Genomic DNA, 234810 nt, shown 5'->3' with positions numbered 1-234810 from the left:
CAAGCAGGGGTACCCAACACACACACAAATAGAAGGCGAAGAAGGCCTGGACTAATGGGTCTGGACTTGAAGTGACTGTGTTAAGTGAACTCTGGAAGGTCTCCGATGACTGGCTAAGTGCTCTTCACCACCTGTTTTGCCCATCTCTCTGAAGAGAATGACCTGCAGCTTGTGATTTCAGCTGATGTCTCAGCAAACTGAGTCTTCTCCTTAGCTCATGGAGGTGGTTAAAGGCTTTTAGCACTAGAGAGACCTAAATTCAAATTCTGCCTTGTCCTATACAGACTTTGTTACTTCACCATCCCAAGAGGGACCCATCCTCCGCCTTCCCCAGCAGAGCCCTTTTATGCACCAGATGCTCTCATGTGCCACCTGGAGAGCTGAGGCTAAAACCTGGCTGAATAATTACTAGGAGGGGCCCCATTAAATATCATTGACCTATTTTTCTCTTCCAAAGCAAAGCCACTGCTTTCTCATCACAACCACATGGAAGATTTCTTAAAATTGAATGTTATCCCAGATCCACCCACAGAAGTTCTAATTCACTTGGCCACTTGGTTGGATGGGAGGGAGTCCCAAAATCTGTATGTTTAATGAGTATTGCCTGGAAACAGTGGCTCATGCGTATAGTCCCAGCACTTTGGGAAACCAGGGAAGGACAATCAGTTGAGGGCAGGAGTTTGAGACCAGCCTGGGCAACATAGTGAGACCCCACCTCTGCTAAAAATATATATATATTTAAAGTAACTGGTGGTTGTGGATGTGGTTATGCATGCAGAGCTACTTGGGAGGCTGAGGTAGAAAGATCACTTGAGCCCAGGAGTTTGGGGCTACGTTGAACTATGATCACACCACTGCACTCCAGCCAGAATGACAGAGGGAGATTTTGTCTCTTAAAAAACGGGAGGGTGGGGAGGAGAGGCTCGGCTCCTGTGGCTCAGGTGGCTAAGGCGCCAGCCACATACACCTGAGCTGGTGGGTTCGAATCCAGCCCCGGCCCGCCAAACAACAATGACGGCTGCAACCAAAAAATAGCTGGGTCTTGTGGCAGGCTCCTGTAGTCCCAGCTACTTGGGAGGCAGAGGCAGGAGAATCGCTTGAGCCCAGGAGTTGGAGGTTGCTGTGAGCTGTGATGTCATGGCACTTTACCCAGGGCGACAGCTTGAGGCTCTGTCTCAAAAAAAAAAGGTAGGGGGAGGGCTGGGCACAGTGGTTCATGCCTGTAATCCTAACACTCTGGGAGGCCAAAGCAGAAAGATTACTTGAGGCCAAGAGTTTGAGGTTGCAGTGAGCTGTGATGACACCACTATGTTCTACCCCAAGTAATGGAACTAGGCCCTGTCTCAAAAAAAAAGAAGAAGAATAGTTATTCCCAGTATTGTCAGACTGCACTGAGCACCAGCCGATCACAGGAGGCACCCTGTAATCCAAGCAAGAGCACCAACTCAATGTTCCAGTTCTGGGATGCTACCTATAGGTTCTGGGACCCAGGAGAAGTAATAGAGCATGTAATGGAAAGAACTCAGGCTTTGCTGCATCCACACCTGGGTGCAAATCCTGCCTCAGCCCCTTTCCAGCTGTGTGGCCACAAGAGAGTCACTGGCCTCTTTGCTCCTGTCTCCACATCTGCAAATGAGGATACCTGGCATGCCAGGACTAAGGGGACTGTGTCATACAGTTATTTTATTCCAAGTTTATCTTTTACTGGTGAAACGAAGTGATTCTTTTACCAGGGCCTGGAGCTCCATCTCCCTCACCACTGCCAACCCCACAGGGGCCTGCACAGAGCTCCCCCTTTCAGTTTTATATGAAGCCCCAAGTTCTCCATGTGACATTCAGGAGATAGAAGACTAGCCCAGCACTTGAGGTCTATAGCCAAACATCTAGAGGATTGAGTGCAAGGAATGTTACTTGGAAAACAAGATGGTAGGGGAAAGGAGAAATGAGGCAGGGACAGAAATGTAGCCAGGAAAGAGAGCAATTGGAACTTAGTTCCACTGGGGACCTCCGGGAGGCAGCAGAGAGCACACACTGCAGAGTCATTCCTCCCAAGAGGGAGGGGGCTGGGGTATTAATCCTCTAATGCCCATCATTCATAGTCAAAAACTTCCCCCAGGGAAGCTGTTAATTCCCCGACAGATGTGCAGCCGGAGAGAACCTCTGGACAAAGTAACAAAGATATATAGTTGAGGAACAAGAGGATATGGTTGGGGCCCTAGCCGCATCTGCTAAAATACTATAAGTGCACCTGCTAGATACCAAATCCCATGCTCAGTGACCTCTGCCTTCCAGAGGATGATGCTGAGGCAGCGGCCCAGGTACACTCTTGGAGGGAAGCGCAGCTCTAAAGTCTGTGTCCTACTCTGTCAGACTAACCACTCTAAGCTCTAGCCTGGTCTCTTCTTTTATAGAAGAGGTCGGTGTTTAGTGTGGTCCCACTGAGCCCTGAAGGGGGGTCTTTTGTCTGACCCAGACTTGTATCCAGGCAGGGGTGCCGCTCAGTGTGGGCTCTGAAGTTGGAGCAAGGTCCCCTCCTAAAGGGCCATACATCACCATTTCAATGCTGGGTTCAGGGAGATGTAGGGACCACCAGGGACATTATGGGGCTTGGGGCTTGGGGCTGTGGAGCTAAATAGTGTGGAGTATTTCAGTATTTCAATAATGCAGATGCACCTACGTGTCCCAGTCGAGCCAGCACCCAGCCTGGGATATACCAGTCAGGATAGATAAAGTGAAGCCACAGTAACATACAATACCCACATCTCATCTCTATGACAAATCAACAAAGCCTTTTTTTTTTTTTTTTTTTTTACACTCAGCGAGGAGGGCTGTTTGACTCATAGACACTGAGGCCTCCGAGGTAACTACCAACCAAAACATTACTGGTCACCAGGCCAAGGGTTGAAGAGTCCTGGATAGTTCTGTGCTGGCCAAGAAGTGGCTCACACTACCTTTGTTCACAGCACATTGGTCATACCTAGACGCACATGGCCCCATCTAACCATGGGTTCCAGAAAGTGTAGCCTGGAGTGTGCCTGGAAGGCCCAAGAGCCCTGCCCATTCTCTACCCCTATAACTGTCCTCCAAATCAAAAAATGGAGACACAGAGAGCTTAAGGCCCCTGCCCACAGCTGCACAGCTCCAGTAGCAGAGCTGGGATTTGAACCCAGAGTTTCCACTCTTAGCTGTCATCACAGTGAGTTCCTAAACACAGACTCTGGGACCTCCAGGCCTGGATTCAAATCTTGGCTCTATACCTCTGTGCTGTTGGCCTCAGACAGGTGAGTGATAATCCTTCCTTTGGAATCTTTGTGAAGATCCCAATGATGTTGTTTATAAAGCCCCTGGGGTCTTGGAGAACCCTCAGAAATGTCAGAGAGACAGGCCCCAGCCATAAAGGGCATCCACTTCCCTGGCAGTGCCAATGCAAGGTCTTTAGGTCTGTTCTGGGGTCAAGCGAATCATGGGAAGGCCTTGGCCAGGGTAGGAAGTGTCCCAGGGAGGGGTGCTCAGTGCAGGTGTTATCAAGGCCTTTACTATAGCATTTTGCTGTTTGAATGACCACAGCTGTCCAAGGCACTGATCTGCTGATCAGCAGTTGTGCCCCTAACCTGCTCCTGGGCTGGCCCAGGGAGCTTGGGCACTGAACCCTCCATTGGCATCTCTGTCTTGTGGGTCCTCCTTCTAGAATTATTTCCGTGATGCCTGGAACATCTTCGACTTTGTGACTGTTCTGGGCAGCATCACCGATATCCTAGTGACTGAGTTTGGGGTAAGTCTCCTCCCAGCTTCTGTCTGGGTTACTCTGCCCTGGACTTGGGCTAGGGGAGGACAGAAGCCATGGTTCCTGACAGCCATAACTGGCTCAGGCCAGCACTTGTCCCTGACCAAAGAGGAAGAAGCAGGGCCCCTGGGAGAAGGGCATCCCCTTGGGAGGGCATCATGGGGAGATAGGGCTTCCCAGAGCCTGGCTGGAGGACCAGTACTGCAGGGCAGGCTTCCCTCCACGTTGGCTGTTGACTTATGAATAAATAATGCAGATGTGAGACATTTCAAGGCTCCCAAAGCTGAGCAGCTCCCAAATAGCACGGTGTTGGGGCCCAGAGATAACCAGTTTCAAGTCAATTCTTCTTGAACTAACCCTGTCCTGGTTCATGGTCAGGAGGGAACCACAGCCCCTCAGGCCAAAGAGGGAATACCACTCCCAGGTCCTTAGGAGGGTCCCCAGGATGTCCTCTGTCCTGTAACCCCAGACTGAAAACATCCTCAGCTGAGGACATGGGGGTCTCTGGAGCTTTCTGCAATGGCCCCAGGACACATTGTCTTTTCCCCTTTTCTAGAAGACTCAGGGCCCCAGAATTCTGTCCCAGACATTCTCGTTAGCCATCTGCCAGCCAGCCAGATAGAGGGGAGGGGAAGAGGCCCTTGCAGGGAGTGCAAAAGGGCACAGGGCATCAGAGCCAAGGACCAAAGATGGTATCAATGGCATCTTAATAACAATGAAAATAATAATGGCTAACAGGGACTGCACACTTGCTGCGTGCCAGGACTGTGCCAAGCATTTTATGTGGATTGGCTTGTGAACCTTCAGAAGGTTCAACTGAAGGGATCCAAATGCAAAGACCACTCACTCATGCAGGGGAGGAGAAAGGGACCTCCAAGCATGGCAAGGTACCCACTCACCAGCCAGCCACTTTGGGGAGCTATTACCTGCCCAGGTGCTAAAGTCAGAATGTTAGCAGAGAACCAGGGCAGAAGCAAGGAGAGGCTGCCAGGCGGGAGCTGTGGGCAGGCAGAGAGCACTAGAGGAGAAATACTCTAGTCTTCTCTCTTCCCCGTCCTCTGTCTCCTGCCAGAGCCTCCCACTGGCCAAGGTAAACCAGAAGGGAGCCAGATGTGATACTCAGAGCAGGCTGAGAAGTGAGGAGGACAGATCTGGCAAGGTGTTGCCCCATCTTCCAGATGAGGAAACTGATGCTCAATGCTCTGGGTGGTGAGGAGCCCATCCAAGGTCACAAAGCCAGCCCAGGGTGACTCCTGAGAGCACATTGGCAGCTCCTGGCATGTTCCAGTCTGATCTTCCAGCAGAAAGGGATCAGTTTGTCTGATGTGTCTGATGTGTTTCCCTAACACCCCTTCTAAGTAGTATCCTGGCTACAAGTGAGCCAGAAACCCCCTCTTCACCACACCTCTGAAAATGTTCTCTGGAGGAGTCATGCCTAACTGGGGGTATCCCCACTGGTGTATCCCCCCCCTGCAGAGGACCAGAGCCTGCCTCTCATCTTCCGTCCTGAGTTTCTAGAGAAACTCCATATGACACTCCATATGACAGTCAAAATATCTTGCCACCCAGCTGTGTACAAGACAGCCTTGAACAAATGTCCCTTTAGGTCAAGAGGTTGCAAGGGGTAGCTTAGGTCCCCAGCTGGGCAAGTGGAAGAAGTTGGATGAAACTTCTAATCACCAGTAAGAGATTTGTAGGAATGAACTTCAATGGCCTGTTCTCCTGGCTGGCAGGGCAGGGAAGAGCAAGAGGTTGAGGTATGAGGACTCATTTAGGGACATTAGGACTATTACAGTAGCCAAACAGCCCTCCACAACAGCTGTCTGATCTTGAACAACTTGTGTTACTTCTTCTCAGGTAGAGTGGGGCATAACCATCACAAGCAACCTCACTGAATCCTTGCAAGACTCAGATTCATGCAGGCATGCAACAAGCATGCAGTGAGCACCCACTGTGTGCCAGGCATGGGTAGAGGTATTGGAGACACAACACAGGGGAAACAAAACAGACAAGAATGCAGAAAGCATGGCCTCTTAGGACTGATGTCCCAGAGAGGGAGAGGGCAACTTTTTTATAAACGAGCAATTGACATGAAGTGCTTGGCGCAGAACCTGCCAGGAAATAAAAGAGTTCACAAATCGTGGTTATTATTATTGCTATTGTTATTATTACCAGCAACGTACTTGGATGTGTGCTTTATTAGCTGGCCCTGAATTATAACCATTTTAATTAAAGAAAAGTTAGCAAGTGGGTGTTTGGGCCCTTCTGGGACCCAGCCTGGGTGAAGGAGGCCTCTCCTAACAGGCAAGGAGGCCACGGTCGCCCCTTTCTGCATCCCAGGTAAGCCCACTAGATCCAAGGCCAGGCTCAGCCAAACTAAGGCAGGGGGACCAGACCCTGGGGAGGGGCAAGTACCTGGGGTTTGGGGTTAGGGGGCAGAGGGCATAGGACAGTAATTCCAATGCTGGCCATGGGCCTAAACTGCCACCCCCCAGGTGGCTGGGGTGACGTGGGTTTGCCCTGTGTGCGACAGATAATGACTGTGTTTCTTGTCTTGTCTCTTTTCATGCCTGCTCTTAAAACTGTATATTGGCGCAACGCCGTCTGAAAAATTCATCCAATCAAAATGCACTATGAAATTCATTTGTTCATCCATGACGTGGTCTGTGTGTTCATACACCAATGACTCCCAACCCACCGCCACCACCACCCCCACTCCCCACCCGGGGAACCGAAACCCATTGGTTCTTTTGGCACTGGTTACAAATCAACCTAAAAAATGCTGAACTCGCCTCCCCAACCGCCCCTGCCCGCCCGCTCCCCCTCATCTTCAACATCTGCATCTAGAATCCGGTTGGTGTTACTTCTTTCTGAAGTCTAAATGCCTTACATTAACTGTGAAAGCATCTTCCCGCATACGCATTGCATGCCACACCCTGGCCTTCCAATTTGGGGTGCCTGCCATGCTCCCCACCCCTCCCTCTCTCCCTCTGTCTATCTGGCCTCCCACCCCTTCTTGTTCCTGCAGTCTCTCTCTGTCTCCCTCCCCTCCCCCTCTCCCTTCCTCTCCCTCTCTGGTTGGGTTTTCTGTTTGGGTTGATGTTGGTTTCCATCTTTTGCTGGATTATTCCTATCAGCACCTCTGCCAGGATTAGCAGATTGGCAGTGCCCATCAGCCCACCCTGCACATGTGTCCCTCACACTCAGAGCCCTGGGAGGCACACCTGCCATGGCCACTTCTCTGGCTCCACAGGGGCAGGGCCCCAGGAGAGTGGCCAAACCCCATCCCCACCCTCTTCCTTCTGCTGTCTCCCACGCCCATCCCAAGCACCTGGGACCCTTTGGGTTTGACCAGCAGAAACTTGACTCTGGAGCTTTGAACTGCACATGCCGGCCTGCCACACACACACACACACACACACACACACACACACACAGCACCACTGCACACAGACACTGAATGCAGTTATTACACAGTCACTGCACTGTCATTACACAGCCACTGCACACACAGTCATTACGGTCACTGTACACACAGTTCCTGCCTGCACAGTCAGTATACACACAGATACTGCACACAGTCACTGCACACAGCAGCACTGCACACGCATAGTTGCCATACACACAGTCACCATACCCAAGGTCATGACATGGGTCTTGACCTTCTTTCTTGTTTATTCTCTCATTCTTTTCTTCCAGTGCTCCCTCACACACAGGTGCACATATGCACACAAACCATTCTCCTCTGTCACCCCCCAACCCCAACACACATTTCTCCCTCCCCCTCTTCTCAGCTCCTCATACACCCTCGCTGTTAAATCCCACCTGCCTCTCCCCTGCCCCACCCACCAAAGGCATCTTTGCCCTGGGATCCCTGTGCAATACATGGATATTCACCCACCACACATTTAATGACCCCCTATTTGGTGGCACAAACGGAGTGGTGAACAGAAGCAGACATCATCACTGTCCCCTCCCCCACCTCCAGCCAGGTGGGGGATGCAGGCATTGGCCAAATAACCCTTGACTCCACTTGACATTGTACTTGCACTGGGAACTGAAGGATGAGCATCACCAACAAGGCAGAGAGAGATGCATTCCAGGCCCAGACAGCACATGCAAAGACCCTGTGGCAGGATGGAGTGTGGAGCTCAGGGTTTACCCTAAGCACCAAAAGAGACCTAGGAGGATTCAAAGCAGGGGAGGAGCAGTTGGAAGTGTGATTAGACAAGGTCACTGTGTTTACAGAACAGGGAACAGCTTGTCAGGGCTGGGCTGGAGGTGGGCACCAGGAATCTGATGAGAGTGGAGGAGAGAGAACAGTGGGAGGACTGGCCACTGCAGAGAGGCCTAGGGATGAGTCAGGTGTAGACTGAGGGGATGAGAGGTGCCCAGTGCCTGGGAGCATTCAGTTCTGGCCTAAAACCAGAAGATGGAGGCTAGAGAGTACCAGGAAAGGGCCAGGTTGGGAGAAGAGAACTAATGTGGGCATGGTAAGTTTGAAGTGTCTTTAGGACACCCCCCAAAGAAGTCAGGTAGGCAGGTGGGGGTGCTGGAGCTCAGGGGTGAGGTCTGGACTGCAGGTGGGGTGGGTGGTCTTCATGTCCTTCTAAGCACTTAAGAGACAGTTGCCCTTGAGTGCAGCACTGGAGGAGAGAGGACCTCAAAGAAGCTGTCCCTATGGGCCTGTGTCTGGCCCCATTCTTACTGTAACTGGGAAGTGCAAGGCAGGCATTGAGGAGAGGAAGCTGCTCTTCCCAGGTTGGGGATCACAAGATGGAGGCTATGGAGAGGGATCTCATTGGAAGTTCTGTGGTCATTTGAAAGATGCAGACCCAGGAAGAGATGGAGGGGTGGATGAGGGCAGACTAGGATCCAGACTTTTCCCATCTCCACCCCACCTCCCTCGTGTGTCTCCTCCCTCCCTCTGCTCCCAGGAGGTCAGCATGTTCTCTGCATGCATGTCCCCTGCCAGATCCTTTGCTTTCCTGCATGGTGGCCCCAAGCCCCCCACCCCCTCAGGCTGCTTTCAGGGCCCGCCTGCCTTTGCATGCCTGGCTGAGTCCACATGTTATGTCCACCCCATGGAAGGGATGGCTTGTACTCTGGGGATGGATGGGAGGGAACCGGGGACACCTGAGCCATTGGTGCCATCTCCAGGTGGAGCTGAGTGGCCAGGCAGGGATGGAGGGGATCAGGTCAGTGGAACTTGGAAGACTGGCAACTCTCTTAGCTGAGCAGGGTTTGGGGACTTGTTTGAGATGCTTGGGACATTCTCACAGTGGCTTAGTTCAATATGGTTAGAGTAGGAACCTCCAGGCCACTTCCCCATTCCAGGAGCCCCACTGATGTGTCCAGAGAGCATCCTAGATGTTGCCAACAAACCCAAAGCCCTCTTGTACACATAGTCACACAAAAATTTCTTGAATTCCAGTCCCTACCTCTCAGCTCCCAGGCCAGAGCTAACACAAGACACCCAGCCTGTAGTCAAGAACCAAGCGGGATGCCTGTACAATCCACCACCCAAACAGGGACACTTTGGAAACTGAGAGAGGTGCTCTGTCTGTGTGGTCACCCTGTGCCATCTTGGGAAGGACTAAGCCAAGTTAAATCTCTACGTTGCCTACAGAGCAGAGTCCAGTAAGGCCCCTTTAGTGGGGAGACCCTCTACTCCTCCCTCCTCCATCCTGCTTGATACTGGCCAAGGAAGGAAGGTTTCTGTGTCTGACTGAGGCAGTAGCCTCAAACCCAAATGCTTTCTGAGGGCCAAGCAGACACCAGCAAACTGGGAAAGAAAGTGCCATGTCTAGAACCTGAGGACCTTGGAAAACAAGAACAGCAGGCCTCCGGTTGCCTGAAAGCCAGATTGGTGGGCAAAATCTCCTAGTCTTTAAACAATGGCAACAATCTTTAATTAAATAAAAACAAGACGCACTGCTCAGGGCCAACAGAATATCTTTGTCGTCAGCCAGATTTGTGACTTCTAGCCTCCCACCTCTCACCAGAGTCACCTAAAGCCCCAGGAGGTCATGTAATCCTGCTACCCCATACCCACCATCTCTAGTTTACCATCTCTCTAGTCTCCTCCTAGCTTGGGGGGGAGGAAACAGAGGCTGTGACTAGACAGGGGGGCTTTGAGCAGAAGCAGAGGCCACCCCGGGAGGTCCTGGGGGCTGGGATGGCCCCACCTCCCCGCCCCCAGCACTGGCCCCTAGGTGGGCCCAGGTTTATTCTGAGCTCACCCACCCACGGGAGCTGAGTACTTCCTGCTTCCTGCAGGCCTGGTCCCGAGCTACTCCACCCAGCCCCAGAAGCTGAGAAGCCATCCCTGAGAGGGGGGAAAAGGGCCCCAAATGCATCTTCTCCGACTCAGCGGGCAGCGAGGACTCACCCTGCAGCCGAACAGCCCCAGCTCCCTCCCGTCCTCCCCATTCCCGCTCGCCAAGGGGGTAAGAAAAGATGCTCTTCCGCTTCTCCCAACTGGCTCCTCCTGATTGGCTCGAGCCACTGCTCCTCTTGGCCGTGGGGTGAGGTCAGGGCGGGCAGGAGTGGGTGGGCAGCTTGGCAGGGCAGGGCAGGGCAGGGCAGGGTGTCCATCGAGTCATTGTGACAGATGCATTTCTGGCCCGGAGCATAACATGCCCTCGGAACCTGCACATGTCCACCAGGTCTGAGCGTGCTGGCAACCCCCACACCTACCCCTGCCCTGGTGTTTGTGCATCGTACACGTGTGATGGATTCCCGCTTGTGTCCTATCGTCTCAGTGCATTTGGTTGTTGGGAGAAACAAAAACCATCTCGATTTTTTTCCTGATTGGATGATTCGGATATATTTTCTTTTTCTTATTCTTTTGTTATTTCTTCCCTACCCCACCCCCACCCCCTTCCTTTCTCCTCCTTCCTTTTTCTTTCCTTCTCCCCATTGGGGGTGGGGCTGGTAGGGAGGTTGTATGCTTTTGAGTTGATGCCTTTTTTCTCCCTCCCAGCCTCTCTCTCCCTGATTTTGTTCCTTTTTTAAGTTTTTCCTCTGCACCATTGCATTAATAGTGCTTTCTCTCCTCTCCCTCCTAATTTGGGGTCTGGCTTGCTTTTTTCCTATTGGTTGGCTTCATGTAGGGGCCTCTGTGAGTGGTGATGGCTCTAAGCCCCTTGGGATGGGTGGATGGTCACCCCTTTTCCTCCATCTCTCCAGAATAACTTCATCAACCTGAGCTTTCTCCGCCTCTTCCGAGCTGCCCGGCTCATCAAACTCCTGCGCCAGGGTTACACCATCCGCATTCTTCTCTGGACCTTCGTGCAGTCCTTCAAGGTGAACCCCTACCCCTGCTGTTGGCCCAGGGCTGAGAAGAAGAATAGACCTCCATGCTCTGGTTGCATGTAGAAATAAGGCTGAAAATGCCTCTATGAGGCTGTGCGCATCTACAGTGCTCTTGTCTAACCTCCTGCTGCTAGTGCGTCTTCGGAGTTTTGTGGGCCTCATCCCAGAGCTGCCAAAGATGCCTGTCACTCCTGGCAGGACTATGGCACAGCAGGTGGCCACCTAACACAGTGGGGCAGAGCACTGGGCCAAGGGAGGGAAACAGTGCAGCTAAGGAGGGGCCCTAGCATCCATCTTCATTACCTTCCTTCCCAACAGGCCTTGCCGTATGTCTGTCTGCTGATTGCCATGCTTTTCTTCATCTATGCCATCATTGGGATGCAGGTGAGTGCCAGAGCATCCCAAGAGGACAGCAGCCCTTAATCAGGGGTGGGTCAAGGGAGCCTGGTTAAGAGAGGCAGCCATGGAGGTTGAGCTGGGTTTCCAAGAAGCTATTGGGGGCCTGGCTATCACCCTCCAATTCCCCAGGTGTTTGGCAACATCGGCATTGATGTGGAGGACGAGGACAGTGATGAAGATGAGTTCCAAATCACTGAGCACAATAACTTCCGGACCTTCTTCCAGGCCCTCATGCTTCTCTTCCGGTAAAAGCAAGCGTGTCCTCATTCTTCTCTTGGTGGGGGCGACGGGGGGGGGAGCATGTTCTCCTCCTCTTCCAGTGGGAGGTGCGCACTCTCATATTTCTTTTCCAGTGGGGCTGGGATGGGCCTGCAGGACCCAGGTATCCTACCAGGGAAGGAGCTGAAGGCCCTGGGACACAAGCATGGAAGTTGTTTTCCAGGCATTATCTCCTTGAGTCCTCCTGACCACCCTGAGAGGTGGGGATTCTTAGCAACCCTATCTGACAGATAAGAAAACTGAGCCTTGGGCGGTGCCTGTGGCTCAGTCGGTAAGGCGCTGGCCCCATATACCGAGGGTGGCGTGTTCAAACCCAGCCCCGGCTGAACTGCAAACCAAAAAATAGCTGGGCATTGTGGCGGGTGCCTGTAGTCCCAGCTACTCGGGAGGCTGAGACAAGAGAATCGCTTCAGCCCAGGAGTTGGAGGTTGCTATGAGCTGTGTGATGCCACGGCACTCTACCGAGGGCGATAAAGTGAGACTCTGTCTCTACAAAAAAAAAATAAAATAAAATAAAAAAGGAAAACTGAGCCTTATAGATGATGAGGCTTGATTCTTTGGTTCTTCATCCTGGCTGCATATTAGAGTTCCTTCACTTTGTCAATGGACTTTTATTGAGCACTACTGTGTGCCAGGCACTGGTGTAAAAACTAGGATAAATCAGGAACAGTGGCTCATTCTTATAATCCCAATGAATCTGAAGGCTGAGGCAGAAGGATCTCTTGAACCCAGGAGTTCCAGGCTGCAGTGAGTTATGATCACCCCACTGCACTCCAGCCTGGGCAACTGAGCAAGACCCTGTCTCCAAAAAAAGGGGAGGAGGAAGTCTAGCTGTGGTGGCTCATGCCTATGTAATACCAGTGCCTGGCACACAGTAGCACTCTGGGAGTCTGAAGCGGGAGGATTGCTTGAAGCCAGGAGTTCAAGAGCAGCCTGAGCAAGAGTGAGACACCATCTCTACTAAAAATAGAAAAATTAGCCAGGCATGGTGGCAGGCACCTGTACTCCCATCTGCTCTGGAGGCTGAGCAGGAGAATCGCCTGAGCCTAGGAATTTGAGGTTACTGTGAGCTAGGCTGATGCCACGGCACTCTAGCCCAGGTGACAGAGTGAGACTCTTGTCTCAAAAAAAAAAAAAGTTAAAACGATAAATTGTGTGGGGCCTTGCTGTGTGTCACACTTTATGGGGGCAAGACATGATTGCAAGAAGGACTTTACCTAACAATTGCAATCAGTGTAACCTGGCTTATTGTACCCTCAATGAATCCCCAACAATAAAAAAAAAAAAAAAACATTCAGTGGGGAAAAGATTAAAAAAAAAAAAAACGATAAATTGTTTGCTATGTATATTTGGCCACAATAAAAAAAAATTGTTAGGGGTGGTGCCTGTGGCTCAAGGAGTAGGGCGCCGGTCCCATATGCCGGAGGTGGCAGGTTCAAACCCAGCCCCAGCCAAAAACCACAAAAAAAAAAAAAAAAATTGTTAATCTAACAACAAAAAGAATGGAGGGCCAATAGGTCAAGCCTCTTTGAAAGTATGACATTTGAGAGAAATTGATAAGGGAAGAAGCCCATGTGGATATCTGGGGAAGGGTAGTCCAGGCAGAGGGTACAGCCAGGGCAATGGCCTTGAGACAGGAGTGTGGCTGGCAGGTCTGAGATCAGCAAGGAGCCCATCATGCCTAGAGCAGAGTAACCCAGGGAGAGTAGAGTAAGAGATGACAATCACCTAGACAGAGGGAAACTTTTAAAAACATACCAATATCCCTAGGCCCCGCCCTGCACCCATTGAGTCCAAGTTGTTGGGATTAGCATTTTTTAAAAGCTTCCTGGGGCTTTAATGTGCAGCTAAGGATAAGCCTTCCCCTCTCAGCTCCTAAAAGGGCTCGGACACCTGTCTGTCCAACTCCAGGGCCCAAAGGCTTAACCTGTGTGCTCTACCTCCCTGGGAGGCATTGATGTCCAATCAGGGCTGGATGCCCAGGTCCCTGATGCCTCGTTCCTGTCCCCAGGAGTGCCACCGGGGAAGCTTGGCACAACATCATGCTTTCCTGCCTCAGTGGGAAACCTTGTGATAAGAACTCTGGCATCCTGACTCGGGAGTGTGGCAATGAATTTGCTTATTTTTACTTCGTTTCCTTCATCTTCCTCTGCTCATTTCTGGTGAGTCTGTGGACATGGAGGGAAGTGGAGCGGTCCCTATACCTGGCTCCCCCATCAGGGGAGTGGGTTTCTCTAGTCTTGAGTGCTGTGGATCATGCCTGTAATCCCAGCACTTTGGGTGACCGAGATGGGAGGATTGCCTGAGGCCAAGAGTTCAAGACCGGCCTGGGTAACATAGCCAGACAAGGTCTCTACAAAAAATGTAAAAGTAGCCAGGTGTGGTGGCATGCACCTGTAGCCCAAGTTACTCAGGGAGCTGAGATGGGGGCATTGCTTGAGCCCAGGATTTTGGGACTGCAGTGAGCTATGATCTTACCACTGCACTCCAGCCTGCTTGACAGAATGAGATGCTATCTCTAAAAAAGAAAGAAAAAAGAAAAATAGAATGTGGCTTTGTAAAAGACTTATTCCCTCCAAGGCTTCTATGTCAGCCTGGGAGGTGAACCGAAGTTTCTTAACCTCTATACTATTGGCATTTGGAGCTGGATCATTCCCTGTGCTTAGGGCTATCCCATGCACGGAAGGGTGTATGGCAACATCCCTGGCCGCCATCCACACTCTGCCCCTTCCCCCAGTAACAACCAGAAAATGCCTGCAGACAGTGCCAGATATCCCCTGGGAAGAGCCTGAGTCTCTCCCAATTTGAGACCCAATGAAATGTCTCACTTTGGCCTTGTTGGGACAGGCATAGGCATGGGAGGGCTTGGGGTCCTGGTGCCCCCTTGGGGTTGCCCCCCTTTCACACAGCCTCCCCTCCACTCTCTCTGACTGTCTCTTTCCATCCCTGTGGTCTCTGTCTCCTTGTATCTCTCCCTGTCTCCGCCTCTGCATCTTCACTCACTCTCACTCTCTCTGGACCTCCTTTTGTGAGTGTGCATCTCTCCTCTGTCCCCCCTTCTCTCTCCCTCTCTGTACCCCTTCCTTTCCCTCTCGGCCTCTGTGTTTGGTCTTTCTTGCTCTCTTGTTCTCTTGCTGTCCCCCACCACACACTCTCTCGGCCCCCGGGGTCCCTGCAGATGCTAAACCTCTTTGTCGCCGTCATCATGGACAACTTCGAGTACCTCACCCGAGACTCCTCCATCCTGGGTCCCCACCACCTGGATGAGTACGTGCGTGTCTGGGCCGAGTATGACCCTGCAGCTTGGTAAGGAGTCACCCCATATCTTCCAGCCACAATGTCCACCTCTTCCTGGAACACAGGCTAGGTCAGGCCCCAAACCTTGGGGCGCTGGATCCCTGGGGTCCTAGCAGGGATCTTACAGAGGTCCATCCAGAGGAGAAAGATAAGTATCAAAACCCTCACATGTTTGTGTAATGTTTGGAGGTACTAGCCTTGCCCAAACTCCAGATTTTCTGGGGCACGAGAGAAGAAGTCAACCATGAGGTGCTGTGCAGAACCCTCTCCTCCCATGAGTCCCTCCTGTTTGTCACTGAGAAGCCTCCAGATGGCAAGGACCTTAGCTGAGGGGCTTCCTATGGAGGAAGCTGGAGCCCTCTCTGCATTGATTCTCTTGGGAGTATGGGGAGGAGGGCTAGCCCACCCCTAGCAGATGGGATTGGCTGCAAGACCAGAGCAGCAGAATCCAGCTCCCTCTGGGACCACTAAGTCTTGGAGCAGGTGGTCACACAAGCCAAGGGAGGACACAGAGCCTAAGGGCCTAAGGGCCCTTGCATCTTCATGGTCACAAAGGACACGAGCTCTCCCTTCTCCGTAGACACCAGCATGCCCCCTTCTGTCTGATGAGCGGTGATTTCAGAGTATTGGCTTCCTCTTGTGCTGTGTACTGGGCACCCATTCAGCACCAAGCCCTTAAAGAGGCACCGTCTGAGTGCCCAGAGCCCACCAAGCACTAACTCAGGATTCTAGTTCGAGCTAGCCAGAGGAGTATTACTTGGGGGGAGGGGCACTCAGCAGCCTGAGATTTATCTTCCTCCGGCTTCAGCACTGGCGGGGGAAGCCTCTTGAGGTAGGCAGGGAAGACTCCATCTTTGCTATTTCTACAGCCCCAGACAAGTCTTCCATGAGACCAAGAGTCTGGGGAGAGCCACAGGTCTGGGGCTTGACTTTTGGCTGGTTCCTAACTCTTCTTCTTTTGATTTTAGGTCACAGCAATTGGATGCTGTCCCCCTGTCCTCTATTCCACAAGCACCCTAGTTTAGCTCATGTAACTTGTAAGGGAGACAGCTGCAGAGAGAGCCCAGGGGAGGTCCTCCTCAGTTCAGAACTCCCAGCACAAACCCTCTGGCCCCAGGGGTCTGCAAGCATCTGGGAATGTATTGGGGACCTTAACTTGTCCCAAATCTTTCCCACTCCTTTAGGCCAGAGAAACCCCAGCTCCTGGCATCATAACCTCACTGTGTGCCCAGGGAACACAGCTTGACCCCATGCCTCCACTAACCCCCTTTCTTCTCCTTTCAGCGGTCGGATTCATTATAAGGATATGTACAGTTTATTGCGAGTAATATCTCCCCCTCTCGGCTTAGGCAAGAAATGTCCTCATAGGGTTGCTTGCAAGGTTTGATTTCCACTAAAACCTGCTAGCATCCATGGAATGAGTGTGGCTTGGGGTTCTTCAATATATATATTTCATATATATATATATATCTAAAAAATGGAGCCATCTCTTTTGCATTAAACTAGAAAACTCTCTTAGCCAACAGAATGCAGTCATGTAGACTCGATGAAGCATGGAACATATTTCTTCCTTCCCTCCAGCCTTCAGCCATCTCTGCTTGCTCTTAGCTGAAGCTGCCCATCCTGGGGTCTCAACGGCACCCCAAATCAGACACATCCCCTGGGGGATCGTAACTTTGCATTGGCCCCACCACCACCATCACCTCCATTCTCTTCCCCTCCACCCCTCACCTCCTGAAGCCCCCAGCCCTCCTCTCACCCACTGCCCTGGCCCCTCCTCCCCATCTAGGCCCCCTCAGAGACCAGCCTCAGCCAAGCCAAAGAGCTTGACCCAACTTTTGAAATGACAATGAACCAAAGCATGGCTCCAGGTCCTCTAAAGCAAAAATTACCTTTCCCTCCTCACAGCACCCTAGAACCACAGCTCAGAGTCCAACCTGAATCTGACTTTGCTCTTTTCTCTCTCTCCCTGCTCATGAGCAGTGAAATAATCTTTTTTAACTACCTTTTCTTCCATTTTTTTCCTCTTTTCCATTTGTTTGAAATATCTATTTTATCGTTCTCTGCCTCTTTCTCTATTTTTTCGGCTCGTGTGGTTTTTGTGTTTTTTTTTTCTCTTCCTCTTCCTCCTCTTTCTTCTGTTACTTCCCCACCTCCCTTCCTTTGGTTCTCCATTCCCGTTTTCCATTTTGTTTTGTTTTCGGTGCTGCCAGGGGCCGCATGCCTTACCCGGACATGTATCAGATGCTGAGACACATGTCTCCGCCCCTGGGTCTGGGGAAGAAGTGCCCAGCCAGAGTGGCTTACAAGGTAGTCTACCCCTGCCGACCACCAATGTCCAGGTGCTGGGGAATTTTTTTTTTCTTTTTAGTGCTAACCAGAAACACCCAGCGAAGTCTCTTTTTCCAACATTTCTCTTCTTTTTTTTTTCTTTCTTTTCTCCCTGAGTAAATTAATCATGACCCTTCCTTTACTCTACGCAGCACACTGTGTCCGTCCTTTCTGATAAGTGTCTTCGTGTTTTGAGACTCCATTATGGCCAACATGCCAGGGGGGAGGGGGAAGGGAGTGCCCAGGTCCCTACACACCTGGTCCTGCAGGAACCAAATTGAACAAAAACATGCTTTTTCAGGGAGTCAAAAGTATGCCTCCCTTCTGCCCCAGAGGGGTTCCCGTGCCCAGGCCAAGCCAAGGCAGGCACCTTACAGAGGAGGGCTTTGGCCCCAAGGAGAAGGCAAAGCCCTGGTCTCATCTTTGGTACCTCGTCCCCTACCCACACACCTGAAGCTGATCTCTGACCTAGGGTCTTGGGGGAAATCTGAGACCTCCTAAGGATCACCCAGAGCCTCTCCCCACCTGTCCCTCCCTGGGGCTGCTTCCCCAGTCCAGCCCATCCTTATACCCCCAAGACACTCCAACATGCCTCTCCATTGTTCCAGAGTGGGCAGGCGGGCCGCAGCTGGACCCCTGGACGGTGGCACACTGATGCAGGCCATGCACGCTGCCTTGGCGGGGGCCTGGGGCGGGCAGGCACCATGGCCAACCAGGGGGTGGTGCATGCTGGCTGAAGGAGTGAGCGTCCTGCCGCCAGGCGGCCAGGCCGGGCCACCCCTCTAGACCCCTGCCCCGGAATCTCCCTTGGCACCCAAAGACAGATGCTCTGTTCCCTCAACTCATCCATAAGTTCAGGGATGACCTTTAAAGATTCCCCTTAAAAATTACTAATAATCCTGTTCTCCTGTCCACTCTGTGTTCCCTGTGTCTGTCTGTCACTGCTGTTCCTGCCCATTTCGTGTGGCCACCCCCCCCCCCACAGCTTCGCTCCTCCCTCCATCCACCCCTACTCTGTCTGCCTCCCTCACCTCCTTCTCAGTTGAGGCTGCGGAGGAGGCCACCCAGCGTCTCAATGAGCCCCTCCCTAAATCCATCCCTCCCCCCTCAAGTTTTCCTCTGGTCTCTTCTCTTTGTCTCTGCTTAGCTGAGTGTGTGTGTGTGCGTGCGCACACTCGCAAGAGAGGGCGGAAGAGCCCTTCCCCTCCTGGTCTCCCAGTCTCTGCAGGGCCACCATGGGTTCATAAGGCAACTTCATCTAAATTTGGAAAATGCACCCTTTCCACAGAACACTGTCTATTGGAAAATTGTTACAGTCCACCTATGTGGTGAGAACACAATGCTTTTCTGTTGTTATCAGGGAAGCTGTTGTATTAAACACACAAATCTATAATTTCCAAGATGGGGAGCCCTTGTGCCATGCACAGCCTGCCGAGCTAGGTACAGCAGCCCAGTGTGTGTTCCTCTCTCTCTCCCCCACCTCCTCCCCCACCCTGCCCTGCCCCCATCTCATGTCCTACTCTGGGTTTGCCATCTCCAGCTCTGTGTTTCCTGCCAATGTGTGTCTGAATCCCCAGCCAGACCTGCCCTTGACTGCAATCTCTGTGCCACCTCAGCCTGGGCTGGTATACACCAGCCCAGCATCCTCTTCAATGCCACCAAGCATGGTGGACAGAGCCCCTGCCTGAAACATGGGGAATCTTTTCTTCCCTGGGCCACAGGAATGCCCCCATTACCCCTTCCCCCGGCCATTGCACAGAGAGTTAAGATCCGGACATGCCCCTGAGATACACTTTCTACAGAGCTATGAATGAGTCTCGAGATTCCGTCTGCACGTGCCCTTGTCTGTGCCATTCTGTGTGTCATGGCCTCGCTGCATGTCCGCAAAGGGCCTATCCCATCGGTGGGGGGCTGCCTGCCTGCTGCTTCTAAGAGGAATGATGTGGTCTTTGCCCAGTTGGTCTTCCCCAAGCTGGGTTGGGGGTGGGGAGCCAGCAGCCCCCCACACCAGAGGCTGTGGCCATGGACCCTTCTGCCTGGCTGCTGCATGTGCTCCTGGGATCTGGGCTTGCACTCTTTTTCTTTGGGGCCGGAGCAGAATGGAGCCATCCAGAAGAACTCTGAGGCAGGGTGAGGGTTTGACTGAACTCACTGGAAACGTCAGCTCCAGGGTCCAGCAGATGGGAGAGCAAGAGGGCTTAGAAGCCTAGGAGAGCTCTCAGTGACCCCTCCCCTTACTGGCCACCAAGGGAAATCAAGAAATCAGATCCTAGGACAGGTAACCTAAGGATGGGGGACATTTTGGCCACCACTGCTGCCTTCAGAGTTCTTCTAGGGGCTCCCCAGGTAGGGTGGGTGTGGCTCCCAGGGGACTCAGGAGGGGGTGCCAGGAATGATTGCCCTCACCCTGGGTTTTCTGTAGAGACTCCTGCGGATGGACCTACCTGTGGCAGATGACAACACCGTCCACTTCAACTCTACCCTCATGGCTCTGATCCGCACAGCCCTGGACATCAAGATAGCCAAGGGTAAGGAAGGCCACAGGTGGAAGTAAGCAAGCAGGACAGAGTAGAGCCAGGGCCTCAGGAGAGAAAGCAGGGGACAGCCAGTGATCACCCCCTTTGTGGCCAAAGCCAGAGGAGACTCTGTCCCTGTCCCAATCCTCATTCATTAGTTCAGCAAACATTTAGTGCACACCTTTCATGTAAGCATGGGGCCCCCAACAGCTTACATTTCCGGTGGCAGATGAGGAAGGGTCCTCTGTTGAGAAGATGAGGGGATGAGTCACGTGAATACCTGGGGGGGAAGGTGCCCCAAGCAGAAGGACCAACAGATTCAAAGGCCCTGGGGCAGGGGTAAGCCAGTGAGCAAGGGGCACCCAGTCACCATGTTGAACTGCCTCACGCTGTGAGCAAGGGGGCTCTATGCAGGTCCAGACCCAAGGAGGTACCAGACCAAATTTACATCTGAACAGTTTCCCTCTGGCACTGCAGGGATGATAGATGGGGAGGACACCAGGCTGGGTGTGAAGTCTGAATGGCAGCTTAGACAGAGAGTCTGTGGATTGTTTGGACTCTGGGTGTTTCCTGAAGGTTGAGTCAGCAGGATGGCTGACAGATGGGATATGGGGATTGGAGCCTAACCTGGAGGACAGAGCTGCCGCATCCTATTTTGGAGACAGGGTGGGAGAGCCAGGTTTGAGATAAAGGGCAGCCAGATGTTGGCTGTGGAACATGGAGATGAGAGGTGGCAGGGGGCTCTCCAACCTGTTGTTTAGGGCAGTGGTCCCCAGCCTTTCTGGCACCAGGGACCTGTTTCATAGGTGACCATTTTTCCACAGACTAGAGTGAGTGGGGAGAATCTGACAGGAAATGGAGCTCAGGCAGTGACTTGAGCAATGGGGAGAAGCTATAAATACAGATAAAACTTCACTCACTTACCCACTTCTCACCTTCTGCTTTGTGGCCAGATTTCTAACAGGCCAAAATGGGTACCAGTCTGCGGCCTAGTATTGGGCACCACAGGTTTAGGGGAGAGGCCTCCAGACTGGTCTGGGGCAAGACTCACACATATTAAGCCAGGAGACCAGATGAGCTTTCCTGGTGGATGTGTGGAAACTGAGAGACCCCTAAATACTGAGCCTGGGGCTCATTGTCCATCCTTCCAGGGGATAAAGAAGGAGCAGCTGGGGAGTCAGTGGAGACCTGGGCATAGTATGGGTTCCTGGAGGCTGGGTAGAGGAGCAGCTCTTAGAGAAAGGGGTCCAACTATGTCAGGCACTGCCTGGAGGTGGCCAAGGATAAGGATCACAAGTGACCAGTCTCATAGTCACTTTGACCAAGGGAACTGTGGGGAAAGGGCCAAGGCTCCTCTGCCTAGAGTAGATTTTGGAGGCCTGAGAGTGGATATGATGTGGTTCAGAGGCTGATGGGAAAGAAGGGCAGAAAGAGAGTCTCGGATCACGAGAGGAAATGGTAAGAAGGGAGTTGGGAAAGGACCCAGTTGAATGGTCTCGCAGAGGGTGGAAAGGGGTGAGCCCCTCTGAAACCACTGGGAGGTCAGGTGGATAGAGGACTAAGTCTCAGGGACACATACTCCTTCCAGGGTAAAAGGGGGAGGATGAGCTGAGGCCATGTGGCAAGACTCAGGAGGAAGTGGCAGGGAAGGCAGGGGGTTGGGTGAGATGGAGAGAAGATGTTTGTGCTGAGAAACGTAACAGGGAAAGGAAAGAGAACGTAATGAGCCACCAAAATGAGCAAGAAAGAACTGAAAGGACCCAGGATGAGGCTGGTGGAAGGTAGGGAAGGGAAATAAAAGCCCTTTTTTGGCACCTGATGGAAGTTATTGGCTCATGAAACAAGTCAGGGGTGAGTCGCCCCGAATTGCTAGGCAACTTGATGCATGTCACCACTGTGGGCCCAGGTTCCATCCCTATTGTTGCTCTGCTTCCTGCCTCAAGCTGCTCCCTCATCAGCATGGTTGAAGCTGGCCAGGAAACAGAAGAGGGACAGCAGTTCCCTTGTAATTACATCAAGTGGGAGAGTCATGTCCCACCTGCCCTGTCTTCACTGTAAGCCTTGGTGGGTGACTCACCCTCCTCAAACCTCAGTTCCTGTATTAGCTAACTGTACTGCTGCAGAACAAATGACCACAGACTTAATAGATTAAGAACACCCATTTCTTAGCTCAAAGTTCTGGACTCAGGGTCTCAAAATCGAGGTGTCAGTCAAGCTGGGCTCTTCTGTAGAGTATTGAGGAAAAAATCTACTTCCAATTTCATTCAGATGTTAAACCAAATTTAGGTCCTTGCAGCTGTGGGGCTGAGGTCCCTGTTTCATCATTGGATTTTTAACTTTTATCTTCTGGAGGTACATCTAATCCTTCATGTGCCCTAATCCTCTCTGACTTCCCCTTCTGCCACTGGCCAGAGAAAACATTCTGTCTTCCAAGGGCTCACATGATTGGCCAGATAATCTTCATATTTTAAGGTCAGCTGACTTGGCATTTTTATTATATCTGCAAAGTCCTTTCAGAAGAGTCTCTAAATCAGTGTTTGATTCAATAACCAGAATCACAGCTTGGCACCCATATCTCAGTGGTTAGGGCGCCAGCCACATACACTGGGGCTGGCAGGTTCGAACCCGGCCCAGGTCTACTAAACAACAATGACAACTACAACAAAAAAATAGCCAGGCATTGTGGCGTGTGCCTGTAGTCCCAGCTACTTGGGAGGCTGAGGCAAGAGAATTGCTTAACCCTAAGAGTTTGAGGTTGCTGTGAGCTGTGACGCTATGGGGCACTCTACCAGCGGCAACATAGTGAGACTCTGTCTCAAAAAATAAGGATGATAATAATAACCAGAGTCACAAGGAGAGAGGAGACAGCTTTAGAATTCTGCCTGCCACTATCCCCTCATCTGTGAAATGGGTCTAACAACATACCCACTCTGGGTACATAATGCTTTTATAACCAGCTGCTATTGTCCTCTGGGATCTGCATTAGGAGGGCCTGAGACCACATTTGGAATCACCGGTTTACTAGAAGGACTCAGAACTGAGAAAAGTGTTATACTTATGATTACAGTTTATTACAGTGAAAAGACACAGATTAAAATCTGCAAAAGAAAAAGATGGAGCAGTGTCCAGGAGACACCAGGCATGAGCTTCCAATTGTCTTCTCTCAGTCACATCCTGTGACCGTACTTAATTCTCCCTGCGATGTGTGACAATACGTGTAGTATACTGCCAAGAAGGGAACCTCACCTGGACCTTGGTGTCCAAGGTTTTTATTGGGTCATGTAGGACCATGACTGACCTTAGTTATTCAGTCAACAACTACTCCAGAGGTCACATAGATACTGCATGTCCAAGGCCCCAAAGACACTTTTATCAGAAAGACCATGCCAGGGACTTACTCCCCATGCTGGGCATAGTGGCTTATGTCTGTAATCCCAGCACTCTGGGAGTCTGAGTTTGAACTCAGGAGTTCAAGACCAGCCTGAGCAAGAGCAAGACCCCCATCTCTAAAAAAAAATAGCAGGTATTGTGGCAGGCGCCTGTAGTCCCAGCTGCTTGGGAGGCTGAGGCAAGAGGATCATCTTGAGCCCAAGAGTTTGAGGTTGCCATGCACTCTACCAAGGGTGACAAAGTGAGTCTCTGTCTCAAAAAAAAAAAACACCTCACTTTCCAGGAACAGGTCAAAAGGACCATTCTTTTACTTCGGAATGAACTTCCAAAGTTCTTAACTTCACAGAACCCCTCTGTGTGACCCCAAGAAGTCCAGCCTCTATGACACCTGCCAGATTCCCTTCCTGAGGGTTGCAAAAGGGCATGGTGGCTTATACCTACAATCCTAGCACTTTGGGAGGCTGAGGTAGGAGGATCACTTGAAGCCAGGAATTTGAGACAAGCTTAAGCAACAGTGAGATGTTGTCTCTACAAAAAATAGAAAAATGGGTCAGGCCTGGTGGCTCACTCTTAGAGTCCCAGCTACTCGAGAGGTTAAGATAGGAGCATTGTCTCAGAATTTGAGGCTGTGGTGAGCTATGATGAGGCCACTGCACTCCATCTTAAGCAACAAAATGAAACCCTGTGTCAAAAAAATAAGTAAACAACTCCCGGGAATGTGGCTGCCCATGGCTCCTACACCAGATGCTGCTCAGCCCCCTGAAGGCAAGGCTCCTCCAATCTCCTCAGGGACCTTCCCCATCTTGTCCTCAGTGAGGATGCCTGGCCCCTCTCAGAGATCCACAGTTGAGCTAGGCTCTCAGGGTTAAGGAAGCTTGGCAGAGGGCATGGGGACAATAATTATAACAGTGATAACAACGGCAAGCCTTTTAGCAGATGTGAGTCTTGGGTGAGCATAACAGGCTTCATTATCAACAGCTCAATTCACTTTCTAAACACACTGAGCTTCCTTTCTAGCAGGACCATGGAGGGGTATGGATTAACCTCAGTCATTCTTCAGATTCTCAAAAAGTGTGCTGCCGCTCTCAGCTGGAAACTTTGGAAAGAAGAGGCAGGTCCCCCTCATTCATTCTCTCTCTGTCTCTATCTCCGCCCCGCCGCCCCCCAGTCCATCTGTTAAGTGATTCAGTAGAACAGTGGTTCTCAACCTGTGGGTCGCGACCCACAGGAACTGTATTAAGGGCTGCAGCATTAGGAAGAATGAGAGAGAGAGAGAGAACCCCTGCACTAGAAGAACCCAGAACTGAGAAAAGCTGTTAAACTCACAGTTTCACTTTATTACCATGACAGGATTATCATTCCAACAGATGTTTCTCCCACCCACTCCTCTGTTCTCCCCATCCAGAAGCAATTCATTCTCATCTGAGGAAAATCCTTCTGTCTTTCTGTTTCTTTTTCTTCTGAGCATTATGTCAGGACCCATGAAGTCCCTCTTCCAACCCAACCCTCTTTCTTCCCCCTGCCCCCACCACTCTAGGCACAGCCAACCGCCTGCTGAACAAACATAAACCCAGTTAGCATAGCAAAATATCAGCCCATTCTGACTTCTGACTTCTGCTGAGAGCTCACAGCCAAGGCTTTATCACTCTGTGCTGGCTGGGTACTAACAGCCAGGCTGTAGCCAGCCCTGGGAGATTACAAGGAGAAGAGAGAAGCCCAGAGTTCACTAGTAACAGACCTTTGGCTGCACTGTCCTCAACTTCCTCATCTCCAAATAGGAATGCCTTTTGCTATTGCCTTAGAAAAGGCAAAAATCGGGCGGCGCCTGTGGCTCAAAGGGGTAGAGCGCCGGTCCCATATGCGGGTGGCGGGTTCAAACCCAGCCCCGGCCAAAAAAAAAAAAAAGAAAAGGCAAAAATCAGGGCTAACCCTACCCTCAGCCAGCCCAGATCCTCCTTCGAGGTTCAATGTGGCCAACCAACCAAAGATCCCTGTCCAGCCCTTTCCTCCTCCCAAACACAGGGGAGCCATGACCAGAGCTCAGGCTCTGTCTGGGTGCGGGTTCTGCAACAACCTGTGAGAGCCACAGTGCTCTGACCTGCCGTGGCTCCCTGGCAAGTAGTATCAGCCTGAAACTGGCAGCCATGTTTGGTCATAGTTCACTGAACAAGAGCATCTGTTGAGTGCCTACTGTGTGCCCAGCCCTGTCCTCAGAACTTAGATAAGGCACTGAAAGACAAAACACCAGTTCTTGTGGGGCTGAGGGAAAATGGGCAACAATTGAGTGAAATGCTAGCATGTTATAAAGTGAGAAAGCTGTGAAGGGAAAAAAAAGAGCAGGGGGAGGGTTTAGAGTGCAGGTAACAGATGAAACCCTTAGCCAATGGTTCTTCCAGATGCAGTTCTGCCCCCGGGGACAACAGGTAATGTCTGGGGACAATTTTTGGTTGTCACGGCTAGGAAGGTGCTGGTGCTAAAGGCATCTGGTGCAAAGAGACCAACAATGGTGCTTAATGTCTTACCATGTCTGGGACAGACCCCGTGATGAGGATGTTCACCAGTGGCGTGAAAAAGGAGACAAAAGAGGGAAACACCCTTTGGCAGCCAACTCTGAGACAGGACCAATTTGTGGGAGACCACTGCCCACTTGCAGGGGGACCCCTACCCTGAAAGCCCCAATGTGTTAGAACACACTGACTGCCACGCAAAAAAAAAAAAAAAAAAAAAAATTGTCTTTGGGGCCACAGCACTTTATTAGGTCAAGCACATCAGCCACCGTGTGAGTTGTATTTAATTCACATGGGTTTTGAGGCAAGGGTTTGTGAAGCATATATAACCCATGCATCTCTTGACCTAACAAAACACTGTAGTCCCAAAGAAATACTTCTTTCTAGTGTGGCAGTCCTGCCACTGTGTGAGAGACGTGTAAGTGATACTATGTGCTTCTCAAGGCCCCTGGGTTCAAAACTAGCATAAGTTAAATACCACTCACATGGCAGTTAATGTGTTAATAATTCTGTGCCTGAGAAGGAACAACCCTGCAACTCAGCCCTGAGTGAACCCCATGACATTGGCTAAGGATTTCCCCATGATTTCCCCATTTTTTGAAAGCAAATGACACTTCTGAATGTAAGGCTTTCTAGTGAATTGAGGCACAAAGAGTCTAAGGTTGGGGTTCTCTATCGGGGTGATTTTATCCTCCAGGGAGACTCCTTGCAGCATCTGGGGACAGTCTTGGTTGTGAGGGCTTGGAGCGTTGGGGAGATACAGTACACAGGTTGGCCCCCCACAACCAAGAATGATCTGGCCCCAATATGTCAGCAGTGCTGCCTGAGGTTGAGAAAGTTTCTCTTAATCCATTACCTAATTCAGATGCTAAGAACAGGTATCTTGGTCACCTCTGGCTGCCATAACTAATTACTACAGACTGAGTAGCTTAAACAACAGAAAATTATTTTGTCACAGTTCTGGAGGCTGAAAGTTCAAGATCAAGGTACCGGCAGGTTTGTCTTCTCCTACGGCCTCTCTCCTTGGCTTTCAGGGAGCTGCCTTCTTGCCGCATTTTCTCTGGGCACACATATCCCTCTCCCTCTTTTTATAATGACACCAAACATACTGGCTTAGAGCCTCGCAGACCTCCTAATTATCTCCTTCAAGGCCATATCTCCAAGACTACAGGCACCCACCACCATGCCCAGCTAATTTTTCTATTTTTTGTAGAGACAGGGTCTCCCTATGTTACCCGGGCTGGTCTTGAACTCCTGGCCTTAAACAATCCTCCCACTTCAGCCTCCCAAAGCATGAGCCACCACATGCAGCTGAAAGTGATTTTTTTTTTTTGAACCAGGATCTCGCTATGTGGCCCTAGGTAGAGTGCTGTGGTGTCACAGCTCACAGCAACCTCTAACTCTTGGGCTTAAGTGCTTCTCTTGCCTCAGCCTCCCGAGTAGCTGGGACTACAGGCACTTGCCACAACACCCGGCTATTTTTTGGTTGTAGTTGTCATTGTTGTTTGGCGGGCCCGGGCTGGATTCAAACCCACCAGCTCTGGTGTATGTGGCTGGTGCCCTACCCGCTGAGCCTCAGGCACCGAGTCTGAAAGTGACTTTTAACAGGAAATTTCACAGTCTCTTCTTTCCCTGCCTCTGACAAGAGGATACAAAGACCCTGGGCACCTCAGTTGGCTACAGTAGGCAATAAAGAGAACCATGCATTCCAGCTGCTTCCCATGAGGAAAGAAAAAAAGTTATAGGTTGCTATCGAGAGCCCAACGACAAAAGAGTTTTGCCCAAAGACCTCCCGCCATGATCTTGACCTCCTGACCTGAGTCCAGACCTACCAATCAGCCTCACCCCCATCAGCTTGGGCCCAGTGACCACAGCCTCCTACATCAGTAGCCTCCACAGCTACAAGGTCTAAAGACCCCACCCATGAAGCTCGCCCTCTAGGGGCTGAGATGGAGAACAACCACATGAGATGATAAATACCAAGAAGAGAAATCAAAGCAAGAGAAAGGCATAGAAGGTGAATGGGGAAGCGGTTTAAGACAGGGAGTCAGTTGGCAAATCTTTTTGAAAAGGGGTTGAGGCCGGGGTGGCTCAAGCCTGTAATCCTAGCACTCTAGGTGGCTGAGGTGGGCAGATCGCCTGAGCTCACGAGTTTGAGACCAGCTCTGAGCAAGAGCGAGACCCCCATCTCTAAAAATAGCCGGGTGTTGTGGCAGTTACCTGTAGGCTGAGGCAAGAGAATCGCTTGAGCCCAAGAGTCTGAGGCTGCTGTGAGCTATAATGCCATGGAACTCTACCAGGGGCGACAAAGTAAGACTCTGTTTCTCAATAAAAAAAAGAAAGAAAGAAAAAAAGGGTTGAGCAGAGACCTGAATGAAGAGATGAGGAAGATAGCCACATAGATTTTATAAAAAGACTGATTCTGGCAAAGAAAACAGTTTGTGCAAAGGTTCTGAGGCAGGACCATGCTTGGCATGCTTGAGGAACAACGAGGAGGTTGGTGTGGCTGGAACAGAGTAGAAGAGATGAAGGCAGAGAGTTCAGGGCCTTATGAGCTTGCAGGGAAAACTAGGAGTTTTCCCTGAGTGAAATGGGAGCCACCAAGTAGTCTGAACAGTGGAGGAAAACAGCCTGACTCAGGTGTGCATGCATGTCCTGTGGTGGCTGCAGGGGGAATAGACTGGGATGGTGGGGACAAGAGACCTGGACAGAGGCTTTAGGTGGCAGTGAGAAGGGGCAGAAAAGTTTAATGCTCCTCGTCACCTCAAAATCCTCACTCCAGAATAATAGCTGAGCTCTCCCTGTACATCAGCAGAAAGCTCCTTCAGAAAGAATTTTCCTAGCCGTGTCCAGTGACTCAAGCCTGTAATCCAGGTGCTTTGGGAAGCCAAGGTGGGAGAATCACTTGAGGCTAGGAGTTTAGGACCAGCCAAAGCAACATACTGAGATCCTATCTCTACAAAAAAATTGGTCAGGCATGGTGGCATGCTCCTGTAGTCCCAACTACCTGGGAGGCTGAAAGCGGAAGGATCAGTTGAGCCCAGGAGCTGGAGGCTATAATAAGTTATGATTGTGCCATTGCACTGTAGCCTGGTCAACAAAGCAAGATCCTAACTCAAAATAAATAATCAGCGCCGCGCCCGTAGCACAGTGGTTATGGTGCCAGCCACATACACTGAGGGTGGCAGTTGGAAGCCAGCCCAGGCTAGCTAAACAACAATGACAATTGCAATAAAAAATAGCTGGGCACTGTAGTGGGCACCTATAGTCCCAGTTACTTGGGAGGCTGAAGCCCAAGAATTTGAGATTGCTGTGAGTTGTGACATCACAGCACTCTACAGAGGACAACAAAGTGAGACTCTGTCTCAATAAAAATAAATAATCATGACAGGCACAGTATGCACATACATTAACTAATTTGATCATCAAACAATCAGGTAAGACAAGAGCTGTTGCTGTCATCTCCATTTCACAGATGGGAAAACTAAGGCACCAAGCAATAGAGTAACCTAAATCAAGCAGTCAGTAAAGGGAGCCAGCGTCACCAAATCCCTCTACTGCTGCACTCTCTCCCATGCAGCCACTCCACAGCACCTGGCCCTGCAGAAAACCAGAGCCCATACGGCCATTCCTCCAGAGCTGCCCAGGACCTCCTCTGGGCCACTCCATGAGGACCAGAGTGCTGGGGGTTTTATTATTATTTATTTTTGAGACAGAGTCTCACTTTGTTGCCCCTGGCAGAGTGCTGTGGCATCACAGCTCACAACAACCTCAAATTCTTGGGCTCAAGCGATTCTCTTGTCTCAGCCTCCCAAGTAGCTGGGACTACAAGTGTCCGCCACAGCACCCAGCTATTTTTAGGGACAAGGTCTTGCTCCAGCTCAGGCTGGTCTCAAAACTGTGAGCTCAGGGCAATCTACCCGCCTCAGCCTCCCAGAGTGCAGAATTACAGGCATGAGCTACCACGCCTGGCCCCAGAGTGGTGGTTTTAGAACCGACCAGAATGGAGCACAGTTGCAGCCTCATTCTTGGGTGCTGCTGGCTTTGTGACTGACCCAGAGTCCAGTTGACATCTTGTCCAGCAGTCAGCATCTTGTCTGCACCCATGTTGCAGGTGGAGCTGACAAACAGCAGATGGATGCTGAACTTCGGAAGGAGATGATGGCCATTTGGCCCAACCTGTCACAAAAAACTCTGGACCTGCTAGTCACACCTCACAAGTGTAAGAGCTAGGCCCAGCCCCTGGGCTCTGACCCCCAGGGATGGATGGAGAGGGAAGGAAAGAGGAGGCCTGGGGAAGGCACGGGGATAGGGCTGGCCCACATAAGGACCTGGGACCAGGGTTCCAAGGTTGGCTCCCGTCCTGTGTCCCTAGCCACAGACCTGACGGTGGGGAAGATCTATGCAGCTATGATGATCATGGAATATTACCGCCAGAGCAAGGCCAAGAAGCTACAGGCCATGCGTGAGGAGCAGGTATGTTGTCCATCACTCTGGAACATTGGAGCTGGGGGTGATGCTTGTCACCATGGGAACCAACCAGAATGGAGCACAGTTGCAGCCAAACCCCAGGGCAGGTCCCCTCAAAATAGGGACTTACCAAGGACATGTAGCATGGATCAGTTCAACTGTGCCACTGATACTTATTGAGCACCTACTATGTGCCAGGTACTATTCTTGGCCCTAAAGGGTCCAGCTATGAGCAAAACAGACAAGAATCCTTGTCCTCAGGGACTGAGCATTCCAGGTGGGAAAATGCTGACCATAACACATGACTGAATCACATAACATGGCAGCAGAGAGGATGCGTCATGGGGGGAAATGGAGCAAAATGCCCCAGAGAGGGGGTGTGCAATGAGAAATGGATGGTTAGAGGGGGCCTCTCTGAGGAGGTGACATCTAAGCAAAGTCATGAAAGAAAAGGGAAGGGAGTAGGCCAAGGAGATATCTGGGGAAGGGCATCCCAAGCAGAAGGAAAAGCCAGCGCAAAGTCCCTGAGGCTGGGCCAAGCCTGGGGCGTTAGGGGAACAGTGAGGAGGTGGGTGTAGTGGAACAGAATGAGTGAAGAAGTTCTGGGAGGTGATAGGGGAGATCCTTCAGGGTTTTGAGGGCTGCAGGGAGGACTCAAGACTTTTACCAAAGTCTTGGGAGCTGTGGAGGGTTCTTGAGCCAAGGTGGTTATAACCTGACTCAGGTGCTCACAGGCACCCTCTGGTGGCTCTGGGGGGGAACAGACTGTGATGGCGGTGAGGGTGGGAGCCAAGAGACCTGGGAGGAGGCACCTGCCCTGGTCCAGCAGGGAAAAGAGGGGGCTGTGACTTTGTGACTTGATAGAGAGATGAGAAGTGGGCCAGCTCTAGGTGAATTTAGAAGAAACTCAAGTCTTGCTAGATCAAACCTGAGGAGGGGGTGGCAAGAGGTGTCAGAATGACTTCTGGCCCCCTGCCCCCACCCTTGTGCTCACATGCTACTCTCTGCTGCCTCTGCCAGGACCGGACACCACTCATGTTCCAGCGCATGGAGCCCCCATCCCCAACGCAGGAGGGTGTTCCCAGCCAGAATGCCCTCCCCTCCACCCAGCTGGACCCAGGAGGAGGCCTGTGAGTGTGGCTCCAGCCAGGAGGCAGGGTGTGGGGTCACTGGTGCCTAGGTTCCAGAAGCCCCCCAAGCACCCACCCCCATCCTGGCCTCTGTCCCCCACACAGGATGGCTCATGAGGGTGGCATCAAGGAAAGCCCATCCTGGGTGACCCAGCGAGCCCAGGAGATGTTCCAGAAGACGGGCACGTGGAGCCCAGAGCGGGGTCCCCCTACTGACATGCCCAACAGCCAGCCCGACTCTCAGGTGCCACTGTTTTCCCCTCCCCACACTGCCCTCACAGCTCTCTGGAGGCCAGGTGGTTCAGGAGAGAGGTGTCGGGGGCCCTCATACCTGCACCTCTGCAGATGCCAGACTACCCCTAGGATCCCTGTGTAAGGCCCCAAGGCTCACCCAGCCTCACCATCTGCCCCACAGTCCGTGGAGATGCAAGAGATAGGCAGAGACGGCTACTCAGACAGTGAGCACTACCTCCCCATGGAAGGCCAGACCCGGGCTGCCTCCATGCCCCGCCTCCCTGCAGAGAACCAGGTGAGAGCTTTTACCCACCACTCTGGGACTAGGCCCCCTCTCCACACCTGGCAGGGCTGGACCCCTGAAGTCTGCAGTGATGTTGGTCACCCTCATCCACAGTCCCTGCCCACTGTGCAGTCCTTCCTTCTGGGCCCCAGCCCAGGGTGGGACCATCTGTCCCTCTCCTGGCCATGCTTGGAGCACCTGGAGGCCGCCCTCCCTAACAGAGGGCAACCCTGGGGCAAGTTTGTGGGTGCTGAGGGGAGAGAGGATTCATCAGAGCCAGGTGACAGCTGTGATCACTAACCCTCCACACACACACCTGAGCACACGTGCACACCATGCATGCAGGTGTGTGCCCACCAATGCACAGACTGCACACACGCACGGGCATCTATGCACTGTGCATACATACGACACGTGCGTACATAGACATGCCCACGTGGCCTGCACATAGTACGTGGAAGGTCCTGGGGCCAGGTAGCAGAATCCTTAGTGGGTCTGCGGGTAGCTGGGGTTTGTATTTTGTCTGATGTCAGTGGGGACTGTGGGCGGGGCAGGGGCGTGGGCCTGATTGTGTGTCTGTGTGTGGCTGCTTTATCCAGCTGCCCGGCCCTCTTGCCTGAGTCGGGGGTGATCCCACTGCAACAGGCTCACCAGGACAGAGGGGCTGGGAGCTGGAGGCATGTTTGGCTGCCTGCCCAGCCTGAGAGGCAGGGGCCCATGGGCCCAGCCCACCACTTGAGGACCATGAACACCAGGACTGAGCACATCAGGCTGCATCAAGCTTCCCGTGTGCTGTGCCGCGCTGTGTGTGCATAGGGTGGGAGGCTGTGCTGTGTGCCTAGTTGGGCCAGAGTCGCCCAAGGTCCTGGCCTCTGGCTGCTGCAAACCTAGGGTGGAGACACCCAGTGTGCATGTGCCTTCCCATTCCTGTCCTAGCTCAAAATTGAGTTGCTGGGCCCCAGGAGAGGGTTGGGACAAGCCCAGAGGACAACCACCACTGGAAGCTTCAAGTGTCAGCTGGGGCCAGGGTCGGGGGTGCATCGCATGTGGCTCCATGGCCACCCTGTCCCATGTGTCAGTCCCATGCCTTTGCCATCTGTCTGTCCGTGTCACCTGTCTGTCTCCTCTGTACTCATGGGAGGGCAGCCACCCGGGCCCCAGGGCACCTACCCCACTCACCAGGGACTTTTAACTTTTCCTTTCCTCCCTCCTTTCTCTCCTCAACTTCACTTATCTGGAGTCCTTCCTTGGCACCCCCTCCACGTACCACCACCTCACTCTCCCTCTTGCCTTTTATATTTATTTTCTTCTTTCTGTTTTTTCTGTGTGCACCATCCCGTGGGGCTGTGACAGAGGAGGAGGGGCCGGCCACGTGGGAATAACCTCAGTGTATGTACTGTACCCGCCCACCGCCCTGTGGGCTCCGGCCCCCTCTTCCTCCCCACCCCCCCTCGTGGGAGTCCCATCATCTCTCTCACCGCCCCCAAGTCCCCTCTTTCTTTGCAGGCCGCAACCCCTTCCCCCCATGGAGCCCCTTCCTTGTGTGTTGTGTCCTGTGTGTGCCCCGAGTTTGCCCTGGCAGGGCGGGGCCACCTCCACCTCCTTCTCTTCAGAGCCCCCACACCAGGATCAGGGCCAGGCTGACCAGGCCCATCCTGCTTGTTCCCCTAACACCACGGACCCCCTGGCCCTGCAGCCTCCTGCCTAGGGCGATGTCTCCGGAGGTCAGCTAGGCTGGGCCTTAGTGTGGGTGGAGGGGGTGTCTTACCCACCTTCCTTCTTACCTCTTATGCCTTCTGTAAATAAGGGTTCTGTCAAGGCTTGACCTGGGGTGCAGTACCCCAAGGATGGGAAGAGGGAGCCCTCTAGGGCCTCAGATGCCAGGTTGGCCTCCTGGGAGCTAGCTAGCCTGGATCTAAGCAGAGAGAACCAGAGTTGAAGGGCAGGAGAGCACAGCGTAGGCCCTGAACCTGGATGCGGATCAGGCCTCCCGGATCAGGTCACCCAGCCATGGGAGGCAACAGCTCCCATCATACCTGGAGATCAGGCTGGGCCGGGGCTGGGGTGAGGCCACAAAGCCAGGTTCCCAGGTTTGTACCCTGAATGTGGGGAGAGCTTCCCTTCGGTCAACCTACCAGACCTAGCCTAGGCCCGGGGCTGGGAGGTGGGGATCAGATGGGGCCTCCTGGCCAGAATCCAGAAAGGTCCTTAACCCTGTCTCCTGAGGACAAAAGAGCTCTCAGTCTCAGCCTGTCCTCAAAGCAGGTAAGCTGGGCTGTGCTCAGGGCCTGGTTGACTTGGAGAAGCTAGGGACCCACAGCACCCCCCAGCCCCTGCCCCTGGACCGTCACTGGAGGCCACCCAATGGGCTGCTGCGATGGGGCGGGAAGGATCATCACCACCTGGTGCTAACCGCTGACCCTGGCCCCCTGGCCTGTCCCCCCATCCAGACCATCTCAGATACCAGCCCCATGAAGCGCTCAGCCTCTGTGCTGGGCCCCAAGGCCCGGCGCCTGGAAGACTACTCGCTAGAGCGGGTCCCACCTGAGGAGAACCAGCGGCACCACCAGCGGCGCCGTGACCGTGGCCACCGTGCCTCTGAGCGCTCTCTGGGCCGCTATACCGATGTGGACACAGGTGGGCACCCCCATGGGGGCCCAGGGACAGGAGGCTCCAGATGAGAAAGCCAGGCAGAGGAGACACTGAGGGTGGAAAAGGGGAGGGGTCCATGGAGAGGGGACAGAGAGGGCTAGGCAATAATGGCTTCAGGGCTTCCTTGCCATGGTCCAGGGTCAGGCCTCTCTCTAGGGCCCCCAGACCTCAAGGTGGTCTCCTATGTGCACATCCACCCCACCCCACCCTCATGGCTGTCTGTGTGACCCCACCCGGCGCAGGCTTGGGGACAGACTTGAGCATGACCACCCAATCTGGGGACCTGCCATCAAAGGAGCGAGACCAGGAGCGGGGCCGGCCCAAGGACAGAAAGCATCGGCAACACCATCACCACCACCACCACCACCACCACCCACCCCCTGACAAGGAGCGCTACATCCAAGAGCGGCCTGACCCTGGCCGGGCCCGGGCCAGGGACCAACGCTGGTCCCGCTCACCCAGTGAGGGTCGCGAGCACATGGCACACAGGCAGGTGGGTGCGGTGTGCAGCAACCTGGGCCAGGGCTCAAGGGCTGGGAGGAGGAGAGGGGCTGATCAGCCATCCATCACACACAGAAAGTCCCCCAGCCAAAGGCCAATGGCCACTCCAGACAAGTGGGTCCCTGATCCTTGGTGGGCTGTGACGTCCAACCCTGCCCGGCATCAGGCTACCCACTACCCGGTGGGGATGCAAACTGCCCCCTCTGCCACACTGGCTCCCCACTCCATCTCCCCAGACCCTTGCCTGCCCACCGCCCCCTCCTCACCCAACCGCAGCTGTTTCCTCTTTGGTTGTGGATCACATTTAAGTTCAGGGCTGTGCTGCCCCTCGCCTTTCGCTTTCCTTTAACCCAGCTTCCCTTTCTGTTTCAATTATGATTTCTGTCCTCTGGACGCCTGTGAGTAATTTTTGAAACTTCTGCTATTTTAACCCCAAAACTTACAAAACTCCATTTCTCATTTCTCTTTTCACTTTGTTGTGTTGGTTTTCGACTCCCCTCCTTCTTGTCTCTCTCACTCCCACTCCTCCCCCTGTGGCTGTTGCTTTTCTCCTTTTTTTCCATTCTGATGTCCTGTGTCTCCCGGCCCTGTCCTCCTCCTTCCTCCCTTCCCTCTGGTCCCTCTCCCGACCTCTCTCTTCCTCCCCATCCTCTGTGTCTCCTCCCATCTCCTTCTGGTTGATTTTGTGGTACCTTTTTTTTTGATTTCCTTTGTTTCAATTTTCGTGTAGGGCAGTAGTTCCGTAAGTGGAAGCCCAGCCCCCTCAACATCTGGTACCAGCACTCCGAGGCGGGGGCGCCGCCAGCTCCCCCAGACCCCCTCCACCCCCCGGCCACACGTGTCCTATTCCCCCGTGATCCGTAAGGCCGGCGGCTCAGGGCCCCCGCAACAGCAGCAGCAGCAGCAGCAGGCAGTGGCCAGGCCAGGCCGAGTGGCCACCAGCGGCCCTCGGAGGTACCCGGGCTCAGCAGCCGAGCCTCTGGCCGGGGAGCGGCCACCCACGGGGGGCCACGGCAGCAGCCGCTCACCAGGGATGGAGCGGCGGGCCCTAGGCCCTGCCCGGAGCGAGTCCCCTAGGGCCTGTCGTCATAGCGGGGCGCGGTGGCCGGCATCCGGCCCACACGTGTCCGAAGGACCCCCGGGTCCCTGGCACCACAGCTACTACCGGAGCTCCGACTATGATGAAGCTGATGGCCGAGGCAGCTTGGGCAATGAAGAGGCCATAGCCGGGGCCTACGATGCACCACCCGCTGTGCGACACACATCCTCAGGCGCCACTGGGCGCTCGCCCAGGACTCCCCGGACCTCGGGCCCGGCCTGCGCCTCGCCTTCCCGGCACCGGCGACTCCCCAACGGCTACTACCCGGCGCACGGACTGGCCAGGCCCCAAGGGCCGGGCTCCCGAAAGGGCCTGCATGACCCCTACAGTGAAAGTGATGACGACTGGTGCTAAGTCTGGGCGGAGTGGGCCCGCCTGGCACCCCACGCACCCCACGCACACACCCCACGCAGAGGCCACGGGGCCCAGCACAGAGGGCCCAGGAGAGGGCCAGCAGAGAGATCCCAGACTCTGAAGGGGCCAGGGCTGGACCACAAGGGTGTCCCACAAAGCCCCTTGGCCAGAACACACTCTCCTGGGAAGCAACAGCACCCCCCACCCAGCCCCGATCCCCGCCCACCCACCCACAACAGGGGATCTTGGGTGGGGGGCAGAGGGCAGACAAACCATGGCGTCAAGGGATTTGAATTAACTCAGACATTTTTGGAGAACCTTGGGAAACATGGAAAAAAACACATACACACACAAAAAAACATTTTTAAAAGAAAAAAATGGGGGAAAAAATAGCTTCTATTGATGAGTTTTATCATCTCAATCGAATCTTTCCTTTCCCTGGTAAATGCGAGCTGGTGGCCTTGTGGCAGAGAGCGGGAGGAAGTGGACATCCAGCGCCCCACACGGACCACCAGATACACTCGCATCCACACACGTTCAGACACAGGAGTGCTTGCCGGTTATACCAAACCCTACTATTACTGCCTGCAGAAATCAATTTAAAAATAATAATAATAAATGATTTTTAAAAGTACAAAAAAATTATTGGTTGAGAAAAGAGGCACTTTTTTCTGACATTTGGTTCTGCTTGAAATAACAAAAGAAGAAAAAACAAAACAACCACCACCACCAAATTCCTTTGCTTCTTTTTTCCTACCTTGTTTGAAAACCGTGGGCTTGGGACTGTGAATTATTGCATGACATTAAAAAAGAGGAAAAAAATAAAAAACACTGAATCAAAGGGCTTTTGAATGGGAGTGGTCCTTGTCCCTTGGTGAAGCACCCTGCTTGGGTCTGTCCCCTGAGGAATCATAGAAGAACCGGCTTTGTTAGCTACTGGAAGAAGTGTTTGAAAGTGAGAAAGATAAGAAAGCTATAGGGCTCCAGTCCCTGGCTCTTTGCAATGTCTGGGTGTTGTCCCAAACCCCTGCAGTGAGCCCCACAAGCTTTCCCCCTCACAGAGCTCAGTGGCCAGAGCTGGAGGTTTCCTGACTGCATTAGTGTCTTGGGAAAGCCACAACCAAAGACCCCAACCAGGTCCTGGCCAGCTGTTCTCACTGCGGGGCCAGGCAGAGCACCCTGTCCCCCACTAAATGCTGTTAGCCACTGGCCCACATTCCCCCTGATGCTTAGGTCTCAACTAAGAGTCACCATCCTGAATTATAAACCACCCTAGAGGGTTGGCTGGCAACACCCGTGAGGCACCCAGTGTCATCAGAATTCCTACTGGGAATGCCCTGCAGGAGCCACCTGGCAAACCCGGTTCAGGTATGTCCTAGAAGGTTTTCCACAGTGAGAAGTGACCCCCGCTCTGTCCCAGCCTTTGGCACCTCCCAACCCAGCTCACCCACCCTCAAGCACCTGTTTTTGAGGGACCCTGCCCTGATACACAGACTCTCTTGAGATGTCCCCAAATTACCCACAGCTAGAGGAGAGTTCAGAGGTCCAAGTCGGAGTAGCCCCATACATGGCAGGGAGTGGTCACAGCCAGCCCAAGGTGAAGGCAGCTCATTGGAGGTACGGGTGGGGGCAGGGTTCTCATGGGGGCCCCCCCACAGCCTGTCCTCCATTAACCTTCAGCCTCACCCATGCTCCTGTCCACCCACCTGTACACGTCCACTCCCACCTTCCAAAAACCAGCACACAAAGGAAAGCAGTAGAGGACCCCCCCACCCCCAGAACCTCACCTCCCTGCCTGTTTCATGACTGCTTCTGTGAACATTGTCTGTATCCACAGATCTGTAGACAGATGAGGAGCGGAGGGGACTATTTCCATTTATATGCACAAAGGGCCAGTTATTCCTCTTGTTTTCATGTGGCCAGGGGCCTTTCTTTGCCCTGAAAAAGCAGCTCTTGGTTCTCCAAAATCTATAAAAAAAAAAGATGGATGGTCCTCAGGAAACATCTCATGCTGTTACCAGATGAAGAATTGAAGGCTGGGCATGGAGAGACTAAACACAGATGTGTACTACACCTTGACTTTGAGGCTTTTCATTAAACCCTGAGGCCACCTCTGCTGGCCTGCTCCTCCTACAACTCAGCTCCACATCAGTGGCTGTATGACTTCGGGAAAGTGATTTAACCACTCTGTGTCTGTTTTCCCATCTGTAAACTGGAGCCACAATTGAGGTGCTTATGGAGATTAAAAGCATTGTTCTACAGCAGTAATCAGCTGCTTTCTCTCTCTCTCTTTTTCTTTCTTTCTTTCTTTTTTTTTTTTGAGACAAAGTCTCATTCTGTTATCCTGGATGGAATGCCCTGGTGTCACAGCTCACGAAAACCTCAAACTCCTGAGCTCAAATGATCCACCTGCCTTAGCCTTCCAGAGTGCATTGCACCTGACCAAAAATTAACTTTTTAAAAAAGGCAGTGTTGGTTTGGCGCCTGTAGCACAATGGTTACTGTGCCAGCCACATGCACCGAGGGTGGTGGGTTTGAGCCCAGCTGGGGCCAGCTAAACAACAATGACAACTGCAACAACAACAAAAATAAATAAATAAATAAAACTTTATAAAAAATAAATGAATAAATAAAAGGCAGTGTTCAGGATTTGGCCTCTACCCTACATCAGTAGTTCCCAAACTTTATGGTCATGATACCCCTTTACATTCTTAAAAATCACTGAAGACCTTGAAAAGCAACTATTTATGTAAGTTACAGCTAGATACTAACCATTTAAAAATTAAAACTAAAGTTTTAAAACTGTTCATTAGTTTTAAAATCACAATCAACAACAAACTACACTATATGATAACAAATAATGTTTTTATGTTTCTAAAAATAATAATAATCCATGAGAAGAGGGGCTTTTTTAACATATCCACACCTTTTTTTTTTTTTTTTTTTTTTGCAGTTTTGGCCAAGGCGGGGCTTGAATCCGCCACGCCCGGTATATGGGGCTAGTGCCCTACTCCTTGAGCCACAGGCGCCACCCTTTTTTTTTTTTTTCTTTTTTAGACAGAGTCTCAAGCTGTCCCCCTGGGTAGAGTGCAGTGGCATCATAGCTCACAGCAACCCCCAACTCCGGCTCAAGCAATCCTCTTTTGTTAGTAGAGACGGGATCTCACTTTTGCTCAGGCTGGTCTCGAACTCATGAGCTCAAAGCAATCCCTCCACCTCAGCCTCTCAGAGTGCTAGGATTATAGGCATGAGCTACCATGCCCAGCTTCCACACCTTACTAATACCGGCTTAACAGAGACAGCTATGTCCTCAGCTCCAGCTCTGCATTCAACCTGCTGCGATTTCTAATATCCCCTGCAAAACTCACTATGCATGTTGTGAGGGAACAAAAGGGGTAAAGACTAAGAACATCTTTTTTTTTTTTTTTGTAGAGACAGAGTCTCACTTTATGGCCCTCGGTAGAGTGCCGTGGCCTCACGCAGCTCACAGCAACCTCCAACTCCTGGGCTTAAGCGATTCTCTTGCCTCAGCCTCCCGAGTAGCTGGGACTACAGGCACCCGCCACAACGCCCGGCTATTTTTTGGTTGCAGTTTGGCCGGGGCCAGGTTTGAACCCGCCACCCTCGGTATATGGGGCCGGCGCCTTACCAACTGAGCCACAGGCACCGCCCAAGACTAAGAACATCTTAATATTATAAAATAATTTGGTTTTATGGATACTCTAGAAGGGTCTCAGCAGCCCCCAGGATTCCAGGCCCCTTTGAGAACTTCTGTTCTCGTAGTAGTTGTCCCTTACTATGACCATTATAACTGTAGCATCAAAACAAAATTATCAAGCTGAGCATGGTGTCTCATGCCTATAAACTCAGCACTGTGGGAAGCCAAGGCAGGAGGATGGCTTGAGCCCAGGAGTTCAAACCCTGCCTGGGCAACACAGCAAGACCCCATCTCCAAAAAAAAAATTTTTTTTTTAATTAGCTAAGGCAGGGAGATTGCTTGAGCCTGGGACATTGAAATTGCAGTGAGCTATGATCACACCACTGCAGTGGTGTGTGACAGAGCAAGACCTTGTTTCTAACAAAAAGAAGGGGAAGGGGAGATATGGTTTATTCTTGGACAGGTCTCACTTGAACTTACCTTGCCAACGAAGTCTGCACACTCCAGATGGCAAGGCAGACAGAGCTCCTTCTAAAATAATGGCATCCAGGACCAGGTGCAGTGGCTCACGCCTATAATCCCAGCACTCTGGGAGACCGAAGTGAGTGGATCCCTTGACCTCATGGGTTTGAGACCAGGCTGAGCAAGAGCAAGACCCCATCTTTTAAAAATAGTCGGGCATTGTTGCAGGCACCTATAGTCCCAGCTACTCAGGAGGCCGAGGCAAGAGAATCATTTGAGCCCAAGAGTTTGAGGTTGCTGTGAGCTGTGACACCATCGCACTCTACCAGGGGCAAGAAAGTGAGACTCAGTCTCAAAAAAATAAAATAAAATAATACCATCTGGGAAGTGACTGGTTCAATGAGAAGCGAAAGAAGACTTTTTTTTTTTTTAGAGACACAGTCTCACTTTGTCACCCTTGGTAGAGTGCCATGGCATCACAACTCACAGCAACCTCAAACTCTTGGGCTTAAGTGATTCTCTTGCCTCAGCCTCCCGAGTAGCTGGGACTACAGGCACCCGCCACAATGCTAGGCTATTTTTTTTGTTGCAATTTGGCCAGGGCTGGGTTTGAACCCACCACCCTCAGTATAAGGGGCCGACATCCTACTCACTGAGCCTCAGGCACTGCCTGGAAGGTTTTAACTTCCTAACCAGGCAGCTAGACAAATCACAAACCCCACAGGCTTAAAGAAGCTGCCTGCCCCTGAGGTGGGGCTGGCCTCCAAGGAAGGTCCCCCACCCATGGCACTGAGACAAAGCATATTCAGCAGTCAGCAGGATGTGCTGAGACCCATGCAATTCCCTCTGCAGACAAGGAGGCTTCAGCCATCTGTCCTCCAGGGAACAAGGCTCACTGCTAGATTCCCCAGATCTAAAGGCCAACGTTATGGCTGAGTGCTGCAGGCTGGACCACACTGTCTGGCTGGAGTGAGCACAAGCTGCTCAGGAGACACGTGGTGGGAGGATCAGAAGATGAAGAGGTGGGAGAAGGGTAAGGCCATTGTCTCACATCCCCTCGGTTCATTTCCTAGACCACATCACCTGGAAGGCTAAAGGGGCAAAGAATAGGAGGTTCTGAGGCCCATGTGTAGTGTGCAAATGCCCTGGGCAGCTCCCTTCCAGGGACAGCACAGTCCAAGATTCTGTTTCAGACGTTTCCTTGTGACTTCAAGAAATTACCATCCCTTCTCTGCAATCCCCTCTACGAGCCTCAATGTTCTGTCTGTAAAATGAGGACCCATCATTGTGTCAGAAAAGAAAAACCTCACTTTTTTAATTCACAGGCCTCCAGCTAACAAAAGATAGATTAACAGGAGAAAATGCACACCAAAATTCACAGTATTTATGAACGATGGAGAAGAATTTCACTATTCACAGAAGAATAGTGAAACTCAAAGATGGGTCAGAGTCAGGAGCTTGTATACGTTCATTTTAACAAAGGAAAAGGTGTTTGAGCTTTGAGGAATGATATGTTGTGGGAAGTGACTAGGAAATATATGGGGGAAACTAATGGAAGATTAGTTATTTCAGTAAAATTTGTTTATTGTGGACTCATCATGGGACTGACTCTCCATCTCCAGTGATAAAAATTACTCCCTTCTCTCCAAGGACAAGATGGAACACTTCCACAAAGGGAAATTTATGTCACCTTCTTTTTTTTTTTTTTTGAGACAGAGTCTTACTTTTTCGCCCTCAGTAGAGTGCTGTGTCATTGTAGCTCACAGCAACCTCCAACTCTTGGGTTCAAGTGATCCTCTTGCCTCAGTTTTTCATTTTTAATAGAGACGGGGTCTCACTCTCACTCAGGCTGGTCTTGAATTCCTGAGCTCAAGCCATCCGCCCACCGTGGCCTCCCAGAGTACTAGGATTACAGGCATGAGCCACTGCGCCCAGCCATATCATTTTCTTAAAGGGAAATTTATACCTAGCTTTGAGGCAAAAAGGGAAAAGCAGAGAATTCTCTCTGCATCTATAGTTTCTAGTTGCCTTCTGCTCAAAATAATCTGTATGCTAAAGTGCTATAACTGTGCGTACCCTATCCTGATCCCCTTTACCTGCCATCATGGGTCCCAATGCTGGGCTTGAGGACTCTCATTGGATAGGTCAGCTTGCAAGCAGTCCCAGCTTCAGGGACTGCTGATTCCTCAGGAACTCAGGGCAGCATAAGGTGAAGGCCTGATTTAAGCTAGGCATGGTGGTGCACACCCATAGTACGCAGGAGACTGAGGCAGGAGGATCAAGGCTGAGCCTGAGAGTTCAAGGCTGCAGTGAGCTATGATGACACCATTGCACTCCAGCCTGGGTGAGAGAAGACTTCATTTCAGAAACAAACAAACAAACAAACAAACAAACAAAAAACCCTGATTTTAGAGAAGTAAGCAGAAGGGGAGGATGATGATGGGGACAGAACACCCAGCCAGGGAGCTACCTATATTTTACTGTGAAAATCCTCACCCACAACAAAGCTAATCTCGTATAGATACCAGTGCTTAAAGTGATAAAATGTGTTGTAAGATTTTTTTAAATGGGGTAAGTCAGGGCATGGTGCCTAACACCTGTAATCCTCGTAGTCTGGGAGGCCAAGGCCAGTGGATCACTTGACCTCACAAGTTCAAGACTAGCCTGAGCTAGAGTGACACCCCTATCTCTACAAAAAAAAAAAAAAAATAGCCAGACATTGTGGTGGGCACCTGTAGTCACAGTTACTCGGAGGCTAAGGCAAGAGAATCACTTGAGCCCAAGAGTCTAAGGTTGCTGTGAGCTATGACGCCATGACACTCTTCCTGGGGGCAACAAAATAAGACTCTGTCTCAAAAAAAAAAATGGGGGTCACTGAGAAGGGTATAGATGATGATAAGTTAATTAATAACAATGTACCTTAATCAGTGATAGATACCCTAAAAGCCCTCACTCAACAACTATGCAATCTATGCATGTAATAAGATTGTATGTGTACCCCATAAATTTGTAAAAATAAAAAACATTTAAAAATGAATATATCTGGGGCAATGCCTGTGGTTCAGTGAGTTGGGTGCCGGCCCCACATACTGAGGGTGGCAAGTTCAAACCCGGCCCTGGCCAAACTGCAACAAAAAATAGCAGAGCGTTATGGCGGGCGCCTGTGGTCCCAGCTACTCGAGAGACTGAGGCAAGAGACTAGCCTAAACCCAAGAGCTGGAGGTTGCTGTGAGCTATGATGCCACGGCACTCTACCAAGGGCAACAAAGTGAGACTTTGTCTCTTAAAAAATTTACATACATATGAATATATATATTCATATATATATGCGCCTGTAGCTCAGAACCAGCCACATACACTGGAGCTGGAGGGTTCGAATCCAGCCCAGGCCTGCCAAACAACAGTGACAACTACAACCAAAAAATAGACAGGCATTGTAGTAGGCATCTGTGGTCTCAGCTGCTTGGAAGGCTGAGGCAGGAGAATTGCTTGAGCCCAGGAGTTTGAGGTTGTTGTGAGCTGTGACGCCATGCTACTCTACCTAGGGCAACAAAGTGAGACTCGGTCTACAAAAAAAAAAAAAAAGAATATATCATCTAAATAGTACTAAATATTAAACTGATAGAGGCCATCTACAGCAAACCCATAGCCAATATTGTATTGAATGGAGTAAAATTGAAATCATTTCCACTCAGATCAGGAACCAGGCAAGGATGCCCACTGTCTCCACTGCTTTTAACATTGTAATGGAAGTCTTAGCCACTGCAATCAGGCAAGAGAAGGCAATCAAGGGGATCCAAATAGGAACAGAGGAGATCAAACTGTCACTCTTCGCAGATGATATGATTATATATCTGGAAAACCCCAGGGAATCAACTACAAAACTCCTAGAAATGATCAAGGAATACAGCAACATCTCAGGATACAAAATTAACACTCAAAAATCTGTAACCTTTATATATACCAACAATAGTCAAGGGGAAAAAACAATCAAGGACTCTATTCCCTTTATAATAGTGCCAAAGAAGATGAAATACCTGGGAGTGTATCTAACTAAGGACGTGAAAGAGCTCTATAAAGAGAACTATGAAACTCTGAGAAAAGAAATAGCTGAAGATGTTAACAAATGGAAAAATATACCATGCTCATGGCTGGGAAGAATCAACATTGTTAAAATGTCTATACTACCTAAAGCAATCTACAGATTTAATGCAATCCCTATTAAAGCACCTCTCTCATACTTTACAGACCTGGAAAAATTAGTATTTCATTTTATATGGAAACAGAAAAAAACTCGAATAGCCAAGACCTTACTCAGAAATAAAAACAAATTGGGAGAAATCACACTTCCAGACTTCAGACTATACTATAAATCAATAGTGATCAAAACAGCGTGGTACTGGCACAAAAATAGAGAGGTAGATGTATGGAACAGAATTGAAGACCAACAGGTGAACCCAGACAATTATCGTCATTTGATCTTTGATAAGCCTATCAAAAATATAAATTGGGGAAAAGATTGCCTATTCAACAAATGGTGCTGGGTGAATTGGCTGGCAACCTGTAGAAGACTGAAACTGGACCCACACCTTTCTCCTCTAACAAAAAATTGATTCTCACTGATTAAAGGACTTAAACTTAAGACATGAAACTATAAAAATTCTTAGAAAGTTTGCAGGGGAGGGCGGCGCCTGTGGCTCAGTCCGTAAGGCGCCAGCCCCATATACCGAGGGTGGCAGGTTCAAACCCGGCCCGGCCAAACTGCAACCAAAAAAAATAGCCGGGCGTTATGGCAGGCACCTGTAGTCCCAGCTACTTGGGAGGCTGAGGCAAGAGAATCGCTTAAGCCCAGGAGTTGGAAGTTGCTGTGAGCTGTGTGAGGCCCCAGCACTCTACCGAGGGCCATAAAGTGAGACCCTGTCTCTACAAAAAAAAAAAAAAAAGAAAGAAAGTGTGCAGAGGAAACACTTGAAAAAATTGCCCTCAGAGAATACTTTATGAGGAGGACACCCCGGGCAATTTAAGCAACATCAAAAATACATTACTGGGATCTGATCAAATTAAAAAGCTTCTGCATGGCCAAGTACACACTAAGTAAAGCAAATACACAGAATGGGAGAAGATTTTTGCAAGCTATATTTCTGACAAAGGTTTAATAACCAGAATCCACAGAGAACTCAAAATTATTACTAAGAAAAAAACAAGTCATCCCATTTCGTTGCAGGTAAGAGACATGAACAGAAGCTTCTCTGAAGAAGGCAGGCGCATGGTCTACAGAGACATGAAAAAATGCTCATCATCTTTAATCATCAGAGAAATGCAAACCAAAACTACTCTGAGATACCATCTAACTCCAGTAAGAGTAGCCCATATCACAAAATCCCAAAACTACAGATGTCGGCGTGGATGTGGAGAAAAGGGAACACTTCTGCACTGCTGGTGGGAATGCAAGCTAGTATGTTCCTTTTGGAAGGAAGTTTGGAGAACACTTAGGGATCTAAATGTAGACCTGCCATTTGATCCTGCAATTCCTCTTCTAGGGGTATATCCAAAGGACCAAAAACCATTTGGCAATAAAGATATTTGCACCAGATTGTTCATTGCAGCTCAATTTATATTTGCCAAGTCCTGGAAGAAGCCCAAGTGCCCATCCACCCATGAATGGATTAATAAATTGTGGGCTCAGTGCCTGTGGCTCAAGCGGCTAAGGCACCAGCCATATGCACCTGAGCTGGCGGGTTCGAATCCAGCCCTGGCCTGCCAAACAACAATGATGGCTGCAACCAAAAAATAGCCAGGCATTGTGGCAGCCACCTGAGTCCCAGCTACTTAGGAGGCAGAGGCAGGAGAATCGCTTGAGCCCAGGAATTGGAGGTTGCTGTGAGCTGTGATGCCATAGCACTCTACCCAGGGCGACAGCCTGAGGCTCTGACTCAAAAAAAAGAAAAGAAAAAAAGAAATTGTGGTATATATATACCATGGAATACTATGCAGCATTAAAAAAAATGGAGGGTGGCACCTGTAGCTCAGTGGGTAGGGTGCCAGCCCCATATACCAAGGGTGGTGGGTTCAAACCCAGCCCTGGCCAAATTGCAACAAAAAAATAGCCTGGCGTTGTGGTGGGCACCTGTAGTCCCAGCTACTCAGGAGGCTAAGGCAAGAGAATTGCTTAAGCCCAGGAGTTGGAGGTTGCTGTGAGCTGTGTGATGCCACGGCACTCTACCTAGGGTGATGGAGTGAGACTCTGTGAAAAAAAAAAAAAAATGGAGACTTTACCTCTTTTATGTTTACATTGATGGAGCTGGAAAATATTCTTCTTAGTAAAGTATCTCAGGAATGGAAAAAATATATATCCAATGTACTCAGTACTGCTGTGAAACCAATTTAGGATCACTCACGCATATGAAAAATGAAACACAGCTATAACCTAGGATGAAGGAGGGAAGGGGAGAGAGAGGGGAAGGGAGGGGGCGGGTCGATAGAGGGAGGATTAGTAGGGGGACCACACCTATGGAACATGTTGCAAGTACAAGTTGGATCTATCAGGTGTAGAACACAAATGTCTTAATGCTGTAATTGGGTAAATGAGGTGAAGGCTATGTTGATGAGTAGGATGTAAGCACTCCAATGTGTGCAAATAATCAACACATTGAATCCCATAATGGCATAAATGTATTCATGATCTGTGTACAAATGACTTAATAAAAAAAAGAGAGAAAAAAATTTTAAAGTACTAAATAAAAATATATACAAAGAAAAACAGATGACTTTTTTTTTAATTAAAGAGATAGAAGTTGTGTTAGTCTCCTGTGGCTGCTGTTAACAAATTAGCACATTTGTTTAAGTGTGAAACAACAGAAATTTATTCTCCCATGATTCTGGAGGCCAGACATCTGAAGGCAAAGGCTGGGCAGGCTTGGCTTCTTCTGAAGGCTCTTGCAGAGGTCCCCAAACTTTTTAAACAGGGGGCCAGTTCGCTGTCCCTCAGACCATTGAAGGGCCAGGCTATAGTTTAAAAAGAAAAGGTATGAACAGGGCAGTGCCTATAGCTCAAAGAAGTAGGCGCCAACCCCATATACCAGAGGTGGTGGGTTCAAACCCGGCCCCAGCCAAAAACTGCAGGAAAAAAAAAAGCTATGAACAAATTCATATGCACACTGCACATATCTTATTTTGAAGTAAAAAAACAAAATGGGAACAAATACAATCACACCGCCTCATGTGGCCCACAGGCTGTAGTTTGAGGACCCCTGCGAGGAGATGCCATGCCTTTCTTCTAGCTTCTGGTGGTTGCCAGCAATACTTGGTGTTCCTTGGCTTGTGGTTACCAACAAGCACCGTCAATGAAGCAGAGAGTGAGCCCCTAGGAGACACTGAATCTGCCAGTTTCTTGGTCTTGGATCCCAGCCTCCAGAACTGTGACCAATATATTTCTGTCATTTATAAATCACCTGTCTGTGGCATTTTGTTATAGGAGCCCAAACAGACTGAGACAGATGCTATTCAACCCATAGCAATACATAGTATAAGTGGTAAAGTTGGTGTAGAAAAGCAACTAGGGGGGATGGGTATGGCCATACACCCATACACATGGCCCACACCTGTAATCCCAGAGCTTTGTGAGGCTAAGGCAGGAGGATCACTTGAGGCCAGGAGTTTGAGACCAGCTTGGGCAAAAGAGCAATACCTCGTCTCTACTAAAAATGTTAAAATTAGCTAAACCTAGTGGTGCACATCTGTAGTCCCAGCTACTCAGGAGCCTGAGGCAGGAGTATTGTTTGAGCTCAGGAATTCAATGTTACAGTGCACTAGTGTACTCCAGCCTTGGCAAAAGAGCAAGACCCTTTATCAAAAAAAAATAAAAGGGCAGCGCCTGTGGCTCAGTGGGTAGGGTGCCGGCCCCATATACCGAGGGTGATGGGTTCAAACTCAGCCCCAGCCAAACTGCAACAACAACAACAAAAATAGCTGGGCACTACTTGGGAGGCTGAGGCAAGAGAATCACCTCAGCCCAGGAGTTGGAGGTTGCTATGAGCTGTGACACCACGGCACTCTGCCAAGGGTGACAAAGTGAGACTCTGTCTCTAAAATAAAGAAAAGAAAAGAAGAAAGAAAGAAAGAAAAAGAGAGAGCGAGAGTGAGAGAGAGAAAGAAAGAGAGAAAAACTGAGATAGTGTCTAGAAGTGACCAAGTCATGGGACATGGCCAGATAAGGAAGTGTTTAACAACTGGCTCTGTCCCCCAACAGTGAGTTCTACAGGAACTGGCTTTACCCTGAGCACTCCGCTCGTGCACACAGTTACTATTATGAGGAATTTCCCACTCACTCACCATGTTGGGCACGCACCTGCTGAAAGCCAGATGAGGACAGCCAGACAAGGAGTAGAGTTTGTGGAGAGACAGACAGACACAGAAATCACAATGGCCCCACCCACACCCTAAATCTGTCATGACAGCCCCATCCAGTAAACATGACGCCTACATTTCTTCTGTCCTCCTGTCTCTGCCGCCCCTACCCTGCCAGGAATAGTGGCAAGTACTCCCCTGTGGTCTCTCATCATGCCCACCACATCTAGTGCTTCTCCAAACCTCAGGCCCCTCCCAGCCTAGCCCAGATTTACATCATGCCAAGCTCCTCTCAGCCCCCTCAGTTCTCTCACACCTGCCCCTGCAGCCTGCAAAGACCACCCATCGCCACCCAGCTGCACACCTTCTCCACTTGTTTTTTCTCTAGTTTTTGTTGGTTTGTTTGTTTGTTTTTAAGAGAGACAGGGCCTTACTCTGTCACCCAGTCTGGAGGGCAGTGGTGCGATCATAGCTCACTGCAGCCTCAAACTCCTGGGCTCAAATGATCCTCCTACCTCACTCTCCTGAGGAGCTAAGACTACAGGTGCATGCCATCATGCCTGGCTGGTTGTTTGGAGATTGGGTGGAAGGGGGTTGGTTTTGTTTTTGTCTTTATTCAGGCAGTATCTTGCTATGTTGCCCAGGCTAGTCTCAAACTCTTGACCTCAAGTGATCCTCCTGCCTCAGCCTCCCAAAGTGCTGGGATTACAGGTGTGAGCCACTGCCACCTGCCCCCTTTAGGTTTTTTTTATTGATGTATAACAGATATATACAGATTCAAGGTACATGTGATAATGTAATATATTCATATAATTTGTAAATATCAAATCAGTATACTTGAATTATCTATCACCTTAAATATTTATCTTCTCTTTATGCTAGAATCATTTCCTCTCTTCTACTCATTTTGAAATATAAAATGGATTGGGTGGCGCCTGTGGCTCAAGGAGTAGGGTGCCGGTCCCATATGCCGGAGGTGGCAGGTTCAAACCCAGCCCTGGCCAAAAACCACAAAAAAAAAATAAAAAATAAATATAAAATGAATTATTGTAAACTCCAGTCAGCCTACTGATTTGTCTACAGCTGTCTTGCTTCTTCTATCAAACCATATATTTGGACCCACTAGTCAATTTCTCTTTGTCCCTCTCCCCCTCCTCTTCCTAGATTCTGGTAACCACTGATCTGTTCTCTAGCTTCATGAGATCCATTTTTTAGCTCCCCAGATGTAAATCTACTCATTCACAGCTAAGTCATCTTCAGCAAAGGTGTCAAGAACATACAATGGGCAGAGGACAGGGGCTGGGCATGGTGTCTCACTCCTGTAATCCTTGCACTTCGGGAGGCTGAAGCAGAAGGATTGCTTGAGGTCAGGAGTTCAAGACCAGCCTCAGCAAGGGCAAGACCCCATCTCTATTAAAAATAGAAAATTTTTCGGGCGGCGCCTGTGGCTCAGTGAGTAGGGCGCCAGCCCCATATGCCGAGGGTGGCGGGTTCGGACCCAGCTCCGGCCAAACTGCAACCAAAAAATAGCCGGGCGTTGTGGCGGGCGCCTGTAGTCCCAGCTGCTCAGGAGGCTGAGGCAAGGGAATCGCGTAAGCCCAAGAGTTAAGAGGTTGCTGTGAGCCGTGTGACGCCACGGCACTCTACCTGAGGGCGGTACAGTGAGACTCTGTCTCTACAAAAAAAAAAAAAAAAAATAGAAAATTTTTCTAAAAAATAGAAAAATTAGCCAGGTGTGGTAATTAATGCATTTAGTCCCAGCTACTTGGGAGGCTGGGATAGGAGGATCACTTGAGCCCAGGAGTTTGAGGCTGCGGTGAACTATGATCATGCTCCAGCTGAGTGACAGAGCAAGAACCTGTCTCAAACAAACAAATAAATGGTGCTAGAAAACTGAATAACTATATATAGAAATACGAAACTAGACTCCTAATCTCTCACTGTACACAAAAATCAAATCAAAATGGAGTAAAGACTTAAATCTGAAACCTGAAACTATAAAACTAGTAGAAGAAAACATTAAGGGAAATGCTCCAGGACATTTGGTGTGGGCAAAGATATTTTGTGTAAGACCCCAAACAAAGTAAAAATAGAAAAATGGAATTATGTCTTTTTTTTGGTTTTGGTTTTGGTTTTTGTTGTTGTTTTAAGAGAAGACGACTCCTCCCTAGGTTGACTGCTGGCCTCAAACTCCTGGGAAAAAGGAATCCTCCTGCCTCAGCCTCCTGAGTAGCTGGGACTACAGGCACTCACCACTGCACCTGGCTCAGACAAAAGGTTTTAAGCGTGCCCAGGCATCTTCTTCTCCAAAAGTGCTTTCTAAACCTCAGAATCATCCTGGCTGATCAAAGACCACATTATAATCATCAATCAATTGGATAATCAAATTTGACTCAGAGCCCTGCAAAATTAAGTCCAGGGCTCTGTTCATGGTGGCGCCCCCAGCTCCTAGCACCCAGGAAGAAAAAGTGGGAGGATGGGTGGCGCCTGTGGCTCAAGGAGTAGGGCACCGGTCCCATATGCCGGAGGTGGCAGGTTCAAACCCAGCCCCGGCCAAAAACCACAAAAAAAAAAGTGGAAGGATAAGGAGATAGGTGGACAGGGTGGGTTGAGGAAGCGGGAGTATTGGTTGACCTGAGGTTGCATACCCTGGGCAAATGCAACAACAGGCGTGCCAACAGTGCCACCTAGAGGTCAGATGGAGAACAGCCAAGGGCACGCCCACTCTAACTACAGCTGGTGGGGAAAGGGAAAACTTGGATCCAGGAGAAGGCAATGAAGGGCATTAGAGAATCTCACCTCCCAGCTCCAAGGACAGAAGTATGACCAATGGGGATATCATGGATATAGATCAAAAGAACTATCTAATGGGGCAGCGCCTGTGGCTCAGTGAGCAGGGCGCCGGCCCCATATACCAAGGGTGGCGGGTTCAAACCCAGCCCCGGCCAAACTGCAACAAAAAAATAGCCGGGCGTTGTGGCGGGTGCCTGTAGTCCCAGCTACTCCGGAGGCTGAGGTAGGAATCACCTAAGCCCAGGAGTTGGAGGTTGCTGTGAGCTGTGTGACGCCATGGCACTCTACCGAGGGCAATAAAGTGAACTCTGTCTCTACAAAAAAAAAAAAAAAAAACAATAATAATAATAAAAGAACTATCTAATGACTACATCTACTCAGAATAGAGCAAATGGCCCAGGCAGGTGGAACATTCCTAAGCCAACAGATGCTAGAGGTTGAAAACTGTAGGCCTCTGAGCTTCTGCATCCTCCCTTTTTCAAGAAGAGCCCAGCGGAAATTGGAAGCTGGCAGAGGAGCTCCAGAAAACACAGTCAGAGGAAGGGCCAATTAGAATGGGCAAAGGATGAAGAGAGGAGCGTTCAGGTCAGAAGACTAAGAATCAGAAAAAAGTTTGGGGGGTTTTTTGGTTGATTATGATGGTATCAAAAAATAATTCATTATTCTTCCTCTTACTAAAACACTGTCTTATTGGTCTGGGGTGGCAGTAGGGCAGAAAGTAGAGGCAAAATATGTTTCTTTGGGATCGGTTCCATTCTTCATTACGCCTTCTTGAGATGGACGGGGCTTTGCCATGGCTCCCCATTGATTTGAGAGTAATATTTACATTCTTCTTTACATTCCTGTAGAGTCATCCAGTTGTCAGCTTTGACCCAATGGTTCCATGAGCTCATGGCAAAATGTTTAATTCTCTATCCAAAAAGCTCATCCCAGTACTTCCTCCATCACTGTTTCCTCCTGAAGCTCCTTTTAGAAAAAGAAAGGGAGGATTTGAGTGATGAGGCCCCACGTGCTAGCCCAAGCAGCTGCCAGCCAGGGACCCAGAAAAAAGTTTGATTATAGCCAGGTGTGGTGGTGCATGCCTTGGGTCCCAGCTACTTCAGAGACCACAGCAGGAGGATCACTTCAGCCCAGGAGTTCAAGGCTGCAGTGAGCTATGATGATACCACTGCACTCCAGCCTGAGCAACAGCCTATCTCAAAAAAGAAAAAAGTGACCTCAATTCTTACCCGGTTTGTTTCTCTCCATTCATCCCTACTCTGAGGGTGAAAACATTTTCCCGCTGGTTGAGGTTTAATAGTGTCCTCCGTCCTCTCTGTCCCTGTCCCACACACACGCCTTCCCACTAAATTACTGAACAAGAACAATAATCTCCAGGTCTTTGAATTTCAGGTGATCAAAAGTTCAAGGCAGTTCCAGATATTGCACCTACCTCTGTACTCTGACCCCACCCACCCAGAGAAAAAGAGCAAGGTTCTGTTGCCTTGGGACCCAAATCAGGAATCAAAGTTCAGTTAGTACATAAAAACAGCTACAAATTTCCTCCCACCTCAGGCCTCCTGACTACAACTCCTCTCTGCCCTGCTTTGGGTCAGTAGTGACCTTGGAGGTCTTTGCCTGCTTGGCAGAGAAAACTGCTGTGATGTGATCCTTGGAGGCACAGTGGTCTAGAACAGAACTCTGTCCAACAGAAATCCAAAGTGTTGTGCCCAGGAGTTCCACAAAGACCACACTGCCAAACGAGCCAAATTCACAGCAGAGTCCCTTTATTGAAGAGCTGGCCAGCGACTGCCTCTGTCCCAACATAGGGTTTCTGAGAGCAGCCCCAAGTGCTTAAGGGGTCAGGTTTTTAAGGCTTGGCCTGCATTCTGGTTGGCATGCAGGCTGTCCAGGTGCATTTGGGTGGGGTAGCAAGAAAGCATTGTACAGAAGCAGAATTTTGTGGTTAGTTAGCCATACGTCATATATCTTTGTTTTAATATTTTCCCCCATACATCTTAGTTTCAGTACTTTCCCTCCATACATCTTAGTTTCAGTAATTTTTTCACCTGGTATTGCTTAAAGGTCAGTCAGGGGACAGTTGGTACTTCCTGGTTTGTTTCCCAGGGAGTTAGCTAAGCAAGAAACTGGGAATGAACTAGAAGCAAGAAATCAATTAGTACTTTCTCATTTATCTTGAGGGCGAACTAGATTTATTTCATATATTTTTCTTAAAGTTTGCAGTCCGGAAATTTGCTAGGAGTTAACTGGTATTTTTCTGTTATAGCCTAGGCCTAACAAAAGTATGTCTAAGTTTCCCAGTATCTACTACATTAAAGAAAATTAAAAAGAACTAGTGGCTAGGCAATGGATCACACCTGTAATCCTAGCACTCTGGGAGGCTGAGGCAGGAGGATCCTTTGAGCTCAGGACTTCAAGACTAGCCTAAGCAAGAGCGTAACCCTGCCTCTACTAAAAGTAGAAAAAATTAGCTGGTGTTATGGCAAAAACTTGTGGTCCCAGCTACTCAGGAATCTGAGGCAGGAGGATCACTTGAACTCAGGGGTTTGAGGTTGCCATAAGCTAAGTGATGCTATGGTCCTCTAGCCTGGACGACAGAGTGAGACACATTTTTTATTTAAAGAAAAAAATTGAAAAGGGGCCAGGCACAGTGGCTCATGCCTGTAATCCTAGCACTCTGGAAGTCTAAGGCAGGGGGATTGCTTGAACTCAGGAGTTCGAGACCAGCGGGAGCACAAGTGAGACTCTGTCTCTACTAAAAATAGAAAAACTAGACAGGTGTTGTGGCAGGTGTCTGTAGTCCCAGGTACTTGGGAGGCTGAGGAAAGAGGATCTCTTGAGCCCAGGAGTTTGAAGAAGCTTTGACACCAAGGCACTTTAGCCTGGGGCAATAGAATGAGACTCTGTCTCAAAATTAAAAAATTTTTTTTTTTTATTTTATTTTTTTGTAGAGACAGAGTCTCACTGTACCACCCTCGGGTAGAGTGCCGTGGCGTCACACGGCTCACAGCAACCTCTAACTCTTGGGCTTACGCGATTCTCTTGCCTCAGCCTCCCAAGCAGCTGGGACTACAGGCGCCCGCCACAACGCCCGGCTATTTTTTTGTTGTTGTTGCAGTTTGGCCGGGGCTGGGTTTGAACCCGCCACCCTCGGCATATGGGGCCGGCGCCCTACTCACTGAGCCACAGGCGCCGCCCTAAAAAAATTTTTTTAAAGATTTTTTTTTTAATTTAAAAAGCAAGGGACATAAACATCCACCTGCAGGAAGATGTGGGGGCCTTAGAATCTTACCTGGGTATAGAAGTCACTGGCCTTCAGCTCCCTGTGGTTACCCCTGAGTTGGGAGCCACACATTTGGATTCAAATGTGGTGTAGATGTAGGCAGGGACAGGAAAGGATGGCCTAGGCAGGGAGAAGCCAAGGTCAACAGAGAACTAGCCAGGATTTCTTCTCAGGAAGATGCCCCAGCCTCTCAGAGAGGGAGAACGCAGCCAAGCCTCATTCTGACTCTTCTATCATGGTGAGAACCGGGGAGTGGAGGTGAAGAAACTAGCCTTTAAATACAGCTCAGCACCATCAGATGCTACAAGGCTGCAGCCCCAGGCTGTATGCAGTTGGAGCCGAGGGAAGGAAGCCAGCAGCTGCCCCCTACCCGTCCATCCTCCCTCCATGCCTGGGTTGCAGATGCCCCCACCTCTCAGCCAAACACGCTTTCCCATGAAGCCTCAAATAGCCCACCAGTGGGTCCAGGTTCTAGGTCCAAACTTTCTGTAAATGTGAGATATAAAAAGAACCATGGGGTGGGAATGGCCACGGACTTGCTAAAAGATGCCACCTCCGTGCTGCCCACTGCACTGCAGACACCCGCACACAGAGATGTGTGCTCACGCACTCACATGCAGACGCACTGCGACTCTGAAATTAGAATTGTGGAGAAGGAGGCAGCTGGGGGAATGCCAAGCTTGACTTTGTGATAAAGGCCTCTCTCCTAGGGCAGAGCTGGACCCTGGAAATTGCAAATCATACGAACGCTCCAGCTGGGGCTAAGGTCAAGCCTGCCCCAGAAAGTCACCTCTCAGCGAGGACACCAGGACACCCATTGGGCTCTGGCTGCTGCCTCCTGGCTGGACTCCAGCCCAAGACTGGCCTTCCTGGGCTATGAAACCACATGCCTGTGAATTTGACCATGGGTTAGTCACCCATGTCTCCCGTCCCTCAGCCCTGCCTCCACCTGGCCACATAGCTGCATTTATGCCCAGGGAGTCCATCTCTCCCCCTCCATGTCCTTCCAAAGACCCTCCCTCCTTAGTCTGAATATCTTGGGCTCTATGTTTACGTCCTCTTCTCATTCTGCAGCATGCAGCTCCCCAGACCCACCCAGAGCCATAAGACATCTACCTGCTGCCTCAGCCCACCTAGATGGGCTGACCACTCCCTTCGCCTTCTGGTCTGGAACTTTCTGCCATTCCTTCAGCTATACACTGAGCACTGGCTGAGTGCCAGGCATAGGCCCAGGGGCTGGGGATGTACAGTGGTAAGATGGGTATTGTCTCAGTCGCCACGGACTTAACAATCAGATGGAAGACAGAGAAGGCCTCAAACAACCGACATCAATAAGCCATAAAGAAAAAGCAGAGACATGATGAATGACAACTAGAGTGTCATATAGGGCACTGCAAGGAGGCCAGGGCTTCCTCAGAAGTGTAGGCGAAGGTTTCCATGATACCTGAAAGACAAAGGCTCTGGTAGAAAAGGAGGAAGTGAGGAGACAAACCATCCAGAGAAGGAAGCTCTGAAAAGGAGCAGGTTGAGGTTCAGTGCCTGCAGCTCAAGCAGCTAACGCGCCAGCCACATACACCAGAGCTGGCAGGTTCGAATCCAGCCCGGGCCTGCCAAACAACAATGACAAATACAACCAAAAAATAGCCGAGTGTTGTGGCGGGCACCTGTAGTCCCAGCTACTCGGTAAGCTGAGGCCAGAGAATCGCCTAAGCCCAGGAGTTGAAGGTAGCTGTGAGCTGTGATGCTCTACCCTGGGCGACAGCATGAGGCTCTGTCTCCAAAAAAAAAAAAAGAAGAAGAAGAAGAAGGAGGAGGAGAAGGAGGAGGAGGGGATCAAGGCTCCTTGTGTTGAGAGGATCAAGACACAAATTGCACTGCTTGGGACTATTTGGCTTTTTTTTTTTTTTTTTTTTTTGTAGAGACAGAGTCTCACTTTATGGCCCTCGGTAGAGTGCCGTGGCCTCACACAGCTCACAGCAACCTCCAACTCCTGGGCTTAAGCGATTCTCTTGCCTCAGCCTCCCGAGTAGCTGGGATTACAGGCGCCCGCCACAACGCCCGGCTTTTCTTTATTTTTCTTTTACATTGTTGCCCTCCGTAGAATGCTGTGGCATCATAAGTCACAGCAATCTCAAACTCTCGGGCTCAAGCAATCCTTTTGCCTCAGCTTCCCAAGTAGTTGGGACTACAGGTGCTTACCACAACACCAAGATTTTTTTTTAGAGACAGGGTCTTTTTATTTTGGACAAAGAATCTCACTCTGTTGCCCGGGTTACAGCGCCATGGTGTCAGCCTAGCTCACAGCAACCTCAAACTCCTAGGGGGTTCAAGCAATCCACTTGCCTCCACCTCCTGAGTAGATGGGACTATAGGTGCCCACCACAACACCCAGCTAATTTTTTTCTATGTTTAGTAGAGATGGGTCTCACTCTTGCTAAGCTGATCTTCAACTCCTGCCTCAGCCTTTCAGAGTGCTAGAATTACAGGCATGAGCCACCGTGCCTAGACGACTATTTGGCCTTTAATATGAGGGCACTAGGAAGCAATCAAAGGCTCAGGAGAGTTGTAGTGCTCAGACTTCCCTCTGTAAAAGCTCACTGTCTTAGAAACAGAAAGTAGAACAGTGTTTATGAAGGGTAGGAGAGAAAGAGAAAAGATGAGTTGGTGTTTGATAGATACAGAGTTTTTGTTTTGCTTCTGGTAATGAAAGTTGCTGATGGTTGCACAACCATGTGAATGTATTTAATGCTACTGCACTGTACACCCACAAATGGATAAAATGGTAAACTTTATGTTATATGTATTTTATTTATTTATTAATTATTTTATAGAAAGGAACTTGCTCTATTGTCCAGGCTGGAGTACAATGGCTTGATCATAGCTCACTGCAGCCTCTAACTCCTGGGCTCAAGCAATCCTCCTGCCTCAGCCTCACGAGTAGCTGGGACTACAAGTGTGCACCACCCTCCCCCACTAATTATCTATACTATGTGTGTGTTCTAAGATGAGGTCTCACTATGTTACTCAGGCTGGTCTTAAACTCCTAGCTTCAAGCTATTCTCCAGCCTTCTCTTCCCAAAGTGCTGGGATTACAGACATGAGCCACTGAGACTGGCCTTGTGTTATGCATATTTTAACACACACAAACAATACAAAATTCATTCACTAAGAAGGAAACAACCCAAATGTCTATCAACGGATGAGTGGGCAATCAACCTATGCCACATCCATACGATGGAATATTATTCAGCCATAAAAGGAATGAAATCTCCTTAATATACAATACAGATGAACCTCAAAAACCTTATGGAGTGAAAGAAATTAGACACAAAAGGCCACAAAGTGGATGAGTTCATTGATATAAAATGTCCAGAAAAGGCAAATCCATAGAGACAGAAAGCAGATGGGTGGTTGCTAGGGGTGGGGGTGGGGGGTGGGGAGTTAGTATTTAACGGGGACAGAGTTTCAGTTTTGCAAAATGAAAAAAATTATGGAGATGGATGATGGTGAAGGTTGTACAACACTGTGAATTTACTAAATGTCACTGAAATTTTCACTTTAAAACGGTGGCACACACGTATAGTCCCAACTACTCAGAAGGCTGAGCCCAGGACTTGGAGGATGTAGTATGCTATTATCATGCCTGTGAATAGCCATTGCATTTCAGACTGAGCAACATAGCAAGATGCTGTCTTTAAAAATAAAAATTAAAAAATGTTTTAAAAATAGTTAATTTTAAGTTGCATGCTTTTTGCCTCCATTTGCAAGAAAAAAAGAAGGCCCAAGTCAGAGGTAGGTTGACATTAAGATCTCAGACCCCTTAGTGCAGGAGTCTGAAAACTTCTTCTCCATTGGACCAGACGGTAAATATTTTCAGCTTCAAGGGCCAGACAGTCTGTTGCAATGATTCAATTCTGCCTCAGGGTATACGTAAAAGCAGCCACAGATAATGAGGTAAATGAATGAGCATAGCTCTGTGCCAATAATACTTTATTTATGGACACTGAAATTTGCATTGCATAAACTTTTCCCCTGTCGTGAGATTTGCATTTTGATCCCCCACCCCCACCCCCTGCAACCATTTAAAAATGAAAAAGCCATTCTTAACTCACAGGCTGTGCAGAAACAGGTGGCAGAGGCTGGATTTAGCAAGCCTGGCATTAGGTGGTTTCAACACCAACTCTTGCCTCACTGTAGCCCACATCTGCCCCTTCTAAAGCCATATCAGGGAGTCTGGGAGGATTCTTTTTTTTTTTAATGTTTTTATAAGGATATAAAAGCAGAAGATGAGCCTGGAGGCCTATAGTCCCAGCTACTTGGGAGGCTGAAACAAAAGGATCACTTGAGGCCAAAAGTTTAAAGATTAGCCTAGGCAATATAGCAAAACCCCCGTCTGGACAAAAATAAATAAATACGTAAATACAAAGTTGGTTTTTTTTAATTCTTAAAGGAAAAGGTTATATGCAGGGTAGTTGCGGGGTACGGGGATAGATGAGGGATACTGTTCTCTCATTCCTGTAATCCCAGAATTTGGAAAGCCAAGGTGGGAGGATTACTTGAGGCTAGGAGTTCAAGACCACCCTGGGCAACATAGCAAGACCTTTTCTCTATGAAAGGAAGCAAGGAAGGAGGGAGTAAGGGGAGAAACTAGATTTTTTTTTTTTTATTGTTGGGGATTCATTGAGGGTACAATAAGCCAGTTACACTGATTGCAATTGTTAGGTAAAGTCCCTCTTGCAATCATGTCTTGCCCCCATAAAGTGTGACACACACCAAGGCCCCACCCACCTCCCTCCTTCCCTCTTTCTGTTCCCCCCCATAACCATAATTGTCATTAATTGTCCTCATATCAAAATTGAGTACATAGGATTCATGCTTCTCCATTCTTGTGATGCTTTACTAAGAATAATGTCTTCCACTTCCATCCAGGTTAATACGAAAGATGTAAAGTCTCCATTTTTTTTAATGGCTGAATAGTATTCCATGGTATACATATACCACAGCTTGTTAATCCATTCCTGGGTTGGTGGGCATTTAGGCTGTTTCCACATTTTGGCGATTGTAAATTGAGCTGCAATAAACAGTCTAGTACAAGTGCCCTTATGATAAAAGGATTTTTTTCCTTCTGGGTAGATGCCCAGTAATGGGATTACAGGATCAAATGGGAGGTCTAGCTTGAGTGCTTTGAGGTTTCTCCATACTTCCTTCCAGAAAGGTTGTACTAGTTTGCAGTCCCACCAGCAGTGTAAAAGTGTTCCCTTCTCTCCACATCCACGCCAGCATCTGCAGTTTTGAGATTTTGTGATGTGGGCCATTCTCACTGGGGTTAGATGATATCTCAGGGATGTTTTGATTAGCATTTCTCTAATATATAGAGATGATGAACATTTTTTCATGTGTTTGTTAGCCATTCGTCTGTCGTCTTTAGAGAAAGTTCTATTCATGTCTCTTGCCCATTGATATACGGGATTGTTGGCCTTTTTCATGTGGATTAATTTGAGTTCTCTATAGATCCTGGTTATCAAGCTTTTGTCTGATTGAAAATATGCAAATATCCTTTCCCATTGTGTGGGTTGTCTCTTTGCTTTGGTTATTGTCTCCTTAGCTGTACAGAAGCTTTTCAGTTTAATGAAGTCCCATTTGTTTACTTTTATTGTTGTTGCAATTGCCATGGCAGTCTTCTTCATGAAGTCTTCCCCCAGGCCAATATCTTCCAGTGTTTTTCCTATGCTTTCTTTGAGGATTTTTATTGTTTCATGCCTTAAATTTAAGTCCTTTATCCATCTTGAGTCAATTTTTGTGAGTGGGGAAAGGTGTGGGTCCAGTTTCAGTCTTTTACATGTAGACATCCAGTTCTCCCAACACCATTTATTGAATAGGGAGTCTTTCCCCCAAGGTAAGTTCTTGTTTGGTTTATCGAAGATTAGGTGGTTGTAAGATGTTAGTTTCATTTCTTGGTTTTCAATTCGGTTCCAAGTGTCTATGTCTCTGTTTTTGTGCCAGTACCATGCTGTCTTGACCACTATGGCTTTGTAGTACAGACTAAAATCTGGTATGCTGATGCCCCCAGCTTTATTTTTGTTACTAAGAACTGCCTTAGCTATACGGGTTTTTTTGCGGTTCCATACAAAACGCAGAATCATTTTTTCCAAATCTTGAAAGTACGATGTAGGTACTTTGATAGGAATGGCATTGAATAGGTAGATTGCTTTGGGAAGTATAGACATTTTAACAATGTTGATTCTTCCAATCCATGAGCATGGTATGTTCTTCCATTTGTTAATATCCTCTGCTATTTCCTTTCTGAGGAGTTCATAGTTTTCTTTATAGAGGTCCTTCACCTCCTTCGTTAGGTATATTCTTAGGTACTTCATTTTCTTTGAAACTATGGTGAAGGGAGTTGTGTCCTTAATTAGCTTCTCATCTTGACTGTTATTGGTGTACACAAAGGCTACTGACTTGTGGACATTGATTTTATATCCTGAAACATTACTGTATTTTTTCATGACTTCTAGGAGTCTTGTGGTTGAGTCTTTGGGGTTCTCTAAGTATAAGATCATGTCGTCAGCAAAGAGGGAGAGTTTGACCTCCTCTGCTCCCATTTGGATTCCCTTTATTTCCTTGTCTTGCCTAATTGTATTGGCTAGAACTTCCAGCACTATGTTGAATAGTAAAGGTGACAGAGGACAACCTTGTCTGGTTCCAGTTCTAAGAGGAAAAGCTTTCAGTTTTACTCCATTCAGTAAAATATTGGCTGTGGGTTTGTCATAGATAGCTTCAATCAGTTTTAGAAATGTGCCACCTATGCCTATACTCTTCAGTGTTCTAATTAGAAAAGGATGCTGGATTTTATCAAATGCTTTTTCTGCATCTATTGAGAGGATCATGTGATCTTTATTTTTGCCTCTGTTAATATGGTGGATAACGTTTATGGACTTGCGTATGTTAAACCAGCCTTGCATCCCTGGGATGAAGCCTACTTGATCATGATGAATGACTTTTTTGATGATAAGCTGTAATCTATTGGCTAGGATTTTGTTGAGAATTTTTGCGTCTATATTCATGAGTGAGATTGGTCTGAAATTCTCCTTTTTGTTTGGGTCTTTTCCTGGTTTTGGTATCAGGGTGATGTTTGCTTCATAGAATGTGTTGGGGAAGATTCCTTCTTCCTCAGTTTTTTGGAATAATTTCTGCAGTACAGGAATCAGCTCTTCCTTGAAGGTTTGATAGAATTCTGGAGTGAAGCCATCTGGACCAGGGCATTTTTTAGTTGGAAGCTTTTTTATTGTTTCTTTGATCTCAGTGCTTGAAATTGGTCTGTTCAGGAGCTCTATTTCTTCCTGGCTAAGTCTAGGGAGAGGGTGTGATTCCAAGTATTGATCCATTTCCTTCACATTGTCAAATTTCTGGGCATAGAGTTTCTGGTAGTATTCAGAGATGATCTCTTGTATCTCTGTGGGATCAGTTGTTATTTCCCCTTTATCGTTTCTGATTGAGGTTACTAGAGATTTTACTTTTCTATTTCTAGTTAGTCTGGCCAATGGTTTATCTATTTTATTTATTTTTTCAAAAAACCAACTCCTTGTTTCATTAATTTTCTGAATGATTCTTTTGTTTTCAATTTCATTGATCTCTGATTTGATTTTGGAGATTTCTTTTCTTCTACTGAGTTTAGGCTTAGATTGTTCTTCTTTTTCCAAATCCATAAGATGGCTTGTGAGATTGTTGATGTGCTCTCTTTCTGTTTTTCGAATGTAGGCATCTAAAGCGATGAATTTTCCTCTCAAAACTGCTTTTGCAGTATCCCAGAGGTTTTGGTAGCTTGTGTCTTCATTGTTGTTATGCTCAAGGAAGTTAATGATTTCCTGTTTTATTTCTTCCTGCACCCATCTGTTATTCAACAGAAGATTGTTTAATTTCCATGCATTTGGGTGGGGTCCAGCATTTTTGTTAGAGTTGAGTTCCACCTTTAGTGCCTTATGGTCTGAGAAGATACAAGGTAAAATTTCAATTCTTTTGATTCTGTTGATATTTGTTTTGTGTCCCAGGATATGATCAATTTTGGAGAATGTTCCATGGGGTGATGAGAAGAATGTATATTCTTTGTCTTTGGGGTGGAGTGTTCTATATGCGTCTATCAAGCATAGTTGGTCTAAGGTCTCATTTAAATCTCTTATATCTTTGTTTAATTTCTGTTTAGAGGATCTGTCCAGCTCTGTAAGAGGAGTGTTAAAGTCCCCTGTTATGATGGTATTATCAGATATCATATTGCTCAGACTGAGTAAGGTCTGCTTCAAGAATCTGGGAGCATTTAAATTGGGTGCATAAATATTTATAATTGAAATGTCTTCTTGTTGTAGTTTTCCCTTGACCAATACAAAGTGACCATCTTTGTCTTTTTTGACTTTAGTTGCTTTAAATCCACATGTATCTGAAAATAAGATTGCAACTCCTCTTTTCTTCTGAATTCCATTTGCCTGAAAAATTGTGTTCCAACCCTTGACTCGGAGCTTTAATTTGTCTTTTGAAGCCAGGTGTGTTTCTTGCAGACAGCAAATGGATGGCTTGTGTTTTTTAATCCAGTCAGCCAATCTATGTCTCTTCAGTGGGGAATTCAAGCCATTAACATTTATGGAGATAATTGATAATTGTGGTAGTATTCTATTCGTCTTATTTGGTGAGAGTCCATTGCTTAGTTTTATCTTTTGCATCAGTGTGGAGGTTAGGTTCTGTCCTTTGATTTCTGAGTTCTTACTTTGCTGCTGATCCATTGTGGTGGTCAGTGTGCAGAACAGGTTGAAGTATTTCCTGTAGAGCTGGTCTTGTTGTGGCGAATTTCCTCAATGTTTGTATATCCGTAAATGATTTGATTTCTCCGTCAATTTTGAAGCTTAGCTTAGCAGGGTACAGAATTCTGGGCTGAAAATTGTTCTGTTTAAGTAGGTTAAAGGTAGATGACCATTGTCTTCTTGCTTGGAAAGTTTCATTAGAGAAGTCTGCGGTCACTCTGATGGATTTGCCCCTGTAGGTCAACTGGCGCTTACTCCTGGCAGCTTGCAGCATCTTTTCTTTTGTCTTGACTTTGGACAGGTTCATCACAATGTGTCTTGGAGAAGCTCGGTTAGAGTTGAGGCGACCTGGGGTCCGATATCCCTCTGAAAGCAGTGTGTCAGAATCTTTGGTGATGTTTGGGAAATTTTCTTTTATAATATTCTCTAGTATGGCTTCCATTCCTCTGGGGCATTCTTCTTCCCCTTCTGGAATTCCTATAACTCGTATTTTGGAACGCTTCATAAAGTCCCATAATTCTGACAGTGAACGTTCTGCTTTCTCTCTCTTCTTTTCTGCCTCTTTTACTATCTGAGTTATCTCAAAAACTTTGTCTTCTACCTCTGAAATTCTTTCTTCTGCATGGTCTAACCTGTTGCTGATACTTTCCATTGCATCTTTAAGTTCCCTGATTGACTGTTTCATTTCCTTCAGCTCTGCTATATCCTTTTTATATTCTTCATATCGTTCATCTCTGATTTGATTCTGTTTTTGGATTTCCTTTTGGTTATTTTCCACTTTATTAGCAGTTTCCTTCATTGTTTCCATCATTTCTTTCATTGTTTTCAACATGTATATTCTAAATTCCCTTTCTGTCATTCCTAACATTTCTGTGTAGGTGGAATCCTCTGCAGTAGCTACCTCATGGTCCCTTGGTGGGGTTGTTCTGGACTGGTTCTTCATGTTGCCTGGAGTTTTCTGCTGATTCTTCCTCATGAGTTATTTCTTTTATCTGTTTCCTTGCCCTAATTTTCCTTTCACTTCCTCTTGCTCTTTAAGTTCTTGTGCCTGTGGAAGTTGTGGGCGGGTTTAGACGGATTGAACACACGCAACCACTTGCCGGTTTTCCACTGTTTTAGTCCTCCTCTTGGGGTCCAGAAGTCTCTCGCTGACTCCCTGTATCCTCATAGGAGTGATGATAGGCAGTTCCCACCAGCCAGAGATGCCTGGAATCCTATCTCCCCGGACTCACGGTGCCCAGATGCAAGGAAGCTGTTACTCGGCTGCCATCTTGCTCCACCTCCTAGAAACTAAATTTTTTAAAGGAGGGGCTCACAGCTGTAATTCTAGCCCTCTGGGAGGCCGAGGCAGGTGGATTGCTTGAGCTCAGGAGTTCAAGACCAGCCTGAGCAAGAGTGAGACACCACCACCATCACCAGCTCTAACAAAATAGCCAGGCGTTGTGGAGGGTGCCTATAGTCCCAGCTACTTAGGAGGCTGAGGCAAGAAAATCGATTGAGCCCAAGGTTGCTGAAAGCTATGATGCCAGGTACTCTACTGAAGGTGAGAATGTGAAACTCTGTATCAAAAAAAAAAAAAAAGAGAGAGAGAGAAGGAAAGAAAGAAAAGGAATGCTGAGGATGGAAGGACCTGAACAAGAGGCAGAAAATAGGACAGAATAAACCTTCCCACAAGCTCCCATGGAAGGATTAGGAAGAATACACAGACTGGACACAGTGGCTCATACCTATAATTAATTAAGCCCAGCATTTTGGAGGCTGAGGCAGAAGGATCACTTGAGGCCAGGAGTTTAAGACCAGTCTGGGCAACATAGGGAGACCCTGTCGCTTAAAAAAAAAAAATTAGGGCAGCACCTGTGGCTCATTGAGTACATCACCAGCCCCATATAACGAGGGTGGTGGGTTCAAACCAAGCCCCGGCCAAACTGCAACAAAAAAATAGCTGGACGTTGTGGCAGGCACCTGTAGTCCCAGCTACTGGGGAGGCTGAGGCAAGAGAATCGCCTAAACCCAGGAGTTGGAGGTTGCTGTGAGCTGTGATGTCATGGCACTCTACCGAGGGTGATAAAGTGAGACTCTGTCTCTAAAAAAAAAAAAATTAGCTGGTGTGGTACTGTAGGCCTATAGTCCCAGTTATCTGGGAGGCTGAGGCAGGAAGATCAGTTGAGCCCAGAAATTCAAAGGCTATGTGAGCTATGATGATGCCACTGCACTCCAGATGGGAGAGCAAGGTCTTGTCTCAAAAAAAAAAAAAAAAAAGGCTTAGCACCTGTAGCTCAGTAGTTAGGGCCCAGGCCACATACACTGGGGCTGGCAGGTTCAAACCTGGCCAGGGCCTGCTAAACAACAATGACAACTACAACAACAACAAAAAAAAATAGCAGGTGTTGTGGTGGGCACCTGTAGTCCCAGCTACTTGGGAGGCTGAGGCAAGAGAATTGTTTAAACCTAAGAGTTTGAGGTTGCTGTGAGCTGTGACACCACAGCACTCTACTCAGAGTGACAGCTTGAGACTCTGTCTCAAAAAAAAAAAAAAAAGGCTCGGCACCTGTGGCTCATGCGGCTAAGGCACAGTCACATACACCTGAGCTGGCAGGTTCAAATCCACCCTGGGTCTGCCAAACAACAATGACGGCTACAACCAAAAAATAGCCAGGCATCGTGGCAGGCACCTGTAGTCCTAGCTACTTGGGAAGCGGAAGCAGGAGAATCGCTTGAGCCCAGGAGTTGGAGGTTGCTGTGAGTTGCGATGCCACAGCACTGTACCCAGGGTGACAGCTTGAGGCTCTGTCTCAAAAAAAAAAAAAAAAAAACAAAGTATCCCCATCAGTCAAAGGTGGATTGAATAAGGGCATGTAGGAAATATGTTCAAAACAGCTCCACGCAGGTGATAAAAACCAGAAATTGGAAGCCAAGACGAATGGATTGCCTGAGCTCACATGTTTGAGACCAGCCTGAGCCAGAGCGAGATCCTGCCTCTAAAAATAGCTGGGCATTGTGGCGGGCTCCTGTAGTCCCATCTACTTGGGAGGCTGAAGCAAGAGAATCACTTAAGCCTAAGAGTTTGAGGTTGGTGTGAGCTGTGACTTCACCGCACTCTACAGAGGGTGACATAGTGAGACTCTGTCATAAATAAAGAAATAGAAAAAATAAAAAATATTATCCCAGCATGGTGGTGCCAACCTGTAGTCCCAGCTACTGAGGAGGCTGAAGCAGGAAGATCACTTGAGACCAGGAGTGTGATGTTGCAGTGAGCTATGATAATGCCACTGCACTCTACCTGGGGTGACAGAGTGAGACTATGTCTCAAAAAGACAAAAAAAAAATCTTAGCCTGAGTGCTGTGCACAAAAAAGCAGGTGGATGTGGTTCCCAGGCTGTGGTTTGCCTACCTTGTTCCCATTAGCTTCATGCTCACCCTCCTGCACGTCTGTGGGCCTGGCACCTGCTTGGCTGTGCACACAGTGTTGCTGCATCAAAGAACAATGCGTGCACCAATAGTGGCAACAGCATGCTGGCTTTGCAGCAGGCGGGATCAGCAAGCAAACCTTGTCATCTTTGCTTTCTTCCTGAGCGACCTTGGGAAAGCTTCTTAACCTTTCTGGGCCTTGGGTTTTCAGCTGTAAATGATTCTGATACCAGTATTGCTGGTTGATTTTGAAGACTGTAAACTGTATCTGACACTGTACAGGTCATGCCTGAGGGCCTCAGGTCTTCTTACTGTCTCTAGTTCCCTGCCCCTACTCCACTATACCTGGGAACTGTCTCTAAAAAAGAGAAAAGCAGGAGCCTCTCAGCACCAGCTCAGGGCCCCCCAGGCTCACTTCCACAGCCCACCTGGCTGGCACCAGGGCTTGTCCAGCAGCCAAGTCCTGACCTAAATATACTCCAACCTCAGAGACATTCCATGCCCCACACTCATTTCCACCTTCCTGCTCTATTGTGGTGCCAGCAAAAAAGAAAATTTCACCAGGAATTAGGGGAGTGGAGCAGGAAAGGAAGAGGAGGGATAGGCCAGTGTGACCATTCTGAGATGTGGCCTCAAATGTCCTGGCCATTATGGGATGCTGTGAAGGATGAGGATGAAGAGTCCCTCTGGCTCACCTTGCACCCTGTTTCTCTACTCTGCTTGGCAGCTCTGTAAGTCACTATTCCAGCAGCTAGGGGCCGGCACCAAGGTTGAAAGGGGTGTGAAGGCAGATGGAAAGCCTGGTTTCTCCTTTGTGCCCATAGGGGGCAGTGGGTCTTGGAGCATATACCCTGGCACCCACCCAGGAAATCTAGAGGCAAGGTCAGGGCTCCCAATGCACTTTGGCTCCTGGGCTGCCACCACCACTAACAGCCACCACCCACCCTTCAGTACCAGGAAGTTGGAAAAAAGCAGCCTGACTCCACCCACCTGGGGCTACCACCCAGCAAATCCACCTACCAGGAAACCTGGCACTCGTCTTTTGGAGGCTGTGCAGGGAAGAGACATGGCCTGGACTCATGGACTTGCTGACCCCTCTCCAAGAAGATTGACCAGAACCTGACAATCACCTCCACCACAAGGACTCGGGCCAGGCTCAAGTCTGGAAAACACATGCACAGAGTCACTTTTCGGGTTGGAGCCCAACTGGAGTGGCAGGGCAGTTGAAGGCAAGCCTGCCTCCACCCATGCCTCAACATTCAGCAATATCCGGAGACATCTTTGATTGTCACAGCTGAGGATGGAGTTGCTACTGGCAGCCAGTAGGCTGAGGCCAAGGATGCTGTCCAGCCTTCTAAGATGCCCAAGACAGCCCCCATCTCAAAGAACAATGTGGTTCCACTTGTCACTAGTTGAGAAACTCTGGCATATGCCTAAGTTCAAATCTGCCCCTGCCACTTTTTTATCTGTAGAGAATATAGTAGGCAAGTTATTGAATCTAACTGTGCCTCAGTTTCCTCAACATGAAATGAAGATAAGAAACCCATCATAAATTCTTGCTGTGAGGATGCCATTGGTTTGTGTGAGGTGCTTAAACCAGTAAGGAGCAGCAGTGACTAGGTTACCTAATTAATTAATAACATACTGGCAGCACCTGTGGCTCAAGGGGGTAGGGCACCGGCCCCATATGCCGGAGGTGGCAGGTTCAAACCTAGCCCTGGCCAAAAATGGCAAAAAAAAAAAAAAAAAAATTTATAACATAATTAATATTATTGTTGTATAGGAGAGCCAAAGAGCACCTCCAAACTCCCCTTTCGGGTATTATGTGGGCTGTTTGAATGGATCTGTGATGGAAGCCAAATTGACAGCAGGCAGACTACCAAGGTAAAAGGGGAGGGTAGAGTAGTTCATGCCTGTAATCCCAATATTTGGGGAGGCCAAGGTAGGAGGATCACTTGAGGTTAGGAGTTTGAAACCAACCTGGGCAACATAGCACTGCCTTGTCGCTACAAAAAAATATGAAAAAATAGCTGAGCGTGGTGGTGTGCACCAGTAGTCCCACCTGCTCACGAAGCTGAGGTGGGAGGATTGCTTGAGTCCAGGAGTTTAAGGCTGCAGTGAGCTCTGATGACACCACCACACTCCAGCCCAGGCAACAGAGGGAGACCCTGTGTCTCAAGGAAAATAAAAAAGAAATAAATTGTATTAGGGCACATGGGAATCTTCACAAGAGAGTGAAATCTGAAGAAGTGGCCAAAGCATACTTTTTAGACAAAGATCAATAAATCTGAGAAGAAATGACAAGAAAATCTAACTGGCGGTGCCCAGAACTCAGTGGGTAGAGTGTCGGCCATATACACCAAGGCTGGCGAGTTTGAACCCAGCCAAGGCCTGCTAAACAGCAATGACAACTGCAAATAATGACACCGGTAACAACAACAACAAAAATAGCCAGGCGTTGTGGCAGGTGCCTATAGTCCTAGCTACTTGGGAGGCTGAGGCAAGAGAATCACTTCAGCCCAAGAGTTTGAGGTTGCTGTGAGCTGTGAAGCCACAGCACTCTACCAAGGGTGACAGCTTGAAACTCTGTCTCAAAAAAAAAAAAAAAAATGAAAATCTAACTGGCTAGGTGTGGTGGCTTACGCCTATAATCCTAGTACTCTGGGAAGCTGAGGCAGGTGAACTGCCTGAGCTCAGGAGTTTGAGACCACCCATCTCTACTAAAAATAGAAAAACTAACTGGGTGTTGTTGTGGATGCCTATAGTCCCAGCTACTTGAGAGGCTGGAACAAGAAGGATGTCTTGAACCCAGGAGTCTGAGGTTGCTGTGAGCTATGACTCCAGGCACTCCTCAGGGTGACACCATGAGAATCTGTCTGGAAAAAAAAAAAAAAAAGAAAGAAAAGAAAAGAAAAAGAAAAATCTAACCAGGGGCAGTATATTTCCAAGAGAATCACTACAAGAGATTTGGCAAGGTATAAAGTATCAGAAGACAAGGGTTACTTTGGTAAGAATATTTATTCAGATCCATTGCCACCCTCAAATTCCTAGTCCCTTTGGATAAAGGCTATTTTCTCAGCCTGCTAGGAGGAAGGTATCCCTCCCTGAGGAATCTTTATGGCCTGCTGCCTGCAGGAAGAGGTAGGTCAACTTGCCATTCATTCATTCGGAGTCTCACTCTACTGCCCTGATTTGAGTGCCATGGTGTCATAACAGCTAACTACAGCCTCAAACTCCTGGGCTCAAGCGATCCTCCTGCCTCAACCTTCTGAGTAGCTGGGACTACAGGTGCATGCCCCCATGCCAGGCTAATTTTTTCTAATTTTTAGTAGAGACAAAGTCTCATTTTTTTTTTTTTGAGACAGTCTCATTTTGTTGTCCTCAGTAGAGTGCTGTGCTGTCACAGCTCACAGCTACCTCAAGCTCTTGGACCTAGGAGATTCTCTTGTCTCAGCCTCCTGAGTAACTGGGACTACAGGAGCCCACCACAACGCCTGGCTATTTTTTTGTTGTAATTTAGCTGGGGCCAAGTTCGAACCTGCCACCCTCTGTATATAGGGCCGGTGCCCCACTCACTGAGCCACAGGCGCCGCTCCCAAAGTCTCATTCTTGCTCAGGCTGCTCTTGAACTCTTGGCCTCCCAAAGTGCTGGAATTACAAGCATGAGCCACTGCACCAGGCCATTACTGACATTCTTTTTTTTTTTTTTTTTTTGCCGGGGCTGGGTTTGAACCCGCCACCTCCGGCATATGGGACTGGCGCCCTACTCCTTGAGCCACAGGTGCCGCCCCATTACTGACATTCTTAAGACCTTGGGCTCCAAGTCCCACAGAACTAAATTCAAATGTGACACTCATCAGCTAAACCTGGGTAAGTGGTGCCCTGAGTTGTTGGCTTCTCTGTGTACTCAGCACAGATGATGTGGTGACTGTCTCAGGGTCCCTGGAAGAAACAGATGGGCCACTGAGTTTGAAGACATTAGAATTTCTGAAAAAAGGAAAGAAGAAATGCAAGTGTCTGAACTTAGAAGTGCTTCAACTTTGATGGGGAAGAAGACCAGGTGTGCCATGCTAATGGGACAGATGAATTCAGGTGGAATAGGGGCTGGAGGAGAAAGTTCTAGGGAGGAGGTAGAGTTCTTGCTGACCTGGATCACCAAGCGAGAGGGGTATGGACTTGGACCAATTGGGTGCCTGGAGGGATCTGACAGAGGCCTGGCCAACTGGGATGTGGCCAGCAGGGAACGCAACAGGGACACTCATGCCAACTGAGGCTCTGTCCTCAGCTCTGAAGAATTTACCTGGCTGGGTCAGCACTCATAGCTCAGTGAGTAGGGTGCTGGCCACATACACCAAGGCTGGCGGGTTTGAGCCTGACCCAGACCTGCTAAACAACAATGACAACTGCAACCAAAAAATACCTGGGAGCTGAGGTGGGTGCCTGTAGTCCCAGCTACTCGGGAGGCTGAGACAAGAGAATCACTTAAGTCCAAGAGTTCAAAGATGCTGTGAGCTGTGATGCCACAGCACTCTACCAAGGGTGACATCTCAAAAATAAATAAATAAATAAATAAATAAATAAATAAGGAATCTATAGGCCAGCTGTAAGTGGGCAGTTGCAAGAACAAGGAGTTGGCACACCAGGGTATCTGGGACAACGTGAGGGAACCTCAGTCTGTGAGAGGTAGCCTGAGGGTGGGGCAGAGATTGTCCCAGGATTACCATGTGACCTGTGCCTAGCCATGGGGGGACCTGTTGGGACTGGACAAGGCAGCTCTGGGTGTGGAGAAAGCTAAGCCTGACAACCCGGTCCAACCAGAAACCCAGGTCCAAGCTTGGGATGTGAGGCCATGGGGGTGGATTCTAGCTTCAGCCTCCCCAGCCTGCAGGGACAGGGCTGGCTTTGTCACCACACCACTGGTGGCAGAGGTTGGGCAATGCATATGACTCCCCTGCCTCTCCACCCCAGGGATGTCCAGAGAATCAGCAGAAAGAGGGACAACCTGGGGAGAAAGGAGGGCAAGGGAAACAATTCCACCACCCAGGCTGTAGGCAAAGATGCAGAAGTGCCCATTGAGCACTCAGTGAACAAAGGTCTCCCCTGCATAGTCCCTCATAGGGTCCTCAGCATAGCAGCTGCAGCCAGTAGAGAAAGGTTAAGATTCCCAGATTGGCTGGGTGGTGGCTCAGGCCCTAATTCCCAAATACTTCAAAAGCTGATGTGGGAGGATTATTTGAGGCTTGGAGTTTGAAACCAACATGGGCAACATAGTGGGACCCAGTCTCTAAAAAAAAAAAGAAAACTTAAAAAACTAGCCAGGTGTGTTGGCACATGCCTGTAGTCCCAGCTACTCAGGAAACTGAGGATCACTTCAGCCCCCTGCAGTGAGCTATGATTGTATCACTGTACTACAGCCTAAGTGATAGAGCAAGGCCCTGCCTCTTAAAGAAACAGAACAAAACAACCCCCAGACTGAAAAGAAGCCTTTGGGGGTGGTGCCTGTGGCACAGTGGGTAGGGCGCCGGCCCCATATACAGAGGGTTGCGGGTTCAAACTTGGCCCCAGCCAAACTGCAACAAAAAAATAGCCGGGCGGGCGCCTGTAGTCCCAGCTACTCGGGAGGCTAAGGCAAAAGAATAGCCTAAGCCCAGGAGTTGGATGTTGCTGTGAGCTGTGACGCCACAGCACTCTACCGAGGATGATAGAGTGAGACTCTGTCTCAAAAAAAAAGAAGCCTTTGGGGCTCAGTGCCTGTGGCTCAAGCGGCTAAGGCACCAGCCACATACTCCTGAGCTGGCAGGTTTGAATCCAGCCTGGGGCCTGCCAAACAACAATGACGGCTGTAACCAAAAAAATAGCCGGGCGTTGTGGCAGGCGACTGTAGTCCCAGGTACTTGGGAGGCTGAGGCAGGAGAATCGCTCAAGCCCAAGAGTTGGACGCTTAAGCCCAGGAGTTGGAGGTTTCTGTGAGCTAAGATGCCACAGCACTCTACCCAGGGTGACAGCTTGAGGCTCTGTCTCAAAAAAAAAAAGAAAAAAAGAACAGAGGAAACGTTTGATAGCACCAGGGCATGCTCCCTCTCTTAACCTCAGTTTCTCCACCTCAAACTGGCTTCACAGAAGGGAATCAACACAACAGTGCTTTGAAAATTCCTGTGGCTGTTTTTTTTTTTTAATTTTTGAGCCAATATTTATTGAAAACCTGTTAGTCATGGACTAGTCTCTCTTTTTGTGTGTGTGTGGTTTTTGGCCAGGGCTGGGTTTGAACCCACCACCTCCAGTATACGGGACCAGCTCCCTACCCCTTTGAGCCGCAGGCACCGCCCCCTGTGGCTGTTTATAATAAGGCAGTATCTGCAGGGATTCAGAGGGTACCCAGAGAATATGTGAAAGGCAGCCCTGCAGGCTTCAGTTGTCTCTTCCAAGGTGCAGCCTAGGAGGAAAGGGGTCCCAAGAGCCCCACCTCCATCCCACCCTGGGTCTGAGACCTGCAGCAAGTAGAGCCCTGGCAGTGAGTAATTGCAGGCAAGTTCAGGCCTTCCTGGTGGTGAGAAGCCAAAGTGAGTTTCACTGGGACAAGAGAGGTGCTCAGGTGGAGGCTGATTGGCGACGGGCTGGCCCGGGGCCCAGGGTACAGAACAGATCAAGTCTCAGCTGCAAGGCAAAGTTCTCTCCAGTTTCCAACATGCCCCAGACTGGGCGGCTTCCTGTTAGGCCATCTCTGCCCTTGGGTCTAAAGGGTGAAGCAATGAGCCATCTCATTTCCTGTGCACTCAGCCAGGGCCAGTCTGCATCTAGACTACAACCAAGGGAGGGAAGAGAGGGGGCTGGCAGCAGCCTTTCCAATCTAGCAATCTGGTTTTCCTCAGTAAATGATGATTACAAAATAACTAACTAACTAAATAAATAAATAAATAAACCAAAAAAGCTCATCCTCATCAAGCCCCTGGGCTGACTATGCACAAATTAACCCCTGGGGAAGGGAGAGAAAAGAAGCTACAAATATACCCAGCAAATGAGTCTAAGAAGGAATGTCATGGGTGATCAGTTGCCAATGTAAGGAGAAAAAGAAAATAGGTAGCTCAGAGGTGGCAGGGAGACCTGAGAGGGCAGCTGTCACCTCCCTCAGCTCTCTTTCCTTACCTGAAAACCAGAGATTGAAGCAAGGCTTAAGCATAAGTCCATTGGCCAGTACAAAGGTCGTTATACCCTCCCCTCTCACCCTCAAAAAAAAAAAAAAAAAATCACAACTCCAAGAGAAGAGGAAAGGGGGCGGGGACGACTTTGATTTACTAGAATAACAACTCTGGACATGTTACTGAATCACTCTGTGCCTTAGTTTCCTCATCTGTAAAATGGAACTAACAAAAGTGCCTACTTTTATTCTGACCCAGGCTTGTGGTAAGTAAGAGGCTTCCAGCAAACAGCAATACATGTCTCCTCTGACCTGTCTGTAGCTAACTAGAAGCCCCCAGGGAGAATACTGAGTCTCCAGGAGCCTTTCCAGACTCATAGAATCTTCTGAGGGCACTTCTCAGGCTGTCTTTGTAAACAGAGGGGACTTTGACTGAAGCCTCTATTAACACAACAGCTAATTCTCCCAAATGACTTCTTCCCAGGGCTCCAAGGAGGAGCAGTTTCCAAAGCTCCTGGTTTACTCTTGCTCCTTAGGGAACTGCTAGACCACTTTGTGGTCTTGGGAGAACTCCTCAAGCTGAGGGAAACTGAGGGGCCAGACTGCTCAGGAAACTGGGTCAGGCAGTGTGGCCCCTGGCTAACACCATCAAGGCAGCCAGAACAGTGGTTTCCAAACACAGCTGTCTATCCCTTGGATTTACCTGGGATCCCCACCTTGTCCCAGTTATCCCCACCCCCACCCAAGATCCTGGTGTAACCTGTCATCTGTCTATCCCTTGGATTTACCTGGGATCCCCACCTTGTCCCAGTTCATCCCCACCCCCACCCAAGATCCTGGTGTAACCTGTCATGGGTGCAGCCTGGGACTAGTCAGAGCTCAGTGCAGAGGCTTTTCCCAGGCTAGCCCAGCTTTGTCCCTAGCTGTATAACCCCCAGCAATAGAGGAGAAAGCCCTATGACTCCAAAGTGTAGGAAAGGTCTGCTTTCACCTTCCCATTTCCTAATCACTTTCACAAACGCTGCAATTAGCACAACAGCTATTTCTCCCAACAGGACTCCCTCTTCCCCAACAAGCAGGGGCCTGGGGTGCTCCCTGCAGAGGTGGCCCCAGGGAAGGGTTAACAGGAAGCGTCTGGCGTCTAGAAGCCACAAAAGCCCCATTGTTCTACAGCCAGCCCCTTCCCCTGCGTCCAGGAAGACCCTCTGGGGAACCCCTTCAAAGAAGCCGTGCAGTCTCCGCAGGCTGAAGGCCAGCCAGCCCTTCTGGAAAGCGAGCTCAGGAAAAGGAAATCCGCCGGTCTCCGTCTGGAGAACTCACAGCTGTCACTTCAGCGTCTCTGGGGGTTTCTGAGGAAGTGGGGCTCCACCTTGCCTACCTTTAGGGGGTGGGGCTGCCCTCCCTAAAGCTCCTATCTGGAAGCCAGAAGTCTTTGATCTCAGATTTTGGGTACAACTTGAGCCCCTGCCTCTCTTCCCCAGCTCCCCTACCTGCGTCCCCACCCTAAGCTGAATCAGAACGTTTCACACCCCACCCCTCCTCCATCTCATTTCTGATCTGTCCTCCAGGTCCTAACTGCCAGCTTTTTCTGATTAGCAGACTGGAGTGGGGTAGCCTGGATAGGGGGGTGCACAAGGGGAGAACTGTTAGCAATTCCCTGGGAGCTTCAGGGGGCGTGCAGGGCTGCAGCGAGCAGCTGGCAACCAGATGTGGGTGGACAGGCAGAAAAGGAAATTAACTGGTGCTAGTCGGGTGGACAGACGGCTGGGAAAGAAGGACCCCAGGAGGCCACCAAGCTGTCTTGGTGAGGGCTGGCTACGGTGGTGCGGGAGCCGTGAATGTTGAGATTTTTTTTTTTTGTACTTTTTGGCCGGGGCTGGGTTTGAACCTGCCACCTCCAGCATATGGGACCGGTGCCCTACTCCTTGAGCCACAGGCGCCACCCGAGATTATTTCTTAACTGAGACTCAACGATGTACTGGGGTTGGGGGAGTTGATCTAGGGCCAATTGGGCCAGCAGGCTGGAAGACTGGGCCGGGAACAACCAGACTGGGGCCCAGAGGATTTCTGCTGAGAAAGGGGTTCCCCAAAATAGTCAGGCAGGGACCAGGGAGGCTCGACTTTCCTGGACACCAATTCGAGGAAACCCAGCTTCTTTTAACACAGAGGTGGGCAATATAATCTCCCAGGCTGAGGCTTAGGAAATCTACAGAAGGTTAGGAGTTAGCCCTAACTAGGTTTAGGGCTGCCCTAGACTTGGGTGGGGAAGATCTGGGCTCCCCAAAACACAGGTGTGTGGGTCTGAGCTCCACCAGACACTGGCGTGAGGGTTATAGGCTCCCTGAACACAGGTAAGGGGATTCAGCACCTGCTAGGCCAAAGCCGGCAGCGTGAGCCTCAAACTGTAGCAAGCCCCATTTCTCTTCCGCCTTTGCGGCCGTCTACCTGGTTTGGAGCCGAAACCCCGCGGGCCCCGACCTCCCAGCCCCTGGGTCCCCAGGCCCCCGGCGCAGCCTTCGCCCCCGCGTTCCCCTCCCTGCCCCTAAGCCCCGCCCCGGCGTCCGGACCTAGCACTGGGGGTGTGAGTGGAATCCGGAAGGAACCCTTTTGGGGGCGAGGGGCGTGGCCCCGACCAAGGACAGCTCTGGGAGTTCTTGGAAGTCTCTGGTTGTAGCGCCCCGGCGGGACCCGGAGAAGAGGGCGAGGCGGGACTACTTTGCATATATCGCCCCTTGGCTGTGAGCGTCGTTAGATTGCTCTGCCCCTCGCTTGTTGACTAGTTACCTACCTCTAGCGCCCGGCCTCAGGCTCAGATTTCCGCGCTATGATTAAGTCCCTATCCTGCCTGCCTAACAAGTGGGCCATGGCGTGGCCTGTGTCGTGCCCTCCCTCGGGCGGCTGGACCTTGCCCAGAGCCCCGGAACCAGGTAAACCGGTCAGCGTGCCGCTTCTGGGCTGGTCCGGACCTGCGGCGTGGCCTTTCCCAGATCCACATAGGCTGAACGGGGGCTTCCTTCCCTTGCGTTGCACAAGTCCGGGATGGGGGGCGGAGGGAGGAGAATGGGACGTCAGAATGAGAGACACGACTAAAGCTGCCCCTTACTTATCTTCTTGCAGGGCGATTCTCTCAAGACCTTAGTTTCCCCATCTGTAAAAAGTGGAAGTTAAAAGAACAGAACCTAAAGGAAGGTTGCAAATGTATCATTCATTCACAAAAACTACTTAAGATAAGCGCTACACACAGTCCCTTCCCTCCTCATGGTGGAGACTGCAGTCTAAAGAGGAGACAGACCCAGAAACAAAAGTAAAATCACAGCTGTGATAAATCTTACCAAAAATAAAAAAAATGTTTTAAAGTAGCTCTTCATCTGAATATCAATAAATATAGGGGTCTTGGGCCAAAATGGGGAGCAGACAGGGACACTTCCCTGAGGATTTGCCCTGAGAGCTAAACTAGGGCCTTTAGCTAGGCGAACAAGACAGTGGAAAAGAGAAGGCCATGTGGCTAGGATAATTGTAGAAGTATGAGCAATAAAAAGCAGGTCAGTGTGGCCAGAGGGTGATGCAAGATTAGGCCAGAGATGGGCTGGGTCCACATCAAGCAGGATCTTTTTTTTTTTTTTTGTGGAGACAGTCTCACTTTATGGCCCTCAGTAGAGGGCCATGGCCTCACACAGCTCTCAGCAACCTCCAACTCCTGGGCTTAGGCGATTCTCCTGCCTCAGCCTCCCAAGTAGCTGGGACTACAGGCGCCCGCCACAACGCGGCTATTTTTTGGTTGCAGTTTGGCTGGGGCCGGGTTTGAACCCACCACCCTCGATATATGGGGCCGGCGCCTTACCGACTGAGCCACAGGAGCCGCCCCACATCAAACAGGATCTTACAGATAAGGGTAGTTTTGTCCCTCTTCCAGAAGCAGGATTACCCAGACTCTGGGATAGGGTGGCAAAATGATTCAATGTTATTTAAATAGCAGGGAATGAACCCCTCAGAGTTTTTCTCTTTTCAGCTTGCATCCTTCTCAGCCCAAGGATACTTTTTTTTCCTTGGTAACAATGTGTTTTGACATTGACTAATCTCTCTTTATAACCCATTGGCTACTGTTTCAGCAGGATCTTATGACATTGTTTTGTTTTCACTGTAACTTTTTCAAACAGTTACCTTCTAAGTATGTTGAGTGATTAACAAGTGGGTTAAGTCAGAGAAAAATATTAGATAAATGGTAGCACTGTTAGCTGGGTGAGGTAGCCTGCTCCTGTAGTCCCAGCTACTGGGGAGGCTATGATGGGAGGATCTCTTGAGCTCAGGAGTTTGAGGCTGCAGTGAGCTATGGTGACACACCTGTGAATAGCTACTGAACTCTAGCCTAGGCAACATATTGAGATCCAGTCTCTAAAAAAATAATAGTGTGGTTGCTATGAAGATATTGCAAATATCCTAACCCTTAACGATGTGAGGTTTGGGAAATTCTATTTAAGCACCACGGAAAAGGCACCTATTAAATGAGATGATAAATATTAAACACTTAGCACCTATTTGCCTGAAACAACCTCATTCATTCATTCAGGCCTGGACTGGGCATTGGTGGAATTGACATTTGAGTTGGGATGCAGATGCTAAATAAAACATGATTTTAGGCAGTGATTAGTGTGTTATGTTATATTGGGCAGACAAAGAAAGATTTCTCAAGGAGGTGACAGACATTTCAGTAGAAACCTGAAGAAAGTGAGGATGGACTCGAGGACAGCTAGGAGAACAGCTATTTTTAGAGACGATTTCTTGCTGTGGCTCAGGCTAGTCTTGAACTTTTGGGCTCAGGCAATCCACTCACCTTGGCCTCCCAGAGTGCTAGGATTACAGGTGTGAGCCACCGTGCCTAGCCTTTAGAGATAGGATTTTACTATGTTGCCTAGCCTGATGTCTGAAATCCTGGCCTCAAATGATCCCCCTGGCCTCCAAGTATGGGGATTACAGGCATGAGCCACCATGTCTGGCCTATACCTGGATTTCTATATTTGTTTTTAAATGTCCAGTGCTGTTATCCTAAGCCCTAATAATAATAAAATAACACCATTTTCTTTGTTTCAGGCACTATGCTAAGCACTGAATATGCATGATATCATGCGTGTTAATTTCTTAATTTCTGCAAGGAGGCATGGACTTATCCCCAATTTCTGCAAGAAGGCAGGGACTTATATATTTTTTTTTATTTTTTTTTATTTTTGCAGTTTTGGGCCGGGGCTGGGTTATGAACCCACCACCTCCGGCATATGGGGCCGGCACCCTACTCCTTTGAGCCACAGGCGCCGCCCTGGCAGGGACTTATATTATCCCTAATTTACTGCCAGAGAAACTGAGACCCAGAGGTGAAGTGATTTGCTCAGGGTTGCACAGCAAGCCTGTAGAGTTGGCCATTTGGCTGTCACTCACACATGGTTCTAGGTTCCCTGTGTTGCCTGTGTGTGTAGATCCATCTAGCTCAGGCCTGATATTCTCTAGGGAGAAGCCAAGGATAGTCCACATTAAGCTGGCTGGTTGGGCATGTAGGCCATTTGCAATTTATGCCAATTTCATACAGTGCTGCAGCAAACACCCTTCTGGAGCCTCTTGTTGCAGGCCTAGGGTTCCCTGGGGAATCTTCTGGTTGCAGAGTAAATGACCTTTTAATTTTCTTTTTTTGTGTGTGTGGTTTTTGGCCGGGGCTACGTTTGAACCTGCCACCTCTGGCATATGGGACCAGCGCCCTACTCCCTGAGCCACAGGCACCACCCTGACCTTTTAATTTTCACAGCTATTGTCCAATCAATTACTCCAGTTCTCACCAATGGCGTGTGTCTGTGACAAGTTTTCAATTTTGCCTATTGTAGTGGGTCAAATGGGGTCTTGGAGATGGATATAACTTTTTTTTTTTTCTCTTTTTTTGGCCGGGGCTGGGTTTGAACCCTCCACTTCTGGTATATGGGCGATTTTTTTTTTCTTTTTTTTTTGAGACAGAGCCCCAAGCCTTCACCCTGGGTAGAGAGCTAATCTCCAACTTCTGGGCTCAAGTGATTCTCCTGCCTCAGCCTCCCAGGTAGCTGGGACTACAGGCGCCTGCCACAACGCCCAGCTATTTTTTGGTTGCAGCCATCATTGTTGTTTGGCCAGCCCAGGCTGGATTCGAACCCTCCAGCTCAGGTGTATGTGGCTGGCACTTTAGCCGCTTGAACCACAGGCACCGAGGGTAGGGGGATTACTCCAGCCAGGTCTTCTGTCCCATCACCTCTAGCCGCCAGCCCAAGTGATCGCCAGCGGAAACCCCTAAGCGGCCCAACAGGGGGCAAGGGTCGGCCAAGTGGCTTCCCGCGGAAGGAAGGGCCTGGCGGTTCCTGCGATAGGATGCGAAGCGGCCCTGTTCCTAGCCGCCGGGGCCTTCCCGGGCCGGGCCAGGCTCGCAGGGGGTTGCTTCGATGCCGGTACCTTGAGCTACCGCCCAGGGTGTGGGGCTCCAGTGCCTCTACGTCCCCTTGGGTACTTAAGGGTTGGGACTCAGAGTGGGTAGTGCTATAAGTCCTCTACGTTTTCCTGGAAGGAATTAGGCAGCGTAAGAGACGAGTTTAGCTAGATATCCGGGGGAGGGGGCCCTAGGGTTGCGTCCCCCTTCACCATCTACTAGGGAGGGAAGCCAGAGGTCCAAGATGGCTTCAGACGACGTTCTGGAGCCGGTCTGCCCCTCCACCGCACCCTCCTTCTACCCCCGGCCTCAGGGGGTCACGGGAAGCCAGGGCCGGCGAAGCAGTTGTTTGAGGGGAGGCGAGGCGGGCGAGCCCTTTAACTGAGACTCCCGCCGCCTCCTTTCCCCGCACCTGCCGCTCCTTTGACCTCTCAAGGGCCGTTCCCCTTACCCTGAAGCCACGCCAGCAGCACCTCTCCTAAAACAAAGCAGGGGAAACCTGAAGGTTTTCTTGCTCTGTGGGTGGCTTAATTTGGGGTGGGGCGTGACTCAAGCAAATTACTGGGGCTCTCACCGGCATTTCTTATTTATTCGCAGTTTTTTGACGAGGGTCGGGTTTGAACCTGCCATCTTTGGTATATGGGACCAGCGCCCAACTCCCTGAGCCACATGCGCCACCCTCCCCGGCATTTCTTTTTCTTTCTTTTTTTTTTTTATTAAATCATAACTGTATACATTGATATGATCATGGGGCATCATACACTCGCTTCATAAACCTCCCCGGCATTTCTAAACCTAACCCTTAGTGGGAAAGCTATTTAAAAGCTCATTTCAGGGCGGCGCCTGTGGCTCAGTGGGTAGGGCGACGGCCCCATATAAGAGGGTGACGGGTTCAAACCCGGCCCCGGCCGAACTGCAACAAAAAAATAGCCGGGTGTGGTGGCCGGGGCCTGTAGTCCCAGCTACCTGGGAGGCTGAGGCAGGAGAATCCCTAAGGTTGCTGTGAGCTGTGATGCCACAGCACTCTACCGAGGGCGATAAAGTGAGACTCTGTCTCTACCAAAAAAAGAAAAGCCCATTTTACAGATGGGGAAACAGACTAGGAGCTCACCTTCCTGCCAGAGACTGGAATTGGAGTATTAAGGTCACTGAAAAGCTGACACACTCAGCTCCCTCCCAGGCTCCGCCAGAACTGATTCTGTTGAGGGTAGGGAGGAGCGAGATCTGCCATCCTTCAAGGTTCCAAAGGAGGTATGGGCCCCCAACTCTGCTTGAACACAGTACCAGGAAGTATCTTCTCAAATCGTCAATCTCAGAAAGCCCTCTTTCCCCATTACCCGCTGCGTTGTAGGGGAGTTTCCAGGAAACCTCCAAATAGGAGGGTCAACGGGGAGTTGGAGTGGAGTGCCACCAGCACATTAAGTGTTGGGGCAAAGGAGGCTTAGCCCGCTCCTGCCCACGTGGTAGCCGGTCTGACCGGTTCCTGGGGCCCTAGCCAGCCACCGCCTGTGCCTGACCCTTTAACCCCACCCCTCCCCCAGCAGGGAAGAAAACCAGACAGCACTTTTTTACTCAAATGGTCTTTATTTTCCTATCTGATATGTCTAACAAAAAACTCCAGATAGACGGAATTAAAAGAACCCACCACGAGAAAAGTAAACAGATCCTCAGAAACTCTCTGGCAAGAATTCACCCCCTCCCAAAACTGGCCCTGTCTTCACCAGTAACTGGTCCCAGCTTATTAGCTTTACACAATGCTTTGAACACCGCCTTCCTCTACCACCACCCTCTGTATTTTCGTGATTCGGAATGGGATGTCTGGGTTGACTGCATCCCTTTGTCTGAGGGAGGGTTACACTTGCAACTGGGAACACACTCGCCACCTCTAACGCATCAGATGAGAAAAAAAATGAATATCAAACCCCACTGCTCCCAACCGAAGGCTCAGGAACGCAAGGCAACTAACCAGCAGCATGCCCGGGCGAAGTGACTCGCGCCACTCTCCTCCCACTCCCAGGGTAGGCTCACATCCCAGAACCTCCTCCCAGGCCCCACACCCACTCAAGGCAGCAGGAAGTTCCCCACGTCTGCCCCATGACGCAACAATAAGATAACCCCTTGCACAAGAATGTCAGTGGAAGGGGAAGGGGAGTGCCTGGAATTCTCCGAGGTTGGAAACGCAAACACCAACTATTGATAATCCTTGAAGGAGCAACACAGCCCCCAGTAAAAAAATAAAGTCCGACCCTGAGGAGATTAAAGAACCAAGGCTTCCCTTTCCCAGTCCAAAAAGAAAGGGAAAGTTTCACGTCCCAGTCCGTTAAGACAGCACCTGTGGGCGCGGCAGGTCCCAGTGGAAGGCGCCAGCGCCCGTAGCTCAGACTTCTCGTTGCCGTTGCTGTACACGTAAAGCGACGGCTCCCTGGGGACAGAGTTCCTCTCCCGGCCTCTCAACAGCCCAGCGGCGGCGACGGCTTCTCTCCACAGTTTCTGCGGGCGCTCCCCCAGGGAAGCAGGAGGCTCGCCTCGGGTCTGTGCACTTGGGCCAAAGCGACCCGCGCTCTGGGCTCTGGTAGCGCTGCTCGGGATCTTCAGAAGGCCACTACGGCCCTCACGAGCACGTTCAGGAGATTGTCCGCCGGGCGGCAGGCCGTCTTTGCCTCGCAGGCGGGCGGCGCCGTCGGGGGCGCCACTGGGTTGCAATTCAGGAGGTCGGAGAAGCGCCTCTGTAGGACGCGAGCCAGGTTAGGAAAGGCGCCCTCGGCTTGGGCTGGAGAGGGCTGCAGGCGATCAGGGACCTCCGATGACACCCCCTCCACCTCCTCCTCTTCTTCCAGACGGGCTTTCTTGTTTGGGACCAGTCCGACGTCCCCTCCGTCACTAAGGCTGCTGCTCCGCCGCTTGCGGTTCCCTTTGGCGGGGCGCGGGGCACCACAGCCAGAGACCTCCTCAGCTCTCGGCGCCTCCTGCGTGTCTATGGGCTCCAGGGAGGGCTGCTCACCGTCCAGGGCTCCGGCTCCCGCTTCCCGCGGCGGGTTCAGGAGAGGGTCAGAGGAGTGGGCTGGCTGAAAGGATGCTTCCGGCTCGTGGGCCTCCACCTTGGCTGAGAGGTAGAGCTCCCGAGCGCTGCGCATAACCAGCGACAGCTGCAGACTCCGGTGCAGCCGTAGGCCACCGCGCTGCATGCGCGAGTGGTACATCTTCCAAACAGACAGGGTCATGATTCGTTGTGCCTCCTTCTGCACCTCCATGACAACTCCACGGTTGAGGGCAATAGGGACTGCTGGAATGAACAGGACAAGGAGAAGGGTCAAACCGACAACCGGCTAGCTCAATCCTCTATCACACACCAAACGACGCAGTAATATGGCTAAGACACTCTGCCCGGGTGCCAGCCACCTGGGCGCTGTTATACCCTGAATTGCGTCACGGAGACGCCCCGCCCAATCAGAAGACGGCATCCTGGCTTTCCACCCCCACAGAGGCTAGAGACTCCTTAAAGCGACAGGGTGCAATTTACTCAGCGAGATAAAGAGACGGAAACCTGGGCAAGGAGCGTCTCTTGTTCCACGCCGAGCTCTCGGGGTGGTCACCTTTCTCCGAGTCCAGCCGTACCACCAGAGCAGGTGTAGTGTGGAGTGCCGAAGGTGGAACTCATGGCCCGCCCACATCCGTCTGGCGGCCCCAGTGGGTCCTAGGGACAAATTTCTCTTCGCACTGGGGAAGACCCAGGTTCAAGCTGAGCACTCACTGTTCCTAGCATCTATCAAGCGCCTAATGAACATTTTCTGCACCAATAACCATGCAGATTATTTACTACGTGCCAGGAACTTAATGTTAAACCCTTTCCTTTTATTAATACCTACTTAATTGAACATATCTGCTTTTTTTCAGGTGACGAAACCAAGGCAGAATCACTAACCCAATTATTTGCTAAACGAATAAAATGGACTTTCTGGAGTGAAAGCGGCCCATTAGGGACTCCAGCTCTTCTGTGTCTAGCGTACGTCCCTAGTTTATAGGCAGTAAGCAGGCTCGGGAAGGAAATTGCCCAACCCCCGGGCAGCCCAGGCTGCAGCTCCCACGCTCTGAACCAAGCAGCGCTACCCCACCCTCGGTTTCTCGAGACGCGAGCTGCTCGGGTGGGCTTGGCACTTGTAAGCCGGCAGACCCAGCCGCATGACAGTCCCGGGGAACACGTGGCTGTCGCCCCCCAAATTACCGGTCAGGGCTCCGCCTCCGAGCCCCGGGAGGCGGGATTCGAATTCTAGCTGCAAACTCAAGCGATGTAGAGAAAGAGCAGATAGAAAGCATCAGCCTCACCCTCCGCTAGCTGCGATCATTCCAAAAACTCTAAGTCCAATTCCTCAAAAAAAGGATGCAGAATGTATTCGAAAACTACCATTCATTCGTGGTGAGGGCCCTTTAAGGGGTGAAGCCCCCATCCCTCTCCCGCCAGACCAGCCATAAAGCCTTCGCATCTCCGGCGCGGGCTGACTTCTACAGCTAAATTTGGAAAGAGTGACGTAGGGCAGGCTCACAAGACACTTCCGGCTGCCCATATAAGGACAGGGGCCGGGACTGCCGTAATGAGCTGCTGCGGACTTCTGGGAAAACTGAGCTTTGGGCTCTGAACACGCCCTCTCCTCTCCCACTTCCACCTTTCTGCTCTTGGCTCTCTGGCTGGAGCCCCAGGCCTCCTGACCCACTTCCAAACTAGCGGGTGGGGAGGGAGAGGAAGGTTTCACTTCCTTCCCTCCGGGGCCAGTTAGGCATGAGGCCATGAAATCACCCCGCAACGGCTAGGGGCTACCTTAGGGCTCCCACTGACGCCGTCTCCTCTAGGCTCTATGTAACCATCCTGCCAGCACAAGAGGCGACCCGCTGAGAATCTCTTTATTTCATCCCTCCCTCCTCCGACGGAGACGCCAGTTATTCCCCTACAGGCCCCCTCCCAGGTTATTTCCTATTTCTGCCCTCCTCCCCCACCCCCAAGTGACCTTCTCCTGCTTTGGAGCACCCTTCACGTCCCGTCTCGCTCCACCTCCTCACATGAGGACTCAACAATTACTACCTCCTAGAAGACCCCCACATAACCTGGTCCCGTTCAGCTATGTTGCCACATTGCAGCGACCGGATGAGGCCCCTCTCCCACCCACCCCCGCCCCCCGCCAGCCACCATGGAGACACCACAATGACATCTGCAGCCCAGGCGTTATCTATCTGAGACCTCACACGGAGACTGTGACACGCACAGGGGCGACCCTTCCAGGACTCACTCAGGCATCCCACCCACCACTCTCCGGGGGAGACCCGCCCCGCTCAGATGACCACCCCCAAAGAAGTTCTTTCCCAGAGACGCCATACAGGACACCTCTGTCACACAGAGGCAACCCTAGGAGTCCCTGACCCCTCCCCAGACGGAGATTCCACACACAGAGGACCGCCCGGGAGACCATTCTCAAAGCCAATACACCCCTTCCCACAACCCCCTCCGAGCTCGAACTTACACTCTCCGCTCACGGAAAAATCCACCTCCACACACGCTCTGAAAGGTGCCCGCCCCGCCACAGCCACTCAGCCCAAGGCAACCTCGAGGCATCAGCCCACTATCTTGGCAGAAAAAAAGAGGATGGAGTCTTGCAGAATCCCCCCCCCCCCAGCAGGAGAATTCCTGCTCCTCTTCCGCCCCTGCAGGGAGGATCACTTTCTTCAATTCTGCTCTAACCTGCTACTGGGACCCTAGGCTGGGACGATCTCCCAGGACCGAATCCCAGTGCCAGCTCAGGGAGTTTGTCAAAAGATTCAACAAATGGAAAGGGCCCCGCCCCTAGTCATAATCCCCTCTGAGTTGTTTTTTTTTTTTTTATGTAGAGACAGAGTCTCACTTTATAGCCCTCGGTAGAGTGCCGTGGCCTCACACAGCTCACAGCAACCTCCAACTCCTGGGCTTAAGCGATTTTCTTGCCTCAGCCTCCCGAGTAGCTGGGACTACAGGCGCCCGCCACAACGCCCGGCTATTTTTTGGTTGCAGTTCAGCCGGGGCCGGGTTTGAACCCGCCACCCTCGGTATATGGGGCCGGCGCCTTACCGACTGAGCCACAGGCGCCGCCCGCCGTCTGAGTTTTATTATTTACATTGCCCAGAAGGGAAACTGAGGTTGACCAGCAACAAATCCGTGGGACTAGGTCTCGAAGCAAGATTCCGAGATCTGACATAAACCCCGCCAGACAGAACTAGGACACTGCCCCTAACGCCATAAGGCACTTGTAGGCGGAGGGGCGGGACTTGCGAACCGGAAGCCGTCTTGCCCATAACCAAAATGGCCGCAGAGAGGGCGGAAGTTTCTGTACTTTAAGGCCTCTTTTTCTCTCCTGGAGGCTCGCTCTAGATGGTGGTGTGACGGGGGCGGGGGTGGCGGTGCGTCCTCCTAAACTGGGAGACAACCGACAGCAAACCCTAGCCAGGAGGGGATTCGGCCTGGGGGGTGGTGGGGGTTGGGAGAGGGATTTGCCATGTCTCTCGAAGACCCTTTTTTTGTAGTCCGAGGGTGAGTGACAACGACGGGAGAGGGCGGAAGGCGCTCAGTCCCCAAGCTAGCCAGTTCTTGAGTGCGGGCCAGAGCGTGCCAGGCGGGCTGGGCACGGTCGCCGGGGTGCTTTGGTTACCCTGAGGCCGAATAGGAGGGGTACGCAAGGAGGGTATGGGTGCTTCTGAACGCCCCATTCGCTTGGGGGCGCAGCAGGAGGCAGGAGTAGGCGAGAGGACCGCCTGTCCCCAGCCGCGCCCGCTGTGCCCCTGCCTGCAGCGAGGTGCAAAAGGCGGTGAACACGGCCCGTGGTCTGTACCAGCGCTGGTGCGAGCTCCTACAGGAGAGCACGTCAGTGAGACGCGAGGAATTAGACTGGACGACCAATGAGCTGCGGAATGGCCTGCGCAGCATTGAGTGGGACCTCGAGGACCTGGAAGAGACCATTGATATCCTGGGCTTTGGATGGGCATGAGAAAACTCATTGCAGGGGTGGCGGGGGCCACATACAGCCAACCTTTGGGAAGACTGGATGGAGACTTGGGAGGTGTTGAGTGGAGGTTGGAGGGAAACGGTAGAGGGAGGGAGGTATCTGGCTTTGGCTTTGACCCTTGACTCTCAGCTCACGGATAGTGGAATCCAATCCAGGCAAATTCAAGCTCCCAGCTGGTGACCTGCAGGAGAGAAAGGAGTTTGTGGAGAGAATGCAGGAGGCGGTCCAGGTGAAGACAGCTTGGGGCAGTGGTGCCGTAGGGAGGTCAAAGTGTCTTTACTCCCTAATGTTGTCATCACCCCCAGGAAATGAAGGACCATATGGTCAGCCCAACAGCCATAGCCTCCATGGAGAGGAATAATAGAGAGGTAAGGCACCCTGACCCTACATGGCCACCCTAGTCTCTCTGAGTGATGAGTAAGCCTGATCCCTGTGTGTGTCAGTGCCCATCTGCTGTGTGTGCAGCTGTCTTTTGGCTGTCTACCTACATCTTCTTCTGGATGCATACACTTGAGCCATTTCTGTGGGTGCCTCTCTACTTTTTCCTTCAGGTTTATGCTGGTCTTCTGTTGGGGAGCAGAGGGCTTGGGCTGTATAACCTATCTCCTTTGTGTTTCCATGCCATTTGCTCTGTGCACTGCTATTTTCAGAATGTATGTCTGCTTTTGTCTTTGTGTATGTTACCTAACCTACCCAAGTGTGTGCTCTCAGCCTCTGAGAACATCTGTCTGCCCCTGATGTATCTCCCTCCCAATTCCCAAGTGAGTGTGCCTGCCCTGTGTGGATACCACTTGTGCACATGTGTTCTCTCTGACGCCTCCGTCTATCCTCCTCCATGTTGTGTGTCCAGTCTTCCCTTATCAAACCCCCCAGCCTACCAGCCTGAGCAAGAGTGAGACCCTATCTCTAAAAATAGTCTGGCATTATGGTGGGCATCTGTAGTCCCAGTTACTGGGGAGGCTGGGGCAAGAGGATTACATGAGTCAGTTTTCTACCAAGGGCAACAAAGTGAGACTCCTTCAAACAAACAAGCAACAACAACAACAACAAAACAAAACAGTTTTTCTCCATCTCTTCATAAGCCCACAAGGTGTTTGGAAGGGTAGAGAGCTGAGGCCCTCATCAGTTTGGCATCCTGTATTGCCTACGCATCTTCCAGATGTGCCACCTTAAGGATTAAAGGCCAAAATCTAAAATATATCTAATAATAACTCCTTGCTGAATGCTTTGCAGTCACTTTGCCTATTGCCAGCCCTGGGAAGAGCCACTCAATTGAGGTCATGCACCTAGTTAAGTGATGGAAACAGGATTCAAACCTGGGCTGCTGTCTGCAGCCTTCTGACTCCATTTTGAAATAATAATTCAAAAAAACAATAAAAAGTGATATTTATTAGCACTTAGTGTGCAGTGGTCACTTAGTGTGTCCCCCATGGATTAATTCATTAAATCTTCATTCCAACCCCAGGAAATAAGGATTGATGTTCTCCTCATTTTATAGATAAGAAAAATGAGGCACAGGGAGGCATTGTCTTGAGGGGAACCCAGACTGTCCTGTCCCAGAGACTGCCTTCCTGACTTAGCACCTTGTGGATGTGCCACAAACAAGCCTTGCTCAGGTGTTCCTCCCTGAGCCTGTGGTCTGTGTCTGCACAGATGCTGGCAGCTAAGCCAGCTGCCCAGAAGTCACCCAGTGACCTGCTAGATGCCAGCGCAGTCTCAGCCACCTCTCGCTACATTGAGGAACAGCAGGCCATGCAGCAGGTTTGTGTGGGTGACCAGGCCCTGGGATGGAAGAGGCAGCAGTTGGCAGTTCTGGGGTCCCTGCCAACCCCTACCACCCTTCTGCTCTGCAGCTAATTATAGACCAACAGGATCAACAGCTGGAAATGGTGTCTGGAAGCATCCAGGTTCTGAAACACGTGTCTGCCCGTGTTGGGGAGCAATTGGACGAGCAGGGCATGTGAGGCCAGGCCCCCAGATGTGGTCCAGGGACAGGGGCCTTCAGCCATCCTGGTGTGCTTAGGCCCATTGGGAGCTGATTACATCCTGGTATTTGCAGCATGCTCGATGCCTTTGCTCATGAGATGGACAACACTCAGTCCCGGATGGATGGTGTCCTCAGGAAGATGGCCAAAGTATCTCACATGACAAGTGGTGAGTCCCCCAGGTGCCAGTAGGTCCTAGTGGGGGCAGGTCAGAGGTGATACCCCCTCTCATGTGACTTCTGACTCTCTTGTCCCCAGACCGGCGACAATGGTGTGCCATCATGGTGCTACTTGGGGTTCTTCTTGTGGTTTTAATCCTACTCTTCTCTCTCTGACCCCAGCCCACCCTGAGGGACTGGTCCCTCATGCCTGGGTAGCTGTCACACACTGTCAAACTGGCCCTGCCTCCTGGGAGGAGATGATCCCCCCTGGGGGCTACCCCAATGCTCTCATTCAGAGCTAGTGGGACCTTCAGGGCCTTGGGCCAAAAGCCGTGCCCCAGTCCTATCTCAAATGTGCTTAGTGGGTGGTAGAGGTAGGGAGACTTCATACACAACCCTCTCCATTTCTATTTCTGGTGCCCCAAAGCCAATCTGGAAATAAAATCCCAGCCTTTTTTTGTACATAATTGTATCATATGGTGTGTTGACTAGAAACTTATGATTGAACCCTGATTGGAATTCCCATTGTGAGCAGGGGCCCCAGTGTGCGTGCATGTACGTGCATGGTATGGGTTTCAGTGGTTGATATTTGGTGCAGAAGAGACTATTCTGGTTTATTTCTTGGTTTTAGTAACGGATAATGTATTACTATCGAAAATTTCAAACCCTGACGCCGGAAAGGCTATGTTAACCACTGTGATAAAAATGTGTCAAATGGTTTATGAAGTGAGTGTATGATGCCCCATAATCATATCATTGTATACAGTTATGATTTAATAATAAAAAAAACTCAAAAAAAAAAACAAAAGAAAATTTCAAACCCTGATCTTTCTTTGAGCTTTTTTTTTTTTTTTTTTGAGACAGAGCCTCAAGCTGTTGCCCTGGGTAGAGTGCTGTGGCATCACAGCTCACAGGCCTCCTAAGTAGCTGGGACTACAGGTGCCTGCCACAACGCTCAGCTATTTTTTGGTTGTAGTTGTTATGCTGTTCCTCAATGTAGCGAGAGGTGGCTCAGACTGTCTTGTTTGGCAGGCCTGGGCTGTATTCAAACCCACCAGCTCTGATGTATGTGGCTGGTACCTTAGCCACTTGAGCTACAGGTGCTGAGCCTTTCCTTGAGCTTTTAAAGTTCTGTCTAGGGCCAGGCCCAGTGGTTCACACCTATAATTCTATATATTTTTTTTATTTTTTTTTGCAAGAAGGCACAAGAAGTTTATTTCTTCAATGAGATAGGTGACATAAAGTAAAATGGGTGGTGCCTGTGGCTCAAGGAGTAGGGTGTGGGCCCCATATACTGGGGGTGGTGGGTTCAAACCCGGCCCCCGCCAAAAAAAAAACTGCAAAAAAAAAAAGTAAAATGATTAAGAAGGAAGATTTACTGGTCTCAATTCCCCAGGTGATATTCAACATCTTATCTAGATATCACTTGGATTTTAAATATTTTCTTGAAAAATAATCTTATATCAATTTCTGTTCCTTATGGAAAGCGCTCCTGTGTAAATGACTGATAACATCTCTGCAGAACAGAATCAATGACATTGCCCAGTCTATGCTATAGAGGGTGTGGGATGGAGGAGGCTGAAGACTGCTGGCAGGGAAGGCATCTGTATGGTCTCAAAATGTCAGGATGGTACAAATGCTCTTTCCAGAACAAAGCAGGTCAAATCCTTCATTTATCTTTTCAAAAGGTAGAATGTTGGTTATTAATGTATCCAATGAAAACTTCTTAGCCATAAAATCACTCACGAGTTTGGGGACAGAATTTTTACTCTTATAGCCAACAAAAACACCTCCTTTCCAAGTGCATTCCATTAGTAGCAGTTCATCAAGAGGTTTTGGGAATAAGGAGGGACCCCTACAATGACACTTGTGCCACATGCCTCATGACAACATAACAGAGTAGCCATTATAGTACTGTCAAGCTGACCAATGACCTCAAATAAAAAAATCCACACCTCCATAGGTCATTTCCGCTATCACCTCCTGGATGGGCTGCTTGTAGTCTTGTGGGCTGATATACTCAGTGGCTCATGCCTGTAATTCTTTTTTTTTGCAGTTTTTGGCCGGGGCTGGGTTTGAACCTGCCACCTCCAGCATATGGGGCCAGTGCCCTACTCCTTTGAGCCACAGGCACCACCCTCATGCCTGTAATTGTAATACTTTGGGAGGCATAGGCCAGTGGATTGCTTGAGCTCAGAAGTTCAAAACCAGCCTGAGTAAGAGTGAGAACTTGTCTCTAAAAAGATAGCTGGGCAACACCTGTAGCTCAGTGGGTAGGGCTCTGGCCACATATACCCAGGCTGGAGGGTTCGAACCTGGCCTGGGCCTGCTAAACAATGACAACTGCAACAAAAAAAATAGCCGGGTATTGTGGCAGGCGCCTGTAGTCCCAGCTACTGAGGCTGAGGCAAGAGAATCACTTAAGCCCAAGAGTTTGAGGTTGCTGTGAGTTGTGACGCCAGGGTCTACTCTACCGAGGGTAACAAAGTTGAGACTCTGTCTCAAAAAAAAAAGATAGCTGGGCAGTGTGGCAGGGGCCTGTAGTCTCAGCTACTCAGGAGGCTAAGGCAAGAGGATCCTTGAGCCTAAGAGTTTGAGGTTAGATGTGAAGCCTAACAGTTACTTCTAAGGGGCTTTTGAATGACATTGGGTTGGTTCCATTGCAAGATCTAGTTCAGTTCCTTTCTGATAAGCCATAGAGCAGTGGTTCTCAATCTTCCTAATGCTGCGGCCCTTTAATACAGTTCCTGTGGATCTTGACCCACAGGTTGAGAACCACTGCCATAGAGCCTTCTTGAGTACAAAGTTATTCCTATAAACTGTGGAAACCTTCAAGTGCTGTGAATCTGAGATTATTAGATGTTTCCATCCCACACGTTATGTAATCAGTCATCAAAATTACGCATCTCTTGGGTGGCACCTGTGGCTCAAGGAGCTGGGTGCCAGCCCCATATACCGGAGGTGGTAGATTCAAGCCCAGCCCAGGCCAAAACCACAAAAAAAAAAAAAAAAAAAAGTATGCCTGTCCATTGCTCATTTATACATTATAAAATGCTGTTACAAAGATGTCCTTCTATAAGCCAATTTGTCAATTTTTTTTTTTTTTGTAGAGACAGAGTCTTACTTTATTGCCCTCAGTAGAGTGCTGTGGTGTCACAGCTCACAGCAACCTCCAACTCCTGGGCATAGGCAATTTTCTTGCCTCAGCCTCCCAAGTAGCTGGGACTACAGGCGCCCACCACAATGCCCGGCTATTTTGTTGTTGTTGTTGCAGTTTGGCCAGGGCCAGGTTTGAACCCACCACCCTTGGTATATGGGGCAGGCGCCCTACTCACTGAGCCACAGGCGCCGCCCAATTTGTCAAATCTTAAAAAGAAACATATGTAGAGAGTTCTTTTATATTGGCCTGGGTTCTCTTGATCCTTTCTGTACTTAATTCTTAATCTTCATTGGGTTAAAAGAAGCACTTTTGGAGACAGGTACTGAGGTGCCTGCCTATAGTCCCAGCTACTCAGAAGCATAGATATGGGCACGGTGGCTCAAGTTTTTTCTTTTCTTTTTTTACTGACAGTTAAGAACAATAAATTATTGTAACAAACAAGCAAACATATCGATTTAAAAATGGGCAAAACTGACTGGGCAGTGGCAGGTCCCAGCTTCTCAGGAGGCTGAGGGAGGAGGATCACCTGAACTTGGGAGTTCAAGGCTGCAGCGAGCAAAGATCATGGCACTGCACTATAGCCTGGGTGATAGAGTGGGACTGTCTTTAAAGAAAACAAAAGGACACACTTTGTATGCTATTTCTGCTTCCCTGGAGTTGGCAATACGCGTAGAAAGACGATATTCTGTTACTTGAAGTTGACTGGAGTTACAAGGGGCTCGTCGGTGATGCTGTTGTCTCTTAAAACCCATACTTTCAAAAAAACCCATACTTTCTGGTGGTAAAGGGGGCCAGTATTACTGCAAAGGGGGCTGGTATTACTGAAATATACCCCAATTGCCCTGTGAATTGAAGTTTCTCTCAGTCATCTTCCCCATGTATTTTGGCACCTCCCCCAAGTAATCACAGATTAGATGGACTTGGCTTGGACCAAGAGATGAAAGTTCCTTCTCCATTTTAGGGGAGATCTTTTGACCTAGTGGGATCCCTAGTGGGTTAGTAAATATCTTACCCATGTCACTTTGAAAATTGACCATGTTATTTTTGAATCAAGGGGGCCCTTTCACTTGATGGGATCCCAAGGTCAGTAAATATTTTTCCCATGTTATTTCACATTAATTCCATTAATTATCTTTGAGTCTACAGGGCCTCCAGGAACCTGCATGTTTTTTCTTACTTGATAGACTTTTTTTTTTTTTTTTTTGTAGAGACAGAGTCTCACTTTATGGCCCTCGGTAGAGTGCCGTGGCATCACACAGCTCACAGCAACCTCCAACTCCTGGGCTTAAGCGATTCTCTTGCCTCAGCCTCCCGAGTAGCTGGGACTACAGACGCCCACCACAACGCCCGGCTATTTTTTGGTTGCAGTTCAGCCGGGGCCGGGTTTGAACCCGCCACCCTCGGTATATGGGGCCAGAGCCTTACCAACTGAGCCACAGGCGCCACCCACTTGATAGACTCTTGTCTTTTCATAGCCTCAGATGTGTGGCAGGACAGTCAGGGGGTAAGAAATGTTAATGCTTTTGTGTACCTGTTGGGTAGCTGGAAGGATACTGCAACTGGAAACTGTCAGCCTGGAGTCAGGGTGGCATGGGTGTGCTAGGCATAGCACCCATGGTGTCCCCCCCACTCCCGCACTCCCCCAGTAAACAGCATGCGGCAGGGCTGTTACAAAGGCGTTTAGTTTATTCTCATCAGTATCACTGATATTCTCATGGTTCACATTTGCCAACACCTCTCCTCTCCTTACAGTAGTTAATGTGCAATCTCACATGGGGGCCCAGGGAGGGAGTAGGGGTTCGGCCCAGGGCAGGGACGGTGTTGGCACTTCACATGGACAGGGTGGGTGGCCTGTCCCATGTGAAAGAGGTGTAGGTGAGTGAGGGCCAGGGAAGCAAAGCTGGGCAGGGGGGCCCCAGTCTTTTTCTAATGATTCCCCATTCCTATTCCTTCCTGGCCGCCCAGGGTGAAGGGACATGCAGCTCAGAGCAGGGCAGGGCAGGAAAAGAAGGGAAAAGCAGCAGGCTGTTCTGGGTGGAGAGGATGGCAGGGCAAGAGGGGTGGGGAAGCTCCTGGGGTAAGGCACAACCCTGTCTTTGGCTCTCCTGGTGAGGAGTATCCTCCCCTGCACCCCCTGCCCAGACCCTCTTCCCCACCCCCAACCCTCCACCCCCCACTAGACCCACACACACAGTCCCGGGAGCCTGGGGCACCTCCTGGGGTCCCTGAAACAAGTGGGCTCTGCCACCCAACCCAGCGCTCAAAGAAGAGACAGGGGCAAGTCCCACCCGAGGAAGAGGCAGGAGCCTCACCAGGACAAGGGGATGGGGAAGAAGACGACCCCCTGGTCCCAGACAGCTGCCCCCCCTCACACCCCACTAAGGCCTGGAAGGAGGGTATGCCTGGGAACTCCTGCTTCCTTTTGGGGGTCTGACTGGAGGTCCTGCCCACTCCTTACCCCCATCAGGCATAGCTGCTGCCAAGTGACCAGGATATTGTGCTTTGGGAAATCAATGCTGGGGTGGGATGTCAGGCTAGGAGGGCAAGGGAAGGAGAGGGAGGGTGACTAAGGTGCTTGTGCTTTAGCTGGGGGTGTCGACTCCCCCCCTCCAGGACAGGTGGCTGGGGGCTAAGGTGCTGAGGCTGGGCCAGGACAGCAGAGCACCAGGACACCGACACCCCGGACTGACCCCTGCAGCATGCAGATGTTAGAAGGGACCCCCAGCAGGCAGGCAGAGCTGCTGGGTCAGGCAGATGGTCTCCAAACCAGACTCAGAGAGTCTAGTTGGGGCGCTACCTCTTTACAGAGGCCACTAGGTGTGATGGGAGATGGGGAAGGAGGACAAAGGCCAGGAACACACCTGTGAGACAGTGAAATGACAACCCATGTGGGGAAATAGTGAGTAGGAAAAAAGCCCTCCATGTTCACAACATGTAAAACTAAAAAAAATAAAAATACTCTCTGGGTAAGAAAAAAAAAATAAAATAAAAAGGAAAGGTAAGGCTCTGCGCCTGTGACTCAAGCGGCTAAGGCGCCAGCCACATACACCTGAGCTGGAGGGTTTGAATCCAGCCTGGGCGCCAAACAACAATGACGGCTACAACCAAAAAATAGCCGGGCATTGTGGCGGGCGCCTGTAGTCCCAGCTAGTTGGGAGGCGGGGGCAGGAGAATCGCTTGAGCCCAGGAGTTAGAGGTTTCTGTGAGCTGTGATGCCACAGCACTCTCCCCAGGGCTAAACCTTGAGGCTCTGTCTCAAAAAAAAAAAAGAAAAGAAAAGAAAAGGTAAGAGAGAAAATTCTGCAAACAAATCCTACCAATGGAAGTGGGCCTGACCCTGTCCAGCCCTAGGAGAAGCCATCTGGCCAATACCTGGGACACCCTTTAAACTGTAGCCCTGTTGGCGGAGAGGGACAAGGGACAAGAGAAGGAGAAGCTGAGCAGACCCACAGGAGCCTAGGTGGCCACTGGGACTGGGGCCCCACCACAGAAACACACACCTACACATGCGTACACATTCAGCCTGCCCCCAGCACCCACATCCCAGCCTGCCTTCCTCAGCCCAGGCCCGAGGGGGACATTGGACACAGTCCCATTGGTTTGAAAAATAAAAGAGATTTTATACTTCAATAGTTCATTCGCTAAAAAAAGGTCTTAAAAATTATGTACAGGGGGTTGTGGAGGCCTGGAGCCCTGCCGTGGGGTGGGGTGTGGTGTGTTGTGGTGAGGTGAGGAGAATGGAGGGAAGGAACCCCCTACTGCTTCTTTAAATCTTCATTTGTCTGAAAGCAAAACTTCTACACACACACACACACACACACACACACACACACGCACGCACTCTGCCAGCCCTTCATACCTCTCCTCCTAACCTCTGAGGCCCTCCCATCTTCCCCCAAAAACCCCCTTCCTTAGGACTTGCCTCTCTCAGGCCCCAGGGAACCAATGGGGGACAACAGAGGCAGGGGAGAGGAGAATGGGCACTGGGCCCTCCATCTTAGGTCAGTTGTGCAATTTCTCTGAGCCTCAGTTTCCCCAGCTGTAAAATGGGCAGTCTCCACAGCCTCGCCTACCCCAGCCCCCAGGCACAGGGACAGACGAGGGTGACAGGAAGGCGCTTTTGGAGACATGGAAGCACTGGGAGGTGGCAGGAGGGGTCCTGAGAACCCCTGGGGGCCCCCCCTCAAGTCCCAAGGGGCTGCAGTGAGGGGCAGAGGCTGAGGAATGCTTCCATGTAGGGCAGTCCAAGGCCTGGGGAGGGGGCCTTCCCAAGCCCCTCAGGCCAGCCCCCTCTCCCTGGTGGGCCTGGTGAGTGGAGAGATGATTGCTAGGGGTTAGGGGAGGAATCAGAGCTCCCGACTGCACTAGTATGTGTTAAAGAAGGCAGCATGGACCTCGGTCACCTGCCCTGGCATCCTCTGTCCTCTCCCACCCAGCTGGCTCGTGTTGGGGGAAGAGGGTAGAAGAGGGGAGGCAGAGGGGCTGGGAGCATGCAGCATCCCCCCATGGGTCTCCTGGGGAGGAACAGACAGTAGCTAGTGACCAAGATGGTGGGCAGGGGTGTGATGGGAGAGGGAGTGTGCAGCCTGAGGGGAGGGTCTGGTATGGGTTACTGCAGGCCCTCAGCCGAGGGGCCTGCCTCACTCTCATGGCCAGCTGTCTCAAAGCCATGCTCCACACCCATCATGTCTGGCTCTATCTTGCCCACACCAATCATGTCTGGCTCTATCTTGCCCACACCCATCATGTCTGGCTCTATCTTGCCCACACCAATCATGTCTGGCTCTATCTTGCCCACGCCCATCATGTCTGGCTCTATCTTGCCCACACTCATCATGTCTGGCTCTATCTTGCCCGTTTCGCTGATGAAGGTGGTGTAGGCATCACCCTCGGTCTTGAGCACCTTGAGCTTGGGCATCCAGCTCTTGCGCACGACGCGGCGGGCGTTGGTACACATGTCAGCTGCAATGGCATTCATCTCACTCTCCTTGAAGTTTGGGGCGAAGTTCTGGCAGTAGTCTATGTAGGCAGGGTAGGGAAGGTGGCTCAGATATGGCGTGGCCATGACACAAGTCTGATTGGTCTCCCATGAGAACACCCATTCCCTACCATCTGTGACCTCCCCCCCAGAGGGGAGACAACTGAGTCCAGCGCATGGGACTTCAAACCACAGACCAACACCTCCTATTCCCAAATGCCTGACGTTGGCCACATGTAGGGATATGTGGATTTGGATGTGCTAGCAAAACATTCTTGAACAATTGGGATCATTTGCCGGAATTCAGTAATTGGAATAGTCTAATGGAAACCTAGACTCACCACAACAGGTGGCTGAAACCATCTGGTATGGCAGTGGCCGCTTTTGGCAGGCTCTGCCAGCAGCTTCATCCCTCCCATAACCTCCCTGAGTTTGAGACCCTCCTGACACAGGCCCCCTGACCCCCCATTGGCACCCCTGTCATCCAAGCACAAAGAAACCTCCAGTCAGTCATAGCCCTCTTCCCAACAAGCCTATACTGAGCCTTAGAATCCTTGTCAATACGAAACTACACCCATCCATCAGGGCCAACACTGGAGGAAAACACAGTCTGCCTGCCGGGCCCTCACTCCCAAAGTATGGACACTCACACTTGACAGCATGAAGGACACGGCTGTCCAGTGGCTTGCGGGTGGGGTTGTTGCTAGAAGAGCGGATGCCGGTGCCACAGCTGTTGGCCAGTGTGTTCCTGGGGGCAGGGTGGGGGCACAGAGGTACTCAGTAGTGGTGGTGGTGATAAGGGGCACAGGGCAACCCCGCTACCCTTCCCCAGGGCTCTGGCAAGGACCTCACCGGTCAAAGAAGGCTGCCAGGAGCCGCCGCAACAGGACCTTGTGCCGTGTGCCTGCGCTGACATGGCAGTTCATGAGCTGTGCCCTTGTGATGTACACGTTGGTACCTGGTGAGGGTAGGCCAGAGGATGGCTCACAGCGCCCCAAACAACCACAGCCCCCATGAGGCCACACTATCACATGGGCCCAACCCCCTTCTCAGAAGCCCTGAGACTCCTGTATTGGGCTCTGGGTCCCCACATTTTGCCCTGGGGATCTTCTTCCTCCCCCTGAGGGCAGTCAAGTGAGGCTCCTAGGGACTCCCCCTGCCTGTCATCACTCAGGAAAGGTCAGAAAGAGTGGTGTCACCATTTATGGGACTGCTGTGTGTGCCAAGTCCTGTTGTAAGCCTGGTACAACCATCTGTGTGTGGTGTAGGGACCTTGACTGTGGCCAGCTATAGAGTACGGAGGAGTGGAGCCTCAAGGCCTTTTTTTTTTTTTTTTTTTGAGACAAAGTCTCACTCTGTTGCCCTGGCCAGAGTGCTATGGCATCATAGCTCATAGCAACCTCAAACTCTTAGGGTCAAGAGATCCTTTTGCCTCGGCTTCCCAAGGAGCTGAGACCTTAGGTGCCTACCACCAGAGCCTAATTTTTCTATTTTGAGTAAAGATGGGGTTTCATTCTTGCTCAGGCCAGTCTCTAACTCCTGAGCTCAAGCAATCCACCCACTCTAGCCTCCCAAAGTACTAGGATTACAGGTGTGAGCCACCAGGCCCGGCTCTCATTTTTCTATTTTTGATAGAAACAGGGTCTCACTCTTGCTCAGGCTGGTTTCAAATTCCTGGCCTCAAGCAATCCTCTTGCCTCTGCCTCCCAATGCACTAGAATTAGAGGCAAGAGCCACTTCACCCAGCCAAATTCTTAACAGCTATGGTAATTAGCCCTCACCCTACCCTATGAAGTAGCTAATCTACCTGCCTGTGGCCAAACAATATTAGCCAACCCCTGAGCTAGAAACATAGGGTTACGTCTTTGATTTGTATCAACTCACCTAATGCTGTAGCCATCACAGTACTGAGGCAGCTGTAGCCCCAGGACAGTGACGTGGCCAGGGCACCAGCCCCTTCAGCTGTGCAACTCAGCCCAGCTTAGAGTGCACTGAGGCCCCAGGCAGTGGAGCAGGGAGATCCTGGGACAAAGCTGGCTGGCTCACCTGTTACCAGCTCCAGCTTCTCGGAGGGGTCGCCCTCATCATAGAGCTTGAGGTGGCAGCGGTTGCCAATCTGGTTGATGAGCTCAGTGGGGAGAGAGGCCAGGTCTTGCCGTACCCGGATGCGATTGCGGGACTCAGGGGTCACCTGCTCAGGGAGGGCCTCCACCTTCTCAGCTGTGGAGGAAAAGTGGTATGCACGTGTCAGGGGGAGGGGATGCCAGGCCTGGGGTTGGGGCGTGGGAAGCCGGGACACGCCGCACCTGTCTGGCTGACGTTCATCATGCTGTACATGGTGTACATGTTGCAGATCTGTCGGTATTGCTCGTCTGTACCCTCCTCGCCCCCGTCCTCCTCCTCGTCCTCCTCATTGTGGTAGGAACTAGGGCTATCGCTGGTGTAGGCGCTCGAAGTGCCTGGGCTGGTCCGCTCGGATGTGCTGAGCCCGATCACCACTCCCCCCGTGGCCCCACTGGCTGGCTGCCCAGCCCCGGCCCCGGCCCCAGCCCCGGCCCCGGCCCCGGCCCCAGCCCCTGTTGCTGCTACCACCACTGCTGCCACCCCAGTGGGCTGGGCTGCTGCCACCACTGGGGCCTGCTGGTGTGGCCGGTTGGCAACCAGGTCTAGCGTAGAAAACTTGGCCATCTTGCGGCTCCCGTTGCCGCTGCCTCCAGCCTCCTTCTGGCTGCTGTCCCACAGCCGCTTGGCCACAGGCGTGCACTGCACAGAGTCCGATTCCTGCTGCTCCGTCTTGACCCGTGACACAAGGGACAGAGGGGTGCTACAGGCTGGCCAGCCTGACGTCTGCACCACAGGGCTCTGGGGCTCGGACCATGGGGCCTCTTCGGCGTGCAGGCCCTGGGAGTCGCAGCTTGGGGAGCTCACCTTGAGGAAGAATTCGGTGCCCTTCTCCATGATCTCCTGGATCTGTAGGAAGCCAGCGGTGTACATGAGCAGAAACTGGTCACCCACGTTCATGCTCAGCCGGCCTGTATAGCAGAAGCTAAGGATCTGTTGGAAAGACTGAGGCTGCACAGCTGCCGGCAGTTCCACCACCGCGCTGCGGCTGCTGTTGAAGAGGTCCCGGAAGTAGGAGCTGCTGGCGGCCAGCACAGCCCGGTGAGCCTTGAAGGCATGGCCTTTGACCACCACAGACACATCACAGTATAGGCCTTGCAGCCGCTGCTCATTGAGGCACTCCAAGATGCTGTTGCCAAAGTTTGGGATCTCCATCTGCAGCGTCTGTGCCATGGTGGCAGCTGCACGGGGTACAGGGAGAGACAAAAGAACTGGGTCAGGGTCTAAACACTGGGGCTGCCTGGCCCTGCCCACAGACCTCTCCTGCTGGAGGGACATCCACACCATGCAATTTGTCTTCGCCATACTAATCAGAGTCCCAGAGCCCCTCCAACTCCTTCTGTCCTGGTAGGGACCTGCTTTTATAAGATACTGTCAAATCAGCTAAGCCAGCTATAGACTGGAGTGGTCACATGCTGTCCCTTGCAGAGAGATGGGCAAAGGCATACCTCCCCATGTGTAACTGAGTTCACCTAAGAGCTTGGAAGGGTGGCTAGGATGCAGTGAGTGCCTATAAGCTCAAACCAGTGATAACTAGTGCCACGTGGCTAGGGTACCTTTGCAGCACACTAGCATGGAAATGCCAAGAAGGCAGGGTCACCTGACTGTGCACCAGAGTTCACAGTACCCAGCACATGAGCCTTAATCACTATTTACTGAATGACTGCCACTAAGCTGGATAGAATCAAAAAGTTGATGATGTGAAGGCTATGTTAGCCTTGGATGAAAGTATTTCAAATTGTATATAAAAACAGCACATTGTACCCCTTAATTGCATTAATGTACACAGCTATGATTTAATTAAAAAAAAAAAAAAGTTGATGAGGATGACCTTGCCTGTAGGAGTGTCAGGTGGTGCAATCACCTTGGAAAACAGTTTGATAGCTCCTCAAATGGTTAAACACAGTTACCATGTTACCCAGAAATTCTACTCCTAGGATTTATGCCTGAGAGAAATGAAAACATTTGTCCACCTAAAAACCTGCATGCAAATGTTCACAGCAGCACTATTTACAATAGTTCAGAGGTGGAAACAATCCAAATGTTCTATCCACGGTTGAATGGATAAACAAAATGTGGTAAATCCATACAATGGAATATTATTGAGCCGTAAGAGGAAAGAAATTCTGACACATGCTAAAACATGGATGTCCCTGGAAAACATTATGCAAAGTGAAAGAAATCAAGACAAAAGGACCACATAGTTTATGGCCTCATTTATACGAAACATCAAGAACAGGCAAATCCATAGAGATAGAAGGCAGATTAATGGTTGTCAGAGGCTGGGGAGAAGGCAGAATGGGGAGGGCTAGGAAAAGCAAAAGTGTATGGGTTTATTCTTGATGTAAGGAAAAATCTTCTAAAACTGACCATGGTGGTAGCTGTACAATTCTGTACATAGCCTGAACTGTACACTTAAAACGGGTGAACTGGATGATGTATGCATCTCAATAAAGCTATGGAAAAAAAGGGAGGGAAGGAAGGAGACTAGTTTCCTCTGGTGAGAATTAGGAATTAGACTTGCAAAATACAGTTAGTACACTTTTCAAGTCTTTTGAATTTTGAAACTGGTGAACAAATTGCCTACATGCAAAAGTACATAATATTTAGAAAGAAAATGTGTAAGGCTGGGTGCAGTGGCTCATGCTTGTAATCTCAGCACTTTGGGAGACCAAGGTGGATCATTTGAGGCCAGGAGTTCAAGACCAGCCTGGGCAACACAAAAGACCTCATCTCTACAAAAAAAAAAAACAAATAAAAAATTAGCTAAGCATGGTGGCATGCACCTATAGTCCTAGCTACTTGGGAGGCTGAGGTAGGAAGATTGCTTTGGCCCAGGAGTTTGAGGTTGCAATAAACTATGGATGAAACCACTAACCCAGGCAACAGAGTGAGAGCCTGTCTCAAAAAAAAAAAAAAAAAAAAAGGTGGTGCCTGTAAAGTAGGTAGGCCTCTGGCCACATAAACACTGAAGTTGGCAGGTTCGAACCCAGCCTGGGCCAGATAAAACAACAATGACAATTGCAACAAAAAAATAGCCAGACAATGTGGCAGGCACCAGCTACTTGGGAGGCTGAGGCAAGAGAATGGCTTAAGCCTAAGAGTTTGAAGTTGCTGTGACCTGTGACGCCACGGCACTCTACCCAGGGTGACAGGTTGAGACTCGGTCCCCCCCGCTCCCCCCAAAAAGATGCACAAACTAACCCCAAAGTGCTTAAGGGGAGGGGAGGAAGAATTAATCTGTTCAGGGAGCCACCCTTTGCCCTGACCAGTGAGGGGAAAGGGGCCAAGCAAGCTTCTGCATAAAAGCCTGTGCTGTCTCTTCCAGGAAGAACTGGCCAGGCAGGATGATGGGAAGGCTGTGTCCCACACTCTGGGCAGTCACTGAAGGGTTTTAAAGAAAGAGGTGACCTTACAATTCCACCACTAGTAAAAGTGAGTCCTTTCAGGGTGGGGAGGAGAGAGATTCCATGAGTAAGAGGATCCTGAGCAGCGGCTCCAGCTGGCCAGCAGGGAAAAGATGTACCCAGTATGTGCAAAGGCCCTGGGACAAGAATGAACCTCAGCTTTACTTCCTTCACTCCCACAGTTAACTTTCCTGCATCTTTCACTGTTTCCTCATTCATTAGCAACTCCATTCAGAGCTGCTGCTGTGGGATGGGCACTAGGAAAACAGAGAATACTTGGCCCCTACATGCTAACACTCAGATCATTCTAAAATTGGCTGCTATGATGAACAGAAGTGGCATGTGCCCAAGGCCTCAGAGGTACATCCTGGGGCCAAGTTGAGTCCTGGTTCGAGCACTGACCTACTCCTGAAACCAGAACCCCAAATCTCTTTCTCCATTTTGAAATTGAACACTAACCTGACCCTATGAATGCAACCCATACTCACAGAGCCAGTACTATGCAAAGACCATGAGCAAATGCAGGCCCTACTCCTCTCTGCACACAGGGTAAGGGAGAACCCAATGCACCCCAGCATGAACTCCTGGAATCCTCTTAGTGAGACTTCAGGGCTAGTTTCATATTGCCAGTTCTCAGCTGGGAATACTTAGGCCATGTGGAAGTTAAGTACTATCCTGAGGTCAGTGTGGGTCAAGATTCAATCCAGAAATCTGTCTAAGCACCACAGCCTGTGGTTTCCTTCAGCTGTATCCTCCCCCAACTCAAAATCTCTGTCTCAACCACACACACAAATAACACCTTAGGGTAATCAGAGAGGGGAGGCAGAATCTGGAATTCCCAGACATAAGGCATCATAAATTTCCTTCCAGGAGCCCAAACTCAGAGCTGGACAAGTCAAAGAGGCAAGAGAAACCAGCACATCACATGGTAACCAAAGGACAGAGCCCAGAGAACCCACTTCAGGGGTCCTGACACCTCCCCGGGCTGCCAAACTAAAGCCACCCTCCACCCCCATACTGAGGCTCAAATGCCAAGGATCAAGATGGTCAAGGAACCAAGACAGGCTAGGTGTACAGTGTAGCCAAAGCCCCTCACCTCTCTGTGCCTCAGTTTACTCATCTGAAAGAGGGGACTCATCCATCCAACCCACCCTGATGAACTGCATCCTCCTCTGTGCAAGGTGCTGGGGACACAGCCAGGAACAGCATCAGCTATGCTCAGTCAGGACTCACTGTCTAGTGGGGAAACATGAGAAATGATTTAGTTATAGTTGGGGTGATTGTGTCACAAAGTGGCCAATCTTGGTGGTATGGGCCACTAAAGGACGAACAGGATCCGGGGAGGTGGAGAGAACACCCCTGGGCAGAAAGGTATCAGGTGCTGTCTGGAGACCCAAAAGAGGCAGTTATGGCTGGAGGATAGCTCAGGAGAGCCTGGCTGCCAGGAAGAGAGCACAGGCATCTTTGAGAGTGAGCAGTTGGAGGCTTGGAGTTAGCAAGAACCCTGGGGTCGGCAGCATTGTAAGAGTTTTATGTAGGGTCATCCATGCAAGAGGACTGTCAACTCCGTGAAGGTAGGCATCATGGCCAGTTTTGTTCAAGATCAGTTTCTTGGCAGTACATGCTTAGTAAATATTGGTAAATGGGTTAAAGAACAATGCAGAGAGAGAGAGAGATTGAGAGAGAAAGCAGAAGGTAGGAACAAACGACTTGAGTTTGGTACATGGTAGCTGGTGGGGAGAGGGCCAGAGGCTGTGCAGTGGGGACAGACATTTCCAGGGTTGCAGAGGGCATTCCTTGGGGTCCCACTTACTTCGTTTGGCATGCTGGGTACTGCTGCAGACACTCTCTGTGAGTTACCTAAGCATGTGAGGCAGCCTCCGAATCGGGGCTCTAGGGTGGGGACCACAGTGCTGCCTTCCCTGGTCCCAGTGAGCTATCTGGTGCAAGGCACACAGTCAGCACTCAGCAATGGGGACTGTGAGGTTCTGGGACAACAGAAGGTAACAGAGATGCAGGGCCCAGGTGCCCTCCTAAAGTCAAGAGCCAAAACAATGTCCAGGCTAGAGTCCCTATGCTTCCTGTACTTCAGCTTCAGAGCCTGGCTCTGGAGCCTTCTATTAGTAATTAGAGGGCAGAAGGAGCAAGTGGGGCAAACCCAGCCACAGAACACCCGCACCCCCACACAGCTGGGGACCCAGGAGTGGGAAAGGCATGTCTGTGAGCTGCTAGACTTGAATACTATTCTGTCTCCTTCCTTCATGGCCTCATGGCCTTGCTAGGATTTGAAGTGTGAGATGGAGCGAGGCAGTAGACAGCCCCAGGAATGCAGTGAGGAGCCTGCATAGACCCACCCCAGAGTACCCCTCCATCCCTTGCAGAGACCTGCCCCAAACCTATCCAGACTCAGGAGAACAACTGCCTTGGATGGCAAGCCCTTCACCCATGCCAGTCCCAGAAGGGAGGAACTATGATTGGGCTCCCAGAAGAAACAGGTCTCAAGCAGCAGGTACCTGGCTGGGTCACATACTGGTTGGGTCAGGGGTGGTACAGATTTAGTATCAACCAAGCTGAGCCCCCAGGGCAGCTGGCTGTGCTCCCCTCAGACCTGGTTAAACATATCCCTCAGTCTGGCACTCAAGCCCTCCACCTCACCCATCTTGGACTCAGGCACAGAGCATGCACCCCCACTGAAGCCAGGCCTTTGCCAAAGTTGTACACCCTGCTTGGAGTCCTGCCCTCCATTACTCGCTGCTCTGAGAACACAAAGTCCCACTTGACCATTCTCAAGGGCAGAAAACCACATCAGAATCATCTCTCCTCAAATCTCAGTGTATCGGTCCCTGCTGCAGGGGAGGGGCAGAAGGCCACAGAGCAGCCCCTAGACCCACAGGGTGGAGGGGGACCCTCCCAATACCACTAGTCCTGGTCTCTGGCACAAGTGGGTCTCTCAGTGAGATTCAAGGGCACAGGACACAGTTTCCACAACCTCCCAAATAGTCAACAAATATTTGCCACGTCCCTGTCTGTGGCAGGCTGAGACTTAGAGGGCTATGTCTCTGGAATGCATGATGTGGTGGCGGGGGGGACATGGCCATTCATGTAAGGTCACACAGATCAATGTGGAGCACATGGAGGCATCTGGACTTTTTTTTTTTTTTTTTTTGCAGTTTTTGGCTGGGGCTGGGTTTGAACCTGCCACCTCCAGTACATGGGGCCAGCACCCTATTCCTTTGAGCCACAGGCACTGCCCTGGAGGGAGGGTTCTAATGGAGCTGAGATCTGGGAGGGGCAGCGATGGAAAGTGCTCTCACTTCTGGGGAATTGTGCCCAATCTCAGGGCTTTGCTATAGACTGAATCATGTCCCTGCCTGAAATTTATAGGTTGAAACCCTAACACTCAATGTTCTTGTATATGAACTTAAAGGCATATATAAAATTCATTTGAAAAGGATGTTTTAAGGAATAATTTAATTACCTGTCTCCATCCCCCAAAACAGCACAATAGGGAAGCTGGGTTTTTTTTTTTTTTTTTGTAGAGACAGAGTCTCACTGTACCGCCCTCGGGTAGAGTGCCGTGGCGTCACACGGCTCACAGCAACCTCTAACTCTTGGGCTTACGCGATTCTCTTGCCTCAGCCTCCCGTGCAGCTGGGACCACAGGCGCCCGCCACAACGCCCGGCTATTTTTTTGTTGCAGTTTGACCGGGGCTGGGTTTGAACCCGCCACCCTCGGCATATGGGGCCGGCACCCTACTCACTGAGCCACAGGCGCCGCCCAGAAGCTGGTTTTTTTACCAAGGGCGATAGAGTAAGACTCTGTCTCTACATAAAAACCACTCTGCAACACCTTGACCTCAAGGTGACACTGCTGAGTCCCTACAATGCTCTTTTGGGGCCCCTGAAGGTCTGGTTGTCACTGCTCCCAGACCTTCTAGGGTGGGAATGCATCCCCCAGAGCAGCCAGTCTCAGAAATCTCTTCCCAACACCAATGCCTTAGGTTGCTCTCCCACCCCTTTGACTTCTTGGCACTTCCTATGATCTAGCAAACTGGAGGGGCCCCCTTGCACTCCCAGCTTCCCCAAAGCACAGAATTTGCCTGTGTAGTTCCTTGCTGTGTCCCCTGTCCCTAGGACTGGGCCAAGCACACAGTGTGCTCTCAGTTGTTTGTAGAATGAATGAAAGATTACTTCCATTCTTTCCAATCTTATTCCCTTTTGGGTGCCACAGTAACAAGGGAGTGAGGCTCAGAAGCAAGATCTGTGGCTGGGCAGACATGTCTTTCTCTGACAGTCGCCAAGGTGAGGTAGGTAGGGGAGTGCAGCCAGGGTCCCACTTGAGGCTCAATGTCACTGAATTTCAAATTCCTAACTCATCCTGCTGTTGGAGCATGCTGTGTGTGTATGTGGGGGGTGGTGCTAGAAGAATAATTCATGGGAATAGAAGCTACCAGCTCTTTCTTTGGTAAGAGAACTCAGGACAGAATTCTCCAGCCAGCAGAGGCTGGAGCAATAGATCTGTTCTCCATGAATAATTATTCAACTGACTTTCCAGGGAAGCTCTGAAATGGCCATTGACATGTGCCATAGTCTTAATGTTTGCACTCCTCCAAAATTCATGTTGAAACCCCGGTAATATTAAGAGGTGGGGTCTTTGGGAGGTGATTAGGTCATGAAGGCAGAGATGAACACATTAGTGCACTTATGAAAGAGGTCCAGGGGGCGGCGCCTGTAGCTCAAAGGAGTAGGGCGCCAGCCCCACATACCGGAGGTGGTGGGTTCAAACACAGCCCCGGCCAAAAAAAAAAAGAGGTCCAGGGGACCTTGTTTGTCCCCTCCACCATCCATAAGGAACATCCCCACACACTAAATCTGCTGAAACCTTGATCTGGGACTTCCCAGTCTCCAGAACTGTGAACAATACATTTCTATTGTTTATAAATTACCCACTCTAAGGTACTTTGTTATAATAGCCCAAATGGATGAAGACATGTAAACATGTAAACGTCAGTTAAGAGAAACTATCAACTCCAAGTGTAACGTGGAGCAAAGGCCCAGAAAGCCCTAGTCTTACATCCACACAGCAGGAGGCAGCCAGATCCTGCCTGACCCCAAACCGCTCAGACTCTTAGGCACTGAATGTGAAGGTAATATAACCTAAGCAAACTGTTTTGTTTAAGTCCTTCTATCATCTATGTGTGTATACATATGTATGCATGTGGGGGTGGGGGAAGGAGAGAGATACACACTGTGTTGCCCAGGCTGGAGGGCAGTGGCATCAACATAGCTCATTTGCAGCTCCAAATTCTTGGGCTCCTGTGATCCTTCTGCCTCGTCTCCTGAGTAGTGGGATAACATCCATGTGCCACGATGCCCAGCTAATTTTTCTATTTCTCTGGTAGAGATGGGGTCTTGCTATGTTGCCAGGCTGGTCTCTAACTTCTGGCCTCAAGTAATCCTCTTCCATCAGCCTCCTAAAGTGCTGGGATTACAGGTGTGACACACTGTGTCCAGCCAGCATCTTTATATTTTTTAATTCCATGAACAGTTTAGTCTTTTTTCCCTCTGAAAGGCTGTCATTAAGTCCATGGTGGGTAATAGGATTAGTAACAGCCACCTCCCACTCAGGCTGCACCTACTGTGCACCAAACTGGAGAGAGTGCAGACAAGGTTCACTGCACTTACTCCTTTTGACAGTTTCTGAGGAAGAAATCAGCCTTCCTCCCCTATTATGGGTGAGAATGAGGCACAGAGAAAGAGGTGAAGCCGGGTGGCGCCTGTGGCTCAGTGAGTAGGGCGCCGGACCCATATGCCGAGGGTAGCGGGTTCAAACCCAGCCCCGGGAAAACTGCAACAAAAAAAATAGCTGGGCGTTGTGGCGGGCGCCTGTAGTCCCAGCTGCTCGGGAGGCTGAGGCAAGAGAATCGCGTAAGCCCAAGAGTTAGAGGTTGCTGTGAGCCATGTGACGCCATGGCACTCTACCCAAGGGCGGTACAGTGAGACTCTGTCTCTACAAAAAAAAAAAAAAAAAAAAGAAGTGAAAGGCAGGGCAAAAAGTAAAATAAAGTTAAAAAAAAAAAAAAAAAGAGGTGAAGCCAGAGGCCAGTACCATGCCCATGTTGAACAGCAGGCCCCTGTTTATACAGGCAGGTTGTGAGGCAGCTGCACTAGATTCATTTTACAGATGGGAAAACAGGTACTCAGAAAAGCAAGTCAGAGGTGGGATGGGAGCAAGTCCAGAGATCTTCACCCTCACTGGGTGTGTCCTCTCCAGATGTTTCTACTGGCTACCTGGGGGCCCCTCCTTAGGATCTCAGGTCATCTTTAAGGATCAGACTGGGGTATTGCTTTCTGTCCCCCAAGGCCACCTGCTTTCACCCAGTCTCCCGCAGCTATTTTGTAGCCCTCCTCCCCCAACTTCCATCTCCAGGAATGAGCAGTCTCTGCCTGCCACCTCTCCCTCCTCCCACTCCCTCCTCACAGCCCTCAGCAATCTGGCCTCTCCTCCATATAAGCAGCAGCTCTCCTCCATCCATCATCCTGGAGCTCCTAGTCCCAACTACAAGCCCACCTTTCCTATATCCCGCGCTCCCTGTGTGTATTCATATCCCAAAGACATAGTAGCAGCAGACAAGGAGGAAGGGAACAGCAAGGGCAAAGGCTCTGAGGTGTCAACCCTGCAACAAACAAAGGAGGCAGATGGGGCTGGGTGATCACACTGGGGATGGAGCCTGCCTAGCTATGCTAGACCATGCAGGGCAAAAAATTTTGCCTCTTGGGGAAGTGGGGGAGTGGCAACAAGGACTTGCTTTGCTGTCAAGGCTGGCGTATAAGCACAATTATGGCTCACTAATCTCAAACTCCCATGCTCAAGTGATTCTCCTGCCTACCAAGAGGCTGTGACTATGTAGGCATATGCCACCATACCCGACTAATATTTAAAAAATATTTTTTAGACAGGGTCTCATTCTGTCTCCCAGCCTGGGGTGCAGTGGCACATCATAGCTCACTGAAACCGAAAACTCCTGAGCTCAAGCAATCCTACTGCCTCAGCCTCCTCCTGAGTAGTGCTACCATACTTGCTTAAGATTTTGAATCTCATTGTTGTGCTAGGCTCAAATACCTTACAAAACTTCTCACTCACAATTACATTCCTGGAAGACATCTATCTACAATGGTACTTGCCCCCAGCATCAGTCTATCTATAAAATGGGCTAAAAGCAGCAGCCACCTCACAAGGTGTTTCAAGAATTAAAGAATCACACCCATAGGGCGGCGCCTGTGGCTCAGTCGGTAAGGCGCCGGCCCCATATACCGAGGGTGGCGGGTTCAAACCCAGCCCCGGCCAAACTGCAACAAAAAAATAGCCGGGCGTTGTGGCGGGCGCCTGTAGTCCCAGCTACTCGGGAGGCTGAGGAGGCTAAGGCAGGAGAATCGCTTAAGCCCAGGAGTTGGAGGTTGCTGTGAGCTGTGTGAGGCCACGGCACTCTACCTAGGGCCATAAAGTGAGACTCTGTCTCTACAAAAAAAAAAAAAAAAAGAATCACACCCATAATCCCGGCACCCTGGAAGGCTGAAGTGGGAGGATTATTTGAGCCAAGGAGACCAGCCTGAGCAAGACTGAGACCCTCAACTCTATTAAAAATAAAAAAATTAATTGGGCATTGTGGTGAACTCCTGTAATACCAGCTACTCAGGAAGCTGAGGCAGAAAGATAATTTCACCCCAGGAATCTGAGGTTGCTGTGACCTAGACTGACACCATGGGGCAAAAGAGTGAGACTCTGTCTCAAAAAGAAAAAAAGAAGTAATCAAATAACACCAGGTAGTTGGTGCCCAGCTGTGTCCCTTTTGTCTGTTTCCTTGGCCCCTCTCTGAGAGTAGGATAGCTTGTGCCTCTCACTATCTCCCAGAATCTTGCACATTTCAAGAACCTTAACAAGCAGTACTCACTGAGGGATCCCTAAAGTACTCAAAGCACCTCTCACTATCTCCCAGAATCTTGCACATTTCCAGAACCTTAACAAGCAGTACTCACTGAGGGATCCCTAAAGTACTCAAAGCACCATCCAACCACCCCAGAAACAACCTCTCCCATAAACATTACAAGAACCAAAGAGTGGGGACTCTCAACATTGGCACTGCTGCCACTGAGCTGGATTATTCTTTGTAGTAGGGCCTTCCCTACCCACCATCCTTGGTTGAACCACACCCTTAGCCTGTAGACGCCTTAGATCAGTGCTTCTCAACCTGTGGGTCACGACCCACAGGAACTGTATTAAAGGGCCACAGCATTAGGAAGGTTGAGAACCACTGCATTAGATGTTGGTTAGATGCTGGTAGCACCTCTACCCCCAGCAGCAGCAACCAAAAGTGTCTCCAAACATTTCCCAAATGTCTCCACAGGAGGCAGTATCACCTGTGGTTAAGAATCACTGAGGTTGGGCAGAGCCTGTGGCTCAGTAGGTAGGGCGCCAGCCCCGGCTAAACTGCAACAAAAAATAACGGGGCGTTGTGGCGGACACTTGTAGTCCCAACTACTTGGAAGGCTGAGGCAAGAGAATCGATGCCTGCCTGTACCTACTCATCAGAAGGGGAAACTGAGGCACAGAAGTCAAGACCTTTGCCCTGTCTTATTTATAGCTGAGTAGTATAGTGCTAACTGTGAAATTTTACTCTCACCTTTACCTACCCTCTCCCTCTGCTTAATTTGGAAAACACGACTCCGAAACGAAGTCCTCAGTCTTTAGGGACTAGACAATGACCATAACCATACACTTAACACAACCTTTAACACATCACCTCTGCAGGTTCACTGTGTCCTCACTCCCAACTTGATGGGCAGGCCCAGTCCCAGCTCCCCAGCTGTGCGGCCAAGAAAGCTCTCCAGGGGATGGCATTCTGGGCTGAGGGGACACAGAAAACCTGGGGAGGCAAGGGACATGGAGGTAGCTTGGGGACAGTACAGGCTGGCTGTAAGAGCTGTTGCTGCAAGATTCTGAAGTAATTGGCAGATTGCTCTGGAGCCCCTGTGAGGGAAAGACTCATGCCTCAGTTTCCACATGTACCAAACAGTGATGAAAAGAGGCAGGACTTGCTAGTCATGGGCTTAAATGAGTTAAAATGTACAAAGTGTTCAGAGCAATCCAAGAGGGGGGAAAGGTGTGAAGGGTATGGAGGACCCAAGAGAAGGAATAAAGTGGCAGGGAACACTGCCTTGGTATTTTCCAGCTGCGGTACCCCACCCAAGCCTGTCAGGCTCACTTTCTCCATCTCAGGCTAACTCTGGGCTCAGGCCTCTTTGTGCCAATCCCCAATACTCTCCTGTGCCTCCAGGCTGATCCCACTCAAAGATCCTGTAAGACTGACTAAAACTAAGATTTCCTCAAAGGCCAGCTCAAGAACCAGCTGGGGCGGGCGGTGCTTGTGGCTCAGTGAGTGGGGCGCGGGCTGAGGGTGGCGGGTTCAAACTCCGCCCCGGCCAAATTGCAACAAAAAAATAGCTGGGCATTGTGGTGAGCGCCAGTAGTCCCAGCTCAGGAGGTTGAGGCAGGAGAATCACCTAAGCCCAAGAGCTGGAGGTTGCTGTGAGCTGTGATGCTACAGCACTCTACTGAGGGTGACAAAAAAAAATAGAACCAGCTAGGGCTCCAGGCTGCCCAAGCAGGGGGCCAGATTTCAACATGCCCTGGATGCAGGCCAAAGGGTCTAAACTTTCAACTGGGAGCTATGGGGGAGATCCAGGAGACTGAGCCAGGGCTTCCTTTTCTTGCTGTGGCCATAAGGGTCTCAGTCTCTAGGCTAGTATCACTTTAACAAAGATAAAATGTTCAGAGCAATTAACAAGAGACTGGCCTTTATACTTAACAAAAGCTGTGAAAGTGCTGGTCCTCAGGCCTAGAACACTGGCTCCTCCCAGCCCCAGAGCTACCTCCAACCTCCTGCACATTTCTTTCTTTTTCTTTTCTTATCTTCCTTCCTTCCTTCTTCTTTTTTTGGAGAAAGTCTCATTTGTTGCCCAAGCTAGAGTGCAGATGTAGTGGTGTCACGATAGCTCATTGCAGTCTCCAACTTCTGGGCTCAAGAGATCCGCTGGCCTTAGCCTCCCAAGTAACAGGGATTACAGGCCCATGACACCACATCTGGCTAATTTTTTCTGTTTCTGTTAGAGAAGGGGGTCTTGACCTTGCTGAGGCTGTTGTCAAATTCCTGATCTCAAGTGATCTTTGGGCCCTGGCCTCTCAGAGTGCTCAGATTACAACTAGGAGCCCCCTGCACCTGGCCAATAATTTCTTATTATTCAGATCATTGCTTTCGGAAGCCATCTGGACCACCCAGTGGAAATCTCTCCATTCCTTACTAGCTCACCACAACTTCACCCTTTTGTAAACATAATAAATATCTGAAGTTATCCTGATTGTTTGTTTGTCTGAGGGCATCACCTTCACTAGAAAGAAAGATGCCTGAGAGCAAGCTGCTCCAGATCTGTTGTTACTCAGGTCTGCTGCCATCCCTCACTTCCCAGTAGAGAGCTGGCCCCTAGCAAAGAAATAAAACTGTGGGGTTTTTTGTTTGTTTGTTTTTGAGACAGAGACAACAACTTCAAACTCTTGGGCTCAAGAGATCCTCCTGCCTCAGCCTCCTGAGTAGCTGGGACTACAGCACCTGCTACAAAGCCCAGAAAGTTTTTCTATTTTTAATAGAGACAGGGGTCTTGCTCTCGCTCAGACTGGTCTCAAACTCCTAAGCTCAAGCAAGCTTCAGGCTTCAGATTCCAGAGTGCTAGGATTACAGACATGAGCCACAACTGTCTTAATGGGCCATCTACTTGTTGCACTTGCCCCATGGTGACTGCTACATTTTCACTAAGAAGCAGTTATTACCAGCACCTGGTCTTCCAGCTCCAGGCCAGATCCCCTTCTCAGCCATTCACATATCTGGGCCAGCTCCCATTAGTCTCTGCCCCTGTTTTAGCTGAGTGACTGCATGGTACTTCCACTCCCAACCCCCTCTGTGTGCACCAGCCCCTGCAGCAAGCTCTGGACCAAACAGACAGGAAGGTCAGTCTCTTTATGTGGGGCTGTGGGCCCAGTTCCTACTCCCAGCACAGGAGGCCACCCAGAGAGAGAAGGGCAGGGCACAGGTTTGGGGGTGGGTAGTCCTGGGAACCAGAGGGAGATGGGGGAAAGGGCGAATTAGGGTGACAACCCATCATTAAACCTGGAAGAACTGGCTGATATCACTTGACCCAGCAGTTTGTCTCCTGCCTCAGGTGCTGAGGACTGAAATCAAAGTCCCGAGAACACCCTGGTAACAGCCTTGCAATTAGCCCAGAAAAAAGGAACAAAAGCAACACAGTCCGACTGGGGGCCAAACAACCCAGGCAAGCAAAGCAAAATGCAGCTCCAGTTCAGGCCCCATCCTCATGATCACTTCCCACAGCCAGCCCAGTTCCATACCCCTGACCTTCTGGCTCCCAGAAGAGCAATGAAGGAAAAGGGGTGACCAGGCCTCTAATAAATAAGTTTCCACTGTTCCAATCCTCTGGGACACCAGGGAAACTCAGTCTGTCCCAACTGGGGACTGACCCATCCTTTGGGAGGGGCAGAAGGAAAGGCCTGGGCTGAGAATCCCCACTAGGAAATCTGGAACGATGAGAAGCTCCTCCAGTTGTGTCCCTGGAAGGCCAACCAGGCAACAATGAGTTTGAGCTGAGGGTCACTCAATCCCAGTTCAGACACTGTCTAGTCACATGACCTGGACAAGCCACATCACCCCCTGAGCCTCAGCTTCCTTGTCTGGACCACAGAGGCCTAAGCTGACCCAGTGGTGGTGAGCCATCAATGAACTCATCCCACCAGCAAGCTCAGCACAGGGCCTGGCCCAGGATGAGCACCCCAGAGGCAGAGTCCTGTGCCTGGTCAGTCCAAAGGCCCAGACCAGGAGGTGGATGCCTGATTTGATGGTCCTCTTAACCTCCTCTTTGCAACCTGCCTTCACACCATCATTAGCCTTCAAATCAGGATTAGCACAGATTTATATGCTCACCTCCCCAATTTTTCACCTTCAGGGAGATGACCCACAGAATTCGGGCTCAAGGAACTGGTGCCTGGGAGGCCATGGTATATGATGGCCACAGTGAGGTCCTATCCCCCAGGCTTGGGCCTCCAGGCTCTGGTCACACAAAGAATCCAGGACCCTAAGACACTCAAGTATGTCTGTTGGGCTGCTTCTTGGAGATATATGGGGAAGCAGCGGGTGAAGGCTATCTGGGTGGTAAACAGGATGCCTGAGCTAGGTGTTCAAATGGTCTCCAGCTGCCCACACAAACACCACTGGCCAGTGCCTTTGAACAATTGGTAAAGGCTTGCCCAAGGGGTAGGTCAGAGACTTAGAGGCTTCAGGTATAAGTTGTGAGAAAAAGGAAAAGCCATGAGTGTGATCCTGAGCTAACACTTAGAAGTGAGGTGGTACATCTTGGCATACACTTTCTGGCCACTAGTTTTTCCTGACCTGCCCCCACATCCCCACTACCCTAGCCAAAGGTTCTGCCTGACCCCACTCCCAGAAATCCTACATTCGCTCGCGGAGTTAGCTTTCCCCCAACATCTCTCAGAGCGCTGACCTCATGCCACCCCTGCAAACATCTCCGGGATCTCCTATTCGCCCCCACCCGAACTAACTCCGCCCACACCCACCATGCCCCACTTCCTGGGCTTCTCCTCAGCCGCCCCCGGGCATGTAACTTGACCCACCCACCTCCTCCGGCGCCCAAACCATACCTGCGGGACAAGCCTCTCCCCGCCCCCCTAGGGGCCGTTTCCCTCCGGCCGCGCAGCTCTCCTCTCCTCCCCCACTCGGCCGGCCAGGAGTCCGACTCTTCTTCCCCTCCCCCTCCGGCATCCCCAAGAGTCTCCTCACTTTCCCTCCGCCGGTTCCTCAACCTCCCGGAGCCACCGGGACGTGCCTTGGCCCGACCTGGCCCCCTCGCTGGGAGTGACGGTGGGGGTCCCGGTCCGATCCCGCCGCTCGAACACCCCGAGGCCCGGCCCGGGGCTAGACGCTCAAGGCCATCCGCAGTGGCCGGGCTCCGCACACTCGGGTGCTCGAGCAGAGTTCAGGCTGCGGCCCAGCTCCTTCTCTGACAGAGAAAACCCCCAGGCCCTCCCCTCTTGGCCCTCGGGCCGCCCCGGCGGGAGGAGGCCAGAACCGGGCCTGGGGCGGGCAGCCTCACCTGCACGGTGGCCGCGCTCCGGGGACTCCCAGCGGGCTCCGCAGCGGCGGCTGGGGCCGGGCCTGCGCCCGGGGCGCGCCCCCCTGCGCCGGGGCCTCGGCCTCCGCCTCCGCGGCCTCCGCCTCAGCAGCAGCGGCAGCCGCGGCGGCCATTCATTGTGGGCCAGGCCGCCCCAACCGAGCGCCGAACCAGCGCAAGCCGCGCCGCCGCCGCACCAGGGCCAGGGAGGAGCGGCTACGGCCCCGCCCGCGCACCGCCTCCAGACCCCGCCCCCCTAGGCCAGGCCAGCCGAGTTTCGAGCGCGCCCCTTCCAGGTTTCATCTCCTCTGTACGCCCCTGGAGATCCTCGCCCATACGTACGTTGGATCTGTTGGGTTGTTCGAATCCCGACCTCGCCACCTTCTAGTTCTGCGACCTTGGGCAAGTTGCTCTATCTTTCTGAACTTTAGAGTCCTGTAAAACAAAAACAATGACTACTATTTATGGTGCCAGGCACTGTTCAAGGATGTTTATGGGAATTAGCTCGTTTAAACTTTACAGTAACTTTTTTTTTTGAGACAGAGCCTCAAGCTGTTGCCCTGGCTAGAGTGCCGTTACATCACAGCTAACAGCAACCTCCAACTCCTGGGCTCAAGTGATTCTCCTGCCTCAGCCTCCCAGTACTACAGGCGCCCGCCACAATGCCTGGCTATTTTTTGGTTGCAGCCATCATTGTTGTTTGGCAGGCCCGGGCTGGATTCGAACCCGCCAGCTCAGGTGTATGTGGCTGGCGCCTTAGCCGCTTGAGCCATAGGCGCTGAGCCTACTGTAACATTTTTATATAGGAACTGTTACACACACACGGAGGAACAGAGATGAAGAAACCTATTCAAGATCACACAGCAAGGAAGTGATGGTGGGTGCCAGGATTTAAGCCTAGGCTCAAGCGACAATAAAAGCTAAGACTTATATGATGCTTATCAGATGCCAGATTCCGTTAACATTTTACTTGCACCAACTTGTTTAATTCTCACCACCACCCAGTAACTAATGTCAGAAAAAGTCCTGCCCATTTTGCGAATGGGGGAACTTAAGTACAGAGTTAAGAAAAAGTAGCAGGGTGAGCTGAGACTCAAACCCAGGCGACCGAGACCATTACACTCTCTTGCCTTAATACACTTGCTTAGAACCTACTGCGCGCTTACTACGTGAGACTGACTGCTCTGCACACCTTCCAGGCATTGTCATTTAAACTTTGCTCTACCTTGGAAACTAAGATTCTTTTTTTTTTTTTTTGAGACAGAGCCTCAAGCTGTCCCCCTGGGTAGAGTGCCGTGGCATTACAGCTAACAGCAACCTCCAACTCCTGGGCTCAAGCGATTCTCCTGCCTTCGCCTCCCAAGTAGCTGGGACTACAGGCGTCCGCCACAACGCCCGGCTATTTTTTGGTTGCAGCCGTCATTGTTGTTTGGCGGCCTGGGCTCGATTCGAACTCGCCAACTCAGGTGTATGTGGCTGGCGCCTTAGCCTCTGAAAACTAAGATTCTTTTTTTTTTTTTGTAGAGACAGAGTCTCACTTTATGGCCCTCGGTAGAGTGCCGTGGCATCACACAGCTCACAGCAACCTCCAACTCCTGGGCTTAAGCGATTCTCTTGCCTCAGCCTCCCAAGTAGCTGGGACTACAGGCGCCCGCCACAACGCCCGGCTATTTTTTTGGTTGCAGTTTGGCCGGGGCCGGGTTTAAACCCACCACCTCCGGCATATGGGACCGGCGCCCTACTCACTGAGCCACAGGCGCCGCCCGGAAACTAAAATTCTTATTTAAGAGGTAAGGAAAGTGGGGCGGCGCCTGTGGCTCAGCGGGTAGGGCGCCGGTCCCATATGCCGGAGGTGGTGGGTTCAAACCCAGCCCCAGCCAAATTAAAAAAAAAAAAAAAAAGAGGTAAGGAAAGTGAGGTCCGGAGAGAGCTCAGCCCACAGAGGACCTTCAGTAGATGTTGGGTTTCTCTCCTTACCGCCCCTTTTCTGAACCACAAATTCCTCATCTCTGAAATGGGACTAGTGACGTGTTCTCCCCCAAGACAGCCGGGGTGATTAAGGGACCCTGCACGGAGTTCAGCGCGCTTCTTTTGTGGGTGCATTTTGATCCCAGCCGCCAACCGTAGATAGCTTCACTGATTGGCTAATTATTGTCATGTGATTTGCCCACCTTCCTTGCCAGCATGGCGGCGCCCACGTCTTAATCTGGAAAACGTGCCCTGAAACTAGTTGGGTTTTCTGTGCCACGAAAGAAGGTGAGAAGGAGCTGGGCAGCGCGAGCAGGGATCTGGACCGAAGGAAGGCCCGAAAGAGGGCTTCTTCGGGCTCAGCTCCTCCGAAAATGGAATAGTGTCAGCTTACCGAGGCCATAGGGTTTTTTTAGTTCCTATTTTATAGATGCGAGGGACACTCCTGGCCCGGGAATACAACTCTCTGATCCTCTCTCTATGCCCTTCCTGTCCCCCGAGCCTGGTCTGGCGGGCAGAAGTGACTGTAGATGACCCACGTGAGAAATTCCGTGGCTAAGTCTCGCTCTCTGATCTGCCCATCTCCATAGAGCTTGGTTTACGGAGGGGGAGTCTCAAAGGCCGCTGAATCCAGCAGCGATGGAGAACGGCACCGGACTTTGCGCAGAAGAGCGCCCATGGGAGGTCCAGGAGACCACAGTCACCGAGGGGGCTGCCAAGATCGCCTTCCCCAGCACCAACGAGGTCTTTTACAACCCAGTGCAAGAGTTCAACCGGGATCTAACGTGAGCAGGGGAAGGGGTCAGCCTGGTTGAGTGGAGTGGTCAATGAGGATGAAGGGGTATGGGCTGATCCTCTGTCTCCCACAGATGTGCTGTGATCACGGAGTTTGCTCGCATGAAGCTTGCAGCCAAAGGAATCCAGAGTGAGTGGGGAGTTCCAGGTTCCTGGTGGGTTGGAGTCACACAAAGCTCTCTCCTTGCCTGGGCCTCTCTCTCCCCAAACCCCAGAAAGGCTCCAGCCACATAGTAGGCCCTGGGCTGTGCTCCCTCAGGCTTTCCCTAGGACCTTCGGTAAGATTTTCTTCCCTCATCTCTTGTATTCTGAAGATTAAGGGGAGGTTTCTCAGAAGGGGCTTTGATACTCCCTGACTTGTGCCTTTTGGGTGGTGGCAGTCAAGGTGCCAGGTGAGAAAGACCTGCAAAAGGTGGTTGTGGCCTTGTCGGAGCAAGAGGAGAAAAAGGTTGAACTGAAAGAGAAAGAGAGTGAAAACACAGCTCCAGGAGACCATTCTCGAACAGCCGTCGTAGGGGAGATTTGTGAGGTGGGACCTGAGCATAGGGGGTGGCAGCTCTGTAATTTAGTGGGTGGCAGAGGGAGGAGGGCTCCTGGAGGGGGAGAGCCATAGGAATTGGGTGATGGGAGCTCTTCGGGGTCCAAAAGAGGATGGAGATTGAGATGTGAGTGGGACTCCCTGCTTACTCCAACAGGAAGGTCTGCAGGTGCTGGAAGGCCTGGCAGCTTCGGGCCTACGTTCCATTCGATTTGCCCGAGAGGTGCCTGGACTCCGATCTGTGGTTGCCAATGATGCATCTGCCCGAGCCATAGATCTTATGCGCCGTAATGTGCAGCTCAATGATGTGGCCCACCTGGTACAGCCCAGCCAGGCAGATGCCCGGTAGGTTTGGGGCACCACAGCCTAGCATTGGAGCAAGGCTGCCTGAGCTCAAATCCTGGCTCCGTCATATTCTCACTGTATGACCTTAGGACTTAGCCTCTCTGAGCCTTAGTTTCCTTGTCTGTCAAATGAGAACAGTAGTTTTGTAGGGATTGGTGTGCTGATTAAATAATAGATAATGACTATGTAGCCCATACTCTGCCAGAAATAAGTAGCGTTTGGTTTGTTTCCTCATCTGCAAAGGGAAAAATAATAGTCCCCAGCCCATGGTGTTTTTTTTGGAGGATTACATGGTTAAATGTGTTAACAAATCTATAAACTGCTAAAACAATGCCAGGCATGTATGTCCTATCTCAATATTGGCCATTGTCATTGTCATTGTTGTAAGAGGCTAGACTAAGGCCCATCTAAGGAGGGTAATCATGCAGTTAATATATGGCCAAACCTGGGAAGCTGGTCCCTGAGTTCATTGCACTGTAACATGTATAGGGAACAGAGCAGGTAACTGCTGCAGAAGGCTGAGGACCTGGCCCTCTTGCACCCAGGATGCTGATGTACCAGCACCAGCGAATGTCAGAGAGGTTTGATGTCATTGACCTGGACCCCTATGGCAGCCCTGCCCCCTTCTTGGACTCAGCTGTGCAGGCTGTGAGTGAAGGAGGTGAGACTGGGCTGATGCTGGGGTATGGAGCCGGGCTTGGGGTGTTTGGAGGGTCCTCACTGTCCAGCCCCTCCCCGCAGGGTTGCTGTGTGTGACCTGCACGGACATGGCGGTGCTGGCAGGAAACAGTGGGGAGACGTGCTACAGCAAGTATGGGGCCATGGCCCTCAAAAGCCGGGCCTGCCATGAGATGGTGAGGGGTCCTGCCAGCTGGCCAGGGATCTCAGAGCTCTTGAGTTGTCTCTCTGACCCCCAGTATACCTTTCCACCCCTCAGACCCGCTCAGTTTCCTGCAGGCAGCTAGGGCCAGATCAGTCCCAGGTTATTAATGACTAGCACATTTTTAACTGGCATAGCTCCTAAGACCATGGTCTGCTAATCATGGGTATTTGGGGGCAGTGGCTTTGCCTAGGATTATAAGAGTGGGTGGATACATTATTCTAGTATTCAGTGCTATAATAACTTAAAAAAAATTTTTTTAGGTCATTTTTCCAGGTCTACAATTCAAATTCTACCTTTACTGGTGGCTCTGAGCAAGTGACTAAACTTTGCTTTTCTAGGGCTCAGTTGTTTTCTTTTTGTTTTGGAGTTTTTTTTGAGACAGGGTGTCACTGTTAACCCAGTCTGGAGTATAGTAGTGTCATCATAGCTCAATGTAACCTGCAACTCCTGGGCTAGAGTGATCCTTCTGCCTCAGCCTCCCAAGTAGCTGGGACTACAGGTACTCGCCACCACATCCAGCTAATTTTTCTTTTCTTTTTTTTTTTTTTTGGTAGAGACAGAGTCTCACTTTACTACCCTCGGTAGAGTGCTGCGACGTCACAGGACTCACAGCAACCTCCAGCTCTTGGGCTTCTGTGATTCTCCTGCCTCAGCCTCCTGAGCAGCTGGGACTACAGGCGCCCGCCACAGTGCCCGGCTATTTTTTGGTTGCAGTTCAGCTGGGGCTGGGTTTGAACCTGCCACCCTCGGTATATGGGGCCAGCGCCCTACTCACTGAGCCACAGGCACCACCCTAATTTTTCTATTTTAGTAGAGATGGGGGTCTCATTCTTACTAAGGCTGGTCTCAAACTCCTGGCCTTGAGCAATCCTCCTGCCTCAGCCTCCCAGAGTGCTAAGATTATAGGTGTGAGCCACTGCTCATGGTCTGGGCGTCAGTTTTTGCATCTACTTTAAAATGGGCATGATGATGGCCTGGCCCTCTTGTATTGCTGTGGGGATTCAGGAAGGCTGGAGCTATGTTGAGGGGCTGGGAAAGGAGGGGCCCCTGTGCTTGTTCTATAAAGGCTCTGTCTTCATGTCAGTTTGGGAAATGCTTCCTTTCCCATGTCAGAGTTTCCTGGCAGTTCTGTATCACCTAGTGTCCCCAATTCCTGCCCACTGCACCAGAACATAGGTCCTCTGCCCACGGTACTCAGTGCAAGGCTTGCTGATAGTGCTAATTGAAAGAGGTTCCATTTGGGCAGCACCTGTGGCTCAGTGGGTCGGGTGCCAGCCCCATATACCGAGGGTGGCGGGTTCAAACCCAGCCCCGGCCAAACTGCAACAAAAAAATAACCGGGCACTCAGGGGACTGAGGCAAGAGAATTGCCTAAGCCCAGGAGTTGGAGTTTGCTGTGAGCTGTGACAGCACTCTACTGAGGGTGATAAAGTGAGATTGTCTCTAAAAAAAAAAGAAAGAAAGAAATAGGTTCCATTTATTGGGCCTGTGCATTCCTTAGTCATTGAATGCCACCAGCAGGGCCATAGAGAGACAAGGACTGTTGTAATTTTGCAAATAAGGAAACTGAGACACACAGAGGTGGTGGTATTCACTTGTCCAGGGTCCTATAGCCAGGACTAGGTTTGGAACCCAGGGGGTCTAGCCCTGAGCCTGTGCTGGTGGTAGGGTGCCAGGGACAGTGGAAGGAGGATGACACCCGCCCACCCCCAGGCCCTGAGAATCGTCCTACATAGCCTGGACCTCCACGCCAACTGCTACCAGCGTTTTGTGGTGCCACTGCTCAGTATCAGCGCCGACTTCTATGTGCGTGTTTTTGTTCGTGTCTTCACTGGCCAGGCCAAGGTCAAGGCCTCTGCCAGGTCAGTTTGGTGGGGGGAAGGGTGATGAATTGAGGAGATAAGACCTTGCCTGGGATACTTGGGGATTTTAAAGGGGATTGAGCCAGTCCAAGGGAGAAGTTGGGATGTGGTGACCACACTGAGAACATGTGGTCACTCCTGGTACCCCCTACAGCAAGCAGGCACTAGTATTCCAGTGTGTGGGTTGTGGCACCTTCCACCTCCAGCGCCTTGGCAAAACATCAAGAGCCCCTGGCGGCAGGTGAGCAAAGGTATGTTGGGGAAGAAGGTGAAGGGGTATCCCAGTTGCTACCCCTTAACCTCCCCTCTCTGTGCAGGGTCAAGTTCTCTGCGGCCTGTGGTCCCCCTGTGACCCCCGAGTGTGAGTACTGTGGGCAGAGACACCAGGTAAAGCCAGGTCAGGGGAAGTGAGGACTATGCCAGGTGTTGCAGTCATGGTCCCTGGTCACCTGTCCTTTGTACATCTGCAGCTTGGTGGCCCTGTGTGGGCAGAGCCCATCCATGATCTGGACTTTGTCAGTCGTGTTCTGGATGCTGTAAGCGCCAACCCCAGCCGCTTCCACACCTCAGATCGGATCCGAGGGGTCCTGAGTGTCATCACTGAGGTGGGGGCCAGGCTGTCACAGGGAGGGGGCTCCACCTGTGCCTACTCATCTCTGCCTAAGCCCATCCCTTCCACTGCACCCCCTTGCAGGAGCTCCCAGACGTGCCTCTGTACTACACGCTAGACCAGCTCAGTGGCACCATCCACTGCAACACACCCAGCCTCCTGCAGTTGCGGTGAGGGGCCCTCTGGGGAGAGGAGGAGCCCTTTCTTAGCCACAGGGTAGCCTTGGGCATGTTGCACCATGGAGTTCAGGGCTTGTGCACATGTGCTTAGAAAAGAACTCAGGCTGTGAGTCCTCTCTGGGGGTTACTCTATTATGATCGCTGCTGTGTAGTTACCATGAGAAGTACAACTCGCCAATCCATGAGACAGGGGTGAGCCTGGGTCTTGCGGGTCCCTAGGTCAGCCCTCCTCCATGCTGGCTTCCGAGTCTCTCTCTCCCATGCCTGTAAGAATGCAGTGAAGACAGATGCCCCTGCCTCAGCTCTCTGGGACATCATGCGCTGCTGGGTGAGGCCAGGCTAATGGTGTAAGGGGTGGGAGGGCAGGTGGTAGTCACTTGGAGGCCCCTTGGGGCCAGCATGCACTGACCTCTGACCTCTAACCCCAGGAGAAGGAGTGTCCTGTGAAGAGGGAGCGCCTGTCAGAGACCAGCCCAGCATTCCGCATCCTCAGTGTAGAGCCCAGGTATAGGCACATTTGTGCAGAACGGGAACAGGGATGCCTGCAGGCATAGCAAGCACACACGTGTGCAAACAACACAGATACTTACCCATGCAGATACCTCATTTTTCAAGGGAGAACCAGAATCTGCTTTTTTTTTTTTTTTGGAGATAGAGTCTCACTTTATTGCTCTCAGTAGAGTGCTAGGGCATCATAGCTCACAGCAACCTCATACTCTGGAGGTCTCAGCCAATGTAGGCACACGGTCGTAAAATAAAATGTTTATTACCTGAATGAGAGAATCCCAGCATGGTCAAATACCTTGTGCTCAAGCAATTCTTTTGACTTAGCCTCCCAAGTAGCTGAGACTACAGGCACCCACTACAACACGCGGCTGTTTTTTTAGAGACAGGATCTCACTCTTTGCTTAAGCTGGTCTCTGAACGCCTGAGCTCAGGCAATCTACCTGCCTGGGCCTCCAACAGTGCTAGGATTAAAGGCATGAGCTACCATCCAGTGGGAATCTGCTTATTTTTTCCCATCCTGGTCTCTCTTCCCCACGCCTTCATTCACCTCACCATGTGATCCCCTCATAGCAGCGAGGGCATGTCCCTCCTCTGGTCAGGATCTTCTGTGGCTCCCAACTCACTCAGTAGAAGCCAAAGTTCTACCTGTAGCCCACCAGCTTGCTGTCATTTCCCTGCCCTCATTTCACCCTGCCTCTCCCTACTTTCTTATTGCACATAGATTTACTAGGGATAGTCCCACCTCAGGGCTTTTGCATGTGCTACTTCCTTTCCCTGGAACTCCTATCCCCAGTTCCCCCCATGGCTCTTCCCTCATCTCCAGTTCTTGTCTCCTCAGAGAAGCCTTCTGTCTTAGCACTGAACCTTCTCTGCATCTCCCTGTTCCCTCTACCAAAATGCTGATCTCCCACCCTGATACACAGTGTAATGTACTTATTTCTGATTTATTCTATTGCATGTCCATCCTCGCAACTCGAAAGTCAACATTACTGGGAGCAGCTTTTGTTTTTTTTGTTTTTTTCGGATACAGGGTCTTACTCTATCACTCAAGCTAGAGTGTGGTTGCATCATCATAGTTCACTGCAACTTCAAACTCCTGGGTTCAAGGGATCCTCCTGCCTCAGCCTCCTGGGTAGCTGGAACTTCAGGCATGCACCCCTACATCTGGCTAATTTTTTTTAGAAGTGTTAGTAGAGGTGGGTCTCACTGTGTTGCTCAGGCTGATCTTGAACTCCTGGCCTCAAGCAACCTCTCATCTCTGCTTCCCAGAGGGCTGAGATTATAGGTATAAGCCCCTGAGCTCAGCCCCAGAAGCAATTTTCTGTCCATTTTGCTCACTATCTATTCCCATCCCTGAGAACAATGTAGGCACATAGTCATAAAATAAAATATTTATTACCTGAATGAGAGAATCCCAACATGGTCAAATACCTTGTACTATAAGGAGATGGGTAGTCCATGCATACCTGCCAGGTAACTTTTGGCTGCCAGCCCCCCCACCTCTCACCCCACTTCCCCAGGCTGCAGGCCAACTTCACCATCCGGGAAGATGCTAACCCCAGCTCCCGCCAGCGAGGACTCAAGCGCTTCCAGGCCAACCCAGAGGCTAACTGGGGCCCTCGGCCCCGAGCCCGGCCTGGGTGAGTGGCAGTGTTGTGTGACTGGGGCTTGGCCAGAGCAAGGGAGGGCATAGGCCAGGTGGGGTCCCAGCTACCCATCCCCTTGCACAGGGGCAAGGGGGCCAGCGGAACTATAGAGGAGAGACGCAAGCTACTGCAGAATAAGCGCAAGGAGCTGGCTGAGGACCCAGCTCAGCGGGCTGCCAGGCTCAAGACATTTACTTGCAAGAGGTTCAAGGAGGTAAGGCACTTCCTCCTTTTCTCCCACTATGGAACATGTGAGTCCTCTTCTGGGCAACAAGAAATGAACTGGGGGAAACTGGAGCCAGGCAGGTGATTCTGGATCAAAGAAAGGAACCCGGTGGGGGCTTTGACCTCCAGGTGTGGGACATACCCACTGTCTTCCCACCAGGGCACTTGTCAGCGTGGGGACCAGTGCTGCTATTCCCACAGCCCCCCAACACCCAGGGCCTCTGCTGACGGGAGGCTCCCTGACTGCCAAGAGACCTCCAGCCAGAACCCTTGAGCCTGGGGCTGCCACAGGCCCAGAATAGACTGAACCAATAAAGAGATATCACCTTCCCCTGATTGTCAGTAGTCTTTATGGAGAAGCTGCCTGGGGTCGTTCTGTCCATGTGGCTGAGGGGCTCTGCCCAATGAGCCAGTTGTATGACTGGGGTTTGTTGTTTCTCTGTCCCTCGATTTTTAACTTCCCTGGGGAACTGTGTGCGTGTGCCCTTCTGGGGAGTTGTTCATCCCCGCCTGACTGGGCATTCTGTGTATATGGAGAGGGAGCTGGCCATCCCCACAGTAGTGGGACCTGCAGTAGTGGGTACTGAGTATTCCCCACCCACCCTGGAGCCAGCGCCTACGGTTTCTGCGGTGGCCACGGGGCGGCAGCCTGCATTAGCACCCACGGGGCTTCTGCTCCCTCGCCATCTAAAGTGGGCGTGGGCGCAGGGGTAGCTCCAGGCCCCGCAGCCCCTACTAGTCCCTCGCGGCCTGGTTTCTTTGGCCCAGCTCCCCTGGGGCCACCGTGGCGGAAGCCAGACCGAAACTAGGCTCCCTGTGCATCCGCCCCAGACCAGGTGCTTCCTGCCCTGCGGCCGAGGGGGAATGCGCACAGAGGGATGGGGCAGGCTCTGCCAGACATCGAGTACTGAGGAGGAGCTGCATCTCCACCCTCCCCCAGTGAAGGAGTTAGTAACATTAAAGGAGAGTCCTGGGAGGATCACCTCTCTGCCTCTTGCAACCTTTGTCCCCACTTAAGAAACTGGTCAAGGGCGGCGCCTGTGGCTCAGTGAGTACGGCGCCGGCCCCATATGCCGAGGGTGGCGGGTTCAAACCCAGCCCCGGCCAAACTGCAACAACAAAAAAATAGCCGGGCGTTGTGGTGAGCGCCTGTAGTCCCAGCTACTCTGGAGGCTGAGGCAAGAGAATCACGTAATCACAGAGCTGGAGGCTGCTGTGAGCTGTGTGACGCCACGGCACTCTACCGAGGGCAGTAAAGTGAGACTCTGTCACTACAAAAAAAAAAAAAGAAACGGGTCAAATCTTAGACCCTGTCTTGTAGGGTTAACTCACATGCTTAAAACTGGTTTCCTGGAGAAAAGGAGTGGATCTGTTGATTGTGGAGTCCTGGGCTTTGCCCCATTCCTGGCAGGGTGGTGGTAATGTCAGGGCTAGGTGCTTGCTTGGGGGCTCCTGCAGCCCCCCAGATACACAGGAGGCAAAGTATGACTGCCCCAGGTGGGTGGCAGTCGTGTGGCTACTGCTACCTAGCCAGCTGTGACCAGAACGAGTCCTTCTCTGAAGTTTCTGGGGAATCTTGAATTTCATCATGCAGTTGCTGTGGGATGAGAGCCAGGAACCACAAAGTTGGAGCTATGTGATCTTGTGGTCAAGAGGCTCAGAAGTGTGGGGACCCTTTGGGGCATCTACTGCAAGGTCACACCAGCCCTGGCGCCCTAGGAAGTCCTGCTCCACCCCGCCCCCACCCCCCAGCTGTAGCACTTCGTCTCCCTCTCTTGGGCCTGGACATGTGTTGTGGGTAGTGCACTGAGGGCCTGGGACACCTGCCCAGGCTGGGGATCCAAGAACAGACTGTTAGAACTGTCCCCTCTCAGGCACCCCACTCTCAGATGGGGGTGACAGAAAGGCCAGGAGGGGTTCTGTAAAAAGAGGAACCAGGCAGGGTAAGGAGGAGGTGGCCCCTGGGTCACGAGGCCTCAGTGGAGTGGAAAGGGCCCTCCCTCACCATCAGCACTGACACTGGGGCAAGGGATGTTCTAAGCCAGAGGGCTGACCCGGAGGCTGCAGCTTTCCTGCCTCAGTTTACCCTGTGCATGCATCTGGGCACTCCCTCCACCCCCCAGTTGCCTGCTGAGGCCAGGGACCCCAATAGACCTGGGCCCCTCCAGCAACTAGAGGAGGGAATAGTGAGGACCTGAGGAGTGACAGCTCAAGTCCAGCCCACCTCAGCTGGCCAGGGGCGGAACCCAGAGGCTGGCGCTAGGAGATCCCCGCCCTCCGGCTTCCTCCGGGGTCAGCCGGGCTCCTTATCAGGCGCGGCCAGGCGGCCAGGCCCTTATCTGCTCTGGCCCAGCATCCTCTGGCTGCTGCGCCCGGAGGGGGGTGAGAAGGAGGAAACCGGACTGCCAGGTCAGGGAGAGGGTGGGCAGCCTGGGAGCCACTCATTTTCCCTGAGGGGACCTATACTGCCACGGATGGCTGCTCCTGCCCCAGCCCTCCGAGTCTAGGAGTGCGGCCCAAGACTGGGCAGAACGGGGCAGCCTGGAGCACAGAGCAGGACAGCGAATGTTGGCCTGACACTGGAAACTGCATCCTGACTCAGACTGCCAGCCCTGATGAGACAGAGCCAGGGCACTCACAAGGCTGCAGGAACAGCGCTGGGGTAAGAGGGGAGAAAGCCTGAAGGTGCCCTGATTCAAGGAAGGTAGAGTATGGGCGTGGGGGGGACTGCATTCTTTTATTCATTTATTCATTCAGCAGCAGGGAACCACTAAGTGAGGGGCCAGGCCAGCCTCCCCACAGCCTACCTGAGGAAAACAGGGCAGAGGGCCAGGAATCTCACACCCAGGCTCTAGAGTCAAGAGTGAACAGGATGTCAAAGCAGCCTGCAGAAGTGTGGGTGCTGGCATGGGTGGGGGATTCCAGAACCACAGGGAGGATTGGACTGGGCAGTGGAGTCACTGGGGATCCTAAGGTCAGCATTTGAGGTCATTGAATCAGTAGAGGGATCACAGAGTTAGTAAAGGGGACATTTTTAGCAGGGGTGGGGGTTGCTAGAGCCATTATTGAGAATCTCCAGGGTCAGATGTGAAAGCAATGGGAAGAAGGTGCAGAGGGTCAGCCTTGGGGAAGGGGTCAGTGAAGGGTCAGAGATAATCTTGGAGGGATTCCAAGGTCACATGGTGTCAAGAGTCACAATGAGGGATCTCAAGATCATATCTTCAGATGTGTCGGTTACAGGGCCAATCTTGGGGTTTCAGGGCATTCCAGGATCAGTCAGGGGCTTCCTGCCTTGTCCTCTCTCCAAGCTGCAGGTGAAAGGGAATTCTGGAAGAAGGGAAATTTGCTTAGAGGCAACGGAGCCCCTTAGAGGCCACAAACAGTTTAGAGATAGTACTACCAGGCTTAGTGCTACCTAGCACCTCAGTGGGTACGGTCTTGTGTAGGACCCTGCTACTGATGTAATGACCTCAATTGTTGACCCCTGGCAGCTTCCAGGCCCACTCCCATCTGCCTTTACCCATCAAATGCCCCCCCTTCCCCCTCCCCCTTGGTTGAGGGCTCTCTTAGGCTAAGCCAGTGGGAAGGTGGCACCTGTTCCACCTCCCCACTCGTTTCCTTCCTTCCCACAGGTGAGCACCCCCACCTCGGGGTCCATGTGCCCACCCCAGGCCCAAGCAGAGGTGGGCCCCACCATGACTGAGAAGGCAGAGATGCTGTGTGCCCCCAGCCTGGTGCCCACCTTGTCACCTAAGCCTGTATCACCTGGGCCCCCACAGGCAGAGGAAGTGAGCCCCCAAAGCTCATCACCCCCCAGGTTGCCCCCTGGGGTGCCAGTGATCAGCCTAGGACATACCAGGCCCCCAGGGACAGTCATACCCACCACAGAGCTGAGCACCCTACGGCCCCCCTTGCTGCAACTTTCTGCCCTAGGACCCACCCCACCTGCTTTGGCCCTGCATTACCACCCTCACCCCTTCCTCAACAGGTCAGTGGAAAGCTGGGGTGGGAGTAGGGGGAATTAGGGGCCAGGGTCCTTGCCTATAAGGCATTAGTGACTCACAACCCCTTACAGTGTCTACATTGGGCCGGTTGGACCTTTCAGCATCTTCCCTAGCAGCCAGCTGAAGCGGAGACCAAGCCACTGTGAGCTGGACCTGGCTGAAGGTAAGTGTGGGTGCAGTGAAGGACTGGCCATCTCTGCATGGACTCATGTCTGTACAGGAGAGGTGCTTCCAGCACACACAGAGGACAGCCCACACATGTTATAACCTATGTGCAAAATCACAGCCCTCCTTGCCAGGCTCCACAAAACCACCACCACCCACCAAGCCAAGCCTCATCACCACAAAGAGACATGGCAAAACAGAGCATGCCACAACAGGGCATGGGAGCCACAAAATGACAGCTCCACTGGAATGTACAGCCATGAAGGAGACAGGCATCACACCAAAGTCACATGAAAGAGAGCCACAGGGTCAAAACCACTCTTAACACAGCCACACACCCACAACCACATGGCAGTGTCGCACACAACCACAGCCATCAGATATACAAGTCAAACAGCCACACAAGATGCTGATAGAACCAAAGTCACAACAAGAGGATCTTTCTTGATGATGAGCACACCCGGGCACAAACAGATACACTCAGAAATCAGGGGCCACAGGACAGCTCCCGGAAGTTAGCAATAGGACCTTTCTCTAGGGAATTCCAGCCATTGACATAAAGGTGCCTCCAGTCACAGGTACAGCAGGCCCCTGCCGTCCCCAACCTTGGACCTGTGACGATCCTTGTCTAAAAGTACTCTTGGAGGGCGGCGCCTGTGGCTCAGTCAGTAAGGCGCCAGTCCCATATGCCGAGGGTGGCGGGTTCAAACCTGGCCCCGGCCAAACTGCAAAAAATAGCCGGGCGTTGTGGCGGGCGCCTGTAGTCCCAGCTACTCGGGAGGCTGAGGCAAGAGAATCGCTTAAGCCCAGGAATTGGAGGTTACTGTGAGCTGTGTGAGGCCACGGCACTCTACCGAGGGCCATAAAGTGAGACTCTGTCTCTACAAAAAAAAAAAAAAAAGTACTCTTGGAAAGGGGGTAACTACACTTGGATCGCTTGGGTGGAGAAAACGCCGGTCCCCTGCTTGGGCTTAAATCCCCAAGAGGGTCCAACATGCTTGAAGTGAGAGCAGGAGGGGTGCCCTCTGGGCCTCAGCGCCAACCTTGAACCCTATCCACAGGGCACCAGCCCCAGAAGGTGGCCCGGCGCGTGTTCACCAACAGCCGCGAACGCTGGCGGCAGCAGAACGTTAACGGTGCCTTCGCGGAGCTCAGGAAGCTGCTGCCAACACATCCGCCCGACCGGAAGCTGAGCAAGAACGAGGTGCTCCGCCTAGCCATGAAATACATTGGCTTCCTGGTGCGGCTGCTGCGCGACCAGGCGGCTGCCATGACCGCAGGCCCCACCGCATCCGGGTCCCGCAAGCGGCCAACGCACAGAGTCCCAGTCGACGGCGTCCACCAGGGATCCGTACGCAAGGCTGAGGTGACCACGAGCTCGCAGCCCGGGCCCTCCGCCGACCCCGACGGCAGCCCGGGTGGGGCGGCTCAGCCCATCAAGATGGAGCAATCAGCTGTGAGTCCGGAGGTACGGTGACCCCACGCGGCGAGGCTCTGAGCCCGAGGGCACCGGGGACTCAGACCAGGGCCGTCCAGGAAAGGGCCGACCTTGCGCTGCGCCTGATCCCCAGCAAACTCGCCTAGTGAGGACGTCCCCGACGGGGCAAGTTTTCAAGGGCCTGGAAGGGTGACCGTCGCCCCCTGGAGTCCCAGAGACCTTTTATTTAAGAATCACCCACCGCCTATTGCAAGTGGCCCATTGCAAGTGTCTCTTTCCCAGAGACGAGGTCAGCCATCCAACATGGTAGAGCGGTGATCGGACTAAGTGGTGTCTCTTTTTTTTCGGGGCTGGGGTCACGTGGAAGCGGGGAGTTGGGGGTGTTAGGGAGGAGCTGAGGAGCCTTTGCCCTTCTCACTGGCGCCCCCTCCCGGAATGCTAGGGACAGACGCTCACCAAGGGCTCCTGCCGTGCGCCTGGCTCATAGAGAGAAGCGCGGAGTCCACACAGTGTACGCAACCCGTCGGTCCCGCATGGCCGCGCCAGCAAAGGCTCAGACGCACTTGCTTTTGTTTTTCTTTATTTCTTTATTTCACATACACATTAGCCATTCAATGGAGAAGCCGGAGAGAGTCAGGCAAAGATGGTATAACAGAAGCGCAGTGACGGGGGCGGGGCAGGGCGGGGCAGGGCGGAGAGGGAACAGACGGGCTGGCTGCCTACTTGCATTCCGCTAGGACACTGAAAACCCAGAAAACAAAACAGACAGTAAACTACCCTTGTTTCTTAATGTATCTCAGTGCAGAGACGGGGTGGAGGGCAGAGAGAGGGGGAGACCAGGCTGAAGGAGGAGCAGAGGGAGGGGACGCTAAGGGGGAAGCACACCAAATCCATTAGTACTATATATAGAGATACTCGTATATACTGCGTTTCTTAGCCTAAGAAGAAACTTGTTTGACGGGACGGGCGGCCTTTGCGGTCCGCGATGCTGGTGCTGGTCGGGCGCACGGATCTCCCCGGAGGGGCTGAAGCGGGGCTGGCCCAAGCTGGCTTGCGGCGGGAGGGGGGGCGCCCCAAGGGTAGGTGGGGTGGGGGAGCAGAGGTGGGGCTGGGGTGCCCCTCGGGCTCTCGATTGGGGGACGAAATTCTCGTGACTTTATTGCTCCTTTATTTTCTCTCGTGTGTGTGTGTGTGTGTGTGTGTGTGTGTGTGTGAGGGGGGAGGGTCTGTCCAGCACGGTCGGGGTGGGGAAGCGGTGGGTCGTCTGAGCCACCCAGCCCCTCTGGGACCCAGAGCGCGGCGTCCGCTCCGCCAGCACGGGGGTGAGAACAAGGCACTAGGTCGGCCGGCCAGCGCGGGGGCGGGTGTGTAAGGCAGTCGACAGGGCTGGTTGCAGGGTAGGATGGGCCGGGGCGGGGCGGGACTGTGTGCGGGGCCGTGTGCGTGCGTGCGTGCGGGCACCGGCCTGGGCAAAGCGACCTGTCAGCGTGGCTGGTCCTGTCCTGGAGCGTCGAGCCTTCCCAGTGTTCCCCGGAGGGTGCCGGGGATGGGAGAAGAGATGTTGAATGGGGGGCGCTGGGAACGGGGTGGGGGGTAAACTACCAACTTGCTGAGCGTGCTCCTGATAATGCTGGTGAGGGTCAAGTTGGTGTCTGGCTCAAAGAAGGGCGCTCAGGGGCGGAGAGGGAGGGAGGGAAAGGACGTTTGTTGGTTGACATTGACCTCTGCGGGGGAGGGGCCGGGGACCCCCGCCGCGCCCCAGTGCCCAAACGGGGATGGGGCGAGGAAGGGGCGCTGAGCCCCAGGAAGGGGGCGCCCGGGGAGACCCGCGGCCGGAGCAGCCCAGCCGCTGGGTGCACGCCGCTGTCCCGTTCCGTTAAACTCAACAAAGGGATATGCGTGTTCCTAACAAGTGCAGGATATTTAATTGATTCATAAACTTATGTATAATAGTTTGTGGGTTCTTTAAAACGTACTTTATAATGTAAGAAGCACCAGGGTTTTTATGTTTAATTATCTTAAAAGTAATTTTCTCTCGTCCTTTTCCTTTTTGATCTAGTGTTGGTTGAATTTTTAAATGTCGAGGTGTTTTTTTAAAACTCTAAATGTGAACGTTTCCTTCAGCCCTCCCACCGAAACCGAGAACGAACGACGAAACAAATAAAAACCCCAGATCATCCTCGTCAACGCAGGAAAACGACTTAAAAAAAAAAAAACTGAAACGAACAAAAAAAAAATAATAAAAGGAAAAAACACTCAGCTTTCGTTATCCCCGCTCAGGGCGGGGCAGGCCCGGTTCTTTTAGCGTCCCCAGAGCCGCGAGGACATTACAACAAAAATAGAATTTTTTTTTCTTAACAATCTCTTAACATACAAAGATAGGAAAACTCTGATGCATTGCACTTGGTTCAATGAAAAAAAAAGTTCATTTCCCCCATATATATTTTTGTGGGTTTTTTTTCTCTCTCCTAACACGTCCCCACATCTCCTGTCGCCCTCATTGCCCCTCACAACACCACTTGGGAAAGGAGCAGCCCCACCCCACCCACCCCCCACCCGCCCTGGCAACCCCGCCGAGCACGCTCTGCCCGGGCCCAGCTGGCCTGCAGCTTCCGACCTTGCCCGGGCGGGCGCCCAGCATATTCCGGCTCCCGCGGGCCCAAAGCGCCCGAAGCCCTGTCTTCGAGGGAAGGGCGCGTGCGGCCGGGCAGTGAGCCCCTTCGCTTCGCTCTCAGCTCTGACCCTGTTTAGCCAACCGAACTGAAAAATCATTGCACTTTGACCGCGCGTCAAGCCCGGCCCCCCCGGCCCCCCACCCCCGGGACCTTACCCCCCCCGCCCCGGGAGGTCCCCGCGGGATCCACTGCCGCTCAGCCCTAGGATCCTTCCACGCTGAGAAGGGTGAGGCCTCGCTCAACTTCCAATAAAAGCTACCCCTAGAAGCAGCCACCTCTTGGCTTCCTGCTGGGCAGGAGGCTACTACCCGTGCAAGCCCCCTTAGCCCCAGGTCGTGGCCCTCCTCCCTTCCCCAAACGGTCCCCTTTCTTCCCGCCTCTCTCCGCCTGCTCAGGGCCACAGCCTCACAAACAAGATTCACAATAAATAAACCCCATAACCCACCCACACGTGGTGCAATGTTGGATTGACTGACTTTCAGAGGATCCTGACCTGTGCTTTGTGTTTTCATACAGTTAAGAAAGAGAAGAGAGAGGCACAAGGACTCGAGAAGGGGGCTAGGGGAGACGCGAGGAGGAGGGAGTAAGGCACAGAAAGACAAGCCAGGGGGGCCAAGTCACACCCTGGAGGGGGCTGGGCGTGCTCATGCTCCCCTCCCTCCCAGGGGGGCTTCTGAAGACCCTCTGGACAGGCCCCCCCAACTATCCCTTAGGGGAGGAGGGGACTGGGGGGGGAGAGCTACTTCCTGTGGTGTGTTACTAAATTGTTCCCAAATTGCTCAAATGGAGAAGTTCCCAATTCCAACAGCAAAAGACCCAAACAATGCCCCACCCCTAAATAAAGAGTAAAGACATTACAGCTAAAACCCAGAGAGAAGTGGCCGAGGGGGTAGCGGGTAGGTGGTGGTGGGGGCACAGAAAGCTCCAAAACACTTTTGAAAAGGACAACACCCAACACCCTCCAATGGAACTGAAAGTCGGCAAGCAGGACGCCTACCTAGGCGCAGGTGGTGGCTTAGCGACGGCAGTGGCGGCTGCCTGTTCTTCCTCGCTCAGCTCCGGGGTCCCCTTTCTGCTCCACTCTCCGGCCTGGCCCCAGCAGGGCTATCTGCGTGAGGGGCAGGGCAGGGGCCGATGGGGCGGAGCTAGGACACCTGCATGCAGGGCTGGGGGTGGGGGCGACCTGGGGCCCAACTCCGTTCCCTCAAGGCTTGGCTGAAAGGAGAGAGACGCAGAAGCCTGACCCAGGCTGGAACAAGGCCGTCGAGAGCATTCTGACTTTATCCTACGGACTGTACAGAGGGGTCCGGCCCGGGGAACTGTCCCTGCGGCTCAGAGTGGGTAGCAGAACACCCTCCATTCTGAGCTCCTGAAGCTAGCTCCAGGGGTCGCTCCCTGCCCGCCTGGGGGCTTTTAGCCTGAGGGTGGGGCAAGGGAAGTGGAGGCTGTCCTCCCAGCCTGGTCCAGAGCAGCTGGAGGAAGAAGCCGGAGCCCGGGCAAAAAATGAGAGAGGAAGGGGCGGAGTCTGGGGGGAAGAATCTGCGGGACCTACACTCCATCATCTTTACAAGCTGGTCCTCCACACTCCCTAGGGTGGGGTTCGCCTAGGAAGAGTGTGAGTGGGGGCGAGGCCCCTTCAGAACTGTGCTGGTTGCTTTGTTTGGGGACTTTGTTCCTTCCCCAGAAGGCCAGGACGGGTGGGCAGTGGAGGAAGGTAGTTGCATCCTTTCTTTCTGTCCTCTACTTGACAGAGTCTATGTCGCTTATTTCTTTCTGCTTGCCTGCTGGTACACAGCTCCACCGAGACCCCTTCAGAGGGCTCTCCAAGAACTGGGCTGTTTCTGGGGCCCGCGGGGGTCCCCGGGCTGGAGGAGAGAAGGGCTGAGTGGCTGACGACGTCTAATCTTTGCTTTTCGGTGGGACTGGGCTGGGCTGGGGGATTTTTCCATGTCTTAAAATTTCTTCTCCCCCCTTTTGAGGAACCTCTTCTTTTCATTTTGTTCTTTTGTTGATCTTATCAGAGGAACCAGGACTGAAAGAAAACAAAAAAGAAGTGATATTGAGAACAGCTGGGGCAGGTCCCATCTCACTTCCACTTGGCCCTGTGACCAGCAGCCTCTCAAGGGTCCAGCTCTAGAACAGCCAAGGTGCTGGGCAGCTGGACCCTCATGGAGGAGGAAGGGCATCCCCATTCTCTCCTGCCCTGCTATGGGAACCCTGCCCCTGCAGAGACCCTGACTCCCAGTGCTAGAGTCCAGCTGGCCTTCTTGTGGGCACTGTGCCCAGCGGGTGGGACCCCCATGGCTAGTGCTGGCACAGACCTGGGAGCTGGCCATGTTTCCAATTGTTTAGGTTTTTGTGTGGATCCTGGGGAGTGGGGAGGACGCCAGGCTGGGGCTTTTGTAACCAGAAGGGTTTGGGGAGTGGGGTGGGGGTGGCCCAGCTTCTTGCTGAGTTTTTTTCTCTCTTTGGATTAAAAGCAGAAATTCTCATCTATACACCCCAGCCAAGGTCCCACAGGCTGAAAGGCTGGGGGCGGGGAGCCACATGGCTTCAGTCCTTAGCTGGGCCAGGTCTGGGGAGGGGCCACATAGCTCACCCCTTGTGATCCTCTACCCTCAGGGCTCCAGACACTACACTGGAGAAAGAAGAACCTGAGGCTCCTTGGGGTGGTGTCACTTCTCTAGACACCAGCAGGGGGCACCACCTCCCCACAGACAGGGCCTTGTCTGGCATCTAGCACCTTAGTACAGAGCACACCCAGGGTGGACCAGAACTGGGCTGCTTGGCAAAGCCCTCCATCAAAGGCCCCAGCCCCATCTTCTGGCCAGGGGGTGGGTCAGAGGGTCCTTCTCCATGATCTACTGTGCCTGGGTACACCTGGTGGTACCCTGAGGGCAAAATGGGGAGGGTCCCTGAAAATGCATCCCTGGGCTTCTCTGAGACCAGTCACAGACTCTGGTCTGCAGAGGACAAATAGAGCCAAGGACAGAGCACACACTAGGTACTGACTCATTCCATCCTAGCCTGACCACACACAGAGGGTGACAGAGCCAGGACTCAAATATAGGGGGCAGGCTCAGCACCTGTAGCTCAAGCAGCTAAGGGGCCAGCCACATACACCAGAGCTGGCAGGTTCAAATCCAGCCCAGGCCTGCCAAACAAGGACAACTACAACCAAAAAATGGCCAGGCATTGTGACGGGCGCCTATAGTCCCAGCTTCTTGGGAGGTTGAGGCAAGAGAATGGCTTGAGCCCAGGAGTTGGGAGGTTGCTGTGAGCTGTGAAGGCACAGCACTCTGCTCAGGGTGACAGCTTGAGGCTCTGTCTCAAAAAAAAAAAAAAAACAAAATACAGGGGGCAGCACAGAGTCATTGCTTCTAATTGCTCCAGCGTTGATGACCAGTAATCCCTTAGCCTGCCACTTGAGGGTGAGGGCCCAGGCAGCTAGATCTGCCAACTTTTCAAAAGAAGCCAGAAGTCCAGACAGAATCCCATGAAAAATTCCAATATCTGAAACACTGTTTTAGTCAAACAGATTAGGCTGACAGGCTGGACTGTGCCTCAGGCTCTGGTTTGGAACTATAGGGCAATGATTTCAACAAGAATGAGAGGATCTTAGTGTGACTCAAAAAGTTTTAAAAATCATTAAATTATTTACAAAAGAAGTTCAAAGTATAGTAAATATATATATTTTTTACTCTTTTTTTAATCAACATAATTTAAGTGTCACAGAAATTTAACTATAGGTTCAAGTGTGCCGTGAGATTTTTAAAAAGGTTGAAAAACACTACTGTACGGTGTCATCCACTGTGAGGTGGGGATGCTGAGTTTTAAAATTATAAAGAGCCTCAGAGATCATCTAGAACTTTCTGTAACAATGAGAATGTTCTCTGTGCAGTCTAACATAGTAGTCACTAGCCACAAGTGGTTTCTGAGCACTTGAAATATGGCTACTATGACTGAGAAAATAAATTTTTCTTTAGTTAATTTAAATGTAAACAGCCACACTTGGCCAGTGGCTACCACACTGGCTGGTGTAGATGGAGCACATCTGGAAAGGTGGGGGTTTGGGGTTACCACTATGACCAGGCACTCCAGAGGGCAGAAATGCTAAATCCTGCCATGTGCTGGACACCACACTCAAGAGCAACCTGCCCTCCCTCAGCAAGGGTCCTCCAGTAAGTACCTGCTCAAAGTCCAACCTGTCAATTGACTAAAGGCCAAACAGAGGCTCACTAGGGACTGGGGAGGCTGAGGTGGAAACCCAGACCTGAGGCCTCCCCAGAGTGGATGGCGGAGAGTCAGGTCAGCACCTAGCTTCTGGGCTTTCAGCCCAGGCCCAGGGGCAAGGAACTGCCTGGGTGAGACACCCTCTCCCTGGAGGTTCAGCCCATGGTGCTTTCTGGGATCCTCTTCCCAAGGGGAGACTAAGGGGAACCCTCACACCACTCTCCAGAGGCTGGAGAGGTGGTGGTATACTGGCTGTGAGCTCACCTCTCCTCCCCCCCAGGGGAGGAGGCTGTGAATAGTTGGGACAGGGAGGGCCCCACATGTCCTATCTGGCCCCCTTGGGATCTCCTGAGCTGCATAGCCAGGGTCAGCAGCAGAGGGCCGGGAAGGGGGAGACAACTACCAGTGCTCAGACTGTGGGGCCCTCTTCAGAGAAGGAAGACTCCAGTTCCAGGCCTGGAGTTAGGGACAAAGGCAGCTCCAAGTAGACTCCCCACCACCTCCCCACAGGTCCCAGGAATGGAGGAACTACTGCCAAGCCCAGAGCAGCTTTTTCTGCTCATTCCTCCCCACTTCTTGAGCCAGGTCCAAAATTGATTAAAACTAAGTAAAAAGCGCTGCCCAGGGAATGACAAAATTGCTAAAATTCTCTTTTCTTCCCTCATTCTATTGTTCTCTCTCCATCTGGTGCTCCAGAGATCAGCTAAAGTCACTGGTTACTGTGGAAACCACCCCCGACTGTACCCCCTGCTCCCGCACAGCCTGCCTGCCTGCCCCCAGGCTTGAGGGCTCCAGCCCCGCTTGTCCAGCTTCCGTTACCGCTACCCCGGATTCCAGAGACATCTGCTGCCTTCAGGGGCCCTGGACCCCTTTCCGCACTGCCTGCCCAGGGGCCCAAGAGGGAGAACAGGCACAGGAGACAGCCAAACTTTCCCAAACTTGCCTCAAACTCTGACTTGGCCTCAAAACGTCCAAGCAAAGTGAGCAGAGAAAGTAGAGGAGGAGGAGGAGGAAATGGGGTGAGTGGGGAGGGCTCATAGCAGTGGTTCCTGGAGCAGCACACCAAAGCAGCAGGCGGCCAGGCAGGCAGCTGGAGGGAGGGAGCAATCGAACGCTGCCGCCTGGTGCCTGCCCAGAGCTGGGAGGGGAGGCCCGCCTGCTATCCCTTCCTCTGGCACCCCCTCCCGCCCTCTACCAGCAGGGCTCTCTCAGCCTCCCTGGCACAGAGCGGAGGGGGCTGGCTCCAGCCCCTGCTCAGAGCCATTGTTTTTCTTCTCAACACCCCCAAGTTCAAGTTCATCTGGGTGTTACATCATGTCTGGTTGCTCCTGGAAACCAGACGGGTCAGACGTGACTCTGGGGAAAGGGGGTGGGAAGCTGGAGGGAGCTGAAGTTCTCTTCCCCTCCCCTCCTTGCCACTAGGGAGCTCTGAAGTTTGTAGTTTGACAAAGTTTTTTGGTTTTTTTTTTTTTTTTTTTTTGAGGAAAGGAAAGAAAAATCTCAAACCACACACAAAAGTTCCATCCACCAACTTTCTCTGGACTCAGGCCTCAGAGCAAAGGCAGAGCAGGAGATGAGAGAAGTGGCCCTGGAGGCTCTGGACAGAGGTAGATTTCCCCGGGCTGTGGAAGCCTCCAAGGAGGTGTTTTTGTAAAATGTGCAAGCTGGAGGTCCTCTAAAGCTGCCTCTTCCCTGCTCCTCACCTTGGTCCTCCTCCCTGGGCCCTAGTGGGCACTGGGCTATACAAGTTCTTCCTAGCTTTGTGTGGACAAGCATGCATGGGACATCCACCCATATGTACACCTATACATACATTCAAGGTCAAGTTCAGCGGCCTCCAGCTGGAGGGCTGAGCAATAAGGTTTATCTCCTATTTGTGATAGGACCTGTCTCCTTTTGAGAACTAGGACTGGTGTCAGCAGGGGATGGGAGCAGGGACAGAGGGGTCTGGCATGCCGGCCTTCCCCCTAACACATTGGGACTTGGGGGAGGGGCCTCCCAGGCAGTGGCCAGTCCTGCCCTGCCAGAGCCTCTGGGCACACAGCCCACCAGACCTGCTCTGTCCCTCTTCTACTCCTTGCCCAGCCCACCCAAAGCTAGGGAAGAGGGGAGGGGTAGGGAACAGGGCAATGAGGCAGGCACTGTACTCTTCCTGACAGGCCTTAGGCTTCCATCTTTGCCTTCACCAGGCCTGGCCCTCAGCGCCTCTAGCCTTGGGTCCTTGGCTGCCTTCCCCAGGGCCCAGGCTGTCAGAGCTAATTAACCAATTAGCTGATTAGCCAGGGAGCCTGGGGGCTGCCTGGGGAGGAAGGCTCAGCTGGGCACAGAAGCCTGGGCCCTCCAGCTCCACCCCAATCTCTCTCCCTGATTAGCCCTGAGGACCCCAGACTCTTCCCTGATACCAAGATTTCCCAACCCTGCCTGCTCTCCCTGTCCCTACATCCAGATGGTGGCCAAGGTCTCGACCTACCTGAGACTGCTGTGGGATGTTCAGAAAGTTGCCGTCCCGGGGTCCGATGCTGACAAACCGGTTGGCAGAGGCGGTGCCTGTCGTTGCGAATGCTGTGGGGAGCAGGGGAGAGAGGGAGAGACCTTGTCAGGCTTTGGAGCTGCCTGGGCACTGCCCCTCTGGGCTGCTGGGAAAGGGAGAGACTAGGTTAGACCATGCTGCCAGGGTTTAGGCTGGCAGTGAAAGGACAGGCCAGAGGGACAGCTGTGCTGGAGGCCTGCCTGCCTCCCTTATATGGGGATCCCCCCATCCTCTTACTGACCAGGAGTACACGCTGTACCCCCTGGCAGCCACAGCCTCAGCCAGGTGTCCTCTTTCATGGCCTAGGTGAGGGAGGGGCCCTGGAGAATGAGATTCTATCCCCTAGTGAGGTGCTGGGCAAGGCTGGGGTTGTTAGCCCTGGTCCCCAAACACCCTCAATGGGTACTCTTGCTTTTCCCTGGCCCCTCTCAGGCATTAAGAAAGGGCTGAAAGAGGGTAAGACCTTTGGCTGCCCCACACCCCCCTGCTGGGGAAGGCATTCTCAGCCAGGCCACCTCTCCCTGTCCTACTGGGGGCCCAGTTGGATGCTATACCACTTAGCACCCTAGCAGGCCCAAGGACTGGGCAATAGATTGGGAAGCTCAAAGGGGACCCACCAGAGGACTGAGGCAGGTAGGACAGGGTCAGAGAAGGGCCCAGGGGTGGCAAGGCTCAGGCCCATGGCATCCTCCTTCTCTGACTGATGCTTCAGGTCCAACAGCCTATGGTCCTAGGGCCAAGGCAACAGAGGAAGAGGAGGCTGGAAGGCTGGCAGAGCCCCAGGATTTGGACACTGGAGGCAGCTGTCCTGGGGCCCAAGGGAGCAAAGGAACCACATTCCCCTGAGTTTTTCTTAGGCTGTCCCCTGGAGCTCTATAGGAGGGCACAGGCCTTATATCCCCAGGAGGGAAGATATCCACAAAGGGGACAAGGAGTATCACAAGTTGCCTAGGAGGCCCACCCCCCTTCTCTGCACCAGACACACTCAGGGACCCTATGCTCACCAGATTCTGTCCACTTCTCTCCAGAAGTGCCCCCCCACTCGGCAGCCTGGCTCTCCTCCTCCACCCTGCCCACCTCCAATGACCATGACCACGTGTCCTATGGCAGATGTAGATGGGAAGATGGCATGAAGAGGATGGAGAGGGGAAAAGAACTCAAACCACAGAAAGGAGGAGAGACAGCGCGAACGGAGAGCAGTGTGAGATGGGCCAACCCTCTCACCACGGCACCATCCTGACTTATAGCTTGCCAGCCCCCAGAGCACTGCCCACCCCCACCCTGGCCCCACAGACCGCACCCCACACAGTCTCCTGTCCTTAACGTCGGGTCTACCTGGGGCCTCTCAACTCAGATTTTTCTTCTCCTCCCTTTGATAAAATTTGTCATTGGTTTAAAAGAAAAAAAAGAGAAAAGAAAGACAGAGATGAAGTAAGCCAAAGCCCAGAGCCCTCCCTTGTTCTTGAAGCATCCAACCTGGGAAAGGAATTGAAGAGAGGAAGGGGAGCGGGATGGGAAGGGAAAAAAAAAAAGAGGAACAACGAGAAACCAAATGTGAGACTGAAGGGAAAGGGTCAAGGGCTGGCCTGCTGCATCTTTTGAGGCCCGAGGGCCAGGGATGGAGGTGAGGGGGGCAAGGCAAAAAAGGGATGGTGGTGGCGTCGCCTTGTGGTTACATTTGATTTTCTTGGTGTGTGTGGGGGGACAACGAAACAACAAAAAAATTGAAAACAAAAACAAAAAACAAAAAAACAGCAATCAGGCATGAAGATGGCATGGCTGTGCCTCCCCGCCCCCTCCCACCCCCGCCAGCACCCCGGGCAGGCCCACAGTGCTGTCCCTCCCGCCCCCCAGAGGGGCCTGGGCCAGGAGCCCAGGCTGGGAGCAGCGGGCAAGGGGCTTATGGGGTGCTGGCTGGTGCAACTGAGGCCCGGGAGGGAGGCTGTGGTTGGGGGGCTCAGCTCTGATCTTGTCCAGATGGGAGGTTCCGTGGCTTGGGGGGGCTTTGGCAATGGGGTAGGGGTAGGTTTTTCTTTTTGCAGTAGAGACTGTTTGGATAGGCCGGGGATGCTGGGCGTTGTGGTTTCGGTTTCATCGTCCACTTACAAGGTGATGGAGTCAAGGCGGCGCCGTCTGGGGCAGTGCTGGTGGATTTGGAATCAGGCATAGGAAGGGGCACAGGTCTGGCCACTGGAGGCGGCGGCGGTAGCAAAAATGACCCCGGGACTTTGCCCTGGCCGCTACCGTTGGGCTGCGAACAACATAAATAGAGTGACGCATGAAGGCACATCACACACAGACACACGCTCCCCTGCGCAGCCGCGCCAGCTCGCTCCTGAGAGCGGGCGCTCCCGGTGGAAGATGCAGGATTGGGTTCTCATCCAGGCCCAGGATGGATGAGGGTGTGAGGCCTCTATTTGGTCTCTCAGGTGTTTCTCTTTTTTTTTTTTTTTTTTTCTCAGTTCTCTTTTGAAGTTGTGGGAGGGAGGAAGAGGGGGTGTCCGACGGTTTGTTCTTTTTTGGGAATATGTTTTAAGTACAAAAATGTGCCACCTAGCAAATACATGCGACTGCACCTAGGACTCTCATGCTCCTGAAGACCTACAGCAGGAAAGATGAGCCAGCTCGTCCCCCACCCCAGCTTCCCTCACAAGTACATGTATGCCTCTTTTTCAGGGCCCCTGTGTTGGGGCTTGGTTGACCCAACCAGGAATGCAGACAGGCCAGCATTACCCCATTGCACAGTCTTGGGAGGCCACCAGAAGTTGGGGAGCTTGCCCTGAGCTCCCATAGCCTCAGTCCTTGCTGCCTATGAGGAGTGGGGTGCTGGCCTGTTCTCTGAAGAGCAGCCAGGGAGGGAAATCCATCGCTGCCAGCTCCAGTTCCTGGGAGGTTCTTCCCTGTAGACGCCCTCAGAAGTCAGGGATGCTTGGCCACAGGATCCAGTCCTTGTCCTTTATGCCCTTATTTGCTTCAAACTCAAGTTTCCTCCTCCAGGGCTCATGTGTAGCCTTGCATGACTCAGCCTTCTGGCTTCAGGGAATGAAAGCACCAAAGGAAGAGGCACAGGCTCCCCTGCCTCTGCAAGCAGAGTTTCCCTGGAGAGACCTCCCTGGAGATCTGGACACATCCCTCCTGCTGTTCTGGATGGTGCCCTGAATGACCACCCACAAGCAACCCAGGCTTGCCTGGCCTGAGCCCTGCACCCTAAACTGGCTCCTCTCCAGGGGAGACAAAGCTCTGCTTTCCCAGTTCCAGTCCCCCAGGTACGAGACCTAGGGAGGTTCCTACATGCTGCTCCTCTTACCATCAGGCAAACCACACAGTGCCCAACCTCTTGATGTCTGCAGTCAGCCCCTCATTTTGTCCTCAGATTTCATCTGGACTGTGACAATGAGACTGCAGGGGGTTGCCATGTGCTGACAGTGTGCCCATCAACTCAGGACTCTCAGTGCCCAGCCCCAGACCAGGTACTTTCTTATGTTGTGTCTAACCCTCCATAAGACAGTAGTTCTCACCTCTTACCCAGGGGTGATTCTGCCCAACAAGAAACTGGCAATGTCTGGAGACATTTGGGGTTGTCACAACTAAGGGGCTGGGGGATGCCCTGGCATGGAGTGCGTGGAAGCCAGGGATACTGCTCAGCACTCTACAGCTCACAGAATGGGTCCTCAGGACGAAGGATCTCAGTCCAAACATGAACACTGCCATGGCTGGGAGACCCTGCCGTGAGGGGAAGCTCTAGACTACTCATTTCACAACTGAGGAAACTAAGGTTGTGCACAATTAAGTGGCTTGTCCAAATTGCCCAGTGACAAATGGCCAGGCCTGGAGTTTACAGCCATGTCTGTTTGAATCTAGGATCCTTTCCAGCAGGCTCATCAACCCTCTTCCTCAAATCTATGTCAGCTCAGGCTTCTCTCATTCTCCAAAAGCTTACACAGCTCCAACTACAGGGTAGAATCTCCCCAATTGGGCACTCAAGGCCTTTACCGGGGAGCCTGAGGGTTCTCCCACCACCCATGCTTCTATCCCCCGTTCCCCTAAGCACTTCCCATTCCTAACCAACCAAGGTTTCCAGAACACAGGTCAATCAGCCAGTCCTGGCTCACCTGTTCACTGCAGAGCCCTGTGCCTGGAAGACCATTTCCCAAAGCCTTCAAGCCCTGCCCAGAAAATACTGTCCCCTCTGTGGGGACCAGCCAGATGCCCTGAATCACAATCCATCTCTCTGCCCTGTTCTTCCAGGACACTCTCGACTGCCACTAGAACCTCTGAAGCAGGCTGCCTCCCCTCAGGCTCCCCAACAAGCTGGCAGAAGTGTGCAGCACTCAAGTACCGCTGGCCACATAGGAGTGACTCGGCTCCACTGCTGTGCTTTAGCATCATGGACGCCCAGGCTGACCTGTGCTGGCTGCACCCTTCCGTACTCTGATTTGTCCTCCCACTGTCCTTTACCTTTAATGACCAGCACCCAGGTCTGACACACTGGCCCTCTAAATGGTTCCTTCACTCAACTGTTCTTGCCCACTCTGAGGGTGCCAACTCTCAGGAGCCCCTGATAAAGACCAGCAGTGGCTGTGCTGGTCCTTATCTGTGTCTTGGGCTGGAGACTTTCTATGCTGGGTGTCGTTTTGGAAGGGGACACTTCAGTCTCAGGCAACAGCACAGGCAGAGTGCAGAGGTTTCTTCCAGCTGTGCAGGGGTGACATGGAAATCTAAGTAGCAACACTCTCCCTCATTTCCACAGCCTGTCTGGTTCCTATCTCACTCTTTCATCAGAGCAGGAAATGGAATGGTCCCATCCAGACAGGTCACAGCCTCACTTACTCTCTGGGGGCATCCTGAGCTCACTCTTCTGGGAAGCTGGGACACAGAGGCCTTTAAGACAGCCCTTGCTACCACATGGCAGCCTCTGCCTCCCTTACGTCTTCAGAGTCTCTCTCCCACAGGAGTATCTAAATTGCTAATCCCAACCAGTAAGACTAATCCCAGCCCGATATGGCTGGACACTGAAACCTGCTGATTTACAACATTCAGTTTTTTGAAAGTAACTTCCAACTGGAGTGGGAAGTCTCAGCTCTGATTGGTATACAAGTGAAGGGTGTAAAAATCTCAAAGTCCTGTGGCATCATACTGCTTTAAAACTTTGAGAGTAGGAGCTAGAAGGAACCTAGAGGTTGGTATAGACCCTCACTTTAGATGCGAGCCTGGCCATTCAGCATTGGTGGTCCAGGCTGAGCCCCAGTCACACCCTCCCATCAGGCCCTGTGGCTGCTCCATCGTCTTTGCTGGGCTGTCTCTTCATTTGCCCTGAAACACAGCTAACCAGGCATCCTCTTTCTGCCCTTTGCATCTCCTCTGAGTGGTGTCTCCACTCAGCCTTGGCATTACCCTGGGGTTCAAGCATTGGCTATAGGGCTGCCCAGGAGCCCTTCTGCAAGTATCTGTAAAATTCTTCTATGCAGATTATTTTTTTCTGCCAAGCTGATCTGTGACTTCAGGTTCAAGAAGGTTAGAAATTTAATCCCATAGGCTCTGGATCAGTGGTTCTCAAAATGTGTGCCCTGACCAACAGCATTAACATCACCTAGGATCGTAGAAGACATGTAGATTCTCAGGACCACCCCAGACCTGTAGAATCAGAAGTTCTAGGGTGAGGCCCAGCCATCTGTGTGTCAGTGAGGCCTCCAGGTGACTCTCATTCATTCTGAGAAGCACTGCTCTCACCAGAGGCTATAATGCAAGCACAGGCTGGCATTACCACTCCCTGTTACTGGGTCAGCTGCAGAGCCCAGGGCTTCTGGCTCTCTGTGCAGCTAGCACTGGCCTCTTCCACAGCATAGTGCTGTCTCCAGCCTCCTCTCAGAGCTAGTGGAGAGCTTCCTCCTCCTCTCTTCAGCATGATAGGCCACGAGAAGAAACCCAGAGATGCTACTCCTGGTTTGGCCAGACTCCCTGCTTAATCAGGTGCCTATGTTCTTTTTTTTTTTTTTTTTTCCTAATTTACTTTTTTAGAGATAGAGACTGGGCTGGAGTGCAGTGGCATGATCATACCTCACTGCAGCCTCACACTTCTGGGCTTAATAGATCCTTATACCTCAGCCTCCCAAGCAGCTGTGACTACAGGCTGGGCCACTGTACCCCCTGTCCATTTGTATTCCTGTCTGCAGTGTTCTGTACATGGTTTACTGGCAGCAAGAGCTGCCTCAAGAAAGGAACCTTCTAGGCAAAGTGAGTCCTCAATCTTGAACAGTCAAGTCAAGGGGGAGGATTAGGACGCCGCTCTCAGGACAGCTAGGGAACTCAAGAGGTCTGTGATTAGATGTGACTCCATGAGCTAACCTGGTCCCTAGGCCAGCCTGATTTTGACTCCAAACCCCTTCTACTTCTGTAGGTGACAAAGAAGGCAAGGCAGTGCTCCCAGCCTTCCTTGCCTATATTCTAGATCCCACTTCCTACAAGGGCTGGGGCAAGGGCTGGCAGCTCCCTGTGGATTCTGCCAGTATCTCTCTGAAGGAAACACAATGGTTGTCAAGGATCAGGTTTGCTCTTCCTTCCATGAACCTAGAAGTGGACAGAGCTTGTCCAGAGAGCTGGGTGAAGCTATAAGTATGCTAAGGAGCTGTAGAGTCAACAAGAGAAACCCTCACAAGGCAAAGAGGGAAAGGAGACATGGAGAAGAGTGGAAGGAGGGCAAGCAGGAGGGAGGGAAGAGGACTGGCTCCCAACAGATTGAGGAGGGTGAGCACAGCTCCACCCCAAATCAATACTCCAGCACTTCGCAAATGCCAAGGCAGCACTGGGCCGGCTGGTAGAGGGCAGCCTCTGGCGTGGGCTTCTGGAAAACCTTTCCCAGCCACAGCCCTTTGAGCATCCTTCCCACCTGGCCTCTCACAGTGGGCTTCCAGGCTGGAACAGCTGGCTGGAGAGGAGCTAAGGCTTCTTATAGAGCAGCATGCTGCTGAGGCTCCAGAACTTCTAAGCAGGGGTCCTCAAACTGCGGCCCGCGGGCCACATGAGGCGGTGTGATTGTATTTGTTCCCGTTTTGTTTTTTTACTTCAAAATAAGATATGTGCAGTGTGCATAGGAATTTGTTCATAATTTTTTTTTAAACTATAGTCTGGCCCTCCAACGGTCTGAGGGACCGTGAACTGGCCCCCTGTTTAAAAAGTTTGAGGACCCCTGCTCTAGAGACTACCATGTCCCAACCTGAAGTAGTCCCCTAGGGCCAGAGCAAGAACCACTGCCCCACTGATGGGTCATCTCTGGCCCAGCACTTCTTGGGATATAATTCCTATGCTGAGTAGCCCTGAGTTTTTGCTTGCTGCTGATGGAGAAGGGCTCCATGGGAAGCCAGTTTGTCTCCCTGGGCTGAGGAGCAAAAGGCTTTGCTCTGGAAATGGAACTGTCCTGGGAACTCTTATTTAAGACTCCTGCCAACAGGAGTCTCCATGGCAGCTCTGTGGGCCAGAGCCTTCCCTCTCCACAGTGTGTCTCACTGGGGATGATTTTGCCCTCCTGGGCATAATGAAATCTGGAGACGTTTTTGATCATCAGACCTGAGGAGAAGGCCCCTGGTGCCTAACAGGCAGAGGCCAGGGACGCTGCTCAACACCCTACAGGGCCCAGGATAGTCTCACACAATAGTCAACAAATAGACCTAAATGTCAAGAGTGTTGAGACTGGGCAACTGTGGTCTAGAATCTACCAAATCTTTGCAGCCCTGAGGTTTGAGAGGGGTGCTGGGAAGCAGAGGCCCAGGCCCGGGCTGGATAGGTCATAGGTTCGCTCCTGCTAGGGAACAAGGACCACAGAAAAGGCAGGAGCCTAAGTAACATGGCCCAGCTGCTGCCCCCACTCTGGACCATAGCAGACAGGTCCCGAAAGAGTGCCCAAACCCCTACCCCTACTCCAGACCCAGAAAAATCCAGGCATTTGTTCGTTCGGTACTACCAGCTCCCTGCTGCTCCAGCACCAGGTGGGCTCCTGGTTTTCAGACCCTCTGAGACAGACAGACAGACACAAAGATGAGGCTGCAACAGGGCTCCTGGGGCCCTCTGGACTCACCTGTCCAGTGGCCTGGCCCGAGCCATCCGAGCACACAAACTGCACAAACTCCTTCAGCGAGTCCTGCCCGTGGTGGTGGTGATAGCGGATGGTCGGGTGCGTGAAGTACGGGCTCGACTGTTGGATGATGGACGTGGAGGGGAAGTGCAGGGCTGACGCTGTGGCCCGGGGGCTCCCTGCATGCACGCGGGCAGGGAGAAAAGGGTGTCAGGGCCAAGAAGGCAGCTAGCAGAGGGGGTGGAGATGGAAAAAGAGGGAGGCTGCTGGTCACAGGGCTGAGTGTCCCAAGGAAGAGGGAGGACGGTGCAGAAGCTGGGTGAGGCAAGTGAGGCACTTGTCACAGGTACAAAAGTTAAGGTAGTACAAAAAAAAGCCAGTCATTGAGATCAATAATGTTTTCATGTCATGTGAAAAAAAGGTACAATCAAATGGGTAAACTAAGGTCTACAGGCCAGCCACTTGTTTTTGTAAATAAAGTTTAATCAAAACCAGGGTGAGATAGATAAGGTAAGGTCAGACCCTGTCTTTGTTTCAAATGTTAATGCTTATCATACTCTTTTTTGCAAAATAGTTCTGATTTTTTAAAAAATTGTGTTAAAAAAATTTAAAAATTATGTTAATGGCTCAGCTCTCATAGCTCTAAGGGGTTAGGGCACCAGCCACATACACCAGGACTGGCAGGTTCAAACACAGCCTGGGCCAGCTAAACAACAATGACAACTACAGCAACAACAAAAATAGCCAGCATTGTGGTGGGCGCCTGTAGTCCCAACTACCTGGGAGGCTGAAGCACGAGAATCGCTTAAGCCCAAGTGTTTGAGGTTGCTGCAAGCTGTGACACCATGGCACTCACCAAGGGCAACATAGTGAGACTGTCTCAAAAATAAATAAATAAATAAATAAATAATTGTGTTAAAATATTATTTAGGCTGGGCATGGTGGCTCATGCCTGCAATCCCAGCACTTTGGGAGGTCGAGGAAAGAGGATCACTTGAGCCCAGAAATTCAAGATCAGTCTGAACAATAGTGAGACCCCGTCTCTATAAAAAATAAAAATAAAGGGCGGTGCCTGTAGCTCAAAGGAGTAGGGTGCCGGCCCCATATACCGGAGGTGGTGGGTTCAAACCCAGCCCCAGCCAAAAAATAAATAAATGAATATAAATAAAAATAAGTTAGCTGGGTATGGTAGCACGTGCCTGCAGTCCCAGGATCCCTTAAGTCCAGGAGTTAGAGACTGCAATGAGCTATCATGACACCATTACACTCCAGCCTGGGTGACAGAGTGAGACTATGTCTCAGAAAAAAGAAAATCATTTATCTCAATGACTGAGTTTTAGGCCCCTCTTGCCATTCTGCGCCCACAGTAAGTGCCTCCCTCACCCTAACCTGGCCTCGGCCCTGCTGAGAGCCTGGGTGAGGGGTTGGAGGAGGCAGATGGCTCCATGGGGCTCTGGATGAAGACACGGATACCTGACACATCTCCTGAGCATGAGCTTGTGTGCACCCAGCCACTGCCACTCGTGTGCTCAGTCCCATCACTCTTACACACCACGCATCCTCACACATGCAATTCCCACCCCAATGCAGGCCCCAGCTCTTCCCCCTCCCGTCTGTTTCCAATCAGCTCACTCTTGCTCTCAGTTTCATTAGGGGGCTGAGGAAACTTGGAGTTCATATATGCTGAGTTGGAGCCGGAGGAGCCTGGCCCGTCTCCCTCCACCCTCCTGCTGCCTGCGCAGAGGGCCCAGGCTCCCCGCCCCCACCTTTCAGCCACCACACCCTGCCCCAGCTCTGGCTGCCTCTGGGCTCCCAGCCAGGAGGCCCTAAGGAGGAAGCTGGGAGGTAAACCTCCCTGTTCTCTATGTCCAACAGAAGAGCCCAGAGACTGCGGGTAGACCAGGACCATGTGAGCTGTGATGCCACAGCACTCTACCCAGGGCAACAGCTTAAGGCTCTGTCTCAAAAAAAAAAAAAAAGAAAGAAACAATAAAGCCAGAGAGCAGCCCCCAAGGGATGGGGTGGCTCCTTTCTCTGCAGAGCAGCCCAGGCACCACCTGTCCCCTAGACCCAACCTTTCATTTCTAGACAAGGGCAGGGAGGCCCAGAGAAGGGAGTCCCTGGCCCCAGGACACAGAGCAGGCACTAGGCTCCATGGAGAAAGCTACTCAATCCCCCCAACCTGGGTCATGCTGGGAAGACAGACCATAGGCTAAGGGAGAGGAGGCCCAGAGAGAAGGCTGTGCTATGGAGCTGGAGGGACAAAAGGAGAGCCTAGCTGGCCTGGGGGAGGTCTCAAAACAGGCCTGTGCCACACGCAGGCACACGCGGAGTGAGGAACAAGTGGGAGGGTGCTCAAGAATCAAGTGAGCAACCCCAGGCTGGGCCCAGTCCTCCAGAAAGGGCTGCCGTGGAGCAGAGCCCACGCCCATGCCCACCTGCTGCCACCCCATGCCCATCTGCTATGGCCCCAAGCCCTGCTTGGGGCTGTCACTTGGGGTCAGCTCTGGCCACATCACCTGGCCACCTGCCCCTCAATGTTCAGCCACCTTCCCAACTGCCCCCCTTTGGGCCCCCCATTTCTCACCTGGTCTGACTCCAGCAAGCACAGGCAGCGGGTGGTGGGTGAAAGCCATGCGCGGGGAGCTGCCCTGAGAGGAGAGGGCACTGCAGAAGTCCAGCTTTCCTGACTTCTTTAGAGAAGCCGGGCCTGGGGGGAGGAAGCAGCAACACAGAGCAGGTTTAGCTGGGCTAGGGAGGAAGCAGGGAAGGCAGGAAGCCAGCAGCTCTTCTCCTTCTCTCCTTGGGTCCCTCCAGGCCTCCCCTTCCTCGGGCCAGGCTCCCTTCTAACTCCTTTGCCCAGTTCTGGATCTCAATCTGAGCCAACTAGTGGGTGCATCTGACTAGAGAAGAAAATGAGGCCTGGGAAATGTGAGGCTATGTGCACAGGACAGGGATGATGGGCCCAGCCTATCCCTGACAAGAAGGTAACAGAATGAAAGGGTAGGATGCAGGTTCAGCATCAAAGAAAGGATGCAGGAGGAACCCAAGTGACAGCGTGATAGCCAGGGAGGGACAGGCTGGGGTTTGTGCTGCGGTGCCCTGGGCCATGAGAAATTCTAGTGGGAAGAAGCTCAAGGCTCCCTCTGGGGAAGGGAAAGCACAGGCCCTCAGGAGGGATGCAGTCCCCAAGAGAGCAGGGATAGGGCTAGATAACCTAGAGAGTCCTCCAGCTGCTCAAGCCTAGGTGGGCCCTGGAGGAGAGCCAGAGGGGAGAAGCCAGCCCCAGCCAGGGGACCCAGCAGCCACTCTGAGGTAAGGGTGACATTCAGCAGGAAATGGGCTTAGAGAGCAGCCTGTCTGAGCTATGCCTTTAGGAGTCTCGTGTTGCCAACTAAGGTCATCTCTGCCCAGTGGGCAAGGTGTCCAAAGAACAGGACAAAATGCAAGGCCCCTGGTGGGCCAGATTCTCCTGGGGAGCTTGCCTCCTGTCCTGGGCTGAGCTTCAAGGCTATGCCCAGGCTGACAGGGATAAGGTGGAGCTGGGACAGATCTCTAGAGTGGCTATCTTTGATGGACAATTAGAGTCAGTTTGGGTGGGGGTGTGAGGGCTGCAGAACAGAGAAATAAGAGCCTTCTTAACTGCAGAGGGAAGAAGCGGGGGAAGGGCGAACTCCCAGCTGCCAGCAGAGGTGTTATCTGGCGGCAGCTGTGTGCCACCTGATAGCTGGCACGGTGGGGGGTGGGGGAGCATCCCACCAGCTGTGCACAGCCTTCCCCACAGCCACACAGTGCCTCCCAGCTGTTCCCTGTCCTGCAGCTGGGCTGCTTAATTGGTGATTTGTTGCAGCCTAGGGAAACAACACACAGGTGGGGGGGTAAAAGAGTTGTGGGTGCTGCAGGAGGATGTTGGGGGTGCTGTGCATGGCAGGACTGCTGGAAGGAGCAGAAATACAGAAATGGTAGGTGTGAGAGCAGACAGCAGTGAAAGAGAGTAGGAGCCGGGAAGAGGAGGACTCCTCCAGAACCAGGTCTGGGCAAAAGGGGCCAGGAGCCCTTGCCCAGGCCAGCAGCAAACACACTCCTCAAAACACCCCAGTGGCAGTTCTTACAGAAGGAGTCATCTCACTGAGGCCTGACTGGGAAGGAGGAACCAGGGATGCAGTCAGAGAGGCTCCCAGGCCTTCTCCCCTCTTCCCTTCACTTTCCAAGGAAAGCATGTGAGCCATGCTATCCCAGGACGCTGCCTGCCACAAGGAGATTCTGGGAGGGGTCCCGGAGTCATGCCAGGGTACCATCCTGCAGAGGTTAGCTTCTGCTGACAGTCTAGAGCAGGTCCTCAAACTTTTTAAACAGGGGGCCAGTTCACTGTCCCTCAGACCGTTGGAGGGCCGGACTATAGTTTAAAAAAAAACTATGAACAAATTACTATGAATTCCTATGCACACTGCACATATCTTATTTTGAAGTAAAAAAACAAAATGGGAAGAAAGACAATCACACCGCCTCTTGTGGCCCTCGGGTCACAGTTTAAGGACCCCTGGTCTAGAGGGTCTTGAGTGCACTCACTTAGCCCAAGGCCTGGAGGTGAGCCCTTCTCTCCTCCCAGGAACTAAGAGCAGAGAAGCTGGAGCCTACATTCATTATGGGACAGCAAAAAAGCAGGAGCACCTCTCAGACTTCACCCTGGCCTCCACCTACCCACCTGGCCCTCCCAGAAGTAGCACATTTGCCAAACACCAGACCAGTCATTCTCAACCTTCCTAATGCCACGACCCTTTAATACAGTTCCTCATGTGTGGTGACCCCCAACCATAAAATTATTTTCGTTGCTACTTCATAATGTAATTTTGCTACTGTTATGAATCATAATGTAAATATCTGATATGCAGGATGTATTTGGACAACCCCTGTGAAAGAGTCGTTCAACCCCCAAAGGGATCGCAACCCACAGGTTGAGAACCGCTGCACTAAACAAAGCACCATCAGGTCAGACACTTGTCTTCCTAGGTCAGAGAATGAAGCCCCAGCACCAGGTCTGTCCAGAGCAGATGTATGCTGCACACACCCCACATGCTTGGGTCTACACTCCAGCCCCAAGATGCTCACACAGTGAGGACACATACAGGCTGCACCACTGGCGCCTCTGGCAGGGAGCTCTTGCAGCCAGGTTCCTCCCTCCAATGTGCATGGGCACAGACACACACACACACACACATACACATACACACTCCCACCTAGGATCTCCAGGACTATCCACCAAGACTAGAGGTGAAGGTGGGTGGGTTAAACAGGAAGCAAGTGCCCAGAGGGGACTGGGAAGGACAGAGCTGGATTTCAACAGGCTCTTTTCCCTTTGCTAGCTTCCCTGACCAGTGTGAAAATGATTCTGCTCATTCTTCACTAGACTCTGAGCTTCTCTATAAAGCTGGGTCCTTGGGACTAGCTGTTCTCAGCCTGTCCCTAGGGGAACATTCAGCAATGTCTGGAGACATTTTTGGTCAGCAAAACTGGGAATGAGGGGTTTGCTGCAAGAGGCCAGGGATGTTGCTAAACATCCTATGATGCACAGGACATCCCCCAATACAGACAATGATGAAGCCCCAAATGTCATTAACGCCCAGGTTAAGAAACTGCCCACAGGGTGGGGCAACCTCTCCAGAAAATTGCCACAAGAAGATGGCCACAGCCCCCTACTACAGGGACCCAGAGGCTTGGCAGTCCCCTGCTTCCCATTGCCATGCCCACTATCACAGGATGGCCTACCTCCTTGCCCCACCTCCAGCCTGCTCTGCCTTCCTCCGGAAGATTGGGAGGCAAGAAGACAGATGGGCTGTGCCACCTGACAGGGAAAATCCGTGGAAGGCTCTTCATGTAAATTGAGTGGAGGAAATAAGGTTCCAGCCTTCCTTTCTCTGGGGAGGGATGACTGCACCCATACCTGCATCCACATCGTTGGGCCACCCACTGGACTGGCTGCTGCCAGCTGCCGGGGAACGGCCTGTCCCAGGATAGAACACGTCATCAACAGGGCTCTCCATCTCACTGTCATCAATGGACTTGGGGCGCTTGGTGGTGCTGGGGAAGGAGGAAAAGGTCAGATGGATGGGCCAGGGGTGGGCCAAGACTCCAGGAAATCACTGATGTTCCTCCATGTGGGGAGCAGTACCAGTGACAGCAGCACTTCAGGTACTTGCTGCATGCCCAACCTCAGGGCCAGCCTACCAGCCCCCTGGAGTGAGGCAGCTCCAAACCTGCCCCTGCTCCTTGAGCCCCTTCCTGAGCTATGATTATGGGTCCACCCAGTGGCCATGTCAAAGAAGTGGGCAAAACCCTCAGTTGCCTCCTCTGTCCCGCTCACTATTTCCCATCAGTCCCAGAGCCAAGTGCAATGAGTGAGATACTTGCAGGGAATGTCAGGGGGTGCCATAAAACTTGGTCATCAATATAAAGCATATTGTAATGCAGTATTTTTAAAAATAAAAATGAATGCCAAAAAGCTACCAATGAACCCAAATGTCCATGTTGTCAAAAATGGAATCAACCTTGCCCTGCACAAGACTTGCCTGACCAGAGTGGTCTCCACCTCCCAAGCAGCTCGCCACTCCCTCCCTCCCTCTCCACACTACCCCCATGAGACAGGCTAGCTGCCACTCCAGTTTGTCAGAGTGACCTCCTAATTGGCTCAGTCCTGCCCACATGCCCTGCTGCTGGAGGGAGCTTTCTAGAATACAAGTCCCCAGCGTCCCCTGCTGAAACCCCTCAGCGGTCCCCACTGCCCAAGGATGAAGTCTAAACGCCTTCTTCTGGTCTCCAAGGCCCTCTGTGGGGTGGTCCCAACAGCCTGTCCAGTCTTGACTGGGATGGATGCTACCTTTTTACCCAGGTAAACCTGTACCAGCCGCTGGGGTGTCTGGGCCCAAGTGCCACCTCCCCAAAAGAGAGGCCTTCCAGGCAGAGCCATGCCTTGTGTGGGTTTTTGTACTTAAAGCCAAGTGGTGCATGAGGCAGGAAATTCAGTAGATGACTGAGCACATTGGGCCAAGGCTGCTTTTGAGCCAGTGCCTTCAATAAGAGGTGACATTCTAAAGCATCCAGGCCTAGGCTGTACAGCTGCCTGCAGCCACCTGGGGGGATGGCTTAGAGGCAAGGGAGGCGCAGGAAAGCTGAGGTGCTGGGCTTACCTGGTGGAAGGAGGGGAGGTGATGGACCGCCGCCCCAGGGTCACCTGGTTTATATTGTAGTAGCTGGGACTCTCCAGGTCTGCCAGCGAGAAGTTGGGCCCTGACGCTGTTGCAACAGGAGCTGGTAAGAACAAGAAGGTGATGAGGTTTGGAAGATGAGGCAAACCCAATGGGGCCTGTTCACTGCCATAAGCAGCTCCGCAGAGCTCAGGGTGAGTTCACTGTGAGGTCCATGAGATGGGGGCAAGTGGGCCGTCTGGGCTACTAAGGAAACCTCCTTTTGGTTGGGGATCAACTGGGGAGAGCCTTTAGATGTGAATTAATTTGTTTCCTCCAAAGCAGTGGAGATTTGAGGCAGGGCTCTCTGGATGACCCCGCTCCACCCAGCCTGGTGCCAATAGGGTAGGAAGTATCTGAAAGGGTAACCCTATCTGCCCCCATCCACTTGTCCCCAGGCCCCATCATCAGTGGGCCCCCAGGAGGTCCCAATTCCTAACATGGAAAGGTCTCACTTACTTTGTGATACTCTCACCAGCTCCGTCACATTCCAGACCCCGGAAGTCACAAAACAGTCCTGGAAACTTAAGTGCCCTAAAGAGGGAAAAGGGAGAGTGAAGGCAGGCAAGGCCAGAAGGGTACTGCCTGCCTATCTTTCCAAAGCTCTTCCTATCTTTCACTTCGCCCCTCCCAAGTGCCAATTTGGGCTCCAGGATGGCCCTCACATCTACACAGAAGAGGGTCTGTACTCCAGGCAAGTCCCCTCCCTTGGCATGACAGCCTAAGTTCAGGCAAGAGACAGCTGAGAAAAGGGGAAGAAGCAAAGATGGCCAGGCTGGCCGGGGTGGGCAAGGGTGAGCAGGGCACTGACCGTTGGGCAGTGGTTTGATGTCCGCATCTCCTTGCTGGTTTGAACTATCTGATTGTCCGGATTCTGAAGGAGACACAAAGGGAGACGGTCAGGAGCAAAGATCCCTATAAGCACCAGCCAAGCAGCTGCTCTCCAGGCCTGTGCAAGGGCAAGACCCTCCCCACCATCCAACCAGGAGGGCTGGAGCAGACCAGAGAGGGGAAGGAAAACCAGCTCATGACCCAAGGCAAGTTTCTCTGCCTCAACACTCAACGTTTGGGCTGGACTGTTTTCTGGGGAGGCCGTCCTGCACACTGTAGGTTGTCTGGGCAGCATCCCTGATCTCCACTCACTAGATGACAATAGCACCCCAGTTGTGACAACCCAAACTATCCCCAGATGCTGCCCACTGTGCCCTGAAGGAAAAAGTCACCCTCGGCTGAACAGCACTGGTCAAGAGTCAGGAGCACAGAGGGGCCCAGGAGAGAAGTCAGGGACCCTCTCTCCACAGCTGGTATGAACCTAAGGGTCCCCAGCCGGCTCAGCTCACAGAGGAGCATCCCTTCCCTTACTTGGTTAATTAAAGCCAACCCTGTCTGCCTGGGCCTCCCCCACCTCACCTTTATGCTCACAGGCAGTGCCTGGCAACCCAGAGGGGGGAGGTTTGCCCTGACGCCGTCGCCCACTCTGTGCCAGCCTGTCTGGGCTGTCTCATGCCCCAGTGCTACAGCTGCTCAGAGGGAGCCCTGAGACAAGGGCCCATTGTGCGGTGGGAGCTCAGAGAGAGCTGGGGGCAGGGTGAGTGTGTGTGTAATATTTCGCTGAGCTTGGGAAAGCCCCCCAGCCCCGCCCCCCAGGTCCTCAAAGCATTGTGTGCCAGGGGCACAACAGGGACCTCCAGAAAGCCTGCCTGGGCACGACAGCTGGGGAGAGTGGCTGGGGGTGGGGGGTGGCCAGGGCAGGTTAGAGGAAGGAGGAAGGCAGGCATTTGGTGAAGAATCAGCTGCTCACAGGGGGACAACATAGGGGTGGCATCTGATAACTGTGCCTTGGTATTGGCTAGGGCTTTGCCCAACTCTTCGTAATGGCCCTACCTCCTGGGTCTCACCCACCACCCCACATTCAATCTGCTAGCCTCCACCATAGTAAGGAAGTTCCCAAAGGGCGACACTGGCCCAAGAGTTGGGGTGAGGGCCCCTTTGGCCACTTAGAAGGGAAGAAAGAGGTGCCAAGTGCCCTCCTGCTCAATATTCTCAGAGCAAAGGCCAGCCCATGTCTGGGGTTAAGAACGCTGGCCACACTCCTGGCTGCCTGCCTCCATGTAACAGGTGGACAAGGGCAATGGTTTCGGGCTCCACTCCTCTTATCCTTTACATTGCTCAATTTTTTAAACAGTCACGAAATCAGAAGGGTTTTTTTGGTTAGAAAGTGCTAGGTGGTGCCTGTGGCTCAGTGGGTAGGGCACCAGCCCCATATACAACAGTGATGGGTTATAACCCAGCCCCGGCCAAACTGCAACAAAAAATAGCCAGGCGTTGGTGGCAGGCGCCTATAGTCCCAGCTACTCAGGAGGCTGAGGCAAGAGAACTGCCCAAGCCCAGGAGTTGGAGGTTGCTGTGAGCTATGACACCATGGCACTCTATCGAGGGCAATAAAGTGAGACTTTGTCTCTAAAAAAAGAAAAAAAAGAAAGTGCTCACCTCACCCCCTCTGGCTTGGGTGCATCCTTCCATCCCTTACTTCCCACTCACCCTGGTAGCATGTTTAACAAGAGAGATTGTGGCACTCTCTGTTCTGGCGGGACACCCTGGGAGGGTGGCCTCTTTGACCCACATAGTGTGGATGTGTACCTTCTGGTCACTCTCTCACCTCAGCCCATTCCTGGCTTCTTGGGTCTGGTTTTGGCCTGGCCAGTCCAAGGGGAGCAGCCAGAGGGTGAGGCCAGGTCCCCACCCCAGACCTCCACAACCTGGGCCTAGAGGCTGCTCTGACTTGCAGCTGGGGAAAGAGCACAGCCTTAGGACTGGTGTGCAGAGCCAGCCAGGGGTGCATTGCACAGATCACTGCCCAGAGTCTCTGCTATGGATCCTGCCCACTACTGGAACAACTCAGTGCCCACAGAGCCCTCTAGGTCTGGGTTGGGGGAGGAGGAGAAGGCCTCGGGTCCACTCCATGGGACTAGTCCTGGCCTGCTGTGAAAGGCCAAGGGGGGTGCCTGCACGCCTGCGTGGGTGAGCATGCGCAACCCAGCCCAGGGAAAGACGCGAGGGAACCCAACAAAGAGATGGAGGTGGGCCAGCGACAGAGGCAGGGACAAATGGGGCTCCAGGAGAGCGCGACAGACAGGAAATCCTTCTAAACCAGGACATGGCCCCAAAACATTATTGCTGTTATTACTATTAGCTCCCTGTAAAGGAGCAAGTGAGAGTGAGGATGGTGGGCGAGGCCCGCGGCCACGCGCCTCCGAGCGCTGCTGGCAGCCATTTTAGGCCTTGGCAGCCATCTTACGCTGGCGGTCCCTGACATGCTCAGCTCCGCTCCAGGACAAAAGGCAGAAACACGGGAAATCTGGACCCGGGCTCGGAGACAGAGGAGCCAGCCGTGTGGCAGGGGCAGCTGTGGCCCGGGCCCCACTCATCTGCTCAGGCGGAGTCCCCCAGGCCAGCACAGTGAAAGGGGCAGGGAAGGCCTAGACCAGAGTCTGGGGACACTACAGCTCTATTCAAAGGTGGCTGAAGCCCCCACAGGCCATTTCCATACCCAGGGCCTCAACTAGTTCAGCAGGAGAGTGGCAGGCACCTGGGGACACTGAGGGCTGTGATGGGGGGAGTTCCTCGATACCCTGTGAGGGCAGGGGCACCTTGGACAGGCAGGGGAAGGGGACTCGTAGGAACCCAGCCTGCAGCGGCTGGGTACCAGACAGGCCACTGGGTCCACTTGAAGAGCCAGGCTCCCAGGAAGAGCAAGGAGATAGCCAGCCCCAGGTCTAGGCCTGCTCTGGACCATTCCAGGCATTAGGAACTGTGCCCCAGCTGGCATGCTCTGGAGCATCCCTGCATTCCGACTCCTTGTCGCAGCTCTCTGGGGAGGGGATAACCCTGGGATTTGAGATTTGGGATTTGGGACAGAGAGGAGGAGGCCCCTTTATGACACCCCTCTCCAGGCCCCGCCTCAGGGCTGCCCAGCTTTTATCTGGCAGAATGAGGCTTATCAGAGCCACCAGCTGAACAAACACACAAATCCACAGTTAGTGAGAAAAAACACTCTGCCTGAACTCTTTATCTCCTGTTCGCAGGCCCCACACACTGCCCACTGCCAACAACACAAGAGGGGACCTGACTGTAGCACAGCAGGGCTCCATTCTCCGCTTAGAAGGTGAAGGGCGGCCTCCCAACTCTGGCCGTGCCTCCCACGGGATCCCTACACTCCACCTCTCAGCCCCCGTCTTCTTCCCTCCTTGCCCCTGAGCCCAGGGTGGCTCTCTCCTGGCAGTTCCTGCTCAGCGGGCGTGCATGAGTGAGCCCCTGCCCACACGGGAGATCCCCTCCAGTGTCTGTTCTCTCACTGTGGACAATGGGCCAGCTGGTGGCCTGTGGGCTGTGGAGGGGAAAGGACAGTGTTGGCTGGCACAAAGCAGGCAGGTGCTGGGCTCCATCTTTTATCTTTTAACCTCTCTTGCCCAGCTCATGCCCCTAAGGTTATTTCTCTGAATTTCCCATCTTCTGGGGCTACACCCCTGGCAGCCTTGAAGGCCCCAGCCTTCACTCCAGCCTGGTTACCAGAGCCATGGGGACCCTGACTGCACAGCCCCAAATTTAAGGCCACCTGACTCCCCTCCCTCCCCCCAGCCACCTCTCTTCAGAAACTATGGCTCCTATCACTTTCTATAGAGATTGGAGATGGGACTGAGGGTAACCACTGCTATCCTAGGCCTCACACCAACTAGAATGTTTCCCTCTGTGCTGGTGGTGAGGGCCAGAGCGCCCATCTGCGTGCTCAACTCCCTCCTGCTAAACTCATCAAATGAAACTACCTAAAAACTGAGCCCAGCCACTATATCCAACTGGTACTCTGGCAACTGAGTTCCTGACCCCTGGGCCAGGCTTGGGGTGAGAGAGAATCTTGGAGCCCACAGCTGTTGCTGTGAGGTGTCAGGCCAGTGCACAAGCATGGAGTGCTGCTGACCATCCTCCTCTGGAGACCTGGGCTGCTCACGAGATCAACACTCCAAGGCAGAGGCCTCCCCTGTCTGTGGTTCTGGCCACTTTGCAGCCTTCCTAAAGCGAGGACTATGAAGAATCATGTGATAAATAAATCTGCTCTGCAGAACAAAGCTCTGAAATGGTTTGGCTCCAGGTTCATGTGTCATTCTCCTGTGTCAACAGCTTGTGGACTAGAGGTCTCAGGCAGTGCCCAGACCAGGGCCAGGCTCAGCCAAGGGTGGGTGGGGTGGGCCTTCACCTTCTTTAGGCCCCCCTGATTACCCCAGAAGCCACAAAGCACCCCCACTGCATCATTGCCCTTCTCATACCACCAGCTTCAGCCCTAAGGCACACCCCATTCTTATTCCTCTGTTCTTTGCCTTTCCCTGGCTCCCCATCTCTCTGTCTCACTTTGTTCTATCCTGGTTCCCCTGCACTTCTGTCCTTCCTTTGCCTTCACTTCACCTCTCTCCAGACCCCCTCCTCTCCCTCTTCTGCTTATTTGCACACATGTGTGCACGTGCATGTTTGCAAGAGAACTCTGCCTCTTCAGTGGAGCTCTGGAGGGAAAGCTCCAGCAGCCAGAAGGAGCCAGCACTGCACATAAACACCAATTGATGGTGTGTTTTTTATATATATATATATTTTTTTTTTTTTTCTTGTTTTTTCTTCAGTCACAGACGGGGAGATATTTATGGCTCCCTCTAGGTGAGGGAGGAATTCCTGATTGCTGCAGCCAATATGACTCTGCATCAGCTCCATTTTGAAACAAACTTGCCCTGTGAAAATGGCCACGTGTAACTCACCAGCCAGCCACCCCGTGGATGTCACCCAGTGAATCCAGTATGGGCTGAACCCACACACGTGTGCCCAGGCATGTGTGCAGGTCTGGCGAGCAGAATTGTCACTCACTGAGATGCACATGCACACCTGGAGGTGCCACTTCTCATTGCTAAGAAAGGGTGGAGTAAGATGGTCCATCCAGAGCCACCAGAGAGCAGCCCCCTTCAATTCTACAGGGATCACTAGCTTTGGGAACCAGTAAAACAGCCCTTGGGGTGTGCCTGCCCTTCTCTTCGCCTTCCCAGGTCTAAGGTGTCAAAGGCAGGAAGGGGTGCACTCTATTGTGGGGGTACCCCCAGGTAGCTACAAAACCCTGTCCTCTAAAGGGCTTATGTGACTCAGGGGGCTGATCTGATCCCTGGTCAGTCCAGGGGCTGATCCCTGGTCTCTCCCAGCACTGCACACCTCCCCCACCTGTCTCCCCCTTCCTCTGAGATTCCGGAGCATCCAAGGCACGGGAAACCCAATCTCAAGGGGAGCCAGAGGCCCGGCCTGTAGCAATCAGAGCTGGAGAATATAACTATTGTGCCTCCTGAAACCCAAGTCCGAAAATCTGAGACACCCTGAGGAGGGAAACGGCGGATGGATGGGTGACTAGGGGAATGGGTCACTGAAGGGTTCTCCCTGTTTCAGCAAACGGAAGACTTAGGGGACTGAGGAAATCCTTGAGAAGGCAGGGCAGTTAGAGGGCAGGATTCAGTTTGGGCCTATGCCTTGGGGGCTTCTAAGTTCTTCCTCTCCTTCCTCCATTCTCCACCCTGCCCCACAGCCAGCACCCTGTGCCCCTATACATCCTGCAGCTATCCGGAGGCACTGGGCTTTTCCTTCCTTTGTCATCCTTAGACTCACAAGTAGTCTAGAAGCAGAAGCCTGACCAGGAAGCACAGCCTTGAAGCTGTGGGTGAGGGCAGGGGTAGGAACAGGAGGACATCACTTGTCCTTTCACCTTTCTGTAGAGATGTCAGCCTTTGACTTGAGTGAGCTGCTCAGAGAGGATGGGAGGAGGATGCAGCAGGGGGGTAAGTGACAGGGAGGAGGAAGCCACCTCATACCTACAGGTGCACACATGGTCTTGGCCTGCTTGGGCTGTCACTGGGGCCCAGGCTCAATGAAAACCATGGGAAAGGGGAAAAGCAATAATTAGGCCACAAGAACCTGGTGCAGCATATGGATGGGACATCTCACTCTCCATTCCTGACCCCAGAAGACCTGCCTTCTCTACCCCAACCCATCCCCACCTCTATGGTGCCTCTGGAGCAAGGGCCAGTCTGACTACTGCAGGGCTCAGTGCCTGGCAGTGAAGTACAGGAAGGAAGGAAAAGGCAAGTCCGGCAGCTCATCTGGTAACTAGGAGACCAGCACAGCAGGCTCAGGTTTCATCTGAGAGCCTCAGCCTCAGATGGCATCAAGGTGAAACAGGCCTGTCTCCTATAGTACTTGGTCATCACCATCCCCACCCCCACTGTGGAGGTGGCCCCCTAGCCAGAAGCCCTCAAGCCACACAAGTCATCTCTGCTTCCCTCATGTAGTGAGAAAGGTATTTCTAAACTCATGATTTTCTTCCAAGAAAATAAGATTCTGAACTTCTACTTCCCTCCATTCCCAACAAGTAGCCCCAGATCCTTCTAAGGAAACTCTCCTGGTGTGACCTGCTCAGTGTTCGCTGCCCAGCACTTATGTATAACTGTCGCTAACCCAGGGAGAACCCCTGGAGATGGACCCAGGCACAGAGCACCAGGGGAAGCCAGGAGGCCATAGAAAACTGGGTGCTCAGCCACTTTATTTTGAGATAGTCTTAAGCTGTTGCCCTGGGTAGAGCTGGCATCACAGCTCACAGCAACCTCAAACTCTTGGGCTTAAGCAATTCTCTTGCCTCAGGCTCCCAAGTAGCTGGGACTACAGGTGCCTGCCACAATGCCTGGCTACTTTCGGTTGTAGTCGTCATTGTTGTTTGGCAGGCCCCAGCTGGATTCGAACCTGCCAGCTCCAGTGTATGTGGCTGATGCCCTAGCCACTGAGCTACAGGCACCGAGCCTGATCAGCTGCTCTTTACCCAAAGGATGACGGGCAGTGGCCAGCTAAGGAGAAAGGAGAAGGGATGCACTCCTGGTCCAAGACGGAGTACCCAGCAGGTAGACAGAGGGAAAGAGCCCAGGCCTGTTAGCTATCAGTGGCTACTCCAAGCCCAGCCCAGCAGTTAACAAGTGAGACCCCAGCCACAGCAGCACTGGGAGATGCAGATGAGCCTGCAGGCTCCTCCTGGGTCTCCCCTTGGCAGGTGACACAGTGCCTCAGATACCAGGCTCCACGACTCTCTGTAGAGTAAACAAGCAGACCCAGGGCTCAGCAGAAACACTGTCTAGGATAGTTCAAAGATGCCTGGGGTGGGGTGGTGTCTATGGCTCAAGAAGTAGGGCACCAGCCCCATATACCGGAGGTGATGGGTTCAAACCCAGCCCTGGCCAAATATTGAAAAAAAAAAAAAAAGATGCCCTGGGTAGAAATTCTCATCAGAACAGAGTTCCTATCAGAAATGGATTAAAGATGATGCTGCCACTACCAAAGGAGACAAAAAAAACCCCCCAAATCTTGGAGAGATGGAGTGGCAGGAGCCACTGACCCTGGGCCTGCCTCCACCTACCCCCTGAGCCTGCCCTTGGCCTACCCAAAGAGGTAGCTTGGTCTGCACCCTGTGCCCACTAAAGGGAGAATGATGAAGTGCTCTGCCTCTGCAGAAATCCCCCAATCTGGGTGGGCTGGCTCCACCCCAGCATGGGGGTCCAGGAGGAAGGGACACACCAAGGTGGTGGGAGGTAAATGGAGGAGGTGGGTAGCCGACAGTGGTGTTCCGGGGCTCCCTGTAAATTCACATCTGTGCTCTAAAACCTACCAGCCTACTGACTTTGGCCATGTTCAAACTCGTTTCTCATCTGGAAAATGGATATAACACCCACCCATTAGGGTTCCTGAGTGAGGAGTGAGAAAATATATATAATAAGGTGATTAGCTCAGGACCTGGCTCATAATTAGGGTTCCATAAATGTTGGCTGTCCTTTTGCCTGGATTACCATTTCCCTTCATCTCCATTTGCTGAAACTCTATGCCTCCTTCTAGGCTCTGCTCAAATGCCACCATGGTGGGGAAGCTGTGGCTGAGCCTCAGCTCCATTCCCTAGGAGCTCATGCTCTTTATGACTTGTTGAGTACATCCTAGATTTTATTTTTTGGTGTCTTGTTCCAGAGACCATGGCCAGGGAGCAGAGTGACTCCCTTGGAGTCTGGCCCAGTACCATCAGCAAAGAGCGGCAGGTGTGTCCCTCCCAATGTCAGCGTGCAATGGCAATCAGTCAATGGACTCAGGACAGTGGGAGAGGCGTAGGGAAAAGGAAGACAGCACTTACTTCAGATTCGCAAAGTGCTGGGCTCATAGTCTGCCCAGCCGGCCCTGGGGATACAGAGAGCTAAGGACACGAGGAGAACAGGCACTAATCCACTGGCGGCCAGGCCCCTCTCCTGGCAGCACCAGCTGGTGCCAAAACTCAGCCAGCAGCTGGAACTCAGCGTTTCTAAGAGAGCTGGGGGCTAGAAGTAATGTGATGGTAGAGTCCAGACAAGTGCCCCCACTCCTAAAGCTTCTGGCCCCAACACCTGAAGAATAAAAACCAACAGTACAGAATGCTCTCCACACCTTCCAAACTAAGAACAGAGGATGCCCATCCCAGCAAGGGGCCTGTGGGCTGTACCCCACTCCCTGCTCTATTTCCAGCACTGCCCTTTCTGGCCCTTTGTGCTGCCCAGGCCAGCCAGACAACTACCCTTACCCCCAGCTGCTCTCAAGACTATTAATAGTATTCCCATCTCCCAGGGCTGGGCATTGTCCTCCCCCAACCCCATCAAATACACTTGCCCTTGGTCTAATTATTCATAGTGGGACTGAGCCTTCTGGGCTCTAATGCCAACACAGTATGAGAAGGTGGAGGCAGAGGCTCTGGAGGCCACTCAAGGGACAAGCCTGGGACAAGCAAGAGTTTAGTGGAAGGAGAGGAGATAGTAAACCCCAGAGCCAGAGAATGACAAAATGATGAAACTAAAACTAAGAGAGAGAAAGGACTCAAGACAGAGAATCAGGCCAAAGCAAAGTGGTTCAAAGAAAGAAGATGAGGACAAAAAACATTCAGAGAATTATATGACAAGGTTCTAAGAGGCAAGGAAAAGGGGAGAAGACAAAGAAAGGAAGAGAAAGTAGAGGAGGAAATTATCCCTTTAGGGGAAAAAACAAAAACAAAAACACCAGAACAGTGAAAACTCTCCTAAAAATACTCAGCTTTGTGCTCACAACTATAGGGTTGCATCCAGCTGCCAGCATCTGCCTGGCAGACACTTAGGAGCAGGGAGACAAGGAGTCCCAACCTGCCTACACAAAATACAAAATGCTTCTGGGGAAAGGAGGGGAGAAGGAAGAGAAGGAGGCTCAGAGAAGAGACAAGTGACCAAGACAAGGAAGGAGTGAGGCCCAATGCAGGGAAGGCCCCTAAACTCAGTGCCTGGAAAGCACTCACCTAAGGAAATGGAGCCAGAAGAGAAAGAAGGCTGGCAGGGATGGGAAAGCCCCACGCCCCCTGGCACCTCCACCTACCTCACCCCTACTCTTTCTGGCCTTGAGGAGAGTCCTGTTCCCACTTGCCTTCTGCTGCCCCCTTTATTTGGAAAACTCCATCCAGGAAACCCGGAGGCCTGGGTAAGAACCTGGTAGAATCTACCTACCTCAATTCACCCCCTGAGGAAGCAGAAGTCAGGCTGAAACCACCTGCCTCCCATCCTCAGGAGATAGCCCCAATAGGACAGCACTTAACACCCAATCACTCACCCCAAAGGAGCCTCTTTTACCCAGTGACTTGTCTTGGTGAGGGGGAGGTTGACTCTGGCTAATGGAAAAGCAACAAACACAAATGCCCACTGTGGTCAAATATTTAAATGTGGCCCTTCTTCCACCTGCATCTTGGAAGCTGAGCAGCTCTTCCTCCAAGTATCACCAACACCAGGAACCTCTTGCTGGGGAAGTGGGACACTCTGGCTCTGAAAAGATGAGAGCCCATGAGAACCCTAGGGATGGCCACCAAGCCATCTGTATTAGGTGGTCCTGGCTGGGTGCACCCCACTAGACAGCCTCTTGAGGACAAGGCCTCTGTCAGTTTTGTTCACTGTCGGATCCTCAAGACTTCAAAGCAGTCTCTGAAGAAACCCTTCTAGATCCTTCTTCTAACCACGGCTACTTTGATCACCCAGGGAACAAAAGCACTTTCCTCTTCCTAAGAACATCTTTCTTGCAGGTTCAACCCTTGATACTCATGTGCAATGAATTAAGGCAGAAACCCCAGTACCACTAATCCTCCTGTAAAGCCCAATAGGGCCCAGGCACAGGACTGGAACGCTGGCCTTATATCCAAGGACTGGACTAATAAAAGGAAAGAATGAGAGCCTCCTGTGAACTGCACAGCAGGGCAGGGAAGTGGTATGTTCTCCCTGACCTGTCCCTCTTCTAGTCCTAGAAGCCCTGAGGCAGTCACTGTCCAGAGATGTCCAGAGGAGGCATAAGGAATTTGAGCCTTCAACTCCAAGTTTCCAACTCAATGCCCTAGGAGCATGAGCAGGACTGGGCCAAATGGACAGCCTCCTGAGGGGCTGACAAGGCACTGGGTGCTGGATGGAGCCTTGGGCCTAGAATCAGAAGCCTGAACCCTAGATGCTATTAAACACTTAGACAGACAGACACACACAATCTCTCAAGCCTTCTCTGGCAACACAACCAAGACTTGCTTAGGTAGCACTGTGAGATGTGATCAGGAATTTTCAGATTTTTACAGAAATTGAAACGGGCTGGTTTTATACAGTGTAAAGTACCAAGCGCACAAAAGGACAGTCCAGGCTGATGAAGAGACAAACGGTATCAGTCCTCTGGCTGACAGTTGCCAAATTCCTCTTCAAAAGCCCTGAAGGGGCCACAGGTGGCCTGGCGGACCTCGGGGAGCAGCGCGCTGCACTCCCAGACGCCATAGCTAGGTGGCGCAGCGAGTTAACGCTAGCTGCAGTCCGGAGGGCTGCTGCTGGGGCGCAGCCAGAGTGCCAGGGGACGTGGTTCCTTCTGCACATCCACCGGCCGCGAGCAGGAAGAAGGACCTGCCAGGCCCAGCCCGGGCCCCTCAGACCCCCAGCTTCTGCACCAGAGAAGGATCTGCCTGAGGGAGCGGCTCCTGTTGCTGCTGCTGCCAAGCACATCCCGTGATGTGCGGGCCGAGTTTCCCGTTCGCATCGATTAGGAACAGCTTGTGGTGCGGGGGCGATGGAAGGGGGCAGAGAAATGGGCGGGTAAGCGGGAGGTAGGGGACTAACCAGGTACATAGCCTGAAGCGGGTAATCCAGTGAGCCCGGTCCCCTCCTGCGCAGTGGCAGCTCTGAATCCCGCCTGTCTCTCCCAGAGCCAAGCTGTCTTTGATTTGGGAGAGTCTGCGGCCATGACCCCAGGAGTATTAGAACACTCCCCTGAATACCCTCACCTTTTGGCAGTGCAGATTTACCTCTGCACTTGATAAACACTTGAAAAGGAAGCTCTCCTCCACCCCAACCCCACCTGCACAAAAAGTGAAAAAGAATGGAGACTAAAAGTCAGAGATCAGGAACCAGAGATGGGGTGAGAAATGGAGAAAAGACAGGAAGAAAAAAAAAAAAAAAAAGCACTCTCTGCAGTGGCGGCAGCAGCCTGGAAGGCACACCCTCCCGGGCGGGCGTGGAGAAAGGCCCCTTTGTTCCGCTGGGAGGTTAGCCGAGGTGAGGCCCGCCCCCCCCCACCCCCCGCACCCTGGGCAATGCAGATCGCTTCCCAGGGCCCTGAGCTGGGCCTGGCTGCTTTCTCTGGACCCCCAATCATCGGGCCCCAGAGCAAAACAGTCTAGCTGGTGGTTAGAGGACTGCTCCCTACCCCACTGACTTGCCAAGCACCAAGGGTCACACAGGTAGGACTGAGCTGGGCTCTTCCAATGGGTCTTTGGACACCCTCACTGCCAGCCATAAGCAGCTTGACCAAGCTTCTCCTAAGCTGTGGGTTTGGGGGATAGATTCTGCACACAGCAGGCACCCCACAAAGGCTTGGTCAGAAAGCCAGCACGTGCTGGGAGCCAGTGCCCCAGGAAGCATGGCTAGCCAGCCATGCCCCTCCCACCCGTGCTGAGCCTCCCAGGCTCTCTCCTATGCCCATTCCTGACACTGGCCCTTTCCCAGGGCTTCAGGCTTTGGGCTAGAGGTGGCCAGTACAGGGCTTCCTCAGAATAGGGGCCGGGCTCTGGCTTTCTGCCCGGGTTGTCCTCAGATGAGAGGTGGGGCCTCAGCTCACCCAGTTTGTTCTCCAAGGAGGGACCAGGGGTTCCTCTGTCCCCAAGTAAGGGGAGCTAAGAACAGGCCCACCCCACACACACACAGCCTGAAAAAGCAGAGGCTGAAGTAGGGACAGATAGGAGCCAGAGGGGAGAAATCCTTAAAAGCATCCCTCCCACACACACCCTGCCTTGCAGCACACCCCACCTCACCTCCACCCCCTCAGGCAGGGGAGGAAATAGCAGTGGCCTAAGCACTCTGTGCCCTCCACTGGCACCACTAGTCCTTCCATCAGAGCTCCAGGCCACTCCCGTAGGGTTCCCCAAAGCTCTAAGACCAAACTCTTTCCACCTTTTAGAGCTTGGTGGCCTACACTTGGCCAAGAAGTGTGTTCCCTTTCCAACCAGTGGCACCCTCCAGCTCACACCCCAACTATGGACAAATAATACATGGAAAGAGAGACAGTCCCTGGCCTCATGCTGAGGTGGTACCTTCTCAGAAGGCCCTACCACCTGTTATCATAGCTGAATGAAAGGGGGTGGAAGAAAGGAGGAAGAGCAAGGGGTCCCTGATCTCCCCAGGCCTTCTGCTCAGCTTCTGGCCTTGGAAGTGGTAGAAGAAAGGGAGCAGCAGCAACTGTAATTGCAAGGAGACTGCACTGTCCTCCTTAAAATGGCTGCAAGAGGCTGCAGCTCAGATACACAATGTCCTGCCAAACTCTAGTCCTATAATCCAATTAAGTGCAGGACAGACTTCCCAGATTAATTTGTGTATGAGTGCATGTATAAATCCTGATGTTCGTGAATCCCTCTGTCTATGAGCATGTGTTCTGTTATGTGTACCCTAATGGTAGGGGAGGAAGATGGGAGGAGGCAAATGGGGGTAGGAGTTGGGAGGTGAACCACTGTGGCTGGGTGAGGGGCAGTGGGTACCTAAATCTTCCTGGAGGAACAAACTCCAGACTAGTATTATCAACCCTTACAACCTGGACACTGGGACTAAATGGGGCTAATAGTGAGGGCCAGGGGGAGCTGCCCAGGGTATGGTGGGATGTTGAGGAGCATCCCTGGCCTCTATCCAATCCATTGCCAGTAGCATCCTGCTCCCCCACCCCAGTTATGACAACCAAAAACATCTCCACCATTGCCAAACATCCCCTGGGGGCAGAGTCAATCCTTTCCTTTCCTGCTTTGGGTGTAAATCCCATCATGCTCAGCTTCCCAAGTGTTCTTGGTCTGGTTTTCTGCCCTGAGCTACCTCTCCCCACCTTACCCATGTGGCCCCCAAGGCTCGGCAATGCATTTATAGAGCCGAGTATGTTTCAGTGCCCCTGCACTTTTCTCCCAGACAACTCCCAGCAAGCATCCCAGCTCTGAGCTTCTTTAAAGTACTAAGGCTGAGGTTATGTCCAGCCAGGTCCAGAGAGAAACCTGGCCTCTGTATCACTGGGGGCAGGGTCCACAGTAAGGTGAGGACTTCCCTTGGGACAAATCTCTGGAAAGATGTCCCCTTCTGCTCCTGCATGACACTCTCACCATCCAACCAACCAACATTCCCCTGCTCAGAGGCTCCAGAGAAGCAGAATCTTGGTGGGGGAGGCCAAAACTCAAGCCAACCCCTCTACCCTGTTCCCAGGGTCACCTGTGTGCAGCTAGCCTTCTCCCCTCAGGCCCCAGAGAACTTGCCTCTCTTCCCAGTCCTCTGGGAGCCCTAAACAGCCCGCTTCTGGGAGCAGAACCAAAAAGATGGGAGAAGGATATTTATAAGCTGCTAAAAAGGAAAAGGCAAAAGTAGGAGGTGGGGCAGAGAGGGCCCAGGCCTTCAGGTAGTGTGAACTGGAGCCTAGGTGGGAAGGGAAAGAGTCTGCCTTCTCCAGGGAGCCCAGCATCTGGCTGACTGGCTGAGGAAGGATGCCTGCCCTGCCCCACCACAACCAGACCTGATGGTGCGCGCACCCAGGCTCTCTAAGTGCCACAGTGGCCTGACAAAAGACAATTTCTTGACACTATTATCCTGACCCTTGAGACTCTGAGACACTACTGATTTTTTATAGCTTATTCCCCCTCCTCAGCCTGAAGAGGACATAACCAGAGACGGGTGAAGCATCCCAGGGGACCAAGACTGAGGCCAGAGGTGTGATGTCAGGAGCAGAGGCTCCAACTCCACTTGGTAGGAGCAAAAGAGGAGTCTCCAACTCATAGGGCTCAACACACAGCTAATGGGAGGCTGGCAGCGACAAATTGTTGTTTACTTTTAATTAAGTAAACAATGTCGGCTTTCCGCCTCCTCCCCTGCCATCCCAGCCAGTAATTTAGGGGATGACAATGGGGTTGTTTCCTTCCTCCTGCTTTCTTCCCTCCCTCTAAGCACTCCGGCTCGCTCCTAACTCTGCATAGGCTTTGTAACTTGCCACTGGCAGGGGACGATCCACCCCAGGGGACCAGAAGGTCCTGGCTGACCCACTGCCCCAGCAGGCAGGAGGTTCTGTCTTACGGGGAGGCAGGGACGTGGTTCCGCTATCAGGTTCACCGGAGGGTGCAGGGACGCCTAGCCCTGAGAATCTCTAAGCACTTAAGGTGTGGCCCATTCTCAATCTGATAGGGGTGATCAAAAGTCTCCCGGGGTGCAGCAGCAGAAGAGACCAAAGCCCCAGGTTAGGAAGAGATGTTCCCAGGAGTCAGGAAGCCAGCAGGTAGACCCTCCTGGCCCCTGAGGCAGGCAAGAACAGGCTGGATTCCTGAGTCCACGGGCCGCTAGGCGGTACCAGCTTTCCTTGGAAATGAGGCTGGTGGCGTCCTGGCATAGGTTTCTGCTATTGCTGTCTTAAGATGCTTAATCTTTGAACAAGGGACCCTGAATCTTCATTTTGCACTCACAAATTCTGCAGCCAGTTCTGTTCAGAGTGAGGAACAGAAAGAAGTAAGTAAGCTAAGCCAGCCATACCAGTCCCTGGGTCCCCTGGCCTGGAGAGCAGGAATTGGGCTCCCCTGCATGGAGAGGCAAGCAAACTGGGACAAACCTTGAGCCCCTATGGAAGACTAAAAGTATCCTGTAGGTGGAATTCCACATAGACAGACTCACACACAGGACCTTTGTGGAAACAAAGTGCTCCTAATACCCTTCTCAGTAAGAGTAAATGTTACTCAGTGGGTGAACCCACTGTACCCAAACCCACCTCTTCAAGCCCTCTACACACAGTGAGCACTCCATAAATGCTACAGGACAGAGCTGAAGGGAGAGGAAGGGATTCCCTCCCACTCTTCCTTTCTCCACCTCCCAAGGATCAAACAGTTGGGTTCTGAGCCAAGCCTGATCTTCCTGCTCCCCCAAGTTCCCTCCTCCTAGAGAGGCAGAAGAGACTCTCCCAGGTGTGTCTGTGTGGAGGGGGATGGCTGAGTCATGTGCAAGCCCCACTCCTGCCCCCGTTGCTGCTTCCCTACCTCCCTCCAAAGGGCGGGTACTGTGGCAGAGTTGGCTGGGGCTGGATGCAATTTCAGCCGCAGAGCAATGCTCCCTGGCTGGAAGCAATTTTCTCATTAGGACCCCAGGCCTGCTTGCTCCTTGGTTCTCAGTCCTCAGTCCCCTCCTGCAAAACCGCACCCCACAGGCCTCCCCACAAACCACTCACACACACAGGGAACCACACGTGTACTGAGTTGAACGGACAATTGTGGGGTGGCCCCAGTGGGCCTGGGTGCAAGGAGAGAGGAGCTGGCACAAAGCCCCAGCCAGGGAGGCCTGTGATCAGATTGAGAAGGATTCCTCGTCCAGCTTCCCCAAACTCCTCCTCACCTGCCATAGGGGGAGAAAGAATATTGACCCCAGGACCAAGAGGAGAGGCTGGGGGCCCGGCAGCTAGCTGAGCCTGAGGGCTGGCCTCACAAAATACTCCCAAGAGAGACCCCTGCATTCAGACCACTCAGACAGTTCCCTTCTTGCTCAGCTGGGCCAGGGGCAAGCAGATGGGCTCTCTGGAGGCAAGCCTCCCTCCCCCAGCCCCAAGGCTGCTCTGAGTGGAGGGTGGTCTCTGCTGAGGGAGGAGGAGAGCCAAGGCCCCATGAGGGGCGGCTCCTCACTCCGCAGACACATGTGGTTGGACTTAAAAAGCTATTAGGGAGCGAGGCATTGGCGAGGCACTGGCGGGAGTGCGGCTGGCCCTAGAACCAGAGACGGGGTGGGGGGGAGGGCAAATGCCGAGGCGGTGAGCTCAGCACCTCTCGCTCCCTCCTGGCTGGGCCCCCGGATGCATGGAAGACTCATGGAGGACTCTGGGGACCCTCACCCAGCAGGACAGTGGGTCAGGCACTGAGGAAGGGCAGGCAGGCTGGTGGGCCTGGGTCAGGGCACAGTTTCTGGCAAAGGCAGCAATCTGAAGACTCTAGGCCAGCCTCATGGGGGAAGAGGGCGGAGGTTGTGCCCCGGGCTTGGATGGGGCCCAGGAGGGCACAGACAGGTCCTCAGCTTTCCTCCAGCCTTCCTGGGGTGACAGCTGGCTGGAGGTCTCCTAAAGGGTGTATATGTTTGATGAGGCTGGAAAGGGGACTTAGGAGAGCGGGAGGAGGGGGTGGGGGAAAAGTGGGCCCCACCCATCACGAGGCCAGAAGAACCGACGGAAAGTTCCCTAGAGCCGCCAGCTTGTAAAAAGCTCCTTTTCTTTCCAAATTATGAACATATTTTAACGAGGGGGGGACCCAGAACAGTGATCTTGAACTATATTAGGACAGTGTGTGTCGATGACTGTGTGTGACCATGACTGAGGGGTGTGTATCTGCTGACATTCCTCCGTAGGGCCCACTCCCCCACCATCCTCAGGTCCCTTTATTTTCAGGGCTCTAGTTACCACCTCACTGCTATTACAGCAACATGGGGTGGGGCAGTGGGCACATACCTGGGAGTTTGCTAAGGACCCAGCTCCTTTCCTTGGGGTGGAAGGTAGGGACTCCCTAGAAATGATGGCCTCAGCCCTCCTAGGAGTGGGCTGCCAGCTTAGGGTCCCCTACCAGACCGCAGGGAAACATCTCACCCAAGGCTCTGGAGACCCTTCCAGGCTCCTCAGATGTCCACCCCAGCCCACCAAGAACTCAGAGAGCAGTGCAGAAATGGGCAGCTCAAGTTACACTATGCCTCCTCCACTGTGTGGCAGGCAGGACCTGGGTGTTTTGGAGACACTTAATCTCCTTGACAGCCCCAAGGGGTGGCTATTATTTTCCCCATTTTTACAGATGAGAACATAGAACTTGGTGAAATCGAGCAATTATCAGCCAAAGCCCAGATGGAGGTGATTCTCCGCTTACTCCACCCCACCCCCCATGGGCTGTGACTCTGCAGGCCCAGGGGCCAAGCTCCAAGGGCTCTCCCTCCAGGTTTGGATCTGTCTGCAGGGAGAGGTGGGAACTGGGGGAGGATCTCAGGCAGGGTAGGATGGGGGGACTGCTCTGAGCCACCAGGAGTTAGACTAGGAGGCAGGCTAGGTGGGGGAGGAGCTGACCACGGAGCTGGGATTCTGCTCAGGAAACACGCAAAGAATGCGGTTGGCAGCAGGCCAGAGGACCAGGACCACAAAGAGGCCTTTGTTTTAGGAGGTGTCCACAGAATGGATGGACATAACTGTAGAAGTGGGGGAAGCACCTCTTGAGGATGGGCCTGGGGGAGGGCAGTGGTCCCTGTACTGTTCCTTATATACCACCCCTGCTGTCTATCTTCCCACACTTTGGCCCCAACAGTGGCAGGTTCTTCTATCAGGCCCCAGACTCCAGGAGAGGGCACCTTTGGGGCTAGGTTCTCTGGCTCTTTACCTCCCGACCTCTCTCAGCTGGTATGGGGGCTCTGTCCCAAATTGAGCCCATTGAAACCAGGAAGTTCCCAGGAGTCCTACTGACATCCCTCTCTGACTCTGCCTCATCAAGCTGGCTGGGGGAATTAAGAACTAAGGTGAAGTGGGCTAGGGGCCCAAGGGGTGGGGAAGTGGAAGGGACTTTCTGGCTTCTGGGGTGGACTGTCGAGGATGCGAGAGTTACCCTCCTCCCCTAATTGTCCCTCCTTTCCTCCAACAGGGAGGCAGGGAAAGGCTTTGGAACGTTTCCCCTCTCCTTCCCGCCCCCTGCAGTTGCAGAGTTTCCCTGGCCCCTTCTTGGCATCTGGAAAAGTTTGGGAAACTTAAAAAGTTTTTTTGAGAGTCTCTCTATTGCTCCCCAGCCCTGTCAGGGAACCACAGCCAAGAGGAAGGAAAGGGGGGTGGGGTCTAGAGGACATAGAGTTAAGTCAGCAGAGATGCACGCAGCGCACCCAGGGAAGGAAGGTAGCACCCAAGGGTGCTTCCCCCCGCCAGTCTGACCCCCCTCTAGGTTTCCAGGGCCTATCAAAAAGACCCCCACAAAACACTGTCAAGCCCACCAACCACTCTGCTGGACACCTTCTCTGGGCCACCCCCAGTCAGACACATGTGCACCCTGCAGGAGGTGCAGCCTGTGGCTGGGGAGCCCCAGAAGGAAAGGACATCTTAAGGCTAGAGGCAGGACACAGCAGCTTCAAGTGGAGAAGGAAGAAAAGGCAGGTTTCTGGCTAGATTTCCATCTCCCTGTGAACAGAATGAAGGGAACACGAGGATCTGCAGACTCCTGGAGACTAGGGCTTCAGTGCCAGGCAGGACAAGAATAGTGATTAATGCCCCCATCCCCATCATTCTCCCTCCTCTGGCTGTAAGTGTGAATGGGGGCTCATGCCCCATGCAGCCCCCAGCCACACAGAGCAGCCTCGGCTGTGTTGAGATGAACACAGGGGCTCAGTGGGTAGGTTGATACAGCTGATGTGACTGCTTTTCTGAAAGAAACTGGGTCATCTCATCTAAGTCAGAAGGTGCTCCCTTCATCCTGACTCAGCCTCCAGCAGAGCCCGGGCCAGAGTTGCAGGGAGTTCTCTTGCATGACACCCCAAAGACTTTGGGTGCCCCGCCCAAACCCTACACTTCCCCAGACCCTGCTCAAGTGACCTGCCTTTGTTCTGGGAACATAGGGAAGGCTCAGGGAACTGTGCCTACCAGGAGGGCTCTCATCTGAGCTCCCTCCAGCTCAAGAGGCTGGCAGCACGCCCCTGCTTCCCAAGGTTGGCCCCACCCCTGGAGACAAACGGGTATACCAAAGAGGGGGGACAGGTGACAGGAGCTGGAGGACAGCCTAAAGGCTCAGCAGCACCTGGGTATGAGCTGGTCAGGCCCTGGTCCAGACCTACCCACTGGGACAGGCCCAAGGATCTGCTTTGTAACAAGCCCTCCAGGGAGGATCTGGTGTGAGGGTCACTGGCCTAGGGGGAGGCTCTTGACTGAGACTGCAAGTGGGAGGAAGAGAGGACAGAGCACCGGCAAGCGGGCAAGGGAGTGCAGATTGAACGCAAATTAATCAGAGGCATAAGGGCAAGCAGGGGCAGGCAACCCAGGGACCAGCTGAATGCTGGGGGGGCATCTGGTCTGAAATCCTACAAGCAGAGTGGAGAGCAAAGGAAAGAAAGACAGAAAGGAAGTGGTGGCTCAGGAGAGTAGGCAACCAGCAGGAGGGAGGTCTGCAGAGGAAGAGGAGAAACCAGGGAAAGCTCAGAGGGGCAGTGGAGAGGGCGGCTCTGGGAGGAGGAGGCGCCTAGGAAGCGCCTTCCCACCGCCGCTGAAGCTCTCCCGGGAGCCACCCCGCCCCCTCCAGGCACCTGCTAAGGAGGCAGCGGCGGGTTGTGTTTCTTTAACCCCTGGGGCCTGTTGACACAGATTAGTATCGCTGGTCAGGGGTCAATAGGGAAGGCTCTTGAGGTCAAGACCTGAACAACTGGAGTTGTAATGAGCCACGTGGGGAAGAGGCCCTGGGAGAGGAGGGAGGAGGAGGAGGGCCAGGCTGCTCCCAGGAAGGGCCTCTCAAGCTTTCTCGCCCAGCGGCTGTCTCCTTCCTGGACCTGCCTGTACTTGGGGCTTGGAATAAATCTGATTCACTGGTGTGGTACACAGGAGATGCATCAGTGGGTGCCTAGAGCTGGAACCCCAGCTAGGGAAAAATAGGGGAGAATCTGGTGGGAAGAAAAGGAGGGAAGAGCACTTTGCTGGGGGCAGAGCAGGCAGCTGAGTGGTGCACACCCTCTGAAGTGCAGATGTAGTCCCTTACCCTTCCCCCTCCATCCCAGCTACCCTCAGTGACACACCCTGCTCCTCCCTGAGCCTTTGGATGCACTGGGATGAGCCCACCTGAGGCACCCCCCCTACCCTCAGCACCTGGCAGAGCCTGAGCTAACTGACTCACTTACAGCTGTCAAGCCCTGAGTAGAACTAGTAGTTCAGAACCAAGTAGCACCTGGCGGGACAGCCAATGGGATCTGAAGCATAGCACCCAAGCCATGGGGCAGCCTCTCTGTGGCTCCCTGCTCCTCCCCATGCCCACCCCCAGTTATCATCAACAACACTAGGGTGGCAGCCATGCTCTTCCCATGGCCCCCCAGAGACTGCTCTGTGGCCTGCCTTCTCCCTGGCCCAGGCCACTTGCAAAGGGGATGGTCTGAAGGAGAGGACAGGCACTCTGCAGGCTGCTCAGCCAGCCCCTTAGAGGAGTTAAGGAGAAGAACCAGAAGATGGGTCACATGTCCCTGAGACCAGAGCCTCCCAGCTGTCGGGAATAGCAGGTCACCTGAGTTAAAGAGGACTGAGTTCCCTTAGAATCTCTCTGGAGGGCTCGGTGCCCGTAGCACAGTGGTTACGGCGCCAGCCACAAATACCGAGGCTGGTGGGTTCGAATCTGACCCAAGCGAGCTAAAACAACAATGACAATTGCAACAAAAACTAGCCAGGTGTTGTGGCGGGTGCCTATAGTCCAAGCTACTGGGAGACTGAGGCAAGAGAATCACTTAAGCCCAAGAGTTTGAGTTTGCTGTGAGCTGTGACACCACAGCACTCTACCGAGGGCGACATAGTGAGACTCTGTCTCAAAAAAAAAGAAAGAAAGAAAAGAAAAGAAAAGAATTTCTCTGGAGCTCCCCAAGTTCTGCCCCATTCCCCTCCTTTTACTGCTCCACGGGGCCACTGAGGAGTGAATGTGAGGCTACCAACATCCAGGAGTCCAGAGGGTGATGGGAGGCACCCTGTAATTCTATGTTCATTTGAATGTCTACAGGGGTTCTGGTGTGGGTCACACACAGATCTGTGACATGAACACAAGAAAAAATGATGCACTGCCTTGAAGTTAATTCCACATGTGTTTGTTAAGCACCTGTGCAGAATATACTCAGATACAGAACAAGAGAAGCTGCCCCTCAATGCTGCCCTGTGGTTGAAAGCTGGGTGCAAAATACAATAGAGCAATCCCCAGCCCAGAAGGAGTGACTGGTCCTAGGGGAGGGAAGTGAGGTGGAGGAAGGCTGCTCCAAGGGGGTGACAGCCAGGCTGGGGGTAGAAAAGACAGAAGCAGTCAGACAAAAGGGAAAGGACACATGAGCAAAAGCCTATTGGCAAGAACAGCACAGCACTCAGGCTGGCAGAGAGCTCTGAATGCCTGAATATAAGGTCTGAAAGAGCAAAGGGATACAGGGGTCTGTCCATGAGAGACTCTGGGTGCCTGCTAAAGAAGACAGCACTCTGGGCTTGGCATCTGCAGCTCAAGTGGCTAGGGTACTAGCCAAATACACCTAAGCTGGCAGGTTCGAATCCAGCCTGAGCCACCAAACAGCAATGACGGCTACAACCAAAAAATAGCTGGGCGTTGTGATGGGTGCCTGTAGTCCCAGCTACTTGGGAGGCAGAGGCAGGAGAATCGCTTGAGCCCAGGAGATGGAGGTTGCTGTGAGGTGTGATGCCACGGCACTCTACCCAGGGCGACAGCTCGAGGTTCTGTCTCAAAAAAGAAGAAAGAAAGAAGACAGCACTCTGGGCACAAAAGGTGGATGCAGAAGGCAGTTAACAAAACTCTAGAACAGAGCAGTTCCTCTCCTAGGTATACGCCCCATCATACTTACACAAGCATGTTCTCTGCAACTTATTCATAATTACGAAAAAGTAGAAACAAACTAAACATCCATCGATGTATGAACAGAGAAAAGTGGCATAGCCATTCCATGGAACATTATTCAACTTTTAGGAGAAAATGAAGCTCTGACACACTCTACAATGTGGATGAACCTCAGAAACATTATATTCCACGAGAAAAGCCACACACAGGACCACATAGTATATGGTCCCGTTTATATGAAACATCCCAAACAGGAAAACCCATAGAAACAGAAAGCAGATTAGTGGTTGCCAAGGGCTGGCAGAGTGGGGAAATTGAGACTAACTACTAATCGGTAATGAGGTTTCTTTTTGGGGTGAGGGAATTATTCTGGAATTACATAGTGGTGGTGATTACACAACATTGTGAATGTACTAAATGCCACTGAATTCTATACTTTCAAATAATGAATTTTATTATATGAATTATTCTCAATAAAACACAAATCCAGAAGAGAGAAGGCACTAAATTCAGAAAATGATGGTGGAAGTGAAGAGGCAGAGAGGCTTTGGGGCCACCACAGGGCCTGGGATGAGTTTGGCTGTGAGGGCTCATGTGCTCAACCAGGTGGTGAGGCCACCAACCCAGATAAGCATGGAGCAGAGAGCAGAAGGAAGCCAGGAGTCGGGGGAGGTCCTTTGTGGACTCTGGGGTATCTACAAAATGTCTGCCCAGGCCAGGTGCGGTGGCTCACTCCTGTAATCCCAACACTTGGGAGGCCAAAGCAGTTGGATTGCCTCATCTCATGAGTTCAAGATCAGCCTGAGCCAGAGTGAGACCCCTGTCTCTGAAAAATAACAAGGCGTTGTGGCAGGTGCCTGTAGTCCCAGCTACTTGGGAGGCTGAGACAAGAGAATCACTTAAGCCCAATCTTTTGAGGTTGCTCTGAGCTGTGATGCCACGGCAACCTACTGAGGGCAACAAAGTGAGACTCTGTCTCAAAAAAAAAAAAAAAGAATGTCTGCCCAATAGCTGGAAAGAAGAGTTTGGAACTCACAACCAGACCCTGGGATAAGCCAGGGTGATCAGCAGTGAGGGGCAAATGTGCACAGTAGGGACAGGTCGCAGGTCTGCTGTTTGCTAGTGGGTGGCAAGGTTCTTCCATCCACCCGACTTCCAGGCATAAAATGAGGATTATAACAGTGCCTAGTTCATCGGACTGTCGTGGGCTTAAATGGGATAAGGCTCAGTGATGCTGACAAGTGGCATTACTGGTTATAGGTGAAAGCACAAAATGAGAAGCAAGAAGTGGGCAGACCGCAGGGAAACCAACTTTTACCTTCACCCTTCATCCGGCAGACCAAACAAAGGGCCCAGGAAGGGTGTATGGAATTAAAGGAGCCAGGACACCACCACCATGGGACAAAGACAGCAGCCTTTCCTCCCCAAGCCCACGGACAAGCCATACCACAATGGAATGCCAGGTGGGAGAGAACAGAGAGCACAGCAAGTCCTCAGGTTCTTGACCCAAGGCACATGGGGATGTCTAGGAAGCAAGTTTCTTCTCCTCACGGCCTCCTTACCCCATGCTTCCACGCTCTTTGCCCTGAGCAATAACCCTGCCCACAGTTCTGGGCCCCCGAGCTCAACACATGGCACTACTCAATGGTTTCTGGCACTGAAGAGGAATTTATTTCCTGGACGAAGCAGCCAAAATCATTCTGCACCTTTGTTCATGAGCATTGTGCAGTTGGAGCCGACATTTTCTAACAGGGCCAGGGAAGAGCAGCTCAAAATGGATTCAGGGAGGGTGTCAGCTGAGGAGCAGCTCAAAAGCACAGTATTCAATGCTCTGAAAAGCTGATAGCGGGAAAAGTGCAAGTAGCCAAGTTTATAAAAACAAATAGACCAAGGTTTTAGTGAGTTTGCGATAAATCAAATCCTAGGATAGGTGAGCCACCTGAAACTTAAGGAAAGGGCCCATCTAAGGTAACAAGGAGTCCTACTTAAAAAAAAAAAAAAAAACAAGGAATAGGGACTGGCCTTGCAGAGGAGCCAGTTTCCAGAGAGAAATGGGGTCCCAATTCATCGTGGAAGACTGATACTGATCCAGAGAATCTAAGATCAGCAGTAGATGATGGGTAGTAGAAACAGTCTCTACCATGACTTACCCTCAGGGCCTTAAGGGTTCTAGATGCCAGGACTTCAAGGTCAGGTTGTAGACCTACAGGGAGGACAACCCCACTCTCCCATTCCAGCCCTCCATGATCATCCAGCTTAGAGCCACTACAGAGGGCAGTAGCTTCACTTCTTTTTTTTTTGAGACAGAGCCTTAAGCTGTCGCCCTCGGTAGAGTGCTGTGATGTCACAGCTCACAGCAACCTCTAACTCCTGGGTTAAGTGATTCTCCTGCCTCAGCCTCCCAAAAAGCTGGGACTACAGGTGCCCCACAGCGCCTGGCTATTTTTTGGTTGCAGCCATCATTGTTGTTTGGCGGGCCCAGGCTGGATTCGAACCCACCAGCTCAAGTGTATGTGGCTGACGCCTTAGCTGCTTGAGCCACAGGTGCTGAGCCAGTAGCTTCACTTCTGATGTTCTCAACCCTTCAAGAGTCTGGACCTTGTATCCTCTCCGAATCAGGGACTGTGATTTAGGTCAAGAAGGAAGGAAGAGAGCCATCCCAATAAACCCCCAAACCATCCCTTTTCTCTCTCCTTCCTTCTACTTTCTCCCCTTCCCTTTTTCTCTGCTCCTGACATTCACATGCTCACAGACACAAAAAGACACTGGCATGCACAGGGATCTGTGTAGAATCACTGTCTCACAGCCTATTTACAGACATTTCACCAAACAAAACATCAACTCCCAATGTTTGACAGGAAGCCCCTCCCCTCTTGTCAGGAGTAATTCCTCCTAAAGGGGATCCCCAGCTATGAAGAGCAAAAGCCCCAGGAAAGGGAAAGGGAAGAAAAGGAGCTCATATGAGGAAAGAGAAGGTAAATTATAAGGTTGGAGCTGTCAAGGCAAAAAAAGGGGGGAAAAGGCAAAGCGACTCCACTATTAGGGACTTGGTGTAAAATGACAAATTTACAACTGCTGAAAATCTCCGTGCTTTGTCTGCTGAAAACATTAAATGCAGTGGCCTGAGGGCCGTGAGCATGTCAGAAGCCACCCTGCACACAGCAAGCAAGCAGCACACAAATCCTAAAATATAGGGCTGCATGCCCAAATTCATCCCACCCAACTCCACAGACCGCTCTCCACTGTGCCCTCTTAAGCCACTGTCTTGTTCCTTTCTCCCAGGTGTGCAGTGCGAGGGGGGACAAAGTTGGAAACAAAAATGGGAAAGGGGGCAGAACTGTCAACCCTGCCTTGGTCCACAGAGATGAATGGTAGAAGAAGGCTTCCTGTTTTCCATCCAGAGAACAGCAAACTTGGGCTTCCTGGCCCAGCCTTAGCCCACCTTGCTTCATTTCTCAAAGCAGAAGCCAGGCCAGATGTGTGTTAGAGAGAAGCCAGGGTGTGGCTGGTGTCCCGGCAGGACAGGAACTGGCAGGTGCCAGCCTTCTCATTGTTGCACATCCTCCTTCCGAGTCCTCCCACCCAGAAGGTCAATAGGGTCAAGCTAGAGGAGTGGATCCAAGCCCCTCACTCCCAGGTGCCTCAGTGGGCAACGTGGACATGGCCAGGAATGGGAGGGGTAAGTTTCCCAATCAAAGGTCCAGCTTTTGCCACCAGAGGAGAGAGGAACCTGCCAGAAATGGGAGCAGGAACAGATTATCCACAGGCTTCAGTCTCCCAATAGTATCAAAACGGTGGGGCTGTCAATCTGGGGTGCCTGTTGCCCTCTCTCCTGCCTCCCTGACTAAGGTCTCCAGGCTCAGCACCACAGAGTCTGGCCTGACTTGTCCTCTTGTCACTCCTTTCCTCTGCTGTGGTCACGGCTTCCCAACCTCGACAACCAACACTGAGGCTAGATATTCTCTTTTGTGGGGATCAATCCTGCATGATGCACGACAGCAGCATCCTCGGCCTCTATCCACCAGGTGCCAGTAGCAGCCCCAGCCCCAGTAGTGACAACCAAAGATGTTTCCAAACACTGCCAAACGTCTCCTGGGGGCAGAGCCCCTCCCACTGGGAACCCCTGTGCTATCTGATTACCCCACACCCTCTTCTCCCTGGAGCTCATACATTACATGCAACTCTGGGCCCTTCTGAGCACAGACCAGGTTACTCCTGTTTGTCCACACAAATCAACAGCAATGGCAGCTGTAGAGCTGCCAGATCTCCTCCAGCCTGTGCCTGTGAAGGCTTGCCCCAGGTCCCAGCGGGACCCTTGCCCCATTTAGCTGTGGGGGTAGGCCAGGGTCCCGCTGCAGGCTGTGGGGTGACATGGAGTATCTGCAGGACTGAGGACAGTGAGAGCAGGGTGGCCTTTGGGCAGTCCACACACCTGTGAGCAGCACAGGGCCCAAGAGGTCAGGGTGCTGGGTGTCCTGCTGACACTCCGTGTTATCCCACAGCCTGCAGCGGGACCCTGGCCCACCCCCACAGCTGGACTTGCGGCTTGTTCCAGGTCTTCTCAGCTCCTGGGCAAGGGCTGTTGTCCCTGAGCCATATCCAAACACAGGGCTTTTAATAGCAGCTTCCTGCAGGGCTGGGCTCTCCCCACCCCTTGCCTCTCACTCAGCCCTGCTCCTGACTGTGGAGACAGAGCGCCCTATAATTATGGCAATTGTAATCTCTTTTACTAACAGGTAGATTAATAGCGAGGCAGGTTCACAAAGAGCCCCAGAAAGAAACTGCTCAGCTGCTAGGCAGGAGGGAAGGGTCTGAGGCTTCTCAGTGAATGCACACACCTCCAACTTAGAAGCTTGTGGCCACAGGGACCAGGCTGGACTCGGGCTGGGAGATACACTCACTGTGCCTCTACTTACTGGGCAATGGGGGCAAGTAACTACACTCTCCCTGGACTTCCAAGTCCTCATGCGGTAACAAAAGAATTTGAACCTCATGACCGAGAACCTTCCTCTTATATCCCTGGGATATGAGTGCAGCTAACACTTACGCACACCAACCCACACTTGTACCTAGACACCCACCACTCAGACACCCACGGGTTAACATATGCTGAACACCTGAAGAGGAAAGAACAGAGCAAACCTCACAAACACACACATCCTGCCCACTACTGGATGGCCACAGCCCTCTAGGCACCCGGCACCCTGCACTGCTATGCCACGGGAAGAGAAGAGGAGGGTGTCCTACACAACTAACCCCTCCACTGCTGTGCCTCATAGGCTTCCTGCCGGAGTCTTGAAGCAGCTCCCACTTCCTAGGGCCTGAGGTCAGTCAGGTTCTAGACAAGATAAGGTTTCACAGAGAAAGGATGAGGGACAGGGAGCACTAGAGGCCCAAGACCCTTCAGCTCCCATGGGCTCAGCAGGATATAAAAAGTGGTATTAGGCCGGTTTTAGAGAAGAATAAACATGTATGTTCACCCACAGATATGAGTGCCATGGCAGCAAAGCCCGATGAGAGCATGCTCACTCACACGTGCAGACTTAGGACCAGGTACCAGGGCGCTATGTGTCCCTGACTGCATGACCCTGGCAGGCAGTATCTTGGTTTGGGGAGTGGAGGAGTCTGTGAGTGAAGCCAAAGTTGATAGCTCAGAGTGAGGGCTCATCCTCCCCTAGGATCCCCTCCAGTCCTGAGAAGACATGTGCCACACTGACAGCCCCAGGGGCCTGGTGGCAGACTGTGGGGCCAGCTTCAGGTGTCGGTAGCAGCTGCTTCCTCAGGAGCTCTCAGGGCATGTGCTGGAGGCCGGCATGGGCTTGTACGTCAGCAGTGGGGATGGAGGGATGCTGCCATTAAGACACCACAGCCAGCACCTGCTTACCACTAGGCAGCCTCAAGAGTGCCTCTGTAGTCCCAGGGCCATGAGCTGGCAGGGAACTGCCACGCCAAGGGACTCCCACTGAATGGATCCCTGTCCTTCTAGCAGTACTAACAGGAAGCGGCTGCAGAAGCCTAGGAGGGGTACCTCAGGCTCACAAAAATATGGGTTGGAGGGTGGGCTGATACCTATGATTAGCTCTTACAGTGGATGACAGCACATGTCCATCAGGGGACATGTAAGCCAATGAGAATAAACTCAGGAACGGGACACACACCCATGACAGGGATAGGAGGGTTGACCCCTAAAAGTGCATCCTGACATCACAGCCACGTGACATGTGCATGTTACATCTGGATGACAGCAGTATCCTGCTGGGGCTCTGGGGAGCATGAACAGGGTACAACTCTGGCAGCACAGAGTGAGGGCTCATCCTCTCCTAGGATCCCTCCAGGCCTGAGAGGACATGTGCCACACTGACAGTCCCAGGGGCCTGGATACAGTGAGACAGACCCTTGCATGCTGTCTGCAATTTTTTTTTTTTTTTTTGAGACAGAGTCTCACTCTGTTGCCCTGGGTATTTTGCTATGGTGTCATAGCTCACAGCAACATCAAACTGCTGGGCTCAAGTGATCTTACCAAGGCCTCCCAAGTAGCTGGGACTAAAGGCACAGCCACAATGCCTGGATAGTTTTTTCTATTTTTAGTAGAGATGGGGTCCTCCCTCTTGCTCAGGCTGGTCTGGAACTACTAAGCTCAGGCAAGCCACATGCCTCGACCTCCCACAGAGCTAGGATTACAGGTGTGAGCCACCATGCCTGGCCAGCAGTTTAACAAAAGCCTTCAAGAGAGTCCATACTTTTTGCCTAGTAATTCAACTGCTAGGAAGCCTTATCTGAAGTTAGTAAATAGAGCTACAAAGCTTGTTGCCTCAGGACATCCACCTCAGCAGGTTTTATAATGGAATGAGTGCAACACAACTCAAAGGCTTCTATGTGGACAGGGGCATTTATATCAACTTTGGCATGATTAAATCTCATGTAGCGGCTCTGCACCTGTAGCTCAGTTGTTAGGGCGCCAGCCACATACACAGGAGCTGGTGGGTTCAAACCCGGCCCAGGCTTGCTAAACAACAATGACAACTACAACAAAAAAATAAAATAGCCAGGCATTGTGGCAGGTGCCTATAGTCCCAGCTACTTGGGAGGCTGAGGCAAGAGAATCACTTAAGTCCAAGGGTTTGAGGTTGCTGTGAGCTGTGACACCATAGCCCTTTACTGAGGGCAACCTAGTGAGACTCTGTCTCAAAATAAATAAATAATAAATCTCATGCAGTATTTATTATTTATTTATTTTTGAGACAGAGTCTCACTAGGTTGCCCTAGTAAGAATGCTATGGCATCATAGCTCACAGCAAACTCAAACTCCTGTGCTCAAGTGATTCTCTTGTCTCAGCCTTCCAAGTAGCTGGGACTACAAGTGCCTGCCACAACACTTGGCTATTTTTAGAGACAGGGTCTTGCTCTTCCTTAGGCTGGTCTTGAACTGCTGGGCTCAAGCAATTTGCCTGTCGTGGCTTCCAGAGTGCTAGGATTACAGGCATGAGCCAACACGCCAGACCTTATGTTTTTATTTTATAATATGTACATTTTTTTTGAGACAGAGTCTCACTATGTTGCCCTTGGTAGAGTGCCATGGTGTCACAGCTCACAACAACCTCAAACTCTTGGGCTTAAGTGATTCTCTTGCCTCAGCCTCCCAAATAGCTGGGACTACAGGCGCCCGCCACAACGCCCAGCTATTTTTTGTTGCAGTTGTCATTCTTCTTTAGGTGACCCAGGCTGAGTTTGAACCCATCACCTTCAGTGTATGTGGCTAGTGCTGTAACCACTGTGCTACAGGCGCACAGCTTTTTTTTTTTTTTGCAGTTTTTGGCCGGGGCTGGGTTCAAGCCCATCATCTCCGGCATATAGATATGGGGCTGGCGCCCTACTCCGTTGAGCCACAGGCGCTGACCCTCATTTTTTTGTTGTTGTTGTTGCAGTTTGGCCAAGGCTGAGTTTGAACCCACCACCTTTGGTATATGGGGCCGGCGCCCTCCTGAGTCACAGGCGCCGCCCATTTTTTCTTTTTTTTTTTTTTTTAGAAACAGGGTCTCTGTTGCCCAGCCTAGAGTGCAGTGGCATGAACATAGCTCCATATAGCCTCAAACTCCTGGGTTCAAGCAAACCTGCCATAGCCCCCTGAGTAGCTGGGACTACAGGTGCCCTCTATAATGCTGAGCTATTTTTGTTTTGTAGAGACAGGACCTTGCTATGTTACCCATGCTGGTCTTGAACTCCTGGTCTCAAGTGATCCTCTCACCTCAGCCTCCCAAAAGGCTGGCAATATAGGTATGAGTTCCTGCCCAGCCATAAGAGCATATTTTTCATTTTTAAATAAGCATATATTATATTTGCTTATTAGTAAAAGGTAATTTATAATTTCCAAAAAGAATAGGGACAGAAGTCATTAAAAATGTTGAGAACGTGAGGCAATGCAACTAATAAGAAAAATGCTAACCCACCTAAAATTAGTTTTTGAAAAACAGTGACATGGAAAATAGTGAAATTTACACAGTGGTGTTAAATTTTTATTTTGTTTTATTTTATTTTATTTATTCTTTTGAGACAGAGTCTCACTATGAGCCCTCAGTAGAGTGCTGTGGCATCACAGCTCACAGCAATCTCAGACTCTTAGGCTTAAGCGATTCTCTTGCCTCAGCCTCCTGAGTAGCTGGGACTATAGGCTCCTGCCACAATGCCCAGCTATTTTTATGTTGCTTTTGTTGTAGTTGTCATTGTTGTTTAGCAGGCCTGGGTTGGGTTCAAACTGCCACCAGCCCCAGTGTATGTGGCGGAGCCCTAACCACTGAGCTACGGGCACCAAGCCAGTGTTAAATTTTAAAAACAGCATTTCTGTGTCTATACCATACACTCTAATTTTTTTGAATAAAATATGTGCATAGAAGATGCAATAAAAGGTTAATAGTCATTTGAGTGGCAGAATTTTAATAATTTTTATTTTCCTCTAGACTTTATGCTTATTTTATATTTTTACAGTGAATGTACGCTATCCTTATAATCAGAAAAATACCTTTTTAAAATGGAGGACAGATGAGTTGAGTGTGTGTACTGGGGGCTCTCCTCAAGTCACAGAAAATGGTGACTGCAAAAACCACAACTCTGTGGGTCCAGCCAAGTTCACTTGAGGCAGGCTCAGCCTCCTGAACTTTCAAGCCTAAACAAAACAGCAAGGAGGGCGATACGCTCAAATCACTGTCGTACTGCAGCACCCCACTATTAAGACGGGGTGACTGGTGGGCCTCTAGGTGCCCACCCCTGAACACAGAGGTCTCTGGAGGGGAAACCAGGTCTCACATAAAATAAGGACAGTCAGGTTCAGGACAAGGTGAAAGAAGAGATGGTGGCTGGCTGGAGAGTCGATAGAGAGCTGGGAATTCACCCAAAAACTACTGGAAGCAGCTCTAAGGTTTAAGGCAAGCAAAGGGGCAGTGGGACCAGCAGAATCAATTTTGGGGAAATGGCTGTGTGTGCGCATAAGTGTGTGAGAAACAAACCTCCCTCCCTGGTCACATTCTTTTAATAATTCATTGTTAATAACCAAATCCAACCACCAGAGCCAGGAGCATGTGTACCAGCTGGGGGACAGCAGTCATCTCTGACTTAGGAGGCCCAGGCTAAGAGAGGGCAGGAAGAGCAGCTAATTTGAGGCCCCCTAATATGAGGGGCCTGGAGGTAAGGGCTCCTGGGGAGAGAGAGAGAGGTGAGGAGGGCCTTAGAGCAAAAGGCAAGCAGTCTCGTTGTGCTGATCTCTGCCAATCTATGCCGTCAGGCACCCATCAGGCACCCGCCAGGCTAGTGTAGCAGGAAGGACCTGACACGGGAAAAGACTCTAACACAGATGAGTTCAGGCGCCCCAAAGGCCAAGTGTGGAGAAGACATAGCCTCTGGAGGCCAGAAGGGGAGACACCCCATCAAAGATGACTATCTCATAGGGTAGCCAGGTAGACAGAAGAAAGGCCCCTCGTGGGTGGGGTGGGCTGAGCCAGAGCCTGCAGGCCTATTGAGATGCCTGGTGAGGGAAGGCTCCTCTTTCCCTATTTTCCTGAAACCTCATTCAAATAAAGGGGGGAAAAATACATATATTTAATGAAACATAGTCCCTTTCAAACTATTTTTTTTTTTTGGCCGGGGCTGGGTTTGAACCCGCCACCTCCGGGCATATGGGACCGGCACCCTACTCCTTGAGCCACAGGCGCCGCCCCACTTTCAAACTATTAACCCACAGTTTCTCACCTATCTGCTACACTTCTTCCAGAATTCTAGAAGCTTCCATTTGGCCCTTATCTGTCAAGATTCCCTCCACACATCCCTCCATGATGCCCACCCAGAGGGCACAACCCTAATCTCCCTGCCTGCTCTCCCCTCTGCCACCAATCCCCTTTCTAATTTTTACACCTTTAAAGGCCTCTGCATTGTCTCAAGGACAACCCATCAGTTGCTTCCCATCTGAAGATAATTCAATATTCGAAATGGCTTTATGGAGCCTATAAAATTATATGTTTGGTGAAAGGCACACAAAATACAGACCCAGTTCCAAGATTCCAGCCTAGTGAGAGAAATCTACAAAATTCCTTGCAAAGTGTCAAAGGGAAGCAATATAACCCAGTCTCTAGCAAGCCCAGGTCCAACTTGCATAGAAACGGGCGTTGCCCAGCAGACTGTTCCCTTCTGCAGCAGACCCTCTGGAGGTGCCTGTCTCATGACAAGATAAATAACACCAAGACTTGCCACTGTAGGAATGCCCAGTCTGTCCCAAGGAAGTTGCACCAAGTAGGCCAATGCATGCCTGCTACCCACCATCCTTGGGCAAGGGAGCAGGGCTCAGGCTCTCTAGGGGCATCCCTGCAGCCGGAGCGCTTTGTTGAGGAAGAACACAATTCAAGAGGCCTTGCCAAGCCATGCTGGCATCTGAGTAATTATATTAATGAATCTCTGAGTTACAAAATCTAATATTAGATGGTGGCTTCGGTATCATCATCCTCAGTTACCGTCCCACGTGGCCAGGAATACTCCTGGGCAACAGCAGGGCTTGAACAGACCACATGCACTTAAGTGTGTGTGTGTGTGCATGTGTTGTTTAATTTAAAAGAAATGCATGTATTTGAAACTATGCCCAGAGATCTGCTGGGCCCACTTTGTGAACCACGATGCCATAAATAAGTGAGAGAAACCTGGCCTGTCATCCTCAGGGCAAGGGCCTCTCTCTTGGCCATATCTTCCAGGCTGGCAATATCCTGAGGATTATTGCTCCAAAGAGCAACAGCCTTTGTGTTCAGAGCCAAGGCTGCTTCCCGCAGAGTCCCCTTTGGCCCAGCAAGCAGGGCCTTGCGTACAGACCCTCAGTCCCTTCCTCCTCCCCAGCCACACTCATTAGCTGCCTCAATCCCAAGTCCAAACTCAAAAGTTGAGCTGATCTATACATGGGGAAGCCCATGATTCAGCTAATCCCCCCATTCTGCCCAAATCCCTGGTGTAGACCAGACCACTGCACCACCACTATCATCAGGCCAGCAGAAACAATGACCCAATTGGCCAGGCTATGCATGTGGTCAAGGCCAGAGGGTGCAAATCAACTGCAACCAGGTAGCAAACTAAACAGGCACTAAATGTAGATGAAAAAGAAAGTGTTTGCTATGTTCTCATGATTACATTTCACGTATGCTGAGAAAAATGGAAATTTCTATAAATGACATAAGAACGCTTAGAACCAAGATTTCTATAAACTCCACATGCCAGAATAGGATTCAGCTCCCACCTCATCTGCTTCATTTGGGAAGCTTTTTGGGTGATAGAGTCTAGCCCCAGTCACTGGGTCTGGGAAACTATCTTTTAGGGAAATGAATTCTCACCCTGGGACTGGTACATTTGGGAGGCCCCAGCAGCTGCAGTGGCCTGGTCAGAACTAGGTGGGAAAAGTCAGCCTGAAAGGCAAGGGAAGCAGGTAGGTTTTGCCTTTTGGAAACTCTTTGGTAGGAAATAAGAGATAGCTGTTTGATGATTTTTTTTTTCTTTTCTTTTTTCTTTTTCTTTTTTTATTAACAAGTGAAGGCCTTTGTATTCAACCACCATGCTGCCTGGCAGGACTTGCTCTCAGCTCTGTCTCACCTACAAAGGGCCTCTGAGCTGTGACAAGGGAAAGCCCCTCATGTGATTCCCTAGAAGAGGTCTCCCAGTCCCAGAACCCTACACACATTGCAAAGCACAAAAATAGGGATGCAAGATTTTCAGAGAGGCAGCTAGGCAACCCACTCCGCCAGCAGAGGCAAGGGACATCCTGAGGAGAAACCACACACAGCACAGTCTGCTTATCCTCCCCCTGAGGCTGGTTTTCTCCATCTCCGCCTCCGTACTTGTGACGTTGGGGGCCAGATGATTCTTTGTTCTTAGGGGACTGTCATGTGCACTAGACTCTTCCCACTAGATGCCAATAGCACCCTCTCCACACCGCGACAACCAAAGTGTCTACATTGCCAAATGTTCCCTGGGGGACAAAATAGCCCCGACTGAAAACCACTGTTCTAGGGTAACCAACAATCCCAGTTTGCCAGGGGCTAAGGGGTTTCCCAGGATGAGGGACTTTCGGTGCCAAAACCAGGAAACTCCTGAGCAAACTGAGATGAGCTGACCACCCACCCTTCCTCTGAACTAACTTCAATCCCTTCACCTGCCACAAAGTAAATTTCTTCCCCTATGCTCAGGGGTATGATGGTTATTTGCTCTTCACCACCCTGTATGTGTATGGCTCTGCCTCTCACACACCTAAATAAATTACAGCCCACCTCACAGTTTCTTCTGGAGTTAGAATATTATCCTTGCCTCCTCTTTCTTCCCAAGCACCATCTCCCAGAACCATTACTACCACAAGGCTATGTAAGACCCGCGCCAAATTGCTCACATATTTCTTATATTACTAAGGCTGAAATTGGCCTAAAACTTAACTCTGGTAGGGGAAGCAGTCACACCCTGAGGAGGACACAATACAGGCACAGAAGTTATGTCTGCCAATGTTCAACTGCCTCTAGTAGGAGGCCCCAGGGCTGTGGAGAGGTCACCTGGGAGACAGAAGGACAGGGAAGACCCTGTAGCTCCCTCTTCTCCCTGACAAATGGCCAAGATTGGCACAACCTGCTACCCATGGTTAAGGGGACCTGAGACCCTCTAAAAAGCAGATGAAAAGAAATAGAGTCTACTGCCCCGCTGCTGACTGGGTGAACACCTAAGGGCAGACAGCCTGTCTCACTCACTGAGGACTCTACCCAGGGGACTCCACCGTAGTCAGCCCCAGGCTTAGCACTGCCCACATCCAAGCTTCCTATCCATTTGCCTCCTTGCTTTAAAGGGCTCTCTTCACTTGGTCCCCCAGCAGCGTTTCTGTTACTATAGAAACAATGACATCATGTGGCTAGGTGGGGCTGCAGGTCCCTCCTACTACACCCTAACTAGGTACCATGCTGGATGACATCACCACTCAGAAATTTATAGCCCAGTGAGGGTATTTATAAGGTGGCTCTGGTGTGACCACATAGTCAGTGTGGGGCTGGTAGCTATTTATAGCTGGAGGATATATACTTATTACACCCCCCATCTGTATTCTGGGCCACCTGTTATATAACTGTCATTACACAATAATGCCCATTATATAATAATTATGCACTAATGGGAATATAATCTGCAAGCATAATAAGGACACACTCCCCAAGGGCTGTACTAGCCAGGCCTCTTGCAGGTCGTTGGGGAGCTCCTTATCTCTCCAGGCAGTTCCGCCCAGTCCACAAGAGTCACCAGGTGTCACTCTACTCCCAGCTGTCTTGAGAGCAGCCTTCCCCAGACGGACAGACCGCAAAGCCCTGGCTGGATCCCTTCTCCCTGTCTTGTCTGGTTTCTCATTTCCCCAACCCTACCCCTGGCCTAAAGAGGACAATCCTCTCTCTTTCTCTCTCTCTCTGCTGTATCTTTAAGCCCAAAACAAAGAATTATGATGGAATAAATCCTGGAAAGATGACTGACATTTCACCACCCCCATCTTAAGAAAGGAAGCCTCCAAGATACCAGGCCAGTTGACAGAGGGTCTGCTCCACACAGAGGAACGCCCTTGCCCTCCAGAAGATTTAGAAGCCAGCTCCAGAGGCCAGGTGCCTGGACCATACTAGGTGCAGGCAAGCAGGCCACTCCTCGAGGGCCCCTCCCTCCTGCCTCAGCCCCCTCCACATGGTCTCAGGCCAGGCTGAGGGTCTGGCAGGGACTTCTGTGGTCAAAGTCACACTACCAGCAGGAATGCCCCAGAGTGGGACCCTAGCCACTCAGACACCAACATGTACTCTGCTGGTCACCCTTCTCCCAAGAACTGTCACCTCACAGGAAAGAGGACAGGGATGCTTGTTCTGCAGCTGGGATGATGGGGGCAAGGGTAAAAAAGGGCAGGGGGCAGGAAGAGTTAAGACTGCAATGGCACGATGCAGTTAGCCCAAACATATCATATGCTCTTAAAATAGATCTCTATACTTAAAAGTTACTTGATATACGAATTGGTAAAAAAAAAAATGAGAAGCACTGACACAGATCTGTGAAGTGAAGTTCTCTCCAGTACGGGATGGTGGTTTAGGAAACTATCTCTTACACGCTCCATTATTTGAATTTTTATAGTGTGTTTTACTATAGTAACAAAAAAAGTCAAATACAATCATTTAAGAAGAGTAGCGCTGAGACCCAGACGGCAAGTCTAGTCTCTGCATCCCACACGGAAGGGAAAAATGGCTGCTGTTCTGGGAGGGCTGGTATGGGCCTGAGAGGGTCACGGGCCCTAAACTAGAGGAGAAGCAAGAGGTGAATATAGGTGGCTTTCTGTCTGAATCCTTCTGTTTCTTCCAAACCAAAGGTTCTCAGGTGGGGGTGCCTCTGTCCCCAGAGGACACATAGGACTGTCTAAAGACATTTCTGGTTGTCATACCTTGGAGAGGGAGGTGTAACTGGTTTCTAGTGAGTCTAGGCCAGAGATTCTGCTAAGCAGGGTTACAATGCCTAGGACAGTAACCCCACAACACAGAACAATCTGGCCTGAATATCAACAGCAGGGTTGGGAAACCCTGCTCCAGTGGAGCTGATATCAATGATGAGAGGTAAGCTCCTGTCTTATTAGCCATGGGAGCAGGAAAATCTAGAGCAGTGATCTGCCCTCTCCCTTTACCCAGCCCCTCGGCAATTTGGGAGGGTTTTTATACACAGAGCCCCACAGTTTTCCAACTTTAAGAAAAGGATGCAGATGAGAGTCTATGTGAAAGAGCACACAAGGCAATGAATAGCAGATTATTGCAAAACTTCCAGCGATCATCTGGTTAATTAGGATAATTATATTCATTTTTATTTCAAACTGTGATTCCACGCAGACTCCCAGAAAAAGAGCACGACAGAGCAAGGATGAGGGATCCTAAGACCCAGCAGAGCCTTCCTGGCCCTGCACCTGAACGTTCAGCCCACTCCTCCCCAGTGCTCAAGAGAGATGTGATAAGAAGCCAAGCTGTAACGCCGGAAAGGCTATGTTAACCACTGTGATAAAAATGTGTCAAATGGTTTATGAAGTGAGTGTATGATGCCCCATAATCATATCATTGTATACAGTTATGATTTAATAAAAAAATTAAAAAAAAAGAAGCCAAGCTGGCCACAGCAGAGTGGGGGCATCCAGCTGACCTGGCCCCTATCTGTCCTGTACTCATACTGCCTCTTGGGGTGGCAGGCCCGGAGCTGTAGCCTGCCATGGGGCAGGGAGGCCAGTGTCAGGACAGGGCCAGGTGTCCTCTCTTGATTTCTACCCATGTGCCCAGCAGCTGGAGAAGCCCTTAGGCTGAGCCACGAGCTGGGCTCCAGCCACTCCTCAAGAGAAACAGAGATCACGGTGATGAAACTGGCCCTAGCAGGTACCCACGAGACCCAGGAGAACCTCTATGACTCTGCCAAAGCCGGTAATCCCCATGAAGTTTAAGGAGCAACAAGGCCCTCAGAGAGAGGCTGAGGTGCTCAGTGACCTGGAACATCGGGTCTGAGCCCTTTCTGCAGGAAGCTCATAGTGTGACCTGAGTCCCCTGACATCTCCCTACTTTGGGTCCCTCCTCTGTTCAGTGGATATAATAATGCCTGCCCTGTGTGTATTACTCAGCCATTGTGAGGAGGAAATCAGCTCTAGACACACTGAAAAGGCTCAGTAAGTTGACAAAAACAAATTCCTCACTGTCTTTTAAGTTGCAGGTTATCTTCCAGGAAGCCTCCCTGGTCCCCAGATCTGGTTTTCTGATTCCTCATTGCACACAGAGATCCCTACATACCTGAGAGAGGGAGGTGTAACTGGTTTCTAAGTGCACACACACACCCAGCTTGGAACATGGGTTTAAAATGAGAATATAGGTGATAATTTGAGGTATTAATGCACAGAAAGGACTAAGCATAGTGCCTGGACCATATTGGGGTTTCAGTGGAAAAATGGAATTAAAGCAGGGGACAGAGACCAAGAGCATGCCCCTGCCTCATAAAAGAAGTTATTGAGGGGCAGCGCCTGTGGCTCCAAGGAATAGGGTGCCAGCCCCATATACCGGAGGTGGCGCGTTCAAAATTCAGCCCTGGCCAAAAATTGCAAAGAAAAAAAGAAGTTGTTGGGATCCTGAACAAGTGGGTGCCCCTTCAGTTATTGGGTGTCCCCCAAATAACAACAAATGAATGCCCTGTCCCTAGGGTGGAAGTGATATGTCATGTTATCACTAAAACATCAAAAGTAGGAAAAGAGCTAGAATAGCCCCTATTGATGGGCTATGGCAGCTGGTCACTCCCTGTGGGATAAGTCACAAGCCAGTCCCACAAATGGCAACCCGAAAATATTTTTTTAAATCCCCAGAGGACCATAAAGTCAGGTATGAGATATCCATATAGACAAAGTAATGAATCCAGGCAACCCGGGAGGTAAGGCGCCATCCAGTGAAACTTCCCCACCCCCGCCCCTCTGCCTTCCAGGACCCTATTCTCACACCAACAACCCTTCAGCTCAAACATTCTTAAAATGGCGACCGCGGCCTGCAGGGCCGGGCGTTTGTCGTGCTGTTTTCCATGGTGCCCTCAGTGCCAAGAAAAACCTATCATCAGAAATGCCATCAGCTATATTTATCTATCTCTCAGCCCCCTAGCCTCCTCCTCCCGTCTGCCAACCAGGCCCTGCAGAGCCCCCCCACCCACCCAGTGGGTACACTTCCCTGTTGCTGATTCCCGTAACCACCTGCCTGAGCCTTGGTCTCCAGCACTCTCTTCCCAAGCACTGACAATCAGGCCTGCACGTGAGCATGTAAACCGTCAGCCTATACTCCTTCTTATGGGTATGTCAGGGTACACCCACATGTCCTTAAGGTATGCACCCTGACAGGCACTCTGGTCTGGGTATCTCTCTTCCCAAACCTTGTGTAAGAGTGGCCCTCCATCTCCTTTGGGCCTCAATTTCCTATTCGCCAGGGCCTTGGTAGTACGGACCTGCTCTCAAAGTCCTACACAAGCGGCAGGCCCGCCCTCTAGGCATCACTTGCAGGAAGATGCTTGGCCACTAGATATACCTTCCACATCCTCTGCTTCATTCTCTGACATAGAGTGGGAAGCCCCAACCTGTATTCTGAGGCACTAAGAATATCTGAGAAATGTGTATAGTTTAAGGACTACCCCGAAGGCAGAATCTGGGACAAAAAGGAAAAAAAGCAAAGTCAAGGTTCACCATCACTCAGATCCACAGCTGTGCGGAATCTTCCTTGAGAGGGATGACAAATGGAATGTCATTTGGTGTCAGGTACCTCAGACCTTTTTCTACCCAAGAAGCAGAGCTTCCAACCCAATTTTTCCCATCCTTGGGCCTAACACCTAAGAACTGACCAAAATGTTTGTAAGAGGAATCAACAACTATATCCTAAACCTCACACCACTTCCTATTACTTTGGGAGTAGCCACTTGCCCAGGCCCCTACTCCCACCCTGGCCCTCTCCCCAGAAGGCTGCCACTAGCCTCCAAGCCCCCAACTCAGAAAGGAGTTCCAGGGAGCCAACTTCTCTGAGAATGAAGCAACCCAGATAAAAATTTTAAAACCCAGAAGCTCTTTCTCTCCTGCCCCCCTCCCCCTCTGCTGGCAAATGAAAACAAACAAGAAATCAAAGAAGCCTTTTGTGCAAGCACCGCGCTGACACGGCTGGGGCCTTTGAAAAGACTTCTGAATCGGACACTGAAGGATAAAATAACTGAAGCGTGGCAGCTCCTGAGACAGGGAGGCAGGGGTGGGACAGATAGGGCAAAGAGAAAAAGGGGTGGGGAGGGAGCCATCTTCTTCCCTAGGCAGAAAGGGGGACACTCAGCTGTCCCCTTGGTCCAGAATGGAGGAAGACTGTGGCACTGGCCTCACCATCCCTCTGGCATCCCAACTCTCTATGACTCTAGAAGGTGGCCAAGAAAGGCTATGCCTTCCTGTTCAGGGCCCACTAGGAACTGCCCCCAGTGAAGCCCTTCCCTCCCCTCCAGCATGGTTTACTACCGGTTCGCCTACACCTACAGGATGGCTCCTTCTAGAAGTCATCATGAGGTCTTCCTGCAAAGCCTGCTAGGCACATGCAGATTTCTTTCCTTCTTAGCGATTTAAGATCCCTTAGGCCAGGGCCTTGTTCACAGTAAGTTCCCGAAGTGTAAATTTCATGGATAAAGGAAATTCTACCATGCTTTGTCCACGTCCAAAAGTAAACCAAGTCCTCAGGAAGTCCTTCTGCATGTCTGGACCCCAGCCTTCCTGCTACAAAATGGCCCAGTTCCCTCTGGGTCAGTGATACAGCACAGCTGGTCACCATGTCCATAATTATGGGCTCAGCCGTCCAGGTCCCCTCTGTCTTATTCATGGTCTGTACTTTGCTGGCTTAAGATCAGACAGGGTGATTCCTTTTTTTCCCTGTGCCACAGCCTCTGATTCCACCAGCAGAGTGAGGATTCTACCACCAGGACCCCCAACCCCACACAATAGGCAGCAGGAGGCCAGGTAGCACTATGGACAATGATGGATGGAGCAGGTGATTAAAGGAGTCTGAGAGCAAATCCAAGCCTAAGGATTGGGTCTGGGCATTTCTGTTCTCTCCTTTAAGGTCACAGCCTTTTTGAGGCAGGTCTGAGCCCCATGATTGTCCCACACCACCCAGAACCAGGCACCCGAGTTACATTAACAGACATAGGATGTCCAGAGCAAAGGCAGCCTGGGCCAGCTTCAGAGGTGTGCCACCTCGTGGCCCCTGTGCTTGGTTAACTGTTGTCACATTGCAATTCCTAGAAATTATGAACAAGGGGCTCCACTTTTTCATTTTGCACTAGATCCTGCATATTACATGGGTCATTATGAAAGTTTTGAGATACACAAAAATCAAGAAACATAAAATCTGTATTGACAGAAACAAATGAAGGCCTCCTAACAACACCAATAAGCCAAGCAAGTTGAAACTTGCATGGGTAAATCAGAAAGGACACTGTCCACTATGTTTCTAGGTAGTGAAATAATGGACCATACCACCGTCTTGTCTCAGAACTTTTGTAGTACCCAGGTATGTAGCTGGATGACCCTGAAAACTATGTAGCCACCATGGTTGGCTAGGATCTGATCGTGCTTAGAGTTCAATTCTGAATATTCCAGTTTGAAGACCAGGAAAAAACAAGAGGGTCTCCAGGGGTGGCAGTGACCAAAATAGTAAGGACATTAGGAGCCACATCAGATGAAGGAGGTTTGAGAGACTGGTGACATCGGGCATTTGGGCTGGAGAGGAAACAGCTTCTTGGGGAGAGGGATGGAAGGGAGACATAAGAGCTGCCTTTGGTATGTGAAAGGCTGCCGTGTTACAGAAAAACCAGCTTTCACCTGGGTTGTCCCTTAAGACAGAAACAAAACCAACAAGTAAAGATGATAAGGAGATGGCGTTGGGGTCACTAAATCACAGAAGCTGCCCTCCACTGCTTGCCTGCTACAAGCCAGTATTTTTACATATTAGATGGTTTAATCCCTTGAACCATCCTCTGAGCTAAACAAATGAAAAAAATTTACAACAACCAAAGCTGACCTTTGAATAACAGGGACAACTCTTCTGATCCCAGAAGAGTTCTATGTTCTAAAGGGTTAAAAAATAATCTGTAGATTTTGTTAATTTTGCCAATCTGGTTCCTGGGCCCTGCAGTCTTTGTCAGCCCTGGCACCAGATGGCGCTGCCTCAAAGACATAGAGTGGTGGCATTTCTGGGCCTTGAAAAAGGAGCTGATGGTACCGTGGCTTACACCTGTGATCCTAGCACTTAGGAGGCCGAGGCGGGTGGATTGCCCTAGCTCAGGAGTTTGAGACCAGCCTGAAAGTGAAACCCCGTCTCTAAAAAATAGCTGGGTGTTGTGGCTGGTGCCTGTTGTCCCAGCTACCTGGGAGACTGAGGCAAGAGAATCCTAAGAGTTTGAGGGTGTGGTGAACTAAGACGCCACTGTACTCCACCAAGGGTGACCAAGTGAAACTCTGTCTCAAAAAAAAAATAAAAGAAAAGAAAAATGAGCTGATGGGTGAGGCTGCGCACAGTCCACGGTAGGGGTGGACCTTGAGAGGGCAGCTGGCATTCTTGTGGCCCCTCTGACACACTTGCACTGGAGCCACTGGAGAGGGCAGGTGTCTGCATCCAGCAAAGGCTGGGGGAGACACAGCTGGCACCAGCTGCATCTTGGCAGGATCAACATGGCTGAGCAATGCCCTCCACCATCAAGTAAGGACATGGATGAGGAGTCCTCCCTCGGACCCAAAAACCAGCGCTCACTGCAAAGCCCCAAGCCCTGAAATAGTGCTAAGACCAGGAAGCTCTTATACCTGAGAAGGATGACCTCACACTTGAAGAAGTTCACTGAGACAAATCCTCAGGTTCTAACAAACTTTCTGCAAGTACAGCTGAGCTCAGCTGTCCCAAGACCTGAAGGCAGAGGAGACAGAATCTGCTTTCAGAGCAGCTGAACCACCCCAGGGCACAGCCTGCAAAGTCCAAACAGGGAAACCCTACAGGACAAATGGCCTGGTTCCTTCAACAAAAATAATAATAAAAATTGCCAGAAAAAAAAAAACAAGACCAAGGAAGAAGACGAGGAGGGCCACCTAAAGAGTATGAGTCTTGAGAGACTGACCGACAAATCCACTGCATTGCACAGACAACTTTATATGGATCCTGATTCAGACAAACTATTAAAATAATTAGGCAATAATTAGATAATTGTGAACACTAACCAGGTATTGATGAGACTTTAAAAATTATTGATTTTTAAATCAGTGTGATAGTGGTATCGTGGTTAGGTTTTTCAAGAATCATTCTCTTTAGAGATGTGCACAGAAATGTCTACAGATAAAAAATCATTGATGCCTGAATTTTCTTCTAAATAACCCTGGGTGGGTAGACAGTGGTGGGGTATAAATGAATTGCCATGAGTTGGTGACTGTTGGCACTCGTAGTGTGCACAAGGGTTCTCTCTGTGAGTGAAACACTCCATTATGAAGCTTGTATAAAGAATGACCATACCTAGAGTTTACGGGCTTCCATTCCAAGCCCACTAAAGGATCTGACAGGGAGAAGCTGACAGTTCCACTCAGTCAAGCATTTAGTTTTAGGTTTGTTTATCTTTCCTAGGACCAAGGCCCTAGGTGTCAGGGGAGCTCTAAAGGCACAGGTTTGCCTTCAAGGCACCGCAGAGCTTTGGAGAGAGTCTAGCAGCTTCTAGGCCCTGTTCAGCAGTCCTTCCTCATACAAAGGTTTCCTTGCTCTCCCCTGCTCCCTTTGTGCCCCGCCGCCTGCTCTGGATACCCCCTTTCGATAGAAGGACATCACTAGGAAATAGACCTCCTCTTCCTTACGGAAATGCTCTCTGACCCTGGCCTGCCTCAACCTCTTCTCCTGAACACAGACAGACACACAGTGAGACTCCTTGCCAGAAGCCTGATCAGCCTCATGATAGCCTTTTGAACCCCATATTCTGGGAGTGGTGCTATCAATGCCATACACATGTCCTCTATTCTCTCTCAAATGTGTCATCTTTTGAAGCTTCATCCAAGGTGTAACAAAGGCCCACTAGGACCTTTGGTGACAATGGCACCAGGGAGCAAAGCCACACCCTCACCATGCTTAACTTCACGTCAATTTTACTGTCATCAAACTTGGCACCACTGGCTCAGCCCAGATCTGACTCTTCGGCCCAGTTTTAAGAGAAGGAAAACCACATCTTTTAGAGTCCAAAGCAACTCTTGTCTGGGCCCTTGCCACCCCAGCAACTACTCCTAGCTTATTATCCTGGGAGCAAGAAATATGTGGCAGCTCTGCTGTTACCTGGCAGGCATGGGGAAGGTCCCACCCATGGATCACTACTGTTTGGTGGCTCAGCCACTGAAGACATTTTCTAGCAAACTGGGAAAGCTCGAAGAGGAAGCTGTGCCCACTCTCAAGACCACTGAGCCGGGCGGCGCCTGTGGCTCAGTCAGTAAGGCGCCGGTCCCATATACCAAGGGTGGCGGGTTCAAACCCGGCCCCGGCCAAACTGCAACCAAAAATTAGCCGGGCGTTGTGGCAGGCGCCTGTAGTCCCAGCTGCTTGGGAGGCTGAGGCAAGAGAATCGCTTAAGCCCAGGAGTTGGAGGTTGCTGTGAGCTGTGTGAGGCCATGGCACTCTACAGAGGGCCATAAAGTGAGACTCTGTCTCTACAAAAAAAAAAAAAAAAAAGACCACTGACCCAAAAAGGAACAAGCAACAAGGCTCCCTGGTAGTCTAGGCCACACAGACTTACTTCAGGAAGGTATGCTCAAACTAAAGCAATTCCAGCAAGAAAAATCCTACCTTCATTGAAACTATCTGGAGTCTAGGGCCTAAATGATAGAAAACACATCTTTAGTTCTCTACTCATCTTTTGTAGAGGAGATTCAGCCTCAGCCCAGACAGAGGTGGCCTGAACTACATGCAAAGGGCTATGAATTCACTCATATTCCTGGCGAATGATTTCAAGAGCTTGAATGGAAAGCAGGGGGTCAGGGGCAGGGGTTGCTTCTATCCAGAAAACCTTCTCCTTCCTCACACACATTATATCCTATCTTAGCCCACCCTGGCAGCAGTCAATTATTTGGCCTAAAATAAAAGAGGGCAGGGAAACAACTTAGCTACAAAGATCCAGCCAGAGAGCAGAGTAGAAGGAAGGTGACTCAAGAGGAAGACTGAGTGTTGATTTTCATCATAGATGCTCTTAGGACCCTAGTTCTACAATCAGAAAGTACAGAATCCTTTTGTGGAGGAGCTATCTTATGCTCAAGCCAAGCCTCCTCCAAACTGCTAGCCACCTCCAACATCACCAGGCACAAACCCTCCCCACACTGTTATGCTACTCAGACGGAGAATGAGGAGATAAGTTTTTCCCCTCCTAGTCTCTTTTCCAAAAAGAAAAAAGGAGGAAAAAAGTCAAGAGAAGGGAAAGGGAAGGACTGGTTATTTGCCTTTCTTCATGAGAGGTTATGATGGTCACATAGCGCTGGGTGCAGGCCTAGAAAGATCCATAGAGGTAATAGGGCCTGGTGGGGTGGTCAAAGCTACCTCTCAGGAAGAGAGAATGAGCAAGAAGAGAGACCCCAAAAACCACCTTCTCCTCCCCGTGGTTCTCCAACATACAAACCCTCAATGTCCCCTGAGATTATGTTCCTGACGCAATGCTGAGAGCACCCCCAACCCTGAATTTTATTTCTGGATCCAGTGATATCATTCCTCCCAACTTCCCAAACAAGCAAAGTGGTGACCACAACAGTGGTGAGCGGCTTTTCTCCTTTGTGCATGAACAGGAAGGAAGATGCAGAGACATACACGTTCATGGGAAAGAACCTCTGTGAGAGTTGAAGTTAAGCCACATTCTCTCACATTCACATAAAGAGAGGAAGAAGGGAAATGAAGGGGAAAAAAATACTGGAATGGTAGAAAGGAAAACACACACACACACACACACAGAGAAAGGTTTGGTAGCCCTCTCATTACAAGTTGGTTGGGCATAATGTAAACACACTTCTGCCTTGCTTAATCACAGAGTGCCGCCCGTTTAGGTTTCAAAGGCAGCAGTAAATTGGGCGTAGCTGAGTGGAGGCTAAAAATTAACCAGCCATCTCTGTTTCAATTTGTAAGAAAACAAAAGCGGAAAGAAATTATAAAAAGGGAAAGGGTAAGGGAATAAAAAAGAAAAAAAGAACCAGAGGAGGAGAACTAAACCACGCTGACCCAAAATGCAGAGTAAAAGTGGAAAAGTAAAGAAGGGAACCAGAACTACTTGGCACACAAAAGGAAAAGGAGATTTGACAGTGTTGTTGTTGCTGTTGTGTGTTTGTTTAAGACCTCTTCCACAGCAACGCTGCTCCCCACATGCCTGAGCCCTGGGAAAGCCTCTCTGCCCACCCTCCTGCTGAAGTAGGTGCCAGGGCTGTGGGCATCCAGCCTATGGTCTTGCCGCTTCAGCCGAAATAAGGAAGAGCTCAAGGAATTGCCTGCTTGTTTTCACTCTCTATGAAATCAAATTACTTTCATACCCTCTGACAGCCCAAACTCCAAAACAGCCCCAAACAGCTCCCACCTAGGCATCTAGGCCCCAGGATCTAGTATGTTCTTTCCTTTTTTCTATTCATTCCATCTCATACCCAGGGTTTTCACACGCCCTTCTCTCCATCGAACTACTGCCCACCCCGTTTGAACCAGATATGACTTTTCCTGGGACTTGAGGTGAAGCCTCAAGAAAGCTAGCAACTACCCTCTAATACTTCTCCTGACTTATTTTAATAAGCACAATGACTGATTTTGGTTTTTCATCTCAAACTCTCACCATTGTGGAAAATTCCAGGGGCATCCTGGCCCTGGTCCTAAGACCTGTAGTGGTATCTTTCTGACCAGATGAGTCTTCAAAAGGTGGAGAGGCACAAAGTCAGTAAGGGAGGACACAAAGTCAGTCACCACCAGGGAGCAGAGAAGGAAGAATGGAGCAGGTGGGGGAAGACAGAAGAAGGGGAAAGGAAAAGGGCAACATGGAATGTGATGCAGGCCCTGGCAGGACGGGTGTCCCAATTAGGCCCATGGTGTGTTATCGTTCGGAAATAAGAGGAACAATAAACAGAACAAATTCCGTCAAGTAAAATAAAATAGGGGGAAAGAAGGCTGATAGCAACCTACCCGGAGTGTGGACAAAGTAAGCCAGATAAAGATCCAGTTCTTTGATTGTGACTCCAATGTGATGTGGCTGGACGCACAGGCCGGGGTTGGAGCACTGAGGCGACTTGTAGAGCCGCTCCCCATCAGTACTTTCCAGGGGGATCCCCTTAAACAAAATCACCATCACCAGGTCCAGCCGCCACACCTTGTCAGCCTGGCGCAGGCAGTCAATCCGCCGGATCTTGCCCTTCTGGTCGGGGTTCGAGAGCACGCAGCAGGGGGGCTTCTTGCCCGTGATGGTCAGCACAAAGTCCTCGCGGAATTCGGGTCGGATGTCTTTGCGCAGCTTGGCCAGCAGCCTGGATGCCCACTTCTGCTTTATCTCGGGCTTCTCGCCGAGCAGCTCGTCCTTCACCGCCCGCTCTTCGTCCTTTGACATCCGCTTCTCGTGCTTCTTGAAGTACTTGCGCTTCCGCGCCTGCAGGTTGAACCAGGTGTAGGAGAAGGCGCGGACGTGAGGCAGCAGTGCCTCGATGAACGGGTGGAACTCATCCTGCAGGCGGCAAGCGGGGAGCATGCGGGGCGAGGGAGGACGGGAGGAGGGAAAGACGGGATGAGGGGGAAAGAGAGAAGGAGAAAAACAGCGTTAGAAGGGGGGGCGCAAGGAAAACTACCTTCTTCTCCTCCCTCCCCCCCAGCAATTTTCTCTTGCGATTGTTCTACAAAAGTGTGGTTTGAAGCCACCGCCAGCTTCGCCAGCCACTTGCTCCCATCTCAGCCTCAGCAGCCAGACAGAGGCACCGGGAGCCTGTACACACACCTATTCTCTCTCTCTCTCCCTCACTCACTCATACACACGCGCGCACAGACAACGTTGCCGTCCACACACACACGCTGCTGGTATCCCCGCCAGGCTCTGTCGCGCCCATGACATCTCCATGTTCTATCGCAGCCGTGAACTCTTGTCAGCTCGCCCCGGCGCAGTGTCGGTCTGCACAGACGCCCTTAGCCACTTTAGACGCGCACGCAGGGGCGTGCGGGGCCGCCTCTCATCCCTGACACCGGCCGATTTTTGGCCGCCCCCAGGAAAAGAGAAAATGACATCCACAAGCGAGCGAGTGAAGAAATGGATCTGGCTTCCCTCTCCACAGGCTGTTTTCATTTTCTTTTCTCCTGATCCAGTTGGAACATTCACCCCAGCATTTTTTAATCAGATCTAAATCTCAAATATGTGATTTCAGCTTTGTTATCAACACCGATACTAATGTTAATCACAGTAATAATGAACAAAACACTTCTTGTTAGCACACATAAGGTGGTTGTCTCGGCCACATTAGGGTTAAAAGCTACATGGGTCTTCTTGCGACCCCTTCCCCAGCCTCCCACTACCCCTTCACCCTCTTTCCCACTCAGTCAGGTGATAGAGGGCTGGGCTCTCTCAGTTTTGTTTTGTTTTTTTTTTTTTTCTTTTTTTTTTCTTGTTTGGTTGTTTGAAGTTTAAATAATAATTGATTTCTGTTTACAAAAATAAAACTGGAAAAAATTAAATAATTACCATTGATCTGAAGCACTCGGCAAAGCCCAACGCCCGATTCTGAGATTCTGGACTCAACAGAGTTGTGAGTTGGGGGCGGGTGGGGGGAGGGGGGAGGAGGAGGAGCAGGGGAGGAAGGTAAATGTTTTAAAGGGGGTTATTATTGGTGTTCTGGGGAATAGGGGCCGGGCTTGGGTGGATTCTCAAATCCTTCCCCCTCCTCCCCCCCCCATGCTCCATTGCACAGAAGGGGGAAATTAATATTTTTTTTGAAAAGGAGCAAAAAGAAAGAAAGGTCAGGGATAGCAAGCAGAGAAAAGGAGAGAGCTGGTTGCAACACACACCAGGTAAACAAAAGCCAACAAAAAAAATGTTTTTTTCCAATTTCTCCCCCTGTACATCCTCTCCTAGTTAAAAAAAAAAAGAAAGAAAAATATGCAAAATTTAAAAATTAAAACCAACCTTCCAACCCCCCCCCCTGCACAACAACAAACCCCACTCCACCCCCCAACACCCGGTGCAAAACAAAAACAAAAACAAAAACCAGGAGGGAAAAAGCGGCAGTTGAAGAAAAAGGCTTTTGGCTTTGGCGGCAGCACAGGGGTGTAAACTTCAAGCTGCCTCCCTCCGCCTGATCGGAGGAAAAGGGGGAGCTCGCAGATTCCCGGGGAAGAGGACGAGTTCTGACCGGCTGCAGACCGTTGCTGGCAGACGCGTGCAAAAGAGAGAGAGGGAGCGAGGGAGGGAGGGAGGGAAGGAAGAAGGGGGAGGGAGAGATCGAGGATCGAGGGAAGACGTGGACGGGATGGGGCGTGTGTGTGTGCATGTGTGTGTGTTCGCACGAGCACACACACGCGCGCGTGCGCAAACACACACACACACACATGCTGGTTGGGTTTGGGGTTTTTTTTTCCTCCTTTTCTCCTCTCAACTACCTCGTTCTCTCTCCTTTCATGCTCAATCCCCATCCATTTGCTTGTGCCAAGCCAGTAAAAGGGGGGGAGAGAGGGAGGGACGGAGAGAGAGAGAGAAGAGAAGAGAGAGGGAGGCAGAAAGAGAGAGAGAAGGATCCACCTATTTGGCAAAGAGACATCCTGGAGCAGCCAATGACTGCATCCAAGGGGAGGAGGGAACTGGGTGAGCAGGGAGGGTGGGGAGAGCCCCCGGCAGTTGGAGACCAAAAACAATTTGCCCAATCGACAAGTTCATGTCTAATGAACAAGCAAAGTCCAGCAGTTATGAATTTTTCATTCCAGGCTCCCACTCGGGTCCATTTGGCAGCAGCCACCCAGCAAATTTGCGGGGGGGGGGGGAGCTGGGATTGAGGAAGACTCGGAATTTTTTTTTTTAGCCAGAAAAATAAATAAATAAAGGCCTGACTCTGGCGGGCTGGCAGGCGGGTGGGAACCCCAGAAGGCTTTGGGGAAGCAGCTGTGCCTTCTCTTCTGTTTTGGTTGCAGTCTTTTTCTGGGGCCCTCACAATCTCTTTTCCTGGTTTTATTTTTTTAAATTATTATTATTTATGGAGCTCAGGGGCAAGTGGAAGTTTTCTTCCCCGCCATACACAGGAGCCTGCAGTGCTATGAATAGAAATAAGAAGAGAGCTTGGAAAGTGTCCATGCCAGCAGCACTTCCAGGGCAGGGACCCATTGCCCAGGGTATAGCCACCCCATGGTCCCCAGGTCTGGCTGGTGCAGGAGCACTCCCAGATAAAGCAAGGCCTCCCAGCATCCCAGGCCTCCTCCCTTTCTCCCCCAACCCCCAGCCCCAGGCAAGCTCAGCCTCCTTTCTCGGCCTACACCCAGCCACGCACACACGCTCCATTAGCAGTGATGAGGGATGCCAATGCAACACAGCTCCGCTCGAGAGAAACTGCAACAGTTTATTAAAATAGCCTCCTGTCACAGCACTCCACTGACAAGCTCTACACGCAGCCACAAACACAACAGCCACCCTCAGGGAGAAGTGACAAAGGTGGAAAGACGGACACTACCGCTGCACAGAAGCCCTGAGTCTGATCAATGACCACCACCACAACCCAGATGTTTAATTCTTTGCTTTGTCCAGATCTGCCCTCTTCAATTAATCCAAGATTACTTTTCTTACTTGTTCCCCAGATCAATTCAGACAAAAAGGGCCCAGACCCTACAAGTACAAGATACAAAAGAATAAAATGAGAAACCCAAAGGAAAGGGAGAAAGCTAAGAAAAGACACAACAGGACACAAAGCAAAGGGCCCTAGAAGGAAGAACTGGAAGAGCAGGCACCTCAGGGAAATCAAGTCACAGAGAAGAGACCTACCCGAGAAGCCCAATTCCTGGTCCCCAGCAGAAGGGGAAGCTAAGCACTGGGGAGAGGGAGCCCCACATATTCTGGGGGGGCTTTCCAGTTAGTGCTATGGAGTAGCCATGCTTTAGGCCTTCCAAAAGCACTAAGGACACATAAGAAATGAAAGGAAAAGCAGAGGAGGAAAGATGAAACACAGACAGGGAGACAGTGATCTGATTCTGCTAGAAGCCCCATCCCTACAGCTGCACTCTCCCAAGGCAGAGCTCAGAGCTCAGCTTGGGGTAGGGTGTGGATGGGAGGTCACTGCTCACGGAGCTCCTTTCTTCCCCAACTGAAACCCTGTGCTCAATGCCTTTATGTTCAGCAGAAAAGTTCCTGAAAGAGCGCCTGGGGTGTGCCAAAACAAAATATCCAGCCCTGGGCTGGCACTAAACCCTGACAATGGGAGAGAGGCTGCCTAACACCTGGGACCCCAGTCTGTGCCCTGAACACTCTATCTCTAGTGAAGTGAGCTCAAGGCTGATGCCCCTGCCCCACCCCAAGATAAACAGTTATAGGTGGGAGTGAAGGAGTCAGGTGCCTCTTAGGATAGGCTTCTTAGGGTGGTGTTCAATAATTCACATCATGTTAATAACCATCTTCAGTCCAATCAACCAAAGATGTTAGCTTGGTGACACATACCAAAAACCAGCCTCTCTACCCTGAGGAAACAATTTTACTTCTAAAGTCAAGGTGAGGCCATAAAAACTACAAGTGAGTTTATATTTGGCATGAGGATGTCTTTCTGGTATTCTAATTTATACTAACTATTAGACACTGAATAAAAAATGGCCCACATGAGTCTCCTGGAGAGTTCAGGCATGTTCCGTTTCAGACCACATTGGCAGGTGAAGAAAGTGCATGGGCTGAATCCGAATGTGGTGGTACAACTGGGTCAGGGATGGGGGCGGATGGGAGAGCAGCAGTCCCACGGCCCAGGAGGTGACAGATGGAAGGATCCACATAGAAGTTAAGGAAATAGGCCAAGATGCTTGATTCAGTCCTGGAGGGAGGGCGGTCAAAGGTTGATTGAGTGGCAGAGAGATCTGACAGAGAAGGCAATAGGGAACTGAGGAGTGAAGCCTCAGGGACCCAAGTGCTTCCTCAAGGCTTTCTTAACAAGAGAAGCAACAGGCCCTTCCCAGGGGAGAAACTGGAAGGGAGAACAATCGTCAATTGTCCTTCTCCTGCCTGTGGACATAACCTTGAAGGTGGGCAGAGGATTCTCAGGCAATACTTTACTTTCTCTTTACCCTGTTCCCAGCAGGGGCTGCTGGCTCCCAGCAAAGAGGCTGTGGTAACCAGTGGCCTGGGTATTCTGAATACTTGATAAGGGGAAGGAGAAAGTCTCAACTCTATCTCTCTCTTCCCCCATGGGCACACACTGAGAACTGCTTTGGTTCCATTAGAAACATTTCAGCACACCTCCCTCCATCCCCTGACTCCTGCAGCCACTGGTAGTGGCCCAGATGCCCCCTCAAGGGCCCTAGACAAAAGGAGACTGTCCCCCTTTTATTAAGAGAGTTGAGACTCTAGTAGTAAGATTACCTGTCCCCAGCCCAACCTCCTTCCATTCTCCCCTCCAGCCCCTTGGGCGGGTGAAAGATCAGACTGCTCTTCACTCTGCACTGAGCACCAGAGCCAAGACCAAAAAAAAAAAAAAAACCCTCAGATGATTCAAGGCTTCTCCAGCTTTGAGTCGCTGGCAAGTTCAAGGGTTTAGGCAATGGAGTGACCAAGGGGACATAAAAGAGAGGGGAGGTGGAAGAGGGGAAAGAAAGGAGGAAAGAGAATGAGAGAAAAAACAACCGAGGGAAAAGAGGAAAAAGGAAGCCAGTGATCCTGGTAAGACTGAGTTAAAAAAAAAAAAATAAGGCAAGGGGGAACAATAAGGAGGAGGCAGGAAAAATTGGGGGAAAAGTCATTTTCCCCATTTGAGAATAAAATTCAGAAGCCAGAAATAAGTCTTTTAAAATCCACATGGGTTTTGGTTGCTGGAAAAGAATTTATTGCCTTTGTAGAAGAAAGACCTTTCTCTTTCATTGCTGAATATATAGAATTTGGAAAAAAACAGCAACAGTTTTCACGGAAACATTTCTAAAATAAATACCCATACTAGTTTCAGCCATCACTAGGAGAAATGTGCCCCCAGGGGAAAAAAAAGACTGAGCAGGCCACAGAGAATGAGAAATAGAAAGAAGGTGAAAGGAAAAGAGAAAACAGCCAAACCTGGAGAGGGAGTGCCAAGCTGGGCCTAAAGCTGCAAAGACAACAATGGAGAGGACGAGGAGGATAGAGCAGAGAAGGAAAAATAACCAAGGATAAAAGACACAAAAAGGCCCTGAGAGAGGACTGGGAAACAGAAAAAGAATAACTTGCTAAGGAAAATTACCACTTCCACGCGAGACGGTAAAATGTGTGCTTTTCAAAAACTCTACACAACACAGTCCAGTCGACTCATTGAGGCTCCAGCCCACTGAGGCCTTGTGGATTATTTGAGAGAAAATAAGAAAACACGTATAGCACCTCATCACGTACACGGTATTACAAATTCTTCAAGGAAATAAAATAATCTTCCCAGTCTGACATAGGTTTTGCAACCAGCCGACACTTACCGCTACTTACCACTAATAAAACATCTAGAAGCACTAATAAGTTGTATCTTTTAATACAGGGTCACTGTTACGAAGTATCTTTATCTTAAAATCCTGTTTGTCCATATCCTGCTGCCTTTAAGGTTCAAATTTATTCTTTCAGATCCTAGACACAGAGGCCCAGGCTGATTTGGGTAACTATATACAGTCAGCGTAAATAACTGAAAAAACTTAATAGAAATTACCAGATATTCCAGTATCCACTACTGCTTATCTACAGCCTGGGTGAGAAAGGATGCAGGAAATAAAAAAGGCCACAAATAGAGCCCCAATTAATTTGCCCAGTTGCTGGCATTTTATAATTCACCCTTGGTCTGAACCGTAAGAACTGACTTCATGTCCCCAAGATCTCTCATCATGTCCCACAGATCGCTGCTTCATGGAAGGCCACACACAAGAAGCCAGTGGCCAGACTCACGGGCAGAGATGGGACGGGACTGCAGATAGGATCGTGGCACCAAGGGAAGGGGTCCGGCTGCTTATCCTGGAGGAAAATAGGGCCTCATCTCTCTGTGGGGCCAGCGGAAAGGGGCTCTGCTGCCAGAGCAAAATCATCCAAGAGTCTGGAAACGCCAGGAATGGAAACCGGAAAATGCACTTTGCGAGGAATCTCAGATAATTTGGACAAAGCGGGTTTTTGGCTGACTTGGGCCTGTTTTCTTCCGCTCAGGAAAGGTGGCCTATGCTTCCTAGCAGTGTCTTTCCAGGGTCCTCACACTGGCTGAATGGATTCACCCCACACCCTGGTGCTGGATCTAGGATGGGGTCTTCCTCACAGCCAGGTCCAGGCCACTCTCCTGTATCCCCCTTCCCTTCCTTTTCTCCTGACTACAAACCGGAGCGGGATCTGTGGCCTGGGATCTGGCCAACAGGCAGCCTCATTCTGGTTCCAAATACTCCCCTGCTCCAGGCACATCTCCCTCATCCTCTTGGCACTGAATAAAATAGGGTAGGGATGGAGATATTGGGGGAGACAATCCATTCTCTCTAGGGTGACTAGAAATTGTTTAGTTTCCGCTCATTCTCTACGGGAAATGGGAAACAAAACCCCTAGTCTTTAATTCATTATTTAGTTTGAAACTTCCTTGTGTTACCAAATAGAAGTAAAAAAAAAAAAAATCCAAGAGGGCCAAAGCTTTCCTCCAGCTTGCAGGTTTCATGGACAGGACCCTCTAAGGGTGCAGGACAGATGACCACTGAAGACTCTGAGGGGCAAAGGCAGAGCCTCACTCACCTAGTTCACTGGGAAATATCACTTCACAGTGGCTAACAGCCCAAGAAGAGGAAAGAATCACCCCACAGGCCAGCTTCACAACTTTCTCTGAAGAAGCAAAAAACTGACAAAAGGCAAGGGAAAGAGAGACCAGTTAAGATGAGGTCTATGCCCAGCACAATGCAAGAATATCTGGAGGGCAAGAGAGAAAGCCAGAGCAAACAGTAAAATGTTGAAAACTCACCCTATACCTCCCCCAAGCAAATCCCCTCCTTTGGGGGGCTCAGGAAATAGAAAGATGACAAAACCCAAAACACTGTGACCTTTCCAGCCCTTCTGCAAGGGCTCCTTCAACATTAGTCCAGATACCCACTTCTAGTTTTGCTGGTTCTATATCCCCTGAAACTGGAGACAGAAATGGAAACAGCCCAAGGTTTTTCCTAGCCCCCTGCCCAAATGCCTGGCCTGTACTCCAGGCACCCTCATCACTGAGGGAACTTCTTTCTTACAGTTACTGCAGCACAGGCACTGCCCAGAGCCCCAAAATGTAAGATTTTAGGAGTGGAAGGAGGTCATTTTTCAATCTCTGAAAATCCTTCGCTCCCCCAACTATTTTATTATCAGGATCATTGCCAGGGAAACCCAAGAATCCTCATTTTCCTGCTGTCTGGCCTCCGCAGAAGCTGGCACAGGGTGCCTGGAGGAGCTCGGACTGTGCCCACCCCTCAGCCAGCCGTGCTCCATCCCTCCCAGCTCCCTTTCTTTCTCACCCTCTCTCCCCCTCTGCGTCCTCCAGCTCCAACACAAACTGTTTGCACGGGAAGTCTCCCTCTATGACCCGATTCAGCACACACAAGAGAAAACTGTGGGCGACAGACCCAACGTCCTAACGAACTTGAGTTAATTAATGCTAAGGAAGAAAAGAGGAGCCCTCGCTCTGTTGAATCACGGTTCACTAGCCCTTTCAGTTTGCTGTGGGTGGAGGAAAAAAAAGAGAGGCTTTTTGGTTCAAATATTTTTGGGGGGCGAAGAGAAAACAAAAACACCGCAGAAGGGCCATGGAGGGCGAAGCTGTCAGTACCTGCCCGGAGGAGCAGAGGCAAAAGGACTGAGCCGGCAAAGGCAGTAAAGGCGTCCTCCCCTGAGCTTCTGGCCTGAGCTGTTCTGAGAAGACAGAGAAGGAGGAAGAAAAGGAAGGGATTATCAACGGCTCTTGGGCCTGTTAGAATAAATCACTCTAAAAACTATACTGTCAGACTGTAAGATACCTTTTTTAAAAGCCCAAACTCAACAACAGAATTTGAACAGAGCTGTGGAAATGTTTTATCAGTGCAGAAAACTGAAGTATGGATGGCAGGCGTACAAAAAATTTAAGTGTTCAGAAAAAAAAAGAAGGGGTGGCAATTGGGGGGCAGAGAAAACAGCTACAATTTTGCTTTCCAGATGTTGACAGCAAAATGTAATTGGCAAGTAACTTACTTCCTACCAAGTATTATCATTTGGTCCTGAGATGTTAAAATCCTACATGTAAGCCTAAGTCTGCAGGTAGTTTCCAGGAGGTTCACATGTGTGAACTGGACGGGTCAGGATGCCTGTGGACAACCAGTCCAGTCATCTTTTTTATCAGCTTGCTAATTTTTACAAGTTCTCCCACCATTCCTAGTGAGGAGGACTGAGCAAAGCAGGCTGGAGGACATTTTTATTTAAATTTTTATTATTATTTTGTAAAGCCCAGTCTGGCTTCTTCTTTATCTTTGAAGCCGGAGCTTCCTTTTTTGTAAAAAAATAAATAAACTTTTTAACTGAAGCCAGGCATGTATAAAAAGAAGAGTGCACACATTGTAAGTATGCTGCTTGATACATTTTCACAAAGTGAACACACCCATGTAACTCCACCCAGATTAAGAAATAAACATTTTCAGCATCACTGAACAGGCCTTAAAATTTTAAACTATGGAGTTCTCATAATGTATATGGCTTAGACTTGGCTCCTGCTCATATCAGTAGCATCAAATATGAACACCTCTGTGTATATACATGTTATAGTGTATGCTGCGTTATTCATGCGACCACAAAAACGTGTGGCAAATAGTAGCCCCACTCATCCTCACTGCTACAGAGGGTTTCTGTGTGTGTGTGTGTGTATGTGTGTGTGTGTGTGTGTTTCTCTCTTTTCTCTCTTCTTTCTCTCTGTGTCTGCCTAAATCTGATCCCATCAACAGGGCAACCAACTGTGCAGCGGGTTTAGCAGACTATCAGGGCATGTGTGGGGCACAAACGGGACCCACCAAGCTGAAAGCCAAACAGCCTTAGTGACTAAGGGGAGAAGAGGCCCCTCCTCTCGTTCTGCCTGCACCACCAGCAGGGACTGGGATTTGGGGGGGACTCAGCATGCAGGTCTTGAGGGAAAGTGACCACAGAGCCAGGAGTTCCTGAAGAGAGAACAGGCACCCATCAGGGCATGCTGCTTTCAACCCTGTCCTTAAAAGCCCTTCAGGAAGGTGAGAAGAAAGGGATGGAATGGAGAGAAGGGAGCAGAAAGAGTGATCAGGCAGCAGGAGGCTGAGCCTAGGGTCCTCAAGCAGGACTGGGGCTGCCTGCCGAGGGAGGGAGAACCCTGCCTCTGTCTACCCCCTCCTTGGCTCTAGCCCCAGCTGGTTCCCCCTTCACTTTCACTAGCACTAAATTTACTTTATAATTTTAAAATTAAATTTTAAAAAAAGCAGGAAAGAGAAAGCACTAAAGGCAAAATACCTCCCACAATATCTCTCCAAGGAGGGGGAAAAAGTTTCTGCTTATGTAAAAAGACGAATGCAAGGGATCACTGAAAAGTCTAAGCACGAAATAAGAGGAAAATAAAAGAGAAACACATTTAATTAAAAACACCTGAAGCAAATAATTCCCTTTGCAATTCCAAGGCACTGCACAGCCACTGGGCAGAAGCCCATACCCTCATTTCTTGCCACTTTTCTTTTTCCTTTCTCACGGGCAGAAAGGTCTTTCCTGAACAGTTCAGAAGCCACTTTTCCATCCAGGTGGTACACCTACACCTGGGGGGAAGGCCTGTAGCAGCCACTTCTCCTACCAACAGCCCAGAGCAAACCTCTGCAGCATCGATAAAGAGTCCCTTCCCCAATTCCTACCTCTTTCCAGGCCATCCCCAGCTAATGGGCCTGGACCCTGCTCTTCTGCCCCAAACCCAGGACATGTGGGCAGTGGCACAGGCACTGCCCTGGGGCTGGATGCCAGGCCCAGCCCAGGTGGGCAGCTCTCTCCCCTACCAACAGCAAGGGGCTACCAACGCGGGCTCTCCACAACCGCATTTTCTTTTCCAAGTGCATATGCGCTAGGAAGAAAGAACTGTTCAGCTAAATTTACAATATGACAAGGGATCCAAGAAATCTGATCTGTCTGAGCAGGCGATCTTTAGAAATATTTGATCCTATTGTGGGGAGAGCAGGTACCAGAGTAAGAGGTGAGGCTGCTTCCTCACACCCGGGTTTGACTCTCCCACCACCCGAGCAGCCAGAGAAACACGCCCTCGGCTGGCATGGGGTACCAGAGCCCGGCTTCTTTCTTCTTTTCTTTCTTTTTTGAACGGGCTCTAGAGCAAACCAGGCAGTGGGTCAGGGCCCAGAGGCGGGGGAGGGAAGAGGAGCGGGTTGGTTGTCTCCAACTCGGGAAGAGGAACGGCAGCCGCAAGTTTCCCGGCTTGTGCCAGTTAGGGGATTTGCGAATCCGACCGGAGCGGAGAGAGAGCGGCGGGTGAGGAAAAAAAGCTCGCATTAAAACTAACCAGCTCTGCCGAAAAGCGTGCTTTTGTCCTTAAACAAGACAATGCGAGTGGAGAGGAGAGAAGAGAGACAAGTTATTTCTCACTCTTTAATTATTCCAATGCTTAGCATTATTATTTTTTAACCACACACATTAGCCAGTGATATATTCTAACCCTCAACTACACTGGTATTTTTCTCTGATTACATACTTTGCTGTGGCAAACCCGGGCTCCGACGACAGAGGCAGCGCAGAAGAGGGCTCCAAAATAAGACAATTTTATTAAAATCATAATAATTCCTTGCATTTCCATAGTGTCTTTTCTGCAGCACAGATCCCAGATGCCCCTTGCCGAGGTCTACTAGGGAATCCAGGGACTGCAACTTAGGCTGAGAGCAGGAGAGGCTAGCAAGCTCTGGGGAGCGTCACCGGTATGTATTTTTCTTTCCCTTTTTAACAGCCTATTTCTACAGTTCAGCCACGTCTCACAGCTTTATATTTTTAAGTAATAAAACTCTTTTAAATTAAAAAAATGTTTTTAGAAAAGAAGGAAAAGACCCGAATTGTAAGGGAAAAAATGGAGCTAAGAGTGGTCTGGGAGCTTGGGGAGGGGAGTGATGCTGGAATGGGCCACGCCTGGGTGCAGGGGGCATGCAAAGCATAGGGTCAGCCACCGCCCCAGGTCATCCTCCTCCCCCCGAATCCGGGTGCAGCTGGGGCAGGCTGAGCCGTGTGCAAGTGGAAAAGGAAAAGAACCTAACACAATCAGAGCACATTTTAAGTAATTCAGGTGATGAGAAGTCGGGTTTATGACCGACCTGCTTCCGAAGGGTCTGGAGGCCCCTGGGCATTTTATGTCTGAGTGCTGCGTGCTGCTCTGGCTCCAGAGGGGGCTTGGAGGACTTCAGCCTGACACCAGCTTCCTCCTCTGACAGGTTAAATCGGCCTGCTGGTTTGCGGTGCAGGGATTTACCCCCACACACACACATTTTTATCCTCCCCTCCAGGAAGTGCGGGGCAAAAGGGCTCGTAGCAATGGTAAGGAGGACTTAATGCCCTAAATTCAAAAAGTCAGCCCCAAGAGCAGTGTTGATCATGAAGGACCTGGGGTAAATTTTGAAAAGATTTTTAGAGGCTGCAGCAACTCCTGCGGCCTGAAGGCAGAAGAGAGGGAAAGGGAAACCCATTTTCTGCCACTTAGTTACATTTCTACCCCTGCTTGATGGAGGCCAAACACCCCAAAACTCTGCCAACCCAAGAAACAAACAAAAATCTCCCCTGGTAAATTTCCCTGCTCCCTAGTCCTAAACAGGAGGCAGCTTGGGGGTAGATGCCCAGCCTCCAACTCAAGACCTGAGGCCTAAAGGTGGCATCATGGAGAAGAGACCCTTTTCAAAGTGGAGTACTGCCCTAAAACTGTATGTGGATTTAGGGGGCAGTAAACCCCAAACTCTCTCAAAAAGCCAAAGAATAACAGCAATCATCAACATCACACTCATATACAAAGATCTCTCATGCATTATCCTCTGTTGGCTGTTAGGACAGGTGTACCAGGAGGGAAACTGAGGCAAAGGTGGCCCTGAGCCCCGCGTCTGGGGCCAAACCAAACTTGAGGCAAAAATGCCAACATCTGTTCCCCTTCTGACAGCAGTCTTTGAAGCTGCAAAAGGCCCACTACCTTGAATGAAAACCCCAATATAGGCATGGGGTCACTTTGGGGGGGGGGGCTGCTGTGAGGAGTAAGGCCTTCCTGTGCAAAGCAGAGCCAGGACACTCCTGAGACCCACACAGAAAAGGATCTACTGTGGCCAGGAGGGATCATTTGGGGACCTCTGGCAGCACAAAGGGTCCAAGGCTTCACCTAGGCTTCTAGTTTTCTCCTCACCTGTCTATGTACTGAGAATTTCCCACTCAACACATAGAGGGGTTCTGGAGCCACCTGGGTGAGCACCACAGGCCCTTCCCACCTCTGTGCCCTTGAAGCACCACTTCCCTCCTTTTCCTACCAGGAATGTCCCAAGCACCTCAGGTTGGCCTTTGCACACAACCCCCTCAAGGCTCCTGGCCCCTATTGCTCCAGGGTTTTGGACTTCTCCTCCCACCCCTGCAGTGCACAGTGCAAGTGATGTTGACTGTTGACGGTCAGCATCCAGTTTTTCTGGCGTGGAAAGCACACAACCTACCTAGTGCCTGGGACCAAGGGAGGCCTCTTCACTCACTCACACCCACACAAGCCCCACTCCTACCCCAGAGTTTCAGCAGATCTGGGAAATGCCAGGCTACAATGAAAGAAGCCCACCCAGGGGCTAACCCAAGGGGTTGTCTCTGCTAGAATATCCACCTACATGGTACACATGGGGCCTGGGGGAGGAGGTCGGGTTCAGGCAGATTTAAGAGCTAGATGAGCTCCTCCCGTGGGGGACCTGGAGGAGAGAGGATGGAGAGTCTTTCTTCTCAAAGCGCTATGGTTGGGTAGTAGGTGTCTGGGGGGTCTTGGGACACCCCCCTACTTCTGCTCAGCCATGCACTTCTATTTTAAGACTTCTCCCACCCCTCCAAAACCCACCCACACTGGCTACTCATGGACCACAGTAGCCAGCATGCGCAGGGAGGCAGTGAGCTCATCTCCTAGCCAGGGGCGCATCTGAAGGGAAGGCCAGAAGGGCTAGTAGCACACACGCGGCCCCAGCGGCCAAGCTGGATTCAGGACAAGTGGAAGTTTTGCCTGAGGTGTGTGTGGGGGGGGGCATTAAATGGCCTCTTTGTGAAGAACTGTGGCCGTCACTCAGGGTTAATTTAAGCAGCAACAGCAAACACACACCAAAAAGCAACGTCTCGCCGTGCCGCTGCCGCCGCCGCCGCCGCCGCCGCTACCGCCCGCCGGCACCCACCCCCGTCGCAGTTGTGTTTCTTGTGTTTTGGGGGCTGCGGGTGATTGGGCTTTTGGCGACAGGCAATGTAGTCTGTCCAGTCCTTTTGGGAAAGGGGTCCCTTGTCTTTAAGAACGTGGGATGTCCACAGGGGAGAGTGGGAGGGCTGCTGCTTCCTCGCCCCACTTCCCTGCCTGTCGAAATGGTTTTTGCAGGTTTGGGACTGAAGCCTAGTGGGGGTGGTGAAACGTACAAACGTGGACCGAGAAGAAAGGGGGGGAAACAGTTCTTACATATAAAAGTATATACAAAGGTACAAATTTTGAATTTAATTATATCACATGCAGGGGCACCACTGGACAGCAGCAGTTCGAGAGATCTCACCTGTGCCCCAGGGACATTTGGGGAGGCAGGTGTTTCTGGAGAAATGGGAATTAGGCCTCCTTTCCCAACCCCCTCCCCCAACAACCTGAATTTGGTTCTGGAGCCAGGTGCCCTGGGCCGCCTGGCAGGTGTGTGGCTCACGTGAAACTCTCATGCGCAGGCTGGGGAGGTGTGTGTCCGCGTGGGCCTGGAGGCACGTGCGTGGGCACCAGATGCTCCCGCAGGCTCAGGGACCTGCTGGAGCCTGGGACCCGCCCCCCATGAAGGCGCTGGGCAGTAGGTGTACTGAGAATCCCCATTCAGCAGAGCAGAGGAATAGATGCACGTGTTGGAGACCCCCATCAGGTCCCAAATAGGAGCATGTTTATGTGCTGGACAGTCTTGTTGGGGTGTCAGGACTGGAAGTGCATATAAGCTTTCAGTGTTTGGGATCCCTGGTTCAGGGACACCACTGGACAACACCGTGCTCAGGACCTAGAGCCGGTGTAGAGCGACAGTGCAGGAGTGTGAATGTCCTTCTGGGGTGTCAGAGATGGGCATGGCATGTGCTTGCCAGGGTCCCCATTGGAACTGCAGGGCAGGGGTGTGTGCTTGTGTTTGCAAGCAACTTAGGAGTGGCCACCATTGCCTGGATCTGGCCCCTGTGTGGACCATGGGGGAGGGGCCTGCATGGGGGTCCAAGGCGGGTTGTTGTTGGAGACCTGTTGGTTTTAGCCCAGGCAACTAAGGGGAAAGCCCCAGGGAGCAGGTGGTGGGGGACAAAGAAGGAGAATGCAAGAGGAGGCTAGCTGTAGAGGAGGAAGCTCCCTGGAACACAAAGGGCCCTGGGGGAATAAGGTTGCCCCCCTCCCCACCACACTGGGGCCTGGCCTGGGTCTGGAAGCCCCAGAGCCCATAGCAACCATTCTACCCATGTAGACAGGACAGGGACAGTAGCACAAGTCCTAAGTCTTCTCTTCTCTGCCTCCCAGGACCCCTGGCCTCATCCTACCACACCAAATCACTTGTAGGACCATGGGCTGCTGCCACCATTAGCCATCCCCAGCCTTCACGACCATCACTACCCACGCAGCAGACACTCAAACCTGGTGCCCACTGCGCATGTAGTCACCCCTCAGATGGTGGATTATGGCTTGATTTTCCCCACCCAAGAGCAAATGATTTGAGCACCTATAATCAGCAGGGCTGGCAGGCCCTTTCCTGTGTCTTGGCCTGGCTGCTTCAAACTTCAATTATGCCCACTTGGGGAATGGGAAGGGCATTCCCAGGGAAATGACTAGAAGGAGGAGCCTGAGGTGGACGGGAGCAGGTTGAAAAGGTGGAATGACCTGTTAAAGCCTTGCTTGCCCCTGAGGACCTGGCTGAATAATTCCTGACCATTCTGCTTCCAGCCCCATGACCTTGGGACTTGATCTTACGGCCTTTGTTTCCTCATCTGTAAAACAGGTTACTCATACCCGCCTCTCATTGGGAAGGTCACAGGAGGTCACGTATGCCCACCCCAGCCCCCACTCTCCACCCACCCGCTGCCCAGGCATAATTGCTCTGGAGCCGGTAGCTGTTATTTTTATTGTGAGGAATCTATGGCTGTGACAAGCTGTGACGCTTGGTGTGATCGCGTGAGGCTGGCTGTGTGTGCGACTGTGCTGCTCTGTGTGTGTGTGCGTGTGTGTGACAGGTTGTGTGTTAGACTGTGCGTGGACGACAGATTGTGCCGGTGTGCGGCGGTGCTTGTGACAGGCTGTCACTGCGCGACAGACTGCGGGTGGCGGGGTGTTGCGGGCGATGACTGTGAGTGGAGATGAGGCAGTGTGTGGGACTGGGATGGGGGACCCCCACAAACCTACCTCCGTTGGGGTCTGGCTGATAGGATGGGGAGGCTCTCTAATGTCCCCTCGGGCCTTGGTGTTTCCAGTGAGTTCATTAGTCCCTGCTTGTTTGCAAAGCTTAGAGGTGACAGGTTAGAGGACCCTGTCACAGAGCCTGTTGTGCACATACTGTGTCAGCTTAAGGGCCCCCAGCTTCTTTCTGGGGTTTAGGGGCTCCTAGAAAAGTCATCAGGGAGCTCAGGGTGTGAGGGATCTCAGGCCTGGCTGGCTTCAGCAAGGAATGCACACCTGTCCTGTTTCCCACACTTTCCCTGAGCTCTAGGCTAGGGCAGGGCTGGTAGAGATCCGGAGAAGGAAGAGGGGTTTGGGGAAAGATCAAGAAAATCTGGGAGAAAGGGGGAAGAAACTGAGAAAAACAGAGAGAAGCGAAAGAGGAAAGAGAGAGGGAGTGAGAGACAAAAGTCAGCACGGGCCCAGATCTGCCTGGGACCTCTAGTCAGGGTGGACACATACCAGGTTTATAGGGGAAATGCCCACCAGCACTTAGTGGCATTGCTTGTACACCAGGCCCTATGCTCAGAGACCACTTTCAGGGAGGCAACCCTTCCAAAGGATAAGAAACCCCAGGCTTAGCCAAAAAGCATCTGGACAATTCCAAACCAGGTGTCCTAACCAGTGTGGGATTCCACTTCCTACACCATCCAGGCCCACAGCTTCCCTCTATGGTTAGGGGAAAACTGAGGCTGGAAGGATCTATCCAAGCATCACCTCGAGCCCTACAGGATCCCAAGCCTGAGAGTCGTGTGCTTTCTCTAACATGGTAAAACCTCACAAGCTAGAAGAATCCCAGGGCTCATGGGTTGGGGGCAACACCCTGTGACACCCCACCCGCCTCCATGGCGTGCCGATACGTGTGTGTCGCATGTGTTGTGGATGCTGTGCCCATGGACATCCTGCAGCTGCCTCTGGTATGCAGGCCACAGCATGATGTGTGTGTCCCTCCACTGATGCAGGCCTATGTGGGTCTTCTCTGTGTGTCTGTGTGTCCATTCAGGGCCAGCCCCTACCACAGATAGGGGAGAGGCATCAAAGCACCCCTCCCACCCCCCCGAAAGTGTGTCTTTGATACTTGCAGCCTCGGCAGCGAAAAACAAGTTTCCACAGGGCCGCCTTGGGTTGAGGCCAGGCCGTCCTCAAATAACATTTGAAGTTACTTAGCAAACTTTGTTTAGTGCCGAGAGAGGCGCGGGCAGTAGGCTTGGTGGGGGGGGAGGGCAGTAAACCGGTTCCTCCGAAGTCCCTTGCCCCTCTGGGGGCACAAGCGCCCTACGTAGTAGGGCTTGGCTCCCTCACCCCAGCTCTGGAAAGGGGACGCAGGAGTCTTGGAACCCTAGGAGGGAAACTTGGGGAGGAAGTTCAGGGATCCCCACTGGATGAAGCCTTGCTTTTGCCAATCCAGGGCCTGGGCTTGGGCACAGATGCCCACCCTGGTTTCCTGGTGGCCTACAGGCCAACTCCAGTCCCCACGGTTAGTCAGAAATAGTAGGGTGGCCAGTTTTGCTGCATTCTAGCCCTGCCAACCTTGAGGCAAAACGAAAAGAGCCAGGTTGAACAGGGCTGGCTTAGAGCTTGTGCCCCCAGCCCCAGAAACATACACAAGCACCAAGAAAGGCCCTAATGCCCACATACCCAGTACCCACCCAAACTCCCATTTCCAGGTCCCAATCCCAGACAGCGAAGAAGGCCTGAGAGCCAGTGATAGCAGCAGGTTTGGAAGTGAGAATGGCGCCTATAAGGGCGGGGGGGGGGGGAGGAGATGCCAAAAATGGTGAGCCATTATAGGCAAGCAAGCAAGAGAGGGAGGCAGGGAGGGAGCAAGTGGGGAAAATGGAAGCCAGGCAGGCAGGTAGGCATCCTCACTGAGCTCTGGGTTGCAAAGGGGCAGCGTCAGGAAATGCACACAGGCTGGGCCCTTTCAGGACTTGGGCATGGGGGATGAGCCTTAGGTGGCATGAGACAGGCAGGGGGCCCGGAGACTCCACCCCCACCCCAAGCTTCAAAATGGAGATTGGCAGCAGCAGCCGCTCAGCTCTGCCCGGGCATGGGGTGGGGGTGGCGGGAAGGCAAGGCGCCAAACCAAATGCCACCAGGCTGGGCACGATAGTTGCCAGCCTGAGGTGCCGACCCCACCAGTCCCCTGGCCCAGAGCCCTGGAGCCAGGAGCCTGGAGCTTTGGGGGCAGAGAGAGTCTGATCCTGGTGGGAGTTCAGGGACACAGCAGGCAAAGCCAGGTCCCCCCCAAGCTGTGGGCAGGTCCCCAAGACCCTGTAAAGATGGTGCAGCCTGGTACTGCCAGGGTGACAGGCTGGGGTAAAAATAAACTGGGCCCGCCCTGGGGGAGCTAATTCGAGGGGCCCAGGTGGAAATGCCACTCTGGGCCACCAGCTGCCCCCATCCCATCCCCCAGCTCAGAGCAGCAGGATTGAGAATGCCCATTGCCCGTCAAGACCTGGTTTTGCTACAGGAAAAGCCTCAGCCATCTTGTCCTCAGGTCTTGGGCGGGCACCATACGGCATATCCACAAGTATGGATAATGGACAACCTCGGGATGCAGCAACAACAGGCCATGCATTCTGGCAAATGGTGGGCAAGACCATGCTAACCCCCCATCCTTGACCTCTAGACTTCCCTTTTGAGAGGAAATGGAGCACACAGGCTGCACTTGAGCTGTAGCAGGGCACCACCGAATATCAGCACCTCACCATGAGGATTCCCTGACCACCTCTGCTCAAACTGCAGCTGCCCAGAACTCCCAGAACCCTGCCTGCTGTCTTTCCTCCACAGCACCTAGTGCTGTCTTAGGGACTGGACACTCCCTTGTTTATCAGATTCGGTGCCTGCCTTCCCACAGGGGCTGGCACCTTTGCTAGTTTTGCTCCATGCTGAGCCCCCAGGGCCTAAAACAGGGCCTGGCACCCATGAGGTGCTTGGTAAATATTTGTTGAAGGAATGCACAGGCCCCTGGCTGCACCCCCAGCATGTGGGCTCCGGCTGGGTGCCCAGAAAAGTGTGGGAGAGGACATCCAGCCCTCCTGGAGTAAGGGCATGAAGCCTGGCCACTGGGGGTATAGCGGGGATAAGACCACCATTCACCCTTATTCTGAGCCCCAGACAGAAGATCCAAAGGTCAGAGTGTTGGGCTGACAGCTGGGTCATGCTTCAAATGCGGATGTGGAGGCAGGGGGGTGAGCAGGCCAGCTCTGAAATTTGGAAAAGTCCAGAGAACGAGCTGCGATTCTGTCCCATCGGCAGGATTTAGGATGGTGGTGATCATAGAAGGGGGTCAGGCTCCACCTAGCCCTCGTCCTTAGCACTGACTACGCCTTCTCTGGGTGTAGGTTTTTGGTCTATAAAATCAAGCACTTCAAATCAAGCACAGTTTTAAAGCACTTCCTGTGAATCAGCTCCTCAGAATCACAATCTCGCTTCCTAGATGCAGAAATTGAGTCCCAGAGAGGTTAAGTGACTTGCCCAAAGTCACACAGCTAGCAAGTGACAGAGTCAGGATTCGAACACAAGAAGCTGGCTCCAAAGGCTCCACTCTCCTATCAGCTCCTGCCTCAGGAACACAAGGACACAAGAGCTGGGAAGGCACTTTGCAGAGGGCAGGACAGCAAATGCCTGTTATCCATTAGCCATCACTATGATTTTAAGGACAAATGTTCATTTTACTATTCTCCCATCTCCCTCTACTGTTCTGCTGACCTTCTTTCTTCTCTCTTTCTGATCTTCGTCCAGAGTCAGAAATGGGGAGTTAAAGGCCAAAGGACTAGTGAGACAGCCCCACAGAGGATATGAGTCTCAGAGTTTAACTTCATCACCATCCCTTGTCTTCATGGCTGCCAGGAGCAGGATGGTGGGGTCCCTTAGCCATTGCATCCAGGGGTGTCCTGGCCAGGGGTGGGCATGGAGCATCCTAGGCTTATCTGCACTCTAGGCATCAACAGACCAGGACAGAGATTTGGGGCTCCCAATTCTATCTGGACAGGTTACAGTGATTATCGCTGCTGCTCAAAGACAGCCAGCAGGGTTGGCAGGCAGGTCTCAGGCACCATTTCAAACCATGGCCAGGTGTGGCACAGGTGTGCATGCATGTGTGGGTGTGACTCTTGTCCCTATGTGCTAGGGTAACACAGGACTCTGTTCATGACACGACACTTATCCCTGGGTTTTGGGGGGAAGAGCGGCACACGTGACAATGCCTAGGTCCTGGTGAATGAAACTGTGTGTGACACTGGGTCAGCTGCCTCTTGTCTGAGTGTGATAATGTGTGTGTGTGTATGATGGGTGTGAAGGGTTAGCTATGCTCATGTGTGTTACAGTGCGTCAGAATATGTGGGACAAGGTTTCCACTAGTTTTTTGTTTTTCTTAAGAGACAGGGTCTCCCTCTGTCTCTCCTGCTGGGGTACAGTGGTGTCATCATAGTTCACTGCAATCTTCAATTCCTGGATTCAAGCAATCCTTCTACCTCAGCCTCCCTAATGGCTGGGACTGCAGGTATGCTAGCAGACTCAGCTAATTTTTAAAATTTTTTTGTAGAGACAGGGTCTTATTATGTTGCCCAAGCTGGTCTCAAACTTAGCCTCAGACAATCCTCCTCCCTTGGCTTCCTAAAGCACTGGGATTACAGGCATGAGCCATTATGTCCAGCCCCATCCTGGGCACTACTGACATTTGGACTACTGAATCATTCTCTGTGGCAGGCAGAGGGGGTCCTATGCATTGCAGGGTACTGACCGGCATCTCTGGCCAACCCCCACCTCTGACCTGCCCCAGTGAGCAACATCACTCTTGGCAGCACTGGGTTAAGGCATATCTGTGTGTCTGAGAGTGTGTTGCACACATGTGCTCATGTGTGTTCCCGGCGTCTGGTGGTATGTGTGAGGGTATGGGTGCTCATGTGAGACTTTTGGGTGTCTGACCTATTATCCAGTGTATGTGCCGTGTTTTTCAAAGTGTCTGTGGGTTCCACATACTCCTGTGCTTTTGATGGTGGTAGTAGTGCTTGTGTTTATGCTATGCGTTTCACAGCAGGTGACCGTGAGATTGTGTGTGTGCCATGTGTCTGCGTTATGCATGTGTAATGCTGCATCGATGTCTTCAGGTGTGGCCAAGACCCCCTAGGTGTCTGTGTATGAGGGCAGGCTTCTTTGTGTGGGGACGCTTGTGTCTTGTTGAGGGAGGTGCAGTGTGCCAGTGTGATTCTTTGTGCCCGCATATGCCAGTGAGAGCATGTGACTTTGTGTGAGATGGACCAGGAATAAACCCCCCACCCCCCAGATGATTTGACTGAAGCTGATATTTGGACCGAACCACCTGGATGCTTTGGCCCCTGGCCCCAGCCCTCAGCTCCTGCCTGCTGTGGACTAAAAGGCATGTGGGTGGTGAGGGGGAGGTCAGGTGCACCTCTTTGCCACCCCTTCCTCCAGCCTGGCTCCTGCAGAGTCAGGTGGGGACAGACAGACCCCCGCTCTTGTCCCATCTGTGCCAGGAAGGCTGGCACCAAGCTTTGGTTGAGGGGGCAGGGTCCTCTGCAGTGGTGATGGGTACTGCCCCCTGCCTGTGCTGGCCACCACCCCAGCTCCCTCAGGGTGGGGCCCAGTGGGGGAAGAGCTCCCCGGCTTCTGATTGGCTGCACAGCGCCGCAGTGCCCGCTGCCCGCCTCCCCTTCCCGGCTGGCGCAGCCACATTGGTAGTGGTGGCAAACGCAACTCAGAGTTCTGGGCACAGCTGCGCCTCACAGAGGCCTGCCAGCCCAACCAGAAGCCAGACACCCCAGCTCCATGCCCCTGACCCCTCCCTACCCGTCTGCCTGCCCAGTGGGCAGCATGGTCACCCTGCCCACTGCCCCCCTCTGGCCACCAGGCCCTGTCCACACTGTCCCCTTGCCCACTGGCCCTGTGCCCCCCTGGCCAAGCCATCTTGTGGGGGTCAGGCCCCCGCACGAGGCCACTCCCTCCCTCAGAGGGGCTCCTCGGAAAGGGGGAGACAGCAAGAAAGGGGATGGGGGTGGGGAGCTAGCCCTTCTTCCTTTAGTGAACGCGCCCAGAGCTGGAGCCAAAAATTGAGGAGGAGAGATATTCAGACAGAGCCAAGATGCGTTTGGCAGGAGGAGAGAGAGAGGGAGAAAGAGAGCGGGAGGAGGGGAGGAGAGAGGGAGAAGAGAGAGAGAGAGAGAAAGGGGGAAAGAAAGCGGGGGGGCCTCAGTTTCCAAATTGGTGCCCTCAGAGGCTTGGAGGGACAGTGGGTGGCTCAGGGGTGTGGGACCCAGGGCAGGCCTGACTGTAGACGCAGTGGGGACAGTGTGCTGAGGCCCACAGAGACAGCCAGACACCCAGCTGGCCAAGCTAGAACGGACACAGGCAGAAGCCAAGATCAATGCCCACCAGGCAGACAGAGGGGGGCCTGTGGGCAGCCCAAACACACACACCCGCACCTTGCTGCCGCACAACAGGCTTCTGTCCACCCCAGGCCAGGGGCACAGGCGGAGCCCCCAGGCAAGGCCACAGTGGCCACTCGACCTCGTGGGCAGGGATGAAGAGGCCAGCCTGCTCCCAGCCACTCGCCTGGCTGCCGTAGTGGGCATTGTACATGGTGCCATGGAGAAGGCCCCGTGGGGTAAGACACACAATTATAGTGACCAGGACAAGCCCAGGACACACAATGATCTGGCGAAGGGTAACACCCAGAGACACATACGTGCACTAACACATACACAGACACAGGTTGACACAGAAAGGCCAACACATGTGAATCTCACCAATATGTTCCTTGTAGTGACGTACAGACACGAACCCACTGCCACAGATGTGATGTGCACATCACAGGGACACTGTCACCCCAGATACAAAGTACAGAGACAAAGATAGTGACAGGTATGCCGAAACCCATTGATGCACACAGTGATGTGCCACAACAGTGCCACAACACAAAAGATGGCATCAGACATAGTGACATGCATGGTGACACACTCCCCAGCGCCCCTGCCACCAAATACACAAGAGACAGAGTGCTGACGACCCATGGAGTCACACACAGGTAGTACCTGGTGCCGGACAACATGGAGACGTGTAGAAAGGGATCCATGCAGACATATGGCCACACAGATACCTGCAGGGGTATGGTGGCTCTGAGGCCTGACACAACAATTAATGCATGGGTGAATTTAGGAGAACCCAGATAGCTGCTCACAGCTGTGCCCCTGCCCTCTGCCCCCACATACAGGGCTTTGAGGGCAGGAAAGTGAAGACATTTCCTCTTTTCCCAACCCCAGCCAGGAGCAAGGTAGACAGATGACCCATCCTCAGCACTGTGTTGGAGAACAGGGCAGTTACCTAGCCTCCCCTGCCTTCTTTGGTCCAGCTAGAGGAAGAAGCTAGACCCTAAATTCAAGCTTTACGAGCAGGGGATAGGATCTCTATGGGCACATGTGGAGGCTGGTATTAAGACTGATTACCAGGAGATTTCACTGGCAGCCATGGGGCCACGACTGCACACCCAGCTCCTGCACCCACCCACAATACCCCTTGATCCATCCAGCCCAGTGCCCACACAGGGACCCACATGTGCATCCTGTCCCCCGGGTATATCCAGGTGACAAGGCAGGCACAGATGCAGAAACAGCTCTGACGCTTTAGGAACATCTATCTCTGAAGTCACCATCAACACACAGCCAGTCTCCAGGTTCTGCCCCACTCACATTTGGATACACATATGCACACATACTGATGTACCAGGACTCAGAGACCCCAAGAAGGATACCTGGTCCTATGGGACAGTACAGGCCTTGTCTCTCCCCTCCCACCCCATCCTACCCCATTCCATCATCATCTATCCCTACCTGGAAGCCCTGCCACCATCTGCTTGGCCTACAAGACCCCACCCAAGGGAAAGGAGCCAAGCCATTAGCTAGCCCACATCCTTCCAGATTCTCCTCTTGCTGCCTCCTCCAGGCAGTCCACTTGAATTTCTACTCCTCAGAAGCATCCTTCTCTCAGCTGGGACAGTCCAGGAGGATGATAACCAAAATTACAATAACTACCATTTCTCATATACGCATTATACGTTATACCAGATACTATTCTGAAATCACAGCCCAAGAGATAGACACCAGTGGTGCCCATTTTACAGACCAGGAAAATCCTGTGCTGTGAGCCACAGGATTAGAAGAGGCACAGCCACAGCTCAAACCCAGCACTGTCTTATGGCAAATCCTCGCCCTTGACCTCAGCTTGAACAGCCTCTGTCTGGGAGCCCTAAAGGCTACCCAAAACATTCCAGTCCCCAGCAGAGCCGTGGGCTCCGAGCTCAGCCTGGCCTGGCATCAAGACATCTCCTGAAGTCCCAATCCAGCCCCAACTGTGGCCTATCCAATCCTGGCTTATGCCCACACAACCCCCAGCCCAGCAGTGGGCATGAGGTGGGCAGAGCCAGAGCTGGAGAGAAAATGCACCATTAAAAGGGAGCACCAGGCTGGTGCAGGGACAGAGGGATGACCACAGTGACCCAGAAGAAAGCAGGCATCTGGGAGGAGCCTGGCTCCCTGGAAGGAGTTTAGGTAGGAGACTGTGCAGAGAAAAGAGCACACAAACATTCTACTGTTTACGTGGCAGGGTCAACATGGGTAGAAGTGTGTCTAAGGGTGAGTGTATCTGCGTGCATGCCTATGTATGTCTGTGTGTGTTTTACCAAATGCTGCATGTTTGTGTGTCACTGAGGAGGGAACACGCATTTGTGCATGCACATATGTGTGTATATATGTACGTATGTTTGAGAAAGTGTCCACAGGGTGCCCATAGTTCAATGGTTAGAGTGCCGGCCACATGCTCCGGGGCTGGTGGGTTCAAACCCAGCCCAGGACCTGCTAAAAAAAAAAATAGTGGGGTGTTATGGCAGGTGCCTGTAGCCCAGCTACTCGTGAGACTGAGGCAAGAGAACCTCTTTAGCCCAAGAGTTGGAGGTTGCTGTGAGCTATGATGCTATGGCACTCTACCAAGGGTAACAAAATGAAACTCTGTCTCAATAAAAAAAAAAAAGAGAGAGAGAGAGAAAGGGTCCATGTACACACCTGGACAAACCAACAGCACTGCATCTCTGTATGAAGGAATATGTGCATCCATCTATCTGTCCTTGGGTCTGTGTGCACATATGTGTGAGTGAACCCACATTTGAGTCTGCCTGTGTCCAAGTGTGTATTGACGGCATCTTGAGTCTAGGAGGTGTCGCTTTCTCCATAAGCCTAAGTTGACATTTTAGTCTGTCTCAAAGGGTGTGTGTGCATTGATGTGTGTGTTAGGGTGGTGGTGAACTCAGGTCCATGGTTTCCTATGTCCCTATGTGTGTCAATGGCCTCATGTCTGGGAGGTATTACTGTGTCTCTGAGCCAACATCAACGCACGTGTCCCTTCTCAAGGGCTGCACGTATGTTAAGGTGTGTATGTTGTAGTAGATGAACACAATTCCATGGTTTACTGTGCCATAGATCCGTGGGTCCATCGATGGTCATGTGTCTGGACATTCCTGTGAGCAGTGGTGCTGGTATGTCCATGTGTCCATATCCCAGTAATGTATCTGTTTGTTGAAGGGAGTCTCCATCTGTCTACCCCACCCCACTTCCCCGGCCTGGGACTCAGGCCTGTGGCTGCAGTGGGCTTGAGAGGCTCCAGTAGCCACCCGGCCCAGACGCCCTGGATCTCCACACTTTTTCTAGAAGGAGATTCCACCCCCCTTGCTCTTCCCCCTCACCCACAGTGCCTTTCCCCGGCCAGGGCCCTGCTGCTCCAAGCTCATTCCTGCTCAATCATTTATTGACTTTAAAATCGAAGCCAATTCTGGTTTGAAAAAAAGAAAAAGGAGAGAGAGCAGTGGGCCAGAGAGAGAGAGTCTGAGACGCCAGGGGAGGGGGGAGCAGATATGGGGCCAGAGCCAGAGTCAGAGACAGGGATAGTCAGAGATACATAGGAGCACAGAGACAGAAAAAGAGAGACAGAAAAGGGTCAAAACCAAGCCAGAAATAGAGAGAAACAGAGACAGAGAAAGAGACAGCGAATGAAAGAGGTTGTCAGAAAAAGAGACCAGCCGGGCAAGCTATAGGAGAAAGATTTGTAAAACCAGAGATGTGGCTATTGGGAAGCGGCAAGAAAGACCCTGCTGACCACCTGACAGCAACCACCTGCCCAGAGCTGAGGTGTTTCCCTGCCCACCATGCAGGGCTGGCAGTCTGGCAAGACTGTGCCCACTCCCCTCCGCAGCCACCCTGGCACATTTGAACTGTTGTAGCCCGGAACTGCAGCTCACATCTACCTGAGCCCTTACTCCCTTCTGAGATATCACAGAGCCAAGCTCTGCAGCCATCATCTTGGTCTGGGGGCCACTCCACCCTCTTCCTAGTCTTGTCACCAGTATACTGGCTGGCATTTTCTCTCCCAGGGTGCTGTGAAATCCGAAGGTCAGGTGTTCCACTCATGCCACGGGGAGCAGGCCCAGATGTCTGGAGTGCTTGGTATGATAGCTTGGTGGGCAAGGGGCACCTAGATCATGGGATCTAGGGCCCCAAACACTGGCCACGCACACCAGCCAAACGTGGCCTCAAAGATAGCCATAGCTCAGAGCCAGCCCAGTAGACAGGGTCATCGTACAGAGGTCCAACATGGTCATGGAGCTGGAGGCACAAATATGGGGTCATAGTGCCTGCTCACACCTCCATACATACAACAATATGTCCACGTGCCTGTGTATCAATGAGGACACTTTCTACAGGAAAATCCACTCCCTGGGCCACACGCACAGCCATGCCACACAGGCCTGCCCACAACTGACCCACAGAGGCCACATGCAGACTTTAGACTGACTTGTACACACATACACCTGTGTATATGAGAAAGTAGTGTGGACACAGCTGACACACAATGGACAAATCCTCTTGCCCTTCGACCACCTGCATGCTCCAAGCACACCCCAATCTGAATAGCAGCTGTATCCACCACGTGGACTCCCATTCTAAGCTGTGGACACACTTGGCACATGGGTGGCAGGGTTCAGGCTGGGAAGGGGAACAATCAGGGCCTGCAGCAGAGAACCCCCCATGCAGGCCTGGTTGTCATGCAGGGCTAAGCAAGCCCCAGGTGTCCCCTTTACCAAGACTGTGTTACCAACTGTGGCCTATCCCTGCAGGTAGCACTGCCAGGGCCACTGTGGGATTCTGGGCAGCTCCTACGCCCTCTAAGAATCTCAGACCATGGCCCACAGAGAGTGGGGTGGAAGAACAGGCATCCTTCTGGTCTTTGTCGCTGCAGCGTGCTGTGCAGGGAACTTCGCTGGAGGCGGGACAGCTCTAACGGAGCACCAAGGTCGGCGCTGTTGTGCCCGCGGCTGACCCCACAGCGTGTCCGCAGCAGGATTCGCAATGTCCACAGCTGCCTCACGCCCCTCCTGCCTCCGGGTGGCAGGACAGGATTCCCCAGGCCTGACGGGTCGACTCTGCAGCAGCCCGGGTCGCTGTGGCCAGAAAGTTTGCGTCGAGAAAAGTTTGTTGGGTCCCGCAACTGCAATGTCCGGGGTCGGAGCGGCGCGGCCCGGGCTGGCAGCGCGCCGGCCCCTCTCACCCCTCCCCTGCCCCTCGGAAATTTGGGAGCCCCGCCATTTTCTTAGCCCCGCTCCCATGTGAGGCCTGAACAAAGACTTTGGGGAGACGCCCGCGCGGCTCAGCCCGCCCTAGGCACCCCGGCAGCACATAAGGGTCGCCGCCACTCACGCCGGCGACTGCCACTCTCAGGAACCGCTGCGCCCGCCCCGAGGAGTACCGCGGGACCCAATGTCCCCTATGTGTCCTCGGGACCACCTTCCTGCCACTCTGTCACCTCGCAAACACTGCCAGCGGCCACGCTGCCCTGGTGCTCGCTACAGTCACCCACTGGTCGGCCAGAGTCTCACTGTCCACCGCACCCCAGGCGAGCGCGCGCGCGCGCGCGCGCGGACACACACACACACACACACACACACACACACACACACACACACACACACACACACACTCGCAATCTCATTCCCGCCTGCGCTCCAGGGGCAGCGCCACGACGCAGCTAGCCACCCCCGGATTCCCCACCAGGAGTCCACCGGGTGGCCAGGGTAGCACTCACACGGTGACGGCCCCACGCGTCCCTGGACTCCCCGCCGCACAGCTTGCACCCCTCGGCGGCCAGCGGGCTCACTCCCTCTGACCGCCGCGTGCCCCCTCCGCCCGCCCGCGCCGCCGGCCGGCCTCCCGCGCCCGCTCCCCTCCCCCGGTCGCGCGGGGGCGGCGGCCGGTACCTGGGTGAGGCAGTACGGGGAGTACATAGCTGGGCGTCCGGGCGGGAGCGCGGCGGCTGGCCGCGGCGAGGGGAGGCCCGGCAGGCGGCGGCCGCGCTCGGGCTCGAGCTCCGGCTCGGCTGCTCCGGCCTCCGCCGCGCTGCGCCCGCCCGGCCCACGGCCCCGCGCTCGGCCCGGCGCCTCTCCGCGCTCGCCGCTCGCAGGCTAGGCCCCGCCGAATCCCGGCTGCCGCCGCCGCAGCTCTCGCCACTGCCTCTCGCGTCCGCCGCCGCCGTCGCCGCCGCCGCCGCTGCAGCCGCCGCGCGTCTACTCCATGCCGCCGCCGCTCGGCTGGCCACCCTCGCCCGCTGCCGCCGCCGCAGCCGCCGCGCTGTGAAAGTGAAAGTTTAGACAAAGTTTGGAAGCGGCGCACTCCGGGGAGAGGGAGCGGGCGGGCGGCGCGGGCGGGAGGAGGGGCGCGGGGAGGGACAGGCAGGGCGGGGGAGCGGCGTCCGGCGCACACACGCACACACATGCACACACACTCACACGTGAACGCACGCACACGCGCGCGCGCGGGGGCGCACACCGACACGGCCGCCCTGACACGTGCTGGCCCGCGTTCCAACGCAGACACACGC

The 234810-nt window shown here is 51.7% G+C and overlaps 7 protein-coding genes across 41 annotated transcripts in view; 4 read left to right on the top strand and 3 right to left on the bottom strand.

The window, feature by feature from the left end:
• The window catches only part of CACNA1A (calcium voltage-gated channel subunit alpha1 A), a 358837-nt gene extending 321458 nt beyond the window's left edge, over positions 1-37379 (top strand). For 7 of the 14 annotated variants that reach the window (XM_053584926.1, XM_053584929.1, XM_053584928.1 and 4 more), the window contains 17 exons: positions 3689-3772; positions 10976-11092; positions 11420-11485; positions 11630-11745; positions 13791-13941; positions 14958-15085; positions 16361-16457; positions 19830-19935; positions 29935-30042; positions 30196-30296; positions 31311-31420; positions 31526-31664; positions 31836-31949; positions 33291-33326; positions 34388-34574; positions 34832-35082; positions 35821-37379. In XM_053584926.1, coding sequence (XP_053440901.1) covers positions 3689-3772; positions 10976-11092; positions 11420-11485; positions 11630-11745; positions 13791-13941; positions 14958-15085; positions 16361-16457; positions 19830-19935; positions 29935-30042; positions 30196-30296; positions 31311-31420; positions 31526-31664; positions 31836-31949; positions 33291-33326; positions 34388-34574; positions 34832-35082; positions 35821-36543 — 2634 coding nt within the window. In that variant the 3' untranslated portion in view covers positions 36544-37379. Of the gene's footprint in view, positions 1-3688; positions 3773-10975; positions 11093-11419; positions 11486-11629; positions 11746-13790; positions 13942-14957; positions 15086-16360; positions 16458-17289; positions 17387-19829; positions 19936-29934; positions 30043-30195; positions 30297-31310; positions 31421-31525; positions 31665-31835; positions 31950-33290; positions 33327-34387; positions 34575-34831; positions 35083-35820 lie in introns of all 14 variants that reach the window. The other 7 variants (XM_053584930.1, XM_053584927.1, XM_053584939.1 and 4 more) reach the window with 6 other exon arrangements.
• Positions 37380-82427: 45048 nt separating this feature from the next.
• Positions 82428-87065, bottom strand: IER2 (immediate early response 2). 7 transcript variants are annotated; one of them, XM_053586315.1, is made up of 3 exons: positions 85253-85362; positions 84395-84544; positions 82428-84133 (listed from the first exon to the last, which is right to left on the bottom strand). In XM_053586315.1, the coding sequence occupies exons 1-3, from the start codon at positions 85329-85331 to the stop codon at positions 83442-83444; spliced, it is 921 nt and encodes a 306-aa protein (XP_053442290.1). In that variant the 5' UTR covers positions 85332-85362; the 3' UTR covers positions 82428-83441. The 7 variants fall into 7 exon arrangements, with proteins under 7 accessions (XP_053442290.1, XP_053442294.1, XP_053442293.1 ...); XM_053586319.1 differs by having other exon boundaries at positions 85174-85285; XM_053586318.1 differs by lacking the exon at positions 85253-85362 and adding an exon at positions 85073-85207.
• A 133-nt stretch (positions 87066-87198) lies between these two features.
• Positions 87199-118447, top strand: STX10 (syntaxin 10). 3 transcript variants are annotated; one of them, XM_053582252.1, is made up of 8 exons: positions 87200-87400; positions 87659-87828; positions 88007-88101; positions 88178-88240; positions 89526-89633; positions 89726-89832; positions 89932-90026; positions 118200-118447. In XM_053582252.1, exons 1-8 carry the CDS (start codon positions 87366-87368, stop codon positions 118244-118246), a joined length of 720 nt encoding a protein of 239 aa, XP_053438227.1. In that variant the 5' UTR covers positions 87200-87365; the 3' UTR covers positions 118247-118447. The 3 variants fall into 3 exon arrangements, with proteins under 3 accessions (XP_053438228.1, XP_053438227.1, XP_053438226.1); XM_053582251.1 differs by lacking the exon at positions 118200-118447 and adding an exon at positions 90116-90761 and having other exon boundaries at positions 87202-87400; XM_053582253.1 differs by lacking the exon at positions 118200-118447 and having other exon boundaries at positions 87199-87400; positions 89726-89828; positions 89932-90020.
• NACC1 (nucleus accumbens associated 1) lies at positions 94843-119162 on the bottom strand. 7 transcript variants are annotated; one of them, XM_053582234.1, is made up of 8 exons: positions 118913-119162; positions 117278-117370; positions 104836-104916; positions 100463-101458; positions 100203-100376; positions 99009-99114; positions 98807-98904; positions 94843-98197 (listed from the first exon to the last, which is right to left on the bottom strand). In XM_053582234.1, the coding sequence occupies exons 3-8, from the start codon at positions 104891-104893 to the stop codon at positions 97788-97790; spliced, it is 1842 nt and encodes a 613-aa protein (XP_053438209.1). In that variant the 5' UTR covers positions 104894-104916; positions 117278-117370; positions 118913-119162; the 3' UTR covers positions 94843-97787. The 7 variants fall into 7 exon arrangements, with proteins under 7 accessions (XP_053438209.1, XP_053438208.1, XP_053438207.1 ...); XM_053582233.1 differs by lacking the exon at positions 118913-119162 and having other exon boundaries at positions 117278-117919; XM_053582232.1 differs by lacking the exons at positions 117278-117370; positions 118913-119162 and adding an exon at positions 116918-117110 and having other exon boundaries at positions 104836-104920.
• A 335-nt stretch (positions 119163-119497) lies between these two features.
• On the top strand, positions 119498-126819 carry TRMT1 (tRNA methyltransferase 1). Its single transcript, XM_053582247.1, is given in 17 exon segments — positions 119498-119688; positions 119773-119828; positions 120079-120227; positions 120394-120581; positions 121127-121242; positions 121323-121435; positions 123178-123326; positions 123481-123567; positions 123644-123713; positions 123797-123931; positions 124021-124106; positions 124335-124443; positions 124544-124620; positions 126143-126262; positions 126353-126482; positions 126654-126763; positions 126765-126819. Coding segments are annotated over 17 exon segments (1872 nt in total). The 5' UTR covers positions 119498-119542; the 3' UTR covers positions 126796-126819.
• Positions 126820-129023: 2204 nt separating this feature from the next.
• Positions 129024-132857, top strand: LYL1 (LYL1 basic helix-loop-helix family member). Of its 2 annotated transcripts, none has more exons than XM_053582249.1 (4): positions 129024-129155; positions 130126-130481; positions 130569-130660; positions 131724-132857. In XM_053582249.1, the coding sequence occupies exons 2-4, from the start codon at positions 130150-130152 to the stop codon at positions 132137-132139; spliced, it is 840 nt and encodes a 279-aa protein (XP_053438224.1). In that variant the 5' UTR covers positions 129024-129155; positions 130126-130149; the 3' UTR covers positions 132140-132857. The 2 variants fall into 2 exon arrangements, with proteins under 2 accessions (XP_053438224.1, XP_053438223.1); XM_053582248.1 differs by lacking the exon at positions 129024-129155 and adding an exon at positions 129280-129388.
• On the bottom strand, positions 132666-234586 carry NFIX (nuclear factor I X). 7 transcript variants are annotated; one of them, XM_053582241.1, is made up of 11 exons: positions 234191-234586; positions 205256-205787; positions 157659-157721; positions 157307-157381; positions 156791-156911; positions 155548-155684; positions 152194-152316; positions 149610-149785; positions 143645-143789; positions 141479-141570; positions 132666-136807 (listed from the first exon to the last, which is right to left on the bottom strand). In XM_053582241.1, exons 1-11 carry the CDS (start codon positions 234215-234217, stop codon positions 136793-136795), a joined length of 1506 nt encoding a protein of 501 aa, XP_053438216.1. In that variant the 5' UTR covers positions 234218-234586; the 3' UTR covers positions 132666-136792. The 7 variants fall into 7 exon arrangements, with proteins under 7 accessions (XP_053438216.1, XP_053438219.1, XP_053438217.1 ...); XM_053582244.1 differs by lacking the exon at positions 234191-234586 and adding an exon at positions 234019-234042; XM_053582242.1 differs by lacking the exon at positions 234191-234586 and adding an exon at positions 206790-207472.
• Between the last annotated feature and the right edge of the window lie 224 nt (positions 234587-234810).

Source organism: Nycticebus coucang, chromosome 3 (assembly GCF_027406575.1).
Source record: "Nycticebus coucang isolate mNycCou1 chromosome 3, mNycCou1.pri, whole genome shotgun sequence".
NCBI lineage: Eukaryota > Metazoa > Chordata > Mammalia > Primates > Lorisidae > Nycticebus > Nycticebus coucang.
This window is presented reverse-complemented; position numbering and strand designations above follow the sequence as displayed.

Excerpts from the sequence above, each read along its gene's own strand:
- IER2 (XM_053586315.1), bottom strand. The coding sequence starts at position 85,331 with ATGCGAAGGCTTTATGGCTGGTCTGGCGGGAGAGGGATGGGGGCTTCA. Across the intron at positions 84,545-85,252 it reads GCCCTCACCACGAATGAATG|GACCCACTGGGGCCGCCAGA; the intron begins GTAGTTTTCGAA and ends ATTTGTCCCTAG. Across the intron at positions 84,134-84,394 it reads AAGAGACGCTCCTTGCCCAG|CAGTCCCTATTGCCCTCAAC; the intron begins GTTTCCGTCTCT and ends TGTTCATTCCAG.
- STX10 (XM_053582251.1), top strand. The coding sequence starts at position 87,366 with ATGTCTCTCGAAGACCCTTTTTTTGTAGTCCGAGG. Across the intron at positions 87,829-88,006 it reads GGACCTGGAAGAGACCATTG|GGATAGTGGAATCCAATCCA; the intron begins ATATCCTGGGCT and ends CTCTCAGCTCAC. Across the intron at positions 90,027-90,115 it reads AGTATCTCACATGACAAGTG|ACCGGCGACAATGGTGTGCC; the intron begins GTGAGTCCCCCA and ends TCTTGTCCCCAG.
- NACC1 (XM_053582231.1), bottom strand. The coding sequence starts at position 101,582 with ATGGCGAAGACAAATTGCATGGTGTGGATGTCCCTCCAGCAGGAGAGG. Across the intron at positions 100,377-100,462 it reads GATGAACGTCAGCCAGACAG|CTGAGAAGGTGGAGGCCCTC; the intron begins GTGCGGCGTGTC and ends TTTCCTCCACAG. Across the intron at positions 98,905-99,008 it reads CTGGCAGCCTTCTTTGACCG|GAACACACTGGCCAACAGCT; the intron begins GTGAGGTCCTTG and ends CCCTGCCCCCAG.
- LYL1 (XM_053582249.1), top strand. The coding sequence starts at position 130,150 with ATGTGCCCACCCCAGGCCCAAGCAGAGGTGGGCCCCACCATGACTGAG. Across the intron at positions 130,482-130,568 it reads CCTCACCCCTTCCTCAACAG|TGTCTACATTGGGCCGGTTG; the intron begins GTCAGTGGAAAG and ends AACCCCTTACAG. Across the intron at positions 130,661-131,723 it reads TGAGCTGGACCTGGCTGAAG|GGCACCAGCCCCAGAAGGTG; the intron begins GTAAGTGTGGGT and ends CCCTATCCACAG.
- NFIX (XM_053582239.1), bottom strand. The coding sequence starts at position 206,174 with ATGGAGATGTCATGGGCGCGACAGAGCCTGGCGGGGATACCAGCAGCG. Across the intron at positions 157,722-205,255 it reads TTACTTTGTCCACACTCCGG|AATCCGGACAATCAGATAGT; the intron begins GTAGGTTGCTAT and ends TGTCTCCTTCAG. Across the intron at positions 143,790-149,609 it reads CGGGCCAGGCCACTGGACAG|CCCAACGGTAGCGGCCAGGG; the intron begins GTGAGTCCAGAG and ends TGTTGTTCGCAG.